Source organism: Melospiza georgiana, chromosome 6 (assembly GCF_028018845.1).
Source record: "Melospiza georgiana isolate bMelGeo1 chromosome 6, bMelGeo1.pri, whole genome shotgun sequence".
Lineage (NCBI taxonomy): Eukaryota > Metazoa > Chordata > Aves > Passeriformes > Passerellidae > Melospiza > Melospiza georgiana.
Genome location: NC_080435.1, coordinates 49,699,482 through 49,987,839, shown reverse-complemented (window position 1 = coordinate 49,987,839; position 288,358 = coordinate 49,699,482). Strand labels below are relative to the sequence as shown.

Sequence of the window (288,358 nt, the reverse complement as noted above, 5' to 3'; positions counted from 1 at the left end):
GCTGCTCCCACAGGGAAAAATGGTGATGAGACTGGAGGATTAGAAGACTTGGAGTGCCAGGAAAGGGAAGCTATGAGAAAGTGAAGGCAGTGCACAGAAAGTAGCCAAGTGTCCACTTGTCAGAGCTTTTCTCAATCACACACATCTTGCTAGCATCTGGGAATGACAGCTGCCTAACCTGGAGTCCTTTTGCTGCAGTCAAGATAATGTTTAGCCACATGCTTCTGAGGACTGAAACAGCAACATCTGAGAATTTTAACCTCTAGGTTGGACATGGCTGGGCACTGGAAAAGGACTGCTCCAGGACCTGTGCTCCTCTCACTGGTGACCTGTGCAACCTCAGGGCAGGAGCTGCTTTTGCTTCTTGTGACTATGCAAGGTTTGAAATACTGAGGGGTCTGCTCTGTGCCAGGTTTCCAGCTGATTACTGGGTCAGCTGTAGACCACATCAGATTATTAAACTTCTGAGAAAAGAATGGGCATTTCACAGGAATAAATCAGACACATCTTCTACTGGTCATAATACCTGTCTTTGGTAGTCTTCCAGCCTACTGGGATATTGGAGCTTGAAATGAGACAATCAGAATTCTTCAGGCCAGAAGGTCCTGAAGAGGGTGAAGTGATGAGTGAGGTACAAGACAAAACACTCTTTCCCATTCAAGGTGTGCTCTGCAGGTACCTGTTGAATACAGGGCAATTGACTCCCAGGACTCAGCTTCCCAAGAAATGGGCACCAGGCAATGTGCTGTGGTTGCTGAAAAGAAAATCAGAATCCCTGTGGACTTTCATATTCTGTTTGTAATTTCTTCTTTTCTATCTGTGTGGAAAAATGAAACAATGGTTTGTAAATATGCTGAAGGGCTGGGGCTGGGGAAGGAGCTTGTCCCTGCTGGTGGCTGCATGGCAAGATCTTAGACACAGGCATTGGAAACAGTTCCTGGTGTGAGATAGCAGAGAAGGGGCTGAGGATTGCTGCTCAGTGTTTAAGTCAATGAATTTTCAGTCTGTTGACTATTCCCTGTCTGCATCTGTCATTGCTGATGAGTGGTCTCTTTCCTGCAGAGAGCTTGTCTGCCTTTCCCTGTTTTTATTGCTCCCACTGTCCTTGTAGTAAAATGGGACAGGTTTCTGTACTGCAGGGGAAAATAGTGATTGCAGCAAGTGAGGAATAAGCAGCAGCCATGGCCAAATGCTCCTTGACTTAATGTGAATATCCAAGCAAAAACATTCTCAATAAGCAGGAAAGAAAAAAGCTCCACAGCCACAAAGAGCAGAATCTAGAAACTGTGAGACTGGATGGGGTGGCAATTCTTTTATTGTCTTTGTGGGCTTTGAGGGAGTGCTTTTGAAATATGCATAAAAGGAATTAGTAGAATGCACAAATAATAACAAATTATATCTAAAATTTAATTTGTATGCAGTCTCTCACCTTTCACTCCAGGGAGCTCTGCAAATAAATTTTCATTTAATCTCTTCTTTTATGTGTGAGGTGGTTAAGTGTTGTCTCTGTCTCACACATGAATAAATTATGATGCCTCAGGGTCCTGTTTCCCTGCAAACTCTGGCACCCTTGGATGCCAGCAGCCCAGGTGGCTGTGACTCCAAGGCTGGGAAGGGAGTGCAGCTTCTCTGAATTGCAGAGAAGCCACAAAGAATGGGGTAATTGAGGAAAGTTGAAAGAGATCCAGCAGTAATGTTACAGCTGGGTTCTGGTATTTTTTTATTTAATCCTCCTAGGTTTTGCTGTTTTGTTTTGTTTTGTTTTAAAGCAGATATTTACATTTTCAGTATGGAAGCTGAATTACCCCTCTTCTTACAGTGATTTTTTGCAGCAAGACTAGAAATTATGTCCCAGTTCTGGAACTTTCAGAGACTTGGCTACACTTTTCTAGTAACACCATTCTGCATCTCCACAGCAAGCACAGGATGTGTGTAACAGGCTTTGCTGACCAGGTTCTGCATTGGATGAATAATTCTCCCTCAATTATTATTTGTCCCAGAGCCCCAGACCCCAGAGCTGTCTCAGGCAGGACTGAATGACACTGCACCAAAGACTGTGGTCAGGACAGAGGAGGGTGGCAGCTGCTGATTTTTACAGGAGCAACTGGGTCTACTAGCAGGATCCTTCTTCTTATGCTTCTGGATCATTGCTGAAGGCAACATCCAGCCTTTTTGCAATCCAGCTGGAGGCAAATGCACATCAGCAGCATTGCTGCTCCACTGCCTGGGGTAACTGCTTACTTTGCCTGTGTCCAGAGCTGGCCTTGGTCTGATCAGAGGTGAATAAGAAGGGATGGTGCAGACCAGTTTCTCCTTCAATAGCATGTGCTGTGAAGGTGTTTCATCTTATTAGAGACAGAAATAAGACTGCAAACTTCAGCTGGAGTGTGGCTCTGTATTTGTAATTTCAGATGAGGGCTGGCTGTGTCCCTGTGAGTCACAGTCCCTGTGAGGGATGCACAAGCATTTCATTTTCCTTCTTTTTGTTGTACTTGAGTTTTTCCATAGCAGGAGTGATGCTGAGAAGGAGGTGAGCACTGAGCTAGCAGCACAGCAGACTTACAGTGTGACTGCAGGCCTGGGAGAAACATCACAAACATCAGCAGCACCAGAGAAAAATAGAGCAATTAGTAAATTCAATTTCCACAATATGTCAGATTCTTCAGCCCTTTCCATACAGGGTAGAGATTCTCCATTACACTGAAGAACAGGTGCTAAAGAGCAAATTGCTAAGGCTTTAGTGTTGTTGCTTGATTATTATTCCCCAAAACTGTCTTGGTACATCATAGTTCAAGATGATAAAGGAACAAACCACATTGTAATTAATTTGGCTTCAATTTACTATTTACAGTAAAGAATATATCCAGCTTCTTTCTCTGCTTTTGCATTGATCTGATGGATGAATGTACTTTGCATGCATGGAACTGATAAGGCTTTCCTCTCTTACTGTGCTAAGACTTTTGGCAGAGACTGACAAGCCTTTTGCCTATTTTCCCTTATTTATTTATTTATTAAGGTTCATTTCTTTGAGGTTTTTTTTTTTTTGTTTTGTTCCAAATTGGGGTTTCCCATTAGAAGGTCTGGCCCCTGCTGGCATAGTTCCATACAATTCCCACGCCTGACTGCTATCCTGTACATCACAGCACTGTGGTTTCCAGAGACCATTAACCCTGAAGACTTATAGTCCAGCAAAATCAAATATGTTTCATGCCAGCCTTTAACTGCCTAATTTTCCAGTGTTTCCTCATTATTGGAAAAAATTGGAATGGAATTAGAAAAATTCTTTAGTTTCACCATATGGTAACTTTCAGGAAGATGGGAACGATTTGAAATGGAAATTCAAAGTAGGGAGTAAGTGTAAAAGGGATGGAAGAGATTCTGAATAGTCTTAAAAATATTTTTTTATTCACAAATTTTGGTTAAATTTTCATGGAAAATCCCACTGCAGTTTGTCAGCTGCTCTTAGGAAAAGAGAAGGGACCATGTGGGAGCTACATGAAGGATTCACTGATGATTCCACTGATTGTGGTTTGTTGTAAGAGGTTTGCCTGCAGTGTTGGATCTTGCTTAGAAAATAACTCATTTAGCACTAAAGGCAGTTAAAACTAATCACCAGATAAGGGAAGGGAGAGTGATGCCATATGCCAGTAACAAACAGATCCATGCTTATGAAATTTAAAGGTTAAGCACAGGTTTTTATTTAATAACAGATGACCATAGCAAATCATCACTGAAAGTGCATCTAGAATGCTCTGACAAAAGGCTTAACATTATCTACTATATTTTCCATGTTTGCAAATACATTTTAAAAGCAGTACACAAAAAATGTCTCAGTGTTAATGGGGAAATATATTAAGGAAATTAAATTACAATTATGAATTTTGCTGTGAAGCTGTCCTCTGCTTTCCCTCAAGATATTGAAATCAGTAATGCTCTTTCTTTTGGTGCACATCTCCAAATCCCCACTGGCCACAGCATAAAGTTTTGCTGCTGGGCTTTTTGCTGTTGCTTTATGGGGAGGACCATGAACTTGATTAAACTTCTAAGATTCCATGCATACATTTGCACCTCCAGCACAACTGCGCAGACATTTCAACCTGAAGATTTTTAGTAGTGTAGTTTAAGAGTCCAAATATATCAAAAGATTTTGTAGCTAAAAAGGGTGGTGAGGGCAAAACTTCCAGCAAAACTCCCATTGTTGTCTGGTGCTATTATGGAAGTGTTCTGACCTCAGAGGAAATAGCATTAGGTGTATTTGTTTCTAAAGCAGAAACAAACCCAGCCTGTTTTCTGTGTGCTCTACAATGCCTGAAGCCCACCACATTGTGAGTGATAAGCAGCTGCAAACATCACTAGTCACTTCAGCAAAGAAATCTCTATTAGTCTGATAATAGTAATATTGGGAGCCATATTCCAATACCAAATAAGTATCAACTCTGAGTACTCAGGGGGTTTTACTGAATGTCAGCTGAGTAAAGCAAAATGACACCTTGGGAACTTCAGTCCCCAGCAGTTGGTGATGTGATACTTCTGGAGGGACAGGAAGGCTGAGAGGTAATGAAGCAGAGGGGCTGAAGTGAAGATGGAGCTGGCTTTGACAGGATTGTTTGTCAGCATTTTCTTGCACAGCCCACTGGGAAGGAAAGGGATGGCAAGGAGGATAATAACAGTCATAGCCAGAATTACTACCCAGCTTAACTGTGTCTTCTGTTGTGCTGCTTGATGCTTAGTGCAAGAATCAAGGGGGGAAACTCACACAAAAAAACTCGTAATGCAAAGAGATTGTTTCTCTTCCTGCCAGTCTTGATTTTCTTCTCTACACCCCACTCCTTTTCTAACCTGTTTACACCCCATGTTCTCTAACTCTATTCTCCCTGCTTCATCCTATCTACTGTGATACCTCTTCTGATGAAACCCCATTTGTCCTCCAGCTTCCACTCATCTACTTTTCAGTTCTTTTTCCATACCATCCTCTCATACACTGTTCCTCTATAGGCTCTGTCCTGTTTGACAACTTAAATAGCTCAAAGGGGTCTGCAGCTGGGGGGAAAGGGAAGGATGTCTTCCAGCAAGGGCAAAGAGAAGGAAAATTAGGAGTGTTTAATACCCAACATTTCAAAAAATGAAGCATAGTCACAAGGCCTCTCCAATTCCCTGCCTTCTTCTGCCAGTGTGTGACCATGGGAGCTGGCTATGAAAGCTGCAGCAATGAAGCCCTTCAGAAGCAGTTTAATGTGAGTGGGGGCCTGGGATCCCACCCTCTGTATCCAGGGCATCACTGCTCTGCTGCTGCAGGGGTGAGGAAGGGAGGATGGAATGCATCAGACAGTCTGAGCACTCAAACATCCTCCCTGTGCCTTTGCTCATGTGTGTTGCCATTGTAGTGCAAGAGTTCTATTGTCATTACATTGCAAAGGTTCCATGTTGCCAGAGTTTCACACCTCCTTGATGTTTCTCATGGGCAGCTCCTCCAGGCACTGACTCCTCCTTGTCCTCACAGCAGCCAACTGACTCCAGTGCCCCTCAGCCAACCCATCCACTCTTTTATAACACTCTTCTTACTGGCTACAGGTGCAGCCTGTTAAAGTCTGTTCCCAATCTCTAATAATTGGCCCAGCTGCAACTCCTTAATGGGGTAAGATTACTTTCTATACTACCTTTATTCTCCTATTGTATCCCCCTGCAGATGTGTGTGCTGTCCTGAGATGTTTGAGGAGGAGGGAGATCAGCCAAGCACTGGTACAGAACTGGGTACTAATCCTGGACTTCCAGTTCCCTGGTCTGCCCCAGGCTGCCACAAGATTTTGTGTCTGGGATGAGAAAAGTGCTGAAGCCTCCAAACCCACTGGTGTATTAGGACTTGAGGGTATTTTCCATTAAGGTTTTGTGTGTTGGCTTTTAAGTCACTGCTGCTTTTTCAGTGAATAATGGAAGCCTATACCCTTTCCCATACTTTAATGCTACACAGAGAATAAAACCCATGCAAGAACCATAACTTCTAATAAGCAGATCTGTTTGGTGGGGAAGGCTCATAAAAGATAGATTTTGAGAAAATACACAGTTCTAAATTAAGCTTATTTTTCAGAGTGGCATTTAAGTGATGGCTAACAACCCCATGAAAAGATTTTTCTGTAGCACACTGTGAATATTAAATATTTATGGCTAATAGATGTGAAAGGTATGCCCAAGGAAAAAAAGCAAGAGAGAGTATGTGTGTTGATGTGGAGGAGAAAAATAGGCTTTTGTTTGTTGTTCATCTGTCAAAAAATTTTAACCTTATGTTAAATGCGAAATAGAAAGGAGAGCTCTCTCTTGTGAAGGAGAGTGCTGGGAATGGGACAGGGGAAGAAGAGCTGTCCACAGCTCTACTTGCCCAGTGACATGGAGCAGGTAAGAGATGACTCTGAGAGAAAGAAAGAAAAATTAAGGAAAAATATTTTAGTCCTAAAAGTTTAAAATACCAAAGGGGTTTCCCTCCTTATTGATTTGTTTGTATTTTCTCATGGAACCTGAAGAACAGGGAACTATTGACAGTTTTGGTCACATGTAAAAGTTCTGATTTCCCACGAAGCTGGGATAACTGGTGTCTACCTTGTTATGAAATATGACCTGGATTTCAGGATTCTACTTTTGGATTGCTAAGGAGAGCACTTCAATGTGAAATTTCAGTCCAGGAAAATCAGCTTCCTGCTGTTTTGATGCAGCAGTTCTCCTTGCTGTGTTCAGAGTGGGGCTTGCTGGCTTTGCTGCAATAAGTGGGGGACAGCAAGAGACAAAAACCTCTGTGTGACTTGTGAAGAAGCTAAGGATTACTAGTGGTAGTCTTTAAAATTTTTCTGTTTATCATAAATAAATGTCAGGCTGCATTTTCAAGTGCATGCCTTATTAATTTTGTTTTCAAGTTAAATGAAAGAGTCTTTATGTTGTAATTTTTGTTGCAAAATGGGAATGGTTAAAGGCATAGGTTCCAAATGAATTACATGAGGAATCTGCCCCGTCCTCCATCTGTAAATATGTGTGCAAAGTATTTCTGACACTAAAAGTTAAACTAAATGGTCAGCTGATTTTATTGACATGGATTTTTTCTTTTTTTCTGGGTTAATACAAGTGCTTCAGGGTATACAGGACACCAGGCAGGATATCCAGCTGCATGAAGATGCATCCACATTTAATAATAAACCTTCATTTCCACTTTTGGAATTCAGAACACTGCCAAGTTTCATCTGGAGTAAGGTTTTGTAATATAAAAATGGTTCTTGAAAGTCTTCTCTAAGGGCAAAGTTTTAAAAGGATCAAGAAGTTGGAATATGTTTCAGTGAAGAACCTTAGAAGTGAAAATGAATGAGATGTACTTTAAGGTCCAACACAAATCATCCTATGATTCTATCATTCTGTCTGATCTGGATCAGGCATTTCAATGCCATAATATTCATACCTTATGTGTAATTTATGGTGCCAGAAATTTGTTGGAGTGGTTACAGCTGGGAAGTCAAAATCATAAAGAGTTTCAATTTGTGTCTCACTGTCTCTCACTGCTTCCTGGTGAAAAAAATATTTTTCCCTTTTTCTCCAAATATTTTGTTTCTTTGCTGGCTTAAATTAAAATGGATCTTGTATTCAGGTTTTGTTTGATTTGTCTTTTTCAAGCTGCCAAAGAATTTTTGCTCAGAAGCTGTACCAGTGCTCCTGATGAGGAAAAAATTATCTCAACTGATAAATGCTTAAGACTATGAAATGGATCATTTATAAAATTTATTTATTTCTTTAACAGTTAGTGTCAATTTTTTGTATAGCATAAACAGGTGATGAAGACAAGATGAATATAAGAACCATCTCATCCAAACTGGTGCAGCCCTTGTTACTTATGCTAACTGCAAAACTAGCTCTGGTTATCCACTGTGCTTTCTGTTAAACTAAACCTTACAGACCACCTCCCCACTGGCTGACTCATTATTTCCCCCACTTCAGTACCAATTTGCAAACATGCACTCTTTATGACCAAGATTTTTCAGGCAACATTTTCCCATGTGAACAAGAAGAATGCTTCTAAAATGATTTATTGTCAGATTGAAATTTAATTGCTAAAGATTATTTTGTGTCTTGCACTTGGGAGTTGGTCTGCAGGGCATAGTTACTGATATCAACAAAAGTTAAATCAGAAACATTCTTTACCCAGTAGGTGCATTTTCAGTGCTTGTAGCTTTGTTAACTTCTAAACCATGAAAATGTACTTGTTTCTGCATTGTGTTTTCCATCAGTTCAGCACTGTAATAATAGAATTTCTATATTCCAAGGCTTGAATTTGTGATAGTTGGCTTAATCTAAGATAATGTAGTCCAAATCTTGGCACCAGCCATGGAGAATTGGTCATACTATCTTGTTTAAGATTAAGACACTAATTTTGGTGAGATTATTTCAGTCTTACTTGTGACTTCTACAAGCATTAATCCATGTATGTACTTTGAGCAAGTATTTTCAAGCAAATATAGTCTAACCATAGGGAATATTTAGATTATCTGGAGGGCTGCCGTGTTCTAAAAGGAATGTGCAAGGCTTGCAAACGTCTTTCAGTTTTCTACCATTTGACCCTGACAATGTACATCATCTGTTGTTGGTAGCAAATTCTGTTTGGAGCTTTCCTCAATGCTCTCCATATTCCTTCAGTGTACTCCATATAGCAAAACATCAGTATATTCCTTCTGTTGTCTTCCATATGGCAAACCAGTGCAAAAGCAGAGAGTGAAGTCTTATGAATTGATATGATAATTTTGGCTCACTCTATTACCTTTTTGTTGTTGTTGTAGATTATCACTGAAGTATTTTGTGATGGGTATGGTATTTTATTATCCTGGCTACTTGGTTAAATACATAATTATTGGTTCTTTCAGTTGCTTTTCTATTGAAAGTGATTTCTCCTGAGATGGCTTTTGCATGGTCTGTGTCACTGGGGGCTATAACTGAGCTCTGCTCTTTGCTGTACCCATTTTGCAGAACGGTCTCAGTAACTATTTTTAAGGAAAGCAACAAGAGTGCCTGGAAGGGTAGAGTGGTGTCTTGCTGTGGCTCTATCTGAGGTAGCACTCAAAGGCTTCTCTGCTTTGTTCTCACAGGATGAGGCACTTGAATTGTGCAGCAGTTTGCTTCAAAAGCAACGCTCAGGATAATCTGCCATAGCACTCCCTTGCATGCTTGTCATGGGAAGAGTGGGTACTGACACTCCTAAAGATCACTTGGACAAATCTTCTCTTCCTTTCCACCCTCATAAGCAATGAGAAGAAAGGGTTTCCACTGCATAATTTAACTTAAAATAAAATCAGTTTGCATGTATCAAAGTGGAAGACTGACACAGGATTCCACTGAAATAATTCATCAGGCTACAAGCAAATAGACGCTAAGAAATCATTAATATTTTAATATTTCCATCAGAAACATGGAAAAGAAATTTAAAGTTGATAATAGTTGATATGCTGGAGCTGAGCCTGAGGACAAGGATATTCTTTCTGCATAGTTGAGCTAATTCTTCTATTTTCAATCCATCCTTTATCTTAAAATACTGATTTTCAGAAATCTCAGTGCGAGAAAAATGTAATGCACTAACAACTAAGGCTGTTACAACTCTCTTTGAAAGAAGTTGTTTCCTATCTGATACCAGTATTAAATCTGGTGCTTTTGGGCTGGACACATGCATGGCTTTTTGTGCCTGTGGAGTGCAAAGTGAAGGACTTGGACATGCAAATTCCAGACTCCTTTGAGAACTCCTTGTACAGCTTGCAGCACTGAGGTCAACTCCAGTGTAGAACTAGCCAAGGCAATGATTCTCTGTCTTTTGGGATCTGACCAATATGCATTTAATCATCTGAATGGGAAAATGTCTTGAATAGACAGTAAATGATCTTCAAACTAAAAACTTAAAGCAAAGCTTTATTTATCACACTTCCTATAAAACTATTTCTGCTCCCCCAAGCAGCACTTTGTGTGGCTCTGGTCTGTGTCAGTGTCACAGCTGCACTCAGCAGCACAATAAATCATACAGTGTAAATCAAATTACACTTCAAATCTGGAAGTTCAGGAAAGTTCAAATGATTCTTAACTAAGAGATTTGCACCACTGTTTTGAGTTCATGAACTTTTGTCTGTTACTTATTTCTTTCTTTGAAGGAAAATGTGATTAAGAGCAAACTGTAGATGCTTTGTTGCTAAAAGGAAATGTGTGTTATAGCTACAACTGTGTGCCTGATACAGAAAAAACCCTGGTTGGTGTGTGTGTGCTTGTAATCCCTCTTACTGTGACATTGCTTCATAGAAGCAAAAGAGCATATTAGACACATTATTTTTATTGATATCACTTTGGCTGCATAAATTAAGCTCCTATAGAAGAAACACTTTTACCATGATAGCTGCATCTCCTCATGTGCCTTTACTGATCATGAGAATCACCTTTCTACAGAACTCTTCATGTCTTAGTAAGGATAATCAGAATAGAAATATGTCTTTCATTTTGCCAAGTATTCCCCCCAAACTAGGATTTCTGATTTGACTTTCCTGCTTTAAATATATATATATATATATATATATATATATAATTTTGCCTTCCTTTTGTCTTTGTGTGTGTTTGCCCAGTAGGCTGAGGTGTACTTCTTTTATTTGTGTTAAGTACACAGGTAATGCCTATGTACAGGCCATATAAATATTTGCTACCTTCCTTTGAAGTCACAGCTCTTGATGGCAGGGATGAAGGTCTCTGACTGCAGGTCCCTTCATGTTTTCTGTAGGTTCAGAGCATTGTCTCAGTGCTGCTGCTTGCTGAGATGTTCTGCATCAATCTTACCTATCTCCCACCGTGACAAAATGAGAAATCCGAGGAAACGGTGCTCCCATCTTCAGCACCACTTTGCATCAAGCTAGGGAGCGCCCTGCCCAGGAGAGAAGAAATACCCACAACATACTGAAATGTTTCTGGGTTTTTTATCATTCCCCTTTCCAAGTGCTATCTTCTCCCTGCCCCCTTACCCAGTTTGTTTTACTGATCCATGCTCCCACACTTAGGGTTTCCATCCAAGCAGAATACTTTTCCCTAGGGCTGTTGGATTAAAACAAAGATTTAGTTGCAGCTTAATCTTGTTTTATTACAGATATGGCTGATCATAAGGGCAGATTTGATATTCTGCAATTGACGCTTTTAACCTCTTCTGTCATGATGCTGAAAAATGGAGATGGTTCTTGGCCAACTCCTGCACATACCTGAGATTTTCAAAATACTTTGATATTCTCCCATGCAAGCTGCTCTGCTTCTGTGAGAAAGGGATGGAGCTGCTGTATCTCACAAGCACTGGGGAGCAGTCGGAGCAGGAAAAGTGGCGTGCACCTTCAAATCAAAAGTCAATCTAGGCCTTCATTCTGTCCACAGCACTGAATGAGGGTCTGAACTTACAGAATAAAATAAGAACAGTCAATGTGTGGAAAATTCTTCTGAACTGAAGCAGTTTTAGGATTTCTTAAATTGATCTCTGTATCTCTATAACCTTACTAAATACCTCTAAATAAATCTGTCCCCATGAATGTATATGCTACAGGCAGTGGTGGAAAATAACTATACCCAAGTAATGTAATTTTTTTTACTTCAATCTATTTTAAAGAATTGTTTTGGGGTTGTTTTTTACTTTTTATTTATAATTCCAGCTATCAATATTTAGAACAGACACTTAAAAAATTACTATACATTTTATTGTCTTTGTGGACAAATCTAAAAAATTTCCATCAAGACTTTATTACTTATTTTCGCACAATGTGGATATTTTGTGCTGAGCATTTTGACACTGAGAGAGGTGTGCCTGGGCTGGAAAGCAACTGCAGTCATGGTTCTCAAGGTCTGAGATCCCTTCTCAGCTCAATTATCCTGTGCATTTTGGTGCATTTTGGAAAGCAAAAGGCCATTTCTGCAGTGTGCATATTCAGACTGGGAAGAAAAGCCTGTAACAGAGGAGGAGAACAGGAGGGATAAGAACCACAGCCCACACAGGGTTACTGAGGACATTCAGAGGGACAGAGCTTCAGGACAGCTGTAATGGAAAGCATTCCTGAGTAATTAGAAGCCTCAAATTTGTTTTAAATTATAAAAGGCTTATGTGAAAGTGAGCAGCAAACAAGAAGCTGCTAGAGGAGTGTCTATCTAGACATCTGTTTAAATTCCCATTTCAAATGAGAACAAGAAGCTGTGCCTGTGTTTGTCTGGATCCAAGGCAGTGTTTTGCCCCTCTGCTGTTTGCAGAAGAGTTACCACATCACTGGCTCTAAGGAAGGGACTTTTCATGAAGCCCCATGTTGCTGACCCAGAGCAAACTCCTGACTAGATTGTGTCCAAATGGGCCACCAAATCACCATCTGAGGCTTCTCCTGTTGCCTTAAGGGCTATGGAACCAGGGGTGTAAGTCTGTGTGACTCTGACTCCACCAGGCAGGTGTGCTCCCACTGCATGTTGGTGCTCTGGACTGGCCCAGGAAGGGGAGCAGCTTCCATCCCATCCCTTCAGGAAGCAACGTGGCTTCCATCTGGTCCTCTGCAATGGACAGAGGGTGGGAAAGCACACAACCCTACCAGGATCTTTCAGGTTTCTTTGACAATAGTAATCAGATTTAATAAATGTTGTGCTGCTGTACTTGACTGAGGGATATTATAGATAAGTTTCCAAAGGTGTGTCTGGAATTATGTGGCTTGTGCCTGACACCATTCCTGCAACGTGCAGCACAGATGTGACTGCAGGGTCTGGATGTGTCATGGCAGCCTCTTTTAGAGGGACTGCTGGGATGAATTAGCTTGTGGTACTGGTTGACAGTCCTTTAATATGTATAAACTGTGCTCAGATTAGTTTCTGACATATAAAAATACCCAGTAGTCTGGCCATTCTCACAAAAACTGGACAAAACTAGGAATATCCCCCAGGAAATTGAGTAACCAGCCCACTCTCCTGCCTCCTCTTGCTTAGAGAACTAAATTTAATTTTTCATAGACTCTAGCCAACAAAAATACTTCTGAGGGCAGCTTCTCTATACAAGTAAGTAGAGATAGGTGTGCCTCACAAAAACCACTCTCATGTGTGACAGGTTTTTAGCCTAATACAGTGGCTCATGCTCTGATTTCTGCTTCTACTTACAAAGTTCTAAATAAAACTCAGAAGTATCATAATTTTTGTCTTTGCAGCAATTGCTGGCACATGCATTTATATGTACACAGGTATTCAAACAGGTTTCTTACTAGAAAAGGCCCTTGCATGCTTTTACCAAGTGCTCCAAGACAAGTGCCCAGGTTTTTACAACTGCTTAGCTCACTAGATGCAGAGACCTTTCAAATATTTAGGTGAAAATACTTCTGTTGGATTGGTGAGAGCTTTGAGCACATGGTTGGAAAGGCCCAGATGTGATCCAAGCTCTCTTCAGCATCATACATAGTATTAAATACCATAGGTGCATCTTTCTGCTATATTGGCCTCACTGAATTAAGAGAGGCAGGGTCCTGACTGCTCCTGAGAGCCACTGGCATTTCATTCCTCTTTAGAAAGTTCTGGCAATGCAGGTACATTTTTATCAGCCTCACTGAATTCAGAACAACTACTGTGAATCACCACAGCTCCCTGTTTCTGGCGTTCATACTGGGATCAGTAAACAGGATAGAGTTTATTAATTGCCCTGGAAAAGCAGCAGGGGAAGAAATCCAGATGGACTAGCCAGCCTTCACTGCATCCAAGTGAGTATAAACAACATTCAGAGATGAGAGAGACAAATGCAATGCTGTTGTTTATGGCCAGATTAAAAGCATGGGCTAAATTCCAAGCAGGGCTGAGAACACCCTTTGGCAGGAAGGGTGTTTCACTGCATGGAGAACCAGGGGATGTGCATTTGTGAGAAAGGTATTTGCTTCCCCTTGCCTTGCCCAGGGCCTGGGCAGCCTCGAGGTGTTTATAGCAGCTACAAGCAAGTGTCCAGAACTTGTTTCCCCCCAAGTGGCTTGGGATTTAAATGAGTTCTAATATTTCACCAGCTGATGTTTTGATGTATTATTTCACCAGCTCATATTTTGAAGTATTCTAAGTGTTATTTATCACTAAATTGAAGAGTCAAGTTTTTTTAATCCTGATGCAGTCCAGACCTCTCTGTGCTGCCAGGAAACAGAGGTGCTTGGTTAGGGAGCAGCACACAGGGAGCAGAGGAAACAACTGACCCCACCTCTGCTTTCCCCAGGCTCGGGCATGGCCCCAGGCCCCTTCCCCTGGGCAAGGGATATTGTAACAGGGGAGAAGGGGTGTTTGTCACTCTCTCTGGGTGTTTGTCGCTCACTCTGGCAGCACAGGGCTGTGGCCTGAGGCAGGTGAGGTGATTTGTGTGCGTGTGGCAGGGCAGACACGGGGTGTGACCATCTGCCAGGGACAATGTGCAGCAGCAGGTTGGGCACAGAAGCCAAGCACCAGGGAGGTGATGGCCTCCTCCTCACCCCCACAGGGAGGTGAGCTCAAGGTCATCCTTTACATGCGAAATAAAAGCCCTGCAAACACAACTTCCTGTCTGCAGTACTTGAAGTGAGTGAATAGCACTGCAAGTTACGTTCTTTTTCATAAATTTGTCTAAGTATAATTTGTAAAGGAAGAACCAAACAGCTGGTAACTTATTTCTCATTTTCATGACGTACTTATGTCATTGAGGGTCAGTGGTGTCTGAAACTTGCACAAAGCAGGCACAAATGTGCCCTGCTGGTGACCACCCTCATGATGCTCACTGATTATTTCAGCTCACACACCAGCAGGGCTGACCAGCCCATTTCTTAGTGCAGCCCAGCACATCTGCTCCTGGTTGTGAGATATGGTGGTGGCTCTGTGGGCAGTCCTGTCCCACTTACCCTCCCCAGTGAAGAATTTCCCTGCTGGAGGACACCTTTTGGATAATATACAGTTGTGGTGTTCAGCTCCTTTGCTTCTTCCTCATCCAGGTTTAGCATGGAGGATTACACCAGGCTATGCTGCAGTGCCTGACCTGTTATGGGCAATTTAGTCTGCAGATTTTATCCCCAGCTGTAAGGTATGTAAGGCTAACTGGTACTCTGGCCAAATCTTTTCTTTTGGCAAGCAGTTTATTAAGGAGCGCAAAAATTGCTCAACAAATTTTATTAGCATCAGAATTTGCATTGGTAACAATGAAGAAGCCTCAGTATGCACTAGAATTTTATAGAAAGATTTTTATCTCTGGGCTCAGACTTTTAGGGACTCATACATGTCTAAACTCTGTTCCTAAGAAAAATATTTTTATCTCAGCTTTCATTCTCAAAATATGTGGGGACCTAAGTAGTCTTTTGGGCAGTTCCATCCATACAATTAGGCACACTCAAAATTCCTTGGGCTGAAGACTTTCCCAGAACAGGCATTTCATCTATGCTAACAAAATGTTTTTTTTTCATTTGGAGGGACCCTCATTCATCATGGCCAAAGTTTCACCATATAAACATGGGGAACTTAAGCAGAGACTTTCTGGGAAATTTGGTGACAAAACAAATCAAAGCCTTTTAACAAAATTGTAGAATTCTTTAAAAAGAAGCTAAAAATAAGCATTTATTTAATATATTACTATATTAATATATTTATTAATACACTTATTGACATATTTACACTAAAATATATTATATTATATTATATTATATTATATTATATTATATTATATTATATTATATTATATTATATTATATTATATTATATTATATTATATTATATTATATTATATTATATTATATTATATTATATTATATTATATTATATTATATTTTATTATATTTATTATATATTATATATATTTTATTATGAATTTTATAATATAAAATTAATAAAATAAATATATACTAACAGATTTATACATTTATATATTTATTTAATGTATTAATATATTTAATTTCCTGTTCTTTGATAGCTGTGACCTCCACCATCACCACAGAGTGTTCTCTTGGAGCTTTTCATTACATCACTATGCCGGCTTTGAAAAACTGTTTGCCAACTCTCTTGTTGTTTAAAATACGATGAAAACCTTGATCACTTTTTCCTCCCAGGCAGAGGCATGGCTTGTGAAGCAGTGTATAAACAGGGGGATTCAATGTCTGCAAGGCCAAGGGCTCCCAGCACCCAGACTGCCCCTGCCTCTCTGGCAGACCAAACTTCCTCTCAGTCTGCCTTCAGCACAGACCTGAAGAACAATTGTCATTATTGCTCCCCTCCCTCGTATTGCTGCACTTTTAAATACTGCATTGCTATTGTGTGATTCTCCAGTTTCCTCCATGCTATTGAATTCTATTTTCTGTTACAAAGTCAGGACAAGACTGAGTGTTTATTTTCAGAAATCCAGCCCCAGAGGAAACAATTCTGATTTTCCTCTTTTTGGCCATCTGTCTTGCTGATAATTTGTTGTGTTGCAGACAAAACTTATTTTTAACTAATTCTGAGCTGCAGCATTTGGCTTTGTTGCCCCATACTGTTTTGCCTGTTTCATGATAATTTTCCAAGGTGTTTCTGCATAGTCAAGTTCCTACAGTAAATATCTCTCTGAAGAAGCTTGTCTCCCATTTCACTTCAGTTACACTTGACACTAAGCAAAAAGTCTCAGATTTCTCACTGAGGGTGGAAATGGCAGTCTTGCTGACTCTGATATTACAATTTTTTTAATTTCATTTTTTTATGCCCAACATATTTAATCACAGAATCATATGATTGTTTGGGTTTGAAAGGGACATTAAAGAATATTTATTTCCAACCTTCCTGCCATAAGCAGGGGCACCTTCCACTAGATCAGATTGTTCAAAGCTCCATTCAGCTTGGCCCTGAACTTCCAGAGACTTGGCATCCAAAATTTTGAGCAACCTCTGCCAGTGCCTCACCATCCTCACAGGAAAGAATTTTTTCCTAGTGTCTAATCTAATCTAAACCTGCGCTCTTTCAGTTTAGAGCCATTACCTCTCATCCCCTATCTGCCCCTGCTTTCTTGTAGGTCCCTCTTTAGGGAGTGGAAAGTGCTGTAAGGTCTCTCTGGAGTCTTCTCCAGGCTGAACAACCCCAACTCTCTCAATCTGTCTTCATAGGAGAGGTGATGGAAATGAAAAGAATGAAGATGAAAACAAAAACCAGCCCTGAACCAATGAACAAGAGATCCCAAAGCATAGAGTCTTCTTATTCTTTTCGAGATTTTAGAATAGATTATTTCATTTGGAAGGGACCTAAAATTGAAGGTTTGTTGTGGAATGCTGTAGATTTAAGGAAAAGCAAATAAAAAACCCCAGATGCCTCAAAGTGGCTCTCAACATCTACAATGATCACTATAGATTTAAGATAAGAGCTTCTACTCACTGAGTTAAGATTCTGATGCTTCCTGAATGGTGACTCCCAAACTGTAGAATGAAACCTCACACATAGAAAGGGACCAAAATTAAAAGTAAACATCATGTAAGAAGGTGACAAAAACTCCCTTGCAAACAGCAACTCCCCACCCCCTAAAAAAACCCCCAAAACAAAGAAAATGAAAGCAAATGTAAAATTTGTTAACAAACAAAAAACAGAAGATGCACTGAGTATATTTTTAAAAGAAAATTTTAAAAGCAAGGAAAAAGTTTGATCAGAAATAAAATGTCCACTAAGGTGCTATTTCTTTTGATGGGAAACACCAGAAAGAGGAAAAGTTTTATTTTTATTTCTTGCCCTAGTGAGTCAGGATATCACTCATGGAAAAGTGGGAAAGCAATGTCAAATAGTGGTGACAGGAAACATAACAGCAGCAAATTTCTTTCAAGGCCCACTGATCTTGGGGTGGGTTGTTTCAAAAATCTGAAGTGACTGAAGGACAATAGTCATCTATTTGTGAGCCAAGCAGCAGTTCTCATATCCTTATGCAGACAATTTTCCTCCCATTACCTTCAGGGATGTAGGTTTCCATACCAAAGGAGGAAAAGTACTAGCAGGATGTGAGAAACAGATTCACTCTTTTAATATGTTGATTCAAAAGGGGAAAGCTGAGTCACTATTCTGCAAATAGAAACATTTACAGGTATCATGGCAATGCAAAAAGGGAAGATTTCCTAATTTCCCTGGGTTTTGAGCTTGCTAAAGAATAACTTGGGAGAATCCTTTTGCTCTCAGTCATGCACTTAGAAATTTTCTGGGTGGTATGTGAAATAAAGGGTCTGACTTTGAGCTTCCTGTTAGTGGCACTAATCAAGAAGGACCCTGCTGAAGCCAGCATTGCACTGGGTACAATAATTTGAAATATGTGTGGAGAAGATGAATAAGATTATCTTTTTCAGCAGATATTATCTGCTGGAAATATTGCTCAATTTGCTCCAATCAGTAGATTACGGTGCTGTTTTGAATAACAGAAACCAAATTCTCATGTCCTTGCTTTCAATGATTCTCAGCAAACTACAAAGGAACCACTGAAAAGAACTTTTCTGTGTTTCTAAACTGCACAAGAGAGGAAAGCTTCAAGGCTGTATTATAGACATTCAACAATATTTCAAAGGAATCCTTAAAAGGATTCCAAAGCTAGAGGACACTGTTATTATTTTACTGGATCTTGTATATAAATAGAGCACAAATTTCCAAACAGTGCCGAATCTTTTCCGTAAGTGAGTGACATTTGTTGAGCAGGAATAGTTTTCAAAGCACCACTGAGTTGAAAAATGAATCTAGGAGAAGAAAAGCAGTATATTTTTGTTTCAATATCTATTTCAAGTCTGTGATTCATCTCTACATAACTAACATGACTGTATCCTAGGGGACAGGATAAAGCAAGCAGTGAGGGGGGTGGCGAGTGCCTTCTGTGAATTCCTCATGTAGTGGTGAACAGATGGGATATAAATCATGTTTTCATAGCCTATAAAGAAAAAGACTCATCAGTCACTGCAACTGTGATGTGATATAAGGATTAGTTCATGGTAGATAATGCAGCATTCCAGCAGAGTGCTCTAATGCTGTCTCAAGGCTAAAATATTACATTGCACACTGTTTGTTACAGATGTGACAGAAGGGAAATACTTTGGTTAGGATTATCTCAAAGCTACTGGTCTCTCAAACAAGATAGGAAAAATATCACTTTAGATTTAGATTGTGTAGTCTAGATGGTTTTCATTAGGAATAAAACTTCAATCTCATGTCTCAGCTTTGCAGCTGTCCAGGGAAACCCATGTACTTTTCCAGGGTCAAATAATCTTTGAAGAATGGAAGGCATTTGTGGTGTGTGCAGTAACATAACTTAAAGAAGACAGGAGAGAAAAAATAAGGTAAGTAAATAGCATTATAGAATGAAAATAATTTTTATAAATTGTAATGTGTTGAGGTAATATTGTAGGTCAAGGGAAAAAAGGAACATAGATAGCCTTGCATCTGGAAAATTCAGCATTAGAGGCTTAGAAGCTGCTCTTTCTTGGAAGCAGTTAAGGATTTGCCTCTGATTTCATAGCAAAGAAGAAATACCATTTCTAACTTCTATCAGTACCTCATAGCCAAGTTAACTTGTTTCTCAGACTAAGGAACTGGAGATACAGACACTGCAAGGTTTACATGGAATGGAATTTTGCAAATGAAAATCAGAAGAATTACTTCAGTCCTCATTAGAACAAGACATTTTTTACAGTTTCCTTTCAGAAATCTCCCTTAGTTTCTTTAAATTCCACTTACAGAAACCATGATGCCATCCTCTGACAGCCTGACAGATTGCACTAAGCCAATTAAATTAAACAAAACCATTGCACAGACACTAAAATCTGTTACCCCAAAACCATATTGTCTTGAATCTTATTATTAGAAAGATTTCCATCTTGAACAGGCAACACTGTTATAAATAATACAGTTTACTGGAAAAAAACATACAGCTCAATATCCTAACAGTGATAGAAATCAAACCAGTTGTGAAGATGTACTGATTTTTAATGAATTTCATATATAAGTATAAATCTATATAGTATAATCTAAAATATATAGTATAAATCTATCAAGAGATAAGACTTAGGCATCCAAGTGGCTTCAAAAGAGTTCCATGATAAAGCTAAGTTTCTGAATTCTGTCATCAGTGTATCCCTCTTAAAAAATCACAATCGACCAACCAAAAAGAATGCCAAAGCTCCAAATTCCCCAAAACTTCAAAATGCAAAACCTTTAAATCTCTCCTGGAAGCTAACCTGGGAACTCTCCAAATATTTGTGGGTTCTTGAAGCTGTCTTTGGGATACCACACAAGGGAAAGCTCTTCTGATGATCCCAAGTGCGCAGCTTGTGTTCCACGGATGACAGATTTAATCTGTGAGATTCAGTGCACCATAGAACTAATCAACCATGAAAAACTAAGGTACTATATTCTTTCTCCTTCCTTCTCCTCCCCCAGCAATGTCCAGCATCCATTGGTCAGAGTGAGCACTTACCTGACTGTGGAGGAGAAAGCTCAGATTCCCCTTCTGCACATGGGGAGGCAAACACTGATGTTTCTGAGGCCAAGGCTGCACTCACTGAGCTGTAGAATACTGTTTGCTATACTCCCATCTTAGTGCTTAGGCCCTAAAGAGAGATTAATTGGACAAGAGAGCAAATCCAAGTTTTTTAGTGGTTAGGAAACACAGCTGGGAGTAGAAAAGTCAAACTATTTCTCCAATTGCATATTTTAAGAGGGATTAGACAAAAAGCACTAATATGCAGTTTTACAGACAAAGTTTATTAATGCAGCTGCTGTGATCATTTCAAATTTCCTAGAAAATGCTGTGCAGATTTCCAGCTGATGAATAGACAACTGAAGTTATTTAAAGGTTTTCATGTCTTCTCCTAGCCAGTTTTTTTCTATAATGGTGAGTGGGATGGATGCTAACTCTTCAATACCTCCCCTGAGATGAACTGAGGATCGAAATCAGAAGGAGGCAGAGAAGGTGAGAGCTATTTTGCATGAAAAATCTTATTGCCTTCAAATATCCCCAGCCAAGTGATTACACTCTTCAAGTTGGTCAGGAGAGAGAAATCTCAAAATGACACTGTGGCAACCAGTAAGACCAGCTAAGAATTTTTCAGCTGACTTGGCCTCAAGTTTCAAGAAATGCTTCAGAAATTATTACATTTTTCATTTAACCTGAGCTGTTAACCATATGGGTCCTATCATTAGCTGAACCTATGCTGCCAAAAATTTCAGCTGCAAAAACTTCAAGGTGAACAAGTAATAATCAGTCTTTAAGTTGCATTAGTTTTCACAGTGGAGACTTGAGATATTAATTCTGGCAGTTTTTCAGTGAAATCTTAACACTGATATGAGGCAAACACATCAGGATAAACTATCATGGTTGTAGGTGTGCTAAATAAAGTGCGAGAAATGTGTGCAATGACATGATACTTAGCTGGTTATGAAAATACAATCTTATTTTACAATCTTTGTTATGAAAAACTTGCAACATGAAGTGGGAGATGCATGAGGAATGGGAAGTGAAGTCCCTTGGAAGGTGCAGTCCATCGGTGGTGTCCAGAGGGTAAGTCAAAGTCATGGCCAAGTCGCTCTTGCCATTGAAGCGTCAGTCACAGGATTGCTCCAGGACTTGTCAGAGTTGCCCTTCCAGCAGCCTACAAAAAGTACAGTCTATCCTTCAAGGGGACAGTCAGAATAAAGCCTCCAGGCAAAATCTGCCTTTCTGTGCTCAGAAACTGTCTAGGGTTTTTCAGTGTTTTTTTTTTCCTCCTGTTTGTATTTCTTTTGTTTTCTTTTGTGTTTTGAGCTGGCTTGTTTGTTTTTTCCTCATTAAATCTTGCTATTATGCTATTATTTTGTAACTGGGATGTGCATGGAATAGGCAATTGACAGCTGCAGTATAGGAAAAAGACTCCTGATATTTGGATTTTTAATTTCCAGTTGTGGAATGGCCCTACATTCTAGTTCTGATTATCTGATGTGATAGCATTTTCCATGGCTTGTATTATAGCATGGAGGAAATAGTCAAGTGGCTTGAGAGACATTATCCTCATTTCTATGCCAAATTCACTTTGCTGTTTTTGCTTTGATGGGGATTTTTGGTGCTGCTTTATTTTAATATAAAACATTGTTCCGCCACTTGATTTAACAGATATTCTTTTCCCGTGGTCCTTTCCTGTAAAAATGGATGTGCTACAAATGGAAGTCTCTTACCAGGCAGGTTTGAAGGAGGCACTTCCTATTTCCCTGGAGTGAGTCATGGGGTTTTGTCACAGACATCTTTTGTGAAAAATCCTTTCTTTAGGATTTTTCCCTCTTCTGGGAAGCTGAGGCCCCAGAAAGAGAATGTAAACAATGGTTATCAGCTGCTGTGAAATGCAACATGTGCACCTGTGATTGGCCCATGTTCCATGTTTACAATTAAGGGCCAGTCAAAGACTGAGCTCTCTCTGGGAGAATCAGAGAGAGCTCCTTTGTTGATTCATTCCTTTTCTATTCTTAGCTGAGCAGCTTCTGAACTTTTCTCTCTATTCCTTTTAGTATAGTCTTAATGTATTATATATCATAAAATAATAAATCCAGCCTTCTGATCACGGAGTCAAGATTCTCGTCTGTCTCTTCACCCCTGAGGAACCCTTGCAAGCCCGGTAACAGGGTTTATGTGGGCAGGGAGGATGGGGTGACCTCCAGGCAGGTCCCAGGCCAGCTGTGAGAGGCTGCCCAGTGTCTGCCCTTGCACAGCCCCAGCCAGGAGCCAGCACTGAGCCCTCACTGCCAGCCCCAGGCTGCACACAAACCCACAGCAGCTCCTCAGCAGAGCAGCCCTGCTGGGCTTTTGTGAGCACTTGTGACAATTTCCTGTGCTGATCAGATAATCAGTCAGTTCAGAAGCAGAACTTTGTAGATCCCTAATTAATTTGTTCATGGTGCATCAGGTTTCTGAGACAGCTCTTCCCTTCTTAGCAAGAATTAAAGCAGAGGAAGTACAGAAGCACTGAGGATTGGTGACAAGCTATGAAGTATGGATGGTTCTCATCTAACTTAAATCAGCCTCACTGCAGAAAGCATTCTTAACTGGGCACTTGAACACACATTAAAACACATCCCAGGAGCTGTTTTTATCACAGAACAGATAATGGATTATAAAAAATACAGCATAATTTGACACAGTGTGCTGTTCACATGCTGATATATTTAAAAATTGCTTCAGTGGCAAGATTATATTGAAAATTTTAGCATGTGAACATCCAAAGCTGTTTGCAGTTATGATGTCCCATTGTACTGCACTAAAAATGCTCTGATTCTTGTCATATCAGAGGTCTCAACGTCTTATAATCAAAGCTAAACAAAGCTATTCTGAAATAGGACAAAATGTTGTTAAGTTTTATGTTTATTTATTTTGTTTTTTCACATTTAGAATATATTTTTTCCCAAAATTGCCTGAAGAACATAAATTCTCAATTGTGATTGGAAGATGAAAAAATTAAGGATTCATCTAGAATATCCTCAGAAGTGAGGCAAGGGGGACAACAACTTTAAGAACTGAGTCCTACATATCCTTGAACTTTAAAGAAATAGGAAGGTAAGGAAAATTCTTACAAGGTCAAAGTTTGAGTTTGATTTTAGGAAAGTCCAGTCAAGATGTACTTCAAAAGATAGGACTTGCCTGAAACAAAATCAAGTAAATAGTAAGCAGAAATTATTAGGGAAGGTTGCACAGAGGACAGAAATGAGTTTGGCTAAGAGCAGCTGGTGTGGTCACAAAAATTATTTTAAAAACACAGAAGCATGAGACTTTCAAAGGAATGAGTGGGTGCTTAGATTTACCCAAAGGTGAAAGAAATAAGTACTTTGTAAGTATTTTGTTTCCATCAGCTGTCATTGTAGAGGACTTTGAGGTATATTTACTCAGTCTTTTCAAGTAATAAATATTGATAAGGATCAAAAGAGATTGGGTATTCACACTAGGTAAGAAATGAAAGAGTAGAGAGATTTAAAAAAATAAATTAAAAGCACCAGGTGCTTGGAAGAAGAGCTGAGCTGCGAAGAAAATAGAACCCTGTTTAAAATTGTTTGCTACACTGAAGGCCCTGGGAATTATAGATCATTTACCTATCCTTTACCTGTCCTTTAAGGAGTCACTAGGGAAATTCAGAGAGCAGTAAACCTTTTTTTCTATACCCAACCAACATCTGTAGGCATCAAAACTTTGTAATTCCCAACAGAAATCACAAAAAAATCTCCATAAAAGGAGTGTCTTTCTTGCCTCTAATGAGCAAGGATTGTCTGAATATATAAGAGAAATACAGGAATTATTTGATCTCATGGATTCAGAATCACAAGGTCTGTCTTTACAAAATGTACTACAAATTTTGTGGGTGATTTGCTTAGGTCAGAACAATGCCTTTGCAAGCAATAGCAAAAGGCAAGCTCCTGTTTGAATCCAATGTTTCTGTTAAGACAGGAGGCAGGGGAATAGATAGCAGGTTGTTTATAGAAGAGCTTCACCTATACCCAGGTAAGATATGTGCCTGCTGCAGTTAAAGCCATCTGGTCTGATTTGAATTGACTATTTTTATCCTAAAGAAAACTGCAATGTAGCATTAGACACAGCAAAATATGTCAGTTGAAATGCCACAGTGGACAGGCTCTCTTGGGCTAAAAGAATGATGTTCTCTGTTAGTCCCACCACAGAGCAATTTGCATTAGCAGGCAGCTTGTTTATATTGATAATGCTGTGCAAAAACAGTGCTGGCAATTTCAATTGGTTTTATCAGTCTGAACACACATAGCTGGATTTTTAAATTACTGTTGAACAGAACATTCTCTTCCATTTCTAGATTATACTCATTTCTCAATACTTTGCAGAATTCAGAAATGAACAGAAATGTGACTTGCATGATTCCATAGTTGCAATGGAAAAATGAATTATAATTAGATATTGCTGTAGTGTAGCAATTACACTGCCCTACATTCTGATGGGTAAATTCTGGAATATGTAATGTTACTAGATTGATAAAGACTGGGGTAGATAAAACATGCCTTTTTAAAAAAATTTAATTTAATTTTTTAAATTAATTTTTTTCAGACTTGCTATCAGGATTGGTTCACATATCTTCACAAACCGAGTTTGCTACATTCAAAGGTAAGTAAGTTTTTTTATTTTAAATTGTGCTTAAGAGGTCCTTAGCATGTCCTTTTGCCATGCTTTCAGCAGATCTAAACTCAACCTGCCTCATTGAATCCCTTTAGGAGAATCATAAGGAAAGGCCGATAATAATATGTATGCTGTACTGCATTAGCAAAGCAAAATGTTTTCCTTTTTTCCTACTGCCACTATCTGCCTTGGTGAGGCTTGCTGGACATCCAGCAGCAAGGTCTGGTGCCCCCTTTAATTCCCCAGAAGCCTTTGGTCAGGATTTTGGGGCCACAGCCACAAAGGCCCCTGCACAGCTCTGGGGGTCAGGATGGCCAAGCTCAGCTGGGGAGAGAACGGGCAGAGAGCAGCTCGTGGGGTAAGGAATTCTGAGCTAATGTTTGAAGAAAACAAGACCTTTTTTTGGGCTCCCAGATGTGTTGAAGCACTTCTTGGACTTTGAGAGCTGGTAAATACATTTCTATATAAATGGCCACAGTGCTATTCCATGCCATTCAATAGAGATCATTTCCCAAGGGTACCAAATCATGCAGATTTGTAAACTGTAAGAAATAACTAGTGTCAGAGTACCACTGGAGGTAATAATCAAATAATGCAATTCCAGACTTCTAACTACTGTCAAGTGAACTGAGAACAAAATGAAAAATCACACACCATTATCAATTTGAAGAACTTTATCCAAAACCACAATTTCCATCTGATATTAACAAAACTTGTCATTTTCACCATAGTAAAGGAATGAACCAGTACTAAGTACACATATAGTGAAAGCAGTCAATAACTGGAAAAGAACATATCAGGAGCTTAAAAGAATACATTTCTCTTAACTAAACTTGCTAATTACAGTAAACTTGGAGAAAGCAGAGGGCATTTTTAAAGTTGTTTTTGTCTTTACAGATAGAGCTCCACGATCCAAGAACAATGATTACAACAGTAAAGGTTTTTCTAGAAACCAGCCCATGTATTACAAAAACAATACAGAGAATCCCTGCAAACCTGATAGTGTACAAAACAGGATAGCAGAGAGAAAGCACAAGAGAATTAAATTGTTCAGGATTATTAATAAAAAGTAACAGTGCATACTAAATGGCTCCTGTAAAGCTGCTTTACATGAACTGAAGAATATAATTTCCATATGACTGTGATTTTGTGTGAAGCAAAGATGCTTTCAGAAGTGTCACTATTTAGCTTTTTTTGGGAGAAAAAGCCCCAAATAATTAGGCAGTACTTGAGATAACTGAAAAACAAACATAACAGGCTACCTCACAAAGCTAACAACCAGATTTATTTACATAAGCTTCACACTTCACTGAGACTTTGTACTCCACTCCTTCTGAACTTCCAAACTTCAGAACTGGAAGAGGACTTACTTAGAGAAAGAACAAATATTTCTCAGGTTGGGTACTCATACTAGGAAAAAATAGTGCAACTGTTTGCTACATTATATACCCTTCCAGCATATCTATCAAAATATTCAGACTTGGTTTTATTACCTTCTCATTTAAAAAAATACAGCATTCTGCTTTCTTTCTTGCTTTGATTAGGAAATTACAGACATTTTTACATTTAAAATAAAAATCCCAGCAATCCACAGCTAGTCCTGCAAACTGATCCAGTGAAGCAGATGTCAGAAGTACAGCAGAAGTGTTATTAATGGAGTCGACTCCAGGTGGAGGCAAAGGTCCCTCTGGATGGAGCAGCGTGCAGGCTCAGGAACTTCAATCATCCTTCTGAAGGCAGCAGCTGAGATGGGTTTTAGGCCTAGACTTGAAAGAGTTCAATGTTATTTGTTCATTGGTGGGAGTGAACTCCTCAGGAAATGCGATAGCACTGTAATGGCTGCAGCTCAGGAAGCTCCCAGAACACCAGGCTGCAGAGCTCCCTCAGTTCTGGCAGAAGAATGTGCTTTCCTTTGGGTACAATGGCATTTCTAAATGTTCAATCTGGCTGTAGCAGCTTGGCTGTGTGTCTGAGAACTGCAGGTGTGATTAGATTTGAAATAGCTTAGCACATTGTGCCTGTTTTTCTTTACTGAATAGGCTGCTCTTTAATGGCCCTGACCCCACAGTAAATCTCATGGAGCTTTTCTGTTCTCCTTAGGACCCACTGCCCTCACCTGACCCCAAGAGCATTACCACTGATTCTGATCTGCTAACAAAACAAAGGACTTTGGGTTGGGAAGAGCTCAGGAAGTGCTGGCTGCAGAACAGTGCAGTGGATCCATACAGTCTGAATTTTTGAAAGGTAACTTTGCATTGTATGGACACTGACAACACAGTTACCAAGCTTCACAGCCACATCTTGCCCTCTGCTTAGGGCAAACACTTTGTGGTTTGCTAAGGCAGATAATGATTAAGATTTTCTCCCAGAAGAGGCCTTGTGTCACTGCTCCTTGCCCTCACTGTGGAAGGTCCTTTCTCATCACTAACCCTACTCTCAGAGGTCGGCCAAGGAGCTGGCTACAAAGGGCTGAAGAACACTGCTGGCTTCCAAATGCTCACATGCTCTGACACCAAGGAATGAAAAGAATACAGCAAAGACAAGGGGAGAAATAAAATGAAGGCACAGAGACTATGTGATAGTGGCAATGAGTTCAAAGAGATGGATGTGAGTTCAAGGGTAATATAGGGAGGAATGAGGAATGATAGAGACTAAAGGATTGGGCAGTGACTTTGGAGACATTCAGTGATTCTCTTGCTTGTTTCTTTTCTCAGCATCTTTAAAGTCTGGATAATAGGAAAACAAGATTAAAATGAGTCAATGCTACTGTACAGATGATACTTGACTCATTAATGTTCCATGCTTAAGAAAATAGGGTTGGTTTTGCTTTTGCAGGACTAAGCAGAGCTTTAGGAGGTGACTCCTGTATGTATTCTACTAACACAGGAACATTTTAGAGTATTTTCTGCAACTGAAAATAGCAGCCTGGGAAAGACAGAATGGGTGGCACAAGCTCTTAAGAATTCCAGAAGGGAGACTGTGCTCACACAAAAGAGCCTTGCTACCAACAGCTCAAGTCTGCCTATGTCACTCAGGAAAAACTGCCTTAGAGACATGTCCTTGAGATGATTGTGACACGTTTGTCTTATCAGGGTTTTCTTTTCCAGTTCATGGCTGTGTTGGTGTAATTTCCAAACCAGCAAAAGTAGTTCTGCACATGTTGTTTCAGTGTAAATGCTCTGGGACAGGCCAGAATGAGATAAAATTGTCACACATTTTGTTCTGCAAAGGCAAATATTTCCCTGGAACTGCTTATGTAGGTAATAGGACACTTGCTTCTTTTATTTTGCCTGAAGAACCACAAACTAAAATGGGACATGGCTGGTCCACAGCTGTTAGGAGCTCCCTACATGTCCAGAGAAGAGCATAGTGGTGACTTCATTTTCCCTGTTTTGTGCTGAAAAGAAGAGGTAAAAGGCAAAGATGGGTTATAAGAGGAAACACAAAAAGTGTCAGATTAAGGGCAGTAGAGACTTTAAGGTTCAGGATGCCTTGACTGCTTTAGGATGTTCTCAGACAAGAGGTAAAGGGCTAAATGCATGTTAAACCACCCCTCTTTTGACCTTATGGTTACTGAACAATGTACCAGGAACAATGCAGCTAACAGAATATTGATCTCTGGCTCTTCTGTGACTAGAACAAATGTGCTTGTTTCCCTGAGGATGAGCAGGCTGTGAGGGGAGGAGGGACAGGCTGTACCTGGAGGTTCAGCTCCCACTCAGCCCTGGCTGTGTGTCCAGGGAGCCAGCAGGGCTCAGAGGGACACAGCAGCAGCTAATGAAGCACTCAGCCCTGCCCGTCAGAACCCTCGTGGCTGACATTATCACCAGGGACCTCACTGCCCTTTCCTTCCTGCACATTAATCACATGAAATCCAATTCTCCAGAGCTCTGAATGTTCCAAAGGCACAGATGCATTTTGATCTGGGATTCTGATCTTTAGTCCATTTACCTCAAATGGAAATCACGCCTAAAAAGAGCAAATTTCCAGATTCTACTCTGTGATTAGCCACAGGAAACTCAGTCAAATTACTTTGGATAAATGGACAGTGCTACACGAAATTAATAACTCTCAGCGGCCCACAGAGAAATGTGAAAAGGATATTACCAACTGGAATTGCCTGAGTATAGCAAAATGAAAGCTTTTAATAATAGACAAAATACATAACAACCCAGAGACTAGAGACTCCTGTTTTCACTTGGTCCCAGACACAAAGGTGTATTTTTTTTTATGTTTAAAAGGTGTACAGGGCAAGACAATAATGGCTGGATGCTTCTATTCACTCTTGATTTGGGGCTGATTGTTACAGTCTGCTTAGCAGCTGGGTGGGATGCTGACTGCCCTCAAGTCCTATTGCAAGTGAGGATTTTGGAGCAGGGATCTCATCACTTCTGAGTTATCTATGACCTCATCTGCCCACGGAAAAGGCTAAATGCCTTTTTTGTAGCAGATGAGTCTCCCTGCTACTACTGTTGCATCCATTTCAAAATTGGTTTTTCAGCTTTGCAAGTGTGCTGACACAGAAATACAGGTTGTTAATGCTGTGGGCAAACACAGACTCCTACTTGCAGATAAAAATATGATAGGAATAGCTCTAGTGGGTTTGCTCACTCATTTCTCCTTTCTAATGTGCCATTGCACCCACCTGAATAATTGTTCAGCCTTTAGTCTCTTTGCTGTGGTGGCTGCACAGCTGCTGTGTTGAGCAGGTGGCTGCTTTGAGAAAAAAAATCCTTTAGAGGGAGTTTGATTATTTGGTATGTTGCCATAGATCCCTAGATCCATGGCTAAAAGGGAATTATTAGGGCACCCCAGTTTGTCTTCCTTGGCTCATTGATAACTTTGCAGGCCAAAGTTGCTTCTTGTGTTTGTAGGATGAGGTTGCACAACAGAGCTGGAGGTGAAACACCCCTAGAGGTAGAGCATATAGAAAGTGGTTTGCTTCACCTCCCAGGGAATGAACTGCAGTCAGGATTTCCTAACTGCTATCTATGCTACACATTTTTAACTGAAGCACTTTTCAAGTGGAACCTTTTCTCAGGCTCATACACAAAGTGCTCAGCAAAGCACAGAACCCTGTTCTTTTCAAGAAAGGCTTCAGAAAACAGCTCTGGGGAATGTGTCTGGGCTTGGCTTCTTCATCACTCCTCAGTGAGTGACATCAATTATCCAGCTCCTGGCTCCAAGGAACAGAGAAACTACAGTGGTCCAAGTCAAGCTGTGTTGAGAGTTCAAGAGGTAACATATTTCACAGGACCATAACTGTGAAACATCCTGCACTCAGCACTGCTCCATTCCCCTCTGCAGCTTCTCTGAACTTATTGATGAATTAGTCCCCTTTTTCAATGGTTTCATTTAAACCTCCACTAACCTCCCAGAAGAGACAAGTGGTTGTAGTGCACAAAGCCAGAACACAACATCCAGAAATGCAGTGTGCATATTGTCACTATCAAAGCAGAGCAGAGCTGGAACCAGCTCTGCAATTTGGGGATCTTCAATACACCTGACAATATTCCACACTCACATGCAGTATCCTTGTACCTGCATGCTGGAAGTAACTCTTCCTCCCAACAGAGAAGCCATACAGTTAGTGTGCAGCTTAACTATGAGGCAGGAATTGCCTGCACTTGCTGCTTGTACCCAGCTTGCCATGTCACCCTGTCAAGCCAATTACTTAAATTTAAGTTTTGTCTGGCCCTTCTTGACAACACAGCCTCTAACAATGAAAATATGTATGATGATGATCTGGATGCAGGAGGTGGAACTCATTGTTTTCCAAGGCTCCTGCTATTACTATCAGTTTCACATGAAAGTAGGGCATTTTCTTGGGGAAAAGCAACACAAAAGTGTCACTTGGTTTCACTAGTAGAATAGTGGTTTTTTTTGCTGTTCCCTCTCTAATGCTTTTCTTCATGGTTGAAGAGTTTAGTCCAGTGCTCTGGGAGAGAGATGCAAACATTGCTAATTGCACTAAGATTAATATTCTAGGAAATTTAAGCAAAGCACTCCACTGGCAAATTCATTAGGCAGCAGAATAATCCCACTGGGCAAGTACCATTGTGTCAAACTGGTTTTAGTCATGGTGGAAATGTTTTGCTCTTTATGCCAAAATGCTTGCAGGATCTGGCCAAAATAGACAGCCTGCAGGAACAATGAAGACAAGTCCATGAATAACTGATACAATTACAAAGGTAACAGAACATCAGAAAATGGTGGGGGACAGTACATTACACTAAGCAACATTTTCACAGATCCTACATGTTTACACACCCGACCTTGTCCTGCTATATTCTTCATTGGAAACTTCTCTGCAGCTTCCCAACAGCTTCCTTTCTGCTCAGCAAGAATAAGGAGGGATGCAAAAACAAACAAGGTAGATAATTTATGCAGCTCCTCTGCTTTTTGTTGTCCTGTGGCTATGAAGGAATCAATAGCTATTTTAGGAAATGAAAATAATAATTTTTCTTTCATCCTTAAGACTACGTTATTTTATTGGACAGAATTTGCTTTCTTTCCCTCTGATCTTCCAGAACTGGAGCTCTTAAACTTTTTCCCAGTATAGGTCTTGTCTGTCCTCAACCATCTTCACAAAATCCTGCCTCTAAATAGGGAAATAACAACACACACAGAAGCTCATAATTGTTTTTCTCAGCCTCAAAATAACCTAATTTATTTTCTCCCCACTGCTAGCTCTGTTTGCATCTTTCCTAGCTTTAAAGGACAGTTCATAGAGAGGGAAAAATATACACAGTGACTGCTGAGTGGTTATAAAGACTGATTTGGGGCATGCTGCTTTGATTCAAGTAACTGTCCACCAGCCCTGCAGGAAAATGGGTTTAAAGAGAAAAGTGGGAAATCCAAACCTCTCTATACATTCAGCAGCTCATAGCCCAGCCTCAAGCTCAGTAGCAGGCAAGTGTCAAAAATAGTCTCTGTTCCTGCAGACAAGGCTTTCTGGAATTAGGGTATTAGCTGTATGAGACAGAAAACCTGGACAGTACATGCAGACATAGAAGAAGAATTTGTCTGCAGCTCTCAAAGTGCATACATTTTGTGTATTGTTGCTTAATTTTTATGGGGGTGAAGGAAGATTTCCAACTGTGGTGATTTTTTTTTTTTCTGCTCTCAAGATTTTACAATTTCTCAAGCAAGGAAGGCTACAGCTTGTCTCAAAAAGATATAGCTCTTGAAAATGAACTGCCCATGGAAAAAATGCAGTAAAAATGTTGCCTCTCAGTGGAACAAATCCAAAAGATAATCAGAGTCATTACCTAAAGCCAGTTATAAAAAAAATCTCGTCCAAGATCCTCACCAGAACCCAGAGATATATTAATACTGAGATACAAGCACTTGCACATCTGACACTTATTACTTTTCTTGTGTTGTTTCTACCCCAGGACATACCTGACTCTTAAATTCACCCCTGCATAACCACTGAAGTGACCAACCTTTCTTTCAATTCTATCTTTCTCATAGACATATTCACTATAAATTAGGCTATACAATTTTTCCATCATTCTTTCAGTACATCAATAACCTCATGAAAGCACATAGCTGCTGTAAGAAATCTGGATTGCAGTCCGGTGAGATGAGAAGTGTGGTATTAGGCTTTTGTTTCCTGGAAGGAATGCATATACAAACCACTGCAAACCAGTACCTCTAGACAGAAATGGGAACTTGTGCTGCTACTCTGTTTACCATTTTCTCCTCTGAAATTCAGAGCAGAGCAGCAGTAGCTGTGCCTCCTCCTGAAGAGCAGGCAGGTTCAGCATAAATGTACTGATTACCAGCTCCAGTTACTGACACTGGAAGGCAGGTAACAGACAGCCTGCATCTGCCTGTCATGGCTGTGAGACTGATGATTTTGAGTACAGCCCAGGAGTCTGCAGCCATGCTGAAGACCCACACATGATGAACTTAGATTTCATCAGAACCAAGCCAATGCCAATGACTTGGTCCATCAAGGAAATTAAGATGTCCAGAAAACACAACTCGGAACAATTCCATATAACATTATACCACAGTAAAAAATGCACACACACACACAAAAAAAAAGCTGACAAATTGCAGAAGAGCTGCTAGAAAAATCTACAGTAAAAAATAAGCACTTTCTATATAAATATCTCTCTGTATTTACTATACCCAAGTTGATCTCTCTTTTATTACATTTCTATACAAAACTGGTATTGGCTCTGTTCTCAAATAAAGCTCTCACCTCCACACAATTTGCATCCAAACTTTCTGCCATCAAGACTTAAGATGATTAACTTGCATTTCATTTCCATGACTGTGGCAGCACTTAATCAACAAAGTCTCTAGTTATATGTATTTATATAGATATACATGTATATATACACACATACATACATACATACACATGACAAATACTGTTGAAGATTTCCTTTCTTCCAGTGTTTGTAGTGACAGTCATCCTAGAAGGTGAAGGCATACACAACTCCCACAACCACAATATTTCCAATTGTTGCTATTATTGCAATCCATAACAATATGGCATCATTTGAAGAACGGGATGTCTCTTCTGGTGGATTCTGCATGGAAGAAGCTGCATGGACATTGGCTGATGAGTTAAACAGGGAGTACTCCGTACTAAAGTCCTCGTTGGGTGAGTCCATAAAGGCTCCTCCCATAACAGGAAGCTGTGAAAAAAAAACATGGCAGAATCAGACTGAAAGCTAATAGCTACTTTTGCATTGTCTCAAAGTCATTATCAAAGACTAACCATTAGCTAACTTTCATGTACATAGTGCTAACCTGTCAGGAACATCACAGACTATAATATTTCTCCCATTTCTGTTGGAATCACTATTATTGAAGAAAACCTGTATATATAATACATGCAATATACAGAAGACCTCACATGCAGGCTTCAAGTCAGCCTAAGTAACCATATGCATTTAGAAGAGATGTCCATAGACACAAAGCACTCACATACCAGAATTTGAGTTGATAGCAAGAGGATTGTTTTGTGACTACAAGCAAAGGTATCATGTCACTGCCAGACATTGCACGAGCACAGGGAGGATCTGATGCAGAGAATTTGTGCTCCTCTTACGCATCACTCAGAAGCAAACTCTTGGTTTATGTAGAGATCATGTAAAAAGTTCTTACTGTAAAAGAGCTGGAGTGTACTCAGAACTTCACTTGCAAAACATAGCTTTGCAAAAATCCAGGATTTATAAATCAGTACAACTGAAAACTTCAAACTGGATTTTGAAAGGCTCCATCACAATGCAGTAAATGGCAGATTTCTAAAAGTTTTTCCACACCAGAAAATGGTCTGGGTAAGATAACAGTTACTCAATACACTTTGCAAAAGATGAAGAAGAAACTGTTTAACCATGTCCTTTTACATGTTCCAGTTGTCTTTCCAACTTCATCCTAGATCACAACAGATATTCTTCAGGGTTCAAGAACTATTTTACTTTTACATAGTGGTATAAAATATGACATCCTTCTGCAAATGAATGGATTCCTCATTCAGGCAAGAGAAGGATACCTACTACAGTACAAAGACCATTTACAACTAAAAAAGGTTCACACAAAAGCTTTTTGCTTCTAGCCTTGTCCCTTGTATGTTTGGGAATGCAGAGCTGTAAGAATCTCCCCTGACTCACTGAGTGCAGGCTCCTAGGTCTAATGTAAGTATAGGACAATGTTTCAGAAAAAGCTGCAGAACATCTATTTCACATATCTATAAATGCTCAGAACACAGGTTTCTGAATACCCTGTAAAAAACCACGAGCAGTGGGGGTATGGAAAAGCCCAAGTTTCTGCAGTACTCTCTAACCAAACTCTGTCAGGACTGTAGCACACAGGTAGACCAAATCCACGGATTTACTGGATAAAAAAACCCAGAGTCATCTGTCTAAATCTCTCTGCCAAAATTCCATCATGGCAAAGATGATTGGTTTGATTTTGAGCAATGAGTAAAACCTAGACATCAGTGCATCTTACCTACATTTCCATGTGAGTCCAGGGCTTCAGGGAAAGCTGAAAACATCTGTGAATATTGTCCTCAAGAACCACCCTCACTGCAACACCAGCCAACCTTTCCTCCCTCACAGTGGTTTCCATGCTGCTGCTGTCATCCAAACTTTACACACAATCTCCTGTTTTACACCCTATGAGTAAGTGCCTTTGGGGTTTTGGTATTAATTTTCACCTTTCTCAACAGGGCTCTCTTCCACTCTAACTTCAGCACTACTGCTGAAGTCACCACAGCCTGTGAATAACAGAGGAACAAGCCTTGCCTTCACTCAGCCATATCACAGGAGGCTGCTACACCTTCAGCCCTAAACTGCCCTGTCAAATACTCACTGGGATGAAAAATCATCTCTTTCAGCACCCTGTCCTTCCTCTCCTGCATCACATTTTGATTCCCTCAGCAACCTCTCCCTTTGGAACCAAACTACACCCATTCTGGCTGTGTGCAGCTGTGCTATGGAGGCTGCTGAAATGGACAGCATGTGAGGATAAACCACCTCTGCTCTCTATACTGGCTGAAGTCTACAGATAGCACCAAAGACTTTGATAGTCTGAGAATGAAGTAATTTTTTTTGCTTGCCATGCGTAACGTTTTAGAGAGACATAAAAGACAGACTCTTTTTCAAAGCTGACTGCTGAACAAATTTCATCTGTACTAGAAAATATCATGTCACATTCAAAATTAAACAGAGAATGAGGAAAGACCACAGTGGATATGTCATGCTACCTAATCCACATAAAATAAAATTATCTTTGATATCAGATATGATTAGACAAAAGCAGTTTACAAGAAACCAAGCAGGAAATTGGAAAAGTAAAGTCTGATATGTTCTCCCTGCATCACAGATTTTTGCTGGCAATTTCAACACAGTGTGGTTTAAAAGAGAGCAAAAGCTTCCATTTCAAAATCCCAGCTTGATCTCTTGAATCCAATTCCACCGGCCTTTTTTTATGTCTTGGGATTTGATAAGGAAAGCATTTCTCAGTTTTATCAAAATTTCTTTTTATGTAGAGATTGCCATAAAAGGCAGCTCTGACTTCAAACAGAAGTGTATTTATGCAGCAATGATGCCATGTAACAGCTACAGAGACTCTAAATTAAGATCTCTGCTCCAAATGACAGGAATATATTTACCATACTGGCAGCAAAATGCTCAACCAGAGGTGCCTGCCTCCTTAACAAACCATTTTAAGGCTATCAGCATTTAGGACAGTAAATTTTGCAAAATCTTTCAACTGAATCATCCCAAGTATAGAGGTACACACACATGTGCATGTACCCAATATGGTGGGAGGTCATAAACACAGTTCTGGTGATTGATACCTGGATTTTGGGCCAAAAATTCTGTGCTCTCAAGGAGTTATTTGAAATGACACGTTTCCACCCTGTTACTTCCCCTGCTGCTGTCACAAAGGCAGGGAGCATCCATGTAGCAGCACAGCTACACAGCACGCTGTAAATTATGTCAAATCTGAATCTCCTTGTACTGTCTAAGGCGCAAACAAGCTGTCTGCACCATCTGAGGGGAGCACATGGTGAAACAGCTCATCTGAATCTCTGAAAGGCTTGAGGTGACCTGGTGTAAAGGACTGACATTCAGCACCTGGCACAGGCTCTTTCTGTAAGACTGAATTCCAGTTTTTCTGTTTGTAGGTCAGTAGCACTTCACCACAAATCTGGAAATAAATCTTTCTGCCAATTTCCCATTTGCAAAAATAATCTCTTGCTAAATGTGCATTCCCCCTTCTGACTGCTCCAGCAGCCTCACATAAGAGCAGGAGGAACTGCCATATGGTGTCCGAGAGAAAGTCCATCTCCCTTGGGTGGGAGTGGCTCCAACAGTGGCCATAAATAGATGCTTAGGAGAGTAACAGCACAACAGGAGAAACATGTCTGATGCTACCCCTTCATAACTCACAGCCTCTGACTGTTTTCAGCTTAGGAAGTTCATAAGCCAGACACCATTGCTATGGACTTAATAACTTGCAAAGAATTTTGCTACCATGAACTTGTCCAGACTATATCTGACCTCATCTGAAGCTGAGCGTCCTTCTCAATCTGGCCTCTTGGTGCCACTTAACAGTCAGGGTTGCTCAGTGATTAGAGTCATGTAAATCATCCTTGGGAGATATGCCATCTCTCCACAGGAGAGAGGGATGATTAGTATCAGTGGCAATCTATCGTTTTGGTAGATTAAATTCAGTGAAATGAATCTCATCCTCAGTCTTTATGTCTTCATTCTCCCATAAGGTACAGTATCTTCCCTCTGCAGTCTTATTTGAGATTTTACTTATTTGAGACCTCCAGACCTGATACTAATGGGGGTTGTGAAGTGCTTGTAATTAACAACAGGCTAAGGACAGAAACCTGCAATGCTCTCTGTGACTGCTCTACTTTTCTGCCTGTGCCTCTGCAAAGCAAATACATGCCAATTTACATCATCCAGAACCTTCACCCATGTCACAGCCATTACAGTGACCTGCAGTTTGTTTAGCCTCAGAGGGTATTTATAGTTCAGGCAGGGCTGCCACCCTCCCCAGGAGCACAGGGCAAAGGGTTAACTGGGAAACAGGACAGTGAGGGACAGGACAGGAGCAGACCAAGGGGTAACCCTGTAGCACACTGTTTGGAAATAAAACTCCTTTCCTAGAGACTGTGTTGACATTGTTAAGGAGCAGTAATAGTACATTGCTTGCTAAATGGCTTCTGGGACTGGCAAAGAAAGAATTGAAATCATTAAATAGCAACAGGCAGAAAACCAAACAGCAAAATGTCAAGTGGTAATGAGAACACCCACTGTGCTGAATACCTCCCACTGGCATGCTCTGGGGTCACGAGGGGAGCAGCCCTTGAACAGCTCTTGCAGTTAGCAGAAAAATCCTATTTTATAACCAAAGTGATCCACAGGAATGAAAAACAGCATGTCAGGTACCAGTCACTGATGCTGTAAGTATGACAGCATTCTTAAGCAGCAGCATATAAAATCCATCCCTTAGTAATAATATTGTTCCATTTCTTTGAGAATCAGGTGTCTGACATTTTTTCATAGTCAGCTAGAGAATTGTGACACTTGGCTGCTGCCACCTTGTTGGGAACCCAGGTTAGGCATAGATACTTGAAAGCACAGCTGAATCTTCTAGTGAGAAACTAAGAAACCTCAGCAGCAGCTTTAACAGCTCTGCTGTACCTTTGCCCTGGTCTCCCCAAGCATCACTCCAGGAATGGGATGTTAACAGGTGAAGTGTCACCACAGCTCAGGTGTTGTTTTGTAAAATCCATGTTGCTACTTCAGAATATCTAACTTTCCAGTGTTTCTTTTTTGTTAAATTTGAGATATCATCTTTTCACAAGATGGCATGATTTGAATACATAAAGTGAAATTATTATTTCCTTCTGCCCTGGTAGCACGTGATCACTGCAGAGCATATTTGTGTCTGAAAACATTCCACCTGCACTCATAAATTAATCTAACACAGTTGCCAAAGGCAGTAGCAATGTATAGGTTCACAAATTCATCATAACAACATCTTAATTCTTAAGCTCTTTTTAAATAAATGGTTTTTTACTAAAGAGACACCCCACATGACCAGTATTCTGCCCACAGTAATTCTGTCTCACAGAAAAATGCATATATAGTCTTATCTAAAGCACACACTGTAAATGAAGATGTGCTATTGGCTATTATTGATTTACAGGTAATGTCTGGAGAAGCAAGTTCTGTTCACTGTTTACCAGAATATCACCCTGCTGTTTAGAAAGCAGGCTGGGTGCACAGTGACAATCAGGACTTGTTCTATGTTCACTGCAAGTGGATCCTTTTAAACACATTAAACCTACACACAAAATTAACCACTGCCTAAGGCAATCCTCTTTAATTTAATTAAATATGTCTAATTCTGAAGAGGAAGAAAATGTTTTATGCACTTAGCTTCACATTCTTCTTTTAATTGATTCAGATTCCTGCTTCACCCTGAAATCACAGTCTTAGATTAACAAGCTTAGAAAAAACAGCTGCTTATTTTCAAAATACAGTTGTCAAAATGTTCACCCTACCAGTGGCAATGGAAAATTTTCACTCCTACATGGAGGCATCAGGATTTCACCTGTTATTTTAACCTTGTTAAAAACTTTCAATTTTATCAGTCTTGCTTTTCTTCCAATCCATGGTATTCCTAGGACCTGTGCATTACTTCCTTCACTGCTTTCCAATCCATGCCAGGCTAGATACAGGTCTTTGTCCTTGTAGCTTATAGCACTATTCAGAGTTGTTCCATACCAGCAGTATCTCAGATGCTGGAGGTCTGAGCCTTGCTGCTCAATCACACACTCTAAGAGCTGCCTTGATCAACAGATGTCTGGATGTTTAGGAAGGAACAACCCAAGATGTTCCAAGATGTTGCAGCAGACACCAACTCTGAGTTTGCTTTTGGCTGTAAAACTGGTTTCCCTTAACTGAGGTATTCCCACAAGGAACTGAGCTCAGCTAGATCAGCTGGCCCTAAGCTACTGCTTTTATGAGCACAGGTCCTGGGCAGGCTGCACACCTCTCTGTGGAAAGTTCCCCTGCTGAATGAGCTGCAAAAAGCAGTGTAGACAAATGGCATGAAGACAAGTGAAATTTTCACTCTCATATTTCTGCATAGGTAGCATCCAAGATATCCTAATGATAAACATGCTGTGATTCCACTCCTGCAATTTACATCTGCCTAGTGCCTCGTTGAAATAGCTTTTTCATTTCAAAGAACCCTACTGCTCTTAAACTATTATTCTCGACCAACTGCTGCCAGATTTCATCTTCCAAGTGCATAAGACTGAGAACAAACAAAAGCCTTCTTAATAAAAAAGCTGACGGTAGCTGACAAGTCTCAAAAGAATACAGAGAAGTTTCTCATACCACCCCTGATCCCAAAAGTTCCTCCTCTCTTTCCAGCCAATGTTAGCAATGATGCATCAAGGAAAAGAGCAAGTTTTGTCAGCATTGAACAAAAATTCAAATTTCTGTGAAGATGCCACAACTCTAAGTCACACATAATTTATATTGTGAATCTGTATACCTGAAATTGGAGGGAATGGTGAATATAATGAAAGAGTGCAGGGCAGCCAAGCAGACTGTGCTTTAAACTATCTGAATGTCTGTGGAACAACTAAAAAAGGAGCAGCACTAGCTGACCTTCTATATCTAATCCAACTGATGTCAATGTCCTATTGTGGACACCACAGTGGGGGAAAAGATGTCTGGGCCCCATGTACAGTTACAACTTTAATGCTTCCAGGAGAACATGAACATAAAAGAAAAATATATAAACAGAGGGAGACTGAAAGGCAAGCATTTATCAAAATGGAAAACCTCAGTGGGAGGGTATAAAACTGACCATCAATGTTATCATCAGGAGGAACTATTAAAATCTGTTTACAATTTCCTAAAATGGAAAACCAGAGGACACTTCACATCATGTGTAGTCACACTGGGAAACTCGGGGAGAACAGGAATTCCTTTAGAGATAAGAGCAATTTGCAGAGTTGGAACAGTTTAACACAGAACATCATTCTGGAAGAGCTTCAAATAGCAAGCCTCAGAGTTTTAACTCTACTAATACATGAAAAGAAACAGGTACTGATTACCTCACTGCTTCCAAAATTTTGGCATTGGTGACTTCAAAGCCAAACTGCAGGATTTAAGTGGACTTAATTGTCTCCTGTTTTGATCCAGGCTGGCAATTTCTTTCTGGCGTCAAGTTCCTCTGTTACAAAAACCACCTGAATTAAGTAAACAAGCAACCAACCAACCAACCAAAAACTAATCTTGGGAGGAGAAAAGGTACACAAGTACCTTTGTGTAATGTTTTGATGTCCCAAGGGACAGCTTTTGGGACAGCAGGCTGTATCACTGACAGGAAGCAAGCACATGGCTGCACAGTATCAGTGGCAGGTTCAGTTCTTATGCAGAGAGTAAGTGGCATGTGCCAGAGGGTAAAGAGGAAAATAAGAGTAACACAAGCTGATTGTAATGGCACTTCATATCTGCTGAGAAAAAGGCATTCCTACCATAAACATTATGGGCTGTAAGTAGAAAGCCAAATAGCAGAACTCAAGAAAAAATGTATTGGAAAATAATTGAACAAATCCTAATCATATTTCTCAGAGTGAAAAAGGGCTGCTCAGATCCTTCCTCCACTGCAATCTTTGCAGCCCTGTTCATCTCTAAAGAAATGGTGATGGCTCATTATCAATTTGGTGATGTGGCCAAGATTCTGGGTAGCAAAGAAAGAGACTGACCTTCATATTATTTTGATTTTCCTTCTGCTCCCTCTCCTTGAGCCTAGCAAGATGCTCAGGCTGTTCTCCAGGAGGGTGGGGGGATGTGTGGAGAGATGGGAATTGGCAGCCATTCACAACAAGGGAAGGAGTGTCAATTTCAAAAGTAGAACTACTTTGAGATGAAATATTGTTTAAACCATTAGACTTCAGGCATGGGCAAAAGTAACAGTTTTGTAATTTGCTGTATCCTTCAGTATTTTTTAATCAGGATGCTTTTCATAAACACTAAAAATAATGTTAAGGGGCAGGTGTTAGGAGCTGGAACTAGGAGGATGCAGCATTTTGGACATCATGTTATTCCTCTAGAGGAAAAAAATAACTGCACAGAAATTCCTCTATGTTGCATATGCTGACCACTGCTCAAACCAAAACCCAAGAGCAATAAAAAAATCTTGCATGTTCCTCCAATCCCTGCTACACGGCCCATGAAAAATTAATTGGCTGAGATTTAACTAAGCCATACTGACAGGCTTAGCTCTATTTCATCAGAGAAATTACTTACTATTCCTTGTAGACTCAAAAGCTTTCAGACCTTCCAAACGATAAATCTCATGTATCTTATGTTACACAGCAATGGCTGTACTGCAAAGACAAGTTGAGATACATTTATCTATTGAGAGAAGTAATTACTACCACTGCAGCTCAGCTGTACCTAATGATGTAACACAAATGCCTCATTTCAGCATCTTTGGGATAGCCACCTTGAACCTGTCTTCAAATATGATAAGAGTTAGGTGACTGTAATAATGCAAACACACTGGGAAGAATTTTATTCTATGATGACTTCCAGAGATTAATTATCTCATGGAAAATACTTGCAGGCATCCAATAAAAAGCCTCAGAATGGAAATTAAGACAATTTAAGAGATTCAACTTATTCCATAAAGATTATTTTCCTTAAGCCTATATATTCTATCAGAGTCTCTGAAAAAACAGCAGAGAGAGAAAACTGGTAATGATGTCTGAAATATTATTTTGGCTGTGCAGCATTTTTATCCAACATTTTTTCCTATTTATTTTTTCTTTTCCTTTCATTCTCATGTTGCATTACATCTTCACAAACAAAAGAGTGGGGAGGCCTGAGGTATGCTGAGAGAATATTTGAGGTATCTCTCTTATGCCTTACGTAAGGCTATTTTTGTAAATATTTTTGCTTGTGTACTTGGCACCTAGTTCAGGACACACAACAAGCCTGAGAGGCAACAAAAACAAGGTATTCCAATTGAGATGGACAAAAAAATGGAGAAAAAACTGACACTATGCTATTCCTCTTTATGTCTGGAGATGCTTAGGGTAGCAGCCAGCATGAAGAACAAGCAAAATAGAGAGCTGCTTCCAGGAAGAAAGGAGGACTGCCAAATGCCCCTACTGTATACACTTCATTTGATGGAATACCAACATGTGTCAGGCTGGCATCCGTCGTGATCCCATCAGGCATATTAGCCTCAACATATGGCTTGAGCAGCCTACAGACTACACATTCCTCTCAACTCATTCTGTAAGTAGCAGTTTATAACTAAAGAGACACAATTTGCTTAAAAATTAATCCTATTCCCTTGCATTTTTTTTTTCTTGTGAATGAGCCAATCACACATTACACAAGAGAATAAAAACTGGAAGGTGAAACCATGTTGATGATTTCCTAATTTCGAGTATTTGAAGAGTAGTATTCACTGGGATTAGAAAAGTTCCATCCAACATTAACTCTTTGTTGAGTATTATGAAAAAATAAAAGCTGGATCAAATGTCAATCTTGAGTGCTTAAGAGCTCAGTGCCACCATGCAATCAGTTCAATCTTCTTCTAGGATTTACTGTTCCCAAAGCAGAGCCCAAGGAAGAGAAGCAACATGTATTTCTCTTCTCCTTTGGTGCAAGATCAGCAGGCATGACATGAACAGAACTCACAATGACTTAAAATAAGCCTGGCTCACTTTGCTTTGAAGCAAAAGAGAAGAATCCATACAGGACATTTCCCTGTCTCTTTGGAGGGGCAGAAACCTTCATCAAAGTGTGAGAACAGCCAGCATCAGAGCCAAATATTCCATATGTTCTCACCAACCCAGATAGTCACAACCCAGGTTTTGCTTGTGTAGCAGGACCATCAAGGGATGATTAAGTGTGGCTGAACTAGACAGCAGCTGATGACAGCTTTATCATGCCAAACAAACACAGAACAGCCAGGCCATCTGTGTTTGTGTGCTTATGTTTGAGATTGTTCAAACAGTTCAGAGCACATTACAGAAAAATATAATAAATTATGCATTCATTCTCTCTAGATAAGCCTGTCTATATATGTATAGGCAAAATAGCACTCCTTAGTGCCTGAGATACTTAGGAGGGGTACAAAACAATGTTTAATTTATTATACAACTGTTTGTAATTCAATACTTGTGCTTGGAACTCGTGGGGCTGCTCAGGATAATTAAAGCCATAGATATGTAACAGTCTTCCTCAGGAAGTAATGTTTTCCTACCCAAAAGTGATTTCTGTAAAAGCTTGTTCAGTTATTCTTGTGTTATGGAAGGCTGAGCAGGGAACAAAGAAAATAAAGTCAAAATGTATTGTATTTGCATTTTCTTCTCATTTCACTCAGTGGAATATGAATTATGGAATCACTGCTGGTCTGGAGAACTGGAACAGTTGAGAGAGAAGTGATTTGGTATTCTCACATGCCTGATGGAAGATGCAAGTTCACACTCCCCTGGTGTGTCAGGATCTCAGGATGTTTGAAGAAATGTTTTGAAAGTACATAAACAGGAGAGAGATGTTATTGTCCCTGAACTTGACAGCTGTTCCTGGGTATGCTGCAGTTTAGGTACTGAAGAAATCCCCCCACCAGAAGAGTGCACCAGTTGAAAATCTTTCAGGTAAAAGGTTTTGAAAAGTAATCAGGAAATGGGCTGGCTCCAAGGTCAGGCAGGCTTCCTCCACAGCCTGAGAGCCAGAGTAAATGCAGAGTCCTCTGCAAGCTGAAGCTCAGAGCCTTCTGAACCTCAGACTGGCAAAGGAGCAAAGCAGCTACAGGATACCTTTAAGGTGCTTTAAGAGACAGGGTCACACTGAAGCAAGACACATATAGCCACGTAACTTCAGACATTTACACATGCAATTTTGTGATGGTATCTTGCACCTACAGATGCAATTTTAAAATAAACCATCTGGCCAAAAGCAGTCTATTGATTATCAGCTATGGGAACACAAAAAGTAAGGTGTAGTACCAAGCAAGTGAATGGCACCAAAATCCAAAACTCTTGCTTTTTTAAACCCTTAGTACAAGCCCTGCAAAAACAGTTGGGGAAAAAAAATAAATAAAGCCTGGCAGAAGCACAACACACAGCCCCAGGAGATGTGCACATGCATGGCAGTGCAGCTCCCATCCCTTGGCTGAGTTCTTCAGTCCAATCTTATATATTCAAATAATGAACTCCCTGATCTAGATTATAATACTTTTACCCATGCTGAGGTTTTATTTATGATCCCTCTGAACTCAACTTAATTAAAATATCACCATCTCATTTTATCAAGGTAGCAATGAGTGCACCATAAAAAGATTAAATTATGGAGGAGACAAAAATTGGAGCATCCACACAGATTTTCACCAAGGAGCCACTAGCTCTGAGACAGGTGCAGATCAGTTAACAACAAAGTTTGGTATCCCTGCATCATTCAGGGCAGCCTTAGAGCTTAATGCAGCCCCTGATAAGGGAGAATTTTTAAAGAAAAGTAACAGGCAAAGGGAATGTCATTGGACATAGCCCTGTAACACTCTGAAGGTTTCTGCATCCTGGGGAGAAGGAGGGCTCTCCCTCACCCTCACCTCATCTGCCACAGAGGGACCTTCCCCAGCCACAGGAAACCTGAATTGCAGCTCAAGCCTTTTTCAAGCTGAGCATCACTCATCAAAAATCCAGCACAGAAATATTAAAAAGCAGCATTGGAGTAGTTCAGTAATACAGTGCAAATATGTAGTACACGCAAAAATGCAAGTATTCCTCTCATCTTTAATCATTTCTATTTTGAAATGCTGGATTGAAGATCTTCATTTCAAAAATATCTCCAAGAGACTTGTGCATCCAACACCACCATTCTATGTCTTGCATGAATAAATCCAAAACACAATGAGGCACTGAGAGCTCAGGAAGAAAATTCACAAAGAAGAATTATTACAGTGGATGCCACAAGAAACAATTAAAGCCATCAGCAAAAAAACCCACAGGGAGGGCTTAATTCCACCTGGTTTTCCCCCTCAGAGATGCCTCTTCAAAAATATTCTCAAACTCACCATCCAGTCAAAAGAAGATAAATTTAGAGATTTAAATTGGACATGAAGAGATCCCTTGAGAAGACATTTATTGCTCTCCATTGGCAATGTATGGGAAGGTAAGTACCTAATCCTAAGGCAGTGCACACAGTGCTCATTTGAAAATCTGTACAAAACCTCAAAAGTGTATCTCATTACATGCTGGAATGGGAACTTATTACCTATTCCTATTTAAGGATATTTCCTTACTTATTTCCTACTCATTTCAAGTTTCAGAGTTGCAGTAAAATGGAAACATATATCTAAAATTAACTACACAGACCCATTTTAAATGTAACTAAATCAATAAACTAGTAGTAAAAGGAATAGCAGATAAAAATTAAAGGATTTTTCAAAAGTAATTACAATTTCTCCAAATCAGTTTTGCATTTTGGAAGTGCCCTGCAAGTCATGAGTGTAATATGAATGACTGTAGTTGGAAAGCATAGTCAGAGGGAAAAAGACACATTAGGTAACATAGAGGTGACCATAATAAAAAGATTACCATGTTCATTCAAGATAAAATGAAATCAAGTTAGAAAGTTTAAAACATTTGAAAAAACCAAAGTTTTCTATGTATTTGTTGGTAGGGCTGAACTTAAGATTTTACAGAGTTTTTCTAAGGCCTGAGTAAGATCTTTGCAACATGGATGCTGCTTTGAGTGTTTTCCTCCTAGCACAATTCAATACCTGATCAATTGTCCCATGAAAATAAACTGGAAACTATGCTGTGAGACATTTCCTGACTAGGAAGGCTACATCACTGATCCCTGCATTACATGCTACTAAGTACTACTTACCAAGTTAAGACATTACATATTTATTGTCATGTGTATAGAATTAATTACAGAATAAAACCACATTTAATCCATCTTGTTGCTCAAAGAGCATCATGGAAATATAACTGATAAAATGCAATACATCAGTGCAAGATGTCCAGATTCAGAACAACCTGAAACCAGAAAGTATTCCCCTTGGAAAGAACTTGAACATATTCAAGAAGGTAGTTTCATTATCCTGAAGGGAATCTCTAAACAAACTTGTTTGATCCAGCCTGTAATACAAAACACACTTCTATGAAACACACATACAATGATAAAATGTAGCAAGTCAAAGCCCTCAGAAGGACCTCAAGAAATGTCCCTGTGATCCCTAAGAAGGACTGGGTGCCAGTAAATAAAAGAGCAAATGCAGCATGGTTAAACTTTAATTATATTTGGCTCCCTCAAAACAGATGCTCCCAGACAGATTTCTGTTTCACCCACTAATGACTGTCATGCACAATCATGTCACTGATTTCAGAGGGCTGCAGGGTTTGCACGCTTGCAGGCAAAACCAACGAGACACAGCCAAAGAATATTCACAAAATCCAACACCCTGCTTCAACCAACAGGGATATTCAGCCACTGCAACAGAGGGAAGAGAACCAGATTGTGCTGTGCTTTTTAAGGAAGGGGAACTGCTGGTGTCTGTCACAAGCCCTGCCTGCAGGAGCAGTGCCCTCCTGACTGTGCTTGGGAGGCAGCAGTGTGCTGCTCCTGCTCACCCTCCGGTCTGGGCTCCTGCATCATCACTCACTGCTGAAAGGGTAACACAGGAGTGAGATGAAAAGGCCAACACAGCTAGGCAGGGGGGCAGAAGGAAGAGCAGCATCACAAATATGTGCAGGGGAAGGCAAACTGGTGGGAAATCATATATGCATTGGGTATTTCCCATTGTCCCAGAGCAAACCCCTCCCAAGAAATCTGTTTTTCTGATTACTTCAGATATGACACCCATAAGATTTAGAGTGGGCCTTGGTCAACTTCAGCTTTCTGTTGCAAGATCTACAAAGAATGTGATGGGAAAGGGAAGCACTCATTTTCAGTTTGAGGCAGTGTCTCTCAAGCTTGGGTCTTACCAGCTTGGATGAGAACTCATTAAAGTGGAGTTTCAGTGTGGAGCTTGAGTCTGGTGCTATGCAGCACTGCTGTCATGAAGCTCATTTCATTCACTTTTATTAAAATCAGCTTGTTTTTCTTGCAGCTTAAATAGAGAAGTAATAGGAAACAGAAACAAATACTTCTGTCCCACTCCTTTGGTTCTGGGGGTGGACAGAGCCCTGGTGTGACTACACACCAATTCCTACATACACATTAGGGACACCACTGAGTTTAAACATGTTCTTCAAATACCAGGTAGAGCTCAGATCCCACCTGTGTATCCCAGCTCTGCCCACAGCAGCACTTTTCCCCCACAAGGCACTAAATTACTCCAGCACTGAGGTAACAAAATCAGTGCCACCATCTCCCAAGGTGAAAGCAGGGCCTGGTTTTTGCAGAAAAGTACGCTTCCACCTCTCACCTTCCATCATAACCCACTTCCTTCTGTAACCCTGTAGTGCAGGCACCATCTGTTTCCCCAAAGGGAAGGTGCTTGCTCTTTGAGGAATGTAGAACAAATGAGCTTTTAAGAACACTACAAGTATCCCTTTTCCATATAGTTATACTCCCTGTAAATCTCACCAATACCCATCCTTTCTATTTCAAGCTTCTTACAGGTGCTCCATAAGAAAAAAAAGAAGGAAAATTAACAATTCACCCAATTCTTGATGATCTGATGGAGAAAAAGAAGAAATAAAATTTCTAGAAAGCATTAGAGTGCACAACTCATTACTGAGGGAATATCATTGGGTCACTCTGGCCTTTAGAATAAACCACTACCTTTCAATGGAAAGTATAGTCCAGATTGTGTTGATAAAACCCTTATCTATTACTTGGAACCAATCCCTGGCTGCCAATTGACTGTGGCCTGTGAAGGCTCCAAACAAGATGGGCCTTGAGCCAGAATCTGTTCACATGCAGAGAAACGTCAGCAAAAACAGCCAGTCAGGATTTGTGTCACAACAAGATCTGTGTTACAAATCTGATTATTTGCACAATGAAGGAGGAAGAAAAAGGAAAAGTGGAACTAATTTTCTTTATGGACTTTAATCTTCTCCTTTTATTCATATTTAAAGTTCCTTCTTGCCTTATCTTGTCTGCTTTGATTGTAAGCTCTTCAGGAGTTTTTGCACATTTTCAGTGTCCACCACAAGATCAGCAAATGAGTTTAAAACATTACTAGGGTTCATCTCACTTCCAATTCCAAAACTGCTTTAATCCTTAATGGACTAGTGATATTCTGATTTTAATTTTTAATCATGCTCATCTACAGCTTGTTTCACTAATCCTAATGAACCAATGGCTTCACAACACTGAACAAACTCCAAATACAACAAGCTATTATCCTGCTGGAAGAATAAAAGTAAAGCCAAAGGCTGATCTTGAACACCTTTCACCAAGAGGCTAAAATACAGGGGCATGCTTTTCAGAAAACACAGTGGCTTTGGTCAAAGGCTGCTTGGCATTCTGGGGCTGAAAAGTGCACAGCTGACCCCTGCTGATCTCTTGTTATGACAGCAGAAAAGCACAAAAATGCAGCACTGGCATCTGCCAACTGCACTTGGGCATCCACAGACAGAACAAGATGAACCAATATGAGTTGACAGCCTTAAAATATTTATCTGATCCATATTATTTTCATCTTGGGCCTTCATTTAAACTTGAAATTTAGATGATGACATGTTTCTTTCCTTTGCAGAAATGCAAAGATATTTTACACGTGAGAAGTTTGACGTTAGCAGAGTGAATTATAGGGATATTGATGTACTCTGATTTCTCAAAAGGTTACTGTGATCTTTTGTTGATTAAGAGACATGATGTCACTAAGATAAATGCTTCAGTTGCTATTAACAACATCTCCCAGTGACACATCAAACATTTTTACACAAAGTGCTGGATAACATAAGGAAAGGTTACTTTTCATGTCAAAGAACAAATTCTGTGACCTTAATGATTTTGCTTTGCATTACAGTGGAAATGTAAATGCTTTGTTTAAGCAATACTGATGCATTATTCTTCACAGTTCAGAAATCAAGCATTAAAAGACATGTAAGAAAGCTTTTCCCAGGTGATAGCTTTTACATCTGCTGGCCATCTTGTTCTTTTCAAGTGAAAAAGATATGAAGGAAGCTACCAGGAAGACTAAATCTATTTTTAATAAAAAATGAACTGCTATGATTATTTCAGATGATTATATCATGACACAAAGTGATGAATGGTAGATTCATGATGAATCTGCCTCATTTTCCCATAAAGATACTGAAAGTGAAATTACTCTAAACCAGACAACTGCTAACTGGACCCAAACCACTCCAAGCTTATCTGACATAAAACACAGAGGTGCTGACTTCAGTTCAAGGTGAGAGCTCCCTCTTCCTAGACATCCTCATCCATACCTCAAACAAGCTTTTTTTACCCTCTCCAAAGACATGGAGTCAGCATAGAATGAAATTCTTGTCTTCAGGACTCATGCATTTGTTGAAAAGACATAAGACAACCTCATCTTTCACACAGCCAACTACACACTCCTACTGGGTAACTTGAAATTGTTGCTCAAAGCATTTGGTTAAAAAGATGGAGTGAGGGGGTGCAGAAAAGGTACAGCCAAATATCATTTGATCATGGAAGGCCTGGAAAGGGGAAAATACATGTTTAGTCCACCTTGACATATGCTTATAAAGACATAATTTCAGTGACAGGGTGAAAATCTAATCAGATTAACCTGAAATGGACTATGCAAATGGAGTCCTTGTAACGCAGTGATGCTGAAAACCGGATCTGAACGCGTGCTTTGGAATCCAGATCTGAGAGCAGATGCATGTGTGATGGCACAAGAATGTTTTTATCTCAATTACTAAAAATGCTGCACTGAGGGAAGAGGAGGGGCATGCTGGCAGGCAGCTGCAAACAGCTGTGAACAAGCTGCCCTTCCCCACTCACAGGGTGCTCAGCAGGACTGCCCAACCAGTGAATGAAGAAGCAGGGGAACTCAGATTGCTTCAGTGAAAGGAAATTTGCACAAATAAGGATATCCACAAAGCAATGATTCCTTTCTGTCAGCCTCACTGCATTGCTGCTGAGGTGACAGCATTAAAACTGAAGGGCTAACAGGATTTATCAGCACTGTAAGCAGCTTTCGGAATTGTTCTCTAGTTATCTTCTTTACTTAAACTAATTAATAAACTAATGACAGTCTCTTATTGATTGTCATTTTAATTGGTTGTTCTTTTATTTGTTTGGCTAAACCCCTGATATGAAGTCATTGAAAAGGCTGCCCAAAATGAGATATACACAGGCTGCTGTTAGGCTCCTCTGTAACCCAGTTCATTGCTTGGAAGAAAGGGGCACTGCTATCTGGAATACAGCAGCTGGGTGATAAACAGCCAGTGACTATGGAGCATTTTGACAGCTTCAGACATATATGGATTCATGTATGGGAATAAAATTATGCTTAAAAAATCCTTCACAATGGTGTCAGTGGGCTGAATATTCAAATGCCTGTGATTTGAAATGTCTTAATTTTTTTACTCCATCTAGGTAGTAACAATTCTAGTTAAATATAAGGATCTCATAGAACCTGTGAAAATAGAGAAAAAGGTCTTGATAAAAACCCAAGAATAAAGGAATGGGAACAGGGCAAAGATGGAAATGAAACAGAAGTCCAGCTGGAACTGTTGTGACTGTTACACACATCAGCAGTCCAGCCATGGCCCAGTATTTTTCCTTTACCTAATTTTAAAAACGGACAGTTTTCAGCAGGTATTGTGGAAAAGACCCCATAAAGCAGCTTTGCTGTTTGTGTGAAACTAAATACAAGGCTGAGGACATATTTGGGAAAAGGCAGCTCTGAAATATAAAAAGTGATTAATGGATGAGATTATGGCAGCTGGAATTAGATGAGATTTGGAAGGAAAATACAGAAGAATGGATGAGATGATTGATACAAATGTTCATTTATTATCTAAATAGTCCTCATTTGAGACAGATGAAGAAAATGCCAAACATTACCTAACAAAACAATTGTTTGTTTTTTTGGTTAATATTTTCAAGTTTCCAAATCTTCACAGCACTTCCAGTTTGCTCTGCATCCAGTGAAGTGCAGAGTGCGCATCACTCGCTTGTTATTTCCTCAGCTTATATTTTTCTCTCCACAGGTCTGTGCAAAGCTAATTTGCCTTTTACTTATGGATTCTGAGCAGTTTGTGGGCACTGCACTCAGGCTGCCAGCTCTGCTGCAGAAGCAGCTATCACCAAAACACCCCTGACACTGCCTGCAAGACATATTAGTGAGCGGATTTACGTCTGCTTGTGACTCCTGTGTGGCTTTTCTCAGTTCTGCTGTACGTGTCCCACATGTGACAGTAGTAACACAATGTTTTCAGCACTGTTTCCTCTGGATCATGCCTATATCATGCAGGCAAAGCCTGTGTTTGTTCCCACCGATGATTCACAGCTGCTCTCAGCATTGAGCATTCAGTGCACAGAGTCACAGACCTGGCAGCAAATGTGTCACAAACACTCCTCTCCTGGATTGCCCTTTTGCTCTTCAGTGAAAGGCACTTCTGCTCTGGCAGACAGGGGCATTCATGCTGGGGGGCAGTGGCAGATGGGCAGCAGAAGAGCAGTGCCAGCCCCCCAGTGCTGCTTGCCCACGTGCCCCTCGGGACACAGGGACCCCCGCTCTGCCCAAGGCTCACAAACAGGGGCCACCTGCTCCTGCACGCTGGCACCATGGCCAGGGCTCACTCTGTCATCGTGTGGCAACAGGGTCAGGTGGCATCCTGTCGCTGGGAGGCTTTCCTGGGCAGGGAGGAAGGTTAGGGCTGGCTCCCTCTGGTCAGCATCAGGTTTATATGACGTGAATGCACATATGCCCCCACTGCTGCTTTGCTTCCTGCTTTTTAACAACAATTGTTCCCATCAACCCGTCTCCTTGAGAATGTATCAGGTTTTTCAAAAAATACATGTGGATGCTATCTAGTGGCTTCTGTAAAATAGATTAAAAAGGAAAAGAAATCCAGTTCTGGAGGATTCAGATTTTGCTGACGGCTCCCACAACATAAATCCAGTGCATGGTTTGGGCAGCACAGGCCACAGTTAAATTTGACCTACAAAAATAAATGTAGCTCAGACTGTATATGAAATAAATAGTCCCAAACCAGTTCACATCACATTTGAAAGATGACTGGGAATTGTGCTGCTTGAAGCACTGGTTCCAGTAATTCCAGGCATCACAAAAGCCTACTTTCTGATTAATTAGAAAAAAATTAAGTGGGAGGAGAAAAAAAAAAAAAAATAAGACCAAATATGCTGACTGTTATGCTTTGGAAGTTACAATCAGGTGTCTCCAGGGAAAGGCAGAGCTCTCCTAATGCTGAACCAGTGAGACCGACATCACCAACATACACATCCAGGTATGAGACCCTACAGAGAATATAAGTTACTGAATAAATAAATACACCCTTAGTGGTTCCCAGAGATCAGCACCCATATTATTTGATATTAGGCAGAAAAGAAACTACCATTACACAGAACCATGGCAAAGGAGGGTCAGGTGGCAGCAGAGATACTCAAACTCTGCCACGTGTTGCTGTGACTCAGGTGCAAGGCTGCAGCAGCCTGTTAAAGCAGGGTGGCAGTGAGAGAGATGAACAAAGAACAAAGAAGGGTAAAATATTTCATCACAGCTCAGAAGTCAGGCCCCTGAAAGCAGCATCCATGTTGAGCTTTTAAGCACACACAGCCACACTGTTTCCACACACTTCAAAGACAGAGGGCTAGGTAAGTCCCAGTTAGGAACACTGACAGCCAGCCTGATTTACCAAGGCCCTCTGTAGCTGCCACTGTGCTGGGGGGTCTCTCCCAGAGAGCTGCTGAGGGGCAATTAGCACTGATCAGACCATGTAACCAATCTGGTGCACTCAAGGGATGATGGCTCTCAACTCCAAGCCAAACATACAGATCCTGACATGAGATGCTTTTTCTGTGTGGTCCCCTCCACAGCTTTGAGGAGGAGGAAAGCAGAGACAACAGGAAAACCAGAGCACAACAACCATGTCCCTGTGTTTTCATGGGATATTATGCACTCACCCTCCTTCTGTTTATCTGGGATTGTTCCATTTCAGCCCCCAAAACAGATCACAGATTTTAATCCTATAAAGACTCTTGACTTACTGTTTTTTTTATATATCTATTGTCAGCCACTGTTTGACTTTAGAGATAAAGATTTACTGACTAAATACAACAAGTTTCATGCCTCAACATTTCTGGGGATGCGGTGATAGAAAATATGAACTTCTGCATTTGTTTCTTGGATATTCAAAAGAAAATGCTTATATTTTCAATTTCTTTCCCCCTCCACATTTGCAAACAAAATAGGAAAGCAATCTCTGATTGTTATTTCTTTAAATGTTTGCTCAACTATGAATTTACTTGGCCTTTCTTACAGTAAATACCACTTGCTTACATGTGAGAATTACTCATCACTACTGAGCAGGTAATAAAATCAGTGAATACAATGGCAACAGCAGACAGGAATCAGCATATTCCTGCATTTGATGAGCCACATCCCTTCTTGATATCACTTCACTCAGAAGAGAAATGTGTGCTTTCACCAGGTAAGTATGTGGCCTTGACCTTAGCTCTTCCATTAAGTTAACAGAAACAGAGTGAGATTCTCAGGTCAAGCAGTAGGTTGCAAGCCACACAGAAAGTGCTGACAGAGCTATTTTACCTGTGCCTCAATATTTTTCAAGTGACTGATTTTAAAAATAAATTGCTAACAATGCAACTGCAGGAATATCGTGTTTGTTTATTCTCACATCAGTGACTGAGAAACTGTAAATAGGTGCGACAGCTGCTGCATCTCCTCTGTTGTCACCACTCTGCTGCTCCTGTGAGACAGGCAGTGAACAGGATGACTACTAGGACTGACAGGAGCATAGTATGATCCTGAGGCAAAGAGCTGTACATGAGCTCTATTACTCCTAAACTGATGGCAGAGTTTCTGTCAAAATCAGCACGCAGAAAGATGCTGCTTATTTTTGGGGAAGAGCACACCCTGTTCTGCTTGTTGGCCAAGCTTTACTGCAGTGGTACAAATCTGAAAGTCCAAGTTTTCCAAACTTCTGTGAGATCACCTGCCAGATTCATTTTGAAGGAAATGACACCACAGTTTAAGAAAACCAAACAACAAGACAAAACAACATAAAAATCAGAGCTTGATAGTCATGTGTCCAGTACCAAAAGACAGAGCTATAAGCTTCAAGCATAACTTCATTAACATCTGGAAGAACTCAAGGGATGCTCTGAGCATCCCTGCTGGACCACCTGACCGCACATGTGGAGTAAGAAGGATTTATTTGCTGCTTTGCCTCTGCAACCAATGGCCAGTTGGAGTTTCCACACTAAAGAGCACCAAACTGGGAATAAAAGCTCACTGAGACCCTTATCTCCTCTGTGGCTTTGTGGGACAGTCCAGCCTTCCTCTCTGTATCCTTTAATTTCAGGTGAAACTTCACACTCTTCATGAGAAGTTTTGATGTTTATGAGAATGAAAATCCCATTAGAGGTTTAACTCTGTAAGCTGTAGGTCACTGCTGGATGCAACAGTTGGACAAGAACCCTGAAATACAGTGAGCAACAGACACAGCTCTATTGTCTGTCTCTGGCTGCCACCCTAGGTGTGCTTGCCCATGCTGGCCCAGCCTGGTCCCTCACCTCCCTGGCCATGCCACATTCCTGTGGGACAGAGCAGAGGCTCCACAGATCATCAGAGTGTTAGGGTGCAATGTCCCAGTCATGTCTCACACAAACTTACACTATATGCCTGATGGCTGCTTATATTGTAGTGCCCCTGAGATCTCCAGAGTAAGTATGGAGATGCACCCATATCCTAAATGCTACATGTTTCTGCAAAAAAAAATATAATGGATGTGGTGGAGTCCAGTTGAATTACCATCATAATCTATGGGCAGTACAAGACATTGATTTTTTTTAATAATTAAAAAATCTAACACTAAGAAATTATTGAATCTGTTTGCATTAATGAACTTATATCCTTGATTAGGCAAGGCTAGAGTGTAAAACTATGTGATTAGTTTTCTAACAGCAAAGATGAGGTGGCAAAACAAGACCAACTGTCATCACAGAAGAGACTCTCCTATTAATTGTTCTCTAGAACTAAGTTTTAAGATTTTTAGTAACAGCTGACTTTGCCATTTCCAAAGCCAACAGTTACAGAAATAATGAGCTGGCTTCTGGGATCTGGCTTGCATCCTCTCCACCAGTTCAAATCAGACCATGTTGTGTCCTCAAGAAGACAGCAGAGTTTGACCAAACCTACCTTTGCTTCCTCCTCCCATTCCCTTCACTTGTCAGCATGACCCATGGCATAAGCTGGCACCTGAAGGCTTTAAGGCACAGCAAGGGATCATTATCATGGCAGCCCAAACTGCAGCTTACATCAGCACATTGTCCTCTGCCTTCTCCAGACATGCACCGTGCAGAGCAAGGTCAGGAGACAAATGTTTTAGAGGCAGCAATGTTTATTTAGTCATCCAAACACCAATCTTTAAAGTGTGTTGAGGGTATTATGTACACTAAAGTGATAAGCAAGATGTGCACCATGAAAACCACCCATGCTGAAAACTACAGCTGGCTGGGTAAGGAAGGTTACCTGTGAAAGTGTAAAGGACAGTTGTAAGAGAAGTCAGGAGGTGCATGTCTCTTCTCTCACTTGATAAGATTACAGGAGAAATGAGTTGCAAAACTACCTTGGAGAACAAGGGAGAGAGCAAGCACAGCAATTCAATTTCTTCTGCTTCTGTTTCATGTCCTTGAGAAATGCCAGAGAACACACCAGGAGAATAAAACACCTGCCACCCTGACAACAAATTTCACCGCCTTGCTCATCTGCACGGTTTCACCGCATGCTCAGTCAGACTGCTCAGAGACCAGCACAGAATGAACCATTTCACTGCCTGGATCCTGTCACAGAATAACCATTTGGCATGTCTTTATGTTAATAACCACATATTTAATGAAGGTGACCCTTGGGTCTGTAGGGGAAGGGTATCATAGCACAGGCAAAGAGAGAAGAGTGTTTGTGAATGAATTTTCAGTATCTTTCGCACAAGTGACTGCTGGGCTCAGCATCTAGAGGAGAATTCAGAACTTTTCAGATTGAGATCGTCAGCTACTCTGCTCTAGCTGAAGAACAACCAAAATACAGAAGAGAGCAAATGAGGTGACATTTCCATTCCTGATATTTAGATTCTATGTCAAGTACCATCAATTTTTATTAACCTGCAGCCCAATAAAGACATACTAATAGGCTTTTGTCTTTAGTAGGGCAACTGGAAAGTTTCTGCCCTGTTGCTTACAGTTTCAGTGATTGCAGCATTTTAGTTGCTCCTCCTTAGATGCATTTGGATCTCTTGTCCCTCAGCAGGAGAATTTTTACACTTTCATTCCCATCTTCCAGAACTAAACTTAGATTTCTGTAGGACTTGGACTGGACGTGGTGCAACTATAGCTCTGAAATAATTTACAGACGGTAAGGATGAAGGATATGAGAGACGAAGGAAGAAGGGACCCAAAGAGGAGAGCATACCTGAGTTGGAAGGAAAAATTCTGCACAGGTAAACAAGAGAAAAGTTGTGAGGAAACCCCTGAGAAAGATCCATAAAAACTTGTGTGATGCATCAAGGAAGGTAAGGTAGAAGGACAAAAGGAGAAAGCAAACATATTTCAAGTGGAGCTCACTTTTAAAGAAGATCTATTATAACACCTCAAAATGCTTTGGCACTTATAGCAGATTACCAAGACATTTAATTATATACTTCATTTAAGCAGAAGGGGAGTTCAGAGAATTACACATTTCAGGCATACACTTAATTAGGGTCTAGCTATTTAAAGGAGATCAGCTGCTCCATGTCCTTGGGTTCAGCTGACATCTCAGAAACCCTTTAAAACTTTAAATTTTTTTATTTTTCTTTCTGCATCAGTCTTATTGTTACTTTTTTTCTCTGAACATACACCTGAAAACCTCTACACATCATTTGAAGACACCCAGGTGTCTTTTTCCCTTCCATGCAGCAGTGGGGTGTTGGTCTCTTTTATCAGTCACAGAACCCAGCACACCATCCCACATTTTGCAAATTCTCTTCCAGCTGTTTTGGCAGGGAAAAAAAAAAAAGCCACAGTGGAAGTTTGGTTTTGTTTTAGTTATGCAGGCTCATTCCAAGGGTGTTCTACCTTTTGTAATATTCGGAAGGCTTACAAACAAAATTACAACAAACAGGACCACCTGAGGTTAACAGCTTTTAATATTATTATTTTTTAAAACATTTCCACACGAGACAATCACTTTGTAAAACAAAAGGAAATGGCCCTGCATCCAGCAGCTTGCTTCAAGGAGGTGCTGAGCTTTTCTGAAGTGACCGTAATAGGAATGATTTCTAATTAGCTGCTGCTTGGCAGGTTTGGGCTCTGGCAGCTACCAGGAGAGTGGAATTCAGCTAAGACTAAAGATTCAGTGTCAGAGTAGGTGTCATTTCAAAAGGCTGGTGCTGTGAGACAGACTGAGAGCACTGTGTGGGTGTGTGAGCCAGCGGGGAACGGGCAGGCAGCGAGCACCGCTCACAGCTCCAGTTCTGGCTGCTGTGTGCTCGTGGTTGTACTCACAGGGAGAGACTGTCACCCTGCTGCTCCCTGTAGTCCTGCCAGCATGCAAAGAACACAGTCAGTAAGTGCTCAGCTCCTGGTCTTTGTGTCACAGCTGGCCATGTCTTCTGTGCCTAATCAGCGCCCAGGCCTTCCTCACTGCAGCACCAGAGCCGACAGGACTGCACACCCTGACCACACAGCACCTTCAAAAAAGATGTCAAGCAGTTCACACACTTCATTCTGCCCCTTTTTTGCTCCAGAGTGCTCATAACTTGCATATGAAATGTCAGGATCCTGTTTGCCAAAGGCTTCTATTCCACGGAAATGGAACAATCCCGACATGTTAACCAGCACAAGAAGTAGATCAAGCCACACAACTATTGTCAGTTTATAACCAATTTTCAAGGATCTTCCTTTCATACTTCAGCATGTATCTGCTGGAAAAAAAAATTGTTTATAACAATCACAGAGAGCCATCGGATTTTCAAAAGATACCTTTAAAAATCATCACCCCTGTGAAAAGAGGATGGGTAATAGTAATTCTGTGTAGGATACTATACTCATCAAACCAGGATGTCTGCTGAAACAACAGACAGAGGACTACAACAGACCTCACTAGCTCAGGCAGAAAATACAATTCATGACCAAAAACACTTCCAAAGAAACTAAAGTCCAGCAGAAAGACATAGCAATCTAAAAGAGCTGGTCACTGCTGAATTGGATTGCTGCTGTAATTTTCTGCTTTCCACATCACTGCACTCCATTTAAATGATTTAATCTTTTATCAATGATTTAATTTGATGGTGTATGGTCACCAAAGGATCACACTGCTTTTCTTAATCCCATATAACCCTTTGAATAATTTGGAGATTTTTGCTTTTGTCTGTTATGAGAACGAGGTTAGGAAGATGGTGAAACTAGCTTCCTAATGGCCAGCATTCATTCAATTTTCAACAAAACTTAAACCAGAATTTTCACCCTCATGTTTGTAGCTCATCAATGAATTGAGAAATTCATCTGAAATTAGCCAAAACCAAGATAACATCACCACCTCCACCCCAATCTACAACCAGTTAAGATTTTCCAGCCTATGGATTCTGAGGACCCAAGTGGGCTATTCAGCTGCTGCCCAGAAACTCCATTCTCATCGTGTCTCCCAAGAGAATCATTGCTCAGTGTAGGACAGGGTTGGGTTCTACTGTTCCAGAAAAAACAGGCACCTCACCAAGCAACTGGCATGAATGCAGGGCTGTTTCAGTCTTCATTCCCCTTACCTGCCATCTCTAGCTATTCTCTGTGTACAACAGGTCCCCAGCTACTGCTGCAATAAAGAGTTGGGAAATGCTTTATGTCTGTAAAACATGTAAATGTCTTTGCTATTATATTACAACCTTCCTTTCCACATTCAACAAAGATGGAAGTATGTGACATCTGCTCTGTGAAGTTTGTAGCATATAACTGCTGAAAACCATGTAAATTATTTCAAAAAATATTACATGTGTCACAGAATTACTCTCACAGTTAATGGGCACATGAAACACAAATAAATTATTTCCAGTTTCTTCTAACCCTTGTTAGGTGCACAAACACGTGTGCCACATCCTCCCTTCCCTTCCCCATCACCCATCTCCTACCACATCCTCCTCTTCTGACATGTAAGAGCTCCTATGAGAAATTAATCAGGCTATTAATTGAGGAAAGCACAGTCACTCCCAAAACACTTAGGCTTCCCTGAATTAATAACATGACCAACAGTAGGTTTTCTCTTGCTCTCCTAGGATATTTTTCTATGAATTGCAAAGCATTCTCTCTCCATCAGTGCCAGGCTCTAAGATGCCTCATTTTCAGCAAGTGGACAGTCCTGCTGATGTTACTGGAACAATATACACGTGTTCCAAGTGCAGTAAATGTTTAAGTGTTTTGCTGGATTGGAATCACTGCTTTTAACATCTTTTGACAGCAATTACAAGCAGAATCCTGGAACAACAGCCTCCTCCAAAGTGCAGTATCAACACTTTATAAAAACAGTACGCCCAAATCTCCAATGAATTTTCAAAAGCTTTGCTGGAACAGAAATTTCTACTATACAAGACTTGGAAATGTAGTCTGCAGTGTTACTGCAGTGATAAGAAAAGTGAAGGGATTCCTCTTGATCCCCACACTAATAAAAATCTAATGCAATTGTGCCAAGCAGCCAGCAGAAAGAAAATTATTCTCACCTCAACTGTTGGCAACATCCTGGATGAGGGCACTGATTTCTACACACAAACCAGGATTTGGGCAACATCTGGATTATACAGCTGGACCCTCTGGCTATGCTATACCACAGCAAGACATCAGGACTTAAGATTGAACCAAAGCATCTGGGAACTCCTTAGTTAAACTCATATCTGCTGCTTTGAGTCTATTTATTATAAGTCAGGACATTCTGGAAGAATCAAAGAATGCCAGAGAAAATTACTTTAACCTTTGGAAGAAAGTGGAGCTGGTAGAGCAATGGTCAGTGCCCTATTATGCAGATAAGTGAGCACTGAACTGGTTATATAAAAGAATGACTACAAGCTCCTAGCTAACATTATTAATGTTTAATGATATAGATCAAAGAGGTTTTGTCTTAGGTCTTAGACTATAATCAAGGCAGCTTTTGGCAAGGAGTTGTTCATGCATCTTTTAATCCCAACTCTCCATTGGTTTGGCAAAGAGGTTGCTTTTTGGTGATCCCACTTTTTACAGAAAAAAACCCAGTCCTAAGCAAGTGCCCCAAACCAGTAATGTCAAAGCTCCCAAATGGCCACCATTCAGCACTGTCAAAGACAGACTCCTCAAGTGCAAGCATGGCTGAAAGGTCTGTCTGTCTTTCTCTGGAGCTCTCTTGGCAGCAGAGAATGGACACACAGACACCTGCAGCTCATGTTGAGCAAGCAGCCTGGATTCTGTTTTGAGCTGGTGGGAATAACCTACCCAAACCACAAATCTAAACTCTCTCTTTTTTAATACCTTCAGATTACCTTGCTGTAAGAAAGAGTACAAGCTAATAAAGGCTCTCAACCCCTGAGAGGGAGAATAGATAAAGAAATAGTGGGAAAACAAATGCAGTTATTATCCTGCACTCTGGTTCCTCTGTGCTGATACAGCAAAGTACAGCAGACCCTAATTGTGCATCCTCTAACATCCAGAAATCTCATTAGAAAGGAATTAAGGGATACTGGACCTCTGTCTGGGATTTCTGGAAATGCAGCAGCTCTGTTCAGGTGGCTGGGTGTCCAAGGATGGCAAGCACACCCTCTGTGCACACATTGGCCTTGCAGCACGCACATGGGCTGTCCTTGTCAGCTGGAAAATGGGAGTATAAAGCTGGTGAAGGGTCTGGAGCACAAGTCTGATAAGGACTGGCTGAGGGAGCTGGGAATGTTGGGCCTGAAGAAAAAGGAGGCTTGGGGGAACCCCACTGCTCTCTACATCCACCTGGAAGAAGATTATAGCCAGGTGGAGGTTGGCCTCTTCCTCCAAGCAACAAGTGACATGGCAAATTTGAAACAGCCTCAGGCTGGGCCAGGGGAGGTTTAGATTGGATATTAGGAAACATTTCTTCATGCACAGTGTTGCTATGTGTTGGAACAGGCTACCCAGAGAAGCGGTTGAGTCACCACCCCTGGAGGTAGTTAATAAATGTGCAGATGTGGCAGTTAAGGACATGGTGTAGTGGTGGACTTGGCAGTGCTATATTAATGGCTGAAACAGATCTTAGAAGTGTTTTCCAATCTTTAAGTGACATAATGACAATGATGTTATGATTCCATAAGTCAAAATGAAAGGATATTTTAAATCAAAGCTTGCAGAATCTTCTATTATAGTATTTTCTCAGTAAATAACTTGCATGAAATTATTGACCCTACAGGAACTGAGTTCATCCTGTGTATTCCAGGGCTTTTCAGAAGTTATACAGATCTTAATAATGTATCCTTCATGTGGAAGCAGAGATTGCTATTCTCCCAATAGGGAACTATATGGTTTCTTCAAGATGGTTTCTTCAATGACCACCTCCCTGTTGTGGGGAAGGTGACCTGGATCACTGTCAATGCAATGAAAGGCTTCAAGCGACTTGAATGATCACTGACCAGCCCTGAAATCCTAGAAGGGTAATAGAGAGCACAAAAGCAATGAAATTATCTTTATTTTATAATGGTTTTGCTTTCTGTACCAAACTTGCTCATTTGTTTCTCTAGCTCTTGAAGCATGGTATCACTTTTCATGTTCAAAACAAACCTCTATTACTCCAACTGAAGTGAAATATTATAAAAATACAACTTCTAATTATTAAACTACACACAAAGAATTCAACTTCTACTTCAAATCCTCACAACCTGTTTACAAAGAGGTTTTGAACATGGAGAATCATCAACTATATATTATTTACTCAAAAAAATCCACAGAAATACCCATACTCCCAAGGCTCTTGCTACCTTTTCCCTGTTCTAAACATAAAAGAAGAAAAGACAATTTATCTGACAATTAAAATTATATTTTTACTGTAGGGAGACATACCCAACCATAAAAACACTGCAAATTAAGGAAATACAGACTTAATTTTCAATATGAAACAGAAAATACAGGAAACACTTCAGGAAAATTAAATTGCAAACATAAATCTTGAAAAATGTATCAGTAACATTATGGCTGCAGGTGCTGCCCAGCTCATATCAATTTGGACCATACTGAAGACCATGACATCACTTTTTATTTCTCTGTCTTCCTTCCCATTTTTTTCCCACTGAAAGCTTCTATTTTTTTTCAGGTGGAAGACATTTCAACCCTGCTCCCATTAACATTTTTTCCTCAGCTGGCTGTTAAATCAATATTAATTGTAGTCTGTCAGAAGCAGGGAGGGGGGCAGCTCACCCCTGGGCAACCCCCTAACCCCTGACACAAGCAGGGAGTGCTCTTAGCCTGGATGCAGCACTCAGCACCTCCCAAAACCAGGCTTTTGTGCTGCAAGCAAAAGTCTCTACCTATGAGAAGTGGCTTTTTCTGAGGTTACCTAGACTACAAGAGCGCTCTCAAATCACTGAACAACACAGAAATGAGGCTGTCACACAGCTCGGCAGTGGCTGAACATCTCTGGCACAGCATCCTGAGATGTACAGCATTACTTTAACTAAAACAGGGATTTAAAATGGAAACCCAGTGCTAACAGGCTTTGACTTGGTGTGATCCTGCTCATTAGCACAAGGGACCTTAAACCAAAGCCAATTAGAGCACCAGCAGAACAGAGGACCCCCAAGCCTGCTCAGTCAACTACTGACTGGAGACGAACACACTGATGCAAAAGGGCTCATTTAACAACAGATTTAATAGTTACAATCAAAAGCTGTTCTTCATGGCAGAGCTAATAAATACAATATAGCTGAGGTGCTCAGCTGGTTGCTCAAGCTGCACTTAGGAGGAGGTCAGATTTTAACTGTTCATAACACACTGAGGCTGCCAGTGGTGACCAGACTTACACTCTGTATTTCCATCAGAGGGGCTCTGACATACAGGTCATTTATGCTGCCTCTCAGGACATCCAGCAAAGCCAACTTGGGTCCTCAATGAGCAGTGCAAAGGTGTGAAAACACACAAAAGCAATTTATAGGAACACAAATACTCTTCAGTATCCTGTAAAAAGAAACTAACTTGAGAGGTAACCATTGCTTGTACACCTTTAAGCATCTCAGTTTAGGTATTACCTACTTTTCTACAAAATATTAATGTGTGTGGTATTCATCAGGTAAAATGTGATACCTGCTGCAGGTAGATGATAATGAGAGTGATAGCAGAGTATCTTTAAAAGTGATTATGAGCAGGAAGCACAAGCCAATAATTCTCTTGTATTCTCACTCATTTGTTATTGAAGATATCTCACTGGACCACACCACCAGAGATGCTACAGAAATGATTCAAACAAAAAAACCAAAAAGATAAAGCAGTGAAAAGAAAGTTGAAGAAAAGCAGTATCTAAATTAAAATTAAAGGAGTGTGACACTGGGGGTTAAATGTCACTATGGTGACAGGAATGGAAAGGGCTGACAGTTCAGAAAGGCACGAGAAGCCTGTGATGGGGAGTAACAGGGGTAAGTGCAGCCTCTGCTGTACACAGGGACTTAAGAACTGGGTTCATTTCCTTCAGTAGAAAAGGAGCCCAGGAAATCCTCTCCTACAGCTCATCAAAGGTTAATAATAACACAAATACCCCCTGGAGGAATCTCCCACATGCCCTGTGCAGACCCAATGAGCTCTATGGCCCTACTGGGAGAGATCTGACAGCCCTGACTGGTTCCCACCATCCTCACCACCCAAAGGGCTTTGAGGCACACAGCTCCAAGGTATTCCAGCCTTTCTTCCTGAGGTGTATTGCCTTGTCTTCACCTCACACTGAAACAAAAACTGTCAATTCACACTTCTTGTGACAAAGGAAAACAACAAATTAACCCAAAGGATAAGGGAGAAAAGCACGTTGCAGTAATAACCTTAGGAAGTGTAAGACACATTTGCACTGGGAACTGTTGAGAGAAGCAAAGCAACAGCGCTTTGTGACTCTTGCAACACACAGAATTAGCACAGAAGTTATGTAGAATATGGGATAATGAAAAAGGGAGAGTATAAAAAAGAGAATGGGCAGCACTTTGGCACACTCCACTCTGATTATGGGTAAAACCTGCTGCTGTGCTGCACCTCTGCTTCTGTGCTGTGGGGGCATTGCCCTTCAGCTCAGGGCTTAGGGAAACAAAGGATGGACACAGGGAGCTCACTGACTCTGCTGAGAAGGACCATAGGAAAATGATCTGACACCTGCAAAATTTCTTTTGAATACTCCAGTTAACAGGAAGATCTTATATCAATAGAAATTATGCTTTCCTCCCCACTGTGGTTTTCCTTAAAAAAATTCTTAGGAATACATCCAAAGGGAAGAGATGCTTGGACAGTCAACTGCTACCTTCAGAAAGGCAGAGCCTGACATCCCCTCAGAAGTGGACTTTAGGAAGAGAACAAGACAAAACAGCCACTGCATTAATGAAACAGAACAACAGCTCTGGGATTAAATTTGGCTTCCAGCTGAAGTCAGCACTCAGGCAGCAACAGTGCAGAAAGGCTTTCCTGGCCCCTACTCCACCTCTAAATGGTGGGTGATGTTTTCTGGCAAAATCACAAATTATTGGATCCAAATTATTCTTGAAAAAGGCCAATTACACTTAGGTACCCACATGAACAGAAGAATATATCCTGGAAAACGTAATGGATGGTCAGTGAGTGTGGCTTTGTCTCAAGCACAGCACTTTCTGTTAAAAACCCAATTCACCTGGATTCACCATGATGATTTTTGGCTTTGGGTGGCTTATAGCCAATACATACTTCTCTGTATATTAAACATGAGTACACTGAACACCAACACCCACAATCGTGCCTCGAGCTGGAATCAGAACTAAGCTGCAATTTAAAAAATTTGTTCATGAGAACAGGGGAGTATTTCTATACACGCCAAGCCAGATTCTATATGCGTAGACAACTACTTAAAAAAACCCAAAAAAACCCAAAAAAACAAACAAACAGAAAACCACAGCTGCACATACAGTCGCAGTACGGAATGGGGAAAAAGAACCGAGAAATCGCATCTTCGATTTCCATTCACAGCCGGTCTGGGAGGATGGAGAGATGGTTCCCCGCCTCGCCCAGCCCGGAGGCGGGCGGGGAGCGGCAGCCGGGCCGGGCCCGCTGCCGGCCGCTAACAGGTGCTGCGCCCCGAGCTGCGCGGCCAACTTCTCCTCAGCCGTGCCAAGCCGCCTCATTTTTTTCCTTTTTTCCTGAACCCTTCCCCAAGACGCGAGGCCGCTCAGGTTTACACCTTCGCCACGCAACTTTGGAGTAGAGGGGACCGGAGCGGAAAGCAGAGGAGGGGATGCGCGCCCGCCGCCCCCGCCCGGGCTCCCGCCCTGCCCTGCCCCGCCCCGTCCCGTGCCACCGTCGCGCACCACCTGCGCGGCCATGAAGGAGAGGTCCATGGTGCTGCTGCTGGAGCTGCTGGCGGAGCTGGCGGAGGTGCTGAGGCTGCCGCTGCCGCTGCTGCTGCTGCCGGGGGCGGGCGGGGCGCGGGGGCGCGGCGCGGGCACCGCCTCCCCCAGCAGCGGCGGGCGCGGCCGCGGCAGCGGAGCCGACACCGGTACCAGTTCCAGCTCCGGCGGCTCCCGGCACGGCCCGACCCGGCCCGGCGCGGCTGGCGGGCGGCTCGGCAGGGGGCGGGGGCGGCGGCGACCCGGCCCCCGCGCTGGGCTGGGCTCGGCCCGCCCCCGCGGCGGGGGGAGGCCGGGGCGGCTCCGCCTGCCCGCCCGGCGGCACCTGTGGGGCGGCCCCGCTCCCCCTCAGGGCGGCGGCGCCCGTGGGGCGGCCCCGCTCCCCTTCACGCCCGGCGGCGCCCGTGGGGCGGCCCCGCTCCCCCTCACGGCCGGCGGCACCTCCGGCCCCGCTCCCCCCACGGCCCGGCAGGAGCCCCCTCGGCCCCGGGGCTGTTTGCCTGCGCGGAACGGCTCCGCAGCCCGAGCCTGGGTGTGCGGGCACGGCCGCGGGGCCCCGGGCTGGCTCCCGCCGCTCGGAGCCGATGGCGGGCCGGTGCTGGGGAGCGAAGCGAGGGGCGAGTAAAGCAGCGAGGGCAGATGCGGCTCTGGCGGCGTGTGCCGCTCCTCTGCATCACTCGCGCCTCTGGGGATGCACACCTGGCGGCCACACTGCCAATCCATCCAACTAACCCTGCCCAGCTTGCCGATCCATCAGCCTGGTTTTAAAATACTGTGCTTCCCTCTCTCACCACGGCTAAAAAGAGCTCCCGACAGCTCAATCTTATGCCTTTTCATGGCTGAGCTGTTGGAACTTCATATTTAGCTTCCCTCCTCCTTGTTCCCAGAACTTACAGTTCAACAATACACAATAAACATATTTTGTCCCTTTTCTTATGCTTTTCTCTGTTCCTCACAGACACTGTTATCACTTTTAGCATGAAAAATTCAGTGTATTCCTTCACTGGTTGTTTCTGAAAAACCTTTGACACCAACACAAAAAGTAGGATAATAAAAATGTGCATCCTAATGCATTAAAAGCTTTTTTGTGTGTGTGTGGTTTTTTTTTTAACATTTTGACATGTACATGTTAGTTTCATCTCCTAGGCTGAAATTTTTGACCATGTTTTTACTACTTCGGCCTGTTGCCCGGGTCTGAACCAGGGCTGATGAGAAAACGAGTGTATGCCACCATCAGAAGTACATGGAAAATCAGCTTTGCAGTGGGATTTTAAAGTCTGGAGGAAAAAATAGACCCTGCTTCACCATGTGTGCTGTGAGCTCCATGCTATTTTGCCTACTGTTGCACTGCTGCAGCAGGAGGTGATGGAAAGAAAATCAGCTGTTTTAAATCAGTCCTTTACTTCAGCGACTATTAATGTGTCTGCCAAAAATGCTTTTATGTCAAGAGGCCCATTAAGTAAACAAGTAAAATCCCAAAGAGGCAATGTAATTTTAAGATTTTTTAATTCAGTTGTGTAAATAATGGAATTGTCTCTTTGTAGAGTCTCTCCAAAGTTTTGAAAGGATATTGATGTGTGTGTCAGGAGCCATAAATTAACTTCAAAACAGTGTTAATCTTTCATCATCCAAATAAATTTTAAATGTGCTGGGTAAACATCTCCTCATAGCAAACATGGCCTGGTCAGTCACAGCATCTGCAGCAACAGAGAATAATAAAATATTTCATGAGAATAAAAACATACTTAAAGTTTCAAAATCACACTGACTTCTACACTCATTTAATTCTATAGAGGATGAGAATTGTAGAACAACAAAACTGGAAAGAACCTCAGGAAATATTTAGTCCATTCATCTGCTTAAAATGCAACCAGTGACCCTCCAAACAGGGTGTTTCTCTTTACCCAATCTCTTCTTTAAAGTATCTAAAGAGGGATGTTCTATTCCCTACCAGGCAGTGCACAGATTTATTCCACTGACCATTCTGTAAGGTTTTGTCAAACAGGGACACAAAGAAGAAATTATTTTCTTTGGAACAACACCTTGCCATCTGAGACCCACTCTTTGTCTTTTTCTTTTACCAGTCTTATGGTATTTTGGCCTTTCCCTGAAAGTACTCAGGGAAGATTTCTAATGGTACCAAGATTTGCCAGTCAGGTTTCCAAATATTTTACTGTTATGTTCAACAAGTTTAAGAAATTAACACTAATTCATATTTCTTAAGCCTGACAAAGGAAATAAAAAAAATCACTGTTCAGTTTTCACTTTTGGTTTTCCTCTGGTTTATTGCCGTATTTGTGAAACAGCATGGTGTGTACTGTTTAAGATACAAATAACTTCTGAGGAACACCAAATTATTTGTGGTTTTGGAATCATAAATCATTAATGTTCAAAAGACCTCTAAGATGATCAAGTCCAATTGTTAACCTGACACTGCCCTGTTCACCATGAAATCATATCTTAGGTGCCACATCCAGATGCCTTTTGAACAATTCCAGGGATGATAATTTCACCAGTTCCCTGGGCAGACTCTTCCACTGCCTGACCACCCTTTCAGTGAAAAAAATTTTCCTAATATGCAATCAAAACCTCCTGTGTTGCAGCTTGAGGCCACTTTCTCATGTCCTATTACTTGCTACTTGGGAGCAGAGACTGACCCCCAGTCCATTAAAACCTCCTTTCAGGCAGTTGTAGGGTACAATAAAGTCCTCCCTGAGGCTCCTTTTCTCCAGGAAAAACAGGTCCAGCTCCTTCAGCTGCTCCTCATTAGGAGCTCCAGACCCTTCTCCAGCTCTGTTGCCCTTCTCCAGACTCACTCCACTGAACACAGCACTCGAGGTGTGGCCTCAGCAGTGCTGACAATCATGGGGACAATCCCTGCCCTGGTCCTGCTGGCCCCACCATGGCTGGCACAGGCCAGGATGGCATTGGCCTTCTTGGCCCCCTGGGCACAGCTGGCTCCTGTTCAGCTGCTGTCAGAGGGCACCCCCAGCTCCTTTTACACTGTGCAGTTTCCCAGACATTGCCCCCCAGCCTGCCCAGACCCATCTGAAGAATTTTCCCACCCTCCGTAGATCCCACCCAGCTTGGTGTCATCTGCAAACTGCCTGAGGTGCCATCAATCCCCTCATCATATCATTGATAAAGATGGTGAACAGGACTGGCCCCGACACTGAGCCCTGGGGAACACCACTGGTGACCAGCCACCAGCTGGATGTAGCTCCATTTGCCACCACTCTTCAAGATTTTAACTATGACACTGCAAAATACAAAGCTTTGTTCCTTCATCTTCCCCCAAAATACATTTTTGGGGGGTATAAATTTGTGTGGATATAATTTTTTTTGATATAAATTTTGGATATAAATTGCTTTATCATAGCTCTGTAAGTTCTGTAAAATAAATATTTTGGATGTGCTTCTGTCTTTCAGTAATGATAATGCAGAGCTTGAATGAGATCTGCCAGCTGTCCTGCCCACCTTGTGTCTGGCTTTATCATCAAAATATCTAGACCACTTAAAAAGATTATGTCACAATTTGCTATTTCTGTGGACAAACATTTTAGCATCCAGCTAAAAATGCAGACATGATTGTATAACATGATTCTTAAAAACAAGCAAAGATGCTCTTTAATTAGCATTAAAGCTGTTTGCTAAAAAGACCACATTTTTCAGTACAGTGGAACACAACTCAATTAGAGAATAGTTTGGTTTGTCAGTTTTCCTGGGGCATAGTAGGAAATCCTTTCTTGCACTGCATGTGCACATAAGCTCTGCCTTTGCTTCACAAAACAGACCTAACAAAATATGACAATTGAGTCTTGCTGCCAAAAAGGATTTTAAATGGGTTTGTATCTGTACAGCCCCACTTACCATATGCTGTATTTAGATACCCTAGGCAATGCAGTACCAATTTTTAGCTTTGCATCCTGATATCACATTTAAATCTTACATCTATGCAAAGGGAGACTAAGTTCCCCTTTTAAAGAGAGAAGGTAATATTAGTTTCTTGCTGCATTTTAATACAGTTTTATGCTATTTCCTCTGAGTCCCAATTTAAGCTTACTGTTGCCTCATTGCAGCATGTTGCAATCACAAGGCAATTAATTCCCTTAATGAAGAATCAGAATGTTGTTATCCATTCTTAGGACAGAGTTCATTCTCTGTGATGGACTCTGGCTGCTCAGCACATCATAAAGGAGGCAAAGGATGCTGAATTTTGCACATGAAGTCTGGCTGGACTGAATCACCAAAAGGGAATTCACTTAGAATCTTCCCTTCCCTTCCCTTCCCTTCCCTTCCCTTCCCTTCCCTTCCCTTCCCTTCCCTTCCCTTCCCTTCCCTTCCCTTCCCTTCCCTTCCCTTCCCTTCCCTTCCCTTCCCTTCCCTTCCCTTCCCTTCCCTTCCCTTCCCTTCCCTTCCCTTCCCTTCCCTTCCCTTCCCTTCCCTTCCTCCTTTCCATTCAGGAGCTGAATGTTGATTTTGTCTTTCAACAGAAAATGTTGACACCACGAAATTAATGCAGTACAGCCCTTAAATTTCAAGCAGCCAATTTCCCTTCATGGAATGCAAATGCCCCATCTTGCTTCCTGGGTCCCCTGGGCAGCACTGGGACAGTTACTCAGGGAGTCACTGTCAAACTGGGAATGGAGGCGGTTTGAACTGCTCATTAATAACAAGTAAAATCAGATGTGTGCTTAAATACTCCTTTACAAAGCTCAAGTGCTTGAAGCCATGTTGCAGACTGATGCTTCCTCTAGCTCCAGGTCCACTATCCCCTCTTTAGAATATGTCAGAAGGGCTCACTGTTTAAAAGGATAAGCCCAGAAGAGGGAAACTTTGGTTCTGTGACCTGCCAACCCCAAGATGAACCAAGCAGGTCCTGGTTCACTGGGTGCATGTCTTCTACACAAGTCTGGCGTTGGGAAGCAAATCTGCTCCTCAAACCACATTGGAGGCAGATGTCTCTGTAGAAGGACATGTAAGTCACTGCAGAAGAGAGAAAGAGCTTGGGGGATTCTGCCTGTACCCAGTGTTCCAGGCACCCCTGTGCAAGCAAAGCAGTCTGATAAAGAACTGGGAGGAGAGTTGGCTTTCATGTTGGGTAGTACTGGGCAAAGAAGTATAGAAATGACTGCAGGAGAAGACAGGCACTGCAATACTATCTGTCCAGCCAGATATCCACACCTGGTGCATGTGAGCTCATACTTTCTCCTCCTTTACTGTGGTAAATGAGATTACAATAACAAAGTTTCATTTTTTACACTGTAATCTTTGTTAACTCCCATGCCAACATATTTAAGTTATCAAATGGTCAGGATGAGACTGGGATTTTTCCTTTTATTTTTCTTCCTCCATGGTTGGAAATGGGTCTGGCTGTATCAGCATTGGGAGCCTGGAGGTCAGATCTATACCTACCAATTTCTATGGCTTGACAAACAACAGTGTCTTTGTAAGTCAAGGTTGCATCATCCCTGCTGACCTTCTGATATATCACAGTAATCACAAGAGGGAGCAACACTGCCTGACAAATTTGGTGTGGATTACATCCCTTTTGATTGCTATAAAATTCCACTATCAGCAGCTGTTACATACCGAAGGGCTCACTCGCACATAACATAATGAAACTGGTTAGTGCCAAGTAATTCAGGGACAAATTAAATTTGTAACTTTCTGTGTGACTCCTTAATCCCCACAGCTGCTCACACAAGGATAGTAATAGTCAGATATTACTCTCAAAAGACTTGTGGGCAAAATATTCCTCACAAAAGAGATTTAGACTTAAAACTCTTCTAAAAGCAGTATCGTTAGCACACAGAGAAGCCATAATAGTGCTCAAATTCCTAAGACCTCAGGTTTTTAACTTCATGTAGGATTTAATTCTATCAGGCAAGAGCACTTCTGAAGTTCAAGGAGCTTCTCCTTGTAGTGCTGGCACTGCAGCTTTAAGAGCAGACAATCCAAATTCCTCTGGTACAGGGGACAAACAGAGAAGTGCTTGAGCATAGATAGAGGGAACAGCATTGCCTTCTACTTCACTCCCAGTCTCCACCAAGAGCAGGATGGGCACTCATCCCTGTTAGGGCTCAGCCCTATCCAGCTCCTTGGCTGCTCCAAGTCTTGAAAAATTTGTCATTGCTTTTTCTCATTTATGAGAGTTGAAAATGCAACAGAAGGGGCAGCAAAAGCAAAATCTGGCTCCTCAAACTAGGTCAGTCTGCCTGGCCCACCCCTGAGCCCAGCCATAGGGTGCCTCTTCCCGTGGGCTGCTCTCTGTGTTTGCAGCCTGGCCCGCACCAGGCACTCCCAGCTAGAAAGAAGCTGGGAGAGAAAAGGTGCCAGGGAGGAGGGGAAGTAACCAGCAGGGAGTTACCTCCCCTCAGTGGAGACACACATTTATTACAGACAGATATCAAATATCTCTTGCAGCCCTGGGGCTGACCCCTCATGGCAGTAGTGGCTGATAAGAGTAAGGGATGTGTTGTACTGCCTTCCTTCTCAATTACAGTCTTCTAGGTATTTTGCTACAGAACAATTTGTCTTAGAGATTGCATGTTCAGGTAATGGCTTCAAATCAGTTCATTTCATGTTACATGACAGAAAGATTCATCATGGATCTGGAAATTGGCACTAATTTAAGAGGCACTATTTTGAGACGAAGGCAAAACAGGAAATGCTTCCTACTTATACATTATTAAAAACTTGAGAAATGTCTTGTCTTTTGAAAACATTCATTCCCACCCCAAATTTACATTAGCTGGTACAAAGGAATAAATAAAAGATTGCTGCCAGCAAGGCTAGAATTCCCAGTCCAGGGCAGATTTTCCCTGCAGTAGCCTCCTCTAACCCTGAAGGAAAATCTGTCTCCAGTTCTGTTTGTCATTGAGTTAAATGTCTATAAAAAAGCTTTTAACAGTGTAAAACATTCCTAGTGGAAATAAACACTACTTTTTTTTGTCCGTTGAAACAGGCTTTTCACCTGTCCTTAGATCATCCAATCTGTTCAAGGAGAGCAATGAGCTCTGCAGTGTGTTTCCTGTCACAACACATTTCATTTCTTGACATTGACACGCTCTGGACTCATTGAAACAATATATTCATCAACCATAATGTGAATTCAGTTCTGAGTAAGAAATGTCAACATACATTTAAGAATCATATTCCATGACATAATTACCAAGATGCTAATGAAAAATATTGGAAAGAGGACATATGGCCTTTAGAAGGAGAATTTTATGGTTCCCACTGCAGTTCTCAAGATAATTAGTTTGCAAAAGGGACTCCTTCGCAAAACTGTAAACATGCGTGGACTTTTTTAAGATAATCAAATATACAGGAGAAGACAGCACTGCACAGAACTTTAAGAAATTATCTACATCAGTCCCCTGCCTTGAATGGGGATGAATTATTATTCACCAGCCCTGGCCAGCTCTTTCTCCTTGCTAAAGAGGCTTCATCTTCAAGGATATCCCCTGGAAGAGCTGGGCTGCCATTCAGATCCCTGGTACCCCATATCCTCTCCAAAATAAAAACCACAAACAGACACTTTCAATGGTAGATGGTAGAAGGTAGAATACAGAGTTGTAATTGCATCAGGAAATGAAATTTTAAAAATTATCAAATTAGGTGTGATTGCCTTCTGACAGTTTGGTTGGGTTTTTAAAATAAGACTTGGGGTGAGAGGACAGGGAAAAGCTCTGTGTTCATTGCATAAAGATTTATATTTTCCCCTTCTTTTCCTGGAACACTATGCTCATGAAACACTCAAATTGAATTTCAATGTCTCTGTCACCTGGCAGCTTTCTGATACAATGTGAGTTTTTCCATGGTATTCAAACTGAGCTGAATTTGGGTCACCATCAGCCACTTAATTTTGCTTACCAGTGAGGCAAAGCTAATGAAGACATCTTTCAGAGCAATGTAATATGTGTTTAATGTGTCAGCACTTGTGAAATTGAGTTCATTTCTTTAAAAGATGCAAGGAGCTTTTAAATGCAAGGAGGTAACATAATGAATAAAATGTGAACATTGTGACATTGAACTTTGTTTGGAGCCATTGAAACATTTACATCACGTTTCAAACATTCCAGCACATTACCTTACCGTCATAGGGTATCACAAGAAGATACATCTTGCCTCTCATCTCTGTTTGAATATTGCTGAAGTGAAGCTGCTAAAGAAACTTCAAAAGGAGTGTAAATTATTTACAGGTTCTGGGACTTCCACATTAGAAAATACAATTGGGAAAAAATAATGAGATTTCAGCTCTCCAAACACTCAAAGACAAAAATGCTACATCAAAGATTCACCTTCTTTTAGCTTTAGATGGCATAATACAAACAAGAATTAAAAATATGGTGAGAAGAAGACACCTAGGGAGCCAAATTAATACCTGATGTCTTTCATGAAGTGTCTTCAAATAATTTTTCTTTTAAATATTGTGAAGCATTATTTTCACTTCTAGGGCATCTACATAGTTTTTTTTCTTCTACATATCTTGAAATATTTCACAAAGACAGTGACACTGAAAGCTGGAAGACAGGATCATCTCACTAATCACTCTGTAGGACAATGCCCAGCATTCTATTATGTATATCACACTTCTTTGAGGCAATATTCCATAAGCTAATAGTTTTCAAGAAGCTTTTCTTGAATTTAAGCCCGTGAAAATACATAAGAATGTTTTTTCCCTGCACATAATCTACCTTTTCCCCACAATGTCCAATAGTTTTTCCCCTTCCAAAATGTAAGGCAGCCCCATATGCCCTTGATGAAGCAGAAAACCTTAGAACTTTATGAGACAAGTGCAGGGACCCCAGTCCAGTCCTCATCAGGAACATTCCCACATCTCAGAGAACATCAGTGCATCTGGTACTGAGTGGCAAATGAAGGAGAAAGATCCAGCTCTGATTAACATCTGCAGATACAGGCAGGTTGGTATGTTCTTCCCATCTGAAGGCAAAATCTGTCTGATTTAGCAGCAGTAATTGTGCTGGGTTTTGTGGCAGCAATTTTCTGATGCTGATCCTCTTCTGATTTGTCATGATTAAGGCATTGTTCAGCCTGTCTTCCTCAGACATTCCACACAAAGGAAAATAACAACCAGGCACCCCTGTGCACAGGCTTCCATTGGCAGAGAGAAGGTGCTTGGCGCCAGTGAGAGGCAGCAAGAGAAATATTCTGTCAGTGCTGGTGCTGCATCTGTGGACAGGGTGTCACTGTCTGTGCATTGTAATGATCTCAGAAACAACCAGAAACTTTTTCTTTCTTTGTTTAAAAATGAAATTAAACAAACAGAAGAAGTGAGGCAATCTCATATGCAGATATCACTGTGACAAATGCCTCAGTTTATTGGAGAACCAGTTGCTGTTCCTGACACATCAATGCCTCCCACTGCATTTTACGAGTGAGGCACTTCAGTGGTGTTGTATGTAAATAATACAAAATAACTTACTTACAAGAGAAGACATCAGTTTTTTCCTTCCTCCCACTTGCCAATGCTTGTCATGCCCAGCTTCATTCACTTTAATTAAATACCACGAAGTCATTAAAGGGAGATGATAGTGAAGTGCAGGATTCCATGATGGAATTCACAATGATGTAAGCAAAGCTAATAGTTTTTTCCTTGTTGAAAAAGAAAGCTATTAATATGATCAGCAAGGATTACACTTTGTTTGCTGTCCCCAGTATTTTAGGTCACAAAGCATATTGCTCCCTGAATGCCAAAGCTGACCCTAGGGCTAAAATCAGTGGTTTTGGCAGAAGGGTCCCAGCGGAATCATTGCAAATATTTTGTTGAGGTGTTTAAGCCCCAGGCAGCTGCTCTCTCACTCTCCCACCAGCAGGACCAGGAAGAGAATCAGAAGGGTAAAAGCTGGAAATCCTGTGGGCTGAGATAAAGACAGCTTAATAGGGAAAGCAAAAGCCCCACACACAAGGAAAAACAGGTAATTATTTCCCTGCTTCCCACAGGCAGGCAGATGTTCAGCCATCTCCAGGGGAGCAGAGCCTCATCTCAGGTAATGGTTACTTGGGGAGATTAAATCCATCACCCTGAATGTCTTCCCCTTTCTCCTTCCTCTCCCCACTTTATATTCTGTGCATGATGCCTCATGGTCTGGAGTATCCCCTTGGTCAGTTTGGGTCACTCAGCCCAGCTATGTCTCCCCCCAGCTTCACAGGCCACCCCAATTTCCTGGCCAGCAGGGCAGTGCAGAAAGCAGAAAGGGCCTTGGCTCTGCCTAGTTCACATGCTGCTGTCAAGGGTATGTACCCACCAGCAGCTGAGAAGTCCAGTGATAAACCCAGTCTAGATAAATATCTACAAACAATGCTGTCTGTCTAGCTGCAACAGGTATAACACAGAACTGCCACCAAGATCAATGTCAATCATTGTTACAGCAGGTAACATTTGAGGTACACAAAGTGAGTTTACTGAGCAAGGAGTCAGCTTCAGAGAATGTGATCTCACATGCTGACATCTCAGAGCTCTTGTATTGACAAGGGAGCTGCTCTCTGATGTTCCTAAGGTGTTCCAAGTCCTTCTGCTTTCTGGGAGAAGGAGAGGCTCCACCAATTACTCAGCTTGGACCCAAACTGAAGCATATAATTAAGAAAAAACAAAACACAACAAAGCTAACAGATAGAGGGCTGGCCTGCAGGATGAACTCCTCCCTCAGGCTTTTGTCTGATTTCCCATCCTTTTTTTGACAATCTACATTCAGCTTGGTCACTTGGTATATTAATTATACAATTTAAACAGGCTACTCGAAATGACTGTCCTTAAAACCCTCCCTTTGTTTGAGATGTAAAACATTCACAGGTATCAGTAAATAGTTTTTTACACTTCACAAGGAAAGCAGCTATGGCTGCTAGCATTTGAGTCTGCTGCATCTGTGGTGGCTGCAAAAACTGCAGTGCACAAATTGTCCCAGTAAAATATTTTGTGGGGAACAAAACGTGTACCTGTAACTGTACTGATGGAGCTGATGGAACTGTTAGAGACACAGAAGACTAAAAAGGACCTGAAGAGAATTCAATGTTCTCCTGAGATGTTTAAAAACATCCAGTGATGAAGACGTGGTGGAGATCTGCAAACTGCCCAGGGATATATTTCAGCGTTAACTACTGAATTAATTGTTAGAAAAACTTTCCTAATACCAAACTTTAGATTTTCCTTTTTCCTCTTTAAGGTGATTGCTTTGCTCTCATCCTCAGTTGAAATGAAGTGTAATTTATTGCCTTCATTTTCATAGCAAACATTCAGAGGTATAAAGACTGCTCTGATTTTTCCTTTATTTTTCTTCTTTCCTGTAGATCAACAACAAATGTTTCAGCATCTCTACACAGTTTACATTCTCTAGACCTCACAGGCTTTTCTTGACCTCTCTTCATTTTCCTGTACTCTTGAAAACAAAGTCTACAATGGCATTTTTTACATCAAGGATGGACTTAAAAGTGACACCCTAAAACTTTTTTTGGTTTAGCTTTATAAATAATGAAAAAAAAAAGTTGGTATTGGAAAAGAGAGCAGATTATCTGAGCCTGTACCGCATCAAGTAAGTGAAAGATTCTCCTAAAGAGCTCACAAACAAACATGGCACAGTGACATGGGCAAGAAACAACACTGAAAAAAAAATTAATAACCAAAAAGAGAAACACAGTAATGTAAATGATAATAGATGCTGCATACTCTATTGTCAGTAAACCTAAACCAAAGATAATGAGGAAAACACTTTGTTTCTTCAGAATCTGAGAAAAAGTTTTGAGAAAAAAAATTGAATTTTTGATTAGATACAGACAATACACCTGTATTTGTTAATGCATGCAGCCTCTTGGTAAGGGGAATGGCCCATTCCTATCCAAAGTGAGCATCTCACAGAGCAGCTCACAGAAGTATCAATGGCTTTGGCTGAGGTCCAAGCCATGTCACCTGTCCAAACTGATCCATCTTTTGTAGACCCATACGTAATACCCATCAAGTCAAATAAACTATGATCTAATCAAACCAGATACAATGACTACACAATGAAAGAAATCACCTATGAAGGAAGTCAGAGTCTGAATGAGCCTGAAGATACATTCAAGAGGGATGGAAATTATTTTGCTGTGGCAAGTGTCCTACTCCAAAGTTTAATATTTTGTTCTAATCTTGAGGAAAGCTTCCCTTGCTTTATTGAAAATTTAGCAAGGTTAGGCTCAAGTTGGTGAAAAAAAAAAATCCATTTTTTATCTCTTGTGCAATGAAAAATGCTCTTCATGCCTCTTGAAAAAGTCTTCCATAAAGCAAGATGGTGTAGTTTATAATAGAAAAACAGTGTTTTTCCATGAGGATTTGTAGACAGCAGTAAGATCCCTTCATCTTCTCCAGGCTGAGCAATTCCAGGCCTCACAGTCTATTTTCATATATCTTGTGCTCCATTCCCTCAACTATCCTACAAACCCTCTGCTGATCTTGCTCTCTTCCATTGTGTTCACATCTGTCTTGCACTGGGGAGCCCCAGTCTGGGTGCAGTGCTCCACTGCAATAGACCCTACATGTGTACATTTACAAACATGGGTCATTGAGTGTTATTTCACTCTAATCCACTCCAATGGGTCTGTTAAAACCTGAATTACCCTCTTCTAGGGCGGGTTGTAACTGTGAGCCTGACCTATTTTCACAAACCATTTTACAACAATTGTTTAGCTCTCACATATGTAGGCATGTTCATTTATATCCAAGGGTTTGACCCTCAGCCTGTTCATTCACACTACCCATGGAATTTGCTTTAAACATGGGAAACATTTTTGCAACAGTCAGAGTGTATTTGAATATATTATATCTGAAAAAGAAAAGGTATAGATCAATTCTTCTACTTGCTGTGACTTTGGACACCTTTCCCAGAGTCTGGCAGGTATTTATTGTGACGTTTCAGGGGCTGTGATGTTAAATAGTCAAGTACCTAAATTTAACAATTTACTGATGGAGAAACTAGGGAATATATCTCTGCCTCCCTTAGTTGGTGCTATAGCTACTAAATACTGAATGTTCTTTTCATCACTTGGTCTCTAAAGGGCAGTGCTAGGACTCCATGGGAACCAGAAGGAACAGTCAGATCCCCAGTAAACCAGTCATGATGATCAGGAGAGGTCAGGAACAGTCAGGTCCCCAGTAAACCAGTCATGATGATCAGGAAACTCTCCAAGGAGAGGCATAATATGTGCTTACTTGCACAGCAGAGGAAGGATGAGTATTTTAGGTGGCTTTCAGGGGAGAAAAGGCTTACTGCTGTCCATAGAGTGTTTTATCTGGCAGCATGGGCTGAGACAATTATGAGTTTGAGCTGTGTCACTGAAAGAAATGTCTGGCTTGTGAGCCTCTACAGCAGCTGGGCAGATTGCTCATGCTGTCAAAATAAAGGTGGGTCCTCACCTTCCAGAATGAAAGATTCAGGGAATCTGCCCACAGCAGACAGTGAAACATTTGTAGAAATTAAGCAGAGTTTTAAAGGTGTAAGTATTGGGCATAGGATAGCATCAGATAATCCTTTATCCAAGTCTATCCCTTCCTGTTTTTTAATTGTCTCCTAAATACTAAACTAGATTATTTTGTATAGTTATTCTCTACTCTTCCTCTTGAACATGATATATGGAATAGGGTAGATATAGGTTAGCTATGAATAATTCTTTATTGTGAGGGTGGTGAGGCACTGGAACAGGCTGCCCAGAGAAATTGTGGATGCCCCATTTCTGGGAGTGTTCAAGGCCAGGTTAGATGAGGCTTTGAACAATATTCTAGTGAAAGGTGTCCCTGCCCATGGAAAGAGGGTTGGAGATGGACAAACTTTAAGATCCCTTCCAACCCAAACCATTCCATAATTCTGTGTAAAAAGAACTCAACACAGAGAGATGGAGAGCCCTATAAGGTGCTTTAACCATGTTCAGATGGCAGGAACACGGCCTTGCAGGCTATGATTTCTGTTGTCAAACTAAGGAATGCTGCTACATTTTATGGGACAGCCCCTCAGAGCAAGACACCAGGGCCTCAGGGCAGTGGGTCTCAGGCATTCCTTAAATGGCTTGACCAAGTATTACTGTAGAGGATCACACACACAACTATTCCAGTCGAAATTGGGATATTATTTTCTTAGAGTCTTTGAAGAACAGATTATCACCAATACTTTTTTTTTAAAAAAAAGTAACTGGGATATTGAAATTTTGAAAGGTAGGAGGGGGCAGTCATTCATTCAATGGATATTATATGCACTTCATATTCTCACACATGTAAAAATTATAGTTTTTGAAATTCAGACCCCCAAATCAGCTACAGAGATTAAATCCAGGGTTTTCAAAAAGTAAGAACAAGAATATGTATGCATAGCTAGTATATTATATAAAATATAACATTACTAGGATATGCTACACATATATATATTATATATATTAGTTTATGTGCTTCTTGGGAAGGTGATAAATGATTTTGTGCATCCACCTTTGAAGAATTCAGGTCTGGTTTTGGGTGCCTCAGGCAGGTATCTTTACACCCTTGATTTCTTCTAGCAAATAGGGCATGATAAACAAGGGGACTTCAGTGTGCCAGTGCAATTTTTAAAGCAGTTCTTTTCAAGAAGACCCAAAGCTGGGAGCCTTTTAAAGAAAAGTGTCCTGGAGATACAGACTTGAGATACTGTCAGATTTAACAAACCAGCTTTTATCACTTGTCACATACTGTTGTAGGGAAGCCCATTTAGAAATGTCATGTGGTAGAGCAGCTGTGTAGGTGTACACTGGATGTCAGAGCCTGTTCCATTTGCTGTCTTTCCTCAGAGTGCTCATTAAGGGACTATAGTCACATCTTCCAACATTGCAATTTTGAGTATTAAAGGCATTTATGCATCCAAATAAAATATTTTTATGCTGTGTCAGATGACAATATATCTTGTGCTTCATTCCCTCAAGTATCCTACAAACTGCAAATTTAAATGGTGGTTGCTGTAACTTCATTACTGAGTCCTAAGTGGAATCACTTAATCCAGAAAAAAAACAAGTGGACATAAGAAAACTGGCATGAGTGTAAATTTTTGTCATGAAATATTCACCATGTAGTCAGTACGTGATCAGATTAAATTTCTTATTTTTGCATGGGACTTGCAGAGAAAGTGTTGTTTTGTGCACCACCAAAAGCTCAGTCCCACAACACCGTGCAGCATTCTTGCCCTCATTGCTGGTGTTTGCTCTGGGAGTTCCCAGTGAAGCAACAAGAGCCCAGCAACACCTAAACTCAACTCTTCCCCTTCCTCTAGTGGTTTTAATTCAGTAGGGGGGACTGCTCAGTGTGCCCTAGCAGATTATTAGTAGCAGGATTTAAAGCATGTGTCTCTCAGATGGCTACAGATTCTCATGTCTTAGACAGCCTTTCAAAAGTCAGTGTTGGGTGCTGCCAATATGCTAAAAATTGTTAATGCTGATTTTCTCCTACTTCTGCACACACCAGTCTTAGCCAGCTTGGGGTTGGGACCAGCAGGTGTGCCTAAAGACTAGGAGAATACCTCACCTTTTATAGGCCAAATTCTGTTACATTCTGCTTCCCCTAAAAGAAAAAGCAAGTGGCAGATGCCTTTAGATTTTCAAACACCAAAAGTGTGGTCATTATTAAAACTGAGACATGAAAGATTTTGTCAATCTGCCTAAAGCCACAGAGCCAGGACAGTTTTCCGAAATATCTTCCTTCTTTCCCTCCCAGTAATGTGGTTTCATTCCCTAATACTAACACAAATAGAAGGTGCACTACCTTCTCTTCATGGCTTGAGGGGGGTCATTAGTTTATTACAGATGTTCCAAATAAACCTTCTACCCCAATACTGCAGCTGTGGTTTTACCCTGTGCAACTTCAGCATGATAATATTTGCTTTCTAAAACCCAGAATGTTTTCCAAAGTAAATTGTCATCTTGATTGCATCATCATGTGTTGGGAAACCTTCATGAGTGTTTATGAAAAGGGCAGGAAATGAGAGGTAAAATTGCCTGTGTTTCAGAGAAGTTTATAGTTCATCTAAATTTCCTGGCCTGAAGGAATTCAGTGACTCTAATTCAGCACTGCAGTAGATTTAATTGCCTTGGATATTCTTTTTAATGTGAATGCAATGCTCAGACAAATACAGCTATGGAGAAACCTTGTAATATTTGGTTCACTTGTGTAACCAGAGTGCCTGTAGGTGCCAGGCATGGGCTGGGGCTGTGCTGCCCCCACCAAGGCTCACCCAGGCTGTGAGGGGGTGCCAGGCTGGCATTTATGCATCACATTCAGCACTCCTGGCTCTCTGCTGCAGGCTGCAAACACTCCCACCTTATTCCTGTGTATCCAGAGGTGCTAGGGTAAGGAAAGAGGTAGTGGCTGGTGGTGTTGGGTATGTGCCCTCTTGGGGGTTTGTGTGGGATCCTACAGAGGCACCCCAGGACGTGGGCAGCAGTAATGCTCCCCTCTGACACCACAGCACTGCACTGAGAGCAAAATGCCTTCCCTGCTTCACAGAGCTGACAGCCTGAGTGTCCTGGGAGCAGAGTTAAATATTTACTTGCTATTACACCATCCACAGATTGCTCTTCTCTGGGGAGTTGTCATCAAGCCTTTAATGCAATATTCAAGCTCATTAACAGCCTGTGAAGACAGACTAAAAGAAAGAGGTCAGAACCCAATATTTGACTGTATGATGTCTGCACCTGAGGAAAAATGCAATAACCAGAAAAGAAAATATCCACTCTCAGAAACAGTCTGCTTGTTAACAAGAGCCATGCTGATGGCACAAACTGAACATAAATGAATATGTTCTACATTTTAAAGGGCAGACCCCAAAGCAGAACTTTTTTAGCCAGAAAGCAAAAGAAAGCCAAGCACTTTATGAAGTCTGATAGAAGCAGCTACTGCTATCAATATAATGCAGTAAAACTAAACTAGAATGGTAATAGATATGGACAGCTCTATAAAACTTCCAAACTTCCAGAGAGACAAATAGACAATAGCTTACAAGTAAAAGACTACACAAGGGCAAAAGCCTAGCTTAAAGTAAGAAAGAAGGGGCAGAAAAACCCCAAAGAAATTAGAACAAAATACTAAATATGCAAATATCAGTCAACCAAAGTCAAGGATCATGGGTTTGCCCCTAGAGCAAATTTACCTTATGTGGCATCAATTAACTAATTCTTTCAACATGACAAGATCACGGAATTAGGAGGAATTTCAAAGGACTGTCTCTTCTACTCCTACTCTGCAATACAATCATTTTCATAGGAGATTTTTCACTCTGTTCTGTAATTAAAATCCCATATCCTTCCCATGAAATCCTTCTGTTTCACTGGCCTGACCACATGGCTGGCTGATGCTTATCTTCCTTATGACAGTTTAATCTCGTGCTCCTCATGCTGTTCAGAGCCCACACTGGAGCAGGCTGCTCCTGAAGAACTGCAGCCCTGGGAGGGACCCAGCCAGGACTGTGCCTGGGGCAGAGCCCTGAAATGGAGCAGGGAGACAAAGGGAGGATCACAGGGCAGCTGAGGTGAAAGGATATGAACTGACCACTCACCCAATTCCCACCCCCTGTGCAGCTCAGGGGAGAACCAGCGGAGCCAGGACTGAGGTTGAGCCTGGGAAGAACAAGTGGGAGGGGGCAGAGGAAGTTTTGTCTTTTCTTCTCACTATCTTAATCTATTTTTAATTAATGGGAATAAATTGATATAATCCTCCTCAATCAAGACTCTTTTGCCCATGCCAGTAATTGCTAAGCAATCTCTCATCTCTATCTCAGCCCACAAGCCCTTTCATCAAAGCTTCTCCTCCATTCACTGAGAGAGGTGAGTGCTTGGTGGGCCAGACAAGGTCACACCACCACAACTCCTTGCAGCCATCTCTTCAGCGTTTAGAGAACATCATGATGCCATTTTATAGAGCACATGTACAGTATCTATCCTCTTCAGTCTTAAATGAGGTACATTTTAACTAGAGGAAGCTTTAGGAATAGAAAACAGAGAGCAATGACAATTATAGATCGCCTAAGCCTTTCCTTGGCATTATTTAGCATAAGTAAAGCTTCTCAGAGAAGAACAGGATAAAACTCTTCAGAAATAAGAGATGAGCTGGAATTTGTTAGAAGCCTAGTTCATAAAATGAGTTTAATTGCAAATAACAATGTTATTAGACCCACTTATAATGCAGAAACTCGAACAGTTTTATGTGACTGGTGTGGTAAGCAGGAAGAGCTTCCCTCTGAAGCAGCACTCCTTTGGGGCTGAGTTCATCATCACATGGCTGGCCTCAGAAATTATTAAGTCTTCTCAGAAGCTTTAGTTTTTGAGTATCAGGCAAGCTAGTGAAACTTTAATCTCCAAAGTACTAAGCATCATTTAGTGATTTTTAAAATACAGATGCAACCCTTTATTTTAATTACTTCTTAGCATCTTAATGTGTACACATTTGTTTATTAATTTATTGTATCATACTGGTCTTCCCTTTTTTGTGTTGGAGTTTCTTATCAGAATCTTAAGATAAGGTTGCTGGGGTTTTTTAAATTGCACAGTCATAAAAGCCCAGCTTTGAGGGTGGGTCTCCTTGAATTCTCCTGCATCTCACATCCATAGCAGGGAGTCAAGACTCTTTTTTATTCTCAGTTCTTTAAACTATTTATACAGTTTAAAGTTTTAATATTTTATATATTTAAATTTTATAAAATTATATTTTTATATCTATATCTATGATATATTTATATATACCATTGGTCTGTATCTTGCATGGCCTCTCTAAAGAGTGAATAATGTACCTGACCTGAATCTTTACCAATGAGAAGTACACTGGAAGAAATTATTTCACATATTTTACAAGTTTTACCCTTGGCAATGCAACCTCGGATGACATTTCCCATTTTTGTAATATGACATGGTTGACCAAAGTCCATACTTGTCCAGAGCTTTTTCTTCAAAACTGCTGAAGAAAGTTCCTCCCCATCCTGTACCAATAGGGATGATTCATCCCACTCATATAGCATGCCTTTGGATAATTTTAATTCCAGCTTCCTTTAAATTTAATCTTATTTTTAATTCAATTTTCAACTTTGCCAGGAACATTTTTGAGCTCTATTTTTGTCATCAAAAGAATTTCTGGCTTTACTGGAATTTGCAATTTTAATTTAAGAATTAATTACTAGAAACTAGAAACCATCATCATTAGTGCATTACAAGATGAACCAGTTTTAAATCCCCGAAAAGAATTAAGTTTTCATGTCATGCCACCTCTAAATTGTAATAAAGTTCACACAGATGTGAACTCAAATTCACTTTAGACTGATGAAAGATTAAGTTATTTTCTTATCTCCAGATTTTCTGGTGTCTCAGGCTACTCAGGGGTCTGGCCTGTACAAAGATCTATCCCTTAACACCAGGGGAACATGCAAATGGCACCAAAACAGAAGAGTTTATTCCTGATTCTGTTCACCCTTCATGCTATTGTCTATGGGTTTTAATTTTTTACATTATTATATTACTAAATTATTAGTACTGCTGTTATTCAATTCACCATTAAATTAATTTCTCTGTTAAAAGAAGGGTTTGATTCAGCAGGCATGCATTACATTAGAGAAGGAATTCAGCTAAGTTCTTCAGGGGCTCTGTCTGTCCTTTTAATTATGTGATAAATGGAATTGTTTCTAAAAATTGTCATTACAAGTTTTGTTTGTAATATATATTTTGACATAGTTATTGAGCATTGTGGAAAAAAAATCAGTCACAGTTCAGACCTCTGAAGCAAAGGCCTGTTTACCCACCGAGATGTTCAGGAGCCGTGTGGAGTGGCTCAGCCTCTGTGCCTGGTCCTGCAGGGTTTCTGCTGGAGCCCATCTGCCGGCAGAGCAGGGCTCTGGAGAGCAGCAGCGCACAGGGGGCTGCGCTGTGTGCCTGCCACATCCAGAGCTGCTGCCAGGAAGGAGCAGACTCACATTTGGATTTCAGCTTTAAAACCAGAGATTTATGTAATTTGATGGAAAGAGAACAATTTTGTCATGCTTCTTTGAAGTAATTAGAAACAATTTTAGAGCTAATTTCTGTGCGTAGATAGATTTGCAGGACTGATGTTATTTGTGTGTTAAAAATATTATGCCATAGAGCCGTAATCCCCAAAATTCTTCTATCTTTGCTTTACTATTCTGGCCTCAGTGGTGTTAACAAAGATACTTGCATAACTAAATTCAACTACATAAAAACAACCTCTTGGTATCAGAACCAAAAGATGAATAAACAAAGAGTGGCAAGGGCAGATAATGTTTTAAAGACTATTGCATTTGAAGAAATTAGCATATTTTCTTGATTTTCTCTTTTCTCAAGTGACAGAACTTGACCTGCAACTGGATATTAAAAGAAATGTGAGAGAGGAAGCAAGGATGCTATTAAGACCGTGGTGTCCCTGAAGTCCCTCATTCCCAAGAAAACTGATCTTTCCATCAGACCACAAAAATATCATCTCAGAGTTGTTGAGTTTTTGGTTTGTTTGTTTTTTTTTGTTTGTTTGTTTGTTTGTTTTTTTGTTTGTTTTTTTAGGACTGAGATAATAATAGAGCTGGTCATAATTGCATTAAGTCATATGCTTACATTTTTGTTCAGAGAGGATTTTATGAATTTGAATGTAAAAGAAATCCAGGGAAGGGAAAGATGCCTAGGAGCTGCAGACCTAATCTTGGGATTCTTCTGCCCTCTTGTGACCATTGTGAGATGCTTTCTGTAGCTCCGTGCTGTGTAGAATAAACGTGCATCACAATTTATTCTCATTCACACCCTCGACCTTTCTCAAAAGCAGCTCTCAGCTCTCACTGTGCCAGCAGGTGGCTGTGCCTGCACAAGCTGAGATCCCCATCCATGCCTGACCTCTCTGCCCAGAGGAAAGCAGAACTCTTTGGCCCTCTAATTTTACTTACAGAGGGAAGAGAGGAGACCCAACCAAAAAAAAAAACAACCCAATTCACCATATAAAACAGGTTTCTGATACATTTGTTTTTCTCCAGCTGCCAAATGGAGATTTTACATTATAATAATGAAGATCATTGATTACCTAATGTAACCATAAGCACTGGAGAAAGGTCAAGTAGAAATTATTATGGGAAATTCTGTTGTATTTTTAGGTGCATGCTTTATTTTAGGAGAATTGGCAGTTGTGTCCAATCCTTTTTATTATTATGGGATGGTGGGTTTAGTATTGGCATCTGTGGCTGGGTGTGGGTGAGTCCAGGTACCTCCTTTGTGCTGCTGGCGCTGTTTGTAGTGCACTTGGGCAGAATATCATGGGCTATTTTCACTCTGTCTTTCCAGAAATATGGGGGCATGGAAGAGTTATTGGGTGTGGCATATGGCAAACTTTGGTTGTAGTTGTGAGAGTAGCTCTGAGTGTTGGTTGGGTGCAGACACTGCTGATAACTCGTTGTCTCCTCTGTGTGATTGGGTTTTAGGGGGCAGCTGTGTTCTGCCCATGGGCACCAGGGTGGCTTTTGGTTGCAGGCTTGGAGTTGTTGCTAACTTTTTCTGTCATCTTAGAACTTTTATGGGGGCTATCTTGTGCAGTTTAGGGTAGAGAGGAGTCAAAAAGTAGTTTAATTAAAAATAGCAGTGTTGGGAGTTTTAGATAATGGTTTTCTTTCTGAAGGGAAAGAACTCCAAGAAGAGGTATAATCTTCAATCTTTGGTTTACAAGACCAAAGTTTCTATGAACTATTAGAGTAGTTTTAGAGGTTAAGTAATTTTCTAAAGCTCCAACAACAGGCATAGGATTAAGAGGATTATGAAGTAAATGAGGGTGGCAAATTGCCTGATGATAATGAATGGGTGTTGTACTGCTTGGCTGCCTGCTCATCTGAGAATGCAGAGATTGGCTGTGAGGGTTTAGCATGGGGTTGTGATGGGGTTGAAAGGTTATTCTACATTGTTTTGACTTCTGCTTGGGGGGGACAAGGAAAGACTCCTACAGAGGTGGCAGGAGCTGTGTCAGGATACACTGCAAGAGCTACAGAGCCACCAAGGCAGAGGCATGGGCTGGCTGCAAGCTACTCTAACACCATCTCCAGCCTCAAGAGACACATTTTGTGCTGACATGGTACCCAAGATGGAATCAGGTCAGACAAGGGGACTGATTTTAGAAATAACATTATGAGCTCTTGGGCAACGTGGTATTGAGTGCATACATTGCGTCCCTTATCACCCCCAACCCTCTGGAAAGGGGGAGATTTAAAGGGCTGCTGAAGACTGTGTAAAGAGCATTAAGTAATGAGGATGGAAGCCCTGGGGTGCAAAGTCAGGGTTAAACATGTGGCCAACAGTAATCCTTTTGAGACATCTGCAGGTACTTGAACAACCTTGTTCCATATTTTCTCCTCATGTGTGAAATGATTACAAAAATATGAAGAATATTGATGGAAACAGCAGCATTATTTTCCTGCATTGTCACAGAAGAATTGTGTATTAATTGTGTTTTTTATATAGCATAACTCACTGCAGCTGGGGAGGATTAAGGTCTATATTTTGTCCATGCCTTAAGTAAGTACAGTTATCAAATTACAATGAGTTTTCTAAATGATAAAAAATTATAGCAATTAACATTTTAAATTAATTTCCATTAAAAATTGTTATCGTCCCTCTTTGCAACCAAAGAGTACCCGAGGAGCTGATGGCTGCTTCTGTCCATTCTGGCCCCTTCCCTCCTGCCCTGCATCACCCCTGCCCTGCACTGCACCCAGAGGGCACCCTGGGATCAGCTGGATGCTCTGCAGGACTCCTTTAGCACCACCAGGTGTCCCTGCCCTGTAAGAAATCACCATCCGAAGCCTAACTTAGAAGCCAAAACACTTTGTTTCTTTTTTTTTTTCTTTCTTTTTTGTTTGTTTGTTTGTTTGTTTTTAATCAACAGGAGCAGTGTTTCCAGAATGGGCAAAAATACGCGCAGCATCCATCCTCCCTGCCTCCCTCACTTTTTCCCTCCATCCCCAAGCACAGAACCAAGATGATTTATGTCCATGAGGGAAGAGGCTTCCCAGCTTTCCAGCAGCACTGTAGTTCACTTACTGCCTCTGCTCTTGTCACATAAATATGAATATGAGAATGTATCTGACATGAGACATTTTGCAAAGCAAAGTAGCCTGGTACTGCTCTGCCCACCTTCAGTGGTGGCTCTGAGTGTGTGTAGAAACTCTGCTGGGAATTCCATGGTTCCTGTACATCTTCTTTGGTCCTCGACCCTGGGAATGAGCATTCAAACCCAGGCACATGGAGTCACTGCAGAGCTCCTTCCAGCCTTGTGGACTGTCTCAGAATCTCCAGTGGCAAATGTCTGAGGAAGAAATACAATAATAGAGAAATACAAAATAATCTTTTCTCCTTCCTTTCCTCCTTCTCCCAGACTCCAATTCTCAGAAAAGTCCTTCCCATGCCTTCAGAAATGCCCTTTCTGTGCCTTATGTATTTATATTAAAAAAAAACAAGTATTTGAAACTACTATCTTTGACTGACCGGTACAGTGCCACACCACAGGCACCAATGGATTTAATGAAATAACCTACATTCAGTACTGATTGGATCTATTAAGTTTCCTGTTCTCAGCTCTGCTCCTCTTTTCTTCTCCCTGTGGTTGGACAGAGGTATGCATACAGGTCACACAAAAACCTCAAGGCAATGATGAAAATGAAACATCAGAATCAGCCAAGAGTTTCCTCAGCTGGGGCAGCTGCTGCATCCAGCAGCAACTCTCTGGCTGAGGTGGATTTTTCCTGCCCACCTCCCTCTTCCTGCTGGAACTCTGGGGCTCACAGTTAGAACAGCCACAATCCAATTAATAGGGCAGAATTAATTGGCCTTTTCCATCATGAAGAAAAGACTCATGAATCGCTAACCTGTCTCTGGTATGGAATATTGTGCCAGTTCTTTCAACTGTTCACTTCTGTATTCCTGATTTCCGTATGAATTTATTTATATATGCCTATCTCCAACTCTTTCTTTCAAAAGCATCGATAAAACTAAATGCTAACACACATCCTGCAAACCAACTGAGATCAATTTTTAGAATTTAGAAATAATTTAGCACATCATAAAATATAAAATATAAAAATATAAATATGGCAAATATAAATCTTACTACTATGAAATCATTATCTTATTATGGGAGCTTTCTGCAATGTATACACCAAAGTATTTGCAGTTAAAAAACCTTGGTCCAGAGTTGCTATTAATAGACCCCGATTCAGTATATTTAGAGGTGAAAGATGCATTAAATCTCTAAATCTGGCAGTTAAAAATAAATTTACTCATGTGAGGCCTTAAAAGGAAGACAAGTTTTTAATTTAATACTGCACAAGTGAGGCAGAGACATTTAGTAACAAATCATTATAAAAAGTTTTCTTCTTTGAAATGATCATTTGGAATTCTTTATAATTTTCTGCCTGGGAATTTCATAGTAAAGGGGAGCTGTAGTTCTGTGGAGACTGAGCAGTGCCAACTGGAAGCATCACTTGGTGTTACACTGTTCTTTTTCTTTGACAAACAAATTAATAAGCAAATAGATAAGCACAGCCTGTTGATGCATTTACTGAAACATGGCCATGTTTTCTGAATTTCCAGCAGGCACCCCTCCAGTGCTTCAGCACATGATAATCCCCTGGGTGAATTTGATGCCTCATGGTAAGCCAGCACTGCTTCCATGGACTAAACCAGAGTTGCTCTGTTTGCAGCCCTTTACACTGTTCCAAGGGAAGGGTGAATCAAGCAGGTTTAAAAACCAGCTGGAACTCATGTCCCACTGGTCAAGGGCTCACAAACAAGACAGAGGAAAAAGAAAGACATAGGAAGCTTTCATTATTTCCTACTTCTTTAGTATTTAACATATTCCTTCTGTCTTTAGGCTTTTAGAAGGCTTCCAGACCACAATATTCCTTTGGGTGCTGTAATGGCATTTCTGGAGGCCAGAAGGAAGCACCAATGTATAAAACTTTCAGCAAGTGTTTAAAAACACAGACCAGATTCTGTGCCATTTGATAAGAATTTAATTGGAGAAATCAAGGCATTTTTCCACAGAGGAGTAATTTGTAAATAAGAAAATGTCATCTTTATTTCTTTGCACTGATGCATTGCACAAACATTGCCATAACCAAAGTATCTGCAAACAGGCTGATTCCAAGATACCATTGCAGGTTAGTGTTACTTTTTATATGTAGCAAATCCCCAGACAGAGAAAAGCTTAGCAAGGACATTCTTGGAAACAACACCCCTTAAATATTTTAGGCACATCCTCAATGCTCACTTCATAAGGGAATCAGACAGGCAGCAAAATAAAAAATCATTGCAAAAAGAAAATTGGAAAATCAAGGTTTTTTTTTTTTTTTAATTGAAGTGATTCTTGAGAAAATTTTCAGTCCATAATTCCCCTGTCAGGTACACAGATAGCAAAATGCTCACAACTGCAGGTTCATCACAGAAGAACCATGAAGACACATCAGACAGCAGAAAAAGCCCTCTGCTCATGTCAAAGGGAGCACAGATGTTGGAGAGTCCTGGGCTGAGCAGTCCTGTGTGTAATCTTTCAATTTTAGTTAAATTTTGAGTCACAGTGATTTGGACATACGGGAACAAAACTTTCTCTAAATCACAGACAGAGACCTCAGTGAAACTCAGAGATCCGTCAAAGACAAATGCAAAATTAATTAGGAGCTGGGTTTACAATAGATTATTATTATTATTATTATTGTTATTGTTATTACTTTAAATCATATAAAAAGATTTTGCAAGGGCCATCTGCCAAATGAAGGTTTCCACTGTAGAAGGAGCTCAGCAACAACAGAAGCCAAGAGAATCTATGTGAGAGAGACACATTGTTAATGGCACAGCTGCAGGAAACATCTCTGACCAAGCTGGCATCCTTTTAGTTACTCCTAGTCCCATCAAGAAATAGGAAACTGTAATGTTCATGCAATTACTTGTTTTGTGTTGCTGTGGCTAAGGGAAAAGAAAACGCGTGGGTGGATTTTCTGGTGGATGCATAGCACAAGCAAGATAAAAATTCTGATTAAATTTTTAAACTCAGGGAAAATAGAGGTGATTTGGGACATAAACTGAGCTGTGGTCTTCATTAATAAGGAAATGGTAATGCTTCCTTCATCGAGTAGATGGCAGCAGTGCCATTTGCTGCATAAATACTCTCCTGTAGACTGTGCTTTTGTAATAGGTGGACAGAGAAGAATGGGAGTCCCTGTTCTGGAACAGACAGCTAGAGGCAAAGGAAAGAAAGAAAGCAAATAAGTGCAGCTCCTCTAGCAAATTCAGTTCAATGAACTCATAATATTGCATTTAGTATACAAACAAATATCCATGGAAAAAAACTCCACATTTTTTCTTCCAAATAGGACTTAATTACATTCTGTGCAGAATGAATTCTGCCTCAGGTCTGTCAAAAACATTCTGACCATTATGAATCTCTCCAGAGCCAAGGGGAGCACACACAGTGCATAGGGGAGGCAATTACCAGGCTGCCTGCACGTGTGTGATACTCTGCCTAGAACAGGGGTGAGAACATGGCTGGCAACCTTCAGTCTGTGCACAGAGCTCTGTGTGCTTGTGTGGCAGAATGAGAGTTAGTTATTGGATATTCTCCCAGGTCTGAGAGTTTGCCCTGCCTTCCTTTCTCCAAAGGTTGTCCCTGCTGTCTATATGTGAATGCTTTTTCTGTTTTAACAGCCAGGAAATAAAAAGCCTTCAGGGGTTGGAGCCTGATTGCTGCCTTCCTCTGAATTTGGACAAGGGAAGCTGCAGCTCCTGTCCCCAGCTGTCAGCCCTGCCACGCACAGCAGAGGGGAGGAGATGGTAGCCAAGCACTCAGAACAGCCAAATAACAACTGGGAGGACCTGCCTGTATTAATCTGGCACAAAGCAGTGACGCCTTTGGTTGTTTAACAAGTTTGAATATCATGGTTTATACCACACTTTGATGTCCATGTGTTTTTATAAGGACATCAAATCTTACACAGGTGGATATGACTGCCAGAGGTCGGCAGGAACAGAGCAGACACATCTGCACCTACAGGTACAGCATCAGCCAGTGTGGGCTCGTGGAGAGACAGTGGCTGGGCTGGGTGAACACCACCAGTATATCCACTGGGAATGGGAAGGACTCTCTCCATGAACAGGGGCACGAGGCAAAATGAGGCACAATGCACTCCACACTTGTTACCTTTTTTTTTTTTTTTTCTAGCAAAGAATGACTAATGTAGTTAATCAGGATTGCTCTGAGGTCTGGAAATGGCATTTTCCTACTTCTTCCCCATGAAAGTTTTCCATACTTTTTCTTTTTATTTTTTTCTTTTTAAAATTTTTTAAGAGCTAAATCTACCAAAGGTTTAGCATATGGACAGTCCAGTCATTCCAAAGGGTAGAAGCAAATCATTTGTTCATAAATATATAAGAGGATTCCCATAATTTCTTTCATAATACTTTCCTTGATTTTTTTCTTCCAATGTTTGTAATGGAAATGGGGAAGTACTGACCATCGCTTAATTTAAATCTAACAAAAAGGTTCTATCACAACCATTCAGCACCCACTGATGCTGGGCTGCTGTTTAAGGCTGACCTTAGCTGACCACAGCAGAAGGATAATCTGAGGATATCAATGATTTGGAGGTCTGCACTGTCACACAGAAGGAGGGAAGATTTTGCAGAAATCTATGTTTTCAGCCATTGTTTTACCACATATCAGCATAATCAATGTTATCAGTTTATGTAAGCTTATCCTGGCTCACACACAAGGAAAGCAGTTGCCTCGGGACTGACATGGGACACCTTCTCTGAGCTGGCCAGAATTCTTTCCTAATTCTAAAAGTTTTTGTTGTTGATGAGGCATAGCAGTGACAACGGCAACCATTTAAGACTGACCAATGCCTTCTGGTAATTATTCATTAATTGACTTCTGGATTGCATGGTGATTGCTAAGTCGTGGAATTTTGAGTGATCTAAGCAAGATAATGAAATTCAAAAAGGGAAAGACTATAGCTTCCCTGTTGCTTACAAATTCAGATCACTCTGAATTCAGATCAGAAATTACAAAAGACAGAGCTTTTCGTTACCTCTTTCCCAGAATTTCAATTTCTTTTTAAAAACGTTACTGCATCATTTGTTTTATTTAATCTCAATAGAAAATACAGCAGCAATGCATGACATGCTTACAAACTGTAGCCATGCATTTGGTAGGGCATGATGAGGTGAAATTTATGCTGAAAGTATATCTACCATATTTACAGAACAGCCTGAACACCACAGGCATCACTATGAGCTAAAAGAAAACAGGAGTACATAGAAAGCTGCACAATGAGTTTCAGGTGAGGGATGCTGAGAACCAATGGGTGCAGCAAAAGAGGTTTCAGGCAGGGAGGGGTGGAGAGTTTGGTTTCTGGAGGGACCTAATTTGGTGTTCTACTTGACACTCAGAAATGCAAACTGTTGGAAAATTTGCTACATCTTCAAGTTCCTTACAGTCCACATAACATTCACATAAAACACACATCCCTGTGTGTCTGCCTGGAACATTACAGCACTTTGCTACCAGCCACCTCTAAATGATCATGTCAAATTTAGGTGAGGAAGACACTCATGTTCCTGTTAAAATCTACCCTTCCTCCCTTCTCCCACACATTCTTTACACATTTGTATTTACTTCCCTCTGCATTAAACCATACTATTTAAGTACTATTTGCAGTACTCAGAGATTTGAAACACAATGATAGTAAATTATTTAGCAAACAATTAGAGGAAGGATTGCAAACAAAACCACTAATTTCCAAAAGTATCTTTAACCGCTTGGAGCAGGCTCAGAACCCCAAGCAAATATTGAGATAATTAATTGCTGTCAACCTGTCACTGACATGAAAATCACCTTCAGTCAATTATGCAAACGTGTCCCTCATACTTCAGGAGGTGTGAGCACAGCTACCTGCTGTTTCTGCCAAGGTCACACTGACTTCACAACACTACTCCCATGGTGCAGAAGTTCAAATCTATTCTGGTAGTTCCTTTAGAATTTCCAAGCCTTTGTTCAGCAATCACTATCAATGAATGAAACGCTTGCTTTATATCTCCAGTGAGTACTTCAAACATAACCTTTGAATAACCTCCAATAATTGGATGACAGATGATGTACATATGAGTTTGGATGTAAAAATTGTTCTAACAAAATCCAGACAAGCACAGATGTGAAATTCATGATCAAAAAGGCAAAACAAGGCACCTTTCCAGAACACGGCTGTTCCCATTCTTTGTTTTGCAGGAAAGATTTTGGCTTATAGGACTTAGAAGTGCTTTATCACTTGATAGCAACATATTCATGACTTCAATAACTACTTAAAGTATTAAATATATCTGCAAATTGCTTGTGTTGTGGATCTTTGGGATCCTTAACATCCTGTGAGGTGTGCTTTCCCCCAGCCCTTTTAAGCAATAGCCACTAGTGGAGGATGTGATGGCTGCCTCCACCTTATCCTGGATTTTGGGGGCAGATGGCAACATGGTGGCCAAGGGCTGTCTGGAATGGTGTCCCAGACGTCTTGCTGGTATGCAAATGTGACCATAAGTCACTCATCTTCCCCTATAAATAGCAGACAGCCCAGGGCCTGTGGAGCTCTCCTGCACGGCAGCGGGCGGCGCGCCAGGATCTCTCCTTGAGCAGGGACACCTCTCAAGGTTACTCCTCCAGGCTGAGAGATCCTGTCCCAAACAGATCCTCACTGAGTGGTTACTGCATGATAAACTTTGGCTTCTTAGCTAAAGGATTCACTGTGCATGTATCATCCTTTCAATCTAAACTGTTGACCAAGTCTAGGAGTGGAGCCAGCTGTGCCCAGACTGCTCTCTGAGAAGGGCTTCAGAAAGCAGGACAGTCTATTCTGAACCCCATGGTTCAGTGGGAGGGTCTTCCTGACAGTTTTGTCTGACCCCTTCCTCTATGCAGTAGCAAATCCAGTGTACCTTGCCAAGAAATCCTGTTAAATCATTGTCACATTTACCATTGAACATTAACTCACAACTTTCTATTGATACAGTATGTGGTGGCTTCTTTCTTGTGAGTGAAGGGCATCACACCAAGACATGAAGCATATCAGTCTGTCTATCTATCTATCTATCTATCTATCTATCTATCTATCTATCTATCTATCTATCCATCCATCCATCCATCGATCCATCCATAGATCCATCCATCCATATGAGAAAAATAAAACAGAAGGAATGTTGCTGGAGGTATGCCAATACCTCTACCAAGAGAGCACTCTCCAGGAGGAGTGCAACTCTGAACACCCTTCTTCATTTTGGTACACCCTCATAAACCTCACAGGAGGCAGAAAGTACCCATACTTTTTTTCCCCATTACTATCAGTTTTGCTAACTTAATATTATAAATCCTCTTCAGTTCTTTTGCTGAGCATTGTTGAAGATTAGATATTTGTACTTAACCATTGTTGCTCTTGAATACAATGTAAGTGTGCTTTAGTGCTTTTCTGTGAGATTTCATTGCTCTGACTTCTTAGTGAAAGAAAGCAGCTTTATTGAGATGGAGCAGGACAGTTTGTCTTCTGGTACAGGACTGTACAGAAATCCTGGCACAGTTATTTGCACGTGGAGTGCTTCATGTATTAATGCTAAATAAAGGCAGGCACAGAGTGCCTCACTACCTTTCTGAAGGATAGCATGTCTGTGTGGGGGCTGCATTAATCCTGTGACCCACAAAGTGAGAGTGCAAGGATTAGGTTTCCAAAGAAATTAGGCACCCCAAACCTATTTTAATGCATTACTTCAGCTGCTTTTATCACATGAAATCTTCAACCTCCAATGCTCAGGCACTGCCAAACATCCTGATGGCCAGCTCTGTAGATTCAGACTCCTTGTCCCTGAGCAACTAATTTCCATCTCTGACAGAAGAAATTAAAGAAAAAAAAAGGGAGAAGAAAAGGGGAAAAAAAGGAAAAAAAAACATTAAAGTGTCTAAGTTTAAATAGCTCAGAGATATTTCAAAGGGCTCTGAAATAATCCTGTATTTGCCAGCCCTGTAGGAGCAGGCACTGGGAAGCAGAGTTTGGCCTCTCCTCACTGCCAGCCCATCAGGCTGGGAAGAGTCAGCAGCACATCTGTGGGTCCTGTGGATCAGTTTCTCAGTCCTCTGAAAATGGGCTGTCCTTTGAAAGTTAGCTTAATCTTTTGTTTGCTCAGGACTCCTGTATTGCTCTGCATGGCAGGCCAGCCCTGGGAGTGCAGCTTTGGAGTCTCACTTGTGCTCTGTTTGCATATTCTTGTGAGTCTTGCTTGAATGCTTTGCACTTGCATCCTCAGAGTCTGGAGGCCACCCAAAAGAAACCAGCATTGAACCTAAACTCGTTCTAGTCTCTGGAGCTGATGCTGCATTCTGGGAGCTAGCTCATGCCATGGGCAATGAATGGTGATTTTATGGCCCAGAGCAGATTTACTGCAAGATCCCTTTCTCAGGGTGAGAAACAGCCTTTGGCTTTTGGCTTTAAACAAGTGGACACAGCTTTTCAGCATCTGGATGCTTCTAACATCAAGTGTGGTAAGGGCTCTCTAGAGACAGTTTTCACTCTCCATTAACTTTTGCAGTGTGTCAGCTTTCCAGTGTAGTTGGAGAAGTCACTATGAAGCTCAGGATGTTAGGACAAAACGCACCAATACAACGATAAAATTCTCTGGACTAGCAAATGTGAGCCAGAAATCTTGGTTGACTCTTCTCTAGTAAAGTAATCCTGCATGTTTACAGCTCGCAAGAACTTAAAACCAATTCCCTGAAAGAAGTGCATTTTGCCCAGAGCCAGGCTGGAGCTCCCTGTCGCTGGACCAGCAGAGGCAGCAGCTGGGACAGATGGAAAGTCATGCTATGAGTGCAATGCTGATCCATGAGAAATGATTTTGCACATTCTGCAGCATAGTCAAGGGCTTTTGCAACTTTTTAGAAGACTAGAGAAAAGATCAAGAATAAAACTTGAGTTGAGGTTTGAGGCTGCCCGTGACTAGTACAGTGAGGTGATCTTTTTCTTTTTGTTTCTTATCCTTTGAAGAAGGAAGAAGGCTGTTCTCACTGTAGGACCAGGCTGTAGACTTGGGGCCTTGGCACAGACCTCTAGCAGATAAAGTGGGGTATTGCCTAAACATTATCTTGGTTTAAGACAATTCAAGTGGGCAGACACTCCAAAATGAATTACATCCCTTTTTAGTTTTAACCCTTCCCTTTCCATCTACAAATGCAAGTAGATATAAGTGAAAAAGTAGCTGTTTACTAAAATAAATAAAAATAATAACAACAAGAAACATAACATTAAATAGTAAGTGGATCCAAGGTTGCTGCATCATAGGGGCAATGCCCCCTCCTTCTCTCCAGCAGTGGCAGCTTCACTGACAGAGGCGGCTGAAAGATTCCAGCAGTGGGGAAGCTCCGGAGCCAGAGAACTCAGCAAACCTGCAGAGTCCATTTCTGTGCCTCCTGCTGGTGCTGGAGCTGGCTGGTGCCAGCCCTGCAGTTTCTGAGCCATCCATTGGTGTGGCCACAAGTGGTGTCCCCAGGCACTGGAACCAGCCCCTCCCAGCCCATGGCTCTGGCTGGGCACCATGGCTGTACACAGGGGCTGTGAAATTTTCCTTGAAGCAGTTTAGCACTGCAAAAGGCAGCTTCTTGCAAGCAGGCAAGGAGCTCAGAGAGAACAAAAGCAACCTTCTGCCTTGCTCTGTCCCAGCTTCCCCTCAAGAAACAAAGGGAAAGGGGAAGAGAATTCTGCCTGCGAGAGCCTGACCTCAAAAGGACCTGGCACGCTGACCTCTGTTGCAGACAACTTTTATAAAAAATCCTTTCCTTAGGGTTTTTCCTCCTGAGAAGCTGAGAGGCCTCAGGAACAAAATGTAAACAATGATTATCTGCTGCTGTGGAATGCAACAGGTGCATCTGTGATTGGTCTCATAGAGTTGTTTGTAATTAATGGCCAGTCACAGTCAGCTGGCTCGAACTCTCTGTCCGAGACACAAGCCTTTGTTATCATTCTTTTGTATTCTTAGCTAGCCTTCTGATGAAACCTTTGCTTTTATTCTTTTAGTATAGTTTTAATGTAATATATATAATAAAATAATAAATCAAGCCTTCTGAAACATGGAGTCAGATCCTCATCTCTTCCCTCAACCCGAGACCCCTGTGAACACCATCACAGACCTCTGTGGTTCTGTGTCCAGCTGACAGCTCTTAGAGAGGCAGTCATATTTTTGGGCACAGGTAGATATGGAATACAATAACACTTTGGGTTGCCCAGGACAGTGTTGTATTTTCTGGTGCTCTAGTAGAAAGATGAAAAGGAGTTATATCCAGATTACTGTTCAGTAAGACCCCATTCCTCATATGTGCTCTTAAGTGACTTTTCAATTCACTAAGAAAATTGCTGCAGTTGGATGAGCCCTCAAAAATTGTCTTTGTCTCTTTTTTCACTGTCCAGAGAAGTGGAGAATTTTAAAATAAGCAGAACTCAGGAAGTATTTAAAGTAGAACACTACTCTCCAAAACTGCACATGCATCATTATGCACTTTCAAGTGACCACTTCCCACTCTTGTGCACAAAATTCAACATTCATTTGTGTTTAGGTCTAGTACTTAAACTGCATTTCCATTGTCATTGAAGAGAAATGATTTTGTAAAGGCACTGAAATCTCTGCACCTGCTTTTTCTTCCTTCCTTGAACAAGCCAGAATGGTATAGGGAACACCAGTGTACTCTAGGTTCAATCTGTGCTAAGATGTCCATCTTTCTCAAAGGAGAAGATAGATTGCTCTAATATGCAAGGTTTTGTAATAACAAAATGTCTCACCTAAAATTGTAGCTTAGCTGCTAGATTAGGCAGAAAGAATTATTCCCATGTAGATTCTAATGTTGTATTTTAATAAATGTTTTAAATAAAGGGAAGGCTACTTCCCATGCAGTTTTGCTTTGTTCTAATGAAATATTTACCATGCTGTAATTGCAGTCCATCCCTCAGGCAGAAGAATACTGCCAGCCATGTAATAAATATTCTACTATGCCTAAGCTAGGCTTTTTGAAAAAGGCATTTCTTTTAGTAGGTAAGAGTTGTTTGATAATGGTTTGTTCTGAGATGACCACTAAGGAATTTGTTCATTAAGTGGATTTCAGAAACAGCAGGAGTGTAAGATTCTTCACACATCATCACATTTAGCTAATCATTTATACATTCAAGAAACTTTACTAACTATGCCTCACAGAGGAGAAACAAACCACGAGTCAAATCACCAAGTTACTTCTCAATTGCCAAGGCATTTCATAAAATCACCTCTAAAAATAAAGGAAGCTCTTTTAAAAACAGAAAAAATGGAAATGCTAGAAAGGGCAATATGCAGATTCAGCTAGCTCCCCACTACCATAACTCTGCTGCTCAGCTTAAATCAGCTGAGACCCTAGATCTCCCTTCAGTCAATGCCAGAGTATCTTTTTCCCTTCCAAAACTATTCTAAAGGGAAAAAATCATAACAAAGGACATCAAAACAGGCCTGGATTTATTTCCACACTCCACAAAGTCTGTGGTCAATGTCCAAGGACAAGGATCATGTACTCACTTTTGAGTCACATCCACGGGTGTTTCTCACCTCCCTGGCCACAGCTGCCCTCTTCCACTAGAGCTGATATGGGCTCAGCACCTTCAGGCTGATGCCAATACTTAATTTTAGTTTACAAAAAATAACTGCAAGTACTCCTGTAAAACCAAATTACTTGGAATAGTGGAAGTTCAGGTGGTGCTGTAGAGAGGGCAGAAAACATCACAGGAGCTCCCATGCTGCTTCCTACCTCTATTACTGTTCACAGCTTCTCTGTCAGGAAAAAAAACCAGGGTGGGGACAGGCAGGGAGAGAGAATGCAGCAGGACAAAGAATGAAACTGCTCATTTCTCTCAGTTCCCTCTCTCCCTCTTTCCTTTCTTTTCTTTCATCTAATACTTGGATCTGACAAATGGAAAAGAGCAGAGGATTGCCAGGAGGTAGCAATAAATATGCAGCAGTACTTTTCTGCCTTTAGTTTTCACCTTCATTCATAGCAGAAAAATTGCCTCAACGTATTCTTCCTTACAGAATGGGGAGGAGGACACTTTATGCCAAACAGAGATGTATTTATTTCCTCTTAAAAGAAAAGATCAGCCTCTTTCTTACTTCTGTATTCAGAAGTGTGTATTTACAGAGTTGTTACATCGCCTACAACCAGACTTTAAATATTTATTGCCTGTGTGGTTGAAAAATAATACAATCAGATGACAAGCACTCCTCCACAGATTCTCCCTCTGACAATATTTCAAGCCATGGGGGAGCACACACCACAGCTAGCTGGCACCTTGCTCCTGGAGCAGCTCTGCAGGCACAGATCCTGCTGGAATGCTGGGCTCCTCCGCAGCTGGGAGGGGAACACAAGCCTGAGGAGAACAGGGCTCCACATCTCACAGCAAAGATCCAGACTCCCAAAGCAAAACAGAGGGAAAGGAGCATCAGAATAGTAATGCTCAGTTTTGAATACTCCTGATGCACCACAGGAGAATTACCCTGGCTTTTGGACTGCAGGATCCGTGCCAGCCATTCCCAGCCCGAGTCTCCCCATGTATCCACAGGGGAGGCATCTTGAGCAGCAATGAAGACAGAAATCACAACAAATGGGAAACTCTCCTTAGGACAGACCAAGCCTATTCTCCTCTTCAGGAGGAGCCACCAGTGTCACTGCAATAGGGAGCAATATCCCAGGGAGCTGCAGCATGTCTTAAAGGATGATCCAAGATTTTCAAACACCTTATGTGTCAGCAGTGCTCAGCATTCCCCTGCAGGACACCACTGATGTGTTCATCTGTATTAGAAGAGCCACTGCTAAATTAGGCAAGTCTTAAGGACCAATAAAACCTTTGCTCACTGTACAGTGTGGGCTTCCTCCACAGTCAGGTATGATCTGGGAAATGTGAAATACTTTCTGTCCATTCTGTTAACTTTATGGAAGATGGAGTCAAATGCAAAATGCTCTTCAAAAGATTCAATTACAAATATTGATGAGCTTTTAGATCAAGGCTTCTAGCTTTTAGTCATCTTTGTGGGAAACTGCAAAGCTTTGACTTTTCCTCGTTCATGGTGTTTCAGCAATACCTCACACTTAGCTCTGTAAGAGTGTCCAGTCTCTACTGAATTGTTCTCAGTGCATTGTACAATTGTATAATTGCTGCATTATACAATTTTTAATGAAGTGGAAACTCTGAGCCACACTGTTACACACAGGAAATGTTTCCTTATTTTCTAAAAAGATAGGAAGTACCTGCTGAAAAGCACAGATGCATAAGTAACATCTTAACATATATGACAAGTCAGGAAGCTTTCCTGCTACTAAACTGATGATTTCTCTTGTGAATATAGACAAAATAAATTTATTTTATTTTTGCCATTTCCAATTTTTCTTGTCTGGGCCCTGCAGTTACAAAACTCTTGATTAACTTTCATGTAGAGTGAGAGTAGGGATCTTTTCATGCAGCACTTGGGGCGCCAAAGGATTGTTGGCTTATTCCAGGAAAGGTGAAGTCATTACCTGTGATACTCTGTAAATACAAAGAGATGAGATGAAAGCACACCATTCCTTCTCTCACATGGGTGCAGATGGACCAGCTGAAGTTACTGTGAAGAGAAGGAACATTTCTGTCAGCACTGATGCAGCACCCACATCTCACATCCCTAGATGTAAGTATAGGGATGCTGAACTCGACAGAATTGTTCCTTGCCTCTCCTGCCCTAATACAGGACAGAAGAAATAAATTTTCCAATGCATTTTCACTCTTAGAAAATAGGCAAGAATGCAGAAGTGTTATTTATGGCTTTCAAAAGGCTAGAAAAAGCAAAATGTTGGCAAGGATTTTGCACAGAAAAGGTCAAACCCATGTTATGAGGTAGCCATAAAGAATGGAAATAAAAGCATCATGCCTTTCTTTAAAGGCCCAATATCAAAATTTAATTTCCAAATACTGCAAAAGAAGAAAATATATAAGAAAAATTTTATGTTTCAAAGCACATAGGTTAAACAAACACCAAAATTACAAACACTCAAGAGGATGGCAAAATTTCACATTTCTTATAAATGAAGGGCTAAACTAGCCAGCAAAAAGGAGTTGAAAAAAGCAATGCAAATCTCGAAATAATACCAATGAGATGGTAGAGAGAGAACACAAGGGGAGATGGCCAGCTGTGAGGATCCTGTGCTCAGAAGACATGCTGGGAAAATGCCAGAAACAAGTGGCAGACAGGATTTTCATTCTGCTTAAACTAGATTCATTCCTTGAGAGACTCTGCTGTGCTGAAGATACAGCCTTTCTTCTGATGGAAAGGGTAAATTTACTGGCTTTTTCTTTTTGGACAAAACACTTTTCTTTCTTCCTAGCCTAAACCTTTGCCTCAGGTTTATTCCTGTGGAAATGCAGGAACAGGGAGAGCAGAGAAATTGCCATTGCCCCTTCTTCAGCTGCCACATCACACTCCCATCTCTCCTCCTCTGAGATCACTTGCTAGAAGCTGGTTCTGTACCTGTTGTTTTCCCAAGCACTCCTTGCTCCTTTGGCACAGGGGTTCCTCAGCATCTCAGTTGTGCCCCAAATGTTCTCCCTTCCTTCCCCAGGCTGCCCTGCTGGGCAGGGGGCTCATGGCACAGGATTCTGTCTCTCTGCAGATAGGGCCAGCACAGCCAGTCCCAAAGCTGAAACATCTCTGCCTCTGCCCTCACCATGAGCTTTGGCCCCAGACACAGGTGTAGAACAGAACTGTGCAGCAGAACATGTAATTTTCATCACAGAACACCTTCAAGCTGTTGTCTCCAGCTCAGACTGCTTTTGGGGGCAGCCACACTCACTTCTAGGGCTTCCCACTGCCAAAGCAGTCATTGACAGTGAGGAGTGTTCTACTATACCCAGCAAGGAGAATGACAACAAATATCAGAGGAAACAGGAAGAAAAATTAATTAAACATGTGCATAAAAATAATTACATTCTGCGAAAGGACACATGCAATCTGACATTCCACGGATGATTCATGCTTCCCTGCTTTTTCTCCCATGTTCCCTTGAGGTCTGTTCTTAGTCATCCTGAGGAGGGTGTGTGTGCTCACAGAGCCATGCTGCCTTCATGGGGAGCACTCTCCTCATCCTCACCACCAGCACAGCCACATCTGCTGGAACAGAGCACATGAGATCTCCAGCACAGCCACAGATCTGCTGTGTTCCAGGCTTTTCCAATGCCCTGGAACAAAAAAAGCTCAAAACCCACACAGAATCACTGACAGGCAGATTATTAGCACCTCAGCTTTGTTGCAGACAGCTGCAAAGGTTCAGTTAGATTAGCTGGGACCAGGTGAGCATGGAGTCAGCTTGATCCCCATCACTGGTTCTGTAGGACTAGCAGGAAGAATGAGATTGTGCCAGACAACAAACTGTTTTTTATTTTCTAAGCAGCTTTATCAAAAACCTCAGAGGCCTCATTACAAGAGACCCTGACATCTCCACCCCTCAGCTCTTTCTCTATTAGCCAAAGTGTGTAAGGAAGGAATTTTAGATGACCTTGCAATGCAGCACTGACTGCAGCATTCAGTTTCCTGTACAGTGATCTTCCTTTGTGGCTCAAAGTGCTTCACCACAGGCTCTGAGGGTTGCACTTCAGTCCAAGCAGTTCTGGTAGCTTACACCCCCCTGCAGAATCCTCTCTGCAGCTGCCCTGGCACTGGGTCTCACCCACCAGCCCTTTTTGCTCCCAGAACAGCTCTGCTGAGGGGTAGATCTATTATCACCATGTGGTGGTGATGTATTTCTGGCAGGCTTTAAATGAGGGAAGGAGCAGAGCTGGTAGGAAAGGCAAAGCATGGCAGGTGTACAGTAGGAACAGCCCACAGCTGATCTGGCTGGGGGAAATGGGGATGCTCAGCACAGCTGGAGACATTGGTGGATGAAATGGGATCCAAAGATAAAACAGAGCCTTGGGCAAGGAAGAGGTTCTCAATTTAAATCTGAGGCACATAAAGCAGAGAGAGCTGGCCATTTAAGCAAGACTGTTTAGCTACAATGTTTTGTAAGGAATGGACAAGGCTGATGTTATGAGCCAGGGAACAAGAAGGGAGTTGCAGAAAGAAGAAAATGGACTGAGAGGGAAATGAATGAGTGTTCTGGGACATTTGTTCCCTTCTATTTCAGAGAAATACCTCTTTCAAGCAGTAATAGCCTCCCTGAAAAGCAAAATGGACTGATTTTTTCAGAGCAGCTGCACGACTCTGCCCTGCTCCAGTGAAGTACTTAAGCACATCCTGACTTTCAGGCTTATGGGCAGCCCAGAAAGCCAACAGGACCATGCACTTTCTTGAACAGAATTCTGAATATAAATGCTTTGCTGGATTCAGACCTGGGAGCTAGATTCTGCCTTCAGCTCCAGTCATGTAACTTCAACAAAGGCTGGACTGACAGCTGGGAAACACCACCCTGTGTGTGTGTGAATGTAATGGAAATGATCTTACCAAAGAAGAGACGCTGAATTGAACTAATATATTTAACTTTTACATAATAAAGTTATAATTTTCAAGGTAGTTTTCAAAGAGCCTTTGGGTATATGCTGTATATCCTTCTGCTTCTACCACTCCTCTGGAAATTATGGCTTCTAAAAAGTATTTTTTTCTTATAGGATTTTGGTCTGTGGAGCTTGAATTGATTGATACAAACAGATGTGTTTCATTTTTACAACTGGACTATTTAACTATTTATTTTCTTTTTCTAAAACTACTTCTCAGCAATGACATGTCAACAATGTAATCATGCAGGACTTGATGAGTAAAAGACACACAGGAGGAGGAAACCATCTGGTTGAAAGGAGAGTATCCATCCTCTGCACAGGGGACAAGACTATAAATAAAAACTTACTGATCTGAAAGGGTATTGGAAAGCACCAGTCAGATTCTGTTTTACTGTTAAGCCACACTTCAGTACATCCTTCTGGAAACCAAGCATGGACTAGGAGGAACACTCTGCATGCCTATTGATTTCTTTATTTAGTTTGCAGGCAGTGGAATTGGAGCACAAGGATCACTGTTTTCAGACCTTTCACTTCATTCTGCAAAATGACAAAAAAGTTATACAAAATTTTTGAGCTCATTTGACAATTGTAGAGATGTCTCAGAACTAAAAGAGGGTTTCAGCTGGTATTAATTGTGATATTTTAATAACATGAGATCTTTATCCTCTTCAGGTTTCATGGCATCATTCTACTTTTGCCACTAATTTTGTAAAGACCCTTATTTTCAGACAAGCAAAAATATTTGAATCAATTCAAATTATTAACCTCTACTAATGAAAGTCAAATAAGGTGTCATTCCCCTGATAAGCCATGCTGGATGAGGAGAAGGCTGAGGTACTTAACCACTTTTTCCCCTCAATCTTCAAAGGCAACCTCTCTTCCCACACCTCTGGAGTGGATGGACAGCAGGGTGGGGACTGGGGAGCTAAGTGAAAACTGAAAACTGAAAAGGGCAAGTTTTAAATCAGATAGGAAGGAATTCTTTACTGTGAGGTGGTAAAGAAGTGGAACACGTTACCCAGAGAAGCTGTGGATGATCCATTCCTGGAAAGGCTCAAGGCCAGGTTGGATGGGGCTCTGAGCAACCTGCTCTAGTTAAAAGTGTCCCTGCCCATGGCAGGGGGAGTTGGAATGAAATGACTTTGCAACCCAAACCATTCTATGATTCTATTATGATTGTTAGTTTTGTATCTCGTTTGGTCTCTGAGATGATGGGAACATCCCAGCAACTCCATGAAGAATTTGTGATCACTCCAGGTACTGTGGATGAAACACGCCATCACTGCAATCCTTACACCACCGTGTCATGGAAGTGCTCTCAACTCAAGTAAGACTCATATGAGTGACTCTTAAAAGCTGAGATACATTTAAAAATTATCCTTAAACAATCTGAGAATTTTAAACCAAACAGAGTCAAATTTTAGAGAGGAAGATTCTCAGCTGGATACCCAGGCCTTCATCTGTGGTCCTCCCACACACCCTGTCCGTGGAGGTGGCAGGATTCTGAGGAATACAGATACAGAAATCTGCTCTCTTTTCAAACTCTACCAAGAAGTGAGGCAGCTCCTGTTAGGACTGGATAGGGACTTTGTGATTGTCTGGTTTCTAGAAAAGGAAGCTGAGGGAGGATCTCATTGTTTTCTACAGCTTCCTGAGGAGGGAAAGTAGAGAGGAAGGCACTAAGCATTTCTCCCTGGGACACAGGGATATATGGTCTGGGAATACTCCAAAGTTGCATCAGGGGAGATCCAGAGATGGCATTAGGAAACATTTCTTTACCAAGAGTGTGGTCTGGAATAGGTCTGCAATAGGCTTCCTAGAGAGGTGGTTGATATCCCAAACCAGTCAGTACTTAAAAGGCATTTGGACAGTGCCCTTAGTAATGTGTTCTTGCTTTTGGACAGTCCAGATGGTTGTTGTAGGTCCTTTCCAAATAAAGTATTGTATTGTATTGTATTGTATTGTATTGTATTGTATTCTATTCTATTCTATTCTATTCTATTCTATTCTATTCTATTCTATTCTATTCTAAAGTGCACATACAGGAAAACATGGAGAGTAAGGGATTGCAGCACGACACAAATCCTCTGGGGAATTAGCTTGGTCCCATTTTGGAAGATGCCTTTTCAGGCCACTTGAGTCAAAGCAGTGGTGAATTCTGGGGATGAGGATGGCACCAGGGGCTGCCAAGGGCCCCTCACAGCTCCTGGGAGCCTCTTCTCTAAAAAGATGTATTTTGAAGAGAGACATTCAGGAGCCCTTTAAGAAATCACTGGCTGCTGCTTGATGGTGTTTTTTTTTCTCTAAACCAATGAAACCAGACAGAAAATGGTGACTTGACTGTTATTGCCTTTCATCAAGTGTAGAGGGCACTGAACACTTGGTCTGTCAGGGTGCACCAAGGGCTAATGCCCCATGGGAGAAGGTCAGCCAGGAGCTGAGCACTGTCTGTGCTCATCAGAATTTTTGCCTTGCTCTGTAAATTGCAAACACACTGCAATGCACTGTCTCAAGGAGTTTTACAGCTGGACTCTATTTTTTTCCTAAAACCAAAAGAATCTAACATTGTATGTAGCACCATATCAGGGTCTCTGGGGCCATATGAACATTCTCAAGAAATAACACCCCTGTTTTGTGTAAATGGTCATACGCTTTCAATCTAAGCTTGTAGTGAGGTTTGCATAATTGAGTGGTACTTTTGGATGTGATATATTTCTCCTTGTGATCTTTAAAACAGGAGATGGGTATGTACTGGAAAGAGGCTTATAAAACTTAAAAAGCAACAAAGGATGCAAAATCCATTTGCTGGTATTTGCACAGCTCAGTGAAACTGTACATAAATATTATTATACAATCAAATAGAAATAGTGTGTTGGCTGACAGTGAAACAGAAAGGAAAATGTAAAACATTCAGCACTGAGATTTTTTAAAGCCATTTAGGGAAATGCTTAATTTCTGGTGGAAAATGTAGATTTCATATTCCTCTATGGTGTATATTCTTTCATTGGTTAGGAAGGCTTTAGCATCATTCTCATCAATCACACAGTCTGAAAAATATCAGCTAAAAATAAGGTCAATGAGACAAAGAGAAATAGCTCATTGTACAGGAAATTTCTTATTTTTCCCTGTCTGATTAGCTGTATCTTTGCTAGAGCTGAATTGTCAGCTAACTATCAACTAATGCCCCAAACCTGCAAATACATATTCATATTCATATTAACTGTAAAGGAACTTAGCCCCTTAATCTGAGTTATGTACATGAATAGTCTCAGCACAGTGAGCTTCTAAATTATGTCCTGGTGTGTATTATACAATGTCAGCAGGGGTACAAGAATGATAGTTGTGTGGTCTCACTTTGAGTTTGAATCTGCTCAAAATATATATGTCTGACATGGTTTTCTTTTAGCTAACACAAACATTTCAAATACTTCTCAGTTTGCTGACATTTGTCTGAATATGCACTGCTCTAAGTGATGGAACTTTGTCCCACAGAATTCCAGAAATAATGGTATCAAATTATAAAAACACTGCTAACTATGTGCACTGGATGCAAAGAAAACCACTGACTAGCTTTTCCTGCTCACAAGAAGGGAATAACTTAACACTGACAATATAATCTTCATTCCTTTCTTTGGCATCCAGTACCAATGCTTTTGCATTAGCTATCATTATTACAGAAAAAAGAATAGCATCTGCAAAACTAAAATTGAATTTTTTGGTAGTGGGGGAAAAAGAAGCAGCACATTAAAATTTGAAAACATATATAGTAAATTTTAATCCATATTTTAAATTGACAAAGCCAGAATTATTTATAAAGACTTTCCCATCAAGTTTGCAGGAAATAAAAGTGAGAAATCACGCCCTGCTGCACAAACATTTCATTACATTTACCCACCACCAATATCAATCCCCCATAACAGCACTGCTCCTCAAGAAGGGAAGTGTTGGGGAAAGCAGCCACAGTGCATTAACCTCTGGCTGCCCGTGGCTCCCACGTGGTGTCCCTTGCTTGTCCCTTAACACCCTGATGGCAGAGACTGACAACACCCAAGGCTTGTTATGGTGACAGCTTCTTGATATCAAGGCCAAATGAAAGTATCATGACATTTAATATGTTCCTGAAGACTTGGCTTCGGGAGCCATTTGAGTTTAACAAAAGTCTCAGCATCATAAAAGAAGTCTGCCTCAGTCTGAATGGTGACTGAGTGTGGAGAAGAACCTGGAGTGCAGGAAATGAACTTGCATTTGCCAGACTGTGAGGAATGATGGGTGGGAAAAGGGTTCCATCAGTGCCCTAGGCAGGTGGCCTTGTCATTGTCAGCCAGAAATGGATGCTCCTGATGCTGTTCCTGCCTTGCAAGAGTGACATGGTTCCTTATCCTAGGAGACTGGGAAAGTCCAGAGCTGTTTATTTCCCTCAGGGGGAAAAGGTTCTGCAGCTGCCACAAGAGGCTCAGGGTGGTGCCTGGGTCACCTTCAGCTGACTTGGGACTGGTTGCAGAAGAAGAGGTCCCAGTGGGGAAAGCAAAGTGCTTTTCCATCAACAAGGCAGGATGTCCTTTCACTCTGCAGAGCTTGACTTGGGATCCAGGCTTTTGCACAGAACACTTTTTGGGCTGTGTGGGCCAGTTAGAGCCCAGCCCCACCCCTGGGTGTCACAGAGGCTGTGTCAGTGTCAGACCACACCAGGAGGATGGGCTGTGGTGGGCCATGCACGTGAGCAGGCACTCTCCAGGTGACAGCTCCATTATGTACAGCTGGATCATTGGGAACAGTTGGGTGCTTTCAGCTCTACAAATTGCCTTTCACAGCCTGAGCCCCCAGGTGAAATGCAGATAAGTAAACCTAATGCCTGAGACAAGGAAAGTCTTATTGGACACCAGATGGTTCATATGCAGATAAATGCATAGGGAAGCATGTGGGATTTCAGTCTGGTGTGGAGGTTTCCACACTGAATAATAGGTTTTGTTTCTCTTGGATCAGTGGTGGGGAAAGAAAGCTGCACTGAGTTTATAAGATCTTCTGGGATGAGCCTCCAAAACAAACAGCCAGGCATGGAAGCAGTGCAGGGTCTGCAGCACATCTGCTGGAAATAAAGGTAAACAGATTTTTTTATTTGTTGATGTTGCATTATGCACTATTTCATAAATTTGTAAATCTTTGTAAATATGTGCATTCTGTTCCAGAGAAGACAAAGCATCTCAGTAAACAAGAGGTGCTTACATTTATGTGCACTGTGTTCCTGGGCTGCCAAACACTTCTCTTGGGAAGCAAGACACTCAGAGTCCTGGTCAGTGTTTTCTTTGGAGGACTGCTGCTGAAATATTTTCAATGAGGTTCTTTCTTTCAATTAGACATATTTTTTCCACAAACTTTCCAAGGAACAATAATATTTTTTCTCCAAAATATTGGCTATCCAGAAACAAAGTACTCCAGCTAGACCTCAAACTAATTAGTAAATTCTGCAGTGCTGCCTCCCTGTAGTTCTAATTCAGTTAATGTTTATAATTTCCCTCTAAGTTCTCTGCATATGCCATAATTCACACAGAAATGGTAATTCTGACTCAGAAGAGATGAGAACTCTTGACACAGATGAGATCTTGGGGTATTTGGGGTGAGCTTCAGTGTACAGATAAATGGAAGTATAAGACACATTAAGCAATGCTTGAAGTTTGGTTGTGATGTAATTGAAGTTTTCTTTTGTATTTTGATACCCACTGAATCAAAATTTTACCTGTAGGCCAGAGGTGGGATTTATCTGGGCATTCACAGAGTGAAGTATCCTCTGGATTATCAGACAGTAACACGATGATGACTGTCCTTAAAATCATAAAACTCAGGCCCATAGTAGATTGCTACATCTCAGTAAAACAAAACAACTGCTTCCAGAGGCTGCCAGGCTGGGTTTGTGTTGAAGCTCTCCTCAGGCACAATGAGCCACACACTGCTGCAGAGTGCAGGTGGAAGGAGCAGAAGGTAAGAACTGCAAGGGCTGCCCTGAGAGCCAACACACAGTGTGATACATTCCTCTATAAAGATGTGGTGGTTCCCAAGATGTTGAGTTTTCAGTGCAGTTGTAGGAACCAGATTGGAGGGCAGTAACCTGTCTGTTTTCTTTCTCCTAATCCTGTTGTGTGCATAATAAACAGTTTTATCTTCTCCCTTCTTGAAAGTCTTTCTGTATCCACCAGCCAACACAACAGATAATAATGGGGACAGTGTCATCTTTCTGTCACCTCATGAAAATATTTTTCATTCCCATGATACAGACCATCAAACTACATAGGATAATCATATTCTTAGTTGCCTGATGCAAAAGGTGATGCTTTAATATCTTATTATGATATTGGATATTAATTTCCTTCTACTCAAAAGCAAAGATGAAAGATCCTGTCACTAATGGACTAATACTTCATTTTTTAAAATTTACTTTGGAAACTGTTTGCGTTACATTCAAGTCAAGCCAAAAATGAGACTGTTGGATTTTTCCTTGCCAAAGCAGATTTACCATTCAACTCTAGCAATGAGAAGTTTTATTCAACTGTTTATAGAGCAGTTGCTGACTATAAGGTATCCATGACATTTATATTACCTAGTTGAATATTTCTTATAGGTGCATGCTGGAAACTGCTCACATAAAAAAAGCATGAGGGCAATTTGGCTCCAGCTGTCACTGAGCCAAGAGCAGGCCTGCCCACAGCTGCCTGGGTAGGCACACCTTCAGGTCCTTGTATAAAATATTCCTCTTCCACTGTCATTCTTGAAAACATACTTTCCCCCCATCACTGTTCATGGATACCAAATAAAAGGTAAAGAAATTGCCCTCAAAGGAAACTCTTCATTTTTATTTAAATGAATACTTAATGAATCTACTTAAGAAGAAATTGCCCCAGGATATTTCTAGAACTATCTGTGAACAGAAACCTGTAAAATTAAAATATTAAATGTTAAACTTTTTATGGAATGGGATAAATCTTTCTTCCTCTTTCAGAGGAATAGAAGTCCTGTGGCAAAGCACACTGCACACAGCTGCTGCTGGTGAGGGGTGATGGTGCACCTGGACAAACTGCCTCCATCAGGACTAGCATGGATTCCTTGGGCCCTTGATCCACCATTTCAGCTTATTTGGGCTGTTTGCCATACCTGACTTGCTGGAGGTGCTGGCCCAGGTCTGAATAAGTGCAGCTGCGCTGAGCAGCAAAAGCTCCCACTTTGCTTCAGTGGGTGAGGTGTCCTATGCTGTTTTCCAATTTAATTTGTAGTAATAGTAGAACCCCTCATGGAATTTCATTAATTAAGCATCTTCCTGCCCCCGAGAAGATATATTGCCATTTGAGGCAGAGGGAGGCAAAGACATATCTGGCATGAGACTTTTGACTCAGAGGATGCCCCTCTAGAAGATGAGCATGAGCCTTGGGCAGATTGCTGTGGTGTTTGCTGGAAAAGAAGTTCAAGAGAAACATCTGCAGAGAAGATCCTGGCAGGGAAGGGGCTGGCTGAGGTTCCACTGGTGCTGGAGCATGTGCAGGTGCTCAGAGCCTCAGGCTGTGAGCAGCAGTAGTTTAAACAGAAGAAAAAAATGCCTAGTGGAGTGAAATATATTGTAGCCATCAGGATGATCAAAAGCAGAGTTTGCTGATTCCTTAGAATTATCAATAAATAGGTATAAATTAAAAAACAAGATCACCTTCACTGAGCTACACTGTCCTGCACCACTACTGTTTCTTGTCCTCCCTGAGAGCTGCAGCTCTACCAGCACTGTGAAAACACAAATGTTTCCTCAGCCATGCTGGCATGCATGGCACTGCCTTTCTCTGCTGTTTTCTACTTCAAATCTCTGCTCATTTTCTCACCTCTCTCACCCTGTCATGTTTTCATTAACATGAGATTATTTTTGCTTTGCTTTCCTTCAGCCTTCATATTGGATTTCATTGTAATTTATTTACTGACCTTTTTTCTACTCTTAATGGTTTTTGTTATTGACTGTATGATACCATAAGAGACTAAACACCTCTGTTTATAAGAGGTGCCCCTCAGGACTTTCCAGGCTTTCTTTTATATCCTGCACTGAAATGCTGTATTTTTGAGATCATTCCTAGACCCTGGAAAATGGTGAAAAAGTCATTATTGATTCCAGAGGGACAGGTCTGATCACTAAAATTAATAAGACTCTAAGGTGAAAATTTTCACAGCTCTAGCTTACTTCAATACCAATCCTCCTTGTGCATCTGAGGATGCAACCCAAACCACAAGTCAGTAAACACTTAATTGACCTGGTTTTTAAGAGGATATATCAGAGTTAGTAGGCAATGTACTTAGGCAGCTTGAGGCAGAATTGAAGTCTCATATTTTTAATGCTTTGTATGTTTATAGGTACTGAACTCTGAAGAAAAATGGTGATCATCATCATTGTACATTCCTGTCAAAAACACAAGTCAGAGAATTTCACTGCACCAATTCAGTTAAAGCACATGTCAGAGAAGCATAAAGAGTTAATGATCCTCACATTTAAAATACACTCTGTATTTACAGTCTGGATTTCACTTCAGCCCCTCACTTTAGGCTCTATAAATTTCTCTTCTCAACTGTATAAACCTCTGCTCACTTCTCTCAGCACAAGTACTTAGAGAGCGTGACCAGATACTGAAAGCCATAAATTCTATGAATTTTGCAATATTTTGTGAGATGCCTCAGTGTTCCTTTCATTTGCTTTTTCTTTTTTTAACTATAAATAGAGCCTTCTTTCTGCAACCAGTCTCCAAAGGTCACCTTACAATGTTTTGCTATTTCCCATATTAAGCAGCAATGCTTTTCAGCTGACATTCCAACTTCAAGTCATGCATGTGAGCATGATGTGAGCTTGCTTCAGACCTCAGTGAGAGGGCTGCAAACAAGACTGCTGTATAATTGCCGAGGAAAATAACATCCATTGTCAAAAGGGGCACTTAATCAAACAAAATTTAGCTGCATGAATACAAGTGTCTCCAAATATTTGGTTCATGCTAAAAATATAGCACATTTATTAAAAATATATATTTATAAACATTGGTATGAACAGACACAGATGTTAAGCAAATGAGAAAGGAAAAATAACCATGTAATGTATTTCTCCCAACATTTCATCAGGTTTAGGCAGACCTTGCTCAACAGAATTGTTTTTTTCATGATTGCACCATATGTTCATTCTAAATAAAAAGCTTGTCAGATTCAATGTAAGTAAAAGCAAAAGCCAAGAGAAAAAACCATTTGACCTAAGAGACACGTGATCTGTGCTATGAGGCTATCTTTGAGTTCAATCTTTGCGGGTATACAGCATACATTTCTAATTATATATAGTTTACAGTTTCTTTCTTTTCCTTTTTTTTTTTTTTTCTTTTCTTGTATTTTATTTTCTTTTCCTTTTTTTTTTTTTTTTAATTCTTTTAAAACAACATATCCCTGGTAGATTTCTTCAAAGCTACAACTTATATAACTGCAGTCATTCTCCCCCAAACTGAAAACCAAACCGAAAGGGAGAGGGCAGGAGAGAAGAGTTAAGCTTATTACTGTGTGAAAAAGTCTTGTTAAATTAATTGTGCTTCAGTCTTCGCTGCCTTCAGGCAGTGCTTTTATGATGTGTTAATATAATACAGAGTCAATTCTGATTAAAGAACTTGTCAATAGTCAGCAATGTTTGTTGTCACTCTTAATGGCCGTTTTATCTGGTCTATTTGCATGCCTTCTAGTTTACAATGTTGTATAAATATACACAAAAATGATCACAATGAGGTTCAGAATTGTCCCAATAATTCCAAGCATTGCCAAGATGGTTTCTTCTTTGCTTTCCTTTTCTTGACTGCCTTTATCTTCTTCATTTCCACTAGTGATTACCATCTTGGTGGCCAGTTTCTTTATCCTTCCCTTCAGAATAACCTAGATTTAGGAACAAAAACATCAAAATGGATTATTAGTTGAAGTATAGAAGCTCATATTAGTATTGGAACCAATGGCAGAATTTTTGCCCCATAACATATTTTATTAAGAATTCATTTGAAAAGAATTAGTATTTCTATTAGCTGTTCAGTAAATAATTAAAATTATAGTTCAGCTAGTCTGTGGTTTACTTATAACCCTCTGCTTATGTGCCAGCAACCACTCCTAGCACACATAACAGCTGCTATAACATAATAAAACTGGTCAGAAATGTACCATGAGGTGAGACTCCTCCAGCATCAGGGGGGACTTTGCCTGCACTGGGATCTTGCCATGTGGTGGAGACCCCATATTTACACTTCAGCCAAGAAGGGAGTGAAGGGAAATAAAACTGGGAAGACCTTGCTTCTTTTTTTACTAGGAAAGAATCATTAAAGAGAAAGGCATTTTGTCTCCCGATGAGAAGGAAGACAGCAGTGACTTCTTAATAAATAATTCAAAATAAAAGCAAAACCAAAATAACATCCATCTTGGCTTTTATTTTCCTCGTTCTTAATGTATGATGAAAAGTTACTTGCAGTGCAGTGAGCTGAAATGTATCGATCTGCCTGCAGGGAGAGTACAGCCATTTCCCAAGCAACAGCCCCAGACTAAAAAAAGCAGATTCCTCAAATGTGGGACGAGCCCTGACTCCCAGCACAGCTGAAGCCACAAACAAAGAAGCTTCCTTGGTCTTCCCACCATCGGATTGTTCAAGTTAGAAATGGATAAATTCCTATCTGTGTTTATCTCACACTGCAAATTTTAATCACATGGGCAAACCAGAGTGTCCCAGAAAACTGAAAAAGGTTGGCTGATCTCCCAATGCCAACTGCTCTGCCAAGATCTGGGTTCAGGCAAAGCCCTGCTGCTGTCTTCCAGGCTACAAACCATATCCCATCGTATTTCTGCAGCAGAAAGCAGTGGTAGGATGTAGGAAAAAAAAAAAATCCCCAAAAGCTCCTGCCTTAAAGAGGGATTTGATTTTAGTGGACCCTCATTCCTCCCTCCACTAACTCACAGAGCAAAAGCAGTATCTCCCAGGCAGTGCATATATTCAGGGGGGTGAGGGCTCCCCAAAAACTGCCCACCACCTCTGTGGGCACCTCCCCTCCAGCAGGAATCATCAGAGGGGAGCCCTGACCTGCAGCTCCTCTGAGCTGCTCCTGCACTGCACAGCCACAGAGCAGCAGCCGGAGCACTCAAAGGATGGAAAGGACTGGGAGAGGTAAGGAAATCCTGCAACAGAGAGACTGAGAGGAAGAACTGAGTATCCAGGCAAAACAACCTGGGTTTTTTTTGTCGCACCTGCAAGCTGTTCATATATAGGACAGAGAGTAACGGCTGGCAACTTCCTAGAAGTGTTTGATTCCCAGCAGGTACAAGGGATTGGTGGCAAGTCGGGCTCTGCAGAGGCCTCTGTACTGACACTTGCATTAGCATTTATGTGTTTTGTCTTCTTGTAACCAGTGGATCAGAGAAAAAAAAAAAAAAAAGAAGGGACTCAGAAACCTGAGAGTACCCACAGCAAAGAGCAGTCAGTGGGAGCAGGGGGCACCAAGGAGAAGGGCATCAACCATCAGAGCATCAAACATCAGAGCATGATCATCCAGAAGATCTTTGGATAACCTGCCCCAGGAAAGCAAAACTTCACAGGCACCAGGTACCTCACAGGGATGTGGCTCCAGCCCTCAGAAACTGTCCCCAGAGTTCCTTCAGCCACAGCCATCTGCAGCTCTCCCTGCAGCACCTACCTCTTCCAGCAGCAGAAGGGTTTTGTCCTATTTGCCCCAGCTGGTGTCCAGAGGAGGGTTTGGCTGCACCTGGTGTATGTCCTTCCTATCTTGTTAATTGCTACTGAGAAGTCAGTGGTATCTTAACAAACAACTTGTCTCTGGGAAATCACAGGAGAGCTCCTACCAGTGCCATTTTCACACACATCACAACCTGAGTGCATCCACTCCGTGTGCCATCGGACCACAAACCCACATCCCAGGCTAGGACATGCAGCCATTACTTCACCCACAGAGCCATGAGTCATCTGGATATTCTGTTCTTTTCCCCTTCAGTAACTGGAAGGTTTTCCCTCTGGCCAACTGTTTGCATTTCACTGTTTATTTGAGAAATCAAGTAGGATTAAAAATATGGTTTGATAAAATCCCTGGCCTAGAATGGAAGGATTTGAGGGGAGAGTGAAGTTCTTTCTGGCTGGTTCCCACAAGAGCTGAACACTCTTGATTCAGCACACTGTTTCCCACAGAAATATGATCATACCCAAGCATCTTGTGGGTCAAGCCTCTCTGGCTTGAAAAAAGCCAGAGAAGGTACAATTTGACTCTGCATCCTGTGCTTTGGGCAGTTTCCCATTCACACCAAAAAACCCACAGAGAGTGGGGCAGAGCCCCGGCTCTCAAGGGGCAGCTTGACTCTGCAGCCACTAGCACTCTTAATTTTGGTACAGTGACCCTGCACCACATGTGCTAGGAAATCCTGACTCCAGGATTAGTGTGAACAGAGGCAGCATGGGGCTCAGACACCATCTGATCTCCTGTTATTAACATTCCCATTCTTTTCTTAATAAAATGTGCAGCAAGAAGTCAATATCAAATTCTCTCCTGCAGAATGCTGGATCCTAAAATTAACATCCATCTAAAAAGTAGCTAAATAATTCACACATGAAGGAGACATATCAAAGGCTGTTAGATATAAAGACAAAGCCTCTGGCTTAGCAAATTCTCGAGTTGTGAATTTTTTGTAAGCTATGAAATTATTCTTGGGGAAGTACCACCACACCTTTGCCTTATTATTAAAGTCTCTCCCAGGCACCCATTACTGGCTAATGAGAAAGGCAGAGATCCTTGGGCTGCACAATCTCTTATTTGAGGCTGCACAATCACGTTTTTCCTCTTTGCAAGTTGTACTCATTAGCAAGGAGATAGTGGGTGGTTTCAGGTGACATGGGATCAGACTGCCAAGGTTATTTCTGTCCCACTAAGTGGCCTTACCTGAGGGAGAAGTGCTCAGTGTGATGCAATGAAATATGCACAGAGAAGCTGGTGGCTGGAACATGATGAACAACAAGAGGGCATCAGCAGCTGAGAGTTTGCAGAGGGGCTGAGGCACAGTGTGATTTGTTGGAGGTTGTCTCTATGTGCCTGTGTGCTGCATTTGGCTCACACTATGGTGCATCCTGGGACTGCATAAACTGCATCTTTCTTGGACAAAACTACACCCAAAAAAGTGCTTTCAGCCCATGGCAGTAGGGATCCAGACAAAAGCTGGTGTGAAGTATAACCCCCAGAAAATACACAGTGTGGGCACTGGCAGCACGGGTTTCCCTGGAGGGATTGCTCCAGCAGGTCTGCACTGCTCTCCATTTTATACAGCACCTAAGCAACAAGAGGCAGCACACAAAGGCTTGGTCTTAAGAGGAGTTTAACATTCAAACAGGACATGACTGGGACCAAACACAATTATATTAATACTTTGCCAAATATAGCACTGTTGAAATCAAGGTAAGCATTGACTTTGTACAGTGAGGAGAGCAGAATGAAAATTACTTCTCCATATGTAAGGACTGACCTTGGGAGAAGAGTCGCACTCTCCTAATGGCAGACTCAAGCCTTTAACCTTCACAGATCTCATGCTCAGAGTGGTATTTTTGCTGGCTGAGGTTTGTGGGTGTTTTTTTCTACTGGGGAAATACTTGCTGTCAGTTTTAGTATAATTACCCCAATTAAGAAAATAGAAAAGTCATCTGGCTTTCTGGGTATCTTTTCTCAGTCTTTATTATTCTCTTCTAGAAATGGATTTCATTTATCTGACATTCTTTAATATTTTTATGATTTTTATGACACATTTTTCCTTTTGTATTTTTCTGGTGGTACTTCCAGCTTGACAGAAACATTCCTTTTCCTTACCCAGAACCACGGCTAGAACTGCTCAGATAGGAGGGCTAGAGAACACTAAATTTACCATTTCTTTTAATAACTATCCTTCTTATTTAATTGCTATCTCATTAGGAAAGCACTTTCCTGCCACATCAAAATTAATGTCTTTCCTACTTCATTTTGTAAGATTCATCATTAACCCAACATCAGCCTTTGTACGGATACATATTCCAAAAAGCTATCAATTAAAAGATAAATATTCTGTGTATTCTGCACTGCACATGGGAGACAAGGACAGTTCAGTGGTTAGGACACTCATTGCACTATTCATCTCCTTGCACTTCTGCTGGCTTCATTCCTTATATCTACAGGAAATACACTTATTCTCTCTGCCTCAGTTTTTAATCTGTGGGATTCTTTGAAGAATGGGTTATTCAGCCTACAGCAGAAAATGGTTCATAAAAAAAAAGTGGGGCCTTGCAAATATTTTGTTTCCATACTCATTCCAAAAACAGGAACACACTAACATGAAAAGTTTTACTTCCAGCTGTGCTATGAAATACACCCACTACCATCTCCCCAAATCTGGGGAACGTTCTGCACATCACTCCCATTGCAAATAATCCAGTGAACCAGGAAAAGCATTTCTAGCAAAAGATCTTTTTGCATCTCTTCACCCAGCATGTCTGATCTAAAGGTGATGGCTTGATGGCAGGGCTTTGGAAAAGGCAGTAGCAAGTGCATGTTTGAGAATTTACTGCAGTGTGTTTGTCACATCAAACATAAAAAGCACATCCCTCACAAAGCACCTGCCCTGACATATCTGACAGTTTTTGAATATTCTGGCACCTTGACTTGATCTTGAAAAACTTTTGTAATATTAAATCATTTCTCCTCTAAGTCATTATTTATGAGCTCCCCAAAGAGACTGCAAGTGGAGGGCTCAGCCAGCAGAATCCGAGCTCCTGGGAACTCAGAGAAGGGGAGGATCATCCAGGCCCTCCATGCTCCTCCTGATCAGCCCTGTGCTGTCATGTATTATCTGGCACCTTGAAAAACAAAAATGGAAACTTCTGAAAACCTCCCAGGGTCAGATGCTCAGCTAGTACAGAGCAGTCTTCCTCCCCCAGCTCAGCTCAGCTCCCTCCATTTACATCAGCTGAGGATATGGCTCCTTGTTTTCAATCTACCTTGAATATCAGTGAGCACAAATTTTGTATTCTTAATCCATAATCACAGACAATCACCAGCTAAATTGTTTTGATATTTAAACTTGTTTACAGTCCCCAGGCTATTAGTTGTGATGACACATTAAGAGATAAGAGAGCTTTAATTTTCTGAGGATAGTTCCACCCTCTGGGGATAAGAAACACGCAGCGGAAACTTGTTTTGATTAGCAAACTGAAGAGGGCACAGAAATCACACACAGCAGAGTGGGAGTGCAGATGCTGCTGGAGCTGACACCTTCCCTTATCTCACAAACAAGTGCTCGAATTACCAAACAGGGAGGAGAGGCTCCTCGAGGATTTAACCTCACTTGAACATCACAGTCAAATGCAGTTTTGTTCCTTTCCTCCTAGTAAGAACTTAAAACCTCCTTTTCCTCCAAGGGCAAACTTGGGAAGTTGGGTGCTTGGCTTAAAACCTGGACAGCCCTCAAGCAAGATGCTGAGCAGGGCATTAAGTTTCGCTGCTTGTGATGTATGGGAGGAAGGCACGCTTGGCACACACATTTTTGCTTGTTTGCTGTTCTTTTTTGAGGGATTACATTGTCACATTCTCACTTCTGTGATGATTTTTTATCTGCTCTTGATCCTTGTGCTGTTTTTGCCAAACAGTCCTCTCCTAAACTCCAGGGTACTTGTCTGTCAAGATCCTGCTCAGAGAAGCACTGGTAGGTGCAGGGATCCACATTTGCATTTCTTATTAGAGTTGGATTTCTTCTTTCAGTTGGGAACTCAAAGACACCATGGAAATGCAAGATGAGGCCAAGAGAAGCTCTGGGGTTGTAAGAAGCTTGACTAAAAGCTCATCCAGGCACAGCAGTGTGCACAGCCACTGCACAGTATGTATGAATAACAGAGGAATCAAAATGGAATGAGCAGAAATTAATAAACAGTAGAAATCAGTGTACAAGAGAAGCAAAGACCTTCCATAAGAGAAGGGAGAGGAAAGGTGCCCATGGGGAGGTCCTTCATTAGAGAAAAGAAGATCAGAAGGAACAGGAATGTGAGCCAGGTTCAATAACACTCCCCAGCAGTGAGCAGAGACCAGTGCCTAAAGCAAAGGGATGTCTCAGTGGAGAGAGGACACAAGCACTTATGTAGTCCTCAAGCAGGAAAATAAACCCACATCAGACTGCTGCTATGCTGCAGGTTTTAGACAGTGGGAAATACTTGCTATTTATAGCACTACAGGATATTTCCAAAGGTCTCAGCAATGTGAGACCCCCTCTAGAATAAAGGGAAGCACTCAGCAGCAAAGAGGTTACTCTGAGAGGGCAGAATTTAAATAAGTAATGTATTACAGGGCTCATCCTGCTCTTCACCTTGGGTCTGATCCAGTTTGTTCTGGCAGCAGTTTTTGTCCCCCAGGCAGCTTAGAACTCAGGGGAGGAAAAGGACTTGCAGCCAGTTTCACAGTTCTTCCTTCTCCTCCTCCTTTATGTCTCTGGGACTACTCACAGCCGTGATATACTCAGGATAACTAAGCTCTATTGTAAAGAAATAAAATATTTTCCATACAAATATCCTTATGTTAGAAACAAAGCTCTAATCCATAGCAGAATAATGATCCTCAAGCACCAGGCTGTTAGTAGTGTGCAGGCAGTGCCATCCCCAGCCTCACTGACAGCCTTTGGTTCCCCCACCTACAGCAAGGCTTCCCATGTCAGGGTCCATAAGGCTTCACGAGTCCCAGGTTCCTGGGTTGTGGAAGATACAAACCTGCCCAAAGGGAGAGCAAATTACCCTTTAACCCACAGTCCTTTCCCTTTTGGCATGAGATGCACTATGAAGAATGAATGAATTGTTACAGATCAAAATTAAGTCTATATAAAACACAACTGGAGGAAACATTTATAATTAAAAGCTCAAATTTAACAAGCCCAGAGGTTAGCAATTTTCTGGTTCAGTCTGAAGACTGGTGAAAATTCAGTGTGTTTCTGTTTGGTTTGGACTGGCCTATTTTGTGTTCACAACCCATTTTCCTGATACACAGCACTTTGCTGGGTTGCTCAGTGCTAACGCTCAGGAGCAGAAGCATTTGACTCTCAGTGGTGCTGTAGCACACACTTGCCATTTTCCTCCTTTTAAGTACTCATTATTTCTTTTCAGACCTTTAGATTTCCACAGTAATACTGGTGCAAGTATTGCTCAGTTTTATTAGAAAAATTCAGATGGTCCAACTTCTGTTTGTTGCTCACATAGAGGAAAATTGAATCCTGGCTTGGAATTTGGAAGTTAGTGACAATACTACATCATGTTTGCTGAAATCAGAGTTCATGGGCTGCCTTTTACTTTAGGAGGCAACAAGAAAGTCTTTAAGCTGAACAGAAAAAATGGTTGAATGAATGAAAAGCAAGGAACAACTTTATCCCAGGAGTAGCCAGTAGTTAAATTAGTGCGTGGATGCAGCTATTTTTGGTAGCATCTTATTCCTTGATGCTACTAAAAGCTCGACGAGGACCCAATATTGTTTTCTTTCTGTTTTACCATTTTGCAGTCTTCAGTGAACTTGTCACTACAGTGTCCTCTAGCAATGATGTCAAGAGATAATTAAGGGACTTCTGAAAAAGTATCCACTTATTATTTGAATTTATTTTTTCACTCCTCATTAGGCAATTTGGGACAAAATGAGTAATTGGCTTTTATTCTTCAGGCCACCTAGAATGTTGTAAGTCTCTTACCATATCCCTGTAGCCATCTTTTTTCAAGAATGACAAATCCCAGTCTGTCTGGTGCCATCCTCATGCAGAGCCTATTCCATGCTTTTGGTTTTTTTTTTTTTTTTTTGTTTTGCCCTTCTCTCTGGCTTTTCTGTTAATATGAAGGAGTTTTTAAGCAGCAGATGGCAAACCTTCCTGGGCTTCAGGTATTAATGTCCAGCCTGTGAGCTGAAGCTGTACTGTGCTAACCCCAAATATTTTGTCATTTACAGATATCAAGGTTGGCAGAAAGGACACTTTTTGTTCAAAGATGAAATAGAAATAGAGAAAGAGAAAGAGAAAGAGAAAGAGAAAGAGAAAGAGAAAGAGAAAGAGAAAGAGAAAGAGAAAGAGAAAGAGAAAGAGAAAGAGAAAGAGAAAGAGAGAAAGAGAAAGAGAGAAAGAGAAAGAGCTAACACTTCTCCATACCACACACTAGAAATTATGATAAAGATTTGAAGTTTGAAGCCACAGCTCTCTCTTCCAGTCTTTTGCTCATCTTCCCTGGTTTAATAAAGCAGAACAATAAAAATCTATCATGAGCACATCTGAGTGCTGAAAAATTCCGATATAGAAAAATAAATAAACAAACCAACAAATAAATCTGTAGAATTCCTCAAATTTTCAGTATTTTTCCAGGTAAATGCAGTATTAGCCAAAAAAGCTTTGTGAAAGAATGAGATGCTAAAGTATCACTGTCATTTCAGACCTATTTTTCTATTTCAAGGGCATCTCCAGGCTTCTCTTTTAGGAGCAAAAATACATTGAAAGCCCTGTACAAGGAAAAAATGCAATATCCAAGTCTCAGAGAAAGACAGGTCTCCGTTATCTGCCAGAAGGCACATAACCTCTGTCATAAGCAATTTGAAGATCTGCCCTCACCACTGCATGCTGGAATGGAAACTGAGCTGCTTCAAAGACATTAAAGAAATATTAAGAGAATGGAAAGTGACATAAATTTATATTAATTTGTTGCTATATAATATCCCCAATTCAGCCAAGGCCAGGAGATAATTTGGCCTGTAATGGATCAAACTACCTTTAGCTCAGATGTGACCCCTCCTTACAAAATAAATGTGCACCAGAAGAGCATTCAGAGGCCTGAGGGGTATAGAAGTAGAGTTTCTCTAGGAAATGCCTTTTAGTGTGCAGGTAAAACAACAATATGTAAAGCATAAAATCTCCACTTTTACTTCCATCTATATGTTTATTCCAAAATTAATTTTTAATTATGGGTACTTTAAGGGAAACTACAAATACATCCAACCAACTGACACTTTCTGATTTAGGAGAGTTTTGTTCAGGGTTTTTAAAAATAATTTTAAATTTATAAATGTTTGGTTTGAAATTATACTTACCGGCCATTTGTCTCAGGAAAAATAATTTTTTGGAAAAAAAATCACCTAGCTTTGCTGTTTATAGGAATGATACTTGTAAACCAATTTTTTTATCCACATAAAAACCTGACAGTCATTTCTGTGAAATACTCAAATATCTTCACTTTGAAGCAAGGACTGTATTTTCAATTTTACTGTGGCTGAGATGGTTTGATATAAGTGATGAAGAAGGTTTTGTGTGTCTGAAAAGATGTTTATTTTTAAGTGATAGGTATTGTAAAAGAAATTACTTATCTTGTAATTTCTTTTCATGTTTAATTACTCTCCTAGCCCGGTGTATCCTTGCAGCACTCCAATAGGTTGAAATGACATTGATAGTTTTCCATAAGAAAATCTGAACAGCAGACAGTTTTCATTTTGCTTTCAAAAACAAATTCTTTGAGTTTTTTATTATTAATTTACAAAGACCACCCAAAAATGCCACAATTAAAGGTGATCCGGAAAGAATTCAGCCTCCATCTGTTCATGCATTTTCAGGCAGGCTTTAGAAAGCACCGAATTCCAGCTTCAGTCGGAGCACCACACATTTCCCATAGAAAAGGAGAAAAAGAAAGCTTTTTGTTGTAGAGTGTTTCAATTTCTTTTTTTTTCTGTGTCAGAATTTTGAGGTGTCAGGAGAATCTGAGAAGAGGAACAGCAGTCTTTTGTCTGTAAGTCTGAGATGCTGCTCTGAGGACCAGGACAAGCTGCTCACACAGTGCTTTTCACACCTGTTCCCTGGTCTGTGTTTCTGGGAGCCTGCCTCGGGCCTGGGGGTTGGAATATCTGAAAGTGGCAACTACTGGCCAGCAGTGTAGGGGAAGGTACTAGGAGCTGCAGGATGTGCTGCCAGGTCCTCTGAAAAATTTACATTAGACACCCACAGTTACGGATACCTGTAATTTTGCTCTTTATTTGCCTTAGGTTATCAGCTGTACCAGGGAGCAACGACACTCAGAATTGCTATTGAGATGCTATAAATGGAAATTAGTCAGTGTTTGCACGTGGCAAGGACCTGCATGGTGGAACACCCTGGAATGTCCCAGCGGGAAATAATTCTGCCTTCACAGCAGAGTCTGAACTATGCCTGGAAAAGAAAATCAAGTATTGAACTCACAAACGGAGTAATTTATTATGGGCACCGAGTGAGACTCGGATCCTACGCAAAAATAGTCTGTGACTGATGCACCTGTGCAAGGTGGCAAATTAATGGAGTAGAGACAATTGTGCTTACAGCATTTCTTAGCTTCAAGTGCTGAGCTGCACAACCTTGATAATGTTCTTTTCACATACTGTTTTGTGTGTAATTATTACCTGTATCAGTCCAAATTTAAAAATAGAGTATTTCCCTATTGAATGCCTCTTTTAGGATGCATTCGTGGCTGAATTTTAGAGGTTCCAATACCCTGAAATTCACACTGAAGGCTATTGGCACTGTCACAGCAACACCATCCAAACTCTGAAAATTTCAAAGCCTCTTTCAAAGCCCTGGGATGAGCACTCCAAAATGGAGGCAGCCAAAAACCCCTTGCCACTTGTAAAACATTAGATGTAATAAGATAAAATAGCAGATAATTTGAGGAAGAAGCTAGTTTCTAAACCAAAGTTGTCAAAGTAGGGTAACACTCCAGGCAACCAACTCCCACACCTTTTATCATCATCATTAGTCATTTATATTGCAGCAGCATGCAGCAACCCCTGCTGACGTCTGGGCTAGAAACCAGACACAGATAGGGAGAATGATACCTAGCCCAAGCAGCTTGCAAAATTACAACAGTATGAAGTGCAGGAAAGGGAGGGAGGAAGAACAGAAGGTTGAAGTGGGTTGCTGAAGGTCGATTTGCACAAACCTGGCACAGCCAGGACAGTCAGGGCCTCGATCCATGGGAGCAGCTGCCCCTCTGGCTCGTGCTCTGAGTGAGCATGACATGGGAGAGAGATGGCAGCTTGACTTGTGCAGGTCCCCTGCTCCTGGGAAAACAAGCTGGTTGTACCAGGAGTAACACATTTGGGAAAACACAAGGGCAAGGTGACACATCTCCCCTTCAGGTCTTGGGGTAGAGCTCTGTGGCAGAGCAGAGGACTTGGAATTTCAGAGGGAAAACATCACAATTACATCACAAAATGCTCTGGCAAGGCCATTGGACAGGCAGTGAAGAAAAGAGCCTGGGAAGAGCTGGTTCTCCTATCCCCTGTGCATTGCTGTAGCAAGTGTTTGCTGTTGGGAGTTGTGGTATCACAGGCTGAGGTTGGCAGGGACCTCTGCAGGTCACCTGCCCCAAGCCCCTGGTCAGGCAGGATCACCTACAGCCAGCTGCCCAGGACCATGTCCAGGGAGTTTTTCAATATCTCAAAGGTGGATACTCCACAATCTCTCTGTTCCCTGCTTGCTCACCCTCATGGTTATGTGCTTCTTGAGGTGCAGAGGTTTCCATGGGGTAGCAAAAGATTTCACCTTGCCAGTGGAGCAGAGCCTCTTGGATTCAGTTCTTTTTTCCTATCACTTATTCTCTTTAAAAATATCCAACTTATGTGGCCACAGATCTGGAGAGATGATTTGCATGTCTCCCAACTGTACAGAATGCCTAACAACCCAATCCTCTGTCTGCAGTGGGCACTGTGCTATATATGGAACACACTTTGATAGCTAATGTAATGCAACGTACACATCATGTTGCCTCAAGGTCATGGGAAATTGTATCTGTTTATATGATGCATCTTGACATACTCTAATGTAGTGCTAGTAATTTAAAACACTGACCACATAAAATGTGAATAAGACCAAGAACATAGCCACAAATTCCACTGACTTTCTGTATTAGAGGATTCAGCAGCATATTGGTGATTCTTCACAAAGATTTCAAGAAAAGAATATATATTTTGCCACTTTTTTCTTCAATGGACACCAAGTTAAACTTCATTCACAAAACCTTGAGTAAAATTTCTGCTAAAAAGAAATCTAATCTGGATTTATGACCCCAGAACAGAGAGCCAAGTTTAATCCTGATTTTTTTTTAAACATATACCATTATATATATTCATTAAAAATACTGCTTGCAATAAAGATGCTGCTAACAATAAATAAAATATTCATAGTATCTGAATTATGCAAAACTGGTCATTGGAAATTATTTTGTGCAGGTCCCAGAAGCCTTATAACACATAGGGAGTGCCACTGAGTGCCACTGAACTGGTGTGATAAGTAAATAAATGCAACTTGCCTGGAAACAGTAGATTGGATAACGTTTCTTTAAAGTTTGTTTTCAAAACTAATTGTTTATGGGTTATGAATTGTTGCCCAAGATGTCCTGCATGTTCACACAGACCTGGGTTTTATTCTAGCTGCTGTCATACCATGCACATAGGACTGGTGCTTTCTCTGTTAAAATACTTTGCTCACATTTGTAAATTTGTATCCATTTGGCTTTACCTGTATTTTTAAAGCCAGGTGATCTTCTAGGGAGATTTTGATCAATTTCTTTCCCTTTCATGCTCTAAGGCATCAAGGAGTGCTGGGATGAGCTAATTTGAAGAACTGACCATACTAGTGGAAAAAATGCTTATGGTCACAGACCATCTAAAACCCAAGGAAAACAGTAGCCCTGTTCTTCAGGCTCTGATGACAAAAATCATTTTCCTCAGGAAACAAAGCTGGGAAATGAACATTAATCATAGCAGAGATATTCAGGTGTTTTCAGTTCATGACATTTGAAGAAATTCTAACAAATAGAAAAAAAATCCAAGATTTTAAAAAACCCGACCACTTAGGCCAAACTTCTCCAAAGGCTATTTGAAGGCTGAACTAAATATTAATTCAGGTTAACCTGGAAATTCCGATCAAAATAATTCATACTGTAAGAGAATGTTTGGATTTTCTTCACTATGTAGGAAAGAAATGGAAGGCTGCTTGATGGACAAAAGTCAGTTCTGCTCCAAATCTGGACTGAGAAATGGCACCTTGTAGTGAATACTCACAGACAATGGTAAACATAATTAACCTATTCCAGGATACCACAGAATTTCCAGATATTATGATTTTAAGACCTATCTGTAATGTAGATTAAACAGGTAATCATACTGATAAATGTTAGATATGAAAGAAAAAAGTGTACATGACTGAAAAATTGAATGTGCAAAGTGCTTAAAAAATACAGTGTCACTCTACCACCCATTCAGAAAACCCGAGTCAGAGGAAGATGAACAATTTTATCTAAATTCATTAAGCTGCCCACTGCTCCAGAGAACCAAACCCTTTTTCTTGGTTTCCAGATCAGCATCCTGTTCTTTGCACCACATTTTTTCTTTGCACCCTCTGGTTTAAACTGATGCAGCTCATCTTCAGTTTATGCTGGTTGAAGAATTGCAGCATAAGCTTTTTAAGAAGTCACTTTGCAGCACCAACAATTTAATTCAGCTTAACAGAAACATAGAAATAGAAACAGTAAAATGTCTTTTGACCTTTGCTGTTGGCTACAATCAAACCCATGCAAGAAAGAGAGCAGAGAGGAAATGTTGGACATACACTCAAGATGAAAAAAAAATGTTTGGGCATGTAACACAGTACATTGGAGAAAACATTCAAGAACATTGTGCTGAGAATATTATTTCTATAAGGCTGAAAGGGTGAGTGTCATCTTAGATCATGCACTGTACAAGTGCCAGCCATAGAAAAGACCACCCACAGGCCCTACACTCTGGGCAGAAGGTCACTGGCAATTGATCTGTGGCTCTACAGACTCCAAGGAGGGGCATAAAAAAACCACCAAATAAAACATGCAGGTTTCTTTTTGTCATATACCAACTACTTTGCTAAAGATTATTAATAAAGCCTGAATAATGGCATTGTCTTGTCAATCCAGTGTTAATTAATGCCAATGATGAATGAAAATAAATTAACACAAGTCAAAAAAACATCCTTAAACAATATTTCTCTCTATTTCCTCCTGACACAAAAACAACCTGCCAAAGATTTCTCTTTGTTTGAAGTAATTTTTCTCCAAAGAATTCCCAGCTGCTTAATTGCTTTCACAAACCTGTCTAGCTTAAGAACTGTCCTACTTTGCTCATCCTTTCAGTCCTTAGCTCCACCCAAACTTCCCTCCCACAGGTGGCACATCCAGTCCTTGTGCTCCTCACAGGGATTTTTTTGTCACCCTCTAAGCCACTCTCTTTTAAGCTGACACCAAAAGCCATGTTGTGCATGCCATGGGTCCAATGGGAGACAGTTTTTGTCACCCAGTGAGTTGTTCTGTTGAGCTTGGCATGGCCTCAGCCAGACCACAGCCCTGGCTCTGATCTCTGTTAACCTTTCTGAGGTTTGAACCATACTCCTCATTTCCTCAGAACTCCAGATGTCAAGCACACACTCCCATAATTCACCCAGAAACTCGGCACAGTGACTGGTGACTGAAGTGCAGCCAGCTCTGGAGGAAGCACAGGCAGTGACAAACCACACAGCCAAGCCAAATGGTCCAGAGGAGAGGAAGGGATGCAGATTTTCTTCTGAAGAGAAACAGTTTGGCAAATTTATACTGGGAAATATCTTATTCCATGAATCAAGAAATGCAACCCTTCTTTGCCAAAAACTGGGGAGCCTAAAAGCTCATAACTCTACATTAATGCAGCAATTATATTAGCTTTCCTGTACTTTAAAAATCTGAGACAAAAGTTAAGTATTTCTGGCTTTGCTTTCTAAATAGAAAGTGAGAGTTACACTAGACAAACTCCAATTTAAAATCTCAGCAGGGCTGACAGTGGTATTGAAGAAAAAAGCTTTTCACAGTACTAGCTCGTGGACTGATTTTAATAATGGACATTTTCTTTCCATAGATCCAATATTTATACTCTTGTTGTTATTTTAAAACCTGCCTGGGGACACATAAATCTGCCTGTATCATAATTACACTTACCTACATTTCATGCCTGTAATCAAACTAGGACCTATGGCAGAAGCCATGGGAATATTGGGCAATCTATTCTGCATGGATAAGAAAGACTCCAGGTATTTTTCTAAAAGGATAATCTATTTTATGGATAATAAATTAACTTTGTCAATTTTTTTGGAAGCTAATGTTTTGTCAGGAGAATTATTTTTTTTTTTTTGCTTATTTCTGTGTACATTCAAAGGACTCCTGAGTCTTTTTTCTTGAGTTCATATGTCTCTTTCTTCCAGTTGCTTCCAAATTCTGGTTCCTTTCTCCAGCCCTTGCTTCTCTGGAGCTTGCAGCACTGTTTGGCAGGGGTGGAAAGGAAGACAGATGCAGGCTGATCAAGTCCTTCCCAGAGAAAGCTTAGGGTGGTACAGCTCATAGCTCCACTGAAACCCCCAGAAATAATCCAAGAATCAGGCTTTTTATGGAAACCCAGTGGCAGTGTTTTACTTTTAGTACTGCTGCTTCTTGAACTACAAATGTCAGAAGCGTATCTGTAGTGATGCACTGCTGCAGGCTGGCTTTGGGAAACCCTTCATAAAATCTGTCAGTGAGGCTGGGTAAGTTCCCTCCTCTTATGAAGTCATCCATTCTGGTCACAGCTACACTCTGCATTGTCCCTGGGGCTAAAGTAAACATTACTGAGGAGAAAATGTGCATGACTTACAAATCCACAGCACTTCACCACATGCAGATATTTGCTAATATTTAAGAACAGAACAGCTTTCTCATAGGTGCCTGCATGTACACCATGCTTAACCAACACGTGCCACCTTCTGTACACTGCACAACCAGCTAAGAACAAACTCTCCTACATTGCACATGGATTACAGTTTTGGGGGATGCTGTTGCCTGTCACAGGAAGGATGTTTGAGGGGCCAGAGCACCAGGTGGGGACTGAGGAGTCTGGGCCTCTGGGGTTCTAAGGGCACCTTCATGAACACCCTTTGCAGTTGGGACCTGGTCAGCATGAACAATTCTGGCTCTGAGAAACTGTGTCTTTGCCCTCTCTTCATTAGCACTCTCCCCCCAGTCATTTGCTGCTGGGACAATGCTGTGTAGAGCTACTAAACATTTTATTAAAGAACATGATTGCCATCTTGTCAAAGCAGTGTATGGGCTGCCTCTTCCTCACTGTTGCCAGGTGGTAATTGCCGAGAAGGAAAACAGCGATTTACAAAAATGATTGTGCTATATAGATGGCACATTGCCCTTTCTTGAAAGCCATAATCCCTCTGTTAGCAGATCTCTGCTGTCTTCCTTCTGTTTTCTCATTCCTGACTTCTTGTAAATGCTAATTTTTTTTTTCCTAGTGTCATTTTGATGTCAAAACTATAAACACTAGACTATCACTAGGCATCCCATCAAAGGAAGATTTACAGATGATTGGTCTTCATTGTTTTTTAACATTTTACCTTTCTTTTTTTAACAGCATGGTAAACAAGATATTTAAAACTTTCCAAACAAGGCTTATAAATTCATCCTGTTCCAACTTTTCCAGCTTGCAGTAATTTATAATTGACATCAGCTATTTCTCTGCTACAGTGACTGCTGCACATATAACTGTGCCCAAGGTAGCTGCCATCAAACCAGGAGGGAGCAGAAGTCTCCTAGAAAATAAAAGGCCTGTTACCCCATGAGGAGCAGCTACCTGAAAGCACAGCCACATTCCTGCTACCCCCTGGAAATGCACTCTGAAACCCATGCCCTGCCACCTCTCCCCTGCCTTAGCTTAATCCAGCTAGATCAATGCCAGCTGGGTACATTTATACACATTGCTTAGTGCAAGTGTAAACAAAGACCTAAAATGGAGTTGTGCTATCATTTTACAAGGAGAAAGAAGAAATCAGTTCCTTTCTTTATCAATTATTCTCATGAAGTTTTGCAGCTGACAGAGGCTGCTTGAGAGAAACAAAACAGGAGGTGTGTTAACTCTTGGAGATAGCCAGCTGTGGAGCAGCAATTCCCATATCAGTGGAGATGTGTGTGCAAAGGTATTGTGCAGAGACACAGAGATATGCCCTGAACATTTGCTGAAGCCCCAACTATATGACCCCAAGTATATTGTTTAAATATCTAAAAAAGTATATAGTATAAATATCTAAAAAGTATATAGTATAAATATGTGAAAGAGGAAAGGAATGGAAAGTAAGTTCCAGATAAAGAAACAAAGTGCAAAGGTAATTTGTATTTTCTACCACAGCAACTTGTACCAGTGGTGAAGATGAAGCAAGCCAGTGATTTGATCCAGCTGTGGAAGAAATCAGTGGCACAATTCTCACTGACCATCAGGTACTGGATTAGGCTTTGAAATCAAAAGCTGCCCAGATGAGCAACAGTGGGAGAAACAAAATATACTTTGTAGTAACCTGGTCACCCAAATTGCTAGAGTATGTACAGACTCTACAGCCCTGTGTGAGTCCCTGAAAATGAGCCAACTAGTAAGCTATCACTTCCAGTAACCTCAAAGAAGACCATGCAACCATGAAGATTCACAGAAAGTCCCATTCTTTTGTTGATCCTAATCTTGTTTACTAACAGTTTATAAAGAGAACAGCCCCTGCATCATGCTGCAGCATGGCTTTCTAGCTTAGGTAGTTAAGGAAAAGTGCAGTTACGCCCAGAGAGACATCTGTAAAGATCCTCTTTTGCAAGTGATCCTCTCTGCAAAAGGCTTTAAAGATAATGAAAATATTAATCATTAATACCAAAAATCAACATAAAGTTCCACATGTAATTCTGATAACTGGGACCAAGTATGTAGTCAAGCAGACAGTGAAATTAGTTACTATCTTTTTGACATTGTGTTCTTGAAGCATTAGTTATGGGAGTTGCATTCACTTAGAGTTTAATTTTCTAGAAGAGGCTGTTTCACTTATCATTTTTTCAATATCTACCCCTGTCAGACCTTGATCTCAATAACTGATATTAGCTGCAATCTATGTGATAAGCACAGAACAAAAACATTCCCAGATTTCAAGCACACCTCCTCTTGGTAGGATTCACATTCTTGGATGAGTTTTGCTGAGCCTTGCAGCTGTTCTGAGCTTCTGCAGCTCCTGCAGGTGCAGCAGGGCCAAATCCTGCCAGGGGCTCACAAAGGCAGCTTCTGCTGCTGCTGCCTCCTGCCCACAGCCAAGGACAGCCCTGAGCTCTGCTTGGCTCACTGCTTTCCACTGTCCTTCAGGACCTGAACTGCACATGTACTGTAAGAGATCCAAGAGGTTTCCTTTGAGCCCATGGTCCTGTGCAAGCATAAATCAATGTCTGTATTGAATTCTAGGTTATGTGAAAAGCACCAGCTTTGCATATTTGTGCTTTATCGTCCAATCAGTAGCCTAGAAGCAGTCAGTCCAAATCCTGAGAGGGTTAAGCCAGTCAAACTACATCAGTGAACACAGTCTGAAAGAGCAGGCATTGTTTGGCATGTATCTTAAGCTGTCAGGAGGAGCAGCCAGTGAGCAATGCAGTACTTGACCTGTCAGCATGATACAGATCATTTACATAGCTTTTTACAAACATTAACAGATTAATCCTCACCTTGGGACACACAAGCAAGGTTCAGTAGTCCTGACAAACAGATCTGGAAGCTGTCTCCCACAGTGATGGTAACCTGATTTCCAGGAGGATCAGCATCTTTACATCTTGTAAAAGCAAAGAGGATGGGACTTCATACCTCCAGACCAGGAGAAAAAGAAGTGTGAAGCAGACAGCAGCTTAGGCCCAACCTCTTGTGTTTGTGGGGAACTGGGGCTGTGGGGACTTTCTTAAGTGCTCTATCCTGGCTCCTGTTCAATTCACAGCAGCTGTGACAGTCACAAGCAGCTCTCACCCCGGCACTGAGGACATGGGCGTGTTCATGTGCAAAGTGCTGCACTTCACACCCAAAGCCTGGAGCAAAGCAAGCAGCTGAGGTGGAAGGGTTCTACCTGGGTGTGATTTCCCTACCCTAACAGCTACCCAAAGCATCTCAGCTCATCTCAATGGGATCGTTTTATAACGGAGTAGCAGTCATCATGAGTGAAAACTGAATTCTGAGCACAGAGCTTGGGCCTTGCATTGAGGAGCAGGGAGGGTCTGTGATGGATATGGCCCACAAGATCATACTGACAGAGCACATAGAGCTGGAGACAAAGTGGCACATGGCCATGGCCCATGAGGCCATGCTGGCTGGCTTTTGAATTACATGAGAGATGTGATTTGTGCACACATCATTTATGCAGCTGAGGCATGTGGTCTTAGCAGTATTACTGAGAGCTGGGGAGCTGCCTGTAAGCCACAGGGGACTGGGAGATCAGGTGCCTGGTGAGGCAGGACAGGGTGTGATCCCACAGGTGTGACCCCTCACAGGAGGGACACATGCATATATGCACTGAGGGGATGAGAATCCTGGTTTATACCCACACACAATGCATGGATGTACCCAGGTGCACTGTCATGGGGTTTAACCATGTATGTCCACTGGACTGGCATAAACACAAAAAAGAACAAGGAAAGATGAATCTGTATAAGCATCTGCTAGAGACATGTGGGCAAGGAGGAGAGGATGCCAGATTCCTTAGATATACAGTAATTCATGTGCTGTAACTTGGCAAAAAATTTTAACTGATTTTAACTGAAGGTCACTGTTTTATGAAGGAAATTGCTTATTGATCCTGTCTGTTTGCATCATATTCACACCGTGCTATTCACATGCTTAACCTGGAGGGATTCAGAGGTTATTTCTCTCTTCACACACAACTTGACTTCTGCAGGAAGATGCTGCACCTCCATGTGAGGTGCTGTAGGTTGGAAGAGTTTGTGAGGTAAGGAACATGAGTGTTCCTGACATTAAACCCCTGTGACGCCCATTTGGTGTACCTTTTTCATGTACTCATAATCTGCTGAAAGCTAGATGAGAGGTCACAAATGGATATGGAGATAAATTCAGCAAAACCATTGTAGTATTCTCTCTGCACCATTACACATGGTCTGCTCATGGATTTTTGGGGTGTTTTTAAAGTGATGCTTTTTGATCTGTCTCCCCTTTTGAAACATCGTAGATGTGATTTGTGGTGTTTTACTAGTTTACTAAAATTCAGTGAGGAATGGAGCAGACACTCGGGACCTTTCAGCATTAAACATCCATTGCATGGTTTTCAGGGTGGGGCCAACAAATAAACTGAAAGGCAACAGTGATCCCTTAAAATTCCTTTTGAAAACACATGAAGAGAGGCAGAATTTGTAGCAGAGCAATTAGGAACAGAAGAAATAGACCAGCCCTTCCTCAATCTCCTCTAAAGAGCTTGTGTATTAAAACCACGCAATGAGGGACATCACGTTAGTCAGGGTGGTCCCAGTGAAATGAGACATTAAAACATGCTGAACACTATATTAATTAATGTCAAAGATGCTATTACCTTTATGCTGAGCCAACAAAACCTCAGAATGGCTCCTGAGGAGCAGGTACAGTGTGGATTGTCATACATTTCCACAGCAGTGTTTTTAGAACTCATCCATCTGTGCCAGGCTTCAGAGCACTTTGGAGCAACCTTCCATTTGCTGTGGAATGAGGTCACAGGACCCCAAACCAAATGGGCATGACATTACTGAAAACCTTCCTCATAGAAAGGTTTGTTTTCTAGCTTTCATTAATACATAGAGAGGACAAGTACTGTGTTCAGCAGCACAGAAACAATACTATCCTAAGGCCCATTGTGGTCATCCATTAATTTCAAGAATTATTTAAAAGCCTTTCTGAAATCCTGCCTTCCTCTGCTAGGTATCTTGTAATGCTTCTGAATTCAGTGAAAAGGTACATTTACTGTGAACACCTGAACAAAAAACCTTTTACCCACTGTTTTGTTTAGATGCAAGGTAAAAAAAGGAATTCCAACACACAGCTCTTAGACAGTCTTGTCATCAGATTTCTCATTCAAAAAGTTAGATGGTTTTGTTTTCAAATATTGGGCTTGTCTTTCTTAAAAGAAATTTTCTGGTATTTTTAACATAGTTCAGTAAAATCTCACTTTGCAGACAGTATTGCTAAGTTTTGGGATGTGTCAAAATAAAATCTTAATTTTTCTCATCAAATGTATCACTGTTTCACATGGAGGAAAAAGTGCTGCTTTTCAGTATCTAAAGACATGCATAAAATGATAAATCAAAAATTTTCAGAATTCAGAAGTTAAGAATATGGATTGCATTAATATCCTCTGAGGCTCTTACAATGAAAGAAATTAATTATTTATTTTTCATTTTTTATGTTGAGGGACTTCAGTTGTTCTCCAATATTTCTCAGCCAAATAAAAAACACTTTACCTGTCAAGTTTCAGTAATTAACCAACTACAATAATTAGATTTACTTTCCTGACTCCTATTTTGGAAAATAAACAAATATTATAAACCCCATGGTCAGATCCTCAAAGGTATTTGGATACCTTGATCCCTCTGGCTTAAAAAATAAGTACAGTCCATGTGACATGTTAAGTCTTTAAGCACCAGCATGTGCTTGAACTTAAACACCTTTATGTACTCTAATATCTAAGATTCCATGGCAAAAATTGCCAGCTTAGCTAGAAAAGACTTTCAGAACTTCTTTTATGGTATTTACAGGTAACATTAGGTCCAGTTTAGTGTGGAAGGCTGAGGCAGGCTGGAGATGACCCTCTGCACCATCAGTGTGGATGAAATCAGAGTGCAGGTGATCCTCCTGGCTGCTGAGCTCTCTGCACTGGAGAACATTATTTTGAAGCAAGTTATGTAATTCCTTACTACAGTGGAGTATGTATTGACAAAAGCATTCCTTGCTAACATTTTTCCATTATAAACCTGTAAGAAGTTTATGTCAGAAAAAATAAAAGATTATACTTGGTGCAGTAAGGTCCATTTTTAAGTTCTCTTCTTAACATTTTTCAGGAATAAAACCAAAGTGAGATGAGGTTTCCAGTAAAGTACTGTTTTTAATCAGACTTTCATATTCTTCTACATTAATATGTCACTGGGTAATTGGGCAAGTCCTGTACTTGTCAGCATCCAGAGGCATTTAACACCTGGAGCCGCACAAATAGACTGACGTGAAGCAGATTTCTGGGATATTCTTCTGCAGAACCCATTCCAAAACTCTGGCATACTTGCAAAAAGCTATTTTTCCTTCTTGACACATAGAAAATTTTTCTGAGTTTGTATTAAGATGACAAGTTAAATTTTTTTTCCCCAACTTGAGATGTAATTTTAGCTACTAAGTACTTTCCATGCAAACCATCTTTTCATTTCTCATAAAGAGAATACAAAACTTGATTACCTTGGACAGAGGAGGCATACCAGGGTTAATAATAATAATAATCACTGTTAGGTATCATATTCTCTCTTTCACCTATTTTTCCCACAAGTGCTGGATTCATAATGACCTGTGTGGATTCCAGACATCAGTCTTCTTAGCTGGATTTTTTCTGTGTTGAAATTTGATTAATTTGCCAAAAGCCTTCAAAACCATTGCACAGTCCCATAGCTGTCCCTAAACCCTGACAGCATAAATAGGTACATATGTACATCCCCCAGAACCTGTATGGCAGGTTTAGGATGTTTATATTTAGTAACTTTCTGTTTCATATAGGAACTACTTCCCCTGTGTAGCAAAGCAATTACATAATTAATGGTTACATTCAAAGAGAATGGCTCAGGAGAGAAGAAAGAATTTTTAGGACAACTGTGTCACACTGGAAAGGAAGTATGCATCAGTAATTCCCTTTCACATTTGATACTTCAGCTAGTATTAACTTAAAAGTCCAAATACAAGCCATTAAGCAAAGAAATGAACAAAATGAAGACCAACCTTGCAGGGACAGTGATGAACTGAGAATAAGGACATTTGGGTTCAATTCCGAACTCTTCCCTTGCCAGTATAGCTTTGGGCACTTTCTTTGTTGCTCCCTTCCTTATCTATTTAATAAGGATATTAATACTAGATTAATTCTAATCTTTCCTGCATGCCTTTTGAAGGCCTCTTGAAGGCTTTTGTAGTAAAAACCACTACTTCTGGTATCTGTAAAACTCAGAGAAATAGAGGCCTGCTTTTTTAGAAGACACAAGAAGAATTAAAGGAGGGAATTGCCATCAGAGTTATGTTCTACCATGGGCCTGGTGAGAACTGCTGCTCAGTGTCAGTAATGTGGGGCTAGGCAATATGTAATGCTAAAGATGACCCTTCAGAAAGCTTCCAGTTAAAGGAATGACTTGTGTGAGACAATAAATATTGGGACAGCTATAAAACATCTAGTGAAAAAAATCACAACAAAATACTTTTCTGCTAAAAAAAAAAAAAAGTTGCAAAATTTCACTGAGAAAAACTGAAAAACATATATCAGTACAACTTCTTGTAACAAATGGAAGTCTGATTTAAATTGTCAAAATGAAATCTTGTGTCATTCTGACATCAGCATTTCCAAACGTATTGATTTTTAGACCTTCTCATTTTTTAAAAAACTTCAATTTTTTTGATCCTGGTTTATGTAAAACACAGATGCTGATCTGTAGAAATTACTTGACCAAGAAACATTTTTTTTCTGTGGGCATTTACAACTTAAATGACAAAACTTCAAGTTTCATTTGGGATTTGTTTTGGGATTTTTTCAGGCCTTTCAAAAATTAGGTTTCTGCTGGACCTTGAATGAAGACAGGCATTCAGGAATAGAGGGAATACTTATGTGCCACATTTTTCTTGACTGAAAATAGTTACTGCAGGTGTGGGAAATATTTCCACTGCTCAGTATAACTTCCCTGACAATGCAGATGGTTCAAGCTTTAATTCATACTGTTTATCTAAAGAAATAGTCCAATGGACTGAAATGAAATACAGGTGTTCTCAGCATCAAACCTTTACTATAAGTATCTTAAAAGAAAAGGAATTTCTTCATTTTACTTGGTTTAGAATTGACAGAGAAAGCCAAATGCAGCTGTTGTGCAAGTTTTTAAATTATTTAAAATGTCACTAAAGTGTCTTAAGTCACAGCAAATCATGGGCAGTAATTTATTCTAAAGAAAATTAACATCCTGCATCATGTAAACCCTCCTCTCTCAAAATACTCTTTAGAAAAGAATCCACTATTATCATGACGTATATTACAGGGATAAAATTTAAAAATGAACCCATTACTGCATTAGTGTACTGGATACATATTAAGCTCCTATGCTTGTTTTTTAAATATTTTTCTTTCTACCATAATGCATAACCTTGTGGAATAAAAAATCCTATGCAAAAAGGAACTATTCTTTACAAATGACAATTAATTAAATATTGCCTGTTATGCAATATATATCTTATTAATACAGAAATTTATAAGCATGCAAAATTGCACAGAGAAATGAAACCCAGATGATTTTATCCTTCCTATTTCAATATATATCTATATTCTGTAGGAAGTTTACTATAATTATGATTTCATATTATGTTTCTATACTGTAAAGATAAATGTTCCTGGATCAACTAAAGAGCTAAACATCATGTATTAACTAAAAAATGAATATATTTAATGTAGCAAAAAGCTGGGTAAGTATCCTTGAACCTAATAATAAAAGAGCAATTTGTAATATCAGTGATGTTTCAAACGAACCCGGGATGGGTTCCTGAAAAAATTGACAATACCCAGTAGCAATGTTAATACTGTCAGAAAAATAATAAGGCAATGAATGTTTCCAATAAGAATACACTTTGCTTCATTTTGGAGGCCACTAATAAAGGTGCATTTTTGCATACTCTGATAAATTTTCTCTAACAATGTATCTGTACAGTTACATGATCTTTAAGAATGTAATTAACCTATTTTTCTTGCTCTAATTACAAGGCAAAAGATTTGCATAGGTAAAAAGAAAAATGATTTTGTTTAGAGGGAAAATCCAAATCATGCCTGAAGCCTAATAAATCTGTTGCCATGACAATCAAAGAGCCTGGTCTTACAAAACCTTTTAGAATTTATCCACATGAGTAGTTCTTACTCACTGTGCTAGTTCTGACCTCTCCCATCCTGAGTGACCACCATAAGAGATGGAGCCCAAAGTCATGGGCTAAATGAACTCAACAGATATTTTGTGGACATTTCTGGATATTTTACAAGGGTGGTCCATGGACTAAGGGAGTGATATCTGCATGTTACATATAAAGATGGGAAGGGGGTTGGTTAATGAGGATGTATTGGATAGTGTGGTACCTGAGCATGATGTAAATGGTGTAGAATAAGGAATAGAGAATGTGCTGGGTTTATCTGGAGGAGAGTTGATTTTCTTTCTAGTAATTTGTTTGAGGTTATGTTTGGTGCTAGAAGCATACTCATAATATAAAGATCTTTTAGCTCTTGCTGAGCAGAGCTTCTACAGTTCCAAGGCTGGGGCTGCACAAGGAATTGGGAGGGAACACAGCTGGTAGAGATGGCCCCAACTGACCCAAGGGATATTCTGTACTATATGGTGTCATATAAAACACGTAAAACAGTATATAAAACAAGGGAAAGACAAAGGAAAAAGGGAGAAGGAATGTTCAAAATTATAGCATTTGTCCTCCAAAGTAACCATTAGACACAATGGAGCCTGGCTCTCCCAGAGATGACTGAACCATGGGAAGTGGTGAATGAATTCCTTGTTTTGCTTTGCTTGAGTGTGTGGCCTTTGCTTTGTCTCACCCATGAGTTTTCTCACTTGTGCTTTTCAGGTTCTCTCTCCTATCCCACCACAGGGGAGTGAGCAAGCAGCCCTGCAGTGTTTAGCTTCCAGCTGGGGTTAAACAACAATATTCATACAAGTTGTTCCACTGATTGGCACAGAACTGCGGATGTGAGGACAGGTTTGCAATGGGCAACTTGAATTTAGGATGCAGTCCTTGTTCACATTGAGAGTTGAGGAGATGACTTCTGCAAGTAAGAGATTCTTTCTGACAGTGAAGATGACATTTGTGGGTTGTGTTCTTCCTCAGTTTTGCTTATTGGTTCTTACAGTAGTCACACATTTTAGATAGAGAAATACACAAAAATTCTGCTTCAATGCACAAGTATATGCGATTTGAACCTTTACTCCTAAAGTCAAGGCTGATTCCTCTGAACCCTGTTGAAATATTGTCACACTACAATGTGTTTTTTCCTCTGTGCTTCCTCCTGCTGCAGTGATTTGAAGAAGTTGCATTGCCATTCTCTCTTTAAAAACTGTCTTATGGAGTCCTCCATCATACAAGGAGGAGATTTATTGGGAAATACTACAAAATTAAATCTTTTTAATCGTATTTAAGCTCCGATTCTTCTTCTTGAGTCCTGCTGTGGACTGGATTTTGTATTTTTGGCTTTATTTATGCTTCCCATCCTGAAAACCTGCTGCCAGGAACCTGTCCTCTCCATACCCCGCTGCACAGTCCGTGGCAGCTGCCACACAATCCTGCTCCTGATCTTTTTCCAGCTCCATCAAAAGCAGTCAGATTTCTAAGGGCTTCCCCTCAGAGTGGAGGCAGGCCCTTACCACAGTTTACTCAAGAAACACTCAACTTTCCAAACTCAGTGATCAACAGGATGCATAAGAAAATACATGTTTCACATTACCACTATATCACCTTTTAGTTCTCCCTAATTTCTAAAACAGAGATCCAAATAAACCAGCCTTCCTGGAAAAGAAATCTGCTCTTCCATCCCAGTTTATTAATTGTGCAATTCCTGATCTGCTAGGCAATTTCTTGACAATGACCCTAAGTATTTGTAAGTCAGGTAGTTACACCTCCTTGCACTCCCCTAGCACCCTTCATCCAGGAAGACAAAACCACATTACAGCTATTAACAAAAAATACCTTCCAATGCCCTCTGAAGGTATTTCAAATAATTCTCAACACTCCTCTAATACACAGCAAAAGTTACTTGATGTGAGAACATCCTATACTGGATTTGTTTATTTTATGAACCTGGGTAATAATTCACATTTTCAGCTTCCTGACTTGCGTACGAGGATCTCTCTCCCACTGTTTCTAAAACACAGCATCCAAGTCTGCACTTGGTAGTTTCCCATGGAAACAAAATAGAATAAATCTTTTGTACCTGCCAGTATTGCAGACATTCAACACCTTTCTGTAGCTTTCATTTACTAAAATAATATTACTCATTCTTGCATGATATAGGATTTCTTTTAGCTCCCATTTTTGCCTTCTAGTGGTCAGTGCACGACTGAGGTGCAGGGAAGGTACAGAGCCATGACCCCAGAGAAACAGACAGAGCAAGAGAAGGAGGAGGCAGGAGGAGGGGAATGGAGGGAAGGAGGGAGGGAAAAAGAGAGAGAAATGTCAAAGCCAATTCCTAAACATCCTCCTTAGCATGGAAATATGTACAGTGCAGCTGCAGATGTTCCAGTCCAAGTGCAAATGACAGCACAGGTGTGCACAGACACACACACACACGCATACACACTGTCACAAAGCAAGGGAGAAAAACAGAAATGATCTTACAAAGCTGCTGCAGTAATCAGGACACTTGCTTCTGAAAACAACCATGCAAGCAAACATTCTTTTGTTACGTTTCTACATTTTTTTCAATTTTCATTTCACTATTGCTATTTTTTTATACCTCTGACCACATAATACAGTTATTAAAAGACAGGAAAAGGGCCTTACCATGCAGTGCATCAGGAAGAGATGAGAAGCACAGAGCATGCTGCAGAGATTAAGCTCAGCATGGCATTCAGATATCCTTTGGAATTGAAGAAAATTGTCCAACCCATTCTTCCTAACAGAGCGGACAAGTTTTCTCTAGGCTTGAATTTTTCACCAGAAGACAGATCCTTACAGTGCATTATATTTTCTTCTTCAGGAGATATATTTCCTCCAGTTAAGTTTCAGCTCCGCAATGCCATTTCCAATCAGCTCTGAGAAGTTCTTCATTCCCAGATTCGCGGTGTCATCAGAGGGACTCCAAAGAAAATCAAAGAAAGAAAGAAAGAAAAAAAAGAAAATAATACCTTACCAAAATCCTGAAATTACTACACTGAAAAGGAGAAGATATAAAAATCCCACAACACCCCCTCATTTACTCTATTATCTAGGTGTTTCACAACAATCAGTACTACCTCTTTGGTCTCATATATGCAGTGCTGATCATCTGTAACAAAGGAAGAAGCAAAAACTTTCCCAATTTACACATGATGCATTTTCATTGCTGCTGCTCAACTGTGTACTACCAAACAACCCTCTTCATCCTGAGGCATCTTTAAAACCATCTGACAAAAACAACAGCTATCCCTTTCCCTTCCCAAAGAACACGAATATTAGAATTTCTAGAAAAGTGTTGAAGAAAATCTGACAAATAACCAAAAAATACAGATCAGACTCCAAAAGCAAAACCCTTGAAGCAGGAGGTTTCTGGAGCAACGAGGTAGTCTGCCTGAAGAATCTGGGGACACACGCATTAAGCACCCTAGGGAAGGAGAAAGGGGAAAAGAACGGGGTGTTTGGAGAAGATGGGGTGGGACCAAATGGGTGTCAGGCAGGAGTGGGATCCTGAGTCACCCTCAGCCTCCTGCCTGCTGGCTGACAGCAGCTCGGGCTTTCCCTGCACTTTCTGCAAAGCATATTAATTGATTCTGGTTGCTGAGCAACTAACTCTGGGGAGCCACATCGACGGCTCCGGCTCCAGCCCAGCTCCAGCAGCAGCAGCAGCAGCAGAGAGAGGGGATGGGTCTCCCCTGCCTCTCCTCTCCTCTCCTCTCCTCTCCTCTCCTCTCCTCTCCTCTCCTCTCCTCTCCTCTCCTCTCCTCTCCTCTCCTCTCCTCTCCTCTCCTCTCCTCTCCTCTCCTCTCCTCTCCTCTCCTCTCCTCTCCTCTCCTCTCCTCTCCTCTCCTCTCCTCTCCTCTCCTCTCCTCTCCTCTCCTCTCCTCTCCTCTCCTCTCCTCTCCTCTCCTCTCCTCTCCTCTCCTCTCCTCTCCTCTCCTCTCCTCTCCTCTCCTCTCCTCTCCTCTCCTCTCCTCTCCTCTCCTCTCCTCTCCTCTCTCCTCCCCCCCAGAATTTGTCCCCCCACCTGGATGTCCTTAGCTGCCCTGCAGGGAAGCTGTGCAAGGCAGAAGTGCTAAGCAGGGCAGCAGGGAGGAGCTGGGGTGCCCCCCAGCCTGTGCTGCCCTGGCAGGACTCAGGAGAGCAGCCTGACCTCACCCTGACAGCAATGCCCCTCTGCCACCCTGCCTGGGAGCCTGGGCCAGTGGGGCTGCTAGCCACGAGAAACCCAAACAGCTGTGTTGACAGGTAGGTGAATCAGGGTGGTGCAGCCACCTTCTGAAAAGCAAAAATCATCTCAAAGATGTTAAAATGACAAGAAAGTTCCATGGTTATCATAGAAACATAGAATATCCTGAATAGGAAGGAACCCACAGGGATCATCCAAGTCCAACTCCTGGTCCTGAACAGGACATCCTCAAGAATCCCACCATGTGCCTGAGAACCTTGTCTAAATGCTTCTTGAACTCTGTCAGGCTGGTGCTGTGATCACTCTTCTGGGGGTCCTGTTCCAGTGCCCAACCACCCTCTGGGTGAAAAACTTCCTAATATCCAATCTAAACCTCCTCTGGCACAGCTTCATGTCATTTGCTCCGCTTTTATGTGAGTTTCTAGTTGAAAACGTGGCACCTTAAGCTCTGTCCCTGCAGTAACAGCAACTATTGCTTATTCCTGATCTCTTTATCATGTTGAACTTCAGACAGAGAAGACACTTGTCTGGCTGAAAGGGTGCACTCTAAACCAGAACCACCACACAGAGGAATTGCCTAGGTGTCCTTGAAACAAAAGGGATGCCTCAGTTATAAGTTACCTTAGAATTGCTTTAACTGATACATTTGAGTTCCATGGAAGAGCGAAGCAGCAAAGAGGCCATTTAGTTTTGGTCCACAAAAGAGAAGGGATAACTGAGTAACTGGAGCTGGCTCAAAGGGGTTTCTCCTAAAGTGCCTCTAGTGATGGCCCAGGAGGAGCAACACAGGATTTCTGCAAGGCTGATGCCAAGGGAATGAACCCTGCAATTTGTGGCAGGGCTTCCACTGACTTCTGTGTCTCTAGAGTCTGAAAGAACTCCCCAAAACATCACAGCATCTGAAAGAGAACATTTCCCTTGTGGTGTATAAATCCTTAGTCAGATCATGGCATTTGTTCAGCACTGTCTTTCTGTTGCACAGGTAAGATGTAAGAAATGAAAAGACCTCAAGGTTTTTCTCCCTGTGACCTGGCAGAAAGTACAACACTAGATCTTGGCCAAACTGCTCACGCATGATTACTGTCAAAGATCTGAGTCAGGTCAGCTCTTTATTCAGTCATAGTGATAGGATAAGTTAAAGGGTAAGGCCCTGAGAACTGCCTTAGCTTGCAGCTACAGAGCAGAATTATCGAATTCTTCCCTTGAAAAACTCCAACCTGTATCTAGTAAGCCCTACTTAAGCGGCAAACAGCAGGGCTTTGTGAAAAGGGACAGGTTATCTTAAAAAAGAGAGTTACTTTTCTGACAGTAGCTTAGCTGCACCACACTGCTTTCATGCTTTATAAAGAAAGATCTACTGTTTAGCCTCATTTTCTTAGCAAAGCCAGATGCTCACATATCTTCAGAGCTGAGGAAACCATGAGATCCTGTTAGCAAAACTGCTGTATGAAGCAGATTACAGAAATATTCAGTTCATCCAATATGTTTAGTGATATGACCATATACTGGGAATTCTTTATTCCCCAAGTACAACATCCAGAGAAATATGGGAACATTTAGACTAAGGGAACAAAGAGAGGTGGAGAGATTTCACAAATTCTTGCAAACGAATTATTAAGTCTATATGAAAGGATTTCACCAAACACATAGTAAAGAAACATTTCTTTCAGCATGATAAGTTGTTCTGGTTTTATCTTTCCACTATTACTTCTTTACATTCATGCTGGTGCCTGTTTTTATCCCCAACAGTACAATCTTTAAAAAGTGTGACAACAAATATTAATATTTTAATGTGCTTTGTTTTGTACTTTATTTTTTACAAGGCAGAATACCAAACAGTGTTGAAGTTCTTTGTAGTGGAGAAAAGATCTTTAGAAATTTTAGGGAAGGGCAGTTTAAAGGGCAAAACAAGAAAACAAAACAACCATAGAAAGAAAGAAAGAAAGTCAACAACAGGTGATTTAAAAATGAAAGCAAACTAGTGTTTAAGAAGGAGCTATCAGATTATTAAAAAAATTAAGAAGAGCTGCTTTGGAGATGTCAACATTTGTGCAACTTTTTAGTTTTTTTGTTTAGAGAATGCAAGGCTGCTTAGATAAAATTCAGTATCTTACAGAAAGCAAGTACAGTATCCCTCTTTCACTTACACAAGACTTGAATTTAATCTCATAAAAATGCTTTTTATTATTCATTGAAAAGGCTGACTAATGCATATGTTCTATTCCTATTCCATTTTTTATGTGTCTTTTCTCTTCTCACCTTTATATCCTTTCAATAGTAGCATTATCCCCTTTGTGAAAATAGGTGTCCTGTGAGTCTAAGGACCAGAGCAAGCTGGGACTGAGTCAGCCCTCATTCCCTGAGGGAATGGTACAGCTGGTGTCCCATCAAAATCTCCATGGCAAAGCCCGGACAGGACCCCCTCCTGCAGGACCTTGGGCACCAAAGAAGAAGACACATGAAACAAGCCATGGCACCAGGTTGGGCAGAGCCCATTTCTGAGCTTAGACTCTACTGCCAGGACCTGATAGTGAGAGAAGGTCCCCAGGGAGACAAATGGGAAGAAAAAGACACTTCTGGTGATATGTTCTAGTCCTGTTCTAGTCCAGAGTGTAGGTAAGGGCCAAGTGGAAGGGTGGCATTTGGAAAAGGCAAGGGAGTGCAGCAGCAAGTACAGCGTGGTGGCTGAGGCCAGGGAAATAGGGAAGCTCCTTTCTCTGGAGGGAGTAGAGCCTGTGCTGCAGGGACAGAGGGCACTCAGGGTGGATGGGCTCCTTACTGTGCTGGGTAATTACTCTCCTCTGCCCTGAATCTCAGCAGAGGCCCCTGGCAGCTCGGGAGATGGGGTCACAGACTGTCAGATATTGAAGCAGAAAAATCTCTGGGGAATTCTCCCTGCAAGCCAGGAGCAGGCAAGACCAGAGAGCTGGAAGCAGAGGTGCACCAGCCTTGCTCTTTGTGTGCTCAGACTGCTTCTGCAGTGCCTGTCAGCAGCAGGCTCCTAGCACAGCACAGTGCAGAGGCCACCAAGGGACACAGAGAACCTCCCTCCTCCCAGCTGACCCTGCTGCCTGACACAGCACGGACCAGGCACTGAAAGCAGATGAAGCAGCTTGCTTCCCAAAACATTAGCCTTCCTTACAACCATAGCTCCATACTAGGAAGACCATAATTTTACTCCTTGCAAGCCACACCTTTCCAGAATCTGTGATTTGAGAAGTGAATTAGATTTTTAGATGCAGTATTGTATGTAAAAGATACAGTGATTTTAAGAGAAATACAAAGACATGCCCAGATAATGAAAATTATTTAACATATGAAAAAATGGTATAATTCAATTAGTAACCAAATTTTGATTAAAAAGTGGTGAAAATTATTTACAAATAAATGTTCTAGGCATGTTTCTCATTTTGACCTTTCAAAATCCGGTGTCACATTCGCTATTCAGTCAATTACAGCACAAACATCTGAATTGATTTCTTGCCTTTTTAGTTTAAATGCCATAATACATGCAAGAGAGTCTGAGCTTCAGTGAGTGTATTTCCAGGTCATCAGCAATTAATTGAAAAATTTAACCACAAGAGATAGACCTTTATCAAAAAAAATCCAAAGCATCACAGAGAATGTACACATAGTTCCATCTATCTGCAGAATATTTAGCATTCCTAAACCCCATTTTTAACATATTTTAAATACATTATTAGTTTAATAATTATTTTCCATATTCTGTATGGCAACTGGTTTCTTTCTTTTCTGTTTTCCATCAATGCAAATCAGACTAGAATACCATAGTTGTCAAAAAATTGCAACACTAAGAAAATGGTATGTGGTAAGTAAATGGTAAGTAAAGCCAGTAAAATGAAAAACATTTATGATTTTTTATTCTCTTTCTTTTGAAATAAATGCTGCTTTACTACGACTTAACTGCCAACTGACTAAAGAATGATAAAAGGTTACAGCTTATGTTTGATAATTGTTGGGTTTGTTCATACTTTCACAAGCTAGTCTGAAATAAATATTAGTGGATCTGACTTGTATTTCATTTAAGGAAAAGTAAAACTCTTACATTCACTGATTTCAATGAAATCACCCTTAATTCCCATCAGTGTAGCAAGTATAATCGATTACAGTACCAATTTTTGTTCATTGCAGAGTTAGCTTCAGTTTAAATTTGTTATGTACCAGTAATATAGCACTGCTTCCTTACATCACCCTAGCTCTAAAAATAACATTTCAATACTGCTGTATCAAAAATGTATGCACAAAAAATGTGACTACCTGGCTAGTAGTACAGCCATTTTCATTGCATACACTAAGAATCTTTGTTTCCTTAGAAAAAGGAAATATGTTTTGAAATTAACTTCTTAGCATACAAATGAAATATAAATGAGTGATTTCAACCCACTTAAAAACTGATATCTTGAGCTAGACTTCCATTTTCGACAAGCAGTATGCAGTGGCAGTTGTATTTTTGAGGGGAAATCATTGATATTGAACACAAGTTAGATATCAAAACAGAGTTTTACCCTAATCCTCTGAGAGAGGGAGAAAAACACTCCCTGATTTCCATGGGAAGATGACTGAGCTGTGTTCTTAGGAGACTCCTCCAGTCTCAGACAGAAACTGCTTAGCCTGTTGCACCAAACAGAGGCAGCCTTGCCCCTCTAAAGCTGCTGAAATGGTCTAGTTCTGTGCTCACATTGAAACACTCCAGAAGACAAGCACTGTGTTCTGAGGGGTGATGATGTGTTTGCAGTGTCTGTGCTCAAAGTGGAATCTCATTAGAAAAACAGAAATCTTGCTGTAGAGCCGTGTAGTAAGATAGGACATGCGACGTATGAATTCATTGAATCCCAAGGGTGATCATCTGCCTGAAATTCTTCTCTAGATAAGCATGTTCACACGTGGCAAAAAAAGCTCTCAAGCAGCAACAGTTATTACTGCTTAATAAATATTCACATTATTTCTCAACAGGCAATATACCCACTGGGCAAAAAAAATAATAGTATGCTAATGAAGAATTAGACAGACATGGGTTAAATTAGTCTTACTACAGTTCTGTTAAGCTTTTGGGTGTGTATTACATGACATTACTGTTTAATACCATAGAACAAAACTTTATCTCTCTCTCTCCTCCTTTTTTAAAAATTTTTTCCCCTTTCTTCTTTTTCTTTCCTGTTTGTTTGGTTTTGGTTTTCTTCTCCTTTAGCAAAAGAAGTAGAGGTTTTTTGTCCTAGGTTAACTTCCAAGCATTAAGAAAAGTAACATTACCTGAATATTTATATGATTCACACCTAGAGCTCTTAATTGCTAGACAAGATGCTGCTAGAATTAATGTAGCATAGCAGTCAAAGTAGTCCTGAACATTATTCAATACTCCAAAGTATACAGTATGGGTGTTGTCATGATACTGCACAGTATTTGAATAAATGTACCTTGAGGAATGTGACAGAAGCCAGATTTAAGCAGCTGCTGGCATTTCTACTCTGAATACAGCTGATCTCCAGAATACCACTATTCTGTCTCCTAACACCTCTCCTATGCCTGTTCATTCTTTGCTTCACAGAAGACTCAGCAGCTGGTTTGGTTTTCTTTTCACCATTAGCAGAGGTGTCTTTGTAAGGATCCTTCCAGGGAAAATCGCTTGGAACAGCTCAGAAAGTCTCAAGTTTAACAGAGAATGCCCCTTAGCTGGTAGGGGAAAAATCTCCATCAGCAATCCCCTGCTAGGCTCTTCCAAGCCCTCCCTAAACAGTCACTCGATTGGTATTTTTAAAGCTTAACTGATGAATAAGGTCCTTGGTATTCAAAAGGATTTCACAGAGTTAAATGATACCAGCAAAATACACAAATATAGATCCACAAGGTACCCTGAGCTATCTCCTCTTAAAAAACAACCAAAAACCAGCAAAACAAGACAAATCAAAACTAACCTGATCATGTTAACTGTTTATGATATATCTGTTTCTTAAATATCCCAATTGCTTTCAAACTTTTCCTTGGAGCTGGTCTCTGTTTAATTAATTAATCACAGTATTTGCACATCTTGAATGCTTTGTTTTAATGTCTCACTCCCTTCTGTGGATTTCTCAGCTGTGAGATTTTAATGAGAGCCATTTCTCATGTTTTTATGCAGAATTATTATACGGAGGAGAAAGTGATAATAACTCAGTCTTCTCTTAATTACACTTCTAATTATTCTTAGAAGTTTATTTATAATTGTGTCTGCCAGCAGGATTTGTTTCAATTATCATAGCCAGATTGGAAATGGAGCTTAAATGAATTCTTTCTGTAAACAACCATACTTTAATACATGCAAACAAGAAGTATAAATATTTATTTTTAACTCAAAATTCTTCCTTCTCTGATAGTCACTCTTGTAAACAAAAATCTTAGAGAATCATGTAAAATTTTTGCCCTTCAAAACTAATAATACTCGAGGTAGCAAATGTTCTCCGGGGACAAAAAAAAACTTAATTAAGACAAAACCTATTTATGGTCAAAGAGTCTTTTTTCTTTCCGTAAATGGTAATAAGGGCTTTTATGTTAAAAGTCTTCAGATAGGAAGCTTCACCTCTAGAGGCACAGCAATGCCATTACTCAAAGAGAATAAGTGTTCTTTCAAGGGTGAATGGGAAAGAAATATCTATTTTTGATGCTGTTAGATTCCCACTTGCAAGATAGGAAACCCCTTGTTTACCACAGTATTTCTACAATGATGCAGATCTCCTCTGAAAAGTAAGCTACCCAAATATCTCAGATCAGGAAATCCTGTTTTCAGGGAGAAACTGTTCAACAAAAATCATCTTTAGAAAGTACAATCCTACACATATTATTTCATTTTTCATATGAAATAACATTATTTTAACCACAGTAATCAATTTAGAAGTAATTATAGGACAACTGAAAGAGATTTAGAAACGGCTATTTCAGTATGCACAAATGGTTGATACACAAATTCTCTTTCAATTGTATCAAATGTATAAAAGTTAGGGATTAATTTGGAGTGAGATTCATATCTTGACTATGGAAAGAAACAATAGCTATTGTTAGGCAATGGATTTGTAACCCGACAGACAGAAAATGACAATGTGCTATATTGCTAGTTTAAAATCCAGAGAAAACAGCTTGCCTTCATATCCAACACATTTCCCTTCGACACCAGTCCCCTGCAAGCCCCTGCTCCCTCAGCAAAACGAGCACGGGAGGAGAAGCCTGTGAGACTTACCTGTTTACCTTCAGAGGATGCAGAAGTTTAAAGCATCAAAGTTCTCATGATAATCAGTCACTAACACTTAGCTTATGCGGAAATAATTACATTCTTCCATCTTTTAGCTTTCTCACTGACTGAAAGCTGGTGATGGATGCCAGCAGCCTTGTTAAAATATCACTGTAATCCGTTCAAGCTCTGGAGATTGCTTAGAAAACCAAGTCATAAACATGCAGTGTAGCTTCACAAGCAGCTCAGCATTTTCCAAGCGTGCCCACGTCTTCCTTTTCCAGTGCTGTACTTCACAGAGCACTCGACCTATCTTCCTTTGGGTAAGAGAACACGGTTGTTGAAAGTAAATCCTACGTGAACAAAAGAGTTCTGTGGGTTTGTTTTCTTACATCAAATAGTTATTATTTTAGGAAAGGAGACACCCTTTATGGTTCTGCTTGCTGCTGTTCCCTCATGAAGAAAAAAAAAAGAATAAAAAAAGCTTCAAATGGAAAAAAGCAAGAAGCAAAGAAGAGGATACAGCAGTTCAAGAAGCAGCAGGCAAGGATGGGTGTCTTGTGATTGCTTTGAGTTAATACTCCTCAGGGGGAGTTGAAAAAAGCACAAATACAGCAAAATCTGTCTTACAGAGTAAAAATCTGTTGTATAAGCCAGTCTCTGGCAAAGTAAAACAGCATGTTCATCTACTCCATTAATTTCTAGCATGCCGGAGTGCAAAGGAAATTGGTAGCTTTCTGTTTACTAACAGCAAACAGGTAGGAAGGAAGAAAGAAATTTCAGTATGCATAACTTCTCTAATTGTTTCTGCTCTCCTGAGAAATGTATCAGATCTGTTATGAAAGCAGTATTTATCAGTACCACAGAACATTTTATCATTATCAATACTTTCTGGAGCATATGTGGAGAATGAACAATTAAGAGTGCTGCATACCCTAGATGCAAACAGCACATTTGTGACTGGTCTTCCAGTAGCTTAAATGTAACAGGTCTTTGGGCTCTCTGGAAAATATGAATATGAAGAACAAGAATCATAAGTACTAAACACTTTGGAGTAACTGACCTAATTACTGGCACCAAGTGATGGGAACTTCAGCCTAAAAACCTTAATTCAAATCTCCCTGAAGTCCATTAAAATACATTTTGAGAGGCTGTGGATGAGGACCTTTGCCAGCTGGCTCCTTTGTCCCTGGGCATCAAAATGCAGCTAGATCACAAAATCACCAAAAACAACTTGGAAGGAGCTGGTTGAAACCCTGCTCTGACCTGAAGTTGTCCTGGATGTGACAGTGTGATGCTGGGTCTGAATCTGCTCAGATAATATATGCAGCACAAACACATGCCTGTTCCTTCAGGGCCAAGAAGAAAACAGTCCATTTATTTGTATAATGAGCCCAGTCACAGACCAAAATGCCACTGAGCCAAATGCTATTCAAGCAGAAAACAAAGAAACTCCTCAGCTGCATGAATTTACTGTCCAGCTGTCACCTTTCATACTTTCCACACATACTACCCACCTGCAGTGCCACCAAATCTTGCAGAACACAGTGTTCTTGACTTTAAAGCTTTCAAGTTATTAACCCTGCTATACTTTGGGTCATTTTTTCCCCATAGCAGAGCTTGATCTCACCCTTTCCAATCACTGAAACCATGATATTTTGAAAAAAACAATTATCTCCTCTTTCCATTGCACCTTGTTGTTAGAGAGGTTGGAGTCAAAGTGCACCTGTGTTATACACTGAAAATATGGGGGAAAATAAACAGAGCTATGTTTGATATTTAAGCTCTGAGGAACTACACATGCCAGATACAGCAAATACCACATCCTTGGCACAGAACAAATCACTGATAGCTCAGGGCTTTGCCTCAAAATGCTGTAGGACTTAGTTGTGTATTCCTCTTTTCCATAGTCACAATTCTGCATTCTGCTGCAATCTGAGTATTCTAGGCTTCCATGTTCATCGAAAACTGTCTTCTACTTGAGGGAGCTTTGGGGCTGATCCTGTAGGGAAAGCATTTGCTCTTATGTCCCTGAGCATTAGATATGCTGATTACTCTCTATATCTGATGCCCAGGTGGAGGGCAAATACTCTCTAGATGCACAGCAACCCCGCTGACTTTGGAATAGCCACGTATAGGAAAGTGAGAATACATTTTTTTGAGCATTGAAGAGAAAATCCCAGCCAGAACAGAAAATCCCTCTGTAACAGCCTGTTACAGAGCTTGCAAGGGTTTTTAGGGTGAAGAGAGAGACGAGAATGTTGACTTCATGTTCAGAAGGCTTGATTTATTATTTTATGACATATATTACATTATAACTATGCTAAAAATTATAGAGAGAAAGTTCTCAGAAGCTAGCTAAGCTAAGAATAGAAAAAGAACGAATAACAAAGGAGCTCTCTGATTCTGTCTCAGAGAGAGTTCGGTCTTGGATTGGCCACTAACTATACACATCTAACATGGGCCAATCACAGGTGCTCCTGTTACATTCCACAGCAGCAGATAACTATTGTTTGCACTCTTTTTCTGGGGCCTCAGCTTCCTAGCAGGGAAAATCCTAAAGAAAAGATTTTTATGAAAAGATGTCGGTGACAACAGCCCAGTCCAGCAACTTTCAGTGACATCTTGTGTTGTATCAATGCCATTCAGACCTTACTGGGTCCTAAGAAAATTTCCCTCCTCTTGTCAGCTTTTCCCTCTTCTGGTCAGCTTTGGTTGGGTGTCTGAGCCCTCTCACTGGCACAGGGCTGCTTTCCAGAGCACCACATGCAGCACCCCTGAGATGAAAAGGCAGTAAAGCAGCAATTGCATCACCTAACACAGCACATGCAAGCAAAGTGCACTTCCACCCACAGAGAAGCTGTCACTGGTGCAGCTTGCAGTGCTTTGTGCCAACACTGGCCTGAAACCACGGATGAGGGGCTGCTCCAGCACTGCCCCTGCAATAAAGCCTCTGCTCTTACATGGCAGAAATCTCAATGCACCTCCTCTTTTCAACTCACATTTGACTTCTAAATATGCTTGCAATGCATTGTGTATTTTTAGCATGCCCAGGGTACCTATTTTGGGTTACCAGCCTGAGAAATCATTGAAGAGGTCTGATGTTGAATGAACCTTTGAAGACTGGTGCATTTAAACACTGGGCAATAGGAGAAGAAAAAAAATGAGAAAGACAGGTATAAGATATCAGTAGCTTCTTCCAGAAACAGAGGTCAGTGGCCATGAAATTTGTCACTATCTTGTTAAGCATCAAGAACTTCAATGTTTTGACACTACAAAGTGCACCTGCCTCTGGAAATTATTTTGAATGTCTGCATTATCTCTCTTCCATCAGATACAATAATCTTTGTGCAAAAATATTTGCTTTATATTCTGCACAAGATTCTTCCAGCACTCAAAGATACATTTTGGGAATAGAGGTCAACGTGTGTATGTCCCAAAGGTAGGATATTAATAACACTGGAAGATCTATAGTTTTCCATAAGACATGGCATTTCAGCTACTGACTGTGAAAAACTGAATTCGTTCCAAGGGTTGTTTTTGCATAGGAAGGTGACACTATCCTTGCAGAGGACTTGTGGGTATTCCCTTCTCATCCTGGGAGAGTCTGGCTGTCCCAGAAAGGACTCTGAGCATCTTTAGTGTTTTATGAAGGTCAGAAGGAACAGTAAGGGTATACAAGCTCCTCAAGGAGCCAGGATCCTAACAAGCATAATATAATGCTGTATTGTGTCATCTAGATTTTCCTACATGCTATTCTATCATGAAAAAAGCCTTGGACAGACTGGGATCAATTAATTTTATGAAATACATGCATCTCCCCAAGCACAAAAGACCTCCAAATATTCTTTTTCTTTGTATCCTGCTCAGAGAATCCTCATCAAAGCAATTCTTTCTCTGTATCTTGGCAAGCTGTTTTCATTAAAGAGTATACCCTGCATGATTTTCTCAGTGAAATATAATCAAATGGTAAAGCAGTCCCAAGACCAAAAAGAAAATACTAAAAAACATAGCTACTAAAAGTTAGCACTGTCCAGGGTGCAAAGCCTTGAGAGAAAGAACAATAAACAAGAAACACAAAGATAAACAGAGGTGGAAATTGGTGTCTTTAACAATAACATTACTTTTATTTCTAGCCAGAAACATAAATCCTGATGCACTCTGTGCATATCCATATTCATATCTGGAATAAATTTATTTGTGCTTAAAGAACAAGTCCCAGTCCATGAGATTGAGGAAGCTGAGTCTACAGCTCAAGATTCAGTTGTGCCTTAAGTTCAGCCATATTTTAAAATAAAAATCTGTGATCACTTCTACTTGTAGCTGCAGCAGCAAGAAATTAGAGAATTGTGTTTAATTTTGATTAAGCTCAAACAGTTCTTTTATGTCAGATACAAAATCAGTTCTAACACTGCAGAGCTGGACATGCTGCCATTGGGCTATCTGGTGTTCCCTGTAAAAGAGTAGAACCTGTAATTAAACATGCCCGTATCATGCCAACACATGTGCCAACATGAATCTAAACCGACAAACAGCTTTTTATTTATTGCCCTGTGCTCAGTGTAAGTGCCCAGATATGAGAAAGTAAGTGCCAAGCTTGAGAGAGAGGCAGAATTTTCTTCATGGTTCAGAAACAGAAACCCTTTATCAAAGGAAATTATTCTGGTCTTTCAGCTGCTTTAAGAGAAGGTTACAACACATTTCTTTCAGACACCATGCATGTGATGGATGGGGGAATACTGTAATAAGCTGCCAGGATATATCGATATAATGCCATTTTTTCCCTCAGACTTTCATGAACTCTATAGGGTCCACTCTGAAGTGAGCCAGGTCCATTAGCTCTTGAAAAGAAAAAGTTCTAAACTGCTCAATCCTCAGAACCCTAAAAACAAAAGATAAATTACAAAATGGAGGTGAAACAGAAAGAGGATGATTGAAGGCCAAATCAAGAATAAAACTAGTAGTGGAAAGGCTAAGGGCAGGGCTAAAAAATAGACATGTTGGGGAAAAAACAATCTATGGGAAGAGAGTTAAAGGTATAGGTTGAGGAGGCAAATGGATGACAGCATTGAAACTGATGTTAAAAGGAGAAAGGTGTGAAGCAAACAGCCTGGGATCCTGAATTCAGGTAAGAAGGCAGAAGATACCCCAAACTGCAAATAGATCATGTCATGGAATTCACTGCTCAGTTCAAATTCCCTTCTGATCCAATCCCTGGCAAAAATTGGGGGGAAAAACAAGGTGAGAATTATTTTAATTTGATTTCTTATCTTAAACAGTTTTAGCTGGTCTTTCTGCACTAAGATTTTAGTAAGATTTTTTACTGAAGTCAATTCTTTCAGCTGTTCTGTGTTTGCTACATGCCATAGAGGTGCCAGGGATCTGGATACCCAGAACCAAACTACTTTATCACTGAGGACTGGGTCAAGTTCTTGAAATCTGCACTGAAGCAATTTCAGCAAATACTGCTTCACCCTTTCAATGCCATTTTCAAATTAAAAGTAACCACCACCAAGCGGCCAAAGGAACTGTTTAAGCTATGTAGTTCTCAGTGTACTGATATGCATTAGCTATGATCTTATGGATGGTTACACTGTCTCCTCTGACCAGAACAGCAATTTCCAGCTCAAAAGTATGCAAAAGTTGAGAGTGCCTGCTTTTAACTCCTTTTGACTCCCCAAACCACACCAGTTTATATTTTTCCTGGTTTCATTTTTAATAACATGCATTGTTTTCCACCAGGTGCTACTCATTCAGTGAGTGTAAGAGATGTCCAACTAGAATCCCAAAGGGATTGCAACCATGGATGTAATGGCAACAGGTGTGGGACTATTATATTTTACAAATATAAGCTTATAGGTTAATTCAGGTAGGAAGGAACCTCAGGAGGTCATCTAGTGAATAACCCAGTTTCTCTTGCTTATCAGAAGTACTCAACTTGTTCCCAAGCTTAGCTGTAAGAGAACATTTTTACTTTTGCACCTCCTGAACAGAAGGGAATGACTTTGTTTCATTTCTTCTCAATTTTTTCTCTGACTGCATTCCTTCAGGAAAAGACAGTGCTTATTATGAAGGTATTACAATCACTCTCACTGCATGCTAGACTGTAAAGTTCATAAAACAAAAAATAAATGAACCACAGCAATCTTGTATCAGTTTCTGTCTTGATTCATGCATTGCACTGAGGAAGATTTTTGGGGTTGTAAAGAAAAAATCACATATGGAAGACTCAGCCCAGTCATCCATTCATACAACATTTGCATTATAGAGCACCTGTGACCAGTTCTTTCTCCAGAGCACTTCAAAGAGTATGTGCAGTGATATTTTTAAACTTTGAACAAAAAGAATGTTTGCATCCCATGTGACTCATTAACTCGACAGAGCCATAAAATATCAATCAAGCTACATGTAAAGAGGACTATAATGGCACAATGAGTCTGTAGTCCTATTTCTAATTAACATGGCTTAACTAGGCACAATGAGCAATCTCACAGTGTAAGCACACTCCTGTGACAGTCCTACGAAAAATAATCTGGAAAGGTTCAAAGGATTTCAGTCCAAAAACCTGGTTATTTTTTTCCTCATCACAACTCAATTTCATTTCAACTTGCAGCTTTTGAAGGGAACAGTCAAGAGCAGTATTCGAAGATGAGAGTCAGTATCATCATTACCCATATGCAAAACAGGGATAACATTTACTTCCCACAAAAAGACACTGTGATGTTTTCATTATCATTGATAAAATGCCTTGCAATCCACAGATGGAAAATAGTGTCTAAAGTCAAGCAGTTCTATCCATAAGAAAGGTTTTGCTTTTCAGTCCACAGACAGCCACTGATTGTTTTGGTCTTTCTTTTTCCTAGAGAATATTCTGTTGTTTGGTCTTTGGTTTGTGCTTTTATCCTTGTCTTTGGAATCAGATAACACTGGGTTCCAGCACAATGCTTTGCACATTTGCCATACTGAATTTTAAAGAGTCCCACCATTTTATGAAGTCAGGAAGAAAAATTTCAGTTAGGGAAATGCTAGTACCATATACATTACAAAATAGGAGGTTTTAGGTCTGCAGACTCACAATCTTCACCAAAAAGTAATACTACTCATCTCTAGTGATCAGATTTTTAAAATAGTTATTCTATTTTTTTAATATCTCTTGTATTTATCCTAGAACAACAAAATCAGGGACTTAAGCAAGGAATAAATAGTACTGTTACCCATATCTGTATTGTACCAGCACTTTGTCAGGAGCAGCTATTCTGAATCTGCTGTCCTGAGGCATTAAAGCAAAGGTCATGGTTACTTGTGCTCATGAAAGATTGTGTGGTCTTTCCCATAAGCTTCAGGTGACAAATGCAGAACCTTGGACAAAATCCAACTCAGGAAATTGCCTCCTAACTACATACAATAATTTCTACAATTTCAATTGAGTAATGTATTTTTCTCCACACTCCATCTTAAGCTCCTGTTCTTGGGCAGCCTTCAGTAACATGAACATTTTACACAAGAGCTGTTTTGAATTCTAAATACTCCTAAATAGTTAAATTTAATTAAAAATTTTAGCAACTGGTTTCAAAGGAACCATAAGAGCTCAAGCTTTTCTATTGCCATTTTATGTTGAAGAATTAACTTCTTGTGCTAACACAGCATTTTTCTAAACTCTGTATTTAACTTTACAATTGGTAATTTCTGGTTATTTTATTTCTTTTTCTCCTATGTATATTGGAAAAGAACTTCTATTTTAAGCTATCTTGTTAGAATCTGATTGGGAATTCTTAGCATATGGAAAGAAGACTTGTTCTTTGCTTTTAGAATAGCAGATCTAATGGACAATATGTTTTTAGTTGTTTACCATAAAGCTGAATTAGTTAGAGAAGGACAATGGTCAAAGGTGAGATACTTTCAGCTGGTTGAAATTGTAAGCAGAATCCCTGAATTAGCTTGTAATGCCATTACGAGCCTGAAATTTATGGGAAACATTAGGGCTAAGGTTCTGTGAATATTATGGTTGAAAGTTTTGGAAATACTTAACTCAGCAAAGATACCAGAGAGCATAATCCAGGCTTGCTGTCCCACAGTAATTTCCCAGCTGATTGTTATCTGTCAGTAATTTCCCAGCTGAACATTATTATCTGCTTCTCTCCAAGAGCAGCCCCTGGGCAGTGACCCTTCTGAGGAGGCCCTGGGTCAGCTGGCTCTGCTCCAGCAGCTTGAGCAGGGTGAGGTTTATAGTCAGTGAAGGGGGGGTGGCTGTCTTGGGGCACAAGGAGTGTCACACTAAATCACTTTTAACAGGTTTTGTTTTGTAGACACACATTGTTTCCACAGGTTTCCACACCTGTTGGAAATCTCAAACAGTTTTATAAATGTTGAATGACTTTCTTCTAGAAGATGCATATTTAAAGGCTACACCTTTTGTAGAAACATAATTCCCACACTTCACTTTGTGAGTTTTCCTCTGTATTATAACACCCAATATTGAATGAAAAATATATTTTTATTCTGTGAAGAAAAATTATCATCTATGAAGACATAGCCTGTAAAGTTCTTCTCATCTACTTAGGCTTATTTCCTTCCAACTGCATATGTTTTTTCTGCAGTCGGTTTTAGATAATCATATTATTCTCAGCTAAGTTTTTCAAATGATATATGAAGTACTTATTTTATCAAACAGCTGCCACCAAATAGTCTTAAAATGGAAGATTAAAATCCTCAAAGTCAGTCAGTGGCAGCATTATACTTGCATATACAATTTTAATACAGCCATGGGTGTAGCAGTTGTGAAGGCTATTTGCATATACTATTTCCTCAACATAGGACCTTCTTATGTTCTTAAAAATATATGTGAAACTCAGCAGAAAATGAAGAGCAGGTCAATTTTCACAGATAAATTACAGGGAATGGAAAAATGTTTGTCCATGTGTTTTGAAAACCCATATATTTAATACATTACAGTTTCTAATATGTGCTGGTGAAGTTGGGGTATGGGGAGGAAGGGAGAAGTGGAGGGGTCATGGGATAATAATCCTGTTTTAGAGGATCTATAATCTATGAGGAAGGTGTCATTTAACAGAAAACATCAGCCTGTAATTGCAACCCTAATATGATACACTATAAATTGCATGCTCAACAGTGCTCATTGAGCTTATCAGGGAGTGCAATACTCTGGGTGTTTACACGTTCTTTCAAAACTCTTCTATATCCAAGTTTGGGGTTCTTTTATTTCTTTACAGCTTTAATGGTCTTCTAATACTGTTCTGTGTTGTTTTGTTTTGTAATTTAATGTATTATATACAAACTCATGAGGATGAAGAGAACCAGCAAGGAATAATTTCACAAAAATATATTTTGGTTTATAGAGTGAGGAATAATTTAACAAGTATGAACACATACTATGAACAAATACTTAGACCTGTAATTTATTTAATCTCTGACGTTGTATTTCTCTTTCTAAATATCTACTGTACAAACTTTTCCCAACCAGTTCTCATAAAGTACACCACCATTGCATGGGTGATCATTAAAGATCATTAAAATTGTTTTCTCATTTGTACTGTTATGCAAAATTTCCATAATAAGTTATTGTTTAATGTAATTTCACAAATATTTTGTGATGAAATCCAGAACAAGGAGAGAATCCTCACTCATATTGAATGTACAGAAATGTTTCTTCCAATATGCCCATTTCTTAGAATGCTGTTCATCTCATAGACCTTACACTTTCAAGTACATAAATATCAGAAAGAATAGTGGTATTTATAACCAAACCAAAGACAATAGATATTTTTCTGCTTTTTATTTTTTTTTATTTCAGCTTTGTCCATCAGCTAGTTATTTAAAACTTCAAATTTTCTTCCCAAAGAACTTATTTATTCTTGTCTCTCCCTGGTGAAGATATAGGCCTAATTTATATGCAGCAAACACATAAAAATTCCACAAGATTCTGCATAAATATTTCTCTATTCTTTCATACAATATTTCATTGTTACAGAACTTGATTTCTCTGCAGTTTTAACTGAATACATGTTCTATACCTTTTAATAAATCATAAGAGAATACCTATTAGATAAAAAGAAAGAAAAGTTAAAAATGCTGATATGGATTTCCTATATCAAAAAAGATTTGCTATTTTTCCTGTAGCAAAAGAAAAAAAGAAAAAAGGAATAGCTCCTAAAAAAGAAAAAAAAATTCCCCTCTATCAATATAACAATTTTAGAGCCCATTTTACACATAACTTAATTCAACACACAGCAGAGATGCCTTGCCCGTGGTCCTGGTGTGACTGTATGCTCCAGGATTCCCATTATCTGTTTTTTTTTCTGATCAGGAATGGGACTTGTAGCTTTAAAAACTGTAAAGCTGTATGGTTTTCCCCTAAAAGAGCATGTTACAAGGATTAAGGCAACAAAAAAATTCATCTTAGCAGTTTTGTTGGCCTATGCTGGAGGAAAATTATAGACAATAAATATTTTTTCCTCTATTCTGGTATTTACCATGCTCTCAAAAACGATTATAAAGATCTTTTTAGGTTCAGGTTGGGAAAAAAAAAAAGAAAAAAAAAAGAAATTATAATTTCTCAATTTAGGGAAGTATATCAACTTCTAAATTATTTTAAAGTAGGGCAGATCCACCAAAAACACTTTTAGAATGGTAACTTTTCATTTTCTGGTTTCAGCATTAAAATTTAGAGATTAAATTCTGTTCTATTTCCCTCTAGTGACTACTTTCATTGAAACAGGATTTCATTCAGATTTATTGTGAAGTAGCAGAATGGGAGATGACCCCTTAAGGCAGCCACTCATTACTCTTGGAGCAAATTATGTAATTTCTGAATTTGATTTCCAGCGCTCATGAGGCATAAGACATGCTGTAGTTAAAAAGAACAGTGATGAGGATCTAGCATAGAGAAAGGCTTTATTCAAGTTCTCTAAAATGAATTTTGAAGATGCTTTTAGTTTTGGTATCTGCTGCTCTGTGAACATGTGTTTTGAGATCAACTTCCATGAATTCAAGTGAGACTTACCATTTTTCTCTTGTTAGGACAGGTTTTAGATAGTATGAACCAATTACTTCCACATAAAAAGCTGAATTCCTATTTGACACATATCTGGGCAGGCATTGGAAATTTTTAGGCATTGGAAATTTTGCTCCAGGTTTCTGACCTTTGAGAAATTTCACCTATTATTCATTCTTTTGTGTTAAGACCTTATATGTCAAAGCAGAAGGGGAAAAAAAACAATTCTAAGAAAAGCATTGCCAAAATTCTTTGCCCATCCCTTTTCCTTCCTTTTATAGCCCCAAATGCTATTAAAATAAATTAAAAAAAAGAAAAGAAAAATAGTAGTAGTGGGGAAAGCTTTTACAAAAAAACAAATGTTTTTTTTTTTTCCTTTTCTAACAGCAAGAGGAAACATTTAGCAATTGCCACAAGGGAACACAAGAAATTGTGTGTTCAGGCCTACTACCATCACTAAAGATAATCTCTTGTATTCCTTGAGAAAAATTTTTGACATCAGCTCATGGAGTTTTAAAAATGATTCTTCATCTGTACTTTGCACAAATCCCCACAAACCCCTGATGCTGTGCAAACCCTCAAGCCCAGCCACCAGTAGTGAGTGTGAATGTCTCTTTCAAAGTCATGGTAAGATGTGGATGATTCTTAGGTCATCCTTTCCATGTGCTTCCCAGACTTCCAGTCAACAAGACCATCTTAAGCCATGAAAGCTTCTGCCTGGCACCATGCTTTCTTTTCCAGAAAATGTGCTTGAAGCAGTGCAATGGTAATATAGAACTAAACACAGCTTTGTACAACTTAGTAGACCTTTCTTGATCACATTTGAGACCCAGAAGACACAATGGATTGATCTTTGTAGGTGTTATGCCTCTAATTACTGTGACTGAATAATCTTTCCCCTTTAGCTAAATAAGTTAAATCAGAACTAAAGCACTGTAAGTCAGTTCTGGAGGTTTTTCTTGGTTTCTTTTGGCTCTGTACTAGCCAAGAAACAGCACTCCAGGTTGGACAAGGAATTTTCCATCCTTCCAACCCTCACTGCATTTGCTTTGCCTACAGCTCTAATACATCTTCAGCTACCAGTGAACAAAACCATCATGTATCCACATGCATCTCTGCCTGTCTCTTGTCAGGTACTCCACTGAAAACAGAATTATAGGAAGTACTTAACAGAAGACCCTTCTGTAGTGAACCCCTTATCTTCTGAAATGTCTTTATTTCAGTGCAACTGCCTTTCCATTCACTTGATTTGTATTTCCTGTCACAGTCTAAGGAATTTCTATATTATTTTCGTTTCATAAATCCATCATATGAGATTGGTTTAAGAAAGTCAATAATATTATATCTTTTTCTTCATTCATCTTGAGCAAGAATATTTTTTTAACTTCTACATTAATGATGAAAAATTGACTGCAGCTTTGCAGAAGAATTTACTTATTAAAATCTGAATTAATCATATAAAAGGGAAATCTTCATTCCCTTATAACGTAGTATCCACAAGATCTGAAAAATGAGTTTCTTTGTCTTGGGTTTTGTCTTTGCTTTCATAACCTTGTTTATTTTTCTCTGCAATAATACTACTTCTGGTCTATGAACTATCCTGGATATAATATTTCAAGTAATCATTACATGGTTCAGAAAATTAGTCCAAATGTTTTATGATTTACTAAACTAAAATCAAAACTTAATTTCAGATTTTAAGAAAATACATGTAATTTTTGTTTATTTTCAAGGGGAAAATATAGGTCATTTTGTGCTTAAGAAACCATACTGAAGTAATGGGATTTATACCAACAGATAATTTGACTGAGAAGGTACCAGACTTTGAATGCTTCCATATTGCCTAATTTAATTATTTAGCAGACATAAGTCTATATATCTTGTTAGGCTCTCACTGAAAAATAAAACAAAGGACATATTCTCTGTGTATCAAGGATTACTGATATTATTCTGAATCCTGGGTGATGTAGGAATAAAAACCTGCTAAAATGTTGAAGGTGAAAGCAAATTGTCACGTTTTGGTCACAAGGACAAGGTGGACAATGCCTTTTCTGGGCAACCAGCAAAAATATGAAGAGCACAGGGCAGGTTTGGGGTGGACTCTTCCATCATGCAGATCACTGGGAAAACAGGGAAGCAGGAACATATTGGTAACAAAGTCTTATGGTGATGTATTCATTTCTACAAAAGCTTCAAAAAGCAAGTAAAGGAAAAGGTCCCTGACTGTGCTTCTGGCCAGCCTGGAAGAACAGGCTGAGATTGTGCAGATGCAAAGTAACGTGTCAGAGTGACCATGAAATAGATGACAGAATTAACAAGCCTCAGATGGCTAGAAGGGAGAACACAAACATCATAAATCATGGAGCTCAGGACAGCAGACTGCAATAAACACTTGGAGGTGGAAGTGCTAGATTTTTACATAATGTCAGTAAAAAGGGGAGTAGGAATTGGAGAGAACTGGTAGTGCTGTTAAAACAAACAAAAACAAAAGGAACAAAAAATATGAAAATTCATAGTATACTGAACAAAGTATCCTGAACTAGAGTGTCGACACTCTAGGAATAAAATGAAAGGTGAAATATAACTAGTGACAAAGTAAAACATAGGAGAAAATTTATTAGTATTAGAATATTAAGAAAAATGCTAGTCTGTTTCTCAACAGGAATCTTGAGAAGGTCACAGTGTTAATGTCATCTTTGCTTCTCTCTTCAGTAAAAATGTCAACTCTGATCTTACAGCTAAGAAAATGAGCTGCAGAGATAGAGATGAGTAATAAAACCAGAACAACAGATTGGAAAATAGGTAAATGAGAGGTTCCAACATAGGCTCAGTGGAAATTCTCCATAGGTATTTTCCTTAAGCCTGCCTTTTGTCCCACGGATGATAAATCATTATGTTTGAAAAGCAGTCAAAAATAAATTAGGCTCCACAGAACTCAGAAAAAACACATCTAATTAAACTACATCTAATTAAAACTACATCTAATTAAAAAAAAAAAAAAGGCTAGAGGAGAGAAAACTACTCAACCTACCTTCAAATTTAAAAAATCTTGAAATGAAGAGTCAAACAAACCATTCACAAACACCTAGAAGACAGAAAAGTCATGACTGCCTGCATGGACCTTTCAATATCAAATCATAGTAAATTAATCGAATTCTTTGTATGAGATCAGATTTGCTAAGGTGTAACAATGAGAAGTAAGTAAGACAAAAATAACCAGTGACAGGAGGAGTTGTTGGTCACAAGATAACATGAAGTTGGGTGGGAATGCTGTTCTGCTGAAAGGTGGGAAGGTTCTGCAGAGGGATCTGGACAGGCTGGATCCATGGGTCAAGGCCAGTGGTGTGAGACTCAACAAGACCAAGTGCCAGTTCTGCACTTGGGTCACAACAACCCCAGGCAGTGCCACAGGCTGGGACAGAGTGGCTGCAAAGCTGCCTGGTGCCAAAGGAGCTGGGGGTGCCCTCTGACAGCAGCTGAGCATGAGCCAGCTGTGCCCAGGGGGCCAAGAAGGCCAATGCCATCCTGGCCTGTGCCAGCAATGCTGACAGGACCAGGGCAGGGGTTGTCCCCCTGTACCCAGCGCCTCAAATGCTGTATTCTGGGTTCCTCACCACAAGAGAGACATTGAGGGGCTGGAGCATTGAGGGCAACAGAGCTGGGGAAGGCTCTGGAGCACAAGTCTTGTGAGGAGCCACTGAAGCTGTTTAGTCTGAAGAAAAGGAGCTTTAGGGAGGGTCTTGTATCTCTCTACAACCACCTGAAGGAAGCTGTAGCCAGGTGGGCACTGGTCTCTTCTCCCAAGGAACAGGATGAGAGGAAATGGCCTCAAGCTGCAGTAGGGGAGGCTTAAATTGGATATCAGGAAAAGCTTCCTCACTGAAAGGGTGGTCAAGCATTGGAACAGGGAAGGGAACATGCTGCCAAGGGAAGTGGTGTAATCACCATTCCTGGAAGCATTTAAAAGACATAGAATGGCACTTATGGATATGGTTCAGGGGAGGGCTTGGCAGTGCTAGGCTGATGACTGAACTTAATGATCTCAGGAGTCTTTACTATTGTAAATGATGCTCTGATTGTAAAGTCAAAATTAAACTTCACTGATTTGAGTATCCTTTCCACAATAGAAGCCACTAGCAGGTGTCAAGGAAGAACATGAAAAAAGCATGGTAAGAATGTATTTAAATTTTATGTAGTATGTTGGTTTCAACAAATATGCAACTTAATGACTTTCAGAGCTGGAAGTTGCATCAACAACTATTCTTGGATATTCCATACAAAATTAAAGTATAATAAAGACAATATTGCAGAATCTGATATATTTTCAAAAATCACTTATATAACATGATGAATTATATAATTGTTATATATAGAGATCCTACCAAAATTGAAGAAGTTTTGAGTACTGTAAGATCTAGGAATAAAACTCCAAGTAATCTTAAAAGGCTAAAGAACAATCCTGAAAAACCAGGATTCATATTAGAGGGAAAAGAAAAAACGTTATGCATTTAGATTACACTACACAGATAGAGGATAGAGAATGACAGATCTGCTCTGCTGTGAAAGATCTGAGGATTAAAATGGATCAGATCAGAGCACGTGCCAATAACACTGCCAAAATCAAACATGGTGCCTAAATGAAAGGCTGGCTGTAAGAGCTGCTGCAGCATCCACTGGAGTAGGTTTTCAGTTACAAGCACTGCTCCTCCAGAATAGTCTAGGTCATCTGAAAGGAGCTAAGAGAGAGGAATGAATGATAGAATTCAATAAAATATTGCTCAAGAAGGGTTGAATGGATCATATAATCTAAATGAGAGACATTTGAAACGAACTTTAACAGTTTTCAGATGTGAAAAAAGCAGCTGTAAGGAAGAGACTAAGCAATTCTCCATGAACACTACACATAAAGCAAGAAGTTTCTTACATATATACCAACAAGGAAAATTCAAAGCCAGGTCTTGGAAAAATTTGTGGACAACCAAAATTATTCACAAAGCTCAGTCACCAGCACTGGAGTTTATCTAGGAAAAGTTAGACAAACACCTATCAAAAAAGGCTTAGGCATAAATGACACAGCTTCTTGTTAAGGGAGTTGCCATCCTGGGTATCTTTTCTTTTTTGTGTCCTTTTAGTTTCTTTTCTATGTTTTTGTAGAGGCAAAAAAACTACTTGAACAAATCACCAGTGGATGTTATAAAGTCTCAATTACTTCTAGTTGCATTTGAAAATACAAGTCCTTCCTTCTGAAACACACTGTCTCTCAAAATTTAGTATATGTGGCTTTATACAGAAATGACTGACAAGGTCTTTCCTTATTTTTTTTCTGAAGGAGATTAAATTACATGCTTTTAGTGCTTTCTTCTGGCCTTACTATCTAGATGTTATGAATAGATTAACTGAATACTGTTGAGTACTGCAACACATTGCCCAGAGGTGTTATAGAATCTTCAGCCCTGGGCAAGATGCTGTAATTGACCCTGCTTTGAGCACTGGTTTAGACTGCACAGTCTCCAGAGCCCCCTTCCAGCTTCAGCTCTTCTGATTCTGTGAGATCCTGTGATTTCTAGATTGCAACTACATTAAGTGCATCTTATCACCATGAATCAAGTGAAAACTCTGAAGCATTCAAGAATGAAAAGAAGAAAAATCAATGTGATGAGCATTTTCTCTCCTGTCATGGTCCACATGGCTTTTTTTTTTTTTTTTGGTGATGTATCCTAATTATTTTTGTTCCAACTGGATTGCTTTTCTAATGAAAATTAGGCTGTTTTCTGCTGTTATGAGTGTGGGAAATGAATCTGGTGCAAGTTACAGACCTTGTGAGATGCCACCCTGTATGTATGTGATAAGCAGTGATACAAAAATGTAGAAGGAGGTTTGGTAAAATAGAGAACATGATGAGATGCTCTGTACGAATTGGGAACTATAAAGACCAATTTAGCACAAGAGTTTAGAGTGGATAATATGAAATTTTAAATGAGAAAAAGGTAAGTTTTCAATGGAATTTGCTTAAAAGAAAAATAGACAAAATACTGGAAGATGTTAAGTGTGCAAAGAAAGGGAATGGAGGCAAAACCAGGAGGAGTCAGCTTCCACAGTTCAGTGAGGGCTGCTGTCTGATTCTAGGCCCTCCCCACTGAAATCTGGAGTTGTGTCATATGCACAAAAGTCACAAAGTCACATCTTTGACTGATATAAACCCAACCCTTCTGTGAATGAGGGTTTTTCAGTAATGGCTCTTTCTAAAGGCTCACAGAGAAGGTTTACCTTTATCCCCAGGACAGCAGAAGCAGAACCTATCTAACCCACTTCTCTGTTAAGCTCATATTTTCAGAATAAGATTTACCTCCTTTGATTTATCTGATCCCTCAGAAGAAACCACAGACATGGACAGTGGAAACAAATCCTTCTCATGATGCAAAGAAGAGAGAGATGCTTCTGAGTGGGAGTGAGAATCACAAGTAAACCAGCAAGCACTAAGCTAACCAGAGGTAGTAGCATGACATGGTGTCCCCTTACTGAAACTCTGAGCTAAAAGCTTGTGCAAGCCTGACAATTAGAGACTCAAACCATGTCCTGGATGTTGGCACTTATACCAAGTACTTTGGAAACAGAACACTCCTTAATTCCTTTAAATGGCTGAAAAATGGAAGTGGTGATTATAATTTATGTTATAGATTAGAAGTTAAGTGCTCTTATGCAGGAAATAGAAACTCTAAATATGACACCTTCCCCAGCCTGGTGGTTCAAACTCAAAATTTCCATCTTCCATCAGCTCAGCTTATCAATTTTAGAAGGAAGCTTTGGATGAGAATTGCTTTCCTGCAGAAGCTCTGTCATCATGCAATAAAGAATTCACTGTTCCCATATACTAAGAAATTTACTACTCAAATTTACTAACAAATTGAGAATGTAATTTCATTTTAAAATGAAAAATAAAGGCAAAGTCACTGTTAAAGAGAATTCATCTGTGAATGGCAAATTGCCTCCCGAAGCAAATGCACTCATTATGCTCAAAGAAAGGATGAGATCTCCCACAGTTAAATAAAACTAGTAGGAAAAATAATTGCTTGATAAATCAGAGTAATTAAATTTTGCACATCTGAACGCTACTGCACCTCTGTCTCCAGTACAACAAGGCCAGCCCTGTAGCAGAGAAACAGCACATAAAGCTCAGCCTTCACTCCCTGAAAAATGTACCACTGAAAGAAATAGCCCACCTTTTCCCTTTTAGCTCTTCACTGATGAGGAATGGGAAATCCTGCCCCACAAAGCTATTGGGATCAGAGCAGCCAAAAACTGTGATGATGCTATCTAGTTCCAGTTCACCTCCTGCAAACATTCCACCAATCATTAATGTGTATTCTAACATTTAAAAAACACAAAGCAATAGACTCTTCTTTTCTTTGGGAACCTGTCTGACAGGTCATTTGTTAGTTGGTCTGTCTTATGTGTTAATTTTTGTGTGCCAGGTAAACAGCTGTTTCCCCTGATAAACTTCCACAGGAAAAATAAACTTCTGCCACAATCCTTTCAAATTTCAAAAGTTAATTCTTGACCATTTAAACAATTTTTGTGTTTAGGCTACTTAAACACAGTTATCTACATCTAGGCATGCACACATTTATCAGTTGTGCACCTACCTGCTGCAGTCAGCAGAAATTCAGCCAATGCAACCTGGAGCACAACTGAGTTCACCCCAGCCAAGGGAAGCAGCAGCTGCTGAGCTGAATCACTCACTCAGCTCCAGGGGCTCCAGCCTTGCTCTTTGTTGACTCTAACAATGGCTTTGATACTGAGGGCTCAATGCATTGCCCACACAGAAGGAGCCAGTGCCATTTGAGATGGACAGCACAACCTGCCTGTCCTGTTGGCAACACATCTTGCAGAGCTGTCAAGGTGCCTTGCATACTGCAGGGCATCTGAAATGCCAGCAGTTCCTGTGTGAGGGTGACTGAAGTGAGCCTTTAGGCCACAAACAGACTCCTGCAGGTAGGCATAACAAATTTAGGTATCTCTGTTGTCAGCTGAATCTCTGGAATTCAGGAATTTGAACAGCTTTATCTGCAAAGGCCGTGGCACTGCCACAGGAGCATAGCATTCATAAGAAGTGGCTTGTTATGGTTTCCCTCCTATTCAACAGGCTAACAGGAGGGAAGCACAGCACAAGCTCATTCATATCTGTTCCTCAAGAGTACAAGCATGCCTTGCATACTCTGTCTTCAGAACCAGTCAAGCAGAAATCACCAGCAATTACTTTCACAAGAGTTACAGAAGAATGATTTTGGGCTTAGGGTCATTTTAAGGCATAGCTATATGATCAGATTTAGATGGTCATAAGTTAACTCCACATTTTATGTCACCTCAGGTTCACATAGCATTTAGACAGAATAACCTTATTACAGAATAACATGTGAACTAAAAATTCACACCTCTCAGTTTATTCATGCAGGCTCAGTAAATGGCAAACTGGGCTATGATCCAAGGTGGAACTGGCCTGTGCTGCAGAATCTTGGGCAGAGAGGGCATCAGATGCCAACCTTTATGTATTTAGGTACGCTCAGATACTTTGGTGCTGACTCCCTCACTGCAAAATCACCAGGAATTTGGTACACTGGAACATCAGGCAACTAAAGACTCATGAAGCACTGAGAGAGCATATCTACACAGAAACCTTTTGGCAATCCATTTTTGACAAAAGAGAAGTTGCCTTTTATTAAGAGAATCTAAACAAAAAGTAGTAATTTCCCCAAAAGCTTAATGTTCTGTAAATATCAGTTCCCTGAGCAATTTCCTTAAAAAAATTCAGATAATCTTATTACTCATGTGATCTGTGCATTAAGTCTCCTTTTAACTTCTCCACTACAGCACTTCTGCAGGAATTGACCGTAATAAATGTGATTATGGATGCAGTTTACACAGGTATAGCTCCTGATATAACTTATCCATTTGGTAGTTAGCTATTCTTTTAGTCTAGATACTGCCAGATGACTGAGCAAGTTCTTTGAGCCTCTTCCCAACGTGCCTCCTGTGTGTATGTGTCGTGTCTGGCAAAATCTGTAGTGTCCACTGAGAGAAAGCAGACATGGAGCAGATGCTCGACTGCATTTCTTTCCCTGCTTGACTGCAGTGACTGCTTTGAGAAATAAACAATCCACTCGGTAAAACAAACTGTTGCAAATGCTCACTATGGCTTCTATCATTTGATTATTACCTTGTTTATACTCTTTCCCTAAACAGGTTTATTCAAATTCCCCTACCAATCTATACACTCCTGAATTTTTATCAGCTATATCTCTTCCCTCCAGGCAGAGCCCACACTTCCTTTTTGCTACAAGACTTTTTTATCTACACGTAGGATTGGATTTTGTGTTTGATTTTGTAAGGTACTTATTCTTGGAATTAGTTCCTGCTTTTTTATTAAGGGATGGCATGTTCTATTAAGTATTCCATCTCTAAATCAGACAGTGAGAGAAAAAAAATGTGATGTCTCCCATTTTCAGATTTGAAAGAGCAGCTGATGTCAGAAAGGAAGATAAAAAAGTTGACCTTATAACACTCTGGTTCATGATGATGCTGCCTCTTAGTCTCAATGTCCAATTTATCTCAGAGCACATGCAGGGTGAAGACTGCAAAGTAAGACTAATGGGTATGGCAGAAACATGTGCAGTAATTCATCATCATAACAAAGCATAACACAATTATCAAGAATTTCCTGTAGACTTGCCATGATTACATGGAAACAAATTGTTTCGTCTGCTCAGTTAGAAGTGCAAGAATACTGAACCAAAAACCAGAAAGGGATTGTTGCCACCTACATACACAAATTATCCTTTTAGGAAGTGACAAATGTACAATTTGGCTTTCTTTTTGGGTTTGTACACTGAAATAGTATTCATTCAGTGCCTGGCCAAATGGGTCTCTATGTTCTGCAGCAGGACACATCACAAAAAACAGGAAGAAGAGGCAGCTGGCTGCAGGGTTTGAGGAGTTAATGGATGCTATCACAACATCTTTTTCCTGCTTGCCAAAGCCTTTATTGCAGAAAAAAATTCAAGTAGAATGAAGGAAGGGAAACCTTTAATTAGTTGGAATTTACTTAGTAAAAAAAAAACCAAAACAACTTGTCTCTGCTTGGCATATCTTCCTGAGCAAAGACTAACATCAGCATCACTTTGTGACTAATTTGGTTTGGTCCTGTTCCTGGTGTTCAGCTACCTGGAGTACAGTTTAGGCTGCTGTTTATTTGACTCTCCTCCCTGAGGACCACTCTTCTGTAGGAAAATTAAAGCTATGCAGTGCTTACACAGACATTTCTTGCACTTCTGCTGGAGAACAAGACCATTCTGAATAAGCACTAATAATAGACAACACTGCAAGTAGCTGCTTGGGGCTCACATGCTTGAGAGACAAAATATTAAAGGAGAAGTCACTGCTGAAAGGAGCAGATAGATTGTATTTGCTATCACAGATCTCTACTGTGTTTCAGTGATCATGCCACTTAGGTAAAGCGGGACTTTGAGAGCTAAAGTCTAATTAAAATAAGTGGGCGTTATATAACCATGCTCAGAAGGCAATTTTTCTGCAATATTCCTTGGTGACTAGAAGCTGCCTTTCTTTAAAGCATTTACACAACTCAGCTCTAGCAATTTAATGGTTGGAAGATGATAAGGAAATAAATTAGATTTTGGTACACAGCAGTGAAATTAATTTCAGGGGTATATGTAAGGCTTAGCACTTAAGTCCCATAACCACATCACGACCCATATCAACTGGAAGGTCCCAGTTTTTCAGGGAAGGCTGGATAGCACACATCAGACAATTGCTTTTTAGAAGATGTCATCATGCATCATGACAAAAGTCATGTTTCAGGGAATGCCTTCACTCCACCAGGGTATCCATTATGGTCAGGGCTGCATTGCTGAGGTTCCAGGGAGGCATCTGGCCCAGGGAGGGAATGTAACCTTCCTGTCTTTTCTTTTGTTTTAATTGGTTTGCTTTTGTTGTTTCTTGATCTTTTTCCTCAAATAATTTCCTTTATTGATCTTGTCTTTTCTCATTTTTGTCTCTTTCCTGGTTCCTTCCAGATTAGCACCAGGATGGAAGTCCCATGGGGAGCCCCACTTGGCCCCTTTCTGCTAAGTCAAACAGCCAGCCTTGGCAAAGTGAAGACATTCTGATCAGAAGCAATGGGGGGAGCATTGGTGGGGGGGTCTATTTTGGGTGTCACAGGTTGGTGATAATGTGTCACACTACTGCAGCCCAGGTAATGGTGCAGTCACTGTGCTCTGCCAGCCCTTCTCTGAATTACAGCCATGAAGGAGCCGTGTAAGGTGCAAAGACACCTTAGTTCCCTCACTCTGTCTGAGCCTGGTTTGCCAGAATTGCTTCCTTAAGGAATGCTGCACAGAACTCAGTCTCCAGGGAGGGGGAGCCTGCTGCAATCAACCTCATGAAGGAAAATATATCAGCCTCAAATTAATTTCACTGTATGGATGAATTCTGCCAAGTTCCTGGAATTTTCACAAACCAGTTTCATCTACCCTTAATTTACTGATCTACTTTTTAAAATGTAAACAACTTTCAAATAAGATTTTATTGCATTTGGATATAATTCTTGTCATGTTCTGTACTTTTCTGCTTCGTTTCCAAAGACTGTTGTGATGATTAACTCATGCATTATGTGATGCCATGTGTAATGCTCCCTTGTGACAATAACTCAAATTGCTATTTTCATGCTATCTTCCTGTCTCTCACTCTTGTTTTATTTTTACTCTATCCTCTTACTCATTTGAACAGAAATATTTTCAAGAATATATTTCTGTCTCCTTTTGCCAATTGACTGCCAGCTCACAGTCTAGAAAAAGACTGGGTAAGTGGAAACATCCAGTTCCCACAACTTTGCTTCCAGTTGCTACAGAGCTCACTTTCCCAGGAATTCTCCTGGACCTTCATCTGCAGAGCTCAGTCACTCATCAAAACATCAGCAAGTTGTATGGGAACTCTTTGAATGCCTGGGTAGCCAATGAGACATACAGCAAGGGTTCAGCTCAAGCAACCTCATAGCTTTACAACTTTTTTATATTCAAAAAAGGATTCAGTACTTTTAAACCTTCATTCTGGATATCAATAGAGAAAGAGAGCTTCTGGATGTTAACTGATCATGGATGAAATGGAATTATAATTTTGAATATTAATTATTCTTAATGTGAATAAAGATGTAGATAAATCCATTTCATTTTACCATTTGAATAGAAGAAACAGGACTAAAATTTAAAGTCCCATAATTCTGACAGTGATGTAGGAACTCATATAACATGCATGGAGAACCCACAGCAATGGAAAATCCTGAAAAATCTAGGAGAGAAGAAAGTGACAGCAGAAGACATGCAATCAAGAGAAATCTGAGGTTTCTCTTGAATTCTAGTTGTCCTTGATTGCATCAGTAATAAATAACCTGTTGCTGTTCACAAACTCCATATCCCAAATCTGTGTAGAAAATGGTAAGAAAACTAAGGACAGGAAAACTCAGCTTTCAGGATAACCTGTTGCTGTTCACAAACTCCATATCCCAAATCTGTGTAGAAAATGGTAAGAAAACTAAGGACAGGAAAACTCAGCTTTCAGGAGCAGGCATAATTTAATCACCTATTTTCCACCAAGTGTTCTGTGTACAATTGTCCCAACAAAGGAGAAACCAGAATAAAACCAGAAAAGTCCATGCAAATAGATGTTTGAGGTTAATAACCCTTGTGAGCCTATCCAGGCCTGGCACCAGAAAACTCTATCATTCCATAACAAGAAGTACAGTCTAAAAAGATTGATTTAGGTTTTAAGTCCACCTCCTTGTGAGAGCAGGACTGTTCTCAAAATACTCTAGGCAGTAGTTTCTAGTTTAGCTTTTAATACACAGAGCAATGGCTTTGCTGTTCCTTGTCTTGAAATCTACACAAGTTTGGAATTCAATATCCACTCCTCAGTGGCTTTTGCTGTTCTCCACTTTCAGTTGCTATATATACAACAGAAAACTGCAATTTACATTAGATGACCTTGTATGAGTGTGCTCAATCAGTAAAAATGTTTCCTGCATATAGGGGCTATATGGATGCAGCCTCAATAGCTGCCAGACTTTGGAATGGAAAAGGTGTGTGTGTCTTTCACATCACAACTTGATCACCTGTTCTTTAATCCTCTCACTCCCACAGAGGGAGCACCCCAAGGAACATCTCCAACCAGACTGCTCCTCCTTGCTGTCAAGGTCACTTTCAGACATTGGGAAATATTCATCTATCCTTAGCCAGTAAACTGAAAGACATTTCACTTTCTTTGTACATCCTCATCTAATAATGTTTCTCTCTGAATTGCCTCCAGTTCACTGCACTGTTAATTAACTTTTATGCACTACCAGAGATGAATGCATCTCAGCAGTGACTTAAGTGATTTCTCTACAGCTTGTGTTTCAGTTTTCATTCATAAAACACTTCAACCTATATTAGTCAAAATGGTCCCCCTTTGTAGTATTTCTGCATTTCCACAGTGTCTCTCATTGTAAAGTAAAAAAGAACAGAGGAACAGAGGAAGTAAAATTTTAAATACCAATATTTGTCTTTGCCTGAAATACTCAACTTGGTTAGGGGGAAAAAACTCTATTCTCTGAGTGTTTTCAGCTCTGTACATTCTACATGCCATTTCCATTATTAAACAACAATATCTGAGCCTTGCCTTAAATATCAATATAAAAGGACCTTAGTTGTTTAGCAATATTGTTTTAAGTTGAAGTTTCATACAAAAAAAACCAACCCAAAAAAACCCCACATAAGCACTACAAAATGTGTCACTGTAGCAAGGTTTTCTTTAACAGCCTGCAAACAGCACACAGCTTTTCCTGCACATTTTAAGGACATATCTAGAGTTCACAAGCACTTTCAATTTTATCACCTAATTATTAGAGAGACAATTTGCAAGAGTAAACAGTTCATACACCATCTGAAGCTCTTAGCATCACAATGAACATGGCTATAAAATTATTTTGTTACATAATAGCAGAACGTGTGTGACTTACACAAATGTTGAATCATTTAGAGCTTAAAGCTGAGGTTTCCCACACTGATGGTGTACAGATTTCTGTCAGTGGTCTGCAGCTGAAGGTTTACTGTTGTCTGGGTACACAGTATTCATTCCCTATGGATAGAGGGGAGAGAAGAGATTAATAACAAACAAACTGACCAAGAAAAAATACTTTAGTTTATCAACAGCAGTAAAATATTTTTTGCTAAAGACTGTAACCCTACAATTTCTGTTAAGAAAGTTTGCATTTTATTATGATTTTGTCAAACATATTGTTTATACTGAAGCTTTATTTTTCAGACCGTTTCCTCTTTTCCAGTCTATCCATTTATGAGAAAAAAAACCTACACAAGATGTTATTTATAGGGTATTTTCAACAGGCAAAACTCCCTCTCAAAAACAAGTAAAAATGAAAGTGTTAGCTGGCTTAGGAAGCCTGATGTCACTGATGATGGATAAAATGCAAAATGTGAATGTACAAGGAATTTAAGCAATAAAAGGGAGCAAAACAATTGGAACTTAGTATTTTGGGACAAAATCAGGAAAGACAAAACCATCTGATGCTCAAAGATTTCACAAAGAGGGATTTTACAAGTCCCTGAGCCTGCAAAAGGACGATCAGGGAAAAAAGAGGTGTGCTGAAGGGAAGAACTAGCAGTGAAAAGGTTAAATGCCTTTTTTGCCTTTGTCTTCACAGGCAGAACCTGCTCCTGGACCTTTGTGTTGCTGCAAAGAAGAGGGGCATTCATCAGCAGCAGTTCAGAACTGCCTGCAGAATGGGCACACTCAGCGTAAGGGTGCCCACGGAGGTGTCCAACACCACTGTGAGGTGACTGCTCATCACCTGGGAGAAACTGCACTCGGGGGGGAAATAATGAGAGGAAACAAGGGTAATATAGGTCCATTTTAGGGGAATGATGGCTACAACAGATACCAGGCCACCACCCAACACCTAGGGACCATAATAAACTCAGTAAGTAGAACAGCAGAAACCTCATGAAGTTCATCAAAGTATCAACTTGGAGTTCTAAGAAAAATAACTGCAAATCTTTTGGACCCATTTTGGGAAAAAAATGTGATTTTTTTTTAGGATAGGCTGAAGTATGTTTTTTAAATAACATGTTCAACAGTTTTGGTTTGTCCTACTCCAGGTAAACCATGTCATATTTCAGTATACATCATTTCCATAAACAGTTGCTGAATTTGCACAATATTATATATATGTAGCCATGGTTTTGTCAGAACTGCCTCTGTGACTGTCACAGCTCCCCTTTATTCTTCTGTATTGTTTGCTCATCTTATTTAACATCATTCATTCTAATTTCCATGCTAATAAACTCAAATTAAAAGCCACAGATAAAACAAGAAACCAACATATACTACTACACAGAAAATAGACCTTCAAATTGCTGTCTCAAAAACACATTTCAAATTACAAATTACTTTTTTTTTTTTTTAACCAGTGGTGGCTAAAATCAAGTTCAGGAATACATTCAAGAATATTTGTTTATTTAACATAAAAACTTTCCACTGCCACAAAGTGGAGATTCAATTGCTCAACAATCACAACCAATTCCAAACTTTCTCAGGTCTAATGAAACCATTGCGTTAACTGTATTAGTTATCCAAGCAGTACAACTTGCACTGCAGGATATAAAAGATTCATGTCAGTAGAGATTTAAGCTCAGAAAAGTAGAACAATACTTAATGGTTAGTGAACTGCATTGGAATATTCCTTAAAGCAATTTCTCTTTTTCTATGTCTGTGTTACACTGGGTTTTATTTCACCCAAGCCAAGTGAAAACTTCAAATACTTAAACAAGTTAGGGGTTTACTGCTACCCCAAAATTCAAGAAAAATGTGATCATCCACATTTGTTTCATAGAGAAACTGCTTTCAGAAAAGCAAGAAATTGTGAGACTTCCTGGTTAGCCCTAAGCTTAGAAGCAGTAATGAAAAAGAATAACTCTAATGAAAGCAGCAGATTAAGCAGGAAGAACCTTTCCCGAAGTGTAATTCTGGATGCTGAAATACACTGTAGTGAGAAGCAACCTGCATGAAAGACACACTGCAGTTCTTCCCAAAGCCTCTGTGTTGGATTTCACCTTGTGAGGCAACAGTGAACAATAGAACAATGGAAACAATAATTATACTGGCATCCTACATTTCTGCTCTTTTAATAATATTTCCTCTCAAATATTTAATTCTACAGCTGCACCCTCTGAATATTTTAAGTTTGATTACAGAGTTCCTGCAACCTGTTTTATACTGTTTTTGCCAGGCAATAACCCAAAAGAATGAAAACAAGCTAATGGAGAGGTGCTGTGAGCATACTCACGTGCCACAGGTAACTAACAGAATTTACAGTGCCTTCTATGAAATCTAATGCTTGAGAAAGTAAAAAAAATTGATTTAGCCATCAGTCTTTTGTCTGAGTTCACCACAAATTTTCAATTTCCTCCAGTTACCTTAATGCTCACAGGAAAAAAAGCTTGTGTTCAATCGACACCTTTCATGTTTTAGTCTCAGATTGTTGTGCAGCTCTTGATTTATATGCAGTGGGGTCAGGTAGCTCAAACCTTGCAAAACTGGGGGGTTTCTGCCAGATTTGATGGACAACATCATTCCTTTAAGAGCAAACAATTCTGTCTTCTCTAGCCTGTGGATTTCCTTTAACTGTCTATCATTTTGCTTTTCACACATATCCATGTATGTTTTCACCTAGGCATACTTGCATGGGCTGCAAGTATGTCCTGCTTCTACCTTACTCTACTTTTATCCCTATTCCATGTTGTCAGCAGCTGCCTGTTGGAACTACTGCTCCCACTGTAACTCCAAACCTGTTTAGGTGCACACAGCTCCCTGCCTCTGCCACCTTCAAAAATCCAGCATGCTCCTGTGCTGGTTTATGCTGCCACAGGGATTTATGCAACCCCACACCAAACCATGTCAGGGAATCAGCGTAGATGAAACTTTAACAAGCAGAAAAGCAATGAGCCCCTTTATTCAACACTGCTGGATTAAGTCATCTTCAGGTACTTGTATTACTATGGGATCAGCATTAAAACTTCAGGAATTCTGACCAGCCCTGAAGTATCAACAATAAATGCTCTAAATATCCCTTAACACAGCAATCTTGTTAGAGATCACAGTGTCTGGAACAGGAAAGCTCAGTCCTCCCCAGCTTCAGCTTATCTGCATGCAGTCCAAATTTTTATTCCCAGAACATGTCCTGGAAGCATCACAAGCACGTTATCTCAGAGAGAGCAACATCTCTGCCAGTGCCTTCTCCAGTGGGGAGGGTGATGCATCCAAGACTTGGGATAAGTCTTAACCCAAGATGTTCAGCTTAACCTGAAACAGCTCAGGAGCTTCTCCCATGGGTTCTCTTCTTTCTTATACATCCCTAATGCTCTCTGTTTTCCTTCTGTGAGCTGCAATTTTTAGACATTGTTGGGACAGACAAGAATCACAGGCCATTTTATTTTTTGATACTGGTGTAGATGGACAGAAGAGAGACATATTTTGATCTTTCTCTAGACTTCATTTTTGTTCTTTAACAGTTTAAATAGATAGGCAATTTGAACAGGAAGGATCTGTTGTCTCAGGAAAAACATGATCACCCTTTTAAGTATTCTGCTCATGTGTAGTGATTCATACCAGGCCTTATGCTTTGGAAGGTTTGCGGTTCGAAATGTTAATTAACAGATATAGTCCATTTCCATATGTCTTCCTCTAAAGGTTACTGCAACAACATTTCCTGAATATACTTTAACAATTTAATGGCAGCCTGGCAGTAGTATCATGACAAATAAATTTAAGTGGCATACAGGTTGCAGTGGAGAATACAAAGTATAAGAAAGCAATGTACTTTTTATAGAGATGTGACATGAAAAACATTGACCTGTGGTCCCAAGTAATTTTCATAAGACAAAAGCTTTCATGGTAATAAAAACAAATCAGTCAATGTTCTGAAAGACTAATATAATAAACCATCAGGGAAGCTATTCAGCTGTGTTAACTCCATTTAACAAAAGAGGAGTCATTATTATTCCAACTTTAAGTACAAAGTTTGGTGACAACTTTAGCTGCACTATGACAAAGTGATTCTTGATTAATGAGAGATACTTCCAGAACTGGCAGTGGGACTCAACATGGAAGCACATGCTACCTTGCTGGTCATACTGAACAAAACCAGTTTGATATTAGGACTGGACTTAAATGACAGGACAGAATTGCAGAGAATCTGAAGATAGTGCATTAAATATTACCATACCCAAGAATTTATATACTGACAAGTGAATAGAACGTGGGGAAGATGGAATAGCGGTCAGGTGTGCCAATATTTTTTTAAGGGAAGGAGAAAAAGAAAAGAAGAGGAAAAAAAGTACTTTTAGTCTAAACTTATTCTTAACAAATAGATACTACACTGTTTTTCAAGAGAAACAAAATTATGCTTTATAATTTTATTTTTGAGGTCGTATTGCTATAGCCACGGAATAAGGGAGAAATTAAGTGAATTACAAGCAATTTGGGGTACAAGTAGAAAAGAATCACAGGTTATGATTACAAACTGTGCTTTCTAACTGTGAGTTCATCCTTACACACACACTCCGCAGACATCATTTCTTGAGGAGCTGAAATGTTGTAATGATTCTTTTCTTTATGAACCTCACTCATTTGTCAGCATCTTTGCAGTTCTGATTTATAAATGAGACAGTATTTGGAAATATCAAGGTACCAAATAACTAGCTGGAAGTTTTTCAAAATACTAAGAAGATCTCATTTTTTATCCACCCCTTTCCTTATCCTGCATTGAATTTTGGAGACTTTACACACTTAACAAACCAGTTTGGTCCTTATCTATACTACAAGCAACTCCACCTAAACCCAGATGGGATTTTTTTTCCAACTGCACAAGGTCCACTCATTTATGCCAAACATAAACTGTCAGCCAGGACTCTGCAATATACCACAAAAAGTTGTGAACTATTTATTTGAGAAGGGAAAAACAGACATGCATAGGAGAATATTCAGAATAGCAGAATAGCAGAAAAGGTAGAAAAAAGGAAGATAATTGAAAGGAATGAGTTGTACAGGCAGAGCTGAAAAAGGAATTACAGATAAAGATATGCAACATCTCTACCTGATTAACAAAATATAAGATAGTCAGTCTATGACTGAAAGGGCTGCAAGAAACAGGAGTGTTTGAAAGTTGTTCAGAAGTCTTGTTCCTGCTGATGCAACATGAATGGCTAATTATGATGAATATAATACTGAGGTATTCCACTTGAATTCAGGTCTACCAGGTACCACAAAAAAAAAAAAAAAAAAAAAAAAGGGAGACAATTTAATGCCCTATCATCTTAAGATATGAAATGATAGGGGTAAATAATGAAACAGATGTGAGAAAAAAAAATCTGACAATACCCCTGTTATTTGATCTGTGTTTAAAACTAGATTGTGAATAAGTCTTCCAAGACTTCCAAGAACAGCAGCAGGTGCCACATTAAAATTTATCATAGTAAGAAAAAAAAGACTTCACTCTCACAGAAGACAAAGCATACAAGTATTCTGGACTGCAGGAAAAAATCCAGTCTCAGCAAAGATGAAAAACTACTATCCATCTTTAACAAAGTGTAATATTTAATAGTGACTGCTCTTTAAAATCTGAATGCCTTTTCAAGGGGAAATTTTAAATACTCCGGCATTTTTCATATCAGATGCCTTCAAAAAATAAAATTAAACCACCATTGTAAAGCTGAATTTACGTAATGTAGATAAAAACAGTAGTTTCAATTCCCTAGCATGGATGAATATAAAAAAGCATTGTTTGATTACAAAAGAAGTTTGTTTTAAGAACTAGTTACTCATGTTATTTATTAAAGCATTCTATATACCTATATCAGTTACTATCACTTGGATACAATTAGGAGATCCTGTACTTGTTTATGGCCATTATTCAACTTTTCATGAAAAAGGCATGTCATTTACAAGCTTATGAGAAATTAATTTTCAAAGGGATTTTTTAGACTTACAAAAATAGCATATCATCCTTATTTTCGAGCCTCAACTTTTGCAACTGATATGAAATTAAAACAAAACACAAAAAACCCCAAACCCAAATATTCCAATATGATACTTTGTCATAGGCTAGTTGATTTTTTTTCTCTTACCATCACCCTTGGATCATCTCCTTGTTACAGATTTGAACACAGTGAACAGAGAGCAGCAGTGCAGCATCTGCCACTCCTCAGCCTACATCCCATGCTCTGCTTTTCCTGTAAGTCCAGCAGAGAAGCTCCCATTAAGAAAGAGAGGATGTAATAATATTGTTGTGTTTTTCTGAGGCCAATTGGCTGAGTTGCTCAGAATTATGGTGCCTGTATAAACCCCTGAGGGCTGGTTCTTGTGGCTTCTCTTGCTAAAGTGAAGAGGTGATGTGTCACCTTCCCTGCATCCTGTTCCTCCTGCAGAAGCAAAACCAGCAAGCCTGGCTCTCCAAAGCTCATTATCTCACTGTGCAACATCTTCTCCCATATCCTTTCTGCCATCTCTTACTTCCCCAGAATGTAAGCCAGCCAAAGCTCAATCTTTTGGGCAGCAAAATCAGGTTTTTTCAGTGCTAATAAACCTTGAATCAGCTTAATTTACAAATATTACTCTGCATCTTTCTCCAAAGGGAACAAAGGAAGTGTGCAATCAGACACATTCTACTCTCCAAAATGAAAAACAAATACATAGAAGGATGAAATAGATCTCTTTATCAGTATTGCCATAGCAATTTAGAGAAACTATAGACAAACGGAATGGAGACTAACAGTGAATTCCTTTGCTCTAGAAGGAATTATTCTCTCTTGATACCACCTTAATTTGCCTTGAATGGAAGGAGAGGCAAAAAGGTCTCATAAAATCAGATAATCAAAAATAAACTTAACGAGAAAGAGTAGATGGATATTTGTCTTGCCATTTTATTGATTTAGCTTTTAACTTCTGCACAAAGACCTCTGCAAAACCTCAAAAACTTCAGCCAAGGATGGTATGGCTGTTGACCCCATTAAAGGAGTAAAAGGATTGCAATGCATTGAAGAATTTCAAATCCCCAGTCTCCTGGATGATTTGCAGCTAGGGAGAGCAGCAATGGGACATCCTCTCTCCAGACAGTAGCTCCTGGAAGGAGGATCGCAGTACCATGACCCCAGTCACAGTCATTCTGCAGAGATGACTTCCACTGCTTTTCCAAAAACACTTCTCCAAAAAACCATTCTTCTTTGCCATAACAGAAGCCTTTGCAAGAACACACAAGTGACCTAATCAAAACTACCCCCAGCTACAGCATAGACACTCTGTACCTTTGTGAAGTGCAACAGGAAAGAAGTAGCCACTGCAGTAATTAATATATTTATCTAATGTAACATATCCCAACAGCATCATCCCAACTCTACTTTTTCCACCACAATATTCTCCATGACCAGGACAAAGCAACAGCCTCCTTGTGCCATATAACTTCCTCAGCCCAGCCTACTTTATGCCCAAATTCAAAATATACTAATTTTTTCCAGTTCAAACACCATGAAAAATTAAAACAAACAAACAAACAAAAAAACAAACAAACCTTTTCCAAATCAACCGTAGCTATTCTACTGAACAATTTGACCTAATACCAGCCTGATTGATTTCTGCACCAGGGTGTCTGTGACATTGAGATGTTTTGAATTACCCTTATGATAGAAGGGGATAACTGTTTACAGGATATTATGTATATAAGCAGTTTTTCTCTTTTAGTCTTAGCTCTGTGAACAGGGCTAGCCCTAAGGCAAAGCCTAAGGCAGAAAGTGAAATACATTTTTCAAAGGCTGTTTGTTAATTGTTAAACTGCTTTCCTGTTCCCTGCCAGTTTTATCCTAACATAAGAACAAATCAATGTTAAGGCAGTCTGCCAGATGCTGGCCAACTCAGACTACTTTGAGCGTCCTCTCTCTTCCTTGGCAGCTGAAATCTCTCAGCACTATTCAAATTTTGCTCAGCATCTAGCAGCATTCAACCCTAAATGGGCTGCAATCTGCATATGAATATTTTAATTACATGCTGCTATGCAGAAAGAAAACAACCAGCTATGCACAGGCAAGTCAACTATGAACTTGTAAGCTCTGTGACAGCAATGGATTTATAATTTCAGCCTGTTTATTATGCCTTGGGCATCATTCTATAAAAGATGTGTCTAAGGCTAGGTGTCTTGCTTGAAAAAGAGAAGTGCAGTTGTTTTGTTGCCCTCCTGCATTCAGTGCAGAAAGTGAAGAGAAATGAAGGATTTTCTCACACCACATGCATGAAATTCAGAGTTTTCCTGAAGGCCATTGGACTGAAGGAGGATGATCAGTAGCTTTCAAGAAAGAAAAACACTGCATTTGGCAGCAAGAGGAAGAGGAGGGCAGAGAAGAGGTTGAGTGCCAGCCAAGTTCTGGTTTCAGACCTGGATCAAATGTACTGGACTGACATGAAGCACCCAACTCCTGCCTATTTTCCGTGGTGAGACTGCACAAAAACAGTCTCTGATGAGGATGGAGCTCAGGCACCATATTTTTGCATTTCACTTCCCCTTTAGGACTCTGTGATTCACTCTCTGGAGATGTGGACAACCAGAAGATAAAAGAGGAAGAGCCAGGAGTGAAATAGCTTGGAGGAGCTTTGTTGAACAGACAAAAGCTGAAGGGATAAAGGTGAGAGACAGGCAGTTATGGGGAGTCTACATGGAGACACGAGCTGCAGGGGGATGGTGAAGCTGCTAGGACAAAAGTGAAAATGGAGTGAGGTGACCCTGGCAGAGACATCCCTAAACTGCTATCAAATGGCCTCTAAGAAAGAGCTGCCCACATACCTGTACTGAAAAGAAAGAAGATCAGTAATCCAAGAGGCCCAAACAGCCTAAAAGAAATTTTCAGTGTTTTCTCCTTCAGTCTCACTCTGCAGAAGTTATTCTTTTAAACATCCTTCATCTCTTTACCAGCCTACAAACAGTGAGGTAAAGCTGGAAAATAAGCCTGTTTGAACAGCAGACATCAAGGTGATTTAGGAGCAGAGAGAATTGCTTGGCTAGTATTTTTTTGTCTTTATTTTTAAATTAACAGTGAAAGGGAGGGAAAGTTTCTTGATAACAAAAATAAAAAACATCAATGCCTTTCAGAGCCATCACTATCTCATGTAAAGGGCCAGGCCAGACTGTAGGTAAAAGCTGTGGGACACTTCAAAAGAGAAGTGTCTTGCATGACATTTCCAGTTTAACTTTGAACTTCTTCTTCCCCACTAGAATGAAAGGTTCATCAGCTGCCAGATGCTTTTAGGAGTTTGGGGGAATGAAAAGAAGTATTTTTTTCCCTCTCTAGATGCTCTACTTTAAACCGTTTACAATCACACTTTTTCTTTTTTCTGGTGTTAAAAGCCCCTGTACTTTGTTTTAAAAAAACTTCAGGATTGCCAAAAAGAAAAAAAAATCAAAATTCAGTATCATCCTGCAGTCCTAATCTACTTTTCATCAAAAAGCTTCTGTATCTTCTGAAAGCTTTGATGAACCTGATAAGAGACAAAGGTTGAGACAGAGACCAAGTGAATCTCAAGCACTTAGTGAAGTTTGTTCTCACATTGAACAAACTGTGAGAGAATTGCACTGAAGATTGTTTTAAGTTTGATGCTTGTTCATGTCCCTAAATCAAAGAAAATTTCAGAATGTTTGGTCAGAGACTTTAGGGGGTCATTAATTTTACTAGACTTTATTGCATGCACTCTATAAAAATAGCTAACAAGATTGAAAGAGCTTCCACACTTAACATAAATATGGTCAAACATAGGAAAACAAAATACACCTGAATGTTAGGATTTCCAGTCCAATGGACAATTCATGAGCTTGAACTGTGTCCCCATAGTCTTAGTAAACCTATGCCTGAGAATTTTTACAATAGACAAAATATCATCATCAATTCAATTCTTGCCATCTATGGATAATACATTCCTCCTAGCGATGTCTTGGATGTCTTTATATAAATATGAACAACAGTGTTTCCATAGATCCTCTATGCTGTTTAAAAAAAAAAACTTATTAAAATATTTGGTAACAACATCCCCCTACAGCTTTACAGGGGGCAGAATGGCTGCAAAGCTGCCTGGTGCAAAAGGAGCTGTGGGTGCCCTCTGACAGCAGCTGAACAGGAGCCAGCTGTGCCCAGGTGGCCAAGAAGGCCAATGCCATCCTGGCCTGTGCCAGCAATGGTGGGGCCAGCAGGACCAGGGCAGGGATTGTCCCCATGGTTGTCAGCACTGGTGAGGCCACACCTCGAATGCTGTGCTCAGTTCTGGGCCCCTCATGACAAGAAAGACATTGAGGGGCTGGAGCATTGAGGGCAACAGAGCTGGGGAAGGGTCCAGAACACAAATCCTGTGAGGAGCAGCTGAGGGAGCTGGGGGTGTTTAGCCAGGAGAAGAGGAGGCTCAGGGGACTTCATATTCTCTCTACAGCCACCTGAAAAGACATTGTAGCAAGGTGGGGGTCAGACTCTCCTAACACATATCAAGTGAAGGGACAAGAAGAAGTAGACTTAAATTGTGCTTAGGGGAGATTCAGATTAGATAGTAGATTTTAGGTTTTTTCCCACTGAGAGGGCTTAGGCATTGAAATTAGTTGCCTAGGGAGGTGGTGGAGTCACTGTCTCTGGAAGTTTTCAAAGAGGCATCTGGATGTGGTACTTGAGGATATTGTTTAGGGGTGGTTACAGTGGTGCTGGGTCATCAGTTGGGCAAGATAGTTTTGAAGGTCTCTTTCGACACTGACGATTCTGAGATTTAAAGAGGTGGGGTTTTGAAATTATAGTAAATAGCAATAGATGGACCTGACATGAGTACATGGCTGAATTAATTCCCAGGATTCTCTTTTCAAGATGCCAGTGTTAAGCCCCTTGAGCAAATTATCACCTTTATCCTCACTCTATGGCCATTAGTAAAGCCTTTATATTTATCAGCACTAGTAATAATCAAAAATCATTAAGTATAGTCAGAGACTATACTTAAGCAAACTTAATCTCTGGATTCAGAAGCGTTTGAAATCCTTGCCAAGAAAGGCCTCTCCCTCCTGATTTAGCATTAAGTTGCAAAATAAACAATCCCACTAAATTGCATTCTCAGCTTGAGCACCACAAACAAAACCCAAGTAAATGAGTGTTTATTAGAATGAGCTTGACAAATAATGACTTCCCACCACCAGGCTATCCATGATGTATCTATAGATTGCTATCTATGACATCTCCATAATAATGTATTTTATTACATGGAGATGGTTGACTGGTGATGACGTGGATTTTCATCAGAAAGGACTTGAAAATTAAAACTGTGCTGTACATATTCATTTTCCAAAAAGTCCAGCTTGCAGAGATTGAATTAGGCACATGAGTTATTTTGGTTTTGTTTGAGGGGTTTTTGGCAGGACTACCTGGATACAGAACAGTTTCTGTTTCTTGAAAATTGGCCTAGACCTGAAGAAAAGCAGCCTAAAGCTATGCAGCAATAGGCATGCAGGGCTGAAATCCCTCTATCAGCACACACATTTGTAATTTTTTGATGGTACAGTCAGCATCTTCCAGAATTTGAAGTGAAGCTTGATCACCTCAAAGTTTCCTCTTTGACACAACTTGTCAACTAGTTTATTTCTTTATATTTGATGTTTACTTTGTAAATGTTATGGGTTTCCAAGACATCCAGCATCTTGCAACGTATCATTGCATTTTTCCATTAAGAATGCTGGAAAATAAAACTGCCAGCTCAAATATGCTTTAGAGTCAAATTAACTGGTCACATCTCACTGATCAACGTCAAGGTCAATTAACTGTGAGTTCACTAGGTCCAAGGAACAAGTCCCAAAACCCAGAACATTCAGAATGCAGATGAACAGTGGATGTGGAGAAGCAAAAAAATAAAGAATTACGTGAATATCAGTTTCTCTGTGATTATACTATGCTCAGAATTTACAAGGGGGAATCTGGTTCAAACACAAACAATATGAGAATGAACTTCAGAAAAGGGGACTAGGAAAAACACATAAAAATCTTCCCAAAAAGCTGATCTAACTCCAACTGACTTAGAATTATTAATTCTCTTCATTGAGCCCTTTTAGAAAAGCAAAATAGAAGCCATGCAGGCTTCCAGACCGAGCCTTACAAAAAGGTCAATAACAAAACATAACTCATTTTCTGGTTATCTCCATAGGACAACTGATAATAGTTGAGTATAATTTCTGTAAATTTTAAAGAAGCCTGAGACAGAGAAGCAGAAGGATACAGGAAGCAGTGTCTATTTCTCACCCCCTATTACCTCCTTCAATGACTTTTAGATGTGGGAGACCTTGAAATCTAGAGAGGGATTTATCTTATATGGATGTCACTGATATGCATGCTTCTCTCTAGAAGTGTATCTTCAGCTAGTTACCTGAAGCTCTCTAGAGGAAAGAAATATGTATTTATAGGCAGGACTCATCCAACCTATTTTGCACATCTGCTTTACAATAGAATAAGACTTTGTTCATGATAGTCCTGTTCCTTGCTGTCTGTAAAGGAAATCTCAATGATTCATTCAGAAGCTGAAGTTTACACTAGAGATCTCTAAGATTAGATATGCCAAGGCTTAGCCCTAGGGTCTATGGAAAAGCATACAAACTTGTCTGGTGTAGAGGAAAGTGAAATCTTTGCCAGAGGAGATGGCAGGAGTGTGTCAAAAAAAGAACTATGAAGTTTTCTGTTTGATGCCTGCAATCAAGGTGACATCTGGCTCACGTTGTGCAATTTGCCTGTTTGACCTGAAGAACACAGATCTACTTCTTGCAAAGCCCAGGTAGTTGGCCTGCAAGACATAAATCTGAAAAATAAATTTTCAGAAGGCTGAGAAGGGCAAATCTCGCTTTCCAGACCAGTTACAACCTTTAAATAATCCCTGAAGGTGGTCATGCCAGGGACAGCACTCTTAGTCATGTAAATGGAAAGAGCCAAGACTTTTTGAAAGAACAAAGCAATGTCCTGGCTCATGAGTGTATGAAACATACTAGGATGGTGCTATTAGCACTGAAAGGATAGTTTTCAGAAAGTCCCTGCACTTACTATTACTACTGGGAGCTCCTCTTTGTGTATTGCATTTTGGATTGCCATGCCTCCCCAGGAAAGCCACTATGAATCACACTCTGCAAGCCCTTCACTTTACCAGGTATGTCCTGTGAGACCCAAGACCTTTTGTGGATGTAGCCCAAACACCCATCTGCGGCTTGGACCTTCCCTCCAATTAGTTTTGGAAATAAAACGTCTATAGATTTTTCAAAAATGCATCTTTATACACATTATGAATTTCAGAATTTCTATCAGTAGGTAAACAAAGAAATTACTACAATCAAAGTTTTATTCCCATGCTCTTTACTCCCACACAGTACACTTAAATATTCCCTGAAGTACATTATCAAATACACAATAAAACCCTAGCCAATCATAGTGAGTGATGAGAGAAAAGTGTCCTGGCAGGTGTCTAACAGAACATAGTCACTCAACAGGAAGTGTCTGGTGCCATTTAGTATCAATTTCTCTCAAGCTCATTAATTTTTTTTTTCAGATTTCAATATCCAGAAGTCATCAATTCAATTTTTTTCCAGTTAATAAAATTTTTCTTCCTTTTGTCCACAATTATTGACAAGACTATTATCTAAATGAGTATTAGCTCTTTCTTAATTAGCAGGCAATTCAGCTGTGACTTGCACACAAAACCTTGTCTATTTTAATAAATGGTTACATTGCTTTACCAGTGCTGAGCAATTAATTAACTCAGAAACTGCATTTGGGTTGTTTTGCATTTTCCTGGCATTTGTTTTGTGTACTAACCCATGCCACAGTCACATTGACTAAGAGTTTTATTCCCAATCGACATTGTTTATGAAATATTAAAAAAAAAGAGTCAATTGTTGGCTTGGAACAGGGATTCTTCTCTGACACTTATTTTTCCTACTCTTCAAGAGCAGCCAGCTGATTTCTATCTGCCTAAGTCATGGGCTCACACGTCTAGAAATCTGTATAACTCAAAACAGTACTTTGCTTTCAGATCATTCCCCCTGATTTCCTATGCTTGTTTTGTATGTATAAACAAGGCCTGGGACCTCAGACCTGATTCCTTACAGTCACTCACAGCAGTGAATACAATGCAGGTCTAAGCCTTCACAGAAACTGCCCATTGTCATCTTCCACAGGTCTGTACTAACTTACACCAGCTTCAAACCTTGCTTAGGGTATTTTACATTCACTTTGCCATAGCATGCATGATTACACAAGCTGCAGGGCAGAAAAGTGAATAATTCAGCCCTGTCTCCTCCTCCACCCACATCTTTTATTTGTATGTAAAACACCTACTCCATTCCCAGAGATATATAGCCAGGTAACACAAGCAAACTAATGAGGTATAGCCTTGGGGCGTGTCAGCTCTATGTGCCTTAAAAGTGCCTACCTTTCCAAACATAGAATTGCTATTCAAATATTGCTCCTGGCTTTGTTAACTAATAATAAAACCTCATGAAAATATAGCACCGTGTCACCCACTGTTTATAAGCTCCATACAAGATGAATAGGTAGCTCGAGCGGGCAGCCTGCGCACTCTGTCCTGCCTATTAAGGGTTTTAAGATCAGTTTTTTATTATGCATCTCAGGAAATGTTTGTCTTATCAATGAGCACTGTGCATAGGCTGCCAGAGCATAATGCAGTCCCTTCTCCTGTGGGGTTGTTTTGACTTGTCAACTCAAGTAGAAGAATGCAAGTAATTTATATGAGCATTTTGCATTAGACTATTGAATGCATTCTGGTTTTAATTAGGAGGAACAAAAATTGGTTGCAACAAGATCTAAATGCCTGTTGCAGCTCAAAGGATATCAAGAGTTCTCACATTAAAAGTGGCACATTGCAGCTGATTCTGATTCATGGCTGTCTACTCTTCAGTGGATGCTTCAGATATTTCATCTGTGCACTTCTCTTTTATCACTGTGGGCCTGTCTTTCCCCTCTCTACATCCATATGCATTCTGTTGGCCTTGAAGCTTGTTCTGAATCATTCTGCTCTGTGATTTTAAGGAAATTCACACAGCTCTTCAAAAGACACAAAGTGCTTACCTCTATTCCAAACTCTGAGCATCAAATAGAAAGATTTAACATGGGATGTACCCATGCCAATGCCAGCATTGTCCCAGCAGCAAGGGCTGTCTTGTAATGGCGCTGCTCTGTCTATATCAATGTCACATAACAAAACAGTAACAAGCCTTCAAAGAGTGTCTTTCCACTAGGCATTTAAGGGGGCTTTATAAATGGCAGTTTATTCACAGATGCATGTTGGAGAATTTTGCTCAGACATGGCTTGAAGGAAAAGGCAGCTGTAAGCAGCTAATTCTCAAGCCTGTTTCTGTAAATAATGAGGTTCTCAGGCACAATTTTATAAACAGCAGGGTTCTCAGGCAGTCTTCTCATAACAGGTAAACATTCTGTCCTTGGCTGTTTTGGGAACAGACATGGAGGTTTTGAGGACCATTCATATCAGGGTGAGAACACAAATCTTGGTTTCAATAACAAACCACAGGTATTGAAAACAAAGGGAGGGGTTAATGTGTAATCTGTGACCAATGATGAGCTTGGGTTTTGTAATATGTATAAGCTTAATTAACACCACTATAAAAATGTGCATGTTGGATCAATAAATTGGAGTTCGATGCTGATCAAAGGATGGGTCATCTCCCTTCGCTTTCAATAGATGCATAGACATGCCTGTGATAGTTACCAATGTTCAGATAACAATTCCACAAGTTAAGAGGTTTAGTGAGATGTTTAAAGTTACATAGCAAGAGAGCTGGAAATAGAGCACATACATTCAACTTCTGGCATGGTGTTTGCTACTTAACAATCTTGTCTTACACCCACAACTTGACTGGAACAGCAGCAGGAGGCAATTTCAGTGCATAGACCCAGATTTGCTATATTCCATGGGGCTAGATCCTAAGCAGGGATAAACCACCTGAGCTCCATTACAAACAGCTTGCTTGGTCTTCAGCCTAAGTAAAAGATTATTATTAAATTTTTCTATCAAGCACATAAATATAATTTAGAGCCTGTGCAGAATGCTCTCTTTTAGTAGGATGACAAAGACTCTATGTAGATGAAGTCTCTTTCACTATACTCTCAGTTTATTAGTTAACAGGCATTCTTATGTGACTATTAAAGTGTTGATCAAATGGGTTTTTTTACTTAACCATGCTATTTTTATTCATATGTTAAATGCCGTTTCAATGACAATTTATTTTCAGAATCACAGAATATTTTGAGTTGGAAGGGACTCACATGGATCATCCAAGTCCAACTCCTGGTCCTATTTTACACACAGAGAAACCACTATTTATTGTCTGAACAAGCTTTTCTAGAAGATTGATCTACCATACTTTATGAACAGGTAGGTTTGATGGCTGGTAAAGTGAATAACCTTAGAAATTGGATGGTGCTCCCCACTAAGCCTCAGTAAAGTTCTAGTATTATCATGCAGGCACATGTGCGCCTTAACCCCACAGCTGCCACTCAAAGGCAATCCCGCTGAAATAATGATAGCTGCAGGGTTCCATCAAAATGTAAATTCCACGGCAAAAGACTGCTGTGACAAATGACAGGAGCCAAGGAGGAAAGTCCGTGTGGGATCAGGCTAAGGAGCCCTGTCCCTCTCATCTGTCGCTATTATCAGTGCCCGAGGAGCGGCGCCGGGGCTCCTTGGCCCTGCTGTTGGCCCAGCAGAGACCGAGCAGACACTTGTTCGCCCAAGCTGGAGAGGCACTGTGGGTTTACATCAGCACCTTCGGCTCCCGAGCCTGCACTGAAATAAACATCGCTCTAAACTCGGACACACGGCGCGAAGCCTCTGGAGCGGTCACGTCGCTTCGGTGGTGCCAGGCGCTCTTTCCAGCGCTGGCTGTGGCTGCTGTTGTGAAGGCGGCCAAGAGAGGGCAGCCGGCCCTTGGCCGCTCCGCTCCCCTCTGCCCAGGCTGGCCCGTGCCCGATCCCCGGCCCTTGGCCCCTCCGCTCCCGCTGCCCGGGCTGGCCCGTGCCCGATCCCCGGCACTCACCCCACCCGGCCCTTGGCCGCTGCGCTCCCCGCTGCCCGGGCTGGCCCGTGCCCGATCCCCGGCACTCACCGGCCCTTGGCCCCTCCGCTCCCCGCTGCCCAGGCTGGCCCGTGCCCGATCCCCGGCACTCACCGGCCCTTGGCCCCTCCGCTCCCCGCTGCCCGGGCTGCCCTGTGCCCGATTCCCGGCACTCACCGGCCCTTGGCCGCTCCGCTCCCCGCTGCCCGGGCTGGCCCGTGCCCGATCCCCGGCACTCACCGGCCCTTGGCCGCTCCGCTCCCCGCTGCCCGGGCTGGCCCGTGCCCGATTCCCGGCACTCACCGGCCCTTGGCCGCTCCGCTCCCCGCTGCCCAGGCTGGGCTGTGCCCGATCCCCAGCACTCACCCCACCCGGCCCTTGGCCGCTGCGCTCCCCTCTGCCCAGCCGAGCCCCGACGGAGCGGGCTGGCCTGTGCCCGATCCCCGGCCCTCACCGGGCACCGCACCCCAGCTGTGCCCCAGGAGAAGGGCATTTCTGGCCTGGCTGCACAGGTGTCCCTCATGAACTGGGTCCCATGCACGGATGAACGGGCACACGAATTACTTTGTCCAGAAATACCTGGTTTTATTTAAAAGCGAGATGTATCAGAAATAGCCCTGGTGGATTTCACGCCTCAGGTGATCGGGGAAGCAGCGTGTGTGCTGGTGCTGAGGCTGACAGGACACGACAGGTTTATTTGCTTGCCCTTCTTGATATAGTAAGTGGCATTTGATAAATCGTTGTCAGACCACTGAAATCTAATAACATGGATCACTACAAGATGATTACAGCCCCCGAACATTACTGGCACCATATGAGTGAATAATAACCTTGCTGGTTTTGACAAGGGGATACGTAATCCTCAGGGTATTCAGGGACAAGGTGTGATTTCCAAAACTTGGTCAGGAAAGGCATTAAAAATTATAACGTCATTGGCTGAGAAGCCTTCCCTGTGGATTTTAAAGATTTGTGACTATGATAAATAAAATCACTCTCTTAATCAACCCTTTCCAATATAATTTATGAATGCTCTGTTCAAAACAGCGTATCATAACAGTATGGAAGAAGGTTATTGTAGACACACTGATGCATACATACATACTAAAATACAGATATTGCCAGTACAAGGATAAGATAAAAGCAAACTGACATAAATAAAATCCCTGTAAGGACATTTTAAAATTACAGTTTCTTAACACAATGTACCTGCCAAAGTATTCAACTGATTTTACATCATGTCAGGTAATAGCTAGCAATGCTTTCAGTAAAAAAAGGAAAGCTAGTAATCAATGGGTAGAAACACAATTCACCATGCTTGATAGGTGAGCTAGCAAGGCAGTAACACCTCTGAGAAAATGTCAGGAGTGATATGTGCGCACTCGTTCTGTTTTAACTGCTGAAGACAGGCCTGCTTTCAAAGGCAAACTGACACTATAATTACAAGTTTTTAAGCGTTTTCTATTGACATCAGGCAGAAATTATCAAGCACAGTCCAGCAGAAGGCAGGTAATACTGACCAGTATTTATCTTCATATTTTGCACTGCAAAAAACAGATCTTAAAGTCAGACTGGATTTCAAACCTCAAAAAGCTTTTCATCAATTGCAAATAAGAGAAGACATACACATATACAGATATCTTCTTCAAAAGAAGCATGCTGAAAAATGCTACTAGATCCAATTTAAAATCCTCTTATTTTTAAATTATCTTCATAGCAGAAAACCACAACACATTTAAGACCTGGAATAATCACTAATCTGTACAAGTTGAAGTGCAGGAATTCATGAAGCAAAAACTCAACTGGGGGTTAAGTTTTGCCTGAAGCAATACCTGCCAGTAGTCCCACTGAAAGCAGAGCACATTCTCAGTGAAATGCTATTAGGGGGAATGACAGGAGGAGAAGAAAATCTTAAAGCATCCAGTTTAAAATTCTTATAATGCCTTTCACAGGTAGCCCTGACTGCTGCCCCAAGTTCCCACCACTTGTGCCAGCACCTTATGCCCTTGTTAGCAAAGCCACTTCTCCTCCCCTGCCTGAGGTTTTGCTCCCATACCATATCAGCACCCACCCTGAATCCTCACACCATTCCCCCTGGAACCAGCCCAAGCACCAGCTGCACAAGCTGAGCTCTAATTGGGCTCAGCAGAACACAGCAGGCAGTGGCCTGCCCCACAGGTATGGTCCCAGCACCTCTCCTGAGAATAAAGAGCCAGGATGAAGGCATTCATGAGGTTCCTGTCCAGATTCAAGCTGAACCTGAGGACAAATGCCCTGGGAACAGGTGGAGAGCAGCAGATCCTTCCCGGCAGTGTTTTCAGGCGCTGGAAGGAAGCAGGTGCAACCCTGGGCAGCCTCTGAAGCTCCAGTGGTGCTTCCTGTCAAGGAGGATGCCCTGATGGCTTGTTGGGCATTGGCCTACTCACTGAGGCTGAAAAAAGGTCCCTGTCTGTTCAAATCGGGTGTCCCCATACATCTGCCATTCTACTGTGGATGTATCTGAACCCCTTCATATAAAAATACCTTGGGTACTGAAAAAAACCTCACCTCAGAACCCCTCTGTTTTCAGACAGGAGAACAAACTGAGTGACAGTCAGCTGCTCAGAGTCAGACCTTTGTGACAGGAGGGCAGACAGACACTGTTCTCATGACAAAGTCGAAAATCTAAAAAGAAAAAGGCAGCCACATACTGCAAAGTGATATGTGAAATGATATCTGAAACACACTCAATTTCTCTATAACTATTAACATGGGGCAATTATTACAAAGGAGTTTATCCAGAGATGCCAAGACTGTGCTAAAATCAGTGATGAAGACAATACAAGCAAGTAGATGGTGAGATCCCCAAGGACAGGAGTAGAGGTGCTTAGGAATGTAATGGAAAAAGGTCAGAAACTACAGCTGCACGATCAGGATAAACATAGCCATCTACATTTTGCTTTTATGTTTTCCTAGATAAACATATCTGTAAGTATGTGTCAAAAATCATCTGCAAACTCATGGCAGGTACCATGTCATATCAATATGACACAAACAGGTTTGTAAGGTTTGCCTTTCATTGTCACTGGCATTGAGACAAAAGCTGCAACCTGCCTTATTGTGGAGTTAATCACAGCCAGGCCTAGAGAGACACCTTCTGCATTGCCAATGACTGACAGGTATCTAATACATCAGGAGAGGGAAGGGATGCTGGCTGAAGAGCTCAGTGTGACCCAACAACTTTCCCCTTCACCCCAGAAAAATCAGTCATATCCTGCACTGCATCTGAAGGAGACCCCACCTGGAGAGCTGCATCGAGGTCTGGGAGCCTGACAGAGACATGGACCTGTTAGAGCAAGTCCAGTGGCTTCCAGAAAAGGGTCAGGTTTAGCTTAGATAGGAGGAAATTTGTTTCTGTGAGGGTGTTGAGACACCAGCACAGGCTGACCAGAGAAGCTGGGGCTGCACCATTCCTGGAAATGTTCAAGGCCAGGTTGGATGGGGCTTGGAGCAACCTGGTCTAGTGGAAGCTGTCCCTGTCCACGGCAGGGGGTTGGAATTAGATTATCTCAAGGCTAAGATTAGCTTTGGTGTAGCCAGGGCTTTAAATTGCATGAGTGAAAACTGCTGCTGTATTGGCTACATCCAGCTACTGATTTACAATGATATTCCTGAGTACTTTAAAGGAAAATGAAGATGAGAAAAAAGGAAAACTAAGTATTTCTACAGAAATTTTGGTTGTCTGCAGGACCAGAACAAGTCATTTGAGTAGAAGCAATAAAAGAACAAAGTCATTAATGGGAAAGAGGTAACATGCATAACCATCTCAGAACTTTGGCTCTCAAAACTGCTTCCCCCACATGCAGCTGCTTCCCTTCAGTGCCTGTATGGCAAACATGATGTGGCTAACTCTGCTATTCAAAACTGCACTGCAGTTTAATGGCTAATAAAAGCAGTGTAAAATTTCCATACAGAGCTGAACAGATTCTTGCAGACCACAGAGGATGGGGGTCTATCCACTGGGGCCACTCTAGCTGAGTTACTGAGCAACTTTTAGATTTGTTGCAACTGTTGCTCATCCTAGAGACAGCAGAATAGCATCCTCAAGAGAAAATTATTCCATTTTTCTTTCAGAAGATTTTACCTTAAAGACCTGCTGCTGTATATTCTAGGTGTTAAATGAGAGAACCCACAGTGTTCTCTGAAGTTTAATTTGAAGAGTATAAGGGGAAAAGAGAACAGCTTTATGTCTGACTTGAAATACATTCCTCCACAGTGTAGCCCAGTTCAGCACAGCTGGAACATTTTATTCAGGGACTAAACTAAAGAAGCTGATTTTTTGCCCAGGAGAGTTTCTGGAGATAAGCATGGAACAACAACAACAACACATTTAAAGTACTTTTGGTTTGAGTCATAGATGAAATACTTTTGATAACAAAGATGTGTGGGGTGTGTGTCCTGATCCCTTATCACACCCAGTCTTGCCTGGCAGCTGATGGGAACCCCACTCCTACAGCTGGTTAGTGTCAGCCTGAGGCTGTCCCAGGGTGGGGTCACCATGTACAGATAGCCAGTGCAAGTCAGAGCTGTACAGATCAGAGCAAGATAAAACCCTTCAACAGTGCTCTGCATCTCAAAGAAAAATCTCTCTTCCATTCAACAGACACTGGGGAACAGCAGGGGAAGTGTGAGTTTCATGGTTTTAGTCTAGCTATACCCACTTTGTAAAAAAAGGCAAGGAGGTGATTTGTGAACAGACTACCTAATTTCACTCATATAATAATATAATAACTTCTTCATCTTTGTTTGACCCAGACAGTTACTTCAGCTTAAAAAGAGACAGAGAGAGTTCTCAGGGTTATTAAATTTTATATCTATGTCAAGCAAGCTGTAGTTTCTGGTTTTCCTTATATCTTTTACTAGTTCTTGAAAGCACTTAAAAAAAATAGGTTCATACATGTGGAAGGAGGCAATATGCCATGAACAGGATGGAGTAGTGCTTATGCACAGTAGTGCTGTTTACAATGGTTTTTGTTTTCATTGAACAATGCACAAGGACCTCTCATATCTCAGTGAGTCAGAGCACACAAGTGTTGCCTGCCTGTTCTATTCACTTCACTTTTCCTTTGTTTCCCATCAGGTCTCATGCTTCTGGAGGGAAAGCCATGGCACAGAAATCCAGTCAAGGTTCATTCCACTCCAGCAATACAGCTGGGGTTGCACATGTCCTCAGCTGCAGTCCCCCACATTCTTCACATTGACCAGAAAAAGAGTACATTTCCCTTAAAAGATATTAACCATACAGGACCAGTTATTATTTCTCTAAGCTTGCCTGTAGTTTAAGAATCAGCATCTAGGCTGTGTGAGGTATGACATTTGTTTCCTCAGAGAATGGGGGTGCACATATTGCACTGATCTCAACTCCACTGTTGAGATCCCTTTAACCAGCTTTCTGTGTCCTTTGGCACAGTTGCATAACCAGGTGTGACAAGCTATATGAGGAGGTTTCCATTCACAAATCTGACTTTGGCACAGAAGTTGTGTTCAGGCAGGCTGTTCCATTTGTCCACAGCTTTTTTCAGAAGCTTTTGCATCTGTTTTGCAGAATAATTCATTGAATGTGATGCTAAGCAGCAAACAGGAAAAAAACAAAGCAAACTAAAAAAATTAAAACATGATGGACGTATTAGTTTTCAACACAATGCTTTAGCTTGTGCTCTGAAATCTAAATTCTACCATGGAGATGTGGTGGTATCAGCCACAGACATAGCAAGCATGTTCTCTAAGTCTATTAAAATATTATGAAAGCCAGACATATTTAAAGAAGCTTTTAACACACTGCTGCTATACATTGCAGGCAACATTTGTAAAATATTAACTGCTTTATTGCTAATTTTGTTTTGAGTCATATATTGTTTAATTAGGATTTTACTCAGGAGCAGATGGTTTTCTTCATTAAATCATAACATATTCTACCCAAATGGAAGCAGCTGGTTTTTTGAATACACTATAATTTATTTCCTACATGCCAGAAACCACTCTGAAGGGAATCCAGACTATAATCATTCAGTTTGTTTTCACTGGAGCTTATTTACAATAAACTTGAAAAGTTTTTACAAAACAGAAGTCAAGTGTAGGGGACATTTGTCAGCAACAGCAATTTTCTATTATTGAACTTGGTACTAAATCTATATTGATGGAAGTACTTCCAGATGTGCATAAATGATAGTCATAGCATGCTATGTGTTGTATACAGATATTGGTACAAGAAAACAGCATGCAAAGAGTTTCCAAAATATATAACAGAACAGAAAAGGGACAAGAAAAAATGCTGGGTTTTGTTTTCCTATTTGATGACGAAAAACAGAAAAAGAAGCTTTGATGATAAGAAACATCATCAGAGTCCCAAAGACTCTCTCTGGCAGGCAGAATGAATCCCTTACAATTTGTCTGAACAGAGCTGCAAATGCCACATACACTAAAATGCTTTGTAATTCTTTTCAGTGCATTTAACAAAAAGGTTTTCTTAGGAAGGCTTTTTCTTAAGTTACTGGACTCCAGTCTTCTCTCTACAAAGCAGAGCAGAGCTAAGATCCCAGATTACATTCTTATTGCTTCACTTACCATGCACTGGCATGCGGAATCATCAGAGAGCTCAATTGTACCGGTAAGGATCAAAAGCTCCTGCTCTCCTATGCTGACAGATTTCTGATAGGTTCAGCCATAGAACCTATGATCTCTCTAGGCATCTAAAATTTTAGATGTTCCTCAAAGCCTCTGGAATTACTGAGGGAGAGCAGGACTCCAGATGATAAGTTCCAAAAATGTACGGTTTAAATGTGGGTTGACACTTAGGCAGTTATCTTACATTCTGTGTAAAGTTTTACACCTTTTGGATCCTTCTTCATCCTTCTCTTCCCCCTACCTCCACTGCTCAGCTTTTCTGCACCCCATCTCACATCTCTTGATTTTTCCCTTCTTTTTTGACTGAGACTTCTTTGATCTTCTTGTCTGAGTTCAAATAAATTCTTCTACATACTGTTTCATGTTAAGTTATATATTATAAACACACAAACTACTCAGTAAACATCTAAGCAGGCATCATGCATGTATATGTGTGTGCATTAAGTTTAAAAACAAGAAAGTTACAGCATTTATGAATATCCTATACAACCCTTGTTAAGAGAGTGATAGAAGGTCTGGTTTTACTATTGACAAATTCCATTTAGATTCCACATTCCTTCTTTAGATTTGAAAAGAAAGTAACAGTCGATAAGCTTTATCATAATTTGTCTAATTTTCCAGAAATACAACTCAATATAAAAGTCTAGTTTTATTTAGGTGAAGCCGGGGTATCTATACAAAAGAGCATGTCAGAACAATATATTACTGTGATTCAATGCAGAGACAACCTCTGAAACTAGGAGAGGCATATCAAGATATATTTATCCATCAAAAGTTTTCCACATAGAACCCTCTACTGAGTTGCCTTAGTGTGCCTGTATTTTCTATTTTCGACTCAAATTCAGTTTAGAGAGAAAATGTTGTTTCAGCTCATGTTCTTGTTCACAAATTGCCTAAGCCAAGAGCTTGAAATTCAGTGACTGACATCTAAGTCAACATTCAGAAAAAGGCTTTCAAAAGAATTAGATTTTCTTTTGGAAACAAATTTGATTTGTAAAAAGTTATAGGACAGGAAAGCCTATTAATCTAAATTAAAGGACAGTAATTATTTTGAGAGAAAAAAAAAGTCTAGTTCTCAAAACACTGTACGACCGTGCTAGAAGTTCACGGAGCCTTTCATCACTTTGTCACTGATTCCATTAATGTGTACATTTTACCATTCCTTGTCTACCAAAATCTGAGAACAACATTTTTTAGATTTGTGTACAAAGCAGGTTTCTGTACCATCCCTTGGATGGAAGGGAACAGCACAGACAGATTATGGCACCTCAGTTTGGTATGGATGGGAATAACAGAAAGCAAGAGTGAGGTCAGAGGATTATGATTGAGAAATACTTCTGGAAAAAGGAGACATACTGAGTATTCAGCAAATGACCAAGCATCCTATTACACCCTCCTTGTTGTCTGCACCAGGGCTCTGCACGAGCCTTCTCACCTAGTAAGAAAATCCTGCTTTCCTCCATGCCTGTCTAAACAGCAGGATTGTCTTTCTCTGCCTTGCTTTTAAAACAGTTCTTAAAGGAAAGTATTACCTCAGGAAAGGTACCAAGCTCTGGAAATTTCTGTTCCCAAGATGACAGTTTTATATATTTACAAACAACTTAAAAGCAGAGGGCTGTTCTTTGCAACTGTAACCATAGGAACAGAGACCAGCACCTGCATTAATAGGGGACTGGGATTCCACTCTGCATAAATTACCTCAGCCAAAAAATGCTTACCTACTGAGGCTGTGCAATTAAATAAACATTATTCCAGTATCTCTTTACATCAGCGATGGGGAGCAATCTCTTGCTGTCAGGGACAGAAGTAAAGCCCCACAAACTTGTGGTTGTTAAAGCCCCCAGATTTGTTTAGTTTTACAGAGAAGCCACCTCCCAGCTGTTCTTCCCATTGTGTTTTCACTTGCCTTTCTCTTTTTGATGCTCTTCATCTTTTACAGCCACATTCTTCACACTCCCCTTTCCTGCATTTCTCCTGCTTCTCTGCAAGTAATGCCAAGGAGAAACCAACCTTAATGTGACTGATTGTGAGGAGGGGTCTTTTAAGGTGACTTTCCTACTCAGAATTGCTGCTGTTCATGTGGACTGTGCTCTGCTAGAAAACAAAGGATGATACAGTGTGCTGTGTCCTGACATGTATCCCCCATACTTTAGGGTTTTCCATCTCCACTACTGGCTGAGACACCAGACTGCCAGTTTTCATCCCTAACAGTGAAATGGCACCACATGCCCTAAAGCTAAGGGCTGTATTCATGAAAAATATGCACTATGTGGTATCTGCAGCACAACAACATTTGGCTCACTAGAAAAAGTGTTTATTTTGGATTACTCTTTTTAATGGAGGATGGGCATGAAAATAAATAAGCCCCACTGACTTCTTTCAGAGATAAATTTTCTTGTACTTCATAGTAATAAAGATGTAACTGCATTTTTGAATGCATCTGGCAAACACAGATAGACTGATAGTAAAACTGGCATGCTGAAGTAGCAGTGATATGCTAAATTTGACATCTTCCTCTCACTAATGCATCTGGACACCAGAACCAATCATTCATAAAGTCTCCTTTGAGATTTGTGGAGATCAGGTTGAAGCAAGAGTCAATGGTTGTTGTTTTACATCTATTGGAATGTAAAGCCAAAAAAGATCCAAGTATGCAAGTACAAAGAATCTAAGCAAATTGTGTTGCAGTGTTAGGCCAACAAAAGCAAAAAGTAACTTAAAAATCATTCATACAATCCTATGTCCAAGTAATCAGAACATTCACAAAACATTTACCTTTTGAGCTATTTTTCATGCAGCCTCATATAATTTCCAGTTATTGGTCACGAAATTATTAGAGGATATAACTCCTTGTATTTTACATTTCATCTCAGTTCTTACTGCTAGAAAGTTAGAGAGGGGTAGATAAATGCTGCTAAACAGTGTCACTTCCTCAAATAAAAAAAGTTCAGTCTTCAGTCCCAAGTGTCTACCTGATCACCTTGCTGAAATTATCTTAATTTACTCCAGGACTTTCTTGTGGTGTGAACCAACTACTTCCATCCAGGACAAAAGTGGAGCATAATTTGGAGACTGTTTCACTCCAGGGACTGGTTGCTTCCGGCAGGAGAAGCAGAACTGTGCCCAGCTGGGGTCCCTCCATCCTAAAGAATCATTCAGTCATTTCCCACCAGGCTTTGAATCCCCTGTACTTTCCTGCCACCTCCAAGGGCAGGCAAAATACACTTTGGTCTTAAAACTACAGGAACATGCCTCTGGCACACTGTGACACTCACAAAGTATTTGAGGAGCTGCAGAAAAATTAACTCCAACACCCTTCTTTCCATCTTCCCTCAAAAAAAACCCCAAAAAAACCAAAAAAAAACCCAAGACATTTTGGAACAACAAGGAACATAAAGAAAACTGCTGTGGAAGGAACTGCAGCTATTCATAGTGAACAAACAGCATCAGGTGCCATTCACCCCCAACACCTCCTCTCTAGCTGTCAAATACGCTTGTGAAAAGATATTTTGAAGTGTGTGTGTATATTACTGGGAACAGCAGGGGATGCAGACTGTGCATTATGCTTGCACAGTGCTCAGAAAAACAGAGGCTCAGTTCTCCCATGATTTCTGAAAGCTGTCTTCATTAACCCATTCTTCAAGTCTCACAACAACCACAGACCCACTGCACAGCAGATGCCCATTCCTCTCTGTATCACAGGCAAATTCTTCTCCCCACACTGAACACATGGCACACTTATAAAAGCTGTTCTTCCACTCAGAAGCTTCAGATCTTGTACTTTTATATTGGCTCTTAATAGGTCTTTATGAGAAAGTGTTTTTTTAGGACTTTTTTTTTCCTGAGAAATGGTAATTTTCTAGTTACCATTGGTTACCTTCTATTCTTGTGATATGACAATTCTTGGAAAGGGATGGTTATGATTAGTGTCTAATCATAGTGTCTCCCACAAGCTCTTGATCCAGACTTAATATAGATTCATAGATTGTTATGGTTTAGAAAGGACCTTAAAGATCATCTAGATCCAACCTCCCCTGCCATGGGCAGGCAGACCTCCCACACCCTCCCAGGTTGTTCAAGGATTTATCCAACCTGGCCTTGAATACCAGCAGGATTGGGGCATCCAAAACCTCCCTGTGCAAGCTGTCCAGTGTCTCATCAGCCTCTTGGTAAAGAATTTCTTCCTAATATCTAATCAAAACATCCCCTCTTTCAGTTTGTGCCCGCTGCTCTTTGTCCCATCACTCCAGTTCCTGACAAAGAATCCCTCTTTGGCTTCCCTGTAGGCCCCCTTCTGGTACTGGAAGGTTGCTGTGAGTTCTCCATGCAGCCTTCTCTTCTTCAGGCTGACCAGCCCCAATTTTCTCAGCCTCTCTTTGGAGGGGAGGTGCTCCAGTCCTCTTATCAACTTCACAGCCTCCTCTGGACTTGCTCCAACAGTTCCATGTCCTTCTCCTATTGGGGACACCAGAACTGTACACAGCACTCCAGGTGGGGTCTCACAAGAGCAGGGTAGAGGGGAAAGGTCCCCTCCCTCAACCTACTGCCCAGACCCCTTTGGCTGCAGCCCAGGGCACGCTTGGCTGTCGGCTGTGAGCGCATTGGCCAGCTCATGTTGAGTTTTTCATCAACCATGGCCCCCAAGTCTTTGTTCTCAGGGACTTTGTCTCAGTCACTTCTCTGCCCAGCCTGAGGGTGTGCCTGGGTTTGCCACAACCCAGCCACAGGACCTTGCACTCACTCTGTTGAACTTCAACAGGTTTGCATTGACCCACCTGTCCAGCCTGTCCAGGTGCCTCTGGATGGCATCCCGTCCCTCCAGTGTGTCAGCTGCACCACACAGCCTGGTGTCTCCAGAGAACTTGCTGAGGGGGCACTCAATCCCACTGCCCATGTCGCCAGCAAAGATGCTGAATAGCACTGGCCCCAGCACCAGCCCCTGAGGGACACCACTGATCACTGGTCTCCATGTGGACAATGACCCACTGACCACAGCTCTTTGCCTGTGACCATCCAGCCAATTCTTTATCTACTGAGTAACCCACCAAATCCCTGAGTCTCCAATTTAGAGACAAGGACATCATGAGGGACAGTGTCAAATACTTTGCATGCGAAAGAGCACATGCAGGGACAAACAAAGCAAAAAAAAAAAAATTAACTCTGTCTTTATGTTCAACTGCTTGCATAGCTGAAGAAAAATTACCAGAAAAAGACTAGACCAAAAAGATCTCCAGAGCTGACACCACTCAGTTCTTTGGACACACACTGATCTAACTCATATTAAGCAAACTAAAGTAATATGGAATGATGCCAGTGGAATAGTGTGATCAGATCAGTAGCAAGAATTTGGTTTTTTTTTAAATTACTATATTTATTATGTTGGTTATCTGATCTCTCTCCAAGCTAATGATGCAAATGCATTGCAGTTCAATGCAACACAGGGACTATCCCAATTGGAAAGGCCTCATTTAAAATATGCTGGCTAAGATCTTGTGGCCCTTGGTTGCATTGGGAATGCACAGCTTCAAATTAGCTCCAAAAATGCTGTACAAGAAAACCAGAGTCATCATGTTTACCACACTTTGCTGAGGGTTGGAGTGACTTTGTGCTTGCTGTTGCATTTCAAAGCATATCTAGTGGTTTTAAATCCTGTTTACTGAACTGACTTCCAGGTATTTTCCATGCTGTTGGCAAACCCAAGGATATGAGAATTAAGAGATATTTATTATCTTGTGAAACACCTAACTTTACCTCAGAAAGAAGATGAGAGCTGAGTTCCTACATAACATTTCCAAAGGCTGCTGACAATTTGTTTCATATTTCTGAATTGACTTTTAAAAGGCAGTTCTTGAAAGTAATATTCTCTTTTCCTTGAAATCTCAGCAAAAGTTCATAAGAGCAGCAATAACAAAAGAAATGACTGAGCAGGATACTGCTTGATGTCTTAACTCCCTGCATCACAACCAAATTTTTGATCAGTGCAAGTTTATTTTGGTATAGAAAGAAGCCACTGCCCTTGCTGATCAGGGTTGCAGACTGAGGATGAATATGGATATCCTTTACTGTTTGAAATTAAGGGCAGTTGCCACAAGAAATCACCTTACCACTTCCTTACCACTTAATGCATCCTTGGTAGCTGCCCATCTGAGTTTCTCTCATTTGCCACAGATGCAAATAAAACACACTGTGAAGGATTAATTGCATACTGCTTGTCACATGAGCTGGTATCTGACTATGCATGTGATCTAATGTGCACATTAATTGTGAATCAAATCATCACATCGCCTTAACCCACCACATATCTTCTGACTGCATCAGGCCAGGGTGAGGACCATGGTGGATTCTGTAGCTCAGCTGATGTGGGGTAAATCATCAAGTAATGGCAACACAAAGTCATTTTTGTCAATACTTTTAGACTCAATGAAGGCCCTGTCAGAATAATTTATTCCACATGGAACATTGCATATAATACTCAAGCTGTGTTTCAGCTCAAACTCTGCAAATGAAAATAGTTGTGTAAGAGGCATTGCCAGCAAAATCCACTCAAATTTCATGGGCCAGGCTCAAAATAAATTAAAAGATTGCCAAAAAGTTCTTAGTTTTCTTACTTGCCTCCTAGATTTCTTTAGCTTTTGATTTTTTTCTAAATCCCCTTAAAATATTTTCACTTTTTTTCCCCCTTAAACCCTACATACTGAAGTCATGCTCTTTAATGTAAGAACACTGAGATGCTTGAATTTTCATTCAACAGTGATTAGCAAAAACCTACTCATTATCATGAGGCTTTAGGTGAAAGTGTAGAAGCTATAAATGCAAAAAACAAGGCAACATTTTAGTAGCATGTAATTCACCAAAGTCATGTGTGAATGGGCAATAGAAATAGTAACACATTAGAACAACAGCAGAGGATTAAAATCCACAACCAAGCATGACATTTTCTTGTCTGGGTTTAAGGGATTAAGAAAGTAAAAACAAGGCTGGTTTTAAAAAGTTGAGATTCTAGTTTACAAAAAATGTCTGAAAAAACTTTGAGTGAACATTATCAATTTGTATTGCAACAGAAATAGATGGCAAATCAGTGATAAAATGTTGCCATTGTAGTGCAAGAGTTCTATTGTCATTACATTGCAAAGGTTCCACATTGCTAGAGTTTCACACCTCCTTGATGTTTCTCATGGGCAGCTCCTCCAGGCACTGACTCCTCCTTATCCTCACAGCAGCCAACTGACTCCAGTGCCCCTCAGCCAACCCATCCACTCTTTTATAACACTCTTCTTATGGGCTACCGGTGCAGCCTGTTAAACTCAGGCTTGCTCCTAATCTCTAGTAATAGGCTTAGCTGTAACTCTTTAGGTGGTAAGATTACTTTCTATACTACCTTTACTTAAATTCTATCCCCCTACAATAAAAGACAAACTGCAGTTACCCAAGGAGAAAAGACAGTCTCAGACTCCGGGACAGAACCTGAATTTACATCCATGAGCATTCACAAAAGCCAGGTTTAGCATCATGAACTTGACTTCCCAGGTACGAAGACACAGAGGCAGGCTCTACCAGCATGATCTAACTTAGCAACTCTTTTCAGGCCCTTGGAAATATTTTTCTTTTAGGAAGGAAGTCTTAAATTACACTTAAAAGACAATTAATGACCACGAACTTCTAAGTGGCCTGAGATAACCCTGTTAAAATCACCAGCTATTTAACATTGTTGCTTTAATGGTGTCACTGGTTATATGTCAGCATAATCAATGTTCTGTCACTTTAACTTAATAAATAGTGTAATTGATGCATTATTACTTTAATTCTTCTTCATTATGAAGGTTATTAAGGTGCACTGTAAGTTAGAGTAATTGGACAATTCAATTGAATGGCTAAGGAGTTTGGAAATAAATAGCTCTAGGATCTAGCACTGATGCTTATCTTTGAAATGTGCACCACGTTTATACGCATAAAAAATGGATTGGCTTTGTCAGGGGTGGAGAAGTGTGGAGAGGTGAAAAAATATGAAAATAAGATGGTGTTTAACCTTTTAGATTCTATTTCATTTAAGTTTGCCATCCATCTCATTTGTTCTTTTGTAAACCTGCAGGAGTTTCTAGGCACTTTAGAGATCCTGCACATCTGAAAGACTTTGACATGGGATGTACCTTTCCATTTTCACAGATGGCTCTGCACTGCAAGAATGAAGTACTGCAGAGATAAGGATCTGCCTCCCTTTGCACTGCAAGGAAAGATGACCTTGTCCTGTCCACACTCTGCCTGACCAAAAGCAGTGACCATGGGTTCCACACCCAAGGCACCTCACTAATGCAGGTAAAACTAGCTGCATCCAGAGCTGATCACCTGTAGCTCCACAACTTACCTACACTGCACTATGGTCTCAAATATTTACATTCCTCTGCAACACGTGGGAGACCAGATCAGTCGTGTTTGAAATTACATTCTCAAAAAAGCAGCAGTCTGTGGTGGGAGCAGAATGAGAGCGCTGCACAAACATGACTGAGTGCCATGCATCAGTCCAGCCATAGCGACACCAGCTGCATATTGAAGCCACCGGGTTTCCAAGACTAATTGTAACAACTTATATGGCAAACCAGAATGAAGCAGCAGTTGTAGAATGAGAGACTGTCAGTAACAGTATTCTTACTGAAAACTTTCATGCTTAATCCCATTTCATTTGGAAAAGGAGATTTTACAGGTTGATTCTTATTTGAAGAGACAACCCTGCCATGGGGGATTTCAGTGGCAGCATTGAAGAAGTGGAAGACAGGAAACAATGAAAGAATCTTCTTGATTGAGAGATGAAAGACTTTCAAATTAATCATCTTCTGTTGCTAACATTGAACTGGAAGGACTTTCCTGGTATCTGTGGGAAAGAAAAGCAGTGTCTTTTCACTGCCCTCTGATTTTTTAATGCCCCGCTAGTCTTCCTAGACTTTAAGAAAGAACACACAAGACAGCTTATGCAGCTAAAGGGCACTGATCATTGTACTGAGAGAAGGCTACCTCTCAAAATGATCTCAAAAATGATTTGGAACAAATAAATAATAGGATTTGATCCCACAGGTAAGACTCTTTGTAAGTTACTTTACAATACTAAATTATCTATCTCCATCTATTGCTCTGTGGCATGACAATGAGGAAGTGGCACAACCATTTATCAGAGGATGCAGTGAGACTGGATGGGATAAATTAGTCTATACCATAATGCTAATGAAGTCACTGATGAGTCAGGAATTAAGCTGAACAAATGATTATTTTTCATTCTTCATGCTAAATTAATTGGCATGTTAAATCACATATGCAGAGAAAATATTGCAGACACTCTTCACAGCCATAAATGTGGTTCTTGGTAACTAAACTGTCATAAACATTACTTTTGTACATGACTGAACTCACAATTTTGCAAAATTTGAGTCAGGCCATCCAACAATCTTAGAGCCATCATATAATAAATAAGAAGAGTATATATTGTACAGTATTTCTGTCCACTGCAAGATTAATATTCCTGGTGAAGCAATAATTCATAGGAGGGTACAACACAATGGGGACAGCAGACCATAAGTGCAGAAGAGGGGCTACATGTAGGATAACCAGGTCTTCCCACAAAGCTTCCTCATCATTACTACAAAAAGTTCCATTATTATTTTAGGTGCTTTTTACTATGATTGCTAATCCTTTACAGACTGTAAATATAACTTTTCATCTGCATAGCTTACAGAAGCACATCTACCTCTTTAAAATAAACTCTTTTCAAGGTCTTTCATCAACATCTACTCCATCTTTTGCAATTGTGGATTTGCATTAGCATACACCAGCAAATACATTTTAAGACCAATTGACACCAGTTCTTAAGCCATTTTTTAGGTGTGTCCCCTACACCTATTTTTCTGACAGCCAAAAGAGCTTTCCCTATTCCTGCCCTCTCAGAAACTAATTCCCAAACACCCCTTGATGCAAGTAGGGAGGTTGAGGAATACTCCAGTTCAGTTACAAATAACTTGAATCCCATCCTTGTATCACAGGTCCCTGAGCTTGCCAGAAGACCCTTTAGTCTAATTGATAAATGGCAGAGATAACTAGCTCTCTGTGGCAATGGCTTCCTTTCATGGACAGATTTATTTGAAGTGCCTGAAACAGCCTAACTCAATCTGTGCTGGATGGCCAAGCAGAGTGCAATAGCTTTCAATTCCCCAATAGACATGGCTGGATCTGAAAACTGAAAACTGCTTCAACAGGAAAGATCCTTTTTCAAATTTTTTGGCTTAATATTCAGCTTGCATGGTCTAGGTCTCTGCAGCCATCATGGCTGGGGATACAAAGGAACATTCCTATTGCTGAGATGAAGAGATCCCTTTTTCCATCTTGGTTCTCTTGCCAAGGTTGTCTCAGTACGTCTCATTTTGTGACTTTATATGGGCAATGGACATTGGTGACAGATATTTTTTTCAAGTGATGACTCTGTGTAAGAATATATTTCAGGAAAACTGTAGGATGTGGCTTAAAAGGGATATCTGCAGTACTACCACGAAATCACCTTCAGATGATCAAACAGACCTGAAAGTATGTGTGACTTTATGAATATATTGGTGCTTAATTTCTGTAGAAGTAGAAAGTAACTATTGGCCAAACCCTGTCAATCTGCTGAGGAATTCAGAGACGTTGAAATGCCTCTTCCAGCAATGCATGGAGCAATCACAGGTTATAATTACACTAGTATCAGATTGCATAAAAATAAGAATATATAAACATTGTAAGAGTCTAAGTCAGCTCAAAAACTTACTCATTCTATTCTAGTCTGACTTCTTCCAGGGGCTTTTGAAAACAGGGAGATGATGTTACTTTTTGTTCCCCCAAGACAAAACACACCAAGAGGCTATATAAGTAATTAATTTCATTCTAGAATTAACATCTCACACTAAGTGTTTTGGGAAGAATCCTACCATAACAACTAGCACAACAGTAAGAAGAACAGGTTGGCTTCAGCTTTTTGTAGTCTCGTTGCTCTACTTATTGGGTCATCTTACATCATCTGTATGCCACAGGAATATTGAGTGAGTGAAAGAAAAATTCAACTTTCCAGGAACAGTAATTTACTCTGTGCATATATTATAGGATCTGAACCACTGAATTTACACCATGGGATAATATCAATCCTATAGTTACATAAAGCTGGAGTTAGGAAGCTGCCCACTTGCAACAGGAAGGATGCAGCTGGAGGTATCCTCCCCAGTAAAGGCCGAAGACTTGTTTGGATCATTCAGGAAAGGTTCTTCAAAATACTGTTTCTTACATTGCTCTGCAGGTAGTTGTACAAGGAAAGAGGGACATAAAAGCTGTTAACTGTTTATGTCTACACCAGACTAATACATCATAAATATTAGAGAGGGAAAAAAATTAGATGGTGGTCTAGAGAGTACATAACAAGACAGTAAAAATATTTCCATCTGTGAAATTATAGAGCTACAAGAGCTTTAACTTTAGTGTGATGGCATTTTCCTCCAGTATTTCTATAGCAAGTTTCAGATTTTCCCTGAAAACTACATTTTTAAGTTAAACATAATTTTGGTTTATAGACAGTTTGCCTGGAGTCTGTCTTATTTCGTGCCTCAGAGGGGCTTTGGGAACAGTGGAATCCAAGCACAGACCCAAGCCCTCAGCAAGGACTGGGCCAGTGTAGGAGGGAGTGGGGAGCACTGGGAAAAGCATTCTCAGAAACACACTCTGCCTTGCTTTTACAGGGTTTTAAATTTTCTGTTGATGAGAATTTAAAACACTCTAGTTTTCCAGCATGCACATATAAGCATAACCCTGTGGTTCAAGATAAAATGCTTCAAACAGGACTTCATGTCATTTCTTGCTGAAGGGTAAAGGACCAGCAAAACCTTCCAGCATGAGTCAAGTCTGGTTTTATAAATGCAGCTAACAAAGGAGTGAATCCCCTCTGACAAGTGCGTGAGGTGTTTGTGCTAGACAAATTAGAGGTACAAAGCCGTGTGTTTAATTCTGAGTGAAAGCAATTGAGAGGTACAAATTGTACCAGAGGAACTTCCTAAATTGAAGAGAATGCAGGAAAGAGACTCAAAAAAACAACACTAAAATGACCTCCACACAATGACAGTTGAGAGATGACAAAAACTTAGCAATTTGGAAAGGGGAAAAGGAACAAGGCAGACAGGAGGACAGGCAAAGAAGTAGGCTGGAAGTTTTTAATGGATAACTTGGTTTTGAGAACACAAAAGCCCTGCTGCCATGCCTTCTTGGATTATTTCCAGTGTTACAGATGAACCCACAGCTTTGTAAACACAAAAGCCAGGACTTTTTTTTTCTTCCCCCTCTTCTTTTTAGTACAAAGAAAGACAGCAATCATGTCAGGAAAGATTTGGTGGCTTTAATTGAGCTGCAGTTGTATCCTTTTCTGTGTTTTCTATCATGTCAATTTTCCAAGTGGCCATCAAGTTTTTGTCAGCTGAAACAACCCAAGTATACAAGGGTGACATTTAGAATAGCTCCAGGATTTGCCTCCCTCCTGGCAGCACTATCAAGAAAGGGCTTTAAGCATGCTTAAGTTGACTTTAAATCAAGATGTCAGTTTTGAAATCAGGCTGTCTTTGGTGTTCTTGTCAATAATGGTGACTCTGACTTAAGCCCCATACACCTTCATGCATTAACTAGCCAGTATTTGAAGCTATGTTTCTCTAATATACAGCACAGTATTTTGTCCTTTATTCCGGTTTTGGGACATTTACAGTTTGATACAGTGAAGTTTTTTCCCCTATTTTGTAATGGGAAAGCCAAATCCTTGGCCTTGCAAGGGCAAGCAGTGGTAGGACAATGGGGAATAGCTTTATGATGAAAGAGGTTAGGTTTAGATTTAGACTGGATAGTAGGAAGAAATAATTTAGAGTGAGGGTGCTGAACAACCTGTCTGGAACAGGTTGCCCAGAGAAGCTGTGGATGCTCCATCCCTGCAATTTCTTAAGGCCAGGCTGCATGAGGCTCTGAGCAACCTGGTCTAGTGGAATGTGTCCCTGCCCTTGGCAGGAGAATCTGAATGAAATTCTTTTTACAGTCCCTTCCAACCCAAATCATTCTATGATTCTATGAAACATTTTTGAGCTTGAATTTTGGGGGTAGGAGGGAGCACAGAGGGAGGGGAAGATGTTGCATCAAAACGAGGTCATAACAAAAAGTGAAGATATATGGGTCTTTGCAGACCTGTGTTTATGTATCTCTGTGTCTATTTTGTGGCAGAGTTGAATGCAAAATGGCTTCCCATGATCAAACACCTTTGGACATTTTATGTGTCTATTGTGAGATGCTCACAAAGCATAAAGGCCCAAGAAATTGAGTCCAGGAGTTCTCTGTAGCAAATAGCTGCCAGCTGGATAGAGAATGCAAAGGTACAGAATTATTCCTTTTTCCTCTTTAATTAGTTCAGGGCTGTTGTATTATAGAATCACCAAAGTAGTTTGTTATCATAGGAGTTTTGGGAGAAAGTCCAAAACCCAGCATTAATATTTAGCTTTCTAGGTCATAATGAAAGCCATGACCAGAACTCCTCTTTGGGGGTTCTCCTTCAGCCCACAAGGAATATAGCAGCACCTGTGAAATGTGGTTTCTGGGTTACATTGCAGAAGTCAGACATGTGAAGACCTCAGCTGTCCAACGGAGGATTTTGGCTTATATTAAAGACTATGAAGAAATATTTCAAAGTTTCTCCGTTGTCATAAGCTGGCACTGAAGTCAATGAAACCAAGAAAATTCAGCCTGAATACACAAACTGCATTTTTAACTAGTGTATAAGAGATAATTAATCCAGATAAAGGGAGAATAAAGGGGGACAAACAGTAGCTATTGCAGAATCTCTGCCACACAGAGGCAGGAAGAGCCTTTGCAGGGGAGCTGCTCCAGGACAGCCATCATTCTATACATTTATATATATATATATATATATACTTTCTATACATTTATACTGCAACAACTTCTGCAGTTCATCACACGGTACAGACAAACTTCTAAAGGAAGACATTAGCAATCATTGTGAACAGCACTTGAACATTGTTTCTGTTCTTTACTGAAAACAATGAACTAAGAATATTTGCTTTTCTACACATTTGTCTCATTCCAGAATACCCAGGAATATTTCAGAATATATGGAAGCTTAGATACAGACATGCACTCTGAGAAAACTTCCTTAGAAAGCAAAGAACACCCCACAAAAGCATCAAGAGATAAATTTCATAGAACTAAAATCTAATTATTGATTAGATTTATTCAAATCTATAAAAACACTATTTTACCCTCATTTGTAAGGAAGAGAAGTTTTAGTCTTTCCCTACCATAAAGCAGAATATGAATAGGAAGAATCTGTAGTCAAATGGAAGAAATTGGGTAATAATATACAAGATAATACTTTTAAATAGCAAACAGCATAGCTGTGACAAAAAAAAATCATCACAGCTTCATGGAAATATTAGATGATGTCTCCAGTCACTTTATTTAGCAAATTCACATTAATGTCAGTTTTCTCATCACAATTGTTTATGGCAGCTTCTTCCAAAATGGCCTCTCAGTATTCTGCAGGAGTTCTTATCTAAATATAATGCCAAATGAGCCCTGAAATAAGTCATAAGACCCAAAGTGACATTATTATTAGGAAAATGCATTTTAAAATGTATCTTTCCAACATCCTAAGAAGACAAAAGCTAAGGCAAAGGAATGAAAGATTAAACCATCAATTAATACCATGCAGCACAAGACAGCACATCAGCCTGAACTGAGCCCTCCAATAGACTCGTGTGTTAATAAACAGAAGGTTAAATTATTCTGGTTCTGTTCCTTGCTGCAGTGGGACCACAAAAAAAAAAAAAAACCAAAAAAAAAAAAAAAAACCAAAAAAAAAAAACCCAGAGAATAAAGATTTGTTGAACAACTCTCAAAATTGGTGCTTGGAGATAGGCAGATTCAGAGTAATGATTGCAATGTGGTGCTCTATGTACAGAAACAGTCAGGATGGAAATTTATACCCGAGGCAGAGTCAAATGGAAGGATTTATTTTCTTGTTGCTTTGCTGTGTTGTAATTTACTTAAGAACTTCAAGTTTTCTCTAATGAAGTTCAGTGGAGATGGGAGCTGGAGTGAAATGGTGAATGGTTGAATCTCTGGGGAGGCAAGAATGCAGCTGATGCAAGCAATGTTTTTACTTGCCAACAGGTGTAAAGGAAATTCTTCTGTGTCTGTTGTTGCACAGAAAATTCTCCTTTGTAATAGAACAAGGTTTGACAGTAAAGAGTAGCTCGTGCCAGGGTAGACTTTGTGTTCTCCTTGCATTTATCACTCACATGGCAAATAGCACCACACACAAAGATTTTTTTCTTTTTTTGCTGTATAAAACCATGAAACTTCACTAAACCAGCCCTATATTCCATATTTAAAGCAATATATCCTTCATTTGACTGAAATGAAGTTTTTTTGGTGGTCAGATACTGTATTTAATACTCCACTAAGTAAACTGAAATTTTAGCAAGTATACAAATCTGAAAGTTGTTTCTGGCAGTGTGAGACAGCACAAAGTCTTCACCAAATCAGAGGCAATTATGGCCCAAAGAAGAATGCATGAAGTGGGCATTCACATCTCATAAAATCATAGAAAAGTGGCAGTCAAAGACCTCCAGACATAGCTAAGCACACACAAGGGTGGAATATAAACTATCAATTATATTAAAACAAACAGAAGTGTGTTTACCTTGTACCTAAAGTTCTCCAGAGATGGAGATTCTGCTGTACTCAGCCACCTACCTCACAACCCTGCATTAGACGGTGGTCAAACCTAGAAGGAACTTAAATATCTCATTGTATCTCATCATCAAAACCCATTCCATTTTTTATCCCTCACATATAAAGCCTTCTGAAATCTTTAAAGCTCATTCCTGTTGTGAGGCAGCCCTCTGCCCACCTTCCAAAGAGAAGCCATCTCTCCTCACTGTGAACGGATGTCCCATCTCATATTCTCCCAAGGGCAGGAGTTTGGCTTTTTTTGCTAATTGCAAGGCATCATGTGAGCTGGTGGCCCTTTTCCAAATAATAATAATGCATTCTCTTGCCATTCTCTTTAGCATTTTTTAACAGACTTTCAAAGTATATGGTGTCCTTCTGAGCCATGTCATGGACAGCACAGTGAAAACTTTCCTGGCAGAATATAAAGCTGTGTGCTTTTCTATTGTAAAATCCTGATCCTGCAAATGCCTCCACATTCTGCCTCACTACTGGGAAAAGTATATTTATTGCTAATGTGTTTCATTTGGACCATGTGAGCAGCACTTTTGTAATCTCTTGCATGCATATGAGTCCTTTTAAGTGCATTAACTTGATTTATAATAAGCAATAACATAATAGGGATATGAGATTCTGAAGTTAAATCAAGGTTTCTTAATAAAGTAAATATTAACTCTGATCATAGATGGGGAGAACTGAAGCACAAGATACCTCATCTGAAATGACATAATCAATGCAAGCACTAGAAAAATGTGTAATTCTCCAGACTCCTGTTTGCACATCTCCCTGGTGTGGCGTTCTCCCTTTTAAATTAAGAAAATAAGTCTTTTTAAAATACTGGATTAAGGATTCCTAGCATGCACTTTCATGAGGTAAGAGAAAAATTTGGACTTTAAATTTCAAATGCACTTTAAAAATAGCTGAAGTGCTTTCACAGTTTTGCAAAAAAGAAAATAAGTTTTAAAACATCCGTTTTCATTAGTTGAGATCCATTTTGACTGGAAATTAAATATAGCACTAATACTTGTTTCTTAAGGATTTTAATATGACCCTTCAAAATGCAACAAGCTCCAAGATCAAGCTATCATTTAATCTCATGATTGTACAGCTGGGACAAAAATATCAATGTACTCCCACACAGAGTAAGGAAAAAGCATAGCACAGAATTATGTACGGCTGGGTAAACAGAAGTTATATTAGTTCTCCAAAGCAATCCAAAAATCCCAGGAACAAACACAAAAGCAAAGCAGTGCAGTCCTTAGGGCATAATTGTATTTACTGGTTCCCACTGGAAGGTGCTGCATGCTCTCCCCTGCTCCTGCCTGAGCCTTGCAAGGCTGCCCCATGGAATGGATCCCATTCTCCACACCTGCAGGTGAAGGCTCTCCCAGCACAGCAGGCAGGCAGCAGCCAGCATTCCTGACAAATAGTCCCACAAGGGGCCAGCTGGACATCATACAGCATGAATCAGCCACTTCTCACTCCTCCTCTAATCCCTGTTTATCATAAACCAGAAATATCTGAATTGAAATCTTGGTTAGTGTGAGATAAAGGGACCAATGCAGGAGGGAAACAAGCTGATGTTCCAGAGGACAGCTCAAATGAGTCAAACCTGCATGGCAAATTCATTTAGAACCACAACACAGAGCAGAAGCCATTACCAGAGGAGGGAGAAATAGTTAAAGGATGCTTCCAAAAAATGCCTGGCTATAATATTATGTTTTGGAAAATGTTACTGCCCCAGGAGAATTATGAAACTGGACAGTCACAGGACCAGTTGACACTCAAGTCAGAGAAACCTAGGAAAAAATTAATGAAGGCCTTGGTTGCAATTAATGGCAGAGAACAGTCTGACAAAGAAAAACTCAGCTGAAAGAATGGAGTATTGGGACTGATCATTTAACTCAAAAATACTGAAAGAAAAAAAAAAAACCAACAAAAAAAAAAAAAAAAAAAAAAAAAAAACCAAAATCAAACATTTTCACTGTGCAAAAATAAAACTTCATTCTAAACTGAGATCATCTAGAAAACCAGATTGCTTCTTTGCTTCTGACCCACATAGTGGCAAACAGTGAAATATCTAGGGGACCTTTCCCAAGAAACAGACAAAATCCCTGCCCAGGGACAGTTTACTGCAAAAGCAAAAGGCATGTAGCAGAGAGTTACTACAAGGAACAGAAAATCTGCCAAATGCCCCCTGCCAGTCACACGTGCCAGGGCTGGGGCAGACACGTGCACATCAGTGCAAATGTAATGATGTTAAGCAACTCAAGGCTCCAGGAGCTGAGGAAGGAGTGACAACCAGTGCTGGCCACAGGTGCTGTGGTCTAAAATGGATGGTGAATGAAAGCTGCTTTTGCTTCCTGCAAGATTAGATTCTGTGAATCTCAGGGGGATGCTCATGAGGATCTACTTTATGCAAATTGCAAAAAACAAATTCCTAGTTCAAATCCCAACCCAGGGTCCTTATTGAAGAAGTGCCACAGGGGCTCTTTGGGCTGTTGTCTGTCTGAAACAGCAATGTGAAGAAAGTTGGTTTGACCAAAAACCTTGGTTATATCCAAAACTGTTCCCATCAGAAATGCAAAGGCTAGAAACACTTTGATCTGTATACAGCCTGAGCTGGGAAGGAACTCTGTAAATTCTAGGTGTTAATGAGCATTAAAGGCAGGATATGGGTATCTGTTTTCACAGATTTGCAGCAGCAAGTTTCTAGTGATGTATGAAATGAGAAATCCCCACCTCGTGCACAGGGAGAATTATACAGAAATTTCTATTCAGACAGTGGTATGCCACACTCAGGTTAGCTTCACACATATTGTTCATCTCATAGAAATATAGAGACACACAAATACATTGGGACCAGACATCTCTGAAAGTTTTAAAAAGATGTCATTAGAAGACTTTAAAAATGAATAAAAATTTTAAATTGAAATGAATTAAAATATTCTTTAACATCCATGTGGCCCTGTCAAACCATTTTGTTTCTGCTCTTCTAGGATACCCATACTGTCTTTAAAAGCCTAAGAAAGACACTGGCTCAGGGTAGATTTTAAGAAAAAAACTATACAAGATGGTAAGCTGCTTACGAAAGAAAATTGGGTGTTAGAACGAACAAGATGTTAGAGTGTTCCAATGTCATGCTGGAAAGAAATTATTATCAGCTGATGCTATTGTATTTTCTCCAGACCCACATGGTCTTTATTCATGAGAAAGCAGTGGCACATCAAGCTCTGATGCTCTCAGTGTCTGCTGCACTGGAGTCCAAAAGCCACAACTGTGAGGGCACAGCAAACCTTCTTCCACAGCACTGTGTGCTGGTTCCAAGCACACAGGAATCCACATGGGAGCCACTAGCTAATTCCTGGCCAAGGTTTTCATACAGTTTTAATTCTTTTGAAAAAACCTTGAAACAAAGAAGGCTGCTTTGTGAGGCCATTAGACTTTCTCTAGGATAAACCATTTATCCTCCAAATCCTTGTACGTTACTCATATTTGCCCTACAAACAAATATGCTGGCTCTTCTACCCTTGAGGGTCTGATTCTCAATTTTCAGTTAATTGTAATGCTTTACATCAGTACAAAGTGGGCGAAAAGAAAAACATCAGAATAACTGTTTCCCTTGGCCTGCATTTTTCAGTATTAGCAGTCAGCCCACACCTGACACTCCTGTTTTTTACTCAGGCTGCCTGGTCTTAAATTTTCCTCTTCTTATATCTGTATCATGTACCAGAAAGACATTTGTTTGTAATGACAGTCCTTTGTCATGCCTATATTTTTCTTTCTTTTTACATGTCCAAACAGAACTGGATGATATTTTTCACGTCCATATTTTCCCCACCAAAATCACAAATTTAGTAACATCCATAAAAAGTCATCCTTTAAATTCAAGTTGTATCCCTAAACTCCATAAAAATGAATTACAGAAATTTCAAAACTTAGCACAGTTTTACATTTTCAAACTTCCTTGCTACAGCTGCTGCTCTTTTCAGCATGTCCTTCCAATTTGAACACACTAAAACCCCTTTTCCAATGTTCCCATTCAAATTCAAATGCTCCATCCACTTCATACACACACACACACACACACACACACACACACACACTTTCACACAACTCCCAGTGAATTGCATCAATTCCTCCTGTGCAGGACTTGTCACCATCACACTCACACAAGAGGGGTCCAAGGAAGGGGCTCTGCTGAAGGCAGGCAGGGTGGCAGCAGTGCCGGGGAGCTGCAGCAGAGCTCGTGAGCCAGCAGAGATCTGATCTGATCGCCACAGCCTCACGGTGCCCCTCTGAGCTACCCAGCCCTGCTTTGAGCAAGGCTTATCAGCACAGGCAGACCCTGGTGCAGCTGAGGCTGTGCCATTTCCCACCCCTGCATGGCAAGAGCTCTGTGATGACTGGAAATCACAGCAAATTAAGGCAAAACCTCCCAGCATGGTGTGGAGGTGTGGTGGCTCTGATGAAGCGAGCGCTGACTGAGCTTTGCTCACTGCTCTGCATGTACCACCCTTATCTGCCTCCAGCCCTTTCATACAAAGTCTTTTTTCAGGTGGAAATCCCAGAAGGCCAGACATTGATGTTTTGAATTATACAACCAGTCTCTGCCTTCCACAGTGAGGGGTCAGCTCCCTGCCAGCAAACTCATTTGTAACGCTGCACTTGTAAACTCCTGATAAAAGGCTCTGATGGAACCACGCTTCGCTGGGTAGTGGCAATAAAACTGCACAGCCTCCTTTACATCATAAAAAGCTTTCAAAACCCTGCCATTTCAGACTGAAGCTCCAGTGAGGCAATGGGTATAAACCCATAGAGGGGAGATTTACTATAAAACCTGAACTATTTTTAGGTGTTATCAGGCTAAAGGAAAACATCTTTGGAAGTAAATCTACAGGAGAACATCAGTGATAGAATGAAATGTTAAGTTGATGTTTCTTTCCATGTTTTTCGTGGGATTTCAATGCATTGATTCTGACCACAGGGGTCAAGAATATCAAAAGAACAGTATGAGGGAAAAGAAAAAAGTTGTCTTATTCCAGGGGCTTGCCTTAAATACATGACAGAAGTTATCACAAATAATTAGGCTGATATTTGCTTCGAGTTACAATTGCCTTTTTAAAATTTCTAGTCTTGTTGTAGACTGTTTAATGGGGTGACATATACTACAAAACTGCCTCTGGGACATGTGAGATTGTTTACATTCAGGTGCCAATGCCACCCTGGTAGCAATCAAATAGATGGTAGATAAAGACTGATTTTCTAAAGAAAAGAAAAAAAAATACAAAAAACCCCAAACCCAAACCAGTAAAATAATTCTGACAAAATTTAAAATGAATCACTGAGTGGGTGAAGCATCAATGATTTTGGTCACTTCTCTTGAAATCAGTAGGCACTGGCCACACCAAGTCTCTATGGTGAGTGCCAAGGGAGACCCTCGATACATTATTTGAGATTGGGCACCCCAGATCTGTGATCAGCACAGGCTTGGGTGCTGCAGGAGCAGGGCTCCTGGACACTGCAAGCACCACCAGAACTGCCCAGAGTTTCTAAGTCAGCTCACAGCAGCTGCCTGCCAGCAGAGCCAGCCCATGCCCAAGAGTGAACACAGTGCTTGGATTTGCACTCAGTGATTGTGAAGGCAGATCTTGGCTTAAGCTTTTACTTCTTATTTCTCCTCAAAAATAGATTTGGTAATTGTATAGATAGAAAAACACACCCTTCCTTCTAGACACTGTCATCATTTTGCCACCAGACAGTCTGACTGTCTCTTCTGAGCAGCCAAATAATTTTCAGGCAGATCATTGTCCCCTGGGTGCAGGAAACTGGTACAACTGTACACAAAGAAGAAAAAGATAAAAACAGCATAGCAACACAGCCAGAAGACATTTATAATGCATATATTTTGCTTCAAGAAACGTGTTTTATGGACGAGAAGGGGTAAGAGACAGGCCCTAGAGACAATGACTCCCTATTCCTTATTTGTAAGCACATGCTCTTAAACAGACCCTGAGAAACCCCAGGGTTTGACTACATGGAATTCTGCACTGCATGATCAGACCAAGTGCTTATCTTGTCCTCAAAGCCATATCCCAATGGGAAGACTCCTGCTCCAGCCTAACAAAAGGGTTTCCTCCTATTTCCAGAGCCCTGCTAGGAGCACTGGCACTCAGATCCTCACATGCTGGCCCAGCTGTCTGCAGGGTAACCCTGGATCCACAAGCCATGTTCCCACACATGCACAAAGAGAAAGCAGCTCAGCAGCACACTCAGGTTTATCCTCTGCCTGCCCAGCTCCCACTGCAAGCCCAGGGCAGCTCCTTGCTGAGCCCTGCACACCCAGGGGTGCAATCCAGACTGCCAGCATGGCACGGGGATCCCATCTGTCTCAGCCAGGATGGCAACAAAACTGCATCACAAGCAGCTCTCCCATTCCGCTCCAGGTGGCACACAGAGGTCTGGTCTATGTCAGTGCACTGAGACACATAAAACATTTATAAACACCAGCTGCCTCAAGATCTGCGAAAGATCGTTCTTTTAGGGGTGTTCCTGCGTGTCTGCATTTACAACCTGTACATTTTTAAAAGATCACGAGTGGTTTGGGAGATGCCAGCAGGAGAAATACAAGTATTATATGCCAGCAGCATGAATACAAGTATTTATGTATACTTGTATTTATGCATACTTGTATTTATGCATATGGGCACACAGTGATGGCTGTGTCTATAGCAGAAAGTCCTCAAAGCCCTATTTCCTGGGGGTGAACCTGCATCCTGCAGAATGAAACTCAAGCTCTCATGGCTCTCATGGTTCTCTAGGAAAACTTAGTAGTAGATGATCCATGCATCTCCAGAGTCAATATCACCATCATATAAACAGTGCTGCTTGTGCTGCCTATATCCCAAATGTCCTTTTTTGCAACCTGCTTTGAAAGCTTATTTGGGCCATGGAAATTTCCTGCTGGACATCTGCCTCAGGGTGAATTTTGGAAAATTCCCAACAAATTTGTATGACGTTTTTATTGTCCATAAAAGAAATCCAACAAAACAAACAAAAACCACCAAAAATCAACAAAATAAAAACTAACAAACAAAAAAACCCACAAACACACAAAAAGAAAAAATAAAATTAAAAAATCCATCCAACCAAAACCTCAAACTCTTTCATGGTGACACAGTCATAACTTTTGCTCTCTAAAAAAAATTTAAAAATAAATCTGCCCACTTTTAAGAAGGAGCTTGGTTTGGTTTTGGAAGGGTATTGAATTTTCTTGTTTCCAGGAAAATATGCCAAAGTTTACACAATCTCAGAACAGAGAAAAATCCTGTTTTACACATGACCACTAAAGGCTTATTTGAGTTTGGCAGCTGAATGGTCTGCAGATTCCATCTGGACTGAGCATCCCCAGCCCAGAAAGCAAAGGTTGAGCAAAGCTTCTGCCCAAATCTCTTTCACCAGCTGCTCAGGGTCACTTCTAACATTGGCAAAGATCCTGTAGGCATCCAACATGCAGCCCTTTGCCTAAAAAGTGAAGGTATTTGATCTAAAAAATTGGCAATATGACACACCACTCTTTGTCATGCCTCCAACTGTGACTTTAAAGTTGAGGAGAAAAAACAAGTTTGTGCCTGGCTATTAGAGCTATTTATTAACACCCCACAAGGCCTTTTTGATATCTGGATAGCAAAAATAGGAATCTATACCTAGATTAGACATGGTTTAAATTAGGAATTAGGAATTAAATTAGGAATTAAAGGAAATGTGGCACAGCTTTAGCCTATGACATTGTTTTAACATAGATAAACACCTGCTTAAAATGATTACTTTAATTGGGCCAAATCACTAAGCTGAATCCAAATAAAAGACTATCCAAATAAAGGCTGAAACTCTGAGTGGGACAGGGATGACAGACATGTGGACTCCCTCAACAGCCAAGGATGGGACACAGGAAGTGCTAGAACACAGCACATCCCACCTGAGGGCAGGCAGAACAGGTAAGGGTCTGTTGGGTCTGTTTCCATGGACTCTGCAGAAAGCTGCTCTGAGTGAGCAGCTAAGTAACAGCTTGTAATACACACATCTGAATATTGTGAAAAATTCACCAAAGCAGACAAAAGAAATGGGGTGAAATTAGCAGAAATCTTTAAGATAACTGAGGAATACTTACTCACCTTTAATCAAAAGAAAAATACGGCACTGAATTTTTAAAGCACTCAAGGCTTTCCCACTTCTGTCCTCTACCCTTTAGGCTTCCCAATTAAAGTTCTCTGGGAAACTTCTCCATCTGTGCTGTTCAGCAAGTGCTGGGGAGTTTTGACTCAGGGAAGATACTTTTGTTGATTTTTTTTTTCTTTGGGGGGGGTGTTTGTACATAATTACCTAGATGGAAGAGCTTGCTCAGGATCCTGTAAACATCTAGCTCCCTCAGGGTATGCTTGGAAGCTCAGCAAAGTACCAACATCATCATTCTTCATACTGGTAATTTGATATGTTTCCCCTTCCCAATTTCTTTAATTCCCTTCAAAAGCATTTACAGCTTTACAGCTTAAACTGTTATCAATCAAATGATTATTTTAAAACTTTCCAGTTACTGTTTTTTCACATTTGTGTACATGTCTGGCTTTCACCATGATTCACTTCTCCATGCCTGACCATCACCAGGTTTCAGCTGATGGATGAACAGACACACCACTGTGCTGCCTGGCAGGGAGCACTGCAGCACTCAGGTTTGGCAAATGGTCATGATGGAATCTATGGAAAGTACCAAATCTTAAGGAAATTGTGAAATTCCTGTTCCAACTTCAGCATTTTCCAAGTTCCCTGAAGCCAAAGAGAGAGTGGTCCCTATCACCACTCTTACATAAGTGTTGAGTCTGCTACCACACCATATATGAAAATTAAACTCCTGTTTATTATGTTTAGTTTTCCCTGGGAAAATTCAGAGTAGGCATCATGTATGGAAAATTGGCCTATTTTAATTTCATCAGCTGACATTCTCACCTTAGAAAAACACCTTTAGTGATTCAGCTAAGAATAGCATAAAGATTTCTTTTAAAAAAGTGTCAGTGTAAGCACCAAGCATTCTGCCTCTCAAACTTACTTATCCTAGTCTAAAGGAGCAAACTTACTCGAGCATACTGTATATACAGCACGTTCAATGCATCTCAAAATGTGTGAATTTGTCACCAAATTGTTTTCTTTTTAATAGTCTCTCCTTCACACATAAATGTTCTTATTGTAGGAGAATGTTACATAGCTTATCACACATATTTTCTTACAATTTCAATCAGGCTAAACTAAAAGAATGATCTCTACACAAGATTTCTCACTGAAGCCAGATAAGCATTTCAGAGATGTCTTAGATTCATAGGTCACGAAGAGTGCAGATACATGTGAAGACTGTGAACCCATTTTCTAATGACCTCTCCATCCAAATCTGATCAGAGAGGTAAACAGGCAAGAGCTGGAAGTCCTGTTTAACTGATGTGTGTTCTGACTTGTCAGTGTGGGAGAAAGTGTGGGACATGAAAGCAGGGGCAATATCAGAGACAGTATCTTATCTATATCCTATTAGCAGGAAAGAAAGATAGACCGAGAACAAATTCCCCTTATCTATGAGAAAAAAAAATAAAATACCAGGAGATAAGAAAGAGGGGCTTGGATAAGGTTCTGAAAGAAAAAATAACCAAATGCAAAGCTTATTTGGTGTTGATCTCTTCATACTGTGAACATAGAAATGAAAAATTAGAACTTCAAGTTCTTGGGGTTGTTTCATCTATGACCCTGAGCAAGAGTTACAAAATCTGTGCTTTCCCTTTACAACTTATAAAAGACAACAGTAATGAAAACAGTTCCTTCCTGGACAAGGATAGTATAAGATTTTAAATTTAAAGGTTTTTAAGTCCCATGCATTACTTGATAGGACTAAACATGAATAATTACCCAATCTCTAAACCTCTCAGGATTCATGTATTGGTAGTCACTAAAATGCTTGGGGAAAAAAACTATTAATCTACAACATTTCCAGGTAGGGGAAAATTTATGGCTTTTTTTTCCCTAAGAATTTTATTATTGGAAGGGCACTGAAACACAGATTTAAGTTAGAACTCTCCCCCACACTGGATATATTCAAACTTGATACTCCACTTCTACTAGAAATCAACATATAGTGTCATAAGTGGCATAATAGCTGAGATACTTGCATATCCCCTGGACCTGATGAGGTTAGACATGCATTAAAGCCCCAGAGCAATATTCTTTAGAAGAAAAGCAATTTCAGACATACCATATCAATCTACCCATGTGTATTTGTGCTGTGACAAGCTCAGCACCAGCAAGGTAGTCATATCAAGAGCTGGTGTTCAACAGGTGACTCGATTTATTTGACTCACTGGGTCTCTTCTTACAAAAAGGACTTGGATGTTAAATTTGCACTTCATGAAAAATTCAGGCATGTAAGACAAGCTATAACAACACGCTTACTAACAACAGGCCTCTGAGTAACCATAGATCCTTATGTAAAGTGGAGTATAAAACAAATATCTAGAATATTATCTAGAAATTAATCTAAAATATTTCCACATTTCCTCTACAAAAGCCCTCAGAGAACATCAACAAATAGAAAGAATTGTGAAAAAACTTTGGATGTGAGATTTGATTGCTAAGCAAATCTCAGAGGGATATGAAGACAAAAGTTAGAAGCAGAGATCTGCTGGAGATGAGAAAACTGTTACAAGAACAGAGTCACCTTGTTCTTGTCAGATCCCAGATCCCAGGCCAAGCTCAGAGCACTGATTAGCATACAGAAAGATAAAATAACACAGAACAATTCAATGAGGATTTAGTATCTGTCAGGGTCTTGCTTGTTCACCATAGATATGAATACTCTATGTGATAGGGGAGTTACCTACCACACACAGGTAAAGCATCCTGGACAATCTACACCCACTGATATACCCCAAACTAGTCAATGTAGCCCTTTATTAATCTGACCCCAAGAAGGTATGATCATAAGTTATGATTAATCTTTGCAATTCAAGGTTAAGCCACTAAATAAAAATAAAGATTTTTCTATGAATTTGCCTACCTATTTAGCTGGTACCTCTTCAAAATGAAGGTGTAGATCTTATTACAGAACACAACAGATGAGGAAGAACAGGGCCCATACACACCTTAGAACTTAGTAGTTTACTAAGAACAGGGAGAAGCCAAAAAGGCTCTCAAGCCCAATTTGCAAGTCCATTTTTCTACTTTGCAGGTGAGAGTTTCCCAGCTAAAAACAGGCAGCTTCTATCCCTCCTTACTTGGGTCAGCTGGATACTGCCTGCTTGGTTTTACCTGGAAAGTTTCTACAAGAACACATGATGGATCAAAGAAAGTATTTTGCAGTCAGGAATGCACAGGCATAGGATTTGAGGGTTTGGGCAATGGGAGATTCTTGGACACACCAGCAATTTTTTTCCCAATTATATTGCATCATGCCTCAGAGCCTGGCCAGAATATAATTTAATAATTCCACTGAACACTAGAAGAACCTTTCTTTGATGAAATTTTCACAGAATTTCCTAGACTTCAAATGCCACATGCTTCACTGGACTCCATGTCACAAGTTAACTCAGTGGGCTCTAATGGGCACCAAAAATATTCTGCCCACACCTGAACAAGAAGCATAAAGCTTACCAATATAGCTCAGTTATTATTAACACACATCCCATCAGAACAGATCCATCAAACTTTCTGCTATACTGACTGTACTTGCATTTATTCCAAAGTGAACTCAATTTCCACCCACCCCATATTAAGTATCAGTGGGTTGGAATCTGCCTACTTTGTACAGCTGAAGCTGGAATTCTTCCCCAGTTGCATTCAAAACAAGCTACATTAGTGTTAATGGACCTTTTCTAGTATATGCTCCTTCAGAATGTTCTTTCATACATCTGTAAACTTCATCTTTGCATTGAGACTGCAAATACTTCTCTTCGGCCACTGAAATTCAGTTAGACTCATCATTGTCTTTGCAAATGCAGCATGTATATTAAAGCAGAAAAAAAATAATAGACTAACTGGAATCTGACTTGCCAGATTAATTCCATTAATGTCCACATGTGCTGCTGGCCTATTTTGGTAAATTAAGTCAATAATTGGTTTTGTAATAATTTGTCCCAATGTATCCAGCCTTTTGGGTCATTCCCCTTTCTGCTGCAGTCAGTGCTGTATCCCCCTTCAAACAGCAGAGCAAACTCAGGACCTCTGAACACCATTTGTTGAGCACAGACATTCTAGGATATTCTTTTTAAAAGAATAGTCTCTAACTATTCTTTTAGTCAGCCTTTAACTACTATTTCTAAGTGGAAATGCAAGACAGCATTTGACCACACTAAAATGAAGTGGTTTAGGCATGGAAAAGATCCTTGCCATTTTCACTTGAGTTATAGCTAGAAGAAAACGCCTGGCTGTTGCACATATGAAGGTTATTCCCTCAGTGATTATTGAACAAGAAAATAAATACTTGAGAACACTTTATTCTTTTCCTGGCACAAGCTATGCTTCAAACAGAAAACTGTACCATTTTTCCATTTGGTGCCTGTTTTTATTAGTCTGTGTCAGCTTTTCAGAGAGTAAACCCAGTAGAGATCATTGTCTCTTCTGTATTTCTGCATTGCCTAATGTAACATCAGCCTTGGGAGAAGCCCTTAGCTATATAATAACTTTAAATTATTAAGTGCCATGACAAACATTTCAAGAGAAAAATATTTACTGAGAACAGAAAAGATGACCACAGAAACTGCAAATCATTATCTGGCACTTACATTTATGGGCTTATGTGTCTTCTTTATTTTTTAAGGATTGCATCTGTCAACAGCACATAGCTAGAAGTACAGAAGCAGAAGGCTTCCTTAATAGACTAGCTTGTTCTTAATAAAGCTATTTTTACAACTTTATCTCTTGTTTCACCCACCTGCCCCCATCCTTGAAGTTAATTTTTCATTTTTCAACTGCTGAGATTGTCAAGATGGGTTCGTCTAGAGTTTAAGAACATAAATGAAACTGTGTACTTCTTTTCTACTGTTTTTAACCACTCCTTGGTCTCTTGTGAATGAAGCCTGGAAACTTGTTTGTGTTTGGAGTCATACTCATGCACAATAGATGAAGAACAGTGTCCTGGGATGCTTCAGGCCCAGCATCACCAGCCAGGCCAGGGAGGGGATTGTCCTGCTCTGCTCTGCTCTGCTCTGCTCTGCACTGGGGCAGCCTCACCTCGAGCCCTGGGGACAGTTCTGGGTGCCACAATATAAGAAAGACATTAAACTGCCGAGAGTGTCCAAAGGAGGCCACAAGGATGGTGAAGGGCCTTGAGGGGAAGCCCTGTGAGGAGGGGCTGAGGGCACTTGGTTTGTTCAGCCTGGGGGGCACTGAGGGCAGACCCCACTGCAGTTGGAGCTTCCTGTGAGGGGCAGAGGAGGGACAGACACTGATCTCCTCCCTGTGGTGCCAGGACTGAGGGAATGGCCTGAACTTGTGCCAGGGGCAGTTTAAGTTGGATATCAGAGAAAGGTTCTTCACCCAGAGGGTGGTTGGGCACTGAACAGGCTCCCCAGGGCAGCGGTCACAGCACCAGCCTAACAGAGTTCAAGAAGAGTTTGAATGATGCTCTCAGGCACATGGTGTGACTCCTTGTGGGTCTTTTGAAGGGCCAGAGGGTTGCACTTCCATGATTCTTGTGGGTCCCTTCCAATGCCAGATATTCTGATTTTTTGTTAAGAAACCCTTTGAGCTTCTACTGTCCTTGGGTTTGTAATTCCAAGCAATGGTAGGGCATTAACCACTCCATTCAATGCCAACATCTGTGCAACAAAACAAAAGGCCCTATACATCTTAGGGGTTCAGACGAATAAAAGAAACTTTGCATTTAGCCCAATGTTAGTATGATCTCTTTTTGATGAAAACATGTATAATATTTACTCAGAAGTAGAGATCTGTGTTCATTCCTCCACACCTAAAAGCAGCAAAGGAGTTGAGGAGACCACAGGGGGCCAAAGTCCCAACACTACTCATGAGCACAAGAATTGGTCCATTTTAAAAAACAGAAGCAGGAATTATCATCCAGAGGATCACCCTCCTTCCTCCAGCACCACAACATTCCAGAACAACCAGCCCTAAGGGGAATTTCCAGACACAAGAGAACTTATTCAAAAATGAAAAGCACGGAAGATTAAAGATCTTTCATCCAAATTTGGTGTTAGGACTTTAACAAACAAACCTAAAACCCCAAAGTTGAACAAAACCAAAATAAAACAAACCCAAAGCCTTTGAAAATAAGTAGGCAGCTCATGTTCTGACTGAGAAGGACTGCAGGAAGTCAAGACCCACACAGCAGAATGATGAATGACCAGAAAACACATTCTGATAAGTTTGACCCCATATCACTGTAATGCAGGATAGTTTCCATATCAAAATTGAACTCTTAGGTAGAAAACAGGGGAAAAAAGTAATTGGCTTTTGTGAAAGTGGCAATTTTAGCAGACAGCAATTGTTTCTGGTATGTAAATCTGTTGCTCTCTCCAGATAACAAGGAAAACAATTACTCACATAGAAAATGCTTTTAAACATGTATCTTTGGCAGGATAGCTCTCAAGAATAGCTTATTGCATTGAGTCCTGGTGGTGAGAGAAGCTAATTACTTCCATCAGAAATCTGTAGGATAATAAACCAACTTCTCATCTAGCAACAACCTTTAGAAATTCAATTGAGTATTAAAAATAGAAAGCAATTTATGTTTTATTCAATTGCACACAATAATCTTGAGATAATTCTGACTTTAAGGTTATTTTGCACATAGCTTCTGTGGTTACAGAAGTTGTGCAAAGATACTTGGAGACTGACTTCCACAAGAGAAAAGCTTGGCAAGTACAGAACAGGTTGGAGCAGAGGCAGACTCCCCTTTAGTTCATCTTGCTGCTAACAGACAGAAAAATGCATAAGCTCATATCTCAGCTTATCCAATATTCAAGGTATATTTGGGCAAAGGAAAGTCTACTGGGCACTTAGTTCAGCTGCTCTGGGAGACTGTGAAGCTCAAAGACAACTGTGAAAGAGATGCACACAAACTCCAGAGTGCAGCTCTCAGGAACCTTAATGAGGAATAAATTTCATTGCACAAGTGCAATGTGCTCTCTGTTACAATGGAAATGGAAAAACTTTTGTTTCACCACTTACTTTAAGGATGCTGGCCACCTTTGATGCAGTGAGGTGTACTACGTGTCCTTAACTTTCACTGCATGCTCACATAAGGATTTTTTTCCCCATTTTGATTTCTTTTTTTAAGCTTTACCAAAGAGAAAGAAAAAAAGCCACAGCCAAAGACTACAGAGTCAAACAAACACTGACACAGGCAGGCAAGCAGGATTTACATCTCATAAAGTGTCACAGAAACATGGTTATACTGAGTCCCTGCAGCACTCACCACTGTTGTCACTGTTTGACCAAAGCACAATGTATTTCTCACCTTGTGGTCTACTACCCCACATTCCATAATGCATTTATTTGCAGATCAGGACTTTTCACCATCAGAGCAGCTCAGAGGCAAAGCTGTAAAATAGCTGCTACGTATCAGTGTCCTCAAGTTTCCTTGTTCACTTTTCTTGACTATGTTGTTGTTTTTCCTGGAGGAAAAATGCATTGAAGCCACAGCCACACCATTTGGTTTTAAGTTAATTCCTTCCCTATATTCATCCACAGTTCTTAAGCACCTTAGGAAAGGGTTATTGGGACACTTCACTGCAGGAAAGGAGGGCTCATGCTGCAGCCAGACATTGTTCAGAGTGGGCTAAGGTAGCACATGGAACAGCTTGCCCTATACCAGGAAAAAACCTTGTGTTGTTAAGTTCCTAATCTTAGGTTTTCAGTAAAAGAGAATCCCTCATGGGTGTGTGAAAGAACAAATCTGTGAATGCACTAGAAAAGTTTGTGTGGTAGGGTTTGGTTTTTAGTTTTTGTTGTTGTTTAATTGTTTTGTTTTTAAAGGTGCAAAAGCTGTTCCATTACCATTTGTTTTAAACAGTATTTCACTAGATAGTTGGCTGATAAAAAAGCATTGCACCAGCTGCAAATGCTTCTTCTTTTCCTTCCAGTACCAATTTCTTGTGTGGTTAAGAGCAAGTGGTGGTGGAGTGAAGAACATATGAGAACCTGGAGACACCTCAAGACATTTTAGACACCTTCTGCCAGCAGATTCAGTCCAAGGGGAGAAGAGGATTTAAGGGGCAACTTGTTTTTCCTCCTTTCTATTAAAAATTTCAGCAGATCTGTATGCCCTGTTACAAGGCATTTAACAAAAATAAGCCTTGAGTAATTTCACAAAACTCATTCAAATTACTGGAGAAAGCATCCCTTAACACCAGGAGGTTATTAAAGCAATGCCTGATTTCAAATTCTGTCACATTGCTGAATCCCGGCTTCAATACAGTTACACATTTAAAATGCAATTTAAATAAACATTGAGGATTCAAAAATCCCACAGCATCCACTTAGCTCATTTAGCCCACCCTTCATGCTTATCCATCAGCAATTAAAGACAAGATACCACAGTGACTAAAAGAGATTTCACAGGTTTTATAAGCAACTGCATTTTCTTTCAGTACTTCTGTGTTTTATAATGTATTTTCATTTCAAATGAGGGAAATTTGAGACCAAATGTGTTTCAAGTCCATTCTACTGTACTGGAGCATTTTGTTCTGCTCCTTAAGTAGTATCAAAGGACCCTGCAGTTATCTCAATTCCTGTCTATCAATTAAATAATTGAAAAAGTCCAGAATTTGCTGTACATGCTTTGGATTGCAGCCAACACAAGATCCATTTGTTTCTGATGAGCAGTGCACATTTAGATCTAGAAGAAAAATATTGTGTGATGAAAAGGGGAGCAACATTTTCTTGCATTGCTTAGTCTGATTTCTTCTTTGTACTGCAGATAGAAATAAATCTTTGGAGCTGGAGGAGAATAAATTTGGATGCAAAGAACAGCCCTCAAAGTAACTAGAAAGCAAATAACACTCCAGATGCAATTGGGGATGCAAGATGCACAAAACTAGAGGCAGGGTGATACCATCCAAGAGAAAGTTTAAGAAAGGATGTTTCAGCAAAGCTGAACAGATTAAGTGGAAAAAAAAAGAAGGGAAAGGAAAGGAACTTTACTAAAAACTATACCCTGATAATGCCTCCAATCATGCATATAAAGATGCTTTTAATTTGTAACACTATAGCATTTCAAACATTTCATGAGTTGTGAAATTTAACAAGAGCTATCATGCTTTAGGCTGAATCTGCTTTGTTTTTGCCTAGATTACTGAGCCAAACACAATGAGTTTCAACTCAATGCAGCATTCATGTGCTAACATTTTCCCTGGTTTATGTTTTCTTATGTATGGACAGACAATCAATGGGAAGTGATTAAAAAACCAATTAATTATCTGCTACATTTGACTGCTTCTCCTCACCCTTCAGGAAATACACCAAGTCTGAGGCAACATCTCCCTTGTGAAATATCTCAGTCATTTCTGCATGCACACTTCTCCCATGTGGCACAGTCAAAGGAGACTGAATGCCACCAAACTGCTGCCTTCATGTATGGACTTGACAACTGCTGTCTCAAAATCATTTAAGACAGCAGAAAGTGGTATCATGATATATTTGGATTTTACTCAAGAGAAGCAACAAGCATTGCAACTGGAAATCACACAAAATCAAAGTATTTATATGCCTGAGTATAAATCATTAAAGTTGGAAAAGACCCTTAAGATAACCAAATCCAACTGCCAATCTCAGTGTCACCACTATGATCACAATTAAACCATGGTCAAGTGCCAAATCCACACTTCTTTTGAACACTTCCAGGAATGGTGACTCTACCATTCTACGGGCTGCCTGTTCCATGCTTGATAATCCTTTCTGTGAAAAAAATTTTCTAATATCTAATGTTTCTATCAACAGAGTTTCAGAAATACCATTTCAGTCTGTACAAAAAGTGAAGGCAAAATATCTAAAAAATGCTAATGAAAAATATATTTCTTTCTTTGTATTTTGTCACACACTGGAACATAAAACATATAAGAAGAGGGAGTCCTGATAAGATCAGTTTTACAGCTGAGGCTTTAGACTAATGACTATTATCAGGCAACTGATACGACCTTCAACTCTTATACAAGAAGCTGTTCTTGCTTAGGCAGTCAGAGGAGAAGCCTGCCTGGAAACCCAAACAATTCTAGAAATAAATGCTGGTAAAGCAATATTCTTAACAGATTGGTATAAATATAGTAACACATCACTCCTCCAGAGAGCAAGCTGGGGACCATAAAATTGCAGAGCAGCATCCCTGCCAGAAAGATCAGGGAATTGCTCCCATGTTGTCCTGTTGGTAACTCTCACTCCCTGGCCTATTTTAAATCATGTCTGAATGTTATTCTAGCATTAGTGTTACTACTAAAGCCACAGAGATTCAATTTACTAGCAGCAGAGAGGAAAAAAAAAAAAAGCTAAAAATATTAAGACAACATAAGGCCAGATTCTGACTGGAGCTATAGTGAACACATGCATTAACCCCAGTGACTTCAGAGTAATTACACAAGGTTGCTAAAATTAGCATCTTGCCCATAGCACCGAGCAAATTAGAAATGCATAGACACAGATGAAAGGAGAAACAGCAAATGAGAGCAGCAAGACACTGCCCCCATGAAGTCTTTGCTGTGTTGCTGACAAGCAAAAGGAATCTGGGAGAAAAACCCATTCCATCCCAACTTCTCCCCAGGAACCGAGCAGGAGGGTGCTGGGCTGGAAGGTACTTAACAAGAGAGGGAGGCGTAGTGGAGAGCTCAGGAAGCCTTTCAAAAGGAAAGACAGGGAGTTTGCCTGCCAGGCAGGTTTTTGCAAGATCTCATCATTCTATTTATAACACCACATGCCATGTTACATTACATCACACCACGGCAGATGCACACCACATGCAACAAAACGCATTAGAAACACTGTGGGTTCTCTCCAGAATAAATGCCCACAGCTCTCAGCAGCAGCTTAAAGGCAAGTTTCCCAGGAAGGATTTGAAATTCCTTGGCAAAAATTTGTAACCTACGGAGTTAACTTTCACATTCTGCCAGCTCAGCACTCGAGAACTCAGAGCATCTATCAACACCCCCCTGTTTTACATCCTCACGATTTTAATTTGTTCAGGGTGTATTCTTGCCTTTTTCTGCAAGAACAAACTGCAGTGTAATTTTTTTTACATTTAACTGAGTTTTATTCCTCTATCTATTCAGAAGCTCATCCAGGCATCCTGTTTCATGCCATTAAAGCAAACAGTCACTGGTAACACTGCAGCAAATCTGGGATGTCCCAGATGTTCTGAGGCAATCTATAGGCTTCACTGCACTCAGGATGGTGATTGGACATAACTCTGGACAGCCTTATGTAGTCAGACCTCTTCTGAAGTGAGGGTTGTATTGGAGTGGATGACCTCTGGAGGTCCCCTCCAGACTGAATTAAGGTTTTATGATTCTCAATGTATTTCCTAGTGATGTAGGTACTATTTGCCACTAATACAAAAACCACATGTATCACCTAAATTATTTACAGTATTTGCTTTGATTTGATCTATTGGGTTCAGAGTTCTCTTAAAGTAGAACAGGCAACACTAGCTGATTGACTTGACCAAGTCTTTGCTCTTCACAGGAGCACATTGATAAAAATTAGTCCAGTGGCTTATTTCAACTTCTGAAACCTGCAAATATCAATTGTAAAACAGCAAGATGAGAAATTTTATGAAGGCAGCGAACAATTCCAAAATATGCATCCCACTGGTATAGAAGTGAGATGAGGTCAGAAGCAACAACTGAAGGAGAGAGGTGCCATCTCCTTCTAGGGCCTACCCAGATATAGACAGCTTTGCACTGGTACCAGTTATGTCCTCAAAATGGAAGATAAACATGCAGTTTAAAAAAATTATCACTTTGAAATCCCTAGGAGCTTATGCATGAAAATCCTTATTAAATGCATATTATCATGGTTTGAGAAAAGGGCTATGTGAACACAAAATTTATTGAAGACTGCATCACAGCAAATGTGCACAGTGGCACTGAGGAAAGATTGCAAAGGACTCTCAGTTGTTATTCCTCACATTCTGTAAGCTTGATGTTGTAAATGTGTTGGTGTTTGTTTACTACAGCATTTTTTTACAGAAATATTATTTTCTGTAGTGTGTCAGAGCTCATCCCTAAGCAGGTTCTCCATTTCATTTAAGAGATGAAAAACATGGAAGTAGTAGTTTTGGCATGAATTTAACAAGTGTCATAAGGTTGCTGATACTGCAACATTGTCCCAGTTTGGGACAAATTTGGAAGGGAACTTCCGAAGGGATGATTTCCTAAAGTGCAAAATTCAGCGGCCCTTTCCTCCACCTGTCCAGGAGAAAAATCTTCTTCGAGAGAAGTGGAGAAAACTGTTTATTTAACAAGCAAAGTACTCACAAACATGAAAAAATTAGTAATATTAAACAATGAAACCTCCCATTGTTCTGAAGAGACGGCAAATTCTGGGGACTGGGGAGAGAGAGAGAGAGAGAGAGAGTCCTGTCCGTGGGTCTGTCCTCCGCAGAGCAGCTCAGAGAGCCCCTGGATCATAGTCCTGGTGTTCCCAAACCAAACAACAGCTGAACAGTTCCAAAAAACTTCTGGCCTCAGCTATGTAAAAACTAACTAAAAGCAGAGGAGAGCTCTCTCCTGCTGTCTGTGCTGCAGACAACAAGTGTGGGAGCAGGAATGTGCAGGAGTGCCGCTTCTGCAAACAGACTGCATGCTTCCTCTGCCCCCTTCACTCTCAGACCCTGCCTTAAAGGCGCACAACTTGGGAGCAGAGGAGCAGAGGATTGGGAATACAAGCATCATTTAGAAAATTTAATGAGAATTAAGTAAAAGCAAGCAAGCCAGAAGTTATGCAAGGAAAAACAAACAAACAGGTTTTAGAGATATTTTGGAAAAAGCAGCCAGCATGATTTCATTCTGGTACTTTTGGAATATGTGGTATTATCTGTATTTGCTCTGGTGAGTCAGGGAGCCAACCACCAGCCTCAGTTCTCGGTGCCTATTTAGTGTCTGAGATAAGCAGTGTTTAGTGTGCAGTGTTTGTTGATTCTAAGCATAAAAGGATCTCATCCCTCCACTCCAGTTAATAGGATTATATATGCCAGGCAATTTGTGGTGTGTCAAATGCCACATTAAAATCTTTACTAAAGTAATTGTTTAGTCTCCAGATTTTGAGTCACAATCATAGATAGTTTTTGCCCAGAGCTTATGGAAAAAATAAGTAATATCTTAGGCTACAAACAGAGCAAGTGAAAGTAGGTTTTTAGTCAGTTTTAAACTTAAACCATCTAAAGCTATACCTGCTTACATTTCATCTTGCCCAGAAGTGTATCCAAAGAAAGTAAGTGGTGTCCCATGACAGCAGACAGGATCATGACAGCTTTTGTGAGGAACTGCCCTGGCTCAGTGCCAATTGCCTGGACCTTTCCATCATATCAGGCCTAATACTACGAGTTCACTGGAGTGGAAGAGCCTCAAGGAAGAGATGATTCATTTCTGGGAAAGCACTAGACAATCGTGGAAATTCAAAAAAGGGTATTGGGTCAAGACTGATGCTTTCCCTTTCTCTAGTTCTCTACACCTTACAAGTGTTTTGGAGGAAGACATGGGGTGTTCTGGACTAAAGGCTGGTGTTTCAATCCTACTGTATCTCTCCTGTTGCTTGTGCAGTAAATGTTACAGCAATTTGCTGCCATTTAAAGACGGTATTCAACATCCTAAATTACTGCCTGTGTTTGCATTCACAACAGTACTTAAACTTGACAGACTCTTCCAAAAAAATAAATCTGTAATCCTCAAGCAGGGATGAAGGAGATTGCGTATGTGGCTGCTGCATTTTCAGAGCTCCACTCTTACTTCACTGATAGGTGGATGAATGAAGATGCCTCCTGCTGTGTGTACAGTTTCACCCAAAGTACACACTGTACCCTGCAAGCATGGTGACAGAGTGGTCTCCAGCAAGACTTCCCATCCCTCTTGCTTTCTCTGCACTTCTCTCTGAAACAGGGTCCTGCAGACAGAGCACTGAGCATCCCTGACCTGCTTCCTGCAGGCTGACCCACTGCCACACTAACTCTCTGCTGAAATTTGTAACCAGCTAAAGAGACCATGAGCAGCACTAGAGCACTACTTCTTGGCTCACAAAGCTGGGTTTCCTGAAGGACAGTGAAATTCACCTGTAAATGGTTGGGGTGTTTTCTTTGTTTCAATGTTTAAGGGAAAGGGAAGTGTCCAGCAAACCACAATACAGTTCTAGCTATTCTTTTCCTTAGTTTAAAAAATTCAGTAGGATTGCTTCTCTTTAATCACATCACCATCAACGAAAACTTGCTTGCAGCAAAATGCCCTAAAAATTCATATGTGCTTCTCTGTTTACATTCCTCTTATTCAGCCACATCTAGTCCTTCCACTGAGATCTGTCTGGAGGTAAACCAGAAGTTTGTTTGATTCTAAAACACTGGCTGAAGCCTCTATCCAGAGACCCCACATTAAAAAGACCAGTAATTAACTCTCCAATCACTATTTTAAAAAAAGTACCATTAGCAGTGTAGATAAGCAGAATGACATACAATACTTCCTTCTCAAACTATAATATTAATTTCACAACTCTTTCATCCCAATAGTTAAGAGATCCACCAACTTAATTCAACTTTTCATAATCCCTCTTAAAATAACACTGGACTCATCATTTTTGGTTGCTGAGTCTTGCAGTGTGGAGATGCTTGAAGTGGATGGCCAGCAGACTGGTGAGAGGAGCCTCCTCAGCCCCAGGAACCATCCCGGGCTCACCAGCAGCCTCTGCTCTGGCACAGGCACTACAGCCCTAAGGTATGGAGGAAATTCCTGAAGGGCCTCCACAACACGGGATCTCTGCAGAAGGCCTCCTATCTCCAAATTCCTTCAGGTTCTAACTATTTAGTCCTGAGAAAGGCTGCTACTGCTGTATGTTTAAATAACAGCTGACCTCACACACGTGAGCTCAGCTAGGCTGGACTTCACACGTTCACATGCTCCTCACTCTGTAGCTCACTGCTCTCAGCCAGGCAGCTGAAACAGCTCAAGCACAATAAAACAGCGTACTTAAAATGCACATTTCCACTCTCTGTCTCTTGCCTTTGCCCCTTCTCCATGACATCCCTTAGACCAAGTCCCACACAGGCTCCTGTTCCATGGGAGGGTGTGACAGAGGGAATATTGCACTGGCTTTTAGCCTGAATCACCAGGTTTGAACAGGGCTCTGAGACCTTGCTCTGGTACTGGTTGCTTTCATACCTTTCCTCCACACATGTGAAAAGACAGCATACAGCATGCTGTCCAAATGGAGGGAGGGAGTGACAAACACAGCCTCTGCAGTGAAGATCACCAGCAAAACTCACATCAGAGTAAGGAGCTGGAAGGTGTCTGGTGTACAGGCTCTCAAAAAGCATCCTCCTACTAGGCAAGGCCAAAGCAACCTCCTACTTCACTCTCATATATGATATGACAAGAGCCTAACAAATCTGTTGTTGCTGAGGTCAGTAACTTTGCCTGAGCTCTCTCCCTCTGATGGGATGCTTGTACAACTGGTGGATACCTGCTTACCATTGCCATGTCTCTCTCATCAGAGGATATCAGGAGAAGTCATTGGACTGTTTATTTTGATGGAAAGCAAGTTTGCTACTGCTTACATTTAACAGGTGCCAAGATTTGCATTTCTGTCAGCTTGAAGTGACAATGAGTCAGAAATACACAAAAAAAGTCAAAGAATCAACACAGGCTTTATCTACATCCACAAAGTCCTGAAGTGGAAATTAAAAACTTCTCTTCATATTACTCTTGCATAACAGAATCTGCTGAGCTAATACTCACTGGCCACAAATTATTTTATAATATATGTAAGTGAACACCTATGTTATTTTTAGTTATTGCAAATGCCATGGAAATTTTAATGGCAATAACTCTTTGGGGAAAATGCTAAGACAAAGAGGATTTCAAAATTTTTTAGGTATCATCCACAGCTGGAGAAAGAATATACCAAATGTTTTAACACATCTTTGCCAGTCAATGGATAAGCTGTGACAAGTTAAGAGAACAGGCCATTTGAGTTGTTGGAATGCTTTTCCCTGTGATCAAACCCAGCTACATCTCTGTCAGTAGCAATATTTTTCCCCAGTAGCACCTGCAGGTACACCTGTAATTTAATCCCAAGTCTCCCCTTCACAGTAATTCTTCTTCAATAACCTTCTAACAACTGTGCCCCTGTCTCATAAGCAGTGGAACCAGAGGAGAGCCAAGGCTGGATGTTCAGTGGGTGTGGAGACCCAGAGCACTGGGAATATTTCTCTGGTTGCTCTGGGGTGCCCTGACCCCCAGAGGATCACTGACTTTGACCCTCATTTCTGGAGAAAGTCTCCTAGACTTCAAGATAGACAAGAATCCACAAAAGTGTGAAATAGATTATAGAAAGTAGTGTAGGTGTACCACTTGGTGAGAAATTTAGGTTTTGGGATTTTTAGTATGTTGTGGATGGAAGCAAGATGGAGGGCACAAGATGTCGTCCTGGGTTTCTTCCTCATGCTTCTTCTTCCTTCTTCTTCATGGGTTAGGGTGGCATTTTGTAATTGGGCAGAAAGGTCAGCCTTGCAGGCTCTTTGGTATCAGTAATTGGGTTAATAGGGAAAATAATCCAGGTGTCAGCTCTTATTTGGATAGTTTAGTCTTAAAATACCTTGTAACAAGAGATTGTTGGCCATTTTGTGCCTTCTAATGGAAAGCTGCTGAACTCACAGTAGTGAGACTGTTTTCTGGTAAGAAATAATAAACACTTGAGTACAAACATGAGCTACTGTCTCAGGTGCCTTCAATCCAGACCTAGAGAAACCCACAGCTAGTACCCCAGCATCTGGGACCCCCACAAGTGGGAACACCCTGCAAAGGCAGAGCTGTGGGAGAGCTTCGGCTGCTGCCACTGTGACGGTTTTGCCTCTGGTCAGGGAGATGTGGCCACAGGCACAAATCAGTGAATGCTCCAAGCAGGGACTCACAGCATGCTGAACTCCAGCTAGAAAATCTCTTGCATGACTAAGTACTACTTCAGTAGGAAAATAAACCTTTATCCAGAACCACCCAAAAACACTTGTCTCCAGTACAATGTGGCTACTATCATCAGTACAAGTGGGTCCCATTTTGGGACCCAGTCAAGCCGTCAGTACTTGACAAAGTCCTGTTTGGCAGCGAAGCTGTGTGCACTTGTCACATATGCAAAATTAAAAATACATAAGGTCTGATCTTTTTTAATTGAAGCTGATACTATTAACCTCGTGCAAGTGTGACATAAAAAGCCTGCACTCACTTGGTTGACAGATGGTAACCTCAGGAAGCAGCAGTTCAGCTGGAACTCTGAGCCAGCATTCACAGAGACAGACCATTGGTCACATGCAAAATACACAGGCAAAGAGAGGAACCACCATAAATTTCTCACATCTTCAGTCATTATTCTAACTATATGGTCACAGCTTCAGGTTTGAAGACACCTTTTAAACAATTATGGCACTGGCAGTTTTTATTACATTGTTTATTACTCTGAGGGGTTTATGTTGCACATTTTACTGAATCAGTCTTTTCAATATTGTTCTTCTGGAGAGCAACTGATGTTTTCATAATCAACAATAGCTCTCAAAGTCTTCTAAAAGCATAAGTATTTATTGATATATAAATTTATAGTTACCTAGTATTTTTTACTCTTCCATGATCCTAATATTCCACAAGCTTTTTCTTATTTGCTAAAATACATAACCACAATATAAACATCAGATATATTTGTAGAATTTTGGGAATGAAGACCTTTTCATTACTTTTATGTTATCTAATTTCAGTGCATTTGTTTTAGATTTAATCCTACTGTAAACATACATGATGTGTACTTGTTCCCTGTAGCAAATTGTTTCTGGGACTTGGAACAGTCTAGCCCTGCAATCTCTGGCAAAACATTTGCCATTTTTTCACAATTTCCACTCTAACGTCCTTTTATAAATTATCAACACCTGAAGGCAAAAAAGTTCATAAACTAGGGAAAAAGTATCCTGGATGATTTTCTGCCCTGAAACATTGAAGTGAACATAGATAGAAAATATTCAGTGTCACAAAATAAACCTCCCAGCGTAGGGTTAGAGATGTGGGTTCCAAATACTAAGCCCATGGGCATTTAAGTATGAGGACCAAAAAAAAAATTGATTAGCATTTGAGATGGACCACCTACTGCTGGCTGTGTAAAACCTTAGAACCCATCCATGTAGAGATAACAACTTTCCACACAGCAAACCTGCTTTGGCATTTTCATTGTTTGATGTCTTTCCTGTTTAAGCTTTAACCCAGGCCCCTGGGTATTCAGCCCAATGATCTACCACAGGAGAAATTCCAACTTGCAAAAGGGTAAACAGGCATTTAAGATTGTACATGTCAGGCATTTTCAGAAATGCTCAAAATCACCCTGGATATATTTTTAACTTTAAAGTCACTATGTAATCCCACACTGACATTTTCCTCTCTGATATTTTTAGATCTGGAGCTTTTCAGGTGAAAACAGAGGTTGCATAAGGGCTGACAAAAGGGGATTCTTGGCTCAGTTTAAACTGCACTGTAGATTTCTTTGTAAGTGCCAAGATTACCTCTAACCTCTCACACTCTACAGTTCTCAGAAGTCATAATCCTTGCTGCAATTTCTGCAGGTAACAATACATCAGAGGAACAGTCAAAAGCCACATGCTGGTGTGTCCCAGACATACACATTGTCCCAAATCTTTGGATAATTAAAGCAAATAGCACAAGTTAGACAAAAAAGGTAGCTAAAGACATGAAAGGGAGATCTGAGAACACTGCAGCCTTTTGCTGAGGTGTCAAACACATGGGTGGGGCCAGGCAGAAAGATGTGGAGAGAGCAATTCTGGGGCACTGCTGTTTTCCCCTTGGTGTGCCTTTTGGAGTTGCAGCGTCCCTGGAGCTCTGTGGCTTTTTCAAGCCTAACCCTAAGTGGAGCAGTAAAAGCAGCTTTTTGCTGAGGTGCCCAGCACATGGGTGGTGCTGAGCAGAAAGATGTGGAGGGAGCAATCTTTAGGCAGTGGGGTGTTCTTTTTTTGCAGTGAAATGGACCAAACCTTGCCAAATAATGCTCATTGAAATTGCAAGATTTCCTTTCCTTGCATGAAAATAAAATCTCAAAGTCAGAGAACAAAGTGGAACAAACTGACTGGGGTTTCCACAATTATGCACCTGGGTAATCCAAATACCAGTATATTTGCATGTTCAATTCTAACAAAAGATATTAAGCAGATGGAAAATATTGATTATTGAACTTAATCCATAGCTTCAGCATGAGATAGGTTTATCCTACAGTCCTGGTCTCCAGGTTCATGCCATCTCCGTGCCCTACCCTTAAGTGAGGAAGTACTGTCACCTCTCCTTGCAATCATTGCATCCCCTCCCAAGAGAAGACTCAGGTACATGGGGAGGGACAGAGCTCCCCCATGGCTGAGGCAGAAGGGAGTGTGGGGATGAGGGAGGAATCACAGAATCACAGAATCACAGAAATTCTAGGTTGGAAGAGACTTTTAAGATCATCAAGTCCAACCCATGTTCTAACACCTCAACTAGACCATGGCACCAAGTGCCACATCCAGTCTTTTTTTAAACTCACATCCAAACTTTTTTTAAAGAGGGATGGTGACTCTACCACCTCCCTGGGTAGATGATTCCAGTATTTGACCACTCTTTCTGAGGAGAGCTGTCCCAGCCAGAAACCAGCCCATCATGACTGCAACCTCCTTCGGCTTTACGTGGGCTGATCAAACAAGGGACAACCCGGTCCACCATGGCACTGAAGGAAGTTCTTTTCAAAGTGACACTTTGGGCACTCATTAATGAAGTGAACACAGGGTGTTCAACCCAAACTGTCTCCAGTTTGAGCTTACTTTTAATTAGGCTACAAAGACTTCAGTACCACAGTGGTTATGACAGCTAATGTTTTGTTCCCCAATCGGATCTTAACAAAGTTGAGAAACAAAGTTCCCTGAAAAAGAAAGAAATTTAAAAATTTTTTAAAGATTAGAAAAATGCTTTGAAGAATTCCTTAAGGAAGGCTCAAAAAAGACTCAGACACTGTTTAAAAAAATCCTGCATCAGAGAACAAACTGCAAGGTGAATAATAACTATACTGTGTTCAGAAATTAAAGGTTGGATATCACTCTAGGGCTGTATTTGGAAGTTCAGGCAGAAAGCAAGTGCTGACAGCAAGGAGCTATAACTCGGATGAGATGGTTTCAAATGGGCCATCTGGCCAGCAAAGGAACAGAAGTGGCAATTGGAAAACCTGAAAACTCCTCATTACAGCACATCACAGCTGAGACTATGACTCTGTTTCCAGCTCTGCTTTAGAAAGCTTGCCCAGACACACAGAACCCAGGCAACAGCTTTCCTTGGCAGTTTGGGGAAAGAGAAGGAGGGAGGGAAAAGGGAAGGAATGAAGGGTTTCTGTTGTGGTGTCACTTAACAAACCATAATGGACTATACTTAATCACACAACATCTAAAGGAGCCTAGAGAAATGATATCATACTGTTCCCAAATACCAAATCTTAAAGAAGATGGAGATAAACTCCTTTTTGTTCAGCACTAAGAACCAGTTTGTAGCACCTGCAGGAGGATGTTTCCAACACCATTTATTTCCCATATTTGATGAATACATCAGATCTCTGCTCCCACCCTCACTGAAGTATAAATAAGAATTTTGAAAAAGGTGGATCAGCATGCATTTTGATAATTGCCACTCCTATGTCCTCTCACCTTGGGAATGAGAAAAGTGGGAAATCTGTTTCTGCTGGGCTGTGGGGCAGCCTGTAGCTCAGCCCTCCAGCAGGCTCTTCCCTGCCACAGCAGGCAGCCTGGTGCAGGGGACATCAGCACTCACAGTCCTCTTTGGAAGCCACAATGTGCACCTTGCTGTTTATCAGCAGCAGTGAGGGCTAGAATTACCCAGACATTGGCCCTGTTTCTGGTTTTCTGCAAGTAGATGATTTAGCTTTTACTTTGTGGATTGACTTTAGCCAGTGGAAAAAGTGTATCCTAAACATCTTTGAGCAATCTTGTGATGAAATTCCCAGTTGTTCTTTTTTGTAAGGTTTACTTTGTCTGCACTGTTCTTTCTTTACATGATTTAATCTCCTGGAATGCTCTTCATAATTTATTTTTAAATTCCAGGCATTTTTATGCTTCCATCAATTTTTATTATATGTAGAATTTACACTTCTCTCTGTCCAATTCAGATGCATAATGCATTACTTTGGTTGAAAACTTCTGCAAGTTCTCCAAGACTGCACAATGTTTAAAATAAAATTATTTCCCACACTAGTCAGACCAGCAAATTTAATGCCTCGAGCACTTTAATAACATGGTTTTAAATAGACTGCTGAAATATTAATCTTAGTGTTCATTTTTCTTTCATTCTGCCTTTATTGTTTGACTTTTCTTCTTCCTGTCTCTGTTTCAATATCCTCTGGACATCATCACATCCACAGGATGATTCAGATGTTGAGAGAGCTGTATGTTTCAAGCCAAAGGAACACATTCCTTATTCTTCACATGGAGCCAGTTTTCTTTGAAACATCTCACCTGGCTTTCAAACATTGCTTCTTCAAGTTTAAAGATCTATTTGTATTAAACTTTGTAATACTGTACATACCTTAGGTGACCAAACTGTAGAACTACCTTTTTTCTTTGGGCTTGTTATTATGCTAGTTATTCTGCAAAGTCACCAAAAAAAAGGTAAAAAAGTCCCCTAGGAATTCCCTAGGCATCAGACTCAAGTGATGTTGTGAAATTGGATAGCAAGAACAAGCAGCAATTTTGAACCTGTAGCATTGGAAATCAAGAAAGATGGTGTTGAAAGAAAGACTCCGTTCAGGCAATCTTCTGGAAAAGTTTTATATTACATCTCAAGATGGACTGGCATCCTGACTCAGCTTAAATTGGTATCTACTTTCAATATGCAAGTATTCAATGCATAGATTTTTTTAATGTTAATAACTTAAAGCATTTTTGTAGCTAGGATTTTGTGTCATCTACCTGATTTAGTCAAAGGTTGTAAACTGCCCATGAATGTCTTAAGGCTAGAACTGGGAAGTCTTCAAATCACCCAAGGACACAGGTTTGGGAACAAAGCCACAGTTGCAGAAATGGGAGGAAACATTTTCAATAATTAACTTCCAAGCAAAGACACTTTGGCAAGAGGAATGGCAGCTGCCTCCAGCAGCAGGACCACAGCTCTGGTGAGCAGTAAAGCCCTCCTGTGCCTGCTTTTAGCCAGAATATCTTAGTCTGGCAGAGACAGAGGGTGCAAGGCTGTGTCCCTTTGGATGTGCTGTGTCCCTTTGGATGTACTGTGTACCTGTCAGGCACACAGGCCTCACACTGCTATTAGCAGAGACAATTCTTCACTGGATTTTATCCAAACTAAGTGTGCAAGGCCTGACCTTGGCCTGTAAATTTGATCCCCACAACAAAGGAGATATTTGGTGCTGCTTGTTTGGCTGTCTCTCCAGCTGTTTCTCCCTTGCCACAAAGGCTGTTTGATGATTGTCAATTGAAAAAACACTTTTGGCTACTAAAATGGATCCTTAAGATTATACCATGCCTTGGTGAGACACATGAAAATATTTCCTTCTTCCCTTGGGGTTTTATGCCCTACTCAGGAGGGAAAAGATTAATACAGAGATTATTGTAGTAGAATATAATTTTTTACTTAGTTACTCCACACTGCAGTCAGGTGCCTGGGAACAGAAAACAAAGATATTAACCCAGAGCCAAAAGTATCTTCTAAACTGAGCCACCCAACCTCAGGCGTGGCCAGACCAAGCAGGGTCAGAGATGGACTCAGGCAGTGACATTTTCTTTTACTTTTTCTTAGAGAAAAGGGAATACTGTGACTGCATTAGATTATTTTGTCCAAAGGGATTCACATTCATATTCTCCTCAAAGCAATTTTATTACCTCTGCATACAGGTTTCATAATAACCAACAGAGGAGAAAGGAAAGGCACCAGAAAAGTTCCAGGTCCAAAATAGTCACAACTGGATAACATAAGGCCTCTTTATTTCATTTCATAGATTCTCCTAATGGGTGGAAGGGGGAAAAAAAGTAAAAAACTCTTTTAAAAAAAGTTTAAAATTTTGAGGTAGAAGGGTACACTTAAAATTTCCAGCCACGAGCAGTTCAGTTCAGTTTTACTTTCAGCCTGAAATTATCCGAGACCTTATCTCATTTATATGGTAATAACTTGTCTCCTGTCGGCTGCAGGAGCAGCGAGCGCAGCTCCGTGAGGGCTCGGGCCCCGCTCCGTGAGGGCTCCGGTCCCCGCTCCGGGAGGGCTCGGGCCCCGCTCCGGGAGGGCTCGGGCCCCGCTCCGTGAGGGCTCGGGCCCCGCTCCGTGAGGGCTCGGGCCCCGCTCCGGGAGGGCTCCGGTCCCGCTCCGTGAGGGCTCCGGTCCCGCTCCGTGAGGGATCAGGCCCCGCCGCGCTCGCAGCGCCGCCCGAATCGGCAAGGAGCGCGGTCTCCGGTCTCTCAGCACCCCGCAAATCGGGGGAATTCTCCTCGCTATGCGCCCAACGCAGCTCTCCTCTGGCTGCTGCTCACACTCGACGTGAAAACGTTCCCATAGATAATTGCCCAAGGAAGAGGAGGCTTGCTGAGGCAGTACTGCTCAATAAGGAGCAGCAAAACTCATGGCAAGGTTCAGAAATTATTCCTGGATAATTACTACCAAACCTTTTCTGTCCTGGGTGGGCAGGAAGTCTCTACTTGATGATTGCAGTTGGTATTACATTCATGAAGCTGTGTTTTCTTTAAAGTTCTAATTAAATCTAGACAAAGTGGGAAAAATAAGTCAAAAGAGATCTGGACATTAGTGAGAGGTAAAGGCTTTGGTCTTTTGCAATTTCAGTGGTAACTACTAAGGGATGCCTTATCCCCTCTCCACAGCAGAGGAGGAACACAGAGACCTCTAGATTCCAACTAACCCTATTGTTCTCAGATAAAATAATTTACTATTAGACAGGTAGCAAACTAGCAAACATCAAGACAGAACAAGGAGCTGGAATAAAAGAAGTCCATACAGATAACAAACCCCTCCATCATTCTCCTTACTGACAGTTCAGCTACTCTAACAAGGTGTTTCTCAAAGAAATTTTCTATAGGTTTGCCAATAACCCATCATTCACTTTGGGGCACAACAGAACATTTCCTTTCAGCAAGTGATTTCTCATCACAAACTAGACAGTGAGTGTGGTGGTTGTATGTGCTAGAATTCTGATCACGTCACAGAGAATTGTGTTTTACCAACTGCAATCATCAAGTACAGACTTCCAGCCCACCCAGGAAAGAAAAGGTTTGGTTTAAGGTGAGGGGTTTCATCAGAGTGTATCTTTAATAAAAACCAGGCAGCATATGGTTTGCTGGCTTTGCTTTCTAAAAGGGTTCTGTGCCTCTCACTAGAAGAAAGTGTATTTTGAAGGCAATTTGGGGACAAGAAAACAACTTATGTTATTTGTGAGAAAAGAAATCAGAAGGGAAGACTAGGCTTTGACTTATACCTCTGTAATATTGTTACACATTATGCTGGTTTTTTTCTCTTCTAGATGAGACAGGTGGATTTGAGAAGGATCAGGTCTCTGCCCACTCTCTCATCCTCTGCAGGTTATAGGAAGGCAAAGCCTGCTCAGATCACACTGCTGATGGAGCACTGGGAGTTGTTTTAGAAACACCGACTTAAAATACTTTGCATTCAGAACAGTGAGTTTGATGTGGGATTTACTTACTGTATTTAAAGGCAACAAGCAATTTGTACTGAAATGCAATTATATACTTAGGATTGCCAATGTAAAACAAAGGATTTAACATCAATGTGTTTGAGGACTATTATCTCTTTTATACAGAGAATGTTTCACACAAATGCCTTAATCCCTACCACATCATGGTGAGCCCTGAGCCCCACAGTCTGGAGTCTTTAGGATGACATTTAAGAGTTTCTGGCCCAGGAAGGGTAAACTTTGCACCACTTAATCTCTCTAAGTGTCCCTTTAACCACAGGTACTTCAAATGCGTGGTAAGAATGTAAAATTGAGGTAAGCAGTTCAGAAAGGGATCTGGTTTTCCTGGAAGAGAAGCTCTGCCCACCATCACAGCAATAACAAAACCCATGTATTTCCAGCCCATGTATTTCCACCCCAGCAAAATTCCAATGCCCCTAATCTCAGTCATATCATGCACCACTGGAAATGCTGGATCATGGACTGCTGTACTGGGACCCAGGGCAGAGGCATAGGCAGAGGGGATGGAGATACTTCTGTGAAGTATTGGTATTAAGATGCAAACCATAAAAAGATAATTCAGATCTGGACAATCAGAAGCAGCCTTGAGAGAAATATGTGAACAGCAGTCTAAATAAATTGTTTTCCCTTAGCTGATACAAGCAGAGCTGAGTTTATAGGCACAGGTCAGGAGATTTGGCTGTTAACCCCAAACACAGAGGATTCAGTCTCCTGCCAGCTCAGGAGCCAGAGAAAGGTTTTTGATAGTGAGCTGTTGCAAGCTATGTCACCTTTTAAAAAGCAAAAATATAACATACAGAGGCATAAAACCTGTTATCAGTTGAGAACAACAGCATCAGTAATGAGTTTTCACTATTAATAAATCCTGCCTCCAGAGCTTCTCCAGAAAGCTTAATAAATATTTCATTGTGTTCCATTCTGAGAAGTAATCCAAAACAAGACTCTGAATATCTTGAGGAAATGGGAAGGAACTGTTTGAAGTGTAAGATTTTGAAATGCTAATAGCTATGAGGAAGCATTAGCACTGTTTATCTCTGATTGCACCAGGAGCAGAATACCTACAGGAGTGATTTAATGAGCAACACATCCAGTGCAGTGCTATTATATGCTTCTCAAGCATAGTAGGATAATATTCCAAAGCCACTGCAACCATGACACTGCAGCCTTAAACAGCAGGAGAATTAGAATTTCCTCCCCCCTCAGTGGAATTCAATGGAATTCCCCTCCATCATCCAACATGGATAAATTCAAGCCTAAAATATCACACACCATGTCCACATAAATTAATCTTATATCATAGACTAACATCTTGCTTCTGATAACTTCAGCACAAAACAAAAAGCCATGCACTCAGGGCAGAGCAAAGAGCCAAGACAACCCTCTGGAAAGTTTAAAAACAGGGTAAACCTCATTTGAGGTTGTAATGAACAAGCTTGTCTCTAAAGGCTTTAAATGAATATCCTCAAGCACACTAGTAAACATTTTAAATATGTATTCACAGTCCTGTTGGATTCTAATGCTCCTCTGATGAATAAAGCTGATTCTCCTTCTCAGTAAATAATTCAGTAGCAAAGAATTGCTTGGCCTGGAAAAGAGATGAACAGTGGGCCAAGACTTAGGATAATTGCTTTTTCTGAGACATTTTGGCCTCAATTTTGACTTTGTGGGTAGAGGTTTCTGCAAAAGAGGCAGTCATACAAATAAAGTTTGTGTTTGTATTCACAACTGCAATTTAGTATCCATTTTTCTGACCTTTGTTTTTTATTGTGTTAGTGGAAGAAGGAAGAGTTGATGGCATGAAAAGAGAACCAGGAAACATATTTTATATAAGCTCCTGCCACAGAGGAATAATTTTCATATTCAAGGACAAAAAGTGCAGTTTTGTTCTACCTGGGGTCAGGTACATTCATCTTGTGGTGCAGTGCTGCTGGTATTAGATACCTGGGAGTGCAGGTACCCAGGAACTTTTATCCTTTTATCCTTTATCTAGAGTAGGATCCAGAAAGCAAAATACTATCTTTGTTTCCAAGTGGGGTTTTATGTTTATTTAATGTCAGCACAAAGATGCAGCTAAGTACTGAAGAGGAATCTGATTAGGAATGAGGGTAACAGTAATAAAGCACTCCTAAAAAATCAGGCAACTCCAGTTTTCTCCCTACTAAAAGTAAGTATTTTTAAACCAGAGACTTAAAAGCAGACTAAAACCTTCCCAGGTTAATTCCATTACCTCTATGGGTCAGAACATGGTTTGTCCTAAAACACCTGATTTAAACCCCACAGGAACCTTTTGGAACAGACCAAAAGGGGCAAACAAAATGTATCCATTTTTGATATTACAAAATGCAGGAATTTGAGCCACACATATTCTAAATATTGCTTTTGTGAGATAGTTATGTAGATCAAGGAAAGAGTAAGTCTGAAACAGTCACGAGGCAGAAACCTTTTGGTAAGCACCTGAGCCTTCCTTTTCAAGAAGCAAAATTCCAACCCAACAAGCTTCTCTGAAAAATGGAGATATTCACAGACATTGGCAAACTATTAGCTCAAGATCCTGAAAAGTCCTAAAGCCAGCCTGGGAGACCCACTGCTTAGATTAAAAAAAAAAAAAAAAAAAAAAAACAAACCAAAAAAACCACACAAAAAGAGGAGGGTTAAAATAGAAATGAGATGGACAGAGGCATGTTAAAAGACTAAAACTTCTAGCAGCCAGTTTGAAGCTCTGCTTTAACTCTTTCCAAAAAATGAAGCTTTGTGTACTTCTTAAGTTAGGAGGAAGCCAAAAGACTAGATATACCAGAGCCTCACCTCATTAATTTCAATTTTTTTCCAGTGTAAGTGTATTTGGATCCAGCTTGTTTCTAGACAACTTCAGGAAAAGCCTTATTTCTATAGAGTATTTTCCACAAATAACAAAAAGCAAACAAAAATTCTTTTTTAATTGTTTCACAAAGACTCCTCCTGATAAGTCAGAAAACTAAACATAAACAAAATTACATATGTAAAACTGACCTTTTCTGTTTTGAACTTTATCCATGGAAGTCAGCTTAGCTGCATGAACAAATCTTCCTGGGTGACTCCCTTCTGACTGTGATCTTGGCACTAGAAACAAGGAGTGACACAACAAAATGCTTCAATCTGGAGACATAATGCTACCATCTTAAAGTCTAAACCAGATCAATTCACAAGCTATAAGTGCAAAACAAACTTTAGAAAAAAAGAAAATCAGAGCAGCAATCACTAGGCAGTGTCTTTTAGTGAAGCAGTTTTGCACAAAGACTGAGTGCAGTTGCTCACAGCTGTTGCATTTTGTGTATGCTCAGTTAAATCCCAGGAGTATCAGCCATCTGTGAAGCCCCCTCTGACAACTTCTGTCCCTGACATTTCGCCTTCATCCCAGCCCCACATCACACAGCAGCAAGGTGGGTCATGCCTGTCTCGGGGACTGGTGTTTGCTCCAGACCAGAACTATCAATTCTGCCCTGCAACCCGCATTGAGGGGCATCCCCTCAGGTTCCCCCTGCACAGAGCAGACTCAGAGCCAGGGGCACCCAGCAGAGCTGGGGCTGCAGGAGGGCAGCCCTTCACACCAGCTGCACCTTCATCCTGGCTCCTCCTCAGCAGCCTCCTGCTTTCACGGGTCCTGTCCCTGCCAGGATGCCATGAAGGGCTGCTCCCTCCAGCCCTAGGGTGAGCCAGTTTTGCATCTACTGAGTGTGTTCCTGCAGGCAGCAGCTACTGGGGAGCAGAACATGGACAGGGGGACAAGGACAGGGGAGAGCAACACAAAAAAGGTGTTCCATGCTCAAACCGCAAAATGCTTTCAAGCGTTTTCTTGGTTAACACTCTTATTAAATAATAGCTGTACAGCAACTCACACGCTTTTAGTTTGGTTTTGGTTTTTTGTTTTGGTTGGGTTTTTTTTTTCCCATACTGTTTGATTTTGTATTTTACTTAGGCTGTGCCACCCGACATGCTGGCTGTTCAGCTGGACCTTCCTTGTGTGTTGGGAGTAAAGAACAGACTGACAGACATGGTGTTGGGATACCACAAGCACATGTCCTATGTATTTTTATAAGTGAACAGGCTCAGAAAGATTTTTTTTCTTTGAGAGGACCAGCATTTCTGCAAAATTTCCTACTGGAACTTCTTACACAAAACAGAGAGAAATCCCATCTGGATACTGCACACAAGAGCTCACATCAAGAGAGAGGCGTGGAGGGGCTTATGGAGGTGATCAGAGGAGCATTTTCTCATGACAGAAGGCTGGAAATCTTGTCTGCACAGTGAAACACAGACTGAAAGAGGAGACAATTGCAGTCACTAAAGCATCCAAGAACTAACTACCATGAGAGAAAAATAATTGTTTAATTTAATAGAGATATTTAGATTAAGATATTGTGTGAAAACTTGCCACAATCACATCCATTCTGTAAACTAGAAGAAGATTTCCAGCTCTTAGGAGGATGAAGCTTGGGGAACTCTCTTCCCAAAAGTCATATTTTACAAAAAAGAAAATGAAGGCCCCAAATTCATACGCAAGGTTTGTGTCAGAGAAGGGAATCAGATACTGTAGACTTAAATGCCAGGCCAGGTTCCTAAAAAAAATCAATGCTCTTATCAGTGAGGGTCAAATGTGTTGAAAAGATGGTTGCTGGGCCAAATTTTGCAATCCGATGTAGGTGAAGTTAGTAAAAAAACAAATGTGAGAAAAGAGATTAGATTTTTCTAATGTTAATAAACTGTTAATAAGTAATAAAGAAATTTTAATGGTAAATCAGTACCATTGATTAATCTTCAGAGTGATTAGAAAAATATTTTCTTCCGAGGAAAATATTTACATTTCTGACACAGAGCATTACCTTAGGATGCTACAGAATTAAAAATCAAAAATGTTTTGGGCAGTCTTTTCCTTCTTTTCCTTCTTTTCCTTCTTTTGCATGGCAAAGAAAACAATTTATTGATAACTCAGTGTATATGTTCTCCTGGGTTGTTTTTTTTTTTTCCTTTTAAATTTAATGATTGAAATTATCAATACAGTCATGTCCTCAGGGAATGACATCCATGATTGTAAATTTCAGTTACAAACAAAAAGGCTTAGACACTTCTCTTTTTCTGAGCTCCTTTTGATTTGGGATTATCACCGGAGTGTAATCTAATTTTTTTCCTCACATAGTGCTTGTCAATCTGTAGACCTGCATTTGTCTTTCTCAGTGCCAGAAGAGATCAATGAGAAGTTCTATTCTAGGATTCCCAAGGGTGTTTCCCTTATCAGTTTCATTACCAGACCTATTTTATGTCAAGCCCTATACACTATTTGCTTCATCAGATTTCTCTAAACTCTAATTCCAGTACCAAAATCCCACATTTTCCAGATAATCCTCAGATGCTCACTTTATGCAAACAGGGAGATGTATTTGCTGTTGAGGAGTACAAGTGGTGTTTGTTTGGCTCCTCAGGTCCCCATTGCCTCCCCCCAGCCTGGGAGCAGGGACTGTGTTCCTGCTACAAACATGTTGTCACCGTCTCCAGCAGGGAAACGGTGACACGGGGTCAGGCACTCTCCTCGCTGCTCTCAAGGATGTGCATTGCCTGTCTTGGGAACCTGGATTCCCAAACTGTATTAAAAATGCAGTCCCAACCTTCCTTCCCCCTTGGCCTTACATGAGGCAGAATCTCTCAGATTTTGGGCAGCCCTACTTTGTAAAATGTTTAGTTTCTGATCACACTCGAGTTAGAAAATCACCTTTGGTAAGAGCGAGCGACTCAGTGCTCTCATCTTGAACTCCTACCGCTGGAACCAGAGGGAACTCAATTTATCCAGTCAACATGCTGGACAAGACTTGAAAGAGAAACAGGAGGACGTGCAGGAATCTTTTACAGGAAAGGCTGGGCACAACCACACTATTTACATTCCTGCTTCTCTGCAGGCATTTCTGTTCTCTGGCAATTTCTTTCTGCAACATTTCCTTCCTTTCATAGGAGCTTGGTCTGAATTATGCCATTTTACCAGTTTTTCTCTGTTGTTTCTAACAACAAACCCCTTCATTTTCCTATTTTCCACTGAAATTGAAAGACTAGTTTCTCACATGCAGTCAGTGGGATTGGAATGGAATTTCCCCAACGCAATGCAGTCTTAAACAAAGATATGCAGGGATGCAGAGGTGAAGGTTATTCCTTTCTTAAGAGTCGATGTGTTTTCCTGTCTCCCTGGGGAGAGACAACTTCCCTCTCTCTACTTGTGTATCAAAGTGCTGCCGTTAACACCCAAATGTCTTGCTTCATCCCCTGTGAGCTCCAAAGAGTTAATAACCACAGCAACTTTGCAGAGAAAGCAGCTGAGAAGAAATACACCAGCAAAGTGTAAGGGTTTATTTATTGGTGTGAGCCATGCAAACATTCCTATAGGACTTTCACAGCACCTCCCTGCATCACTGTAAACATACACAGTTTACACTCATTTCTGCCTAAATATCTTCAGAGAGCTGGGACAGAAAGCTTTAAGCATGTCTTGCAGTAAGTTCTTAGGTGATTTGGGGCATTTCCTGATACAGCAATGCTGAACTGGACTTTCCAAATCAACATGTGGCACTGCCAGGCATCTTGGCACGCTGTACTGCTTGATCCCAGCAGAGGACAGAAGCTACTGCTTAGGGCCTCCCATGCAGAAGCTGAAACATCTTCTAGAGAAACAGACTGCCCTGGGAGGCACAGGACGTGTGTGTGTGTGTGTGTGTGTGTGTGTGTGTGTGTGTGTGTGTGTGTGTGTGTGTGTGTGATGGCAGGAGGCACAGCAGGAGTTCCTGCCAAGGCACCAAGGTGAGGGAGAGCCCCACATCCTCTGCCAGCCCCTGGTCCCACAGCTGTGAAGGCACACAGTGCTGTTCTCACAGGTGCACTGTGCAGGTGTGGAGGAAAACTTCACATTTCTGCCTGCAAAACTCGGTGTGATGCTGGTGCAGGGCCACAGAGGCAGAGCTCCCCTGCTCAGGTGAACTGAGAATTAAATGCTGTGCTGGGAGCTGCCACTGGGCACGCTGAGCTGTCACTCTTCAAAGGGCTTGGTTGTGTAAGCGGACCAAGGGAATCACTAAACCACAGACAATGAAAACAATTTTAAATGAGAGACTAAATGAAAGGAAAAAAGTTGTCAAAATGTCAAGGTTAATGTTTTCATAAAACTAACCTGGGAATGGCCAGACAGTGTAAGTGTAAACCTTAATTAAAACTTTTAAAGTGTGAATACAAAACTGCCTTTGGTCTAGACAGTCAATAAATCTATCCTCCTTAATGAAATTCTGGTCCTTTTGGTATTTCTGGTCAATTTTTGTCCTCATCTTTGCAACTGTGTGTAACATTAATACTCAGATCCCTGTCTGTCAAAACCAGAGGAGCCATGCAGAGCAGCAGCACAGCCTTCTGCTTGGCTCCAGCTCCACGTCCTCCTGCACCCCTGGCTGGGCCAGTGCTTCTGGCTGTAGCTCTGGGATGGGCAGCAGTGTCTGAACACACACAGCAAGCTGGGCAGTGATACATCTCTGCCCCCACCCCTTTGCTGGACCACAGTGGTCTCTGCAGAGGATGTCAGAGGCAGCTTCCTCTGTCTGCACAGCACCTGGGATCTTGAGGCAGTCTGCAGGAAAAGCATTTCTATGTCTTACAGCCTGGCACTGCTGTTTGGATAGCCAGAGATGGCAGAAATGCAATCTGCAGTGCCTCTGAGAAAGCCTGACCCCAGCACATCTCCAGCAGATTTTAAGAGAACACTCTGAAGAGCTCTGGGATCTTGTTTTCTTGCATTTTGTTGTTAGTGGGCATCATCATCCAGAGTTATAGTTCTCTATAAATTATTGTTCAATGTTCTTGAAATAAAATTACATTTTAATTGATTTTAAGAAATTAAAGAGAAATAGTAAAACTTCACATGATATCAAATTGTTTGGTTATTACTGGCTTAGTGCATACCATATTTTATATACTGTGGCTCTACATGAATTTTATAAAGAATGTGTATGCTATCTGAAGACACACAGAGCAGTTGTTCTTTCTTCTTTCCTTTCAATTGCTGTTCATACCTGTGTGCACAAGCAGAATTTGGTTAAATTATCAAGATTTAGTGGAATCACCACACTGTGCTTAGACACTCAAAGCTCTCTTAGCCCATTTTCCTTCATCCTTCTATCCTTCATCAAATTTGTAATTGCTTTCCTTAAACAAAAATTCCAATTTTGTGACCAAAGGGTGCTCTTTTTTAAAACACACCTTTTGAAGACACAGTTTCCAGCTTGTGCTGCCAGTACAATGCGGATTTCCCCTGGGCAGGATCTGGCCTTGCACTGTGATAAAAACCAACAGTCAGGAAAAAGGTGCAGGGACAACCAGCATGTTGATAACAAAGATTGAAATAACCAGCTCTGCCATCTGCTCCACCTTATAGTCTTCAACGTGGACTAAAACTTGCCTTGATTTCTCTGACTCTACACCAGCATGAACTCCATAGCTGGACTCCTAGTGAGTCCATCAATATCATCTCAGCATATGAATAACAGAATGCTAAACAAGTATTATGGCCCTGTAACAAAATAAGGATATTGGAATCTTACATCAAAGCAATTTTGTTAGAGGGCCATAATATTAATTCAGCATTCTGTTATTCCTAGTGCTAAAACAAGGGCTGTTTCACATGCTCCAATCAACAGGGAGCAAACACAAGCAGTACTTCAGCAGCCCATGAGCAAATATGGTTGTGGATATTTAGTGAGAATAAGTATAACAAGGAAGATGACAGTTTTCTTCAGGAAGGTCACTAATCAAACAGATTAGATCAGAAGCTCCTATCTTTTCTGTACAGAAAAGACCATCTGAAGTTTAATTTCTTTTTCATAAGACAAAACAAGAAAGTTATTGTAGCATATAAAGCCATGAGCATATTACAAATATTCCATCAGAAGAAAAGCATAAGCTGAGAGTCAGATACTCCAGATGAATGTCAAAATATTTTGACTTATGTATAGATTGCAAATTGCCAAAGCTACCCCAATTAAAACAATGTAAGAACTTACTTTCTTTCCAAAGAGATTTCAATGCAAGCCTTTTTTTTTCTTTTTTTTCTCCAGTACATAAAATAATGGATTTAATGTGAGTAAACCCTTTCTGCCTTTGCTCATTTGCTAGTGAGGAATCTCAGACATGAAACAATGTGTGACAGAACAGTAGAGAAAAATAATAATCTAACTCTACAGGAGATATGTCCTGGCATAGTAAATCAGCCCTGAATGCTCCCAGGGCTGCTGCCTGCATTCATGGTTTTCTTTTATTTTACAGTGTTTTGTTAAATTGAAACCTGATGATGCTTTGAAATAAAAACCTTTTCTCAAAAAGGTGTTTTGATTTTTCTGCTGCGGTTATGGAGTTGTTTTGTTGTTGGGGTTTTGGGTTTGTTTTTTTGGGGTTTTTTTGGGGGTTTTTTTGGTTTTTTTGTTTGTGTTTTTTTTTGTTTGTTTGTTTTGTTTTGTTTTGTTTTGGGTTGGTTGGTTGGTTTGGGGGGGTTTCTTGCTTTTTTGGTTTTGGGGGGGGGGTTGGGTTGCTTTTTTTGTTGTTGCTGGTTTTGGTTTTGTTTGTTGGGTTTGTTTTTTTTTTAATAAAGATAACTATATGCTTTTCCTAGTTCTGAAGGCAAATCTTTACTGTGTAATCTGCCTGGATCTGCAGAGTTGAAATTTCACCTCTGCCATTGGGACAAATTTCTAACGATAGAGGTCTAGAAATTCAGAAATGTCTGTGAAGGTGACATACTCCAATCCAAGTGCACTGGTACAGGCAAGAGCAGTCCCAGAACTACAGAAATATCAGTAGTTCCTAGAAATTTTGGCCAGAAGGAAACAAGACAGAGAGCCTGTACTCCAGTGAGGGACAAGCAGCCCAGTGTAAGTGAATGAACACTTTTGGGCAGAGGACAAGCTGGAGGGTTACAGCCACTGGTTTTTAGTTGCCTTTGGCATGGGGTTATAGCTCATCCTAGAGAGGAGATCCAAGCACTGATAGGGAAGACCACTACCCCAGGCCTTGGAAATGCCCAGTGCCTGCCAGTGCTATTGCAGTGGGTGCTCCATCACCCTGTGCAGCAGGACAGATTCCAGGGCCCTGCCCTCTGGCCCCAAGGCTCAGTTTAACAAAGGGCTGGAGCCATTAAAAGCCAGGGCAGCTTCCTCAGGAGCTGCTGCTGCAGTAACCCAGAAAGCAGCACTTTGGACCCAGCCTGCCATGAGCTCAGCCCCCTTGCCAGGAGCGTGGGCAGTGACACACCACTGGCCCCTGGGAGACTGGAAGCTCTTGACTCCCCATCACTGACATCCCCTGCCCCACAGGACCTGGGCACAGAGGTGTCATCAGCTCAGCTTTTGGGCATCACACACACACAAAGCCATCTCCAGACCTTCCCTGGGATGTGGGCAGGAGCCAGTGCCAGGCAGCAAGTGAGGGAAAGTGCTGGGGAAGGGAGGGAAGGCTCGCAAGAGATGCCCCAGCCCATCTGTGCCTCCTGGCAGAGCTGAGACAATCAGGGCTGTTCCACCACTTTAGGCTTCCTGCCATCCAGAAACTTCCTGTGCTCAGACCCAGCCTGGATACACGGTCACTTGTTGGACAGAGTTTTGCATTTGGTTTTACTAAGAATCGCTTGGCTTGGGAGAATTTATACTTGGGTATTAGAGAGACATAAACAGCCATAAAAATTCGAGCTCTGCTTGTACAAATGATCCACTGATGTGTGTTAAATGCACTCTATTGCTGCACTGAAGTCAATTTGCAATTGATCATATTGCATTTCTGGTGTCAGCAGATATGAAAACATGTCATTTACCGATGCTTAATGAACCTCTATGCTGACAAGACATAAATAACAATAAGCAGCTCTCCAGTTAAGGAGGTTAACCAGCAAAGTATTCAGTGAAAACATTAAAGAGGTAATCATCTGGCAATTGCTGTATACTTGGAGCAGCTGCCCTCAAGGATGACTAAACCTATGCAAAGGACCATTACAAGAAAAAAGGAGGGAAAAAAAAGAGGCAATTAACTCCATGTTAGAAGCTGAAAAATTCTATCTGAATGAAGGAAAAAAAAAAAAGTAATTGCCTTTCTGGATTGCATTTGTAGCCTTTTCCACAAGTAGCTGAGGTAATCTGCTTAGTGGGGCTCTTTGACCAAGCTCTTTGACCACTTTTTTCCTTTGGAAAGGAAAAGGCAAAAGAGCAAGTTGCTCCAGTGTTGCTCCTCTTAATTCTTCCAGGTAATGTTCCTCCTTTCTTCTCTCTTTTTTGAACCTTTGTGTTTCTTCCATGGGTATTTTAATCCTTTTTTTCCTTTTTTTTTTAATTGGGACAAAGTTTTCAGTTTTCTATCAAGTCAAAGGAACACAATACAAAGGAACATTACCAGTGCTTAGAAGCATTTTACAAAAGTAAAACACAGCAGATTAAACTTTGCTTTATACTTAATGGAGCAATTTAGCAGTAGCTGGACTGAACAGAAATTTCAAGTTCAATTCAGATTTTAAGTAGATGTAAATGGTGTTTATATTTCATCTATGAAACTCAGAGCAGCAAGAGTTTTCTGAGCAACCAGAGGGGTCCAGAAGAGTTTAACCTCTCATGGCTCAGATATAGCCACTACTCACAGGGCAGGGGACACACAATACCAAACAAATAGACAAAAAAAGCAGTCCTATATTGCTATTAAATGCAGCCCTGAAGGCCAGCAGGATCCCCCATGCCAAAGGGGTTGGAGTGGGATGACCTTTAAGGTCCCTTCCAAGCCTACCCATTCTGTGACCCTGAGCAGCAGCAGGTCAGCTGGCTGTGGCAGTGCATCATTGTGAGCCAGCACCTCACAACCTGCAGCTGCTTCAGAAAACCACCCACATTATAAGCAATTACCCCAGCCAAAAGGAACAGTCTAGTGAAGATGAAGGAGGAAAGGCAGCCTTCCCTTCCTGCAGAGGAAGCACAGAGATGCTCAGAGATAGCAGAAGTAGTAAGGAAGGTGATGCCTTTTGGATAGTCAGTAATGACTGACTGTTCTAGTGACAAAAATTCCCTGCTATTTCAATTCTAATATAACACTAACTGTGCAAAATCACCACATGTCTGAGACAGGAAAGTGGGTTGTACATCATAAGAAAAGCAATTAGCAGGAAATTGCCTGTGTTCTTGTATGGCCTTTGCCATAAATGCCATCAGGTACCACATAAATCCTTCTAATTTCAGGTATAGTCTCCAGTAAAAAAAGCCATCACACAGTCCCAACCCTCCTCTCCCCTGTATACATCCTATCCTAATTCAATGCAAACATGTTGCCCCTGGACCACATGAATCACCCATTCCCATACCACATTTTTCACCAGTAAATGCAAAAGTAAACCTCAGACCAACAGAGGTCAGTTCATTAACCCCAATTTGCAGCTTCAGAAAGTGGGGAATGGGAGATGTCTCTGCTGACATTTAGACACTGGTACTCCCAAGTGTGGTCAAAGGAACCTGTCTGGTTTTCCCTGTGGTTACTGACAGCGTCCACAAAAACCTGGACTGATTTGCTTCTACTTGCATCTTTCAACATGCAGATGCCATTTTTTAATACACAATTCAGGTGAAAAGTTTTTAAAATTGAGTAAAACCTCAAACCATTAGCATGGCTATTTTTAAACTTTCTCCTTTTTTGTAAGCATTCTGATAACTTCTTGATGGCCAAGTTCCAAACCTCAAGTTCCAAACATGAGACGTTAGGGACAAGAGATAGGGGTTACCAGCATCCCTATTCCTGTATACATCAACATTTAGTGATGAAATTTAGGAAGGGTAATTGCAGAAACACTTCTCAAAGAGTGTCAAAATGTGCTGAAAAAGGAAGTATGCAATAAAGCAAGATGTCACAGAAGCCTTGATGTCTATTGCCAACAGTTAAATGGAACCCAGCTGCTGTTTGACCAACTACAATTTGAACCAAACATGAAGGAGAATGAAATTGCAATCAATAACACAATCTTAATGCCAAATTAAATATATCCTTCACAACAAACATAGTTATACACAAATAACTCAGGAGCATTCCATGTCACACAGCAATACTCTAAAAATACATTTGCTTTCAGATGGGATTATATATGGCCAAGAAGTTTCTTCATAGCTCACACCTGAATTTAGAGGCTTTTCCCAGTACTGAAAGCTTTAATCAAATTAAAAACTTTCTCCCAGGTAGGATTATATCTCAACCTTATAGAGATACCCTATTATTCTTGCTGCTTTGTAGAGAGAAGGAAAAAAAACTTTTATGTAACTCTGTGTTTGATTTTTGAGAAATTAAATAAAAGAGAAAGTTTTGTTTGCACTGAAGGATGAGATTTCCCTCTGGATTTGCTGCCCTCTAGATATCTTTCAGTATAAAACTGCTGTGTTTTTTAAATGGATTTTGCAATAATCTGCTTTAGCTGAGGATGTAATGGGGGGAGAGGTGAATGAGTACAAATGCAGGGAAGAGGCAGTGTTTGAAGAGTTGTCAAGATGCTTTTTACAAAGTTAAGGTGTCTCCAGACGATGCCAGCTGTCCAAAGGAGGGGGACAGCTATATGTGTCTGTGGGGAAGGTAAATCAGTGCTGAAGTGCTGAGTGGTGGCTGTGCTGGGACAATGTGCTCCATTTGCTCTGCAGAAGGAGCAGTGAGATTATCACACACCGTTCCCACATACTGCTCCACCACTGAGTGTTAGTGCTGCTGTGAGAAAACCCATGTGGAGGCAGATTTCTTTCCCCAGAATTCCTCCCTATCTCTTGGATAATACAGTACTGCAAAGCTTTCCTCAGTGATGCCAAGCTCTGGGCTGGGAGTGCCACTTCACACATTCCAGATCTGTTTGATTTTCTCTGCAGCAGAGAATAAAAATATTTCAAAGACTTTAGCAGAACCTTTTTGCTACATTCTCTGTTTCCAGGCCTGCAGTGGCTCTGATCCCTCTGTTAGGGATCCCAGCAGAGGGAAATGCCCAAGCAAAAAGGCACATAGTGCAGCAGGAGCCTGAGAAAAAAATGTCATACAAAACAGGAGCAGTGCTGTTGATTCATTATCAGATCATACTAGTAAGATGAGGATTAGGTAAGCAGGGGAGCCTATTAGTAAAAGATAACCATAAATAAATTCTTCGGTTTGTTCAAGGTAATCGGGAAAAAGATGTTGTTCAGATTACCCAGAGCTAAAAGACTTCTAAGGGTCTCTCCAAATGAGATGAGACAAATAAATTGCCTCAATTATCTGTGTCTTAACCAGGGTGCTTACTATGGGAAAGGATTTTTTGGGAAAAACAGAAACACTTTATTATTAGATGAAGAAAAAAACCACCTAATTATTTGATGGAGAAAATAAGGCCTGACTTTTGGAGCCTCAAATCTTTGTGCAGGTATCCTACGCGGATTTCAAGTAATTTGACTATTGCACAAGTGTTTGTATCGGCTTCCCCCAGGCAAAATCCTGTAAAAATAAAAATGTACTTCTTTTTCTCAGCCTAGACATAAATATTCTTATTGGTTCCAAAGAAAATAACATTGCAGAAAGCACTGCTTTTGCATTTCAGTGTCTGCAGGATCTGACACCTTGACAAAATTATAAGTTGGCATGTAGAAAACACCATTCATCAAGGGAAACTAAGGGAAAAAACAGTTATTAACTCTCAAGGTCAGTGTAGGGTGATCAATATTATTAATTGCGTGTGGATAAGTTGAGACAGCAGTTCAGCACTCTAGCAATTATCTGAGATTCAATACCTGTATTAAATACTGGCAGTATTCAATCATGGGTGGTTAAGAAAAGAAGCTCCCCATTCTGCTCCCCTCTAGCAGGTGAAAGAAGGTTCCTGCACAGCTGGGCACCTTCAGCCCTGTGCTCACACCAAGCGTGATGGAGGCACAAACAGACATTGTGTCTGTCCTGTCTTTCTTTACGCTGGAAACAGAATCCTCCAACTAGCAAAAAATGCCCTGCCTTGGTGATATTTCTGATTCTACTATACGGTGAGAATTCCCAAGTCCAGGCAGACCTTGTGTTACCAAGAGATTGCAGCATGACTTTATCTGTGTTGGAACAGGAATCAGCAAACACGATTTCGGGGAAGAGCGAGTGCAGTAAGCACACAGCTTGCTTACACAGCACACAATACCACAGACATTTCTACCCACAGCCCCACCAATTAGTCAGAAAAAATCCCTGCTGAGTTACCTAATTTTGTCTTATACAAAATCCTAAATCCAGATTTCACTTACCTGTTCAATGTCATTTCTAAATCCTAATCAAGACAGCAAGAAAACATAAATTCCTAATTTCTAAATGCATGAACATTTTAACTTCTACAATTTTATCATAACTAAAGTGTTAATCCTATCCTATTGTCATGCCTTCAGCTGATTTATCACTCCAATTTATCTTATTTGATCACTTTGTTCCCAGGCACTGACTTCTGTGGTTAAATACTTGTTATAGACTCTCACTCACCCTGCGGTTTTGGGGAATGGGAAGGATCCTGAACCTGTTCCCTCTACTTGGTTAATCTGGGTCAGACAAGAGCAGAAAAACTCCCAAACAAAAATAATTTGTATTAAAATTTGCAAGAGTCCTCAAAAATATATTTTTTTAAGTCCTTGGCTGGAATGGCCAGGCCTTGGCTGTTCTTACTGCAGCTGCTGGGAAGAAAGAATGAGCCCTACAAGGTTGTTAGTCATAGCACTTGTTGCTTGCCTGAAAGGGCCTAATTTGCTGTAGTGATAAGCAGAGATGAGGAACCTGAACAGAATAAAAGTCTTGCTCTTGCTTTGGAACAGAATCTCAGGTGGATATTATTATTTATAAATTCAAAGACTGTCACTGGTTCAGAGCTAAATTTCAGGCATTCATCCAAATTAAACCCAAAGCTTAAACCTTTTGACATGAGCATTGCTCTCCACCAAGCATTTGTGTAATTAATATATCTTTTTTTAAAAACCTTAAAAAAACCTCCAACAACCCGCAATTCAAAACTGTATCAAATGAGCTGGAAAAGTACAGAGAAAAGGAGGCATTCAGTGAGAGCCCAGAAGCCATAGCTCTGACTTACATAAGCAAAGGACAAGAAGTGTCTTTCATGTAGGAGTTTCTTTTCCTGTCATGATTCAAACTAATAGTGAAGGTGGGTTCACTTACAAAATGGATTCCAAAAGAGGGACATTTTCCACTGACAGCATTAGCCAACCCCAATGTCCATGGGACCGTCATCTTCCTCCAGTCCCACTGCCAACATCAGCTGTTCTTCCCATCAGCCTAACCCAAGTGAAATCTCTCCTTCCAGCAAGTAACACCTGCTGAGGCCCCTGCTGCCCCGAGGCACGATGACTGACTGGTGAGGTTGCCTAAGCTTTGTACTGATCTATTAAAGCTGTGACAGCATCTGGAGGAGCAAAGGGAGGGTAAAAATTAACTCAAACAATCACAAGAAGCAGTAGAAGGGGATGTGAAGGCAGAGGTCCTTGATTTCTGGTTATTTTAATCAAATTTTGCCTATGAAAATTTGCAAGTAAGTGGTGTTGGTGCTGCTTCAAAAAATAAAGAAGTACAGAGAGCTGAGCTGAGGGAGGCACATGGATGGAGGAATTCACTTGAAGTATCCCACTTTCAATTACACTGCAAAACCTGTTTAAGTTATCTCCCACTCCAGGATGCCAAAGGTATCCCTGTCCCCTTCCTCTGGGCACTTGCCTTCAGCAGCTTCCCTAGGATGGGACACCCTCCCAGGTGTTTCCCCAAAGAACACTGGGTACTGTTCATCCAGGAAAAGAATCTCTGCTCTGATCCAGGCTCCAGGGCATGACCAGGGAACACAGCTGGGTCCCTCACTAGGTGTGGCTGAGCACAGGGAGCCACATGGCATCCAGCAGGAGAGGATTCCTCAGAGGAACAGGAGTGCAGCAGCTGGCTGGCCCCAGTGGAGTGCAGTTCACTTCTGGGCTCATGCTGCAGTCGTGCCCCAAGCCCAGCAGATCAAACAGTGATGGAAGTGCAGTTTGTTTGCACAGAGCAATGACAGCTTCATGCAGCACTCCTTATGCTGCAGCCAGCATGTGGGAAGGGAAACCTGGAGTGTTTAGGGGGAGCCCTGTCTTTGTGGAGAGATGAGACTCAGGGATCTCAACTCTGTTCCTGCTTTTGCCCCAGGGCTCCTGTGCAAATCCCCTGCCCGTGCTGGACTGCAGCACCCTGGAACTGTTCCTGGCATCACATTTGTTTTGACCCTCTCTACACATTGTAAGGTCATTTAGGATCTTTACCAACAAGACATCACATGAAAGATGTCAGTGTCCTTTTGCTGCTTGATCTCCTTAGAAGTCCAAACAAATACACATGCCCCTCTGCAGGGATCTAAGCACAGAATAGTGATCATGAGGAAACTGCTCACTGCCAAGATTGCTCTTTCATCCCAATACTTCTCTGTGCTCTATTTGATATATGTGTGCATTTTTCCATTTGGATATCAAGAATAAATAAGTGGACTCTGTTCAAAGTTTCAGTCATTCACACTATCTAGATACAGACAAAAAGCTAATTCTAATCAAAATAGCTGCAAAATATGAGATTTTCAACAATTATAGAGACAAAATATTGTTTAATGATATAGCAAGTTGACACTACTACCTTCTCACCAGAGCCATCAACCCACACTGGTGAGAGCTGGATTCTCATTGATGTAAATAAAATTAATCCCACTGGAATTAACTTAGTCAACATCCATTGAAGACCTACCTTTTACTTTTCTACAATTACTTCCACTTTCAAATGTCCCCAGGGTGATGAATTGTGGATTTATACAAAGCCCATTGCACTTCTCAGACTTTCACTGTCACTGCACTTTTTTAGTTGTCCCAGTTTTTCCCCTCACATCTCCTTTTAAAACTTTGGCCATATAATTCACTTAAGCTTCTAAATGAGATACCTCTATAAAGAGCATCTGGGTCAGCCAGCCTTAATTTGAAAATGTCATTACTCCCACACTAAACTTCTCCAGTCAATCCCACAGCAGCCATCATGGTTTGTATACCTCCCAGAACAATCCAAGTGAAACTGTGGTCTTTTCATCTTTCAGAAAGAATAAAAATGTGAGAAAGGGGTAAGAAAACACCACCCAGGTGGTGAAGACTCAAATTGCACAGGGAAATAGAATGAGAAACTATGCTAATTTCCACAGGTTTTTTGGGCTGCAAAGGTGCAAAATGTTATCTGTAAAAAGGAAAAAACAATAAGGTTTTAGCTTGTGCATGGCTCAGTTCCAGCTCAACTATCTCTAAGTCAACATCATTTTGCAAAGTTCAGAAATATTCAAGATGCTCCTGAGGTTCAGAGTATCATTACTGTGTCTCCCATATGGCCTCTCCTGCAGGTAACTGGAGAAAACTGTTTCTGGGTCAGTGGAGTTAACAGGATTACATCTCATCTAAAGGTGGGGTACTTTTCACTTTCTTAACCTGAAAGTTAAACAGCTGCATGCCTAGTGTCCCTCTGCAGCCAGTTTGATGAAGGCATTTTCAGAGGACACTTCTTTTGCTCCTATAGCAGCTATTAAAATAAGCTGAATCCCTTGCCCTCAGGAGCTGCTCACCTACATATTTAACTCCAAATGTCTCTGGGAGCCAGAGCTGTATCTTCAGCCATAGGGGACTGGGTGCAGCTGGAGGTGGAGGTGCTTCCATCCAGGTGTCTGCAGGTGAGTGCTGGGTGCAGGGTGCAATCTCTGGCAGAGTTTGCTGATACAGTGAGTAGACCCTGGAGAGCATTTCAGCCTGCTGTCAAGCAGACAACTAGGTCTGACTGTGTGCAGGTGTCTGGTGTGGCCGGCAGCTTCCAGGACAGCAAAAGTCCTGTGCTAAATCTGCAGCTCTCTGGGGATGTCCAAACTACTCCAGGGCATCTCAAATGGCACCAGACAGGTTTAAGAAACTGAACTGAGTCCCTGATGCTTGGACACCTCTCTGTATCACTCTGGCAGGACTGACAGACCATCACTGACTACAAACCAAGCACAGACAGCCATTTCACAGGTAGACAACTCCATGCAGATGTCAGTATTTGCCTAACTCCTGTTAGAACCTACCCAGGTGTTGCACACTGGCTGGGACATAGCAGCACCACAGCAAAGTGCTTTTCAGCATGTGGATCCTGTAGGGGGATACAGTATGGGTAAATGAAGGTGGTATAGAATGTAATCAAATCCCCTAAAGAGCTGCAGCTGGACCAATTACTAAAGATTAGGAGCAGGCCTGATCTTAACAGGCCACACCTGTAGCCAATAAGAACAGTGGTATAAAAGAGTGGGTTGGTGGGAGCTGAAGTCAGATGGCTGCTGTAAGGACCAGGAACAGTCAGTGCTTAGAGGACCTGCCTATGAGAAACATTGAGGCGGTATGAAACTGGTGATAGAAACTGGTGATATGAAATCCTTGCACTATAATGATAATAGAACTCTTAATATATGAGACAACAGTATCCCAGCACTTGCTCCCCATTTTCCCAAGGAGGACACACAGGCAGCACAAGCAAACCCAATGTCTCTGGTCACTTGTCACTGGCACTGCAGAAACAGCTTGAGGACAAACCCTGCTCTGTGGGTTAATTAGTGTTAGCTCATTGTTTAAAAAAATTAGGTTAAGTCATTGATATAAGGGGAGCAGAACCTGAGCCCTGGAGGAAGCATCTCCAGCAGAGTCATTAACAAAGCTTAAAGAGTCTCACAGTTCCTGCCCTGGCAACATGACCACAGCCCCTGTACAAACTGATATAAAAGGTCAGGGTCTCCTTCTGTCTGCTCTGCCCTAATTACAAGCAGAAGAGAAATGTAAATGCCTCTTTGCATTTCATCAGAAAGCATATGGACTTGTGTTATCATGGTAATAAAGGTAATGCACATTTGCTGAGCTCCAGTGGGCCATATCAACAAAAGCAGCATGTTTGGAGCAGTGTATTTTCTCAACAGCTACACCAGACTCTGGATGCTCTGAGCTGTGCTTCAATGTGGTAAAGAAAATAAGTACTTTGGGTTCAAACTCAGTATCATTCAACTGGCTGTTTATAAAGAAATGGCAGGAGATGTTTAAAATATGAGTGCAAGGACAGGCTCTTCAATCTCATGAACCAATCTAGAGTTAAGTGAGTGAATCACTCATCTGCTCTGTGAGCTAATAAGAGGAGAAAATCAACTCTGAGAAACCAATTATAGTTCAACACCACCATCCTCCAGGATGTGATCTCAATGTCAAGTAAGTCTCCCAAAATCAGTCTCTGGGGCTCGCTGGGAAAGTTCTCCATGTCAGAATAGAGTAAATTTGTTTCCAGAAGATCTAAATGGACACATCCAAATCAAAAAAGCAAAATGGCAGCATAGAATGGTCAACTAGAAGCAGACATCTAAAAACCAGGAGTTAAAATTACAGCAGTCAGATGAGATTCAGCATTTGAAATGCCAACCAAAGCAGGAGAGTGAGCAGAATGAAGTATTAACCCCACTACACTACAGTGAAACATGGATTTGGTTAGCTCATAAACCTCAAGGTTTATCTATGAGAGGTTCCTGTCATATTCTCAGGATACCAGCTCCCAGTACTCTTTAAAAAATATGTGGTAGTGATCTTTATGATCTCCACAAGAAAAAATAATAATATCAAATAATAATCTAGAGGGGGCTCAGAAGCAGTGGCCTATTTGGGACTGCTCATTTTGTGCTGAATTTGGAGACTGCACTCCCTGGTGGAATACCTCAAAGCAGAAAGGACTTTAAACAGCCAGGGCTCAGTACTCACAGTCCCTGGAGTCCTTGCAGTAAGAAGATCCCTCTGAAAGAGAGAGGCTGTATTTCATCCTCTGTGCCAGTTCCTATATAAACCACCATGGCCCTTTGCCTGCATTTGGAAGCCCCAGGCCTGATTTTCAAAGAGACCAAGCACCTAAAGTTCCAGCTGAACTCAGCAGTTCAGGAAAACAAACTCACAATAGCTGACCAGACAAAATGATATCCCTCTTCTGAGAAAAATTTGATTTAATTTTCTTTTAACTTTGGCTTCTCCAAACAGAAAACTATATAGTAAATTCTCCTCAACATGAGATTTGAAGTCACACTGTCCTATTACAGCTTTTTTTGTGAGGTAAAAGATTAAAAACAACTTTTCCACCAGACTGAAGACCCTTTAGCTTTGGGGGAAGGGGACAGGAAGAAAAAAAGTAGCCACAAGCTGTATAGTGACAATTTGCCTTATGCTGGCAGGATGATCAGGAAACATGTAGGCATTTTTCTGCTAGGTGGAGCCCAGATGAACAATCACAACTTGGTCATCTTAGAGGAGTTCACAAGACATTAACAATAATTAACACAAAGCTTTTCCCCAAGATTGTATCTATAATCTCTATTTCCTACTCCATACTCCTGCGACTGAGGACAATTTTCTTTGTCTTAATGATGAATAAAGTGGTTTTGAGAACTGCTCTGGGCAACCATCACTGAGATCTTATTGTTTTTATCTAGCCCAAAGTAGTTTTGGGTGAGGAAAGAAATGTCAGAGCTGTCTGCTCTCCTGCTGATGTTGAAATAACAAGATCACTACATGTTGGTCTGAGTCTCAGACATGAAAACCAGCTCAAAGAAGCTTTTGCTGATGGCATTGGTGTGCAAGTGGCTCAGTTTTTTTGTAGGGTCTTAGTTCTCTTGAGCTTTGACAGTTGTGGGTGTTTTCATAAATGGGAAGAAAGGACCCAAACCTACTGACCCTGAAGCATTAGCCATTCAATTCTGCTGTGGATCTTGCATCTGGAGAAGCCCACAAGCCTGTAAATCAGCAAACTGTCACATCAAGCAGCTGAATTACTGTGTGATGACATGAGCCACAGCATCCCATGGCATCAGAGAGGGGAGATTTTCTTGCAGAAAAGAGCATTGAAAAGGCTGAGCAGTGGGACCCTGGGGACTGCTGGGGAGCTGAGTGAATCAGCCATGCTGCTCTGCTCCATGCTGCCGTGGCAAAACTGACTTTGCATCTAAATTAGCTCATTTAAAAGTGTCCTGGGCACCTCTGCACCATCCTTTCCTCCCTTATGTGACTGCATAAGAAAATTTAAAGGAAAAGGCAAAACACAGTCTTTCTAAAATCTACAGCCTAGTTTATCATCCATAAATACAGCACTTCTCCAGGCATTTCCTGGCTGATGCTGTTCCCCCCCAAATACCCAGAGAAATCCTCAAGTGCTGTATACTAGAGGTTATAATACAAAAATAATTGCACAGAACAGACCAAAGAGAAAAACAGCAGGTTATTCCATAAGCCCAGAAAAACTTAAACTTTTTTTGTTATAGTTTTTGTTACTATAAATCACTATTTCCTGATCAGCAGAGCACGCTGAGATGGTGAGCTGTACAAATCTCAAGAATGAGGCACAGCATCTTGTGCCTTCTAATTAGTTCTGCTGGAATAATTGACTCTGGCTGGGCACCAGAGCTGGCACAGCTGTGAGCTGACAAGGCTGTGAGGAGGCAGGAGCAGGTACAGAAGAAGATGGGCAACAGCAGCATCACACACCTGTGAGAGCAAGGCAAGCAAGGAAAGATCCTAGGGCTGAGGGAAGAATATATAGAAAAGATCAGAAGAAATAGAGAAGGACTGACAGGCAAAAACAAATGAGAAAGAAGGAGGTAGTAGCTCTGATGGCTGCCTAAAAGAGCAAAGAACCTCTGGTTGAAGTTGATGAAAACTGTGCTGTCGCAGACATTTTTTCATAGAAATCCTTTCTTTCAGATTTGTTCATCTTCTGGGAAGCAGAGGCCCCAGAAAGAGAATGTAAACAATTATTATCAGCTGCTGTGGAATGCAATAGGATGCACCTGTGATTGGCCCATGTTCCATGTGTACAATTAAGGGCCAATCCCAGGGCAAGCTCTCTGGAACACAGTGACAGAGAACTCTCTTGTTTTTAGATTCTTTTCTATTCTATTCTTAGGTTAGCAGCATCTGCAACTTCTCTCCTTATTCTTTTTAGTATAGTAATAATGTATTATATATCATATATCAATAAATCCAGCCTTCTGATCATCAAACAAGATTCTCATCCTTCTCTCACCCTGGAGACCTTATCAGGTCACTGTAATACTGTGCATTTGTATGAACAAAAGTTATAAACATGAAATACTTGTTAAAGATTTGGTGGTTGGTTGTTTGGGTTTTTAAGCTATTGCACAAAATCCTACTGAATTTTTTTTCATGGTGACACGGTCACTTGGTCAACCTTCACTGACAGAACAGAAGCAGGGAAACACCTTTGAAACAGGATGTGGCAACAAAGAACACAACAAGGACTCCAAAAATTGTCCCAGTTTGCATACAATTAAGATAGGAAAAAATGGTGTTTTTAAAGGTAAAGGTATGGATCCTTATGGATTCCCTCTAAGGGAAAAGGTATGGATTTTCCTCTCAGTGCATCCAGAGTATTCTCTATAAACATGCAGGGTTTTTGTTAAACAATGTTGACATTGATATTGTATCTAATTAATTCACACATAGCATTGGGAGGGAAAATTAACACATTCCCTCTTATTTCTTCTTCTGAAATTAGATGCTTTGTTGTATTCATTTTCTACTTTGCTATAACCAAATTCCTTCTTTATTTTTTTTTAATAATACTAGACCTTCTTCTAGTGAGTGAGAGTAGTAAAAAGCATTCTGCCAGCCAGCCCCTGCCTTTACCTAACAATTTAGAAGGTCTTAAATGTTTTGTTCATATTTTTCTGTCCCCATGAATGCCTTCACCACAAAGATGCTGCCTTGGTGCTACCCCCAGGAAGAGCTTCCCACCACAGCTGGCACTGATGCTCCTCAGCTCCTAGCTGCTGGCCTCCTGCAGTTCCCCACAGCAACCTCTCCATCCTCTGGAGGACTTCAAATTTAAAAGCAGTGTGTAACCTTCTCACCAGTGCTCACCTTTTCAGACCCACGAGCCTGACAGACACACAGAAACAAGCTCTGCTCTGCTTTCTCAGAGGCTGGAAAGGGGTCACTCATCCCCTCGTTGGTGTCTCACCTCCCAGGACAGCTGAAGGCAGGGTTTGGCATCACAGGGGTGGGATGTCACTGTTAGAGAGCAGGAACAAGTCACAGGCCTGATGCAGCATGGAGATGTCAAGGGTGGTCTGGGCTCCTTTGGACATGCAGCCCAGCACAGTCTCATCAGACAAGAGATTTGCAGCAAGCTCCCCTCTCTTTGTTCCACAGCATCCTGCCTAGGCCAAAGAGCCTTTGAGGCTTATCTAAATTACAGTGGTTCCTTCTTATTTGCCCACTATGAGTGTGTCCCTGTTGGAGTTAAAACAGATTAATGTGATGAGGCATGACTCCTTCCTGCAGAAACTTTGCTCTTTAGATACTACCCTTTTACTTTTTTTCCCCCTACTTTATATTCTGTCTTCAACCAGCTTATAAAACAGAAGTGTATATCTGGGTATAGAGAGTGTGTGCTTTCTCAAATTATCTCAATCCTGTTTTCAACTCTGGGTACAACTCTTACCTTCCACTTCTCCAGCAAAATAGCTGTTTTTAATTAAGGAAGGCATATTTTTTGCTGCAGATCAGCTATTTCATACTAAGCTCCTTCAAAACTTTTCAATATACCATCTGGAGCTGATGATTTGCTGCTTTTTAAATTATCGATTTGTTCCAGCTCTTCCTTCTGACACATCTTGATTACCAGAAAGGAGCAAGTCCCAGTAGGAATCACTCTGATATTCTCTGTGCTGAGGAGAGCTGCAAACAAATCATTTAGATTCTCAGCAATGTCCTTATCTTCTTTAATTTCTGCCTTTAATTTTCGGTGATCCAGTTTCTGAACCAGCAGTTAATTATTCCAGCTCTCCTGACTGACACACCTGAAGCACTCTTATTTTATAACTCTAGTATTTTGCAGTGCACCATGCTTCCTTTTTATTTCCCTTTCATCTAGCCTTTACACTTATTAATAAACCAATGTATTGGAAAGCTTAGGTTAGATTTTCAGATTTGGAAGGGTTCCCTGACACTTAGTTGTACTGATTTCCTCTTTGTTTGCCCAGTGTTACTGTTGTTGGCAACATACATGCCCTCCAGACTCTATTATTGTTCTTAAGTGGAATTCATGGCATCTTCCTCTACTCTTCCCTCAGGAGCTTTTGTGACAAATCCTCTCAACACAACCAGAGCCCAGATGCTCTGAAATTTCAGACACTTTTTTGTATTTATTTCCCACTAAGCAACAGGACTGTATTACATTAATATGTCTGCTAGCAGCTACAGATGCAATCTTGTCTTGAATTCCTTCCTGCATATTGATTAAGAACCAAAAATCAGGATATCAGGATGTAGGCACCTAAAAAAGGTGGCATTTTGATCTGAAATTTGCTACTGACTTAAGTCTCTGGCCCAAGCTGGGAAAACAGGCACCTACTCCTTTTGTAATCCTTTCCAAAGGCAGTATTTGGACAGCACCTGGCAAACCTGGGGTGTGTAATCCATACCAGCAGCAAGATGGTGTTGGAAACTGCTTGTCCACAATAGTGCAGTGATTAGGGTGCTTTCTTCCAGACAGGGAAAGGCTGCATGGCAGGGAGGTCAAGCCATCATTGCCCATCTCAAATGAAGCACTTGGGCACCTGGCAGGGGGAAGAGGGCACAACTTTCCTCTTGTTGGGACAGGGTTCCTGGCTCAGAGAGACCTGCAAAGCTGCTGGGGTGAGAGGAGGCCTGGCACTACAGCTTGGTGCTCTGGGGTCTCAGAGCAGAGAGGTCTCCCATGTTTGAGTCAGTGTGCTGATCCTAAGCCCCTCATCTCACCCACGAGCTCAGTGCAAAATGGTCCCTAAAACAAAGTGTGTAAATTACTGTCTGGTGCCTGCTGAGACTCCTCTTCAATATGCAGGAAGAGCTTGTCTTTCTGAGACACAGGTGTTTGGGATTATGTTAAAGCTGTGGCCTGAGCCCTGAGCCATCTCCTGCTCAGAGCTCTCACGCCTCAGCCCCAAGGAACATCCAGCTCCTGCCTGAAAACTTGACAGTTTGGCAGAGTGAGCTGAACTGTACCTCAAGTTCACATGAAAACCAAAGGAATTTGAACAGGCTTGCTTTGGGCTTGTTAAACTCCTTCCTGAATTGCTGTTCTTCAGTATTTTCTTCTGGTTTCCTTCTGCTGACACACCTAAACATGGCTGGACAGCAGACTGCTTCCCTATCCAGCTCATGCCAAATCATTACTCATGTAGCAAAAGCCCCCACAAAATGTCAGCTGAGCTTTAAATCATTCATTGTTAAGAAAAAAAACCAGAATCCTACCAATGGCTATTGAATTGCTGTTAATGATTTAAAAAGAAAGGACTAGAATGCAGCACAACAGACATAATCCTCAAGTGGTTCTACTGCAAAGGAGGTTTGGCCATCCTCTCTCTGGTGGCTCTTTCCTCACCAGCCACTTCCCCTCCACCCCTGGCCATGCTCACTTCAGCCTCAGAGCAGTGGGTGCCACAAACTCAAAATGGCTCACGCACAGCACAGGGGTGGCTGCAAGCAGGGAGGCCTCGTAACCCACCCAAACACCTGCAGGAGGTTTGCTTTTGGCCTCTCTGCCTGTCAAGAAACAGATCTTATTTTGGTTATACCCATTCAGATAAAAACCTCAGGCTGAAGAAGTGGGGAGTTACATTTATATCACATTTAAAACCCTGGTCACTGTCTGGTTACACATGCAGACATACTCAGAGACAGAAGCAACTGGGGAAAGGCCTTTGACGTTCCCTTCCATTAAATATTCCTCAAGTCCCCAGCCTGGTGACTTCATGTTGCTACAGCTTCTCCCAGGGCATCCACAAACCTGTTCCAGCTCCTGCTCATCTTTCCTGGCCACGTTTGAAGCCTCTGAACCCAATGAGATGAGAGGATGCTAACAAAACATTAAATCGCCAAGAAAATGTCACCACAACCCTCTGACCCCCTGCTCTGCCGAGAGACCGAAAGAACCCCAAATTCCCCTTTGCCACCTCCGATCTTCCCACCCCGATCCGCCCTCGGGCTCGGCGCTCGCAGGGCCCACAGGTGCCCGGCCGTGAGGCGAGGTCCGCGTGGGGCACGGCCGGGGGTGCCCCGGGCCCCGCTGGCGCTTACCTTGGCAAGGGGCACGTGTGCGGGACCTCGGGCCGCCTGCCCCGGGGATGGCGCAGGGAAGAGGCCGGGAAGCGGCAGGGAAGAGGCCGGGAAGCGGCGGGGAGCCGGCGGGGCCCCGAGGAGCCCCGGAGCGGGCGCGCTGCTCCCAGGAGAGGCAGCGGGGCTGCGGGAGCCCGGCTGGGACACGGCGCTGCTCAGGCGGCGGCTCCGGGCAGGGCAGCGCGCTGTGGAGCTGCTCCCCGCCGCGGCGTTACCATCTCGCGGTCCCGGCGAGCAGCAGCGCCCTCAGGCACGGCCGGCATCTCCGGCGAGGGCTGGGAGCGGCATCGCGGTGTGTGCCTGGGTGGGTAACACCGGCACCGGCTTCTCCCGAGGAAAACGAGCACCCCAAAGAGTAAAATGCAACACAGATGGAAAACAGGCAGGACCGCATTGAGAGATGCTTCTGGGTCAGGGCTGTGCCGCTTCCCCGGTCCAACAGCACCATCTCCTGGGTGGCCGTGGCCGCTCGCCCCAAAGCGAGCCCTGTAAGAACCTGGGCAGCTTTCCTCTGCCATCAACGTGTCTCGTCCATTTTCAGACACTATCAATATTTTTGCAACTGTTTCCTTTCACATCCTATTGCTTGTCTCTCATGAAGTATCACAGATGGATGAGTAAATAAAAATACCGAAGAATACTAGAATGTGTATATTTTTTTAATCAGCAGTACAAAGCATCCTTGAATCCTAGCCCTAAATCTGCTCTTTTCCTGAGCTGAGAAGGTTTAAATATGTATCCAGTCTTCATGGAGCACATCATGTGCTGCTTCTCAGAGAATGCCTATACTTTCTTCAAGGAAAAAAATCTACTTGAAGATCTGTTTAGAGTTTAGACAAGTGAAATGATGGGAAAAAGCAGAAACTATAGATTTCATAATATTACCATTCAGTGGGGAAATCCTATCTGACAAGTAGTATTTCAAAGATACTCCTTGTAGTGTGCATTTGAAAGCTCTAAAATGCTTTCAAATGCTTGTTGAGATGCACCCTGTAAAAGCATGTGGTTTTCACTCACTAGATCATAGGTTTAAGACTAAAGGCTCCAAAACTTTTGTATTTCAGTTTTTCTTAGTCTGCGAAGTGAAGATTTGTTTCACTGTTTTGAGGCTAAATTGTACATGAAATCTTTCATGCTTTGAAGGCTGTGCTTATATAAGTCAAAAAAGTTTAAGTTAATGATTTTTTTTAATTCAATACTCATCCAAAGCCCCTTTTAACTTAATTTACTGTTAAATGTCTGGCAAAATTTTACAGAAGCTCACCTTTAAAAGATTCTAAGTAGGTCCCTCATGCAAGTTTTAAGTTAGGAGGGACAATATGTAACTACAAATACAGACATACATGCCTGCACTTGTGCAGGAAGTCTCGTGGCTTTTTATATAAAATTGTTGCAAAAATGTAAAGAAAAAAATAATTTTCCCTGTTGTTTGCTAAATTAACATCTTGTTGATTACATACAGCACTGTGCATTCATCTCAGTTACACCCTATGATTACCATGGCTTTTATGGAGTGCCATGGTCTTTCCAACTGAAACCCTTTGCTCCTGGCCTACTCCCTTACTTCCAGAAAAACAAGGCATGACAAGAAACTGGATTATTGAAAAAAAGAAAAAAAACATTGAAAATAAGACCTGAATCCACTTAGCCATTTCAGTCCTATTTTCTGCGTAACTAAAACCTGCTTTCCCTGGGAGATTCCAGGGAAGGCCTTGAGTAGTTAAATCAGTGAGGCCATGATCAGGTCACATCAGAGACAGCACTGCTTTGACAGAGCTATTAAATGAAACAAGCAGCATCCCAAAGGAAAATCCAAAACCAGATAATGAATCACAGCCCTTTACAGAGCAGTGTGTTCACCTCAACTCTTTCAGCCAAAAAGCAAGCTTGGCCTATCACCCAGCACCATTAACAATCCAAACCCTTTCCACTCTCCTTACCTTTCCTTTGTCTTTGCACCTTTGCTCACAGGTCCCTTAACTTACAGATGACATGTATCTTGTAACTCATGAGTGTTTTTTTCTTCCACAGTCCAGTAATATGGATATTGAACAAACCTGTGTAAGAAGACCTGGTTTCTGCAGAAAGGACATCCGAATCAGATTGGACAGGGATTTATTGATCAGGCTGCCAGCTCTGCTTTTTAATATTGCCCTTCTTAGAGGCAGGCACTGCGAGGGTCTTGCTGGGATTCTTGGTGACAGCTCAGGAGAGATTTTCTTTGCTGCAATTCTTTGATTTCATGTTCTCAAGCTTGGTTGTTTTCCATGCACTTTGTTAGTATTGACAGGCTCCCAGAAAACTCCTGCCAAAGATTTCTAGCCTACTTTTTAAAGAGAACCAGAGAACTCAGTGAGAACATGGAAATAAGCCTACATATTTGTCAGACCTAAAATAAAGTCACTTAAGTATTTCAGGGCCGTTAGATGGTATAAAGTTATTTTTTTCAGAGCAGACAAGCAATGAAGAATAATGACCATGTCCAAACATTTGGTGGCAAAATTAAGGCAAGTCATTAAGGCTGAGAAACACACTTGCTGTGAAACCCCTTAATATGCCCTGAGCTGTTAACAGCTGTTTTCTCAGGAAAACAACTTTTGTGGTAATTGATTTTAATGCTCCCAACACAAAATTAGCAGCACAATAGCATGTGTTTGCAACCTGTTCCCTTCTGCTCCTTACAGGACCAGTTCAAGAAGAGCAAAGAAACATTATTCCCCGTTTTGGTGAAGGTTTAAGACAGTAGATCAGCTTTGGAATATGAACAATCTCATTTCCTTAAACCAAAGCACCTTGTTTCATGTCAAAGAGGTACGAAGTGCTAGCAAATACAAAATATTATATTAATGTATGATCTGGTGGATAACTTGGTCCACTCAGTTCAGCCTTTCAGCACAGCAGCAACACCAAGAACATCCTCAGAATAAAATGTAAATAATTACAGTAATGGTTTCCAGTTTGGTAAACACTCATACTGCGACCCTCTATTAGAGTAACAATCCCACATAAGTTTATGTGCATTCACAAGTACCTCCCTGCAAGCTCTCAGCAGGGCAATCCAACCAAGAGGGATCCAGCAGCATCTCACCAGAGGAGCAGGCAGCCAGAATTCCTGCCTGGCACAACACACAAGAGCACAAAGAGCAGGAATGGGACTGGCAGCTCCACACACCCAACCTTGATCCATAGAAGCCCTGCAGGTGGCAATGCTCCCACCCAGCCCTGCCCTATCCACCAGAGCAGACCCAGCTCACAACCAGGCAGCTTTGCCTCTCTCTTCACCAAAGATGGCAAGGGCAGGTCCCCATTTTGCTCTTGGCTGTCCTCAGCAACTTCAGTTGGCCTTCCCAAGGCATGCTCCTGACCGCTGTTACCTCTTTGGTCTTCACTCTACAGCAGAGGAACCCAGAATGAGCAAGCAGCTGCAGCAGCTTCCCCATCCCCTCCCTCACCTCCTGTGACAAGCTGCTCCTCCTGGGGGGACAGAAAGTCACCCTTTATTCCACAGAACCTGTCACATCCTCCTGACCAAGGATTCCTCATGGAGCTTCCAGCTGGCACCAGGCCCCCAGTGTGAGCTCAGCACACTCACTGGTACTCACCCCATACTCCAGTATTATCGGCTCCCTTCTCCCACTGCCTAAGAGCATGAGAAAAGCAGGTGCAAATCTCCTCTCAAGAGAGGCATGGGCTTTTTCCTCAAAAAAATCTGTTTCTCTGTAGCATCCCTTTGGGACTGGAAGCATATGTGCCCTTTTGCCTCTGGTTTGAGGGACAGCAGACGATGATGAGCAGAGTGCACAATACTGCCCACCTTCTAAAATGATCCCCCAGAACTAGTTTCTTGGGGAAAATACTCTCAGTCAACAACAAAATAAAGCTCTTTGTGAGCATCTGAAGTTTACAATTTAAGAAGATGGTAATTTTTTTTATTGCAGCTGGTTTAACATGATCATTTTTATCAATGTAGAACAACTGTTCATGCACACATTGGCTGGAAAGGTACAGCTTGCAAGGGAATGCAGGCAGAAGTCCCACTTTAATTCCCACTGTGGCTCTGTCACACACAGTTCATGGAATCACTGTTGCTGTTACTTGCTCAGTAACATGTTCCAGTCAGGTAGAGATTGATATAAACACCACTGTGTATGTTATGCAAAGGTTTAATCAAGTAATTAAAATCTGAAGAGGGGAAGAAAGTAGAGGAAGGAGAAAAACTTGCATGGTTTTTAAAAGCAGGAACTCTGGGAGAAAAATTTCACTGCATAGAGAATAAAGACTACCTGACAATGCTGAAATTTTCTTTATGTTAAATTGCTGGCAGATATTACTGAAAAATAGTCAGTTTGTGCAGAAAACTAGAGCTATTATAAAAAAGCAATTATGGGGGATTATTTTTTAATAGATTTATTTAGTATTCAGACTAAGAGTTAACTACTGAAGCAGAAAATAATCAAATTTTCTTCATTACCTTTTTGTTTACTGGGTACATTCATTTCAATAGGTCAACACAAATAACCAAAGACTTTTGAAATTTACTCTATTTTTAAACATTGTTTTACATTCAGAATGGCAAAAATGACTTGTGATTAGCCATAAGAAAGTTCATTTAATCCGAATTCAAATGCTCAGAACAAACCTTCTTTGATACCTAAAGCTTTTGCATGATGTGGTGTGGCACATGAACAGAAGAAATCCTGCCCTCACACCTCGGTGCCTCACAGCCCCAAGAGGAACCTCCTGCTACACAGGGACCACACAGGGACCTGCTGTGAGTGCCCACAACACACACACTGTACCTAATCCTGCTGACCCCGACTGCTTCACAATTATGCAGGGAGCCTACTGTTGTCAGTTTGGCAAATCCTGTGCAGAATGTTCTAGAATATCATCTCCACTGCTAGCTCCAGTGGGCAGGAGAGATTTAGAACCAGAACTTACATCAAATCTCTCCTGACTACAGGTTCCAGTCCTGTTCTCATCTTTCACTGACCATTTATAATTTCTTCTTTCTCCAGAATACGTTTTATATCCCATGCAGTGGAAAACATCCTAGGCTTCCAAAAGTAGTATCAGTTTCATTAGACATTTAAAATAAAGAGCAACTACTGTAGACAATCAACATAAAACACAGTTTATTTCCAACCATTTGCCTAATTCACATGCAGACTGGTTTTTATTAATTACACTGCATTTAAAAATAGCTTGGTTAGCTTTTAACCTTAGCAGTATTGCTATAGAGCTGAAGCTACACTGGTTAATATAATTTCTCTTCATTTAGAGAAATGTGGTTAGGTAGGTACTGAACACTTCAGAGACTTTCCACTAAGAAATATTTATCCATTCAGTAACTTTCTGCTGCACTCACCTTACCCACATGAACATTTGATCTGTAAATCCCATGTTTGAAGACTGATTCTCCTGAGCACATCAGGAGAAAGTCAGGAGAAAACACTTGGAAACACAACAAATATAAAAACATAACAAGCAAATAATACAAGATTACAGTAATAACTGAAGTATTCTCCTGTACTATTTCAAGCTAGAATACCGAAGCCTTAAATAATTCCCACATTTTAGCACTGACACAGAACTCCCATACACAGAGTATATAAGCACGGGGAAAAGCAGTTTTGCAAGAGGTAGAAAAGGTTTTATAAAATATTCAGGCACAATTCTTAGCAGCGTTAAAAGCCATTAGAAAGTTACAAAGTAATAATGACCACTATACAAGATTTGTACAAGTTCTGTTTATTTTTACCCTTCAGAATAAAAGTATATTTCATGCACTCTCATATAATCTTTTTTCTCCTATATTGTTGGAAAACTGATTTTCTCCTATACTGTGTGTGATTACACAGGTTTTACAGGCTCTCAGGAAGTCTTATCACCAGAAGTTAAACAGAAAAACAGATGCACTATTACTTAATGCTTTTTCAAGAGAAGCAAGGGAATGCAAATGCTGTTTGTATAGGTTCATGTATCAAAGAACAGACAATCACACATGTAAAACCCATAAAAATATTATTAGTTCTTTTGGTTTACTCCCACCTCAATGAAGAAGAGCGTTTTTAGAAGTGAACTTTTTTAAAACACAGATTTTCACAAACATTTGCTTTACAGTGCAGTGGTTATACTCAAATTTTCACAATACCCATAAATCAAAATACCAAGATCACTACATTTACCATGAGCTAAGAGACATTCACTTAGTGTCAGCTCAAACAGATGCTTTTCTTGACCTAAAGTATGTAAGGCTTTATGGGCAACAAGTTCTTATCAAAGATTTGCTTTATTCGTGTCACAGCATTTTGTTTTTCTCATGTTACTTTTTCTCTTGGTCTTTTTCTGCATCCAGCAGCGCTGAACGGATTCCCAGTTTCTTCAGCTCTTCTACAAGATCTCCATTCTGGTGCATCTGGAGGAGTATATCACAGCCACCAACAAATTCACCATTGAGGTACACTTGTGGGATGGTAGGCCAGTTGGAGTAGTTTTTTATTCCTGAATAAGAAAAAACAAAATGATTAGAGGTTTCCCTCCCTCTCTTAATAGAATGGTATTTTAAAAGGAAAGCATGGCTTCCACCTGACTCCACCACTGACATTCCAATTTTCCCATAAAGGCAAAAAGATATCTACATAACAAGAGCACTATCAGAAAAAAAAACTGTATTAAAGTTAGGTTTGTTTCTCACAAGATATGAAATATGAAGTCAGCTCCTGTACTGACTTCAAGCAGGAACTGGAGAAATATATCTCTCTTTACTCCCAACAAGAAAACATGACTTTCAATCAATTACAGAAAGGAGAAGTATTGAAAAATATTGAGAACTGTTTACTTTCTGTTGTATTTCCCAGAGGGACTTTTAAAATACTTTATACTCTTACTGAACTCATACAGTTACACTTATTCCTGCAATTTCAGCTGCAAGATACATTTGCCCCTGTAGAGGCCTTATGAATTTCAAATTGCTTTATCTTTCAATGCCAGACCTTCCAGCACATGGGAGGGGCACAAAGGCTGAAGTCTTTTTAAAAGTGCTCATTTAACAAAACACAGCTCTAGTCACAATTATGAAGTACAGAACTAAAGTTTAGAACTATACTTCACAAAAGGCAAATGTAAGACCACCCAAAAATATAAAGTGATCAGCTGATACACACTGGAACAGCTTGTACTTAGACATCACAAGAAATTACACAAGAATCTTTGTATCTAACTTGCCACTTATACAAAGCCATCATTTCTGTAGCAAAGGAAATAGCTAAAACCTACTGTGTCTATTTTTATAACACAACCACAAGTATTCGATTAGATGACAAGTTTTGAATTCAACATTTTTATGTATTTTCAACATGGAGTGCCTGGATTTTTTCCAACAAAGGCATGAAAACAAACTTAAGCCTACAGAGGCACCTTTTCAGAACATCAGAGCCCACTCACCTTGGAAGCCAACCCCTCACCAACAAATATTAGACCTGAGTAGCTGATAGCACAAGAGAACTTGTTTTCCCCTAAGAAAACATTTTAGCCTCTAGAGACTAAAAAACAACACCCCCCCCCAAAAAAAAGCAAAAAAAACCATGAAGGTTATTAAAAAATAACCATGAAGGTAAAAAATAACCATGTAAGGAAATTATGCTCGCTTTATTGGAACTTAAACCACATTATTTTTTAGTAAATATGTAAAAGTGGAAATACAGTGTATATACTTTTATACTTAATGTATAAAAGATGCTATATAGCTAATAATTAATACCCCTTAGCAAAATACAATATGCTTTAAAAATCCACTAAAATAATAGCAACCTAGAAAAAAAGGGTGTTGTGACTAAGGGTTTCTAACCACAACATAAGTCAGCTAAGAGATTTTATTCTGACTTTAGATTTTGTGTGTGGACAACCACTCTTTCATAAGCCCAAAACAGAAAGTTTAGCATATAAATCAAGGCCAAAGGGAACCCATAACCATCTAAACTCTATCATCACCACATGCAGTTTCTTCCTTGGTTTGCACAACTTTTAAGCTTTGATGTCAATTTCCACTTAGCAATACTTTTCTTAAATGCTCTTTGGCCTTAAACTGCCCTAAATATCCTTTAATATATCAAAGTTTTAATTAAAAACTATGTTCCATGATTAAGACATGCCTAAAGATGACTCTCATCAAAGAGCCACTGCAGATATGAAATAGGGCTCATTTTTCTTAAGATACTGCAATGCTAAACATGAATTGAGAACCAAGGGCTCTGCATTATAAACCTTCTGCTAAGGAGCATTCCAAGGTAATATTTACACCAACAATTCTTTCATAGAAATATTTTCTTCAAGGACCCAACTGCACACACATACAAGCACTGATAGCACTGTCAAGGACCTATCCAGCTTCAGATAAAAACAAGAATACCATGAAGCTCATTTGCTGTGTGTGCTGCATTTCTTGTGCTGGACAAGCTGCTTTAAATGCCTCAGTGCTGGGGCTCTCCAGGTGACAAACTGAACCCTCCCCCCCAGGGCAGCACCCCCTGACACTGCTGCACTGGGCTTACAGCAAGTCAGGGCTGCAATTGCTGCACTTGGGGTGCACCTTTCTGATGATTCTTTGGACATCCCAAAGGATCTCCATCCCCTCTCTGCAGACTGGCTCCTTGCTGTACTTCAGAAGCTGCAGCTGCTGCTCTGAACCTTTGTTTATTTTGGAAAAAACACTCCACAGGTCAGGGTGTCAGTCTGACAGCTCTGGCAGCACATTTAAGGTAAGTGTAAAACCAGGATTGGTGCAAAGAGCTACAGAAACGGGTACCCAGCACATTCCCACCCCTCCCCAGCTCCAGGTACCAATTCTCAGCCTCCCTTGGCAGCATTAGCACTAATGAAGGATGGGCCATGGCAAAGAACTGAATCAAGCAACACTCATTCCTACCATACTTGCTCCAGAAGAGCAACACATTTTCATAGATATCACAGAATCATTAAGGCTGGAAAGGACCTCTAAGATCACCAAATCCAACTGTTAACCCAGCACCATCATTTACCAGTAAACCATACCCCCAAGTGTCATATCCATTTGCCTTTTAAACACTTCCAGGGATGGAGATTCCAACACTTCCCTCTGCAGCCTGTTCCAAAGCCTGAGTACCATCAGCACTGATACAAGCTTTACTGAGGGAAGGGTAGCCAAGGGTGGGAGAAAGGATCAACAACACCTGCTTGGCAGCATCCCATGTTTAGATACTATAGAGACAGCAATGAAAATAATCTGAGGGTGAACTACCCAAACCATCAATTTTCCAGTATGTAATCTCAAATGTCTCTGTCTCAGTGACTGGAACCAGTCTAACACTGTCCATTAGCTGAGAGCCAACTTAGAGAAACCTGAATTGCCATGGAGCCCAAGAGAGGGCCAAGGTGTCTTAAACCAGCTTTGATAAGGAAGGATTTGTGTCAGGGAAGTGTATCTTCAGCTCAAGTTCAGACAGAACACATGAAGTACCAATAACTTTTTTTTCACAGATGTGAGCTTTCTGGTAAAGAGGCAAGCAGGGGAGGTGTTTTAGCCTTACAGCTTGCCATATTTTAGCACAGTGTATATTTCACCAATTGAACTATAGCTAAAAATAAGGTGTTTCAACAGATACAGGCAAGAAACCAACAAGCAATCCAGACATGCCTGAACTACCCTTTCTCCAGCAGCCTGCCCCTACTACAAATGTATAAATGCACATTTATTCAAACACTGAAGTTCGGTTCAGGTGTATAGTAGGAGTCCTAGTAAAATATCTGTATTGTATAAGTGGCCTTGCCCCGATCCTAGTTGTTCTAAATGGGCTGCAGCTGTGATGTCCTTAATTGGGCAGCAGCTGTGGCTAATGAAGATAACTGGGATAAAAGGGGGTGGATTGGCTGGGTAGGGAGAGCCTTGGAGGAGCCCTGAGGAAGAAGCAGGAATAACACTGCTGTGAAGAGCTGTGTGTGAGAAAACCACTCAGGAGGTATGGGACTCTAGAAATATGATAACAACACAGGTGAACACAAAGCTGGTGGCCAGCTCTCTGATACACAGATCTCCTTGCAGATCAGTCCTTTGCTGATTTATTTGATACTTGCACAGCTAAAGGTTCCACAGCCCCTCACCAGCCCCCATGCAGAGCAGATTAGGCTCACAGGGAGAGCCTAGCAAAGGCTCAGATGCTGCATATCTAAATGTTTGGCACTGAGGCCAGATCCAGCCCTTCAGGCAGTCACTGCTAGAACACAGTTGGCAACTTAGACAACTGCAACTTTGAGCAGCCCTGTCCTCTGCTGTGTCAGAGATTGCCACCGCAGAAGCAGGCACATCCTCACATCCTGGCTTTTTAGGGTGAGTAGGTGACACAGCTGAAGCAGTACAACAATTCTGTGGCTGTGCCATTCCCCAGCTCCTCAAAGCTCCATTCTTCATGCTGGCTCTGGCACTCAGCTCCCTGTGCAAACTGCTGCTTCAACTTGCAGGCCCAGTGATCCAGTTAATAAAATGAGCTGGCCCTGTGCACAGCTGGACAGGTGCCAAAGCTGGTGCATGGAAAGGACCAGAACAACTCCTTTAAGCACCTGAGAACCAGCAGGATATTGTGCAAGGGCACACTCTGTGACTGCATTCTGTGTAGCTTAGACACTGGAGGGCCTGATCAGGACACTAATTTCAATTTAAAGCTCTGGTAGCCAGGAGGGCAATAACCTCTCTCCTTGCCTAGCACAAGCCCAAGTTCATGTGGAGGAAAAGTTTAAGTTACATAAAAAGAAAATACTATCTACTCACATGGTCAAGTGCTCAGGGCCTTATAAAGGCACTGCCCATTCAGAGGCTCGCTAAAGTCCCCTCAACCAAAAGTAAAATGCTGATGGTTTGATTTCAGAGTTTTGTTTCCTCCTTTTTAGTTTATGAATTGTGAGAAGAGATAAGAGTTTGTACTAGCAAACTGTACAATTAATAAAT

General features: G+C 40.8%; 2 protein-coding genes across 6 annotated transcripts; both read right to left on the bottom strand.

Annotated features, from left to right (window-relative positions):
- Positions 1-33,071: 33,071 nt before the first annotated feature.
- C6H14orf132 (chromosome 6 C14orf132 homolog) lies at positions 33,072-66,406 on the bottom strand. 2 transcript variants are annotated; one of them, XM_058026756.1, is made up of 2 exons: positions 66,330-66,406; positions 33,072-33,762 (listed from the first exon to the last, which is right to left on the bottom strand). In XM_058026756.1, exons 1-2 carry the CDS (start codon positions 66,354-66,356, stop codon positions 33,538-33,540), a joined length of 252 nt encoding a protein of 83 aa, XP_057882739.1. In that variant the 5' UTR covers positions 66,357-66,406; the 3' UTR covers positions 33,072-33,537. The 2 variants fall into 2 exon arrangements, with proteins under 2 accessions (XP_057882739.1, XP_057882738.1); XM_058026755.1 differs by having other exon boundaries at positions 66,327-66,393.
- A 48,582-nt stretch (positions 66,407-114,988) lies between these two features.
- On the bottom strand, positions 114,989-277,435 carry TUNAR (TCL1 upstream neural differentiation-associated RNA). 4 transcript variants are annotated; one of them, XM_058025421.1, is made up of 5 exons: positions 277,342-277,435; positions 253,136-253,225; positions 177,533-177,651; positions 143,680-143,974; positions 114,989-115,909 (listed from the first exon to the last, which is right to left on the bottom strand). In XM_058025421.1, exons 4-5 carry the CDS (start codon positions 143,716-143,718, stop codon positions 115,724-115,726), a joined length of 225 nt encoding a protein of 74 aa, XP_057881404.1. In that variant the 5' UTR covers positions 143,719-143,974; positions 177,533-177,651; positions 253,136-253,225; positions 277,342-277,435; the 3' UTR covers positions 114,989-115,723. The 4 variants fall into 4 exon arrangements, with proteins under 4 accessions (XP_057881404.1, XP_057881405.1, XP_057881407.1 ...); XM_058025422.1 differs by lacking the exon at positions 253,136-253,225 and having other exon boundaries at positions 277,342-277,430; XM_058025424.1 differs by lacking the exons at positions 177,533-177,651; positions 253,136-253,225; positions 277,342-277,435 and adding an exon at positions 152,469-153,003.
- Between the last annotated feature and the right edge of the window lie 10,923 nt (positions 277,436-288,358).

Excerpts from the sequence above, each read along its gene's own strand:
- C6H14orf132 (XM_058026755.1), bottom strand. The coding sequence starts at position 66,356 with ATGGACCTCTCCTTCATGGCCGCGCAGGTG. Across the intron at positions 33,763-66,326 it reads CCTTCATGGCCGCGCAGGTG|CTTCCTGTTATGGGAGGAGC; the intron begins GTGCGCGACGGT and ends TTTTTTTCACAG.
- TUNAR (XM_058025421.1), bottom strand. The coding sequence starts at position 143,718 with ATGCTCTGTGCTTCTCATCTCTTCCTGATGCACTGCATG. Across the intron at positions 115,910-143,679 it reads TCTTCCTGATGCACTGCATG|GTTATTCTGAAGGGAAGGAT; the intron begins GTAAGGCCCTTT and ends TCCTAAATCTAG.